Raw genomic sequence first — 257,232 nt, forward strand, 5'->3', positions numbered from 1 at the left:
TCAGCATCTAAGTCAATTGGAATGATTACACCAATGCATTTTCACCAACTGGTCACAGCATGGTTTTTCTTATCCATGTTGGACAACATATATATATGCAAACTGGTGTTTGGGTGGTGGGGAGTGGAATAAGAGATGACAATAGAGAGGAAATTGAGACAGCAGTGGGACTAAATAGTTATCTCTTCAGCGTGGTATTACAGTTAGAGTATACAAATTGTAAAATAGTTAATAAAAACATCATCTTGTTATTTTAGGCAATCTTCTTCAGTCTTATTTATACTTGAAAATTAACCACAAACGGATTGCAGAAGTAAAGCAGTTCAGTTACTTTGTATCTGTATCCCATGTGAAAAAGATACCAGCATAAGTCTGTCTCCATGGATGGAGGTAAACAGCAGCTGTCCTCTGGTGATATCAGTTACTGTGGGGGTTGCCCCTGGACTCTGCGAGGTAAGGTTTACTGTTTCCAAGCAACAATCCGCAAGTTCACAATACAGCGGCTGAGCCACAATAGAGAGTTGCTGCAGGTTGTAAGCCAGTGGCAGTGGTGAAAGAGATGACAGCAACACTCTGCAAGGGAGTGGGGGTGGGATACAAGCTCAACCAAAGCTATGTACTATGGGTACAGGCTTGTTGGGTACATACAATTAAATGTTCAACCTCATAACAGTGCAAAAATAATAAATTAGCAAAGGTTTTATTATTGTGCCAGCTAAACAAACCTGACTCGGTTACAAGACACCACAACTTGATGTAAGCCAAATCCAGAAGGCTGTGGATGCATCCGCAAACGGCACAGATAAATCTATCTAAGTAACTTTAGCAATCACATTTTCAGACCTTCACATCATCAATAAAGTTCACATTTAATACATTATTACATCTGATTATATAATCCACCTTTTGGGAAACTCCTGAAACACGTGAAAAACTAAGCACAATTAAGCATTCAGGTTTTTTAATGACTAGAAGTGATTATTCTGCAGTAAAGGAAATGGGCCAACCATTCCACTTTTCTCATAGTGCACAGCTCGCACAATCGTTTTTGAAACTGCAAAGGCAGCAATACAACCTAAATGATCACAGCTACAGCATAAATACAGCGATGTTAACCTTCATTCTGTATCCTTCGGGTAAAATGTACCTTTGATCACAGCTACAGACTTATCATATACTCCTTTTGTTTTTATGCTGATGTATAGTTTGAGACACGTCTTATTATCTGTGAACTACTGCAGTGTGACGGCTTTCTTTGGCTCTTGCTTTCTCTTGTTTGTGTTATACATATTACGAGGAAGCGCTTTTTGCAGCATCTTTCTTGATAATATGATTTTGATCTCAATAAAAGCTTTGACTGGGTAAAAAAAGAAGGTGAAATAATAACAGTATGCGCTGTAAGAATTGCAAATTAGATATACAGTCATGGAAATGAAAGTTTTCACAGGATTCTATGAAAAACAAAGATTAAACCCCATTAATCACCAGCTTGCAGAACCACCTTTAGCAGCAATAACTTGAAGTAATTCCTGAAGTGAGACTCTTACATTGTTGCAGAGGAATTTTGATTCACTCCTCTTTACAAAATTGCTTCAGTTTATTGAGATTTGAGGCCATTTGTTCATACACAGCTCTCTTAAGGACCTACAACAGCATTTTAGATGAGTTGAGGTCTGGACATCTTGATTCTTTTCTTTTTCAGTCATTCTGTTGTAGATTTGCTGTTGTTCTTGGGATCGATGTCCTGCCGTATGACCCGGTTTGGACGAATCTTTAGCTTTAGCTGTATATATATATATATATATATATATATATATGAGAAGTGGGCTACTGGAACAAGATGCCTACAAGATGCCGTCTTGCCCACTGATGCCGAGAAGACACGAAAACAGGGCGTTGTTGGAATGCTACTACGCAAGTAATCCTGGCGGAATGGGTTACATGAATAGGATGAGGGACCTATGGATTCTTCGATATCCAACATCCACAATGACGGCGAAACAACTAGTAACTAGTAGCTCAGTGTTCCAACATTCGAAAGATTGACGAGGTTCAACATAAATGCTACGGCAAGGGGGAGCCAGGACGCCAGGTCAGGGGGGAGATATCATCACCCCCACCCGAGATTGGGTACAAAGCCCCAAGTGCGATAGGAGAAGGATCACTGAGTGCGAGAGGAACTGACCTGAAAGGTAGTATCATGGCCAAGCTTGAAACCTGGATCCCCGTAGCCGGTTACCAAGATTACGTGAAGTACCCTCAGAAGGTCTGCTCGATGATGTTAATGCAGCACTACGGATTATACCTACAGCCACATTTACCGAGACTAACAAGCTGATCTACAATACGGCAGCAGTGATCAGTGAGATGCTTGGCTACAAGTTGAACAGCCACAAGGAGCAGTACCCTCCATGGAGAAGGAGGCTAGAGGGCAAGATCAAAGTAGCACGGAGGGAGGTTAGTCAACTAATGGAATTTCAGAAAGGTGCGACAAAGAAGGTGCATAAAAATAAATAAATAAATAAATAAATACAGGAAGCTGTCCATACCTGAGGCCTTGGAAACTGCCAAGCAAAGACTCACAGCCTTGGCCAGCCGCTTGAGGAGGTACACCAGAGAGATAGAAGGCAGGAGAATAAACCAGATGTTCTCCACAGAACCAGCAAAGGTGTACTCTCAGTGGCAGGGGAACAATAAGAGAACAGCACCACCAAGGCTGGAGACGGAGCATATGGTAGAAGGACGCAACCCATAATGGCAATGCTCAGTGGCTAGTGGATCTGAGGGCAGACCATAGCAACCTAGAACAGGGTCCAGTAACCAGACATCCAAGCAAGGGTCTCTAGTATGAAGAGTTGGACAGCACCAGGCCCCGACATGGTTCACGCCTACTGGCTGAAGAAGCTGACTGCACTCCACGAGTGTCTGGCAGCACAAATGAACCAGCTGCTAATTGACGAGAGACACCCGGAATGGCTAACTCAGCGGTTCCCAAACTTTTTTTGCTGGGCCCCCCTTTGTTTTACAAGAAAATGTTCGCCCCCCCCCCCCGAGTGCGCGCGCGCACGCGCACGCACGCACACATCCTCCAACCACACACACATATTTTGCTCCATTGCGGTTTATTTCACACCTCAAACATTTAGTAAACAATTAAGCAAATACAAGTAATCTGCAATAAATTACAGGTAGTAAGAAAATAAACTACTCACTGTTTTACGCTACGTCCACACCTACACCGGTATTTTTGAAAACGCACCTGTTTCGTCCACACGTAAACGGCGTTTCGAATCACCGAAAACGGAGATTTTTAAAAACTCCTTTTTTGCGTTTACATGTGGACGAGGAATACAGAGTTCCTCATGCAATGTCAAAGGTATGTGCCTTTTTCATGTCACGCTGTGCGCCACGTTATTGTTTACATGAGATGAATTGCACAATGGCAGATAGAGACAAAATACTGTTAATCTGACTATCTGCAGGTTTTACAGGCTTACATACACACGCAGTTACTGTCATTCCATTTAGAAAGGTGTCACGATGTGATTATTTTACGTGTAGTTGTTTTTTTCCTGTGTAATAATATTCAACATTGCTATCAATATATTTTTCAAAAAATGCCTCTCTGTGCAAAATAGGTTTAAAAACATAACTGTAGGATACTGTTTGTCCGTGATTTGAACCGGGGAACAAATCGTGGCAGGATCAGTCTGATTTGTATCCCGCTATATAAAGTATAGTATAGTATCTCCAAATTGTCAGGAGTAGTTAGTCATTACAAGAAGTGTTTGTGAACTAAAAATCACGAATGTGGGATACAGTTTGTCCGTGATTTAAACAGCCCAGCGCTGCTCCCTATGAAGGGAAAACCAAGTCTGCTGAGGAGACCTACCTCGGCACTTGTGCAGGTGAAACCAAAGGGCAGACATGCTTCACCATATTTTCTAGTCTTTGGTTTAGAATGAAGTTGGTTTGGAAACATATTCAGCGATGCTTCATCTCCTGCTTTGCGGTTCTGTAGGCGCCCGTGCTAGCAGTGTCCAAGCGTTTTGGGTTTTTTCCCCCCTTTTCATCCCGCGCCCCCCTGCCATGGCTCCCCTAGGGGGCGGGCCCCACACTTTGGGAAGGTCTGCACTAGACAGTCCCAGATGGCCGTCGCTACCTGGGGGGTGATCTGGCACACCGTGGACACACCAACTCTAAAACTAAACGCGATGGTCCTGAAGGAGTGCCCGGTGCCAAGGAACCTGGACAAAATTGTTTAAAATTAGTATTAAACACTTTTACTAACCGCAGGCAGATGGACAGGTATGGCAGCACGCATTATCTGTTCACCCTCTGCCTGGAGTTTTGAGGGGGGCTGGGGAGGGGGGTCAGTGTGGCAGTTTTTTCATCTGGGCCAATCACAGACAGAGTGGGAGCTTGTCCTATGGCTAGTGCTACTTTCACTTGCAGTCGTAAATATCAATTTCACGGAACATCCCACCAATAACACGACAAAAACTGTGTTGTTGATGAATACCAGCTGGCTCTAAACCCGATTTCACCTGTCACTGTAACACATCACATATTACTGAGATGCATTAGATATTTTATGATCTTTATTTTTGACTTATCAGCTGCAAACTCCATCGATGTTTAACATTTACCAGGTTTGCAAATATAAAAACGTATTGGCTCTTTGAAGTTTAGAAATAAAAAACAGATTGTAAATAATCATCTTTTAATGGCAAAACAGTGACATCATCATCATCATCATCATCATTATTATTATTATTATTATTATTATTATTATTATTATTATTTTAGAAACATGAAGTGTATTGGATTACTACTGTGTAATCATAAAGTTGTAAGGTGAAGGAGGCGTTTTTACGAGCAGCACCTGAAGGCAACACAGTTCCCAAGGAGAAAGCCGCAAAAGCAAGAGGTCGCGTATCCGGGATCCTTCGATAGAAATCCATCAAAAGAGCACGAGGGAGGGACAGAGTGAACGAACGGCCGTGTGGCACGCGGTTTTACGTTAGTGTCGTTATCGATCCACCTGGAGGGAGCCGGTCTGTGTGCAACCGGCATCAGATTCTTAATAGTGAGGAGCTGCGAGGATTGAACCTGCTCTGTGAATCTGAGCCCACGTATAAAACGAGACGTCTTCTTCTGATGTGATGGAGGGGGAAGCGTTCTGGGAGTAACTTTGAGTAAGTAAAAAGATTAGGATGTATTTTGTCGTTTGAATTAGAAGAGCGGTAACAGCTGATTGATGCTGGCAGCTGCATCACCAGGCAGTCAGGTTCAGAGTCACTGGAGCGATCCCTGCAGTGATTTGTGAGTGCTTTTGGTCCTCAGCTGGTATGACTGACCTGCACATAGCTGCTTGAAGCTTTCTTTCCCCATCACTATATTAATTATACATGTAGTATTCTTTGTAAGCAACCCAGGATAGGGTACTTTGTGTTAGGAGGCATTTTTTCCACACACAGGGTTAAATTTTTAATTTCGTGACTGTTCATATTACCATAGTACTACTTTATATTTTTACTTCTTTTGCTCGTTGAGTGATTAATTAATAATTTATTACTAACAAAACTGCAAATCACAACTTCAGAGTTCTTTCATTCTCAAGTAAAACATCTTACTCACTTATATAGGATCAAATCACAACAACAGTTGCCTCTGGGTGCTTTATACTTTAAAGTAAGAACCCTACAATAATACAGAGAAAACCCCAACAATCAGACGACCTACAGATGACCAGCGACAGTGGGAAGGAAAAACTCCCTTTTAACAGGAAGGACTCTCCGGTAGAACCAGACTCAGGGAGGGGCGGGGCCATCTGACAAAGACACACTGTGGAAGAGAGCCAGTGCTGCTATTCTTGTATCTATTATTTAATTAATTGCATTTTGAAGCTTGGGAATGAAATTTCAGCTTCAAGTAAAGTGTACATAAAAAATGGAAATTAGAACATTTCAGCAGATTTTAAATACTGATAGCTTCAGCAAAGCCAAGATAAGAAATTTAGTCATATATAAGTTCTTACATTCCAAGAACACAATAACTAGAAAATATTTTGTATTTTAGTCTTTATGAATAAACGAAAAATTATTTCATTTTACAAATTGCACTTTTTGCAAAAATGAGCAGTTTTTGTGTTTGTAGTGAAAAACTGACTCGCACATGGTGCTTGTTGGTTTAACGGCAAATTGGGACATTTTCAGGTGAGGAGAGTCAGAGCAATGAATATGTTATATAGCCAAGATGGGAGAGTGTAGAACAACACAGCTACACAACAGTGATTGTATTTGTCTTCATTATCTGCTTTTTCTCTGTGATGCCATTAAGTAAATGAAATAGGAAAGCAGTGCAGTAATATCTTATTTCCCTTGTGGAATCTGCGGAGTCTCGCAGTTTTACCCTCGGGGCTCCTTTAGTACAGCATTTTTCGGGATGACTGGGCCTCAGCAGTCATCCAAGCCATGACTGGAAATACCTCTAGGATTGATGGGAATACTGGCTAAAATCCAGACTGCAATCAGATAATGTTAATGAAACTGTTATACTCTTGCAGCAGTTTTCTTTGTTTTCTACGAATAGAAAATACAGTATGAAAGACCTCAGGCTTGCTGTGCATACATATTTTAGGACTGTGGACTTAGTAGGAGGTGTTTTTAGGGTTTTTTTCCACCAATATAAGAGCCACATGACTCTACCCGAATTGTTACTGGTGCTCTATCAAAGGCATTTCCCACTGGACATGAGTTACTGCACCCTGAAGCCTTTTAGTGCAATGCTTGCACAGCTTTGGGTATGTTTTTAGGCAGAAAGGATTTACTCATTAAGAGAAATCAAATTCTTGGCAAATTGATTTCTTTTGCCAGTAAAACCTCACTATTGCTGTCTCTTCCATTTTTGTTCCCATTTTCTGTGAAAGAATTGAACTGAAGCCTTTTATTGAGACTCTGCCGTCTTAAACGAACCTATCCAGCAGTTTCACTCTGTAAATCATCGGGTAGGGAGATTACATTTAATTGTAGATGTTTCAGTACCGGCTTTGCATTAGGGAATTTGAACTTGTGAACTAAAATTCGAAGATTCTGGCTACAGCGCCTAATCTTTCATTCGTAAAGACTTTATGCCCGTCTGATGTTGGCAACAGATGTTAAGCAAATTTAAGATAAACTTGCTCTGAGGGTGTTTATTGCTTGATAGGCTAACGCTGAGCTCTGCGAGAGGTCTCACACTGAAGAGTCTCAAAGATTTTCCTCCTCAGAGTCTGGCTTTATTGCTCCCTATCTGATCTCTGCATGGACTCGGTCGGTGCAGTGATGTGATGAAAGGCCAAGCGGTGGACCTACAGACTCTCACAGCTTCATGCAAGCTACACACACAGATATGCACAGCCAGCTAAACAAAGTCAATTATATTAGGTGAGTCTGTCAGGCTAAGCTGGGAGAAATGCGTGGAAGGTATAAAGGGCCTAGGCTTCTAATACTAATGCGCATACTTGTGACAGGCATTATAAAATACTGGCTTTGTTTTGGAGAAAGATCAGCCTGACTGGACAGAGTTTAATTACCTTCCATTTACTCATTGCTTCAGATCAGGCACTTTTTTAGTCCATTGACTTCCAATTACTTTGTTCCTTAGTGATGATCATTAGTGTGGTCATTAAAGGATTAGTTGCTATGATATGAGCCTTTTCTGTTTTTTGTACAATATACAAATAATGACCAGGAAATTAAAACAGTGTCACTGCAGTGTTAGCTTGCATATGATTACTATTTACGATTAGCTTACAATCTTTGTAGAAATAAAGATTTTTGCCATCCAGTTGATTTCTTTAACAAACACGATGCTTGTGAGTAGAGTTTAGTTTGGAAAAAAAGACGTTAACATGTCAGATTTTTGAAAAAATTATAGTCGCTGGGTAGGCTGCGTAAAACTATACATGTATAAAAAAGGAGCAGCTGTACAGCGAAATACATAGTAAGAAAACCCATACAAATGAAAACCAACACGTTATTCCAAAGATTGCTTTCAAACTGTCGCTTGTTCAAATTGGCTATTTTGTGCAACATGTGGTGAACAAAATGAATACTGAGAACATGGATCACTGCACCAAACATCAGTTTAAATATATTTAATGTGTGATTTACATACAGAATTAAAGTAATATATTGGTATCTTTGGTCCTGTGGCTTTCTGCACTTACCTGCTGAGGGAAACTGTGAAAAGCAGTTGAGGTCTAGAAGCCTCGCATTTATAATCGGTTCACGTTATTAAATCAAATTTATTGCTGAAGAGTTCTGATTTATTTTGATGTTGATTTTGATGTTTTGGTAGAGCATCGTTAAAGTCTGTGTGCAAATGGGTCTCTGTGTCAGTACTGTAAAAGCCCGGTAATTTGTCGAAAGTATACCCAGCATCCTGGCCAAGGTTAGATAGGCTTCAGCCACCATGACCTTCACAGTGTAAGCGAGTATAGATAATGAACAGATGATTTACGTTACACCACAGAAATGTCTTATCACCGAGGTGGATTTCTTTTTCTGGAAATTACCATTTTTATCGTAACACAACACAGAAAAGAGTCTGTATGAACGTACACAAAACATTTCTGCTTCATTATTGGCGCCATGTAGAAGGCATTCAGCCTTGATTCAAGAGGGGGCACCTGTAAAGAAAACTGAGGAAAATTTTAAAAATACATCCCAAATGATGTGCCGCAAAAGATCGCCCACATATCAGGTTTGATCGGAATGCATTTATCAGGTCTTTGTCTTTGTTATGTTGGTTTTTGGAATTCAAGGCAAAAACAACAATGATAAGAAGAACATGTTGGAGGCAGCCAAGCAGCCTCAAACCTCATAGAGTGAACTCTTCTTCTCCCCCGAGAACCTCCTTTGCTTTTGTGTCCTGCCTTCAGGATAAACTATAATGCATCCCCCTGTGTCCTGTTAGAACATCAGTCACAGCTGCATGCTCAGCCACATGAAGGCAGCTTGACTGACAGTGTGAATGAGCATTCATTTTTTCCCAGTGCTCCCCCCTTTTAGCCATGAACACCACCAACAAAGGTGTTGTGCATGGATGACAGTCCGGGATCTCCTATACCAACGATGGGCAACCCCTAATTACCAGTGGAGTAATTAAAAATGTGGCAGCTGTGGCAACAGTCATGTGCTTCTAGGAAACCATCGAGAAATGCCCGAAGTAAAACAGTTAACAAGCCTCTTAAAGCTGGATGCACGCACCCTCAAAATATTGCAGCACACTCTTGCAGTTTTCAATGTTCAAAGTCAGAGTGAACTATCCCAGTTGGGCAGTTTTGAGTGATGCAGTTCACGTTGGGTCATACAGAGGTATTAGTTGCGTTTTCTGAGGGAACAGGAAGGCTGGAGTGAAAATGAAAACATAAGAGGCAGACAGAAGAGCAGGAAGGTCACTCGATAAAATGCTAATACAAGTGCTTTGAGTCTATGTGCTGTCAAGTCTGACGAAGAAGGGTGGGCTTGTTGGCTTCAAGATCTCTCCAAATAAGCCCACAGAAAGCACAACTCTTACAAGCTCTTGCATGGACAGACACACATTCAGCAGTTTGTTAAAAAAGAAAAAAAGAGTGCAACTAATGACATTGATAGTTTATCAGTCTCCTTCTCCACAAACATTTACTTATTCTGACCATGAGAATCCCAGCCTTGGGCTTCAAATGTTTTTACTCCAGCATTGTTTACATGTAGTGTATTTTTGTTTGGTGTTTTGAGTTGATTCCTATTTTCTGAGGTTCATCTTCAGCTTCAGTTTCAGTACTGTACTTTAAACTAGTGGTAGACAAAACCTAAAAACTTACACTTAGATAGATTTTTAGACTAAATTATCAAAATGTATGTTTAATAGTCAAAATTACATTAAGTGCATCAGTAGTAGTCATCCTGCACAATGATGTATAATAATGTCTTGATGCATGCTCAATAATCCAGGTAAGTAAATCCCAAAAGGTCGATCCCGTTTATGTGGACGTAGCATTTTCAGTGGGAGAAACGTTTCGTCACTCATCCAAGCGACTCCTTCAGTCTCAGCTGACTGCAGGTTTCCCCAATCTTATAAACAGTACATTTGCACAATAACTGAAACTAACCCACTGAATGAACAATGGGCTGTGAGGTCAGTTCCTTGATCATTAATATGCAAACTGTCATGACCATTGATTAAGAACCATTGATCAAAGACCACTGATCAATGGCCATGAGTACCATTCACAGAGAGTTGGGGAATGGCTGCAATCACAGCATTGTAAGATGGTGAAAGATGTACCCTTAGGCCTCCTCTTCGATTCAGAGATGGTCTTTCCCTTTTCACATAAATGGCCTCCTTGACTCTCCGCTCAAACCAGCGCCCTGTCTAGGATGTGTACATCCTCCACATTGAAAGAGTGTCCACTGGCCTGTAGGTGTAAATAGACTGCAGAGTCCTGGCCAGACGAGGGAGCTCTTCCAGTTGTGCCATCCGCTTCGCCAGAGGTTGTTTGGTTTCCCCAATGTGTAAATCATGGCAATCCTCCTGGCACAGCGTACACTATATTACTCTGTTTGTGTCGGGGGACCCGATCCTTGGGGTGGTCCAATTTTTGGTGCAGTGTGTTTTGGGGTGTAAAAGCCACGGAAGAAGACTGAAGACTGAAGAAGTCACTTGAATGAGTGACGAAATGTTTCTCCCCCTGAAAACACTAAATCCAGATCAACCCTTTAGGATGTATAATAATGTAAGTTTTAAAATGAGCCTCTATAAAGAGACTCTAAATCTGGCCAAGCTGTTAAAGACTGAAGTCATTCATGTTGATCTACAGTACTATGCAAAAGTCTTGAGGTCGCCCTCATTTTAGTATTTTCTGCTAGGCAAATGGGAAATAGGTCCAGCAATTCATTAAAATGTGCAAACATACATGTAAAAACAGTATATAAGGCAATTTTGTACATTTCTAACAAGCTTGAAGTCAATATTTGGTGTGACCCCTTTATTCTTCAACACAGCTTGAACTTTCTGAGACAATCCTTCTTGAATTTTAATATCTCCTTTGGATGTTGGCTGCCTTTTGTTCCATTTTCTGTCAAGTTGATCCCACACTGCTTCAATAATGTCGAGGCCCGGGCTCTGGAGAGGCCCATCCATGACTGACAGTGTTCCACTATGTCTTATGTTTTATCCAAGTATGTTTTTACTGCACTGGCAGTGTGTTTGGGATCATTGTTATGTTGGAAAATGGAGCCACTGCCAATCAAACAATTTTTTTTCTTAAAAAAAAAAAAGAAATTTAGGGCTGAGCTGATTAGCATATTAGTTTTTTTCTTTGAGATAGTGGTACTCACATGATAGCCATTGCAAGTATATGATTATATAGAATGTTATAGTGTTGATTAAACATATTATATAAGTATTTAACATGAGCTCAGCTTTAAACATCTGGAGCAGAAACAATCTCACTGCACATAATACAGTTTTATGTGTAGTGAGTAGGGATGGGTACCGGTATCCGGTGCCATCATGGCACCGGTTCTGACATAAACGGTAGTAACCAGACCGAAAAGCAGCGCACATTTCGGTGCTTTTTTTTTCCTGAGCTGTGATACACTTTCTTCTTCCTTACATTTGTATTGGCGGTTGGCAAACAACTGAAAGGTGCATTACCGCCACCAACTGGTATGGAATGATACACTTTAGATTCTAGCCAATCATTTTACGTTTCCGAGGATAGTAGGCGGGTCCAGGTACGTACGTTCTTTTAGAGCAGAGCTACAGATTAAAAATGCCCAAGGCGAAGCGGTCAAAAGTCTGGCTGTACTTCACAGCAAAATATGCAAACTCAGCAGCCTGCAACAAGTGCTTTAAGCTGATACTGTGATACTGTCAAAGGAGGTAACACCTCAAATCCGATGAAACACCTGGCGATGCATAGCGTTTTTTTTTAAAGCCGAGAAATGCGCCGTATTTGATAGCTTGCTGCGAGACCTCACACCGAGCACATCTACTGCGGGTGTGGTGCCTGTTATCGGACCCGGAGTTAGCAACATCCCCCAAAAACCTGAAGAGTACAGTCCTGGCCCCTAGCCCTGCCAGTGTAGCAGAAATGATGATGATGATGATGATGGCAGCAGCAGCCGTTCTTCTCTGCGTGAGTAGCTTAATGTTGTTCGTGTGTAATGTACGTTGAGTAGGCTAACCACGTTATTACATTAATGCATGTAAGGTGAACTAGCAAACACCTTCGTAGTTACATGCAGCTGTCTTCTTGTTTGATGGCAGATGCTCCCTTCACCCTGGCCAAAAAAGCTAAAATGACCAAAGAAAAAGTGGAAAACAGTTAAACATGAGAGGTTTTTGGACAAAGTTTGTGTTTTTTCCATTGCATTAAGCACTGCTTCCAGCCCAGAGTGATACCATATATGCCCCATAGCTGCAGAAAAGGCTAACATTGTTATCTTTTTACAAAAAAAACAGCTGAACATGAGAGGTTTTTGGACCAATTTTGTGTTTTCCATTCTTTAAGCACCGGTTTGAGCACCGTTTAAGCACCGGCACCGTTTCAAAAGTACTGGTTTGTAAAACCTAAACGATACCCATCCCTAGTAGTGAGGCGTTTTGATGATATTTTATTGCTACTTTTGCTAAAGTAATGGTTCTGAAAAAGCTCCTCCAGCACTCGTCATTGCGAGCTAGTAGAAAATCATTAGATGATATAATATATCAAATAATATTTTACAATCCTTCTGGCAGGAAGGAGTGCAGAAAGGTAAAAACATGCAGGATCAGTGCAGCAAGCTGTAGGAGGCAGTCGGCATGTATAAGAGAATAAAAGACTGGCAGCAAAAAATGGTAACATCATCCCTGCTTGTCTTTCTGTAAAAGTCACTGCACACCACTGCTGCACATCATACACAGGTAGTTTCTGGCCTATCACAAGGAATCATCTTGGTGCAAAAATACTTTTTCATGCCTGTCAAACAATATTACTTTTAGCATTTTTTTGTACAGTTAACTAAAGAAATGATAACAAATGATGTGTTTTTGCAACAGACTGTTAGTAACAAAGTGCCTATATTTAGATATATAGGCATGAATCTCCTCTGTATGGGTATAGGGGTGTGATGTCATGTTAACAATCCATTAACATCTGGCTTACATCCACCAAGGTCTTCAAAGTTATTGGTTAAATTGACAAAAAGACTTAAAGCTTAGAAACTATGATGCTTACAATTGTGGTATTTAATGTTAACATATAGGAAGTAGCATTTCAAGATTTCAGGGTCAGTAGATTGATCTGATAGGGAAAGTGACAATAATGCTATATAAAGCAATTCAAATCTGTTTTTCTTACTGCCAGTGTTTGTGCTGATATCATGTAGGCAGACATGGAATGTTAGATGGGGAAATATGTTACTTTACTATAACTACATTGCAATAACAGGTTATAACCGTTTAAATACATAACGATTTGAATACAGGTTTGTGACAAATGCTGTATAGCATGTCAATTTTAAAGAAATTACAAAGAGGTCTGTCTTCTTGGAAGTAAAACAAAGAAATAAGGGGCTTACTGAAGAGTTTTGCACACTACTGTACATTTGCATTACTCCACACAGGAGAATGAAAACAGGAAATAAGCCCCAAACTTGCTTCAGGCGTGTATTTTAAGGCATTTTTCTTTGCTTACACCTTTCATTTGTAATGTCTATGTGCTCTCTGCAAGGTGTAATCCTCTCTAATATAGCATCAATCCAATAATAATATTATGTGGATTAGCCTCTATAATCCATTCAGGTTTATTATTCAGGTAGTATTAACGTACTGAAGGACAAAAGCTGCAATCCTGTGACACAACCAGTCAACAGAGGTATTTAAGAAGCATATTTTAAGGTGTGTTTAATCATTTTAGCAAAAGACCATATTATACTTTGAGTGCTTCATACTGTCTTTAAATACACCATAAAAATGTGTGTAAAAATGTTATTTCATACATCCCTCATGTCTCTCATATTAGCTGGAAACCTGGCTGCACAACTCTGCATGTTAAGTGATGATAAGGCAGGTTTCCAGTGAGTCAAACAAAGGATGAGGGTGGTTACTTGCAAGTTACCTCAGCAAGCAGCAGCAGCAGGTTCCTTTCAGTGCAGTCATTTTTTAAAAAGCATAACCTTGCTGACAGCCTGTGGCAGCGTAAATGCTCCCTCAGTCCGTGCCCTCTCCACCCATCATCTGGTGTAACCATGAGTAAGGCTTCACACAGAGCTCCAGCTGTGCTCACTCTCCACATCCAACCTTTTTCCCTTCCCCTCACCAGCAGCCATTTGTAACACCGCTCTCATTTTCTGTGCCTCTTTTTTGCTCTTCCTTCTCTTCACTGCATGCTCCAGCGATCCTATCTGTTCTGCCTCTGTCCAAATTTTCATTTTTTTTCTCTATTGCAAGCAGTTTGTTCTCTCTTTTTCTCCCACTGATAAGAAAAAACACTGAGCACACCTGAAGATAAAACGAGCACTGTGCGTTAAATTACTGTCTTTTTCACTAGTAGGGCAAAGGTTCATTGAGACAAAGTACTAGCCTGGTGCCCATAGAAGAGGAGATGTGGTTGCTTGAAGTCAGCCACTTTACAGCAGACTGCTGTAAAAATGTTACTTTCTGTAACATTTTTACGTAAAAAAAAAAAAAAAAAAAAATCAATCAAGGTAAATTGCAATATTAAGTATTTTTTAAATTAATATCTGCCACCCTGTAGTTCGTTAGTTAGGCCCCAGTCACACTGGCCTAGAGACCAATCGGCAACCCCTTGGATAATGTTAGTCACTAAAGGAATTATATATATTATATAAACCATTTGCGACCAAAATAATTATCTATATTCCGGTTTCAAACACTTACTGGAGGTTGATGCCATTCACTGTGAAATAGATCGATAAAGTCTGGTTACAGAGACTTACAGACCAGTCAGTGACCCCTTCAGGCAACCACAGCTCACTAATGAAAAATCTGTACTCCTCAACCAGTTGGCGAGTGGTTGCTGCCAGTTGCCAGGTAAAAATTGGTCACAAAGAGGTATATAGTGCTGCACCAAAAATTGTTTGCTAACATATTGTAGCAGTCCCTCATCGTTCGCACAGAAGACAATGACCACTTGCCAACTGTGATTAAATGTGTTGGTTGCAGCAGTAAGCCATAATGTTACTTTAAAGTGGAAGATTCTCCGTTTCAGATTTTCTTTGCACTTTTTGGACTACCGCATAGGGAGTAGTTGGCAAGTGTTTGCAGACAAATTTTCATCTTCCATGCAACGGTGGCAGTTTCCAAGTAACTAAAGCAATCACAAGGATGTTTCTGGTGCAGCAGCCTCTTTGCGACTGATTCCATTTGGCAGCAAATGCTTGCCAGCTGGTTAGGGCATATACATTTTTCTCTAGCGACTTGTGGTTGGCATGGTCAAGGTCTGCATGACTCAGGCAATCGATTTCACAGCAACTTGCAGCAACCTCTAGCAACCACTTGCCACTGATTGGGGAATACAAATTTTTACCTAGCAACATAAGGTTGTCAGTGCACGCAAACAGGTCTCTAAGTCAGAGGTAAGAAAGCACACCACTTATTCCCACTCTTACTGAAAAAATATGACATGAGGTTCAGTCTTCCATAGACATTGTTTATTTTTTTCATATTTACTAAAAACATTAAAATTACCTGGAAGTGTTTCATAGCAGCAAAATTCATTTAAAGGTTATATACTGTACAAGTTTTGATGGATGTTTTCCACAGCCCTAATGCATTACAATGCAGAATATTCGCACCTGATCGGATCTTTGAAACCAGAAATTTCTAAAGAATTCTGTCGACAGGAATAACCTTCCCAGCGGGAAACCCTCTAGAAATCAACCATGAGTGTCTGTTCCACAAAAAACAAAAATAGCAAAGACAAAAATAGCATTGTGACTTAGTAGATCTGTGCCCAGGACCATTTTTATTAGTGAGGTATTACTCATGTTAGATTTGCCATCCATACAGTGAAGACAGTAGCATTTTAGCAGCTATATAAACATATATACATTTTCTCAGAGGAGACTTCACTGTGTGTGTGTGTGTGTGTGTGTGTGTGTGTGTGATGTGAAGCCAGATGCAGAATCCTAATGAGACTCGAAGCCGCTGCTGCCTCTTTGCCACCTGACAGCTCGAAGACGGATTCTGCTTTTGTGTTTGTATTTTGTGTGTGTTTGCAGTGCACATGTTTATGTCTGGTGTCTACTGCTGGACTATTAGGATTCAGACAACATTTTTACCAGAAGACGGATTATCCTAAAAACAGCTGAACAGGCTGCCAGTGTGTGCAGAGACGTTGGTTAGTTGATCAGCGGGTCTCAGAGGAATGTGTCTGGTTGAAGAGGCTAAAGACTCTGTGCTGATTTTCAACTTCGCCTTTAGCAATTTGGTTGGTGAAATATGGATTAAACTGCTGCTCTCCACCTTCCACCCTCCTCTTTCTCCCCATTTGTCTCTGTCTTCTGTAAATTGCTATAAGGGACAATGCCATTTAAAAAAATGTTATCCTATCGAACGTTACAAGAAGGTAAACCTGCAGAAAATAAAGTATCAAGATAGTGGTAAAAATACTAAACAAAGACAATAAAGATGGACTTGACCGGTCCTCTTGTTCTTAATATTTTTAACCTTGTACAAGCGCAGCTTTTTTTTTTAAACTGACCTTGATTTGAAATAAATAGCCACCAGAGTGCTGAGAAACCTGCAATCCCCGGGTTATGTTGTTGCACCAGTTCCCATATACTCCTTAGCACTGACATCAAATAAAAAATTAACTAACCACAAAAAGTAAAATTGTGTTTGGGTGATTTCTTTGTTGTAACAGTGTTTCTTGGCAACAAATCTTATACCGCTGCAAATCCTATTTATTTCCCCTTAAATGGTGCCACATTTGTAAAGGGAAATGCATTCATGGGTTAAGCAGCAGAGTTAAGTATGTAGAAAAACTTTCCAAATCTTTCCAGCACATGTCACAAGTCAGCTAGTGTGGTCGCATTCGTCACTCTGGTGCGAACGCAGAACAAAACCAATCAAGTGTTCAGTGGAGTTGAGGTCAGACTGCAGACAGGTCCTTGGCACCATTTAAAGGAAAATAAACAGGCTTTCCAACAGCATCAGATTAATTGCCAAGAAGAATTGTTACAAATGAAATAATCGAATACACACATTTTTCTGTACTCTATTTTATTCTAATTTATTTAATTCTACTCCTTTATTGTCTTTACTTGTGTGGTAGCTTAAAATTTGTCTAAAGGAGCTTCTTTATAAATATCATTATTTTATTTGTGTTACAATTTTGAATTTGAAGCTTTGAAAATTTGTGTAGCATCGTCAGGCAGTCAAATCATGTTTTGGATACCCCTCCAGTGGTCTGTGTCATGCCTGTACAGCAAGCTGTGTGTTCTCCTGTGTGCTCACCAACACACCACAAGTGAATTTTTATGTTTCAAGTCTATACTTGTTTTCATCAGATGTTTTTAGAAGGCTAAAGAGGCCCATTTATGTAACACCTATACAATTACTGATACTAGGGAACATTATCATACATCAGAATGGAGTATCACAATATACTATGACATTTCATCCAGTGCTTAGTTAAACTGTTAAATGTAATAACATATTTTGTGGGATTGTGGGATTTGTATGAAATATTTTTAGACACTCACAGTGCCCTAGGCATTCTTTATGAAAGGTTTCATCAAGATTAAGCCACTTATCTAGGAGGAGATGGGGACCATACAAACATAGATATGCTAGGGGGGGACCATGGCTCAGGGGAAGCGTATCTGTAACCGGAAGGTCGCCGGTTCGATCCCCGGGCTCTCTGTCCTGGTCGTTGTGTCCTTGGGCAAGACACCTTACCCTACCGCCTGCTGGTGTTGGCCAGAGGGGCCGATGGCGCGATATGGCAGCCTCGCTTCTGTCAGTCTGCCCCAGGGCAGCTGTGGCTACAACTGTAGCTGCCTCCACCAGTGTGTGAATGTGAGAGTGAATGAATAGTGGCATTGTAAAGTGCTTTGGGTGCCTTGAAAAGCGCTATATAAATCCAATCCATTATTATTATTACAATCATTATTATAGTAAGTGCAGTGAGAGTGTTTCAGTTGGGAACGCTGTCTTTTATTTTCTGCTGTTTGTCTAGAATCCTGCCTGGAATGTGGCCTTCATATAAATCACAAGATCATCCCAGTAAGAGATATTTGGGGGGATTTTTTCTTTTTTATCCTAATCTTCTCCATGAAAAGCTCATTTTTATTGTATGTGCTTATTGGCAAGCACTGAGTTCAAAAAGCAGAAATGACTTTTTCTTCTCAAATGACCTCACATCTGTTTTGGTGATGTAGAAATAAGAAATACATATGAAAATCGAGGCATGTTGCTGCAGACGGTCCTGGGATCAAAGCTGAGGCCTTTCTATGGGTTCTGTCCTGGTGCACCAGCTTCCTCTTAGAGTCCAAAAAAACACGTGTGAGTTAGAGTAATTGGCGATTCTAAATCACTCATAGGCGTGTCTCAACCCTCAACCCGGGATAACTGGGAAAGGCACACAGTGACCCTGAATTGGACCATGGATGGAAGAAAATGGATAGACTGCTGGATTGTGTCATTGTGCAAACATGTATAGACTTAACTGTATGCCTTCTGGTGGTAGTCCAGATGTCTGCTTTTGAAAAAGCCTCACTGACACAGGAGGAGTGATGGTGTCAGTGTCCGGGGTGATTCCTGCAGAAGGGGAAAACGTCCACATTTCCAAGGTGCACACAGTCATTTGTTGACAGTGGTGCAGAGTCTGGTGGAGGCTGATAGAAAACCTTTGAAATTTTTATGTTTAAAGAGAGCCATTTATGGGAAACCTGAGGTATGTGTACACCCCGGCAGTGGCATCTAGTTATTCTAGCATTAAGCTGTAATGCTATTCTAAAGGCTTTACCGTGTGTCATACAGCTACCTTGTTTGTTTCCTGCTACGACTGCGCCATGCGATGATATATATCATATGATAAAATGAAAACGTCTGTCATTTCACATTTTGTGGTATTTCAGAATACACTGTGGCATTACTACTGGCATGAGTATGTGGACGAGCCCAACTACACAGCCCTGTTTGAGTTTGATGGTGCACTTTATCTGAGATTGCATTGAGACTTTGCAGTCGTGTTTTGCAGACAGGCTTTTTTCTTGATGACCATGCAGGAGAAATGATAGGCTCAGGGAAGCTCCACATGAGGATCATCTAGTGTGTGTCACTATGTATAATGCTGTGACCAAAATACTGTTTTTGTTCACAGTCTCCATGTAGCCATCAATGAGTATCTAAATATAAGCATATTTTTCTGTAATAATAACCCGTGGTAGGTCATATGGGATTTTAAAATTTTCAAGGTGCTAGTTTAGCGAAGATTTGTGTTGCTGGCTCTCAGGCTGAATATGCAAGATGCTTTGTTGTGACATTTTACATTACATATGCTATAATTCTAACTTGAAGTGAGTTGTTTACTTGTTATAGCGTACATATTTATGGTGAGGCTTAGTTTGCTGCTATAGTTTAAGCTTGAAAAGGTCCATGGTTACATTTTGTCTCTTACAAAAAGCATTGTATCTTTGTGTTTTTTAAGCAGTTTTTTTTCTGCCTTTTATAATTTAGTTGGTCTCATATAATGCTACCTGATGAAGATAGCATTATATATTTTAATATTTAATATATACTGTAGACTTTGTATTAATGCTATAGGCAAGCAGCATATTACAGTATGTTGGACCTTTAGTCATTTAGTTTTTGAAAAGTGTCTTCTATTTTATACATTAATGTTTTATCTGAACTTTTTCAATTCAACATTTGCCCTGATTTTCTCAATAAAAAGAAAAAAAAATACATACAAATTAGTACCATTCATTTTCAAGTATCTAATTAAATGTAATTTTATTTATATAAACTATTCACAACAACATGTGCCTCAAGCAGCTGATTTAAAAATTAAAACAGAAATAATCCCTTCCGTGTGGTCATTATATAAGCTATTCTCCCAATTTACAGAAAATGCGCTGTATCATGATATATAGTGTTATCGCAATATGAAATGCATAATATCGGGATATGAGATTTTGGCCCCGATTTCCTGCTCTCTCTTTAGGCCTTTTTTTAGGCCATACATCACTGTCATGAATTAATGTTACAGTAACCAGTCGTAGTCACGTCTGACTACAGACATAGACCCCATCCTGATACTGATTAACTGCCTCCAACAGTTCACAGCCAGTGCTTGTTATCTTTTTTCCTGCCTATTTCAGTACCATTGAGATTAAAAAAAAGACCTTCCCACTGAATATTTTGCATCATAATACATCTCAACGCGCCCCCTCTCATTGATGTGTAAATGCTGATGTTTCTGAAGTACGCCCGAGCTTCCTACTATTACTGTGAAGATTGCTGCGGTTGAATTTTTATGGCTAATCTGTTTTATTTTTGCCTCCCACGCAGCACAGTCTCGACGAGCAATTGTTTCACATGAGAAGAGGAACAGCATTGATCTGTGTTTCTCAGGCTAAGCTTCCCTTGATAAGTACGAACCAGCCAACATAGCTTGTGGTTTGTTTTCAGTTTTGGAAATGGATTGGGTCCACTGCACCATCTGCAGATATGTTGCACTGAAGCATCAGTATGTCAACAACTGCGTGCTTACTGTATCTACTGAAGTGATTAATTTAAGCTGAATATTAAGCGAGGCATCAGTTTACTAGATGATTAAAGCTCAGTCTTGTTTCTGCTTCTGTTAGGTATTTTTCTAATTGACTAGCAATTATTCAGACGCATGCTGGCATGCTGTGTAGCCTGTAATGGAGACCAGGGGATCTGTTACCTTAACTTGTGTTTTTACTTGTTTATGAATGATTGATATTGGAAGCTAAATGAAAAGACACACACATTATTTTTATTGTTTATGGATTCTTTATTGACTTTAGTCAATATTCTGGGAGGACTGTTTAAGTGTCGGTTATGTTAGGAGAGCTGAAGAGTGAAAACAGCTTAGGTTCCCTGCTTAGGAACCGCTGAGGGGAGACTGAAATGACAGCTCAGGGGAGGCTAGTCTGGGTGTTTCTAATTTATGTATTTATGATTAAAGCATATGTGTTATTGAATTATATATATATATATGTATATATATATGTCATTTCAGTCTCCCCTCAGCGGGCGGTTTATCCTTCAAGCTCGGGTCCTCTACCAGAGGCCTGGGAGCTTGAGGCTCCTGTGCAGTATCTTAGCTGTTCCCAGGACTGCGCTCTTCTAGACAAAGATCTCCGATGTTGTTCCTGGGATCTGCTGGAGCCACTCGCCTAGCTTGGGAGTCACCGCACCCAGTGTTCCAATTACCATGGGGACCACCGTTACCTTCACCCTCCACATCCTCTCGAACACTGAGCTACTAGTTGTTTCGCCGTCATTGTGGATGTTGGGTATTGAAGAATCCATAGGTCCCTCATCCTATTCATGTAACCCATTCTGCCAGGGTTACTTGCGTAGTAGCATTCCAACAACGCCCTGTTTTCGTCTCTTATCCACCGATGCCTTCTTGTTCCAGTAGCCCACTTCTCGTCAGGGTGCCCTGGTTCCTCAACACCTGATGCGGACCTTGTTGATCCGGGCGACGTCCCAGCCGGCATGCCTTCATATTTATCTGTCTCGCTCATGTCTGCGGTAGGCTTGCTTGAATGTTTTCAACATGAAATTTAAATGAAATGTATTTGTTTCCCCCTTTGCATCTAAAATGGTTTACTTCATTACTCCACATGTTGAGCTTTCTTTTGATTAGGGTAGATTATTTGTTAATTTAAGGCTTATCTTTGAGTAGAGTTCTGCTTAGTTGGTCTCTTTTATGGGCCTACTTATTACTTAAAACAGCCTGTGAATTATGATGTGTTTTTGATATCATTTTTGGCTTTTGGGGTAGAATACAACACACGTCCTTTGTCTGCTTAGTAGACCATTCCAGAAACATATAGAGTATAAAAGGAAGCTAGGTGCTTTCAGAGACTGGGCGGGTTTGTGTAAATGTGTTTGAACTCCTGTTCTAATAATAAAAGCAACATATTTATTTCAGCCTCATGCTTCTTTGTTAAACCTGAAGCCACTACCAGCCAAACTGATATGTCCCAATCAGATAAAGAAGAGTGACTTAACGTTGGGAAAGAGTGCACTACTTTCATTTCCATGAAGTGACATTTCAGTCAATTATCCATTACCATGGCAACATCTGTAGGAGAGAGCGATGAGAGAAGCCTGGAGATGGTGTGCAAGAGATCCAGAGAGAGGAACTTTCTGGTAAACTGTAGAGAAGAATAGACTGACAGAAAATTGGATTTCATGGCGTACCATCAGGAGGGCTGGGTTCATTCAGCGTGCTGTGTGTCTGCAGGCATGCTGATTATGATAGCATAGCTCTTCTGTGCACACAGGACTTTAAGTCTGCCAATACTTGGCTAAACGGGGTATGTGCATACGCGCATACTGCACACTCACATATTCATTCGCCAACACATCTCACAATATAGGTTATAAAGGTTTTTTTATGTAACAGTTGACATGGGAGTTTAATGGAGTCCTACTAAGAGCCGCTGGAAAATTAAATAATGAATGAGGTTAATGGGTCACGATGGTTACATATGACCCTGTTTTCCATTTATTTCTCGTTTTCCAGGAAGGTCACATGTTCTAGTGCACTGTCTGGTCCAGTCAATAACAGCACACACACAGCCTAGTTTGTTGCTGCTGAGCAGATACGATCATCTAACTAACAAATGTTTTAAGAGCTTAGAGCTGCTTTCTTGGGACTAGCAGCAGCTGTGGCAAAACTTCAGTCACCTGATAACAATTTCAGTTGAATATCTTTTGTTTTTGTTGTGACTTGAAAGAAAAGGTTGCATTTGGGAAAGGGCCAGTGGCTCTTGGATTTTATTGTATTTGCATTTCATAAATTAAATCATTCAGTAGAGTATCTGATGACAAAAATATGGATTAGTTCCAACCGCAGATGATAGTCAAACTTTCTCTATGTGCAGAGTTGTGGATATTGTGCACCCACACGCATGCAGAAACACACACTTTGAGTGAATGAAGCTGCAATTTTAGCTGACGTATGTGGGCCACTTCCCCTGCTGCCTCCTGTCTCAACACTGTAGGTCAAAATATGTTCACATAAGAATGGTTTGTGTTCAGCATCCAGCAGAACTTATTAAAAAAAAGTGTGTACTTCCACTTCCACTAGACGTGGCTACAGACTTAAAGCTTTGTGCTGTTTTCCTTACAAATCAGATTTGAAATGTTGGTAGTGCTGGGTGGAAATCAGAATTCATCAGGAGGCCACGAATGTCTGTACAAAATGCAGTGGAAATGCTCGCTGTGCTTTGAGAGATTCAGTTTTCACCAAAGCAGAGTCATGGCTGAAGTTGATAATTGCCCAGGACACATTTGGCTAACCGCTGTTGAAAAAAGATATATGTGACCAAAAACACCCTTTTATGGGGTTTGTTTTGCATTCTCATTTAGAGCTATCCCCTTGTAAATGACTCATCCAAGATACAGTCAATGGCAGCGAAATACAGGATCTAATACAGGGCTCTAGACTAACTTTTTGCCATGGGCGTACCGGTACGCCTAACTTTTTAAAGTTAGGCGTACCGGCACAAAAGTTAGGCGCACACAAATTTTATAATAATTTATATAATATAATGTGTTTTTCTGGATACACTGTGCTTTTTCAGCATTCAAAGATTGATGACACCGTGTCAGAGCACTGGCTATGAATTTCAGAAGGATCAGGCCTTAACAGAAAAGTTAGCAATAGTTCTTTTCCTATTACAGCTACATCCACTTCTGTCGTGCCTAGGCTGCTCACTAGGGCTGGGTATCATCACTGATTTCTATAATCCATTCGATTCCGGTTTTCAAAGTCCCGATTCGATTCAACTTAGCCTCAGACAGTCAGAAATATTATAATTCTGATCACTTATCAGTACTGACTTCATCAGAATTGTGAACATCACAGCAGATGCCTTTGTGTGAAAGTAACTGAGAATAAAACACAGAAAAACATGAAGGAGATTTTCCTGGTCTGGCTTTTTATAGCAGATAACCTTAAAAATATTCTACAATGTTCTGCATATAAAGTTTAAATTTCTTCAGTATTGAACAACAGAAAAAATAGGCTTTCTTGTCCGAGGTCATTTAAGCGAAAAAAAGAAAAGAAAAAGACAGCAGCCGACAGCGCTGTAAACAACGGTAGACTGGTGGGTAATAAGCGAATGAATAATACAGAAAACAGAGATTGGAGACGGGAAACTGTTGTGTACAGAGAGAGATAGATAGAGAGCTGTGCATGAAGTGTGATTTTAATAGTCGTGGAAGCAAAACAGCAAAATTCATGACGACATTGATCAAATGTGACGCGCAGTTTGCTGCTTCTTTTGCTGCTTCTTTTGCTGCTGGCTCGGTGAATTTTGGTTGGAGAGAGACAAAACCTGCAGCTCAGAATCAGCGCAAAAAGACGTAATCACAGCGCGGACCGGACGCATCAGAATCACTAAGCTCCGACAGCGTGTCCGTCTACGGGCCGTTGGGTGAGAAAGCCGAGAAAGACAAAGTTAATTCTGATGCGTTGGGTCCGCTCTGTGTTTACGTCTTTGTGTGGAATCCGTGTACCTGCTCTCATTTGCTGTTTGGTTGTTGTTGAAATGGTTTTGTGAGCTTTGATCTGAGAATCTGGCGTTTCTGGCAAAACACAGTTATATTTAAAAGTCGATTCAGGATTTAATGAATTGATATCGCTTTATTCAAGCTACTCACCTCCCACTTCCACCTGCACTTTCAACTGGACCACGGCCAATCAGAGAGGTCCCGCCCCTTACTATCTCTGATTGGTTTAGTCCACGATAGGGGCAAAATGTGTGTCTGTTGTTGACCACAGGGAAGGTTGCAGATTTTTTTTTTTTTTTTGCTACCCGAACAGTTGGTCGCACAGGTGCAACCAAATATTTTTTTTTAGTCGCACCACTGAAAAATTTGGTCGTATTTGCGACCAAATTGGTCGCACTCTAGAGCCCTGTAATAGATTTCCAGTCACCTCTAAACAGTGATAGAACTGATCTTCATATTTCATGTTGGTCTTCTGGTTCAACAGTCACAGACAGTCAAGTGTTCAGTCAACCACAAAATATGAAATCAGCAAGTCAACACCAAGTGCACAAATGAGTGACATGCATCAAAGCCTAAGCCATAATATATTGCATTTTTCACACTGTAAAGTTACCAGACTCGATTAGCAGTACGAGGTAGGCATCCAATTTCTTCTTGAGATTTATAGTATACAGTCAATTACAGTAATATGCAGTATACTTTTTACATCTTTTGAATTGCTTCTTATATTTAATGTAATTGTGCTATTTTAAATATTCAAATCACTTTAGAAACACACCAGTGTGTTTACCTGTCTTCATTCACATATTTCCCTAACGGCCGCGGCAGATGGCTATCCTCTTACTGAGCCTGCTTCTGCCCGAGGTTTCTTCTTGTTAAAAGGGAGTTTTTCCTTCCCACTGTTGTCAAGCGCTTGCTAATTGGGCGTTGTTTGTTTTCTCTGTGTTATTGCAGGGTCTTTACCTTATAATATAAAGTGCTAAAAAAAACGTAATTATTATCATTGGGCATTTGTAACTTCATTACCCTTTGTATGTTTTAAAAGCTCACTGGAAGAATGAAAAATGAAATGTTTATTTACAGGTAATATATAAAAATAACTGAATAGCACATTTCTCATTCTAATTACCAGAACCTCCTGAGGTTAACCTTTGTCAGTGGACAAAGACCCAGTTCATGGGGTAAATATAGTTCACTGTGCCGAGCCTGTGGTTATGTTTCTGTATGTGTGTCACTGTGTTCCATTGTGCATTGTGACCTTCATCAACCTCCACCCATTCACTCATCACTCAGCTTATTGTTAGGCATCAAAGGTACACACTGTGGCTCACAATGGCATTGTGGTTGCCAAGCAATCAAGGTCCGGATAAATTGACAAAGGACATTTTTACGACATCCTGTATTAACTCAGTAACCCCCTTTCCAATGTAAACATTTCCATCTAGTCGACAACAGTATATTATTCCTGCCCTGAAGAGCTAACAGTTGCAGCCATTGTGAAGCAGTTAAATCTACATTAAATGAGGAACTTGCTTGCATATGTACTGTACTGGGCATGGTATGTGTAAAATAAATTTTACTAACTGACATGACTTCACTCTCGTTCTGCTTGCTGGTTCAGGGAAACCCTTTTTTTTCCAGTTTTAGGACGCTACATTCTTCCAAACTCCCAGGGATACTTATTCAACACTAAAAGCTGGCTCACCTCCTTCATCTCCATGTGTAGAACCTCCCCTGAGTCATGGAAGCTATGCTAAATTTAGCAGACCTCAAAAAGTAATGGTGTGGCAAGTTCTTATTGAGTTTTCTGCCCACAAATATCTCTCTCGCTCTACCTAGTTGTGTTTTGCTCTCTATGCTTATTTTCTCAGTAAAAGGTTTGTTCGTGACTCACCCACGGCAGAGTGGGGCCCTATGAATTATTGAACCAATGGTGGAGCTCTCATAAATAATCTAACTGTATATCGCTGGGTGAGCATGTCAGTTCATTGGATACATCTCATCTTGAGTCTCACTGTCAGTACCACCTAGACCTGGGTCCAGTAACAGCTAAAGGCCAACCTGGACATAAACTGCTGCACATAGATGCAAACTCGACAATATACAGATATATGGAGCGTTTTCATTGGCTTCTATTGAAAGCAGTCTGTCTGGGCTCTCAAACAAAAATGACAGTAGGCAGTACAACACAAGGCAATGCGGACTATATTGTGGAGGCCGCTTGTAAAGAGTCAGTAGTAGATATACTGCACAGGGGTAAGAAGATTCTTGGTTTGGATCTCCTGGTTATTTTGCCAGTTTCTATGTGAGATTGCATATTGTTCTTCTGCCTGAGTGGGTATCCTCTGAGTCCTCTGAGTCCTCTCCTTATTGTCCAGAAACATGCACATTTCATTAATTGATTCTAAATTGGTAGATTTAGATAGGCAGATAAAGTGCTTAAGCATATAGAATAAAGGGCTTTATGAAGATGTGCGATCTTTAAAGTGCTTTCAGTTGTCAGTAAGAGTAGAATTGTGCTATTTAAATGTCAGACCATGTCCCTGTGCTTTCTTCTGAATAATATGTTATACAGTTGTAGTAATGAGGAGGGGATAAAGTGGGCAAGATTATCTGGAATAGCATTCGCCTACAGTTAATTAGTCATTCAGTCTAATTTGCAAGTTAATACAACCAGTCAAGTGAGCTATGAGAGAGCTATACCATGTGTGTCATTAAATCAGAGAGTACTGTCATCCCATGGTCCCACCTACGCACTCGACGCATTTTTTTCCTCCGTCATGCATTCATGCATGCAGATGTCAAAAATGTTGCAGCCATGTATATCAGCATCTAGTTAGCACTACCAAATGAGAGCGAGCTGCACAACAAATATCAGCAAACACACAGACTGTGCACGTTGGCATGCAATCTGTCTTCCTAGTTAAAGGTACACTGGCTGTATTTGGAAAAAATAAAGCAAAGCGAAATAAAAAATCGATGTGTGATAAATTTGTTCTCAGAGATGCTGTGAACAAACAAATAAAGCTCACGTGTAATGTTGTAATTAATTAGATTTATTATTTTTCCCTATCTGACCTTTTTACATATTTTACTGAAATTACAGCCACTTGATACTGTGAAATGTGACAACAAAATGAATGATAATTCATAACTCAAGTGTTCAAAACAACTGGACAGTTTAAATAAGTCTCAGAGTTTACAGTAATGGCCTCTGGTGGACTGGTGCAAAGCAGGCGCTGGTGTTTATGGTTACTGATAGCTTAGGTCAAAGGTCCCAGTCAGTCACTTACAAAATGACTTAGGAGTTGGAGAGCAGCCATGATAACTCAGCCAACAACAATATGTTGATGACTGCAGTTGGTTAAATTCACAAAGAGCAAAGCCAGCGAGCAGTACAGATACCGAGCCTGTCTGCAAAGAAAACATATCTACTGGAGCTCACGGCGCACAGTTCAAATCAATTTGGAAGTTAGTTTGAGGACAGCTACACCAGATATCAGGGTTCACCCACCAGCTCAATCACTCTGTAACACCTTGGTAATAAGCCAACTAACAGTTAACACCCACTATTTCTGAAGCTCTGTGACACTTTGTATCCTCTTTAACCTGATGTTGTAGAGGTTAAATTCCACTAAAGCCATAGCCATTGTTCCACATAAATAACCAACAGTGTCGAGAATCAGGTCAGTTTCCTTTTCTGACTTGTGGCTCAGAAAAGGAAATGTGGGACCCGTGATACCCACCCATTCACTGTGAATAGTTTGGATATTTACCTGAGATCAGTTGGACTTTAAGCAGACTTTGGACTGATTTGGGAATTTGCTTTGAGGCATAGAGCCCCACAGCTGATGAGTTCTGGGCGGCAGCCTATGTGTGAAAACGGCTTTAAATTTGAGTCGGTGACTCACAAACAGAGCTTAAAAGCAGCTGAATTTTAATCTGAAGCACTAAAGCTATGGGCCGATAATAACACTCTACGTGAGAGTTTGTGGTGATTCGGCTAAACTAGCTAAAACCATCACTCAATGCAGTCATAATGATGTCCTTGAGTGAGTGCTAATTATGTATTAGGTCTAATTGTGTAACCAAGACCACAACTTTTTTTTATTTGAGTTTGGATTTTCGGATTGAATTGGTAAATGATTTTGTGTGTTGTATGTGTTTATGTGTTACTTACTTCTGTGAACTGTGTCTGTAGGTTCCAATCTCTATGCTATGAAAAAAAACATTTTGTTAGGTGTCACTGTTTGCATGTAACTCTTGAACAAGGAAGGAAATAAAAATGTCAAACTGCTCATTAATTAAAGAATCCAGCAGTAGATTAATCTGTATTGATGTCGTACAGTAAGATTTGGCAACAGTACAATTCAGTCTCTGGACTGCCAGCATGCCGTAGGTAATGGCGGTGAATTAGGTATAGAGCCAGCTGAGGAGGTGTGGGCAAATGACTAGGATGCCTTCTGGGCTTCTCTTGGGCAAGGTGTTCTGGGCATGTCCTGGGGAGGAGGCCCCAGGGTGGAACGAGAATATGCTTGCATCTTTAATATTCCCTGTGAACACCTTGGTATTCCCTTGGACAAACTGGAGGTGGCTGGGGAAAGGGAGGTCAGGGCTTCTCTCCTGAGGCTGCTGTCCCTGCAACCCAGTGTTAAATAAGTTTCAGAGGATGGATAAAAGGAAAAAATTGTAATTAATGTGACACATTTTCTTGCTTTTATGCCTAATAGCATTGGTTATTTTATGGTTATTTCAGTAAAAAAAATAAAAAATATAATCATAAGTTCATAATTCTTTCTTCTTCTGTCTATCCACAACCAAACAAAAGGTTAAAGGCAAAAAAATTTAAGTGTCTAATTAAAGTTTTTTTTTATTTTTTCAATTCTTTTTTAATTCAACTGTTTGTTAGTAATAGTAATATAATAATATACTGTAATTGTGCTTAGGTTTCTGAAGTAAAAGACTTCATGTTATTGAGATGTTGCCCACAGTCCTTGACATCTCTAAGCACCTGGCTCTTTGTATCATGTGCAGTACGTGCACTCTTTGACATTGGAGGGTCATTTCAGATTCTAATTGCTCATTATTTAATGTAAAACTGACTTCTAGATGAGCCAGTTTGCTAGTGACTACATGCTGTACATTCATATACTTAACCATAAACACCCAGACCTCCCTGCTTCCTGTGATTAATTCTCGTTGCAGTCACAATATTGATTGTTTGACGTGTGGGAGAGCTGCTGAATATTGGAGAAACACTTCAACAGCCTTGAACGTTTTGGTGTGGTTCTGCTGATGGCAAGCAGCCCTGAGATGCAGAGCAGCAGGTGCTGAGTGAACACACCCCCTACGGCGAGTGAGCAGCATTGACCGCTTATAATCGTTTCACCAATGGTTTCACTTTTTCTCCTGTTGCTTTGTAGCTCGTTTTTGCTTTTGTGGTTGATGAATTTGGACCAAGAAAGCAAAATAAAGACACTGGGATGTTTTTAAAGGTTTGGCATGTATGAATATAAAAAAAAAAATAGAACGTGTAGGTTTTTGGTGTAATTGTACAAGAAACGAAACAAAAGCAGTTCTCTTGGCAATTTGCTTAGGTGGCGGGCTGTTGCCTGCATGGTGCCTTTCGTGACTGTTATTCCCACAGGAAGTGAAGGTGGTGGAATGCCCCTGCAGTCTCTCTCCATATGCCCAGAAGAAGAAACACGCACACACACACACACACACACACACACACACACACACACACACACACACACACAAGGACAGCAGAGGCTCTGCTTTATTGTGTGGAACACTATATTTATGGATAATGTTTGATTCTTGGCCTATTAATATAGTTTATTCCTACGACACATGTTCCTCTGAGAGAACTGAACATCAGATTGGATTTTGAGCATCCCTGCTGGGTAAATAAATTTGCATGTTAATGAAAGAAATTGATTTTATCAAGACAAAGACTCCATACTAAAACCTCTCCTGTTTCATGACAAGGCAAGTCTTTTATGCAAATGTAGAAATATCTAGAAATTCACTGATTTTTGTAATTCTGGATAGGTGAAAGACTCAGTGATCGGTATCTGTTTTTGTTCTTCTTCATCTAATGAAAGTCTACATTGTGAGGCTTTCACAGCGAGTATGCCAGAAACTCTTTCACTTAACATGCATATTGGAAAAATGCATTTTGGCATGTTAACAACAAATTGTCCAAACAGCGAAATACATTTGCGCTTTACATTAAACAATGTTTTCAGATATTAAATTATGACACATAAATTGTCTGTTCCTTGCCAAACATGCCAAAAAATGTTACTTAAAAAGAAAAACATTATGTATTCCTTTTAAACCACACAAATCACCATGGTTTCTTTAACCATTTGATCTGACTTAATCAATGATTGTATCAGCAGTTAAAAAAAAAGCACTAGCAGTCAGACGAAAAGTGGAAGCAAAGAGCAGTCTCAAGTCCCTTGTTTTATTGATCCATTTATCCACCCCAACCTCCTCCTTTTGTAGCTTTATAGCTACAAAATGATCATGATGTTTCCTACTTAGCAGCCTTTTGTCCACTAGAGGGCTTTGTAACTTTGGGAGCAAAAAACGTATATTATCACAATGCTTGTGATTTTAAAAATGTGGGTATGTGCGTGTCTGAACTGATGCTTGTCAAAAGATTTCTTTTCTATACCTAGGATGGTTCAACAGCTGGTTATACAAATATGTTAGAAACAACGTGAATAATTTATCCAAGCTATTGACAGGTTTTTGCACCAATAAATTACAAATCTGACAGCAGGCCACTATGAATGGTCCACACAGACATGCTTTGTTTTATACCCTAATGCAATATTGTTGCAAATTAAATGCAACAAATATTTTACAATGAGTTCACTCTTGTGGCCTTGGGGTTTATGGACAGAGCATGGAAAGCTGGGTAAGATACATTTTTGGTGGGATGATAATCCCTAATAAACCCACACAGATTCTGGTAACATTTAGGTTAACAGTCATGTGCGGTGCTGAGCTCCATACTGTGGTGGATTACTCTATCCAGGACGCCGTGTGAATTTCTGTGTGTGATCCAGGTCATTGGCTGTCAGAGCAGCTGTCACGTTACTCTGACTGACGAGAATTGAAACGCTGAGAATGAAGGATTAATCAAGCATAGTAACGTGGCCAGGATGATGACACGGCGCCAGCACCTGCCAGCACTTCGCTCTGCATTTGTCTGAGTGTGTCTGAAAAGCACCTCACAACTTGAGCAAGACAGCCGCTTCCCGGTTTCCATGCCAACCGCAAGGGCTGTTCATGTTGGAGCATGCTCAGTTTGGCTACCTTCTCTGTAACAATAGCCAGTGAGAGGGCTCACACTCACACACACTCTCTCTCACACGCACTTTACTCCAGCTCGCAGTGGGAGCGAGACAGAGAGGATAGGCTGCCCGCTGCGCTCCGGAGCTCATAACACACACAACGAGCAACAGACACACGCTGCTTTGTAACAAAGGTGAGTACACAAACATACAAAAATTCTTTTCAGTTTTATGGCCTTTATTATCTTATGCGAAAGAGTTTGTGGCATATGCATCCTTCCCTCTGTGCTGGAAAGACCTGCAGAGTGGAGATAGTTGTTACCGGTGGAAAAACTAGAGCAAAAAGGAAAGAAGCATGTGGTCTGGTTGGTGAAAGAGCTGCATGAGCCTCTTTCTTAAAATGCCTTTGAAATGAGGCCATTATCATACATTCAGTTCCCTATGTTTCAACTTGCAGGTGGTCTCTTGCAAACAGGGGGTCTTGTCATTTTATGAATGGTGAAAGCAGATTGAATATTTATTCTGCTCAATCGGAGGTATAGTAGTTGACGATGCAGGGATCGCTCAATAATTCATAGAGCCTTGTATGGAGGGAAGTCGAGGGATGACAGCAGGTGTAATGTGATGCTTTGCATGGACAAAGATAGATGTTCTAGGCTTCTTTTGATAGTACAGCCCATTTTTACAACCTACTTTTGCTTATTCGTGTGTTCGTATCGGACTAAAACTGGGAGCTTGTGTGATCACTAAATGTGTAACTCAAAAGGGCAAAGTCTTTCCTGGAGGAAAAGCGGGATAAACAGATGCAGTCTGGCGTAGATGCTCAGACATCTCTGAAAACGTTGCATGATGTAAGGAGTTTCTTTTCAGGTCTGGATGACCCTTTAAAGATTTTGGGCCTGTATGTGTGTTGCGGACTGTCTGCCTGTCTGTCTGTGTGCGAGTTTGTACCGGGGCCGTTCTACACAAGAGATATCGTCAATATGAGCCATCACTCCCGCCCCGTGTCTCTCTGAGGCATACTTAGAGATTCACTCACAGGCAGACATTCACTGCCCGCCTCCCACAAGATTAATTATGGTGGCTGATAAATTCCTGTCTGGTCGATAGTGTATTTCTCTGCAGCTGGCCAGAGCCTTGTGTTTGTGTTGGTGTATGCTGATGGTTATTTAGAGAGCAGCATGAATATCAACTGGCCTTGGCTGTGGCTTCATGTAAAGCAGAGGTGAAGGAATGGGTGATCAAATTCATAACAATGTTTTTCAGTGCTTATGAACATTAGTCTTGTGTTGGGATAGTTCCTTGCAATAAAGTATGTTTTGCAGTCATCTAATGACACCATAAAACTCCTTATACCGTTACAAATGACCTGTTTTACCAACTTGTTCAAACTTTTGACTACTTGAACTCCTTAATTTCTTTTTTCAAGCAGTTTATTTCAGCCAGCTGTAGCTTACATGGTTCCATGTTGATGTCCTGAAATTGATTTAGAAAATTTGATTTAGACCAACAGTCTAAAGCTCTAAATAATTACATTTGCAGTAATAGTTGCAAACAGAAAACACAAAGATCTAATTGCAGATACAGATACAGTCATAAGGCATTGAAGATTTGCACATGCTAACCTATTCTCTACTCTTGTTCTATATTGTGTAAAGGCTCAAAAGATATTAGCGCAGTTTAATTTATCCCGAAAGCCTTTGTTGGGTGTCTTTTGCACTAAACGAAAAAAATTGATCAAGAATCAATACAGCAATTGATAAAGAATTGGACACATAGGCAGAATCATTAAAGGCATTGGTATCAATAAATTCTCATCAATACTCATCTTAGTCGGCAATCATTGTCTATTGGCACAGGAAGTGAGGTCTTTTGGAGTTGTTGTTTGTTGGTTCTGGATAAATATAAGTACAGCCGGATGTCTTTGCTGTTTTTTATATTTTGTATTTTTCGACATCAGGTAATGTACAAGAGGTTTATCGGGTGGCTGCTGTTGCTGGAAATGATGACAGTGAAAGTTGGGACTTAAGTAGTAAATGTGCTATAAAATCAAAACAAAAAGCTAAAAGAGGCAAAAAAAAAAATTGCTTGAGATAGACTGTTAGAAATTTCTTGTGGCTTCAGATCACACACTCTATATAAGACACACTACTTAAAGCCAGTAGCCATGGCCACCTGGCATTCAAAGTGGCACTTCTTCCCAGTAATGCGAGTCTACAACGAACGACTCACTTTTGGGTCAAAAACCTCTAGTGGCTATTTGAGGTACTACAGCCACTTGGATTAGAGTCTTTTCATATTAGTAATTTGTTAAATTATTGTCTGCGTAATGTTCCTCTTCCTGTTCCATTACTTACATAACCACTCCAGTGCCTGGATTATACTTTCCCTTTTGGTCCAAGTGATATAAATTTGATGATGAGACTGTGAGTGCGCGGGTCGACATCCGTTCGTTTGACTGTTTTTTTGTGGCCGTGAGGACTCATCTGCAGAGATTTCATATTACAATGCACCAACCGTGCACGGGCACCAGGCGGCGGACTTCAAGTGCACATTAAAAAAGTCTAACAGCAATGTCTCCAGCTGTCCGTGTCTGCAACAGAGTATAATCAAGGCTTAAGTTTCCCCTGTCTTTCTCTTCTCAGTTGCCTGTCTGACAAAGACACACAAGGCACACAAAGCAGTACCTAAAATTTTCAACTGAGAGGACAATTGACAAATAAAAGAGGAGAGGATGGGACACATGGCTGCCTAGGGAGAAAAGAGAAAAGCATCAGAGAATGGAAAGTTGTAGAGTGATGGATGGTAGACAGTGGGAGAGAGAGAGAGGCAGTCTTTCACCCTGCGGGAAATTGGAAAATAAATTGAGTTGACATAGGCAGGTTTGCATAGAGATATTGATGCTGGGGAGAGGGAGAAGAGAGTTTTTGACTCGGGGCTTAAAAGGTTCACGCGAGGCTAATCATGTCTGTACCCACCGGTTAGGATGACATCAAGGTTTCTTGGGGATAGTAATTAGCTATTTCCATCTGCCATTTATAGAAAGATACAGTCCAATGTGGTTGGCTCTTCAGCGCTAATTAAATGGTGCTTTGGTATATAGTTAGGTGTATTTAGGAAAATGAGGAAGAGTAATTATTCTAACAAAAATCAGAGGAATAAACTTAGCTGTTATTGGAGCACCTTGTGGGTGAATCTTCTGCTTGGTGCCAGTAAAATGGGACCCACTGTGGGATGTCAAGTTTGATTTTTAGTGATGTTCACATTTCGATGGCTTGGAGCAGACAGCTAGAGTAAGAGTAAGGTGTCATGCATGCTTTTATGAATGTGTGATGGAAGTACTAGTCAAAGTATGCTATGTGTTCAACTATATATATCCATTGCAGGAACTTTCCCCGAAGACAAGGATCTTCTGGGAGTCATTGCTTTTCCACCATGAGGACTGGGGTCTAAATTATGTTCTGGGGAAATTATTTTAGCCCTCAGAAGACCTTGGCGAGGTGCAAGGACTCTAAATGTGCACCAACTTTGGGTGGATGGGGGAAGTGCTGCACTTCCACTGGCTGCATAAGATACATGCAGCATTTGGACCCACATTTTAGAAATTGTTTCTATCTACTAATTGTTTAAAGGTCAGGAAAGATTGTGGACACAGTTTAAATCATCAGTGTTCCATCTTGTAGTGGGAAAACCTTTCCTTTGCGAGACGGAGGGACTCTATCCTGACCTTTCCTGTATACCTTTCTATATAGTAGATGAAAATGAGGCTATGTTGGGCACTAGCATTCACTTTAATTGACGAGGTATAGAACAGCAAGTATGATATGAACACAAACACTGGGAAAAAGTAGAACAAAAAAGATGATTTTAGTATTTGTGCTATATTTTGACCAAATATGAATAACATGAAGAGCAGAAGCAGTACACAGGTCTGAAAGACACAGCAGCAGGCCGTGCATTAAACTGCATAAATGTAAATGCACTCTCATACAATAGTGAGTTTACTGAGCATTTGAGCGTTGATGTTTGTTAGTCAGGTCTCTGTAAACTGAGGTGACAGCTGATCAATGGCTCTTCATCCTTTTCATTTCCAGTCCCAACACCCACCCGTTCACCCCCACGTCTTTGTCTGTGCTACTAAGATACATCCCTCCAGCTCCATCTTTTCATCGTTCTCATCCCTTCTTCCTCCTAACCCCTGCTCTTCTTTTCTCCTGTTTCCTTGATGCTGTTTTGTCTTTTATGTCATCTGAAAGACTCCTCTCCTCTCCTCTCCAGTTTAAGCCAGTCATAAGTGTGTCCTTGGCTTCCTGGGGAGCAAGAAAAGGGGCTTTACTTCCTTCCCCCTCCCCTGTTCATTCACCCCTCCTCTCACTCTCCCTATCTTTAAAAAAGGTGTTAGTCATGTGATGACATCCAGAAGAGCTTCAGCACATACAGATCCTCATAGGCGCCTGTAGGAGCCAGTCAGTCGATAATCAGGGCTCGATGTATCTCTGATGGAGCTGACAATGAGCTGACAAGAAAGGCTTATAGAAAACACTGACACCCCCCACAGCAAGGTCAGGGTTCAGCATTGATCCGGTGAAAAAGAGGCGACTGCAAGAATACATGGCTGAATTTAAAAGCAGTTTGTCTAACGTTACAGAGTCACAGAGTTTCGTTTCTGCCATGTTTTCTCTGACTGCTTGGAAAGTCGCATCTTCCAAGTCATTTCTGATTCACTGAGTCTGGCCAGTATTGTAACAGGGGCTCTTTTGCAAGGAACCAGATTTTCAACACCAGAACTTTGTAGTTTTGATATGAAATCAGTTTGTAGTCAAACTGCTGCTGACTAGTTACGCTTCAGTAAGCTCTGGTTGTAGTTCATTTGAAATAAAAATAAAGACAAATGAAATCAAATAGGGGAAAGGTCTGCAACCTATATGTCTCCAAGTATTAGGAGCCTAGTATTCATATTAATAGCATATAATTACCTTTGTCAAGCAAGTTATGTTTTTTTTGGTCTGCCAGCCTGCCTGTAAACACAATAGCTCAAAGTTTTAAATGATTTCCGTTTAAAGAAATTAAAAATTTAAATTTTGCGTACGCGTACAAGGGTCTTCAAGGTCAACGTAATGATTTATTGGTCAAAAATTGACAAAAGGTCGTTTACCTTAGAGACTATGATTCTTACAAGTGTGGTGTGTTGTCAATATATAGAAAGTACTGTATTATCCTGTCTTCCTTCTCTCTCCCCAACCGGTCGCAGCAGATGGCCCCACCCCTCCCTGAGCCTGGTTCTGCTGGAGGTTTCTTCCTGTTAAAAGGGAGTTTTTCCTTCCCACTGTCACCAAAGTGCTTGCTCATAGGGGGTCATATGATTGTTGGGTTTTTCTGTATGTATTATTGTAGGGTCTACCTTACAATATAAAGCACCTTGAGGCGACTGTTGTTGTAATTTGACGCTGTATGAATACAATTGAATTGAATGACTATAAAGATTTAAAATATAACAAGGTAACTTGAGCTAAAAATGTAATAAGCTCAAGTTATTCATGTGCATGTAATTACAAATCAATTGCTGTTATTTACTTACCTCTTTTTATCTGATTTTTACTGCACTACAAGGACGGAGGTTTGTGCTCTCTGAGTGCTTCTTGTTTAAATCTTAAAACTTTTAATGCTTCTCAGCTTTAAGGAGGCACTTAAAAAGGTTTCAGTTCTCCTTTAATCACCCTGTAGTCAAATTGTTCAAACTTGGGTTGTGACCACTGAGTGATATATTCTGTGTGTCAGAAATCTCATCCCTTTATTGAACTGTCAAAAGTTTTAAACTCCAAATCTTAAGAATAACCTTAAGTTTCTAAGACCAGCAGGGCATTATTGAAACATTTTTCCCTATTTTGATGTCAAAGAGGATTTTATTTTTTCTTTTCCAAGCAGCTGCCTGTAACAGAGTGGATGAATAAAACATGGCACAATCTGTTTATCTTCCTCTGACTGACAGAATGATTTAGGAAAAAAGTGCTCTCTTTAAAAAAAACAAAAAACTCTAACTGCCTTCATCATCAATATCCATTCCTCTTTTTCAACATCCACCTTCGTCCTCTCTTATCCCCCTCTCTCTCATGATTCCTGGTGATGGGGAGGGGGTGAGGCATGCAGCCATCTGCTGCCCAGCAAATCCTCTCCTGCCTTATCAGCCTTAATTTGTTTATTAACGCCACTCCTGGGACAGCAGCGATACCTCTATCTCTCCTATCCCATCAATCTCTGTTCATCTTCCTCTCTATAGTCACCTAAGCTCTCTGCCTCTTTTCTCCTCTGTGAGCTTTTATCAGATGTTCCTCTTCCACTCAGTTTAGGCTCTTCAGCTCTGCAACTGTTTGCTCCCTTTATTTTACCTGGTAGCTTCAATTTCTTCTTCTGTTTGTCTACGTCTGCCTTTTTCTCCCACAAGACAGATTGTAGGAATGAGGTCAGAGACTGTGTGTTCGTGTGTCTGTGTGCAAGTGAGCATATGGATGTGGATATGAATGTGAGGCGACTGTTGAGGTTTTGTTTATGTAGGTGTTGCTCTTGCTGATGTCATTATGATCCCCTGCAGAAAAGACAACGGACACAGGAACACACCCTGGGGATAGGTGTGTGTGTGCACGCGTGTGTGTGGACCTTTCATTGAACATGGCTACTGTCATATTGTATTTCTATGGAATCTATGTTTGCCCACACTACATCACTACATATTTTACTTTACTGCATATTCTTTTATCATATTTTCTTGCCTTGGGAAGTAATTAGAGATTAAAGATTTACTCTAGCAATTCCTAGATCTTTGGGGACTGCTTTGTTTTCCTGGAGCTTAGATATTTAGCTGTTTTTTGTTATTTAACTCAGATGTGAAAAATGAGAATTTATGTATATTTTATTATTTGGTCAGCTACTTGATACTGTTTAGTAACCTTTAAAAATCCCGAAACACACATGCACAAAACTGTAACTGTAACTTTAAAAATGCAAATAATTTGTGAGTAGTGTGAAGTATTTTATTACAAATACAGGAGAAAATCTCTTCAAGTGGAACTAAAATTTATTTCAATAAAATTTGATTTTGTTATTGAGAAGACACAAAAAGTGGGTGGGGTGGTTGTGGGTGTCAAGGGTCTCACAAACAACATATTATTATCCCACAAGAGATTTTGAAAAAGGAAGTCTGATGGAAAATGTCTGCTTCTTTGATAAAACTGGGAATTTAACATGTGCAACTGTCAGCGTCCAATTAAAGTTGAATGGGTGTGCACTGATGAGTTGAAGCTTAACATTCACTGTGTGGATAGGCTGATAAAACATTCATTAATTTAAAATACTTTGACCATGCAGTTTGGGGTGAACTTTGGTACCACTCTAATGCTACAGTTTTTATGAGCTTCTGGCTGCAACTGCAGCCGAGGCTTACGCTGCTACTTTGTTTCTCAGCGAGGGAGTAAAAGCAGCTATCCTGCTGTGCTTTTTCGCTTCGCTCATGTATGACACAGACATTTATGGTTAATTCAACTTTCTTTGTTATGTCACAGTATTTAGTTGGATGACAAAAACACTTATAAACAGTGTTTATAAGCACTTAACAGGATGATGTATACATGTAACAATGATATATGTATACATATAAGATAAGATAAGATAAGATAAAAGATAAAAATACAACAAATACAAATAAGTAAGATAATACACTATATACAACAGTAGCATACACAGTATGTGATTATGGATAGAGGGTTGTAGAAATATGCAAGACATAAATGTAACTATTCTACCATTACTATTACTATATAAGTAATAGATATCTATAAGTATAGACATGTACACGCACACACACATGTACACACTAAATGTACATATGTATACATATACATACACATATACCTGCACACTTCCATACATATAAAAGGTGCATTATGCATGAAGTGTGACCGTCGATGTCCACAATGTCCAGTGACTCATGATTGAGGAGCTAAAGAGTGTAACCAGTGTTGGGAAGGTTACTTTTAAAATGTATTCCATTACAGATTACAGAATACATGCCCCAAAATGTATTCTGTAACGTATTCCGTTACGTTACTCAATGAGAGTAACGTATTCTGAATACTTTGGATTACTTAATATATTATCATGCTGTTTACAACTACGTGAATGTACTATTGCTGTGTGATTTATTACTATTACTGAAGGTCCGCGGCTCCGAACCATAGTAAAGGGACCTCTGACTAATACCTGGGTTCCGTGTGGGGCTCGTAGCCGAAAAATAGCTTTACTTTGTTGTGTGGGTCAACTTTGCTAGCGAGAGACAGAGAGAGGCGTTGAAAGGCTGCTCCAACGGAACTTATTGTTTTTGGAGGAAAACACGAGCACAGTGTACAGTCGAGTCTTAATAGCTTACTTACAACTGGGCTCGTCAGGCACTCTTCTTGGATGCAGTTATTATTATATTTACATGCTTCCAGCTCCCGTTTCTGCTCGATGACAGCTCGTACTTTTCCTTTTTCTCCCTCCCTCGCTCACAGACACATAACGGGTATGGCAGTCCATTCTCCCTGCAGCACGGACTACACTGCCTATGATGCTACATTCTTTTGAGCTGTATCTGTAGCATTCTGCCTGTTAGCTTAGCACAACAACAACAAAAAGGCGCTCTCTCACCCAGGGAACACGCAGAGAGAGAGCGTCACCCTGTAACCATGGCAACCGTAACGCTGCAGCCTGGAACAACAGAACGTAGCTGTCAAACAAAACCCAAACAGTCCTGACCCGCGACAATATGAAACAGGAAAGTACCGCCGTGTAATCAATTTATTTCAACAAAGTAACTGTATTCTAAATACCACCTTTTTAAACGGTAACTGTAACGGAATACAGTTACTCATATTTTGTATTTTAAATACGTAACGGCGGTACATGTATTCCGTTACTCCCCAACACTGAGTGTAACTGCATATATACAGTACTGTGCAAAAGTTTTAGGCAGGTGATTAAAAAAATGCTGTAAACAAAGAATGTTTTCAAAAATGGAAGTGTGACTCATTCATTTTCATCAAGCAACAAAATGCAGTTAATTAACCAAAGAGAAATTTAAATCAAATCAAGATTTGGTGTGACCACCCTTTGTTTTCAAAACAGCATCAATTCTTTTAGGTACACTTACACACAGTTTTTGAAGGAACTCAGCTGGTAGGTCGTTCCAAACATCTTGGAGAACTAACTACAGATCTTCTGTGGATGTAGGCTTCCTCACATCCTTCTGTCTCTTCATGAAATCCCAGACACACTTGATGATGTTGAGATCAGGGCTCTCTGGGGGCCATCCCATCTCTTCCAGTACTTCTTGTTCATGTTTATGCTGAAATGAGTTCTTAATAACTTTGGCTGTATGTTTGGGGTCGTTCTCATGCTGCAGAATACATTTGGGTCAAATAAACATTCATTTATATTTCTGAAAGCATTCTTTGTTTACACCTGCCTAAAACTTTTGCACAGTACTGTAGACTTATTTGTCTTCTTTGCAAGCTACATATAATCCTGTTTAGTTTTAAAAACAAAGTCTAACCTGCACACCGTGGGTTTGATGTTGACATGGTCAAAAACATACATGTTTAACCTGTAATTTTAAAAAGAGACATTTAAGGGAGATAGTACGTGCATTGATTTCATTGGTCAATAATTGAAGATCCAAATTGTACTAAACACTGAACATATACTGGATTATATATATATATATATATATATATATATATATATATATATATATTAGGGGTGCAACGATACACAAAATTCACGGTTCGGTTCGGTTCGATACTTTGGTGTCACGGTTCGATATTTTTTCGATACAAAAAAAAAATGTTCATGCCTTTTTAATTTGTCATTTATTAAAATTATATATATATATTTTAACTCAAAAGTACAGTTTTTAAATTTAACCCTAACCCTTGTGTGTGTTTTTTATTTTGACAGCGAATGCGCACCTGCGGACCACTTATGTGCAGCCCTGGTTATATAGCTCATCATATCGCAGCCACAGAAATTCTTTTGTCCATGAAACCATAAAGCTGCACTTTCTTTTTGCCTTATAGTCTGATTTGTCATAACTTTTCCGTTTTGTGGTAAGCTTTTCTTTGGCTGTCACTTCTTCACCCTGACCTGTCTTATTTGGCCCAGCAGAACTAAAATATATATCCTGCTGCTTTTACACACGCACTCACATAACGCTCAGCGATTCTCTGCGCGATCAACCTCATGTTGATCAACCTCACATGTTTAAGCTTGCTGCGGGAGATTTCACTTGTCATGTTTGCATAGTAAGCTAACGATTGATAAGACGATGTCAGAGGAATTGGTGCGCAAATTATCGTCACTCACCAATCAGTACTGTCGCTCTCTATACACAGTTTGCGTGATTGCAAAGTGAAAGCAAAAAAACAAGCGCAAATTCAAACGCGATTTCAATATGTCACATATTGACAGTGGCTCACCGATGCCAATGACATAATTACCCAGCTACATTTCCGAAAGAATGCAAAAGCATTGACATATATTTTTCCTTCCTACAATAGCCCGACGGGCAGGGCAGAGATAGATTTTGGTAGCCCGACTGGAAAAATCGCTAGCCCCGGGACGTCGGGCTAGCGATATTGCGAGCCCTGTATCTGATCGAGAAATCACTCATCTTTGGAAAAGAGAGTTTATTACAGAGAAATGGCTCTTTCCAAAATAAAAGCTATACTATACGCTTCTTCTGGGCTATATTCTCAGCAGCATATTAAACATATCAGGTCCCCATAAGGAGAATCATGTGCTAACGGCTGTCTAAATGACTCGGGTAAAGTTTGTAGCATGCATGCTTGTTGTTTTTGTCTGCTTCCACTTGTCTTTGCACTAGGATGATGTCGGCGTAAATGTGCAGTCATATTCGTTGTGTTCCCACTAGTGCTTTCAGGTTAATCTCGTTGAAATGACCTTAACGCCACAACACGGCAAATCTCCGTTAACGAGCTACCCCTGATCGCCCCGTGCATGGGGCTAGACGGCCAACACGTTAACGAGCTAACTGCGCTAACACACTAGTTCCCACCCATGTAATTGAGCATTGCGTGGCACATCCAACATACTGTTTTACTTTAGTCCATGACGCGCTTACCTTCAGGGTCATACGTCACATGAAAACCAAAATAATTCCAAACGCCAGATCTGAATGAGGGTGGGGAAGGTTCAATTTGCCATGTTGCAAGGAGAGCTTAACTTCTGTCTCGCTAGCTTGCCCTGCGCTCTTCCTTCTGACGATGCTGTCTGTGTTGAGCGCTCAGTGGATCTGCGCTCGACAGTGCAGCCTAGGTGGAGTAGTCGAACGCAGATTCACTGAGCGCTCAACACAGACAGCATCGTCAGAAGGAAAGTTGATAAAATAAATTACAAATTTTGTATTGTTCGATACATATGCGTACCGAACCGAAAGCACTGTATCGAACGGTTCAATATCGATACGAATATCGTTGCACCCCTAATATATATATATATATATATATATATATATATATATATATATACATATATACTGGAACATATTGGCTAAAATCAAGTGAATTGGAAATTATAATAAATATTGTTTTCATTTATAGAGGTTAATAATTGCTGTATGTGTGATGATGCATGCCCTCAAAACGACATGAATGAAAACATTAGTTCATTAAAAACATGGTCATGTAGCTATTTCATTGACGGGATGTAAAATATTGATTTAGCCTTCACGTCTCAAAAGTAAAGCCATTGTGGCAGTAGCGTAAACCTGCTTTCTAACTAAAAGCCTGCAGGTGACAACTCCCTTGAATGAATTACGGTTGTAGCTTAACAACAACATCAAATACTTTGGCTACGCCGATCTTTTGTATAAAGTTTTTGTAGGTTGGTGTCTAGTTGGTGGTTCAGCTGTTGATTGGTGGTCACGTTTTACCTGCATTTCTGAGCTTTGATTGAAAAAATGGAATAAAATGTGTCTCGATGAAGAAGACAGTATCCTAGGCTTTTACCCGTTTCATGCTGGAGTAGTCTGCAGCTTGGGTGTGCCTCTCAAAAACAAATAACTAAGGAAGATGATGAAAAACTGGAAGAATCAACAGCGATAGATGGCAGTGCAGCGTGGGTTCAATGCACTGTTTGTAGTCTGTTATAGATCTGAGAGTACTGTGTACTCCTCACAGAAACAAAGAACGCAAAGTTGTTTTGTTCTTTTGATTCCAAATGGTGCATCAGAGTTGCAGCCTTGGGCAAGCTGTCTCATGCGCAAACACTAACTCATTAATTCTCTGCATCACTTAAATGTCAGCATTTCCTCCCTGCTTTACACAAAGCTAAAAGTGGAGATTACTTATGACATCATGTTCTGTCTCTGTTTCTTGGCTCTCATTTGTTCATTCATCATGCAACACAGATGAGCAGTGATGATGGGCGCGCTTCATTTCTCCTCCTCAGAGGGAAAGATCTCATGTTCATCCAAAATCCTCTTTGTAGATCAGAACTTTAAATTGCCACACGGGTTCATAATCACCGTAGTGCAGCTTCCCAGTTAAAAGGGATGTACTGGAGTTTGATCTTGTATCTGTAGGGTGTGTGTGTTTGTGTGTGTATGCTGAGCCTTCACATACCTGTGGCTCTAAAGGTTAGCTTTGTATACCCGTGGTTATGGATACCATCAATTTGAGAGATCTGTGACGCTCCGTGAGTCAATGGGAGAGGCTGGCTGTGGCATGATAGAAAGCCACTCTGCTGATTGGCTAACACACACAAACATATATATATGAAAACAGATCTTACCTTCTTTAAGCTTCACTCTTGAGTACGCCTATTTTTTATCACAGCTTATTTTCCTCTGCAATCACCAGGTAATTACATGGCTTCTCGCTTCATCAATTAAACATGCGCGTCTGACATGCAGACTTACAGTGTAGCACAATATTGATCACACCATTTTTTGATATGACAACACGAGTAAAGTGCTGACTATTTTTTAATTGAGATTGTTATTTTAGCTGTTAGTTATTGTCTTTTTATTGCGCCTTGATTCTCAGAGGCAGCAGGCTCTCTAGAAAAGAACACTGTTTAAATGAATAGTGTATAAAATGTAATTAATCAGCCCTTCGATTTGATTTAACGCAGAGCCCTGGCTATAACACAGAAACACACATATGCAGCAGATGAAACTAGAAGGTAAAGACCAATCAACAGGCAAAAAAATCCAATAAAATAATACAGTAAAGCTAAACAGCGCCCCTTTAAAGATAACAGCCAGTTTTTATTTCTCAGTGGAAACCCGTCTCGTATCACTTCAAAGCGCCAGTCTTTCCAGATCATTTTATCTTTATTACAAGCCCTCATATCACACGATAGCTGCGGTCATCATTTGCATTATTGCTCCTTTGAACTGTCTCTCTTCAGCGGAAAAGACTTCCTCTTTTGTCCTCTTTGAATACGTGCACATCTGCTGTGCGGCTCATGGAAAACCTCATGCAAAAGAAGCAAAGTGTTTGCTCTCAGGTCATCTGCCGCCTGTATTATTCATCTGCAACATTTCCACCTCCCAACACATGAAATATGAATGAGACCGAGATGACCTGGAACCACTGAAGACGCAGTGCCCAGCAGGGCAGTTTGACTTGGAGGGGCGCTTTAATGCCACTCTGCAACTTATATTTGATGTTTAGTAATGTTCTAAACTCACTCAAATGGATAAAGATTTTTTGGACAAAACCGCCAAGCCAGTCAATTTGGTGGTCAAACAGTGTGTCTGCAACAAACAGGGCGATAGGAGATATGTGCTATGGAAGAAGAAGCTTAATGGAGAATTTTGCCAACTAAAACTAACTAGTAAAAAACTGGGGGATAATCTCTTTGCAACAGTCCTACCAATTATAACAAGACATGCAAATCGAGGCTCAAATTGCATCTACACCCTGCACATAGTTGGAGAGGACCAGGAAGATACGAGTATCTGTGCTCAAGGACTTATTTTTTGCAATATTTTCATTCTAGCATTTTTATCACACTTTTGACTTTGACAGCCAGCATCCTTCCTGTGCCCATTGTGCTGCCATCGTAATCAAATGCATTTTTTTTCACTTGCTGTTAAAACGTTTTAAAACCACTTCCCACTGATGCTCGGCGCCCAGCCGGCCTGCTATAAAAACAAAGTGCACTTCTTATTTTTACATATGCAGCCCAAAATAACCGTTTTCAGATTCCCGCAGAGACGAGCACTCAGCAGCTGTAGTAAAACTTCTCTACTGTACAGCTCTTCATATCTCCACAGAGACCTGTAGTCCACACACATACCACAGTCATTCTGCCTAATTAGGGGTACTCTTCCACACTTCCACCTTTTGATGTTGCCTGTGCTCGGAGCCTCGCGGGCTCCCCCGCCCACTCCCTGGCCTCCCCTCCCTCTGATGAGACTAGTAGTGTAGGTGTTGCTGACAGTGCCCCCGGGTGGTGCCTCATTAACCCACATTTCAGTGGCTGATGGTAAACAGAGAGCCGGGGGGGGGGGGGTTTAGTCTGTTTGTGGGAATGCGTCTGAGATGTAAAATGGAAATGCTGAACGATGCCTTTGAAGATACTCTTCAGCTTGTGCATACCAGGATGTTTTTTTTTCTTTGAAAAACCATTTATATATTTTTTTTATATCACCCAGTTCCCCATGTTATTGTCAAACTAGTCTATTGTAATGATGTATTCATTTACGGCTGGAAGCTGGAGCTTAAAGATTGGAAAGGCATGATTTCTGCTTATTCATTCTAAATCCCTAAGTGGAAAAAGCCCACAGGATGCTGCTTGGCTACTATTAAGCCCCAAAACATTTAGTTAAATAAACAAATCCACAGTTTGAAAGTCTTTGAAGGAGGTTAAATGTTGTATCGTGTTGCAATCTGTATCTGCAAGCCTACAGGTGCCATTTTCCCATTCGTCACAGGTCATCATTTCCCTTTACTGATGAGATGGAAGCAAACGTAGAGTCTTTTTGCAGCTTAACTACCAACAGTGTAGTCTGAGGTGTGGGTGTGTCATGCTAGTATCAGCTGGCACAGCTTTAAGCTTCTAGCTTCAAGCAGGGTAAGGATCAGTTTACAGAAGCTTGGCTACCTCCTCCTCACATTTCTAGATGCTTTTTTCCTCTTAATCATGTAGTTGTCACCCCCAGTGGGAGCTGACTCAATTGCACATCTTACCTGGAGCCTCAAAAGAGATATTTTATTTTCAAAGAATTATGACACATCCAGTCGTATTTGATGTGGAAAACTGGTTGAGATTCCCTTGAAAGAATACCTTGAAGCTGGAAGAAGAAACTGGAAAACACTCCACTGAAAACCTCTGTGGATTAGAGCTGATGTTTTTCTTGTTGTGTGTTGTGAGTGAAACGATTTGAAAGGACTGAGGTGATGAAGCTGATTCCCTAGGACATCACTGCTGAAAAGCAGACTCCTTTTCTAAGTAGTGTTTGTTTACTGTTGTTTTACCTCAAACCTCATGATATAGCGCAAGAAAATTTTAAGTAATGATATTTCTGATAATACAGAAAAAAGTCAACATTTTCTTGCAGCAGCAATTAAAAGTAAGTGAAGGTTATTTAATTATAACACGGCAATAAATCTTGGGCAGAGACAGCACAGTAGGTAGAGCACTCACCCCATGATTGGAAGCTCAGGGATTTAAATCCACCAAACAGCTACCCTGAGGTACCCCTGAGCAAGATACCGTCTCTACGCACTGCTCCCCGGGCGCTGTATTGGTGGCTCCCCACTGCTTCACAGGGTGAATGGGTTAAATGCATCCATCCATCCATTTGCTTCCACTTATCCTTTTCAGGGTCGCGGGGGGCGCTGGAGCCTATCCCAGCTGTCATAGGGCGAGAGGCGGGGTACACCCTGGTCGCCAGTCTGTCGCAGGGCCAACACACAGGGACAGACAACCATTCGCACTCACATTCACACCTAGTGGCAATTTGGATTATCCAATTAACCTATCCCCACAAGCTGCATGTCTTTGGACGGTGGGAGGAATCCGGAGTACCCGGAGGGAACCCACACAAACACGGGGAGAACATGCAAACATGTGCGGCAACAGTGCTAACCACCGTGCCACCGTGCTGCCTTGGGTTAAATGCAGAGGACAAATTCCCTGCGGGATTAATGAAGTGTACAAAAAAGCCACTTTTTACTACAAGCCTCATCCAAGCACTTTTGTCGCTTTGTGTAACATTAACACACACTTACACTCAGATTCATGCATCAAGGGCCATTTGGGATTCAGTATTTTGCTCTAAGAATACTTTAACCTCCTAGGACCTGGCGTCCACATATGTGGACATCACATTTTGGGTTATTTAGACCAAAATACTAAATTTTGCTCAACAAGGGCCTGATATCCACTTACGAGGACATTATACTGCTACTGTTCTATAAAAATTTTAAATGAATATCGTCATATGTGGCTCTCATTTTTCTTAGAAGCAAAAATTAGGTAAAAAATAAAAATCTGGTAATTGTTTGTTTTTACATTCATCGGGTCCCAATCAGCCCAAATATCAAAGAGAAAATCAAAATGCATGCCATGGAAGAGTTCGGGTCTTAGGAGGTTAATATGCAAACAGGAGTAGTTTGGGAATCAGACTGCAGATCTTCCAATTTTTAGGTGACCCGCTCTACCGCCTGACTCACAGCCGCACCAGTGATACAGCATAAGCTAAGTATAAGCACACAAGTAGCCTGGGTAGTGTTTTATCTTGAAATTGAAAGTAAAAGTACAAAGTTTACATTTTTTACACTTTAATTTAACAATAACTAAAGTTACTTAACCTTAAGCCTGCATTATAATGCAGCTAGCCAGAGCAGCTAGCCAGAGCAGCTAGCAATGCTCGGTTGAGTCGTTTGTTTACTTTTGGGTTGTACATCATCAGCTGCTAGCATCTCCTCCTTTGTAGCCTGGTTGTACATATGTTTCTGCATCAAGTGGTGAAACAGGTTTGTTATTTCCACCTTCAGCAGCTTTTCAACCGTTTTCTTGCCTATTTTTTAAAGCACTGTGCTTTGTTGCAGGTTGTAGAGGCTCCCTTTATAGGTATTGAATCCTCACCTGAGGCTCTTGCTTTCAGACATGATATGACATTATGACACTTTGTGATCACATGAAAATTTATACTATTATTATTGCGATCGCTATGATATGGCACAGCAGTATCAAACATATTAGCAACATACTTACTGTGCTGTTTCTGTACAATTTTAAATTTTCCCCCTAAAATGGGATTAAGAGGTATAGTTTCTTGAGAGGATTTCAAGTCAACAAATTACATTAAAATGTGCTTGATTAATATTTTGCCCTTAAAAAGTTGATCCAAATTTTCTGTAACAGTTCAAAGTCCACTGCACATGTTCTCAGACAGGAAAAGACTACGTTCTCCACGAGGCTGCTCACACTCCAGTTCCATCCAGACCCCTATCTTCTTTCTGTGATTAGTATTTCTTCAGCCTCCCTCTTCATTGCTTTAATTTGCATCTAAAACCATTTAGTAAACTAATCCTTCTAATAGAAGTAAATGTATAGACTCTGATCCCTCAGTGCTCTGACCTCTTCCCTCTTCTCTGTGCATCCTCCCCCTGACAGGAGAATGAGAGGCACTTCACTTCATTAGGTTACTAGTTTCTTATTACCTGCTGAGCCCCGCGCAGCCCTCGTCTTGCAATGTGTGTGTGTGCCCTGTCTGTCTGTCAAAGCAATGAACTCTAATAGTCTCAAATGTAAGGTGACTCATCTGGAATGAGCCATTGTTCTTGATTACAAATAAGACTGGGACCTCCATTATTTATTTCTACTGTTTTTTATATATGAGAAACACAGTATATTTGATTTTCCATCATATCAGATGAAAAAAGTTTTAATTGATTCATTTCATATTCATTTAACACACAGATTGCACTGAAACTCCTTTGTGTTCATGCCTCGAAATGCTTGCCTGCAAGTCAGAGTCTAAAATGAAACATTTCGATCATGTTGTTAGAATTAAGTTCTTTTTCCCAGATGAATTTCCTCTCTGGCTCAATCTCGCTTGTGTGCATTAATCTAAAATTGAAATGGCGGACAGATGTTTCTTATGTAAGACACTGCAGATAAGCATCTCAATCAATGGACTTTAATGCAGAGGCCAGATTGCTCTGGAGGATTGAAGCTTGCTGTGAATCGACAGTTACAGGGATAGAGACGTAAACTGGTGGATCAGTGCATGGCTGACAAAGACAGAGGGCAGGAGAGCAGGAAAAGCATCACATCCAGGTCGCTTATGCAAAACTAGAGGCACATATGATGAATATTTCAAAAAGCAATGAGGTGTGTTTTGTTTTAACTCAACCTGATTCTTCACTGCCTCACAGTTGAGCTGCAGTTTGTTTAAAAGGATTGCTGATTTGCCCAAATGTGCCATAGCTTTCTTTATTTAGACAGACAACTTTACCCAACCACCTCACCCACTTAAAAGAGGACAGAGGCAGTGATATTGTACACTTAGCATTTGGTGGTGATTTATTACTTATGAGCTTTCTCAGACTGCCTCACATTTACAAAGTCTGCTCCCTTGGTCACCGTGGAAGTCATTGTTGTTGCAGGCAGCTGTTATTGCAGCTTCAGAGGTCTCTAAAAGGGAAACCAGTCGGTCGTATTTCAGTGCCGCTTGTGAGTGCTGCCTTTGGGCTCGTGTAAAGTGAAATATCACAGCAGCCGCCTGTGTTGGAGCTGTATTGGAGTCTAGGCTGCGTGCTGGCACACAGTGTGTGGACAGCAGTCTGCCATTTTCTGCCACATGCTGAGTTGCAAGCGCAGTGTGTCTGTACGTTCAAGTGCATGTGCACTCCCACGCATTTGAAGTACTCAGGCGCTGCGCTGGCTTGGCTTAGAAGACATGAAGATATATTTGAATCTGGCTTTGTCTGTGTTTTTTTTTATCATTTTGTGCACAACGTTTTTTTTTTACTTTGTCAAAACAATCTTATGCAGTGTCTTGACTCAGCGCCACAGCTGATGTGAAGCGCAGCGTAAAGGACAACAAACACAAACAGATCTAATTGACTGTGAAAGTTGTCTTCAGAAGTTTACTGCCACAGCGCATCCAGCAATGACTGAGCTGATTTAAGTCGCTGTTTTTCAAAAGCGTCTTCCAGATTTTCACATTCTGCTCCTTAGGTGACTGTCAAAAAGCCTAATTTTGAAGTTTTGAAACCAGTTTGGCCAGTATGCACAGAGGTAATCGGAAAAAGTTGAATTTATCAGTGTCCATTTGTCTCACCGTGTGCCCTCGCTTGGCCTCGCTGTGCGCTCTGGCAAGTCTGTCACTCTCCTGCGGTGCCTTCCTGCAGCGCTTTCCAGCTGTGCTAACGCTGGCTTGCCTTCATTTCACACAGCACAGACCTTCTGATTCAGACACCTGCTGAGACGCAGCACACTTTGGCAGCAGGTAAACCTTTTCATGCCGTGTCAGGTTTAAGGGTGTTTAAATATTGTTTTCCCAGTCAGCCTGACCACCTCACAGAACGCTTGAGGGAATCTTTTCATAGTTTTTTTAGACACCATCAGGACGTGAGGACCTTGATGTAACTTCCGTTTCTGAATGACAAATTTAAGTAAATTTTCTTAATGCCTTAAGTTTCAAAGTTAGGTAATTAAATCCACGACAGCAGCAGCACCATTACCCTAAATGATTTTAGCATGCTTGGAATGTGTAGATTTTGTTGATATCATTAGAAACTCCTGATTTCTAAAGGCTGGGCATTGGTATTATATTGGACTACAATATATATTATAGCTTTTATCACGCTTTTCTGACCCACTACTTTGCTTATAAACCTAGAATAACAGTATATATTAATGCTACACCAAGTCAGCCACAATATTAAAACCACTGACATGTAAAACTCTGATCATCTCGTTACAACACAATATTGTTTTAGGAAACCTTAACTGCTGGCATTCATGTGGAAGCTACTTTGAAAATCTAAGCACAATCTGCCTAAAGACTGTTGGAGATGAAGCATTTACCCTTATTTGATGAGGCTCTCCCCAACATCAGTGGACCTCCTCAGCCCAGCAGGACAGTGCACTGGACATTTCCCAGGAACAGCTCGACAAAAGATCTAACGCACTGACCTGGCTTCCAGACTTCCCCTATTACAATCCAATCGAGCATTTGTAGGATCTACTGGAACAAGCACAATCTAAGGAAGGCTCCATCCGGCAAACCACGGGACCCAAAGGATCTGGTGCCAACGTCCCAGTGCCAGATACACTGGGATCACTAGGGCCAGATACGCCCTAGTGAATGCCCCGATGGGTCAGTGCTGTTTTAGTGGCACATGAGGGACCTATAGTGCTCTAGTGTTTTTGCCTATTGGTGTGAAACATAGCAAAGGCACAAAGAGTAAAAAAGGGAGCTGCCAGACTCCCCAAAATGCCAAATCTGTAGCTGCCTGATTTTTGATGGCAGAATTTCTTGCATCTTGTGGATAAGGTTTGCAAGAATGAAAAGCTAATTATGCTGGAATCTGAGCTATCGCCCTACTGGCAGTACAAGTCTGTAAGCAAAGAGTTTTTAGGACGCCTGCTGCAGTGTATTATATTTAAACCCTGAAAAATCTAGTCACAGATTCAGTACTAACTGCTTATAATTCTAATTCAGTCAAAATGAGGCCTTAATTACTGACAGGAAGTGTTTTATTGTGTTATGATGCATTAGAGGCACATGTGACAAAATCATTGTAGATTTTAAGCCAGTTTTGTTAGCTACATTTAGCTACATCTTTAACTTTTTTTAAAAACCATTGGCAAATTACTGGAATACACCGGGCGGGGTTGTGTTTAGTTCGGGCTTCAATGTGGTCACTGGAGACCAATCACATCTGCTTAAGACAATGCTTGGAATCCCACCAAATGTGGCACCCTGCTCTGTGTGGTATAAATTATATGACTAACAATGTAACTCAAATTTTTGGCAGAAGTTGCATTAGATTGTACAGAGCAGATGAGGAGGGCACGGAATAAGATAAGAAACTGCACAGTGAATACAGCCAGTTTTCAAAATAAAAGACTCAGGTGCAGACTGTGTGCTTTGCCTCTGCAATGCTTCTGTGGTGCTTTAAGCTAATATTTGTGTTGTCTTGTGCTGGATAAACTTTTATTGTTGTGTTTTTTAAAATAGATCACTCTTGTCAGCAGCAGGGATCCTGTTTTCCCTTTTTTTGAATCAAGATGGTTCTGATTCCTGAAAACATGACAGCAACCAGAATATGTTTACATCCTTTAATGTATCTGTTTTGTGATGAACTCATGGCATTTTCAGGAAATGTGAGCACTGAGGTGTGTGAATTAGTGTCAAGCTGAGAGGTTGCCAGACAGGCACACACATATATAAATAAACACACAAAGATGGACACACACACATAAATACACACCTGCACACAGATCTGGATGAGATAGACAGGCACAGTCTGCATGTCTGTAGGGAACACTAGGAGGTGTCAAAAACCACGAGCACATTATTATCACCTCTTCTACTACCGCACAGGATCTGAAAGACATCCAGCCTTCATCATTCAGACACACACACACACACACACACAAAGAAAGAGAGATGAGTAATAAGACAGCCTACTCTGTCTGCTCAGAAACACTTCTGCATAGTTTAGGAGGTTCAGAAGCACCCATGAGGAGAGGATGAATGAAACGGGCTGGAACGGCAGGGAATTGGCTCAGTGATTTAAATGCTCGCTGAATAAAGACAGAAAAAGTAAATAAATAAATGGGTCACTTCAGTCAGTGGCGATAACCAATTTCTCATTCCCTTTCTGTAAAGCCTATCGGTTTCAGTGGGATTGTCAGAGCTGGGTTATTCCATGAGCAAAAAGGCAGCGAGAGAGGGAGTATGTGTCACCCACTGTTTCGCAGTACTGAGCTTAATTCTAAGCATTCAAATCTGTTTGAAATCTCCACATCTGGGGACAAACAAAATGTGAATGAAAAAGCTGCATCATATTTGCCGGGAGGACCAGGAGCCTGTGTAGAGGGGGAGTGGGAAAAAAAAGGAAAAAAGGGCGGATCTACCCAAAGTCCCTGCCAATCATCCAGCACTCCTGGGATGGAGGAGGGGGAGGTGTGGGGTGGGGTTCATTTCTAAATGACAGCCACTTGTCACAGCTTTGGAGCCAAAGCACTCTTCACTTCCCCGCATCCCGCAAGGGGCAAGGGGGGGAAAGGAGACTGGGTGGGTGCTAACGTCAGAAATCATGTGACCTGAGCTTTGCACGAGTCTCTGGTAGATTTTCTCATCATGTGGTTGAAGATGGTGGAGGTGGATGGAGGTTTAAACAGAAGAGCTGGGGTTTAACACAAGGTGGGCCGAGGCTTTTTTCTGTTTTATTAGACTTTGTTCTGCATCAGTCCTGCAGATTCATTCATCCCAGTCTTAGATGTGTGTTATCAGGTCAGTCTCTTTTGTTTTTGGCCTGTTGTCCTAGATTACATTCATGTCTGCTGGGTAGTAGTAATGTATGGAATTTACGTCATTTGCTTCACTGCTTTTATTGTTAGCTTTACTGCTCAAAAAATACCCATTACTTGAAATGCAACTGGAGGCTGGTGTAGTTACAAAGTGTTGTACGGTGGTTCCACACTGGATGCTGAACTAAACTTTGAGGTGCTTTATCTGGTATGTTGTTGTGTGCAGATTCATATATATATATATATATATATATATATATATATATACACATATGATTTGTCATTTATTAAAATTATAAATATATATTTTAACTCAAAAGTACAATTTTTAAATTTAATGTTGCTGAAACAAAAAAGTAATAAAAAAAATAAATATATCTCAGGGCAGGGACTCTTCAGTTTTTGGTTGCCCAAAATAAATTTAAGTAGCCCGAATAAAAAAGAGAGCAATTTTTTTATTGATGTTTTGTTTCCTGTTTTGTTTCCTTTACAATATTATACATTAAAGTATATATGTAGTAGTATTGTAAAGGAAACAAAACATTAATCAAAAAATTGTTGAAAAACAAATTACAACATTATATAAAAATTACAATCATCAACTCAAATACTTGGTTCTAATTGAACAGAAATTTCTATGAACTTGTAAGAACTGTGTAGGACATGAATCAGTCTGTGTCAGATCCTGAATTTGAAATTTCCACTGAAGTCACGGGTAAGAGGCAAGTGGAACCAAGATCTAGGCCATTTGCTTTTTGAAGTTTGCAAAGACTGCTAAATTTTGCCAGTGGTAGTTCACTCTTTGCAACATAGTACGCTGTTCTAAACAGATTTTTTTCAGGTTTATTTTTAGTATGTTATTTGCAATTGGTGTTTGTTCTGGGAAAGATATTGCAGACTGAGCAATAATGCATTTCTTGCATTTCTCATGGGTTCTAATGGGGGCCTTTCTTAAAATGACTGGTCCCAGTAACAAAGGCGCTTGTCGACTCAGAAATCGAGGGAAAACCAACAACACACCCGGCAGAACATTATGTTATTTACACGGGTGCACATAAGTGGTCCGCATGTGCGCATTTGCTGTCAAAATAAAAGACGCGCACCAGATAAGTTGCTGCAACGCGCGTTTGCGTCCATATAAAAGGCACTGTTTTTGTCTGCTAGAGTGGGATTTTCACGGCACATTCTGCACCACATCTCTGTGCGTTCATCATTTGTTTGAAGCCAGCTCACCTCCTGCAACCACTTTTCCGAGAATACGCGCTTCTTTTGTGGTTCGGACTCCTTCTGACATTTCTTTGGAGGTGGAGGAAAACCAAAGTAATTGCTTAAAGGAGCTTCTTCGACATCTTTAAGAGTTCTAAACAAATGTCTGTCCTCCTCCAGAAAATCTTATGTACGCAAACACGCGTTGCAACTTCTTATCTTGTGCGCGTTTTTTTATTTGACAGCGAATGCGCACCTGCGGACCACTTATGTGCAGCCCTGGTTATATAGCTTGTCATATTGCAGCCACAGAAATTCTTTTGTCCATGAAACCATAAAGCTGCACTTTCTTTTTGCCTTATAGTCTGAATTGTCATAACTTTTCCGTTTTGTGGTAAGCTTTTCTTTGGCTGTCACTTCTTCACCCTGACCTGTCTTATTTGGCTCAGCAGAACTAAAATATATATCCTGCTGCTTTTACACAGGCACTCACATAACGCTCAGCGATTCTCTGCGCAATCAACCTCTCACATGTTTAAGCTTGCTGCGGGAGATTTCACTTGTCATGTTTGCGTAGTAAGCTAACGATTGATAAGATGATGTCAGAGGAATTGGTGCGCAAATTATCGTCACTCACCAATCAGTACTGTCGCGCGATTGCAAAGTGAAAGAAAAAAACAAGCGCAAATTCAAACGCGATTTCAATATGTCACATATTGACAGTGGCTCACCGATGCCAATGACATAATTACCCAGCTACATTTCCGAAAGAATGCAAAAGCATTGACATATATTTTTCCTTCCTACAATAGCCCGACGGGCAGGGCAGAGATAGATTTTGGTAGCCCGACTGGAAAAATCGCTAGCCCCGGGACGTCGGGCTATATTCTCAGCAGCATATTAAACATATCAGGTCCCCATAAGGGGAATCATGTGCTAACGGCTGTCTAAATGACTCGGGTAAAGTTTGTAGCATGCGTGCTTGTTGTTTTTGTCTGCTTCCACTTGTCTTTGCACTAGGATGATGTCGGAGTAAATGTGCAGTCATATTCGTTGTGTTCCCACTAGTGCTGTCAGCGTTAATCTCGTTGAAATAACGTTAACGCCACAACACGGCAAATCTCCGTTAACGAGCTACCCCTGATCGCCCCGTGCATGGGGCTGGACGGCCAACACGTTAACGAGCTAACTGCGCTAACACACTAGTTCCCACCCATGTAATTGAGCATTGCGTGGCACATCCAACGTACTGTTTTACTTTTGTCCATGACGCGCTTATCTTCAGGGTCATACTTCACATGAAAACCAAAATAGTTCCAAACGCCAGATCTGAATGAGGGTGGGGGAGGTTCAATTTGCCATGTTGCAAGGAGAGTTTACCTTCTGTCTCGCTAGCTTGCCCTGCGCTCAGTGAATCTGCGTTCGACTACTCCGCCTAGGCTGCACCTTCGAGCGCAGATCCACTGAGCGCTCAACACAGACAGCATCGTCAGAAGGAAAGTTGATAAAATAAATTAAAAATTTTGTATTGTTCGATACATATGCGTACCGAACCGAAAGTACTGTATCGAACGGTTCAATATCGATACGAGTATCGTTGCACCCCTAATATATATATATATATATATATATATATATATATATATATATATATATATATATATATATATATATATATATGATACTGTTGAGACTGTTTCTTAATATATTATTATGTCATTATAATAGTGTTTCTTGATAAGGGCCCACAATATTTCAGGATCATTTTAAATAATCTTATTTAATTTGATTAATCGTTTGTGTTTGCTAAATGGATATTTCGCTAGAACGTCAAAGTTTAATTTTACACTGAGGCTTCCAAGTAGGTCCAACCAGTATGGGTTTCCTCTCTTACTACACTGTAACTAATTGCTATAACAATGCACGAAACTGCATGTCAGTCTTTGTGAATACACTTGACTTTTTTGAATTTTGACCCATTTGAGAAAAAAATATACACAGAAAGCTATTTCACAATAACACGGTACATTACCTTATTTTCCTTGAGTACACCTGTAATTTATCTGAGCAAAGTTATGCTGCATCAGTTCCTCAGTTAGTTTGTTAAATGGTTAATTGAAGTCATTAATTTAGTGTTATGAGGGTTATTTCACAGTACTTTGAATCATTTTATAATAATATATTGTTTATTGAGATTACAGGAGCATTAAAATACCATTCTCATAATAAGCAAAGAGCTGACAGTATTAAACTGCTAAGCTTATATGTCACCCATCACAGTGATGTAATATTTTTTTATTGGAAGAACCTGTTTTTGCAGATTACAGTAGTTTAAGTGTAAAATAACAGTATGTTGCTGGCAAATCTAGCTGTCCGGACCTAACATTGTAAATTAACAGAAAATGTGTTAAATTGTGATTTCTAATGAAAAATAATTACTGTATAAATTGTCCTTTTGTAAATATATATTTATATATTATATATATATTCTCCTCAGAGTGTTTTTGAGGAACTCCATGAACGCCCTAACTGATTAAACACACACATGTTCTTGTGATGTGCGTAATTCAGGATGCTCTCTCCTGTCAGACGAACACTAATTATGTAATCGACTCAACATCTAATTCACTCTAAAAAGGAGGACTCGGTTTGTTTTACAGTATCAGGATACATCTGCTATTCAAGCCTGAAGTCTCTGATGCCCATTGTGTTTCTCTCCTTTACTAGCAGACCTTACATATAGCTGCACCTGGCAGAGCGATCGTGTTTTTTTACTCCAAGAGTTTATTATTATATTTAGAAATGGCAGCTTATTGATTGATGTCCTGTTTTTCTTGCTTTTCTCTCTCTGTTAACTTGTAGCTCAGGGCCACGTCTGTCTGGCTCATTGGACGCTCCAGACGGATAGCTGTGCTGAGGGGAGTCTGAGAAGAGGAAGCTGGGCACTGTGGGATTTGAGCCAATGACCTGTAGGAGGAGAGAAGCAGCATAGAGAGTTGATTAAAATGGGGTAAGTTTAGAAGATCAGACAGCATGCTGCCAGCAGGAACTGTTGGCTGAAACAAGAGGATTTCGCTCCAAAACTGATCCTTGCAACATGATGCTCACTGTTAGGTAAACTCTGCCCGATCAGAGTGAAAAGCAGATGTGCTGACAGCAGAATAAAGACACGCTTATAACACACTGATGTGTTTGCACATAGGCACAAATAGAGTTGTGGTTCTTTTCACAGCAGCGACTTACTGCCATACACTTTATGTTTAATTGGAAATTCTTGCAACTCACAGAGTGAAGGTTTTATGCTAGATTTTCTTCAATCGTGCCAACAGAATGGGGTGACGCTTAACTGAGCAAAAGAGCCAGAGAAGGAGGAACCTAAAGACCTTCAGTGTCACCAGTGGTTTAGACGCACAGTTTTGTGTTATATTAAGTAAAAGAGGATACAGGGATAAACTGTGTAAGTGACTGAAATAAGATAAAGTGACTAATTTTGTGTCAAATAGTGATATAATTGCTCTGTGTTTCAATAGGACAAAACTACTGACTGAAAACTACTGACCTTTGTCTGAATAATAACCAGATGGACATGGATTTATTTAGATACCTGAACAAAATATGTGGACCCCCAGTCTTAAAGTAGCCTCTTCTTTTCAGGTTTGAAGCACTGAAACTTGAATTTAAAGATTTACTCCAATTCACAAGAGGATTATCACCTAACACTGATGATGGCTGGTGAAGCCTTTCTTGCAGTTGGATTTATTTCTGGTCCAGTCAGGGTGTGCACTGACTAGAGAAGCAACATCAGTTTGACACAGGAAAGGGAGTTCCCAAATGGTGAATGTTTTTATAGGGAAACTTTGATATTACAGCGTGACCGTATGAAGCATTTAAGTGGGTTAGGATGTTAAAGTTCATGAGATTACAATTAGAAAAAGACTGTACAAGTATGGCTTGTTTGGAAGGGTTTCCAGGAGAAAACCTCTTCTCTCTAAAAAGAACATGGCAAAGCTACAACTGAACAAACCACAAGACTTCTGGAACAACGTCCTTTAGGCACACAAGACCAAAGTGGAGATGCTTTAAGAGGCACAGTCTGGAGAAAATCAAGCACAGGATGTCAGCACAAATGCCTCTTACACACTGTTAAGCATGGTGGCGGAGGGGTGATGATTTGGGCTTGTTTTGCAACCTTGCATTGTTTGAGTTAACCATGAACAAATGTGAGGCCGTCTGTCTGACAGCTAAAGCTTGGCCCAAGTTGGTTGCAGCAGGATGATGCAGAAATGCTGTGGTGAGACTGTAAGAAAACAAATACATGGAAAACTCAGTGAACCGAAAAGAAGAGAGGGCCAAAGTTCCTCCACAGCAATGTGAGATGCACACACACCTAGAGACAATGTGAGGTAGTCATACAGAAAATTATCAGGTTATTGCTGCTAAACGTGGTTCCACAAGCTATTGAATCATGGGGTGAACTTACAGGACTGCATGTATATGCCATTAATATTTGATTTGACTAGAAGTGACTGGCCTACTTCCAACTAGGAAATGCAAAACTAAATCAAATGTTCCTGAAATAGACACAGACCTTTTTGGCCATATAATTTTAAATTGAAGGACTCAGTAATACACAAACTGACTCATTAAATTGGAGATTTTTTTGTCAGCGTTCTCAGCAATGCAGTAACTCTGACACTGAATCCAATCATTTGATTGATTTATTTCCTCATTTTGAAGCTGTCCTCTCCGTGCGCTCTGCCATCATATCTCGAGAAATCAGCCCCTGTGCATGCTGGACATGGTGGCTGATTTACTTCCCTGATGGTGGGGATGAATTATTCCTCAGTTAGCTTGGTGACAGAGGGAGCAGAGAGCGCGAGACCTCCAGAGAGCATTTACTCTGGCAGTAATTCAACCAGAGAAAGGCACAGAGAGAGGGAGAGGCACAGGCATGTCGAGCAGGATGCTCCCTGCTATTCAGACACTCACACTCAAGCTAATTTAAAGCCAAATTTCAGATTTCAGCATTTTTTTCCCTCACAGCTGAACTGCGCACATGCATATTGTATGTGTCTTCTAAGCAGAATAACAGAGAAGTCACTCTAAGGCATCACTTAGTTTTGCAAGTAGTAATTTAAAACTGATTATAGAAATAAATCTGTTCATTTTGCAAAAAGAAAAAACAATACTGGATTTCTTTTACTTTGGGATGCAAGTAGGTAGTGAATGCACATACTTAATAACGATCAGATCATTAATGAAAAGAGGGCGTGGTGCACAAGAACCTGTCAGCCAAACATCAAAGATATACAAAAAACTATCAAAATGATTCAAAGGCATTAAGATACTGATCGGCGTAAAGCAAAAGAACATGCAAAACCTACAAAAATGGACTTGAAATAATGTAATTTCCCCGGATCACGAAGAATGATTCAGCCACATGAAGTAATATAACAAACAGAAAAAGCTGCTCTTATTCTACAACAAAGTGTTAGTCAATTCGTCCTTCTCTGTTGTATGTTTGCATTATTAAAACGCACAAATCTACTTTCATTTCCTTTAAAAAGAAAGCGTTTCCTAAACCAGCAGGACATGGGTTTACATGCTTGAGTGTGATTCAACCAGGAGTATTTTCTTACATTACACTACATTTTCCTACATTTTTGTCATTGTCAGAGTAATCTACGTATGGGGATCCAGAGTGTTCAGGTAGCAGGACAGTGCATTTGAGATTAAATGAAAATGTACTGTTACGTGTGCATGCATGGTAGAGAAGCAGCATGCGACCTTGTGCAATGCATAACAAAAAATAGACAAAAGGAGAAGTGAGATATATCCGGCTTTAGATAATCACAGTACTTGTTAGTGCAATCACTCCACTCTTGTTTTCTTAATATGAAATATATAAAAATATCACCAGTCTCCTCCTTGTTCAAGATAAAGATAAAATGATTATGTTTTTGTGAATGTGGTGTGTCTTTCAGACTCTGCTGCTACAAGGATTCGTTTTATAAAAACAGATTCGTGCTTTTTTCTGTTTTTTTGAGCATGTTCATCTAATTAGCAGCCAACAAATAAAATCCGAGGGAAACCGCCCACTGATTAACTCGGATCGCAGGGCTGCTTACCTCTAACCATGTAAGGAATGGCAATTTACTTATTACCGCGAAGCCTCGGAGAAGCGTGGCGGCCTGTTCGTGCTTTAGCATTGGAAAGCATCTGAGTCTGGAGATGATTTGGATTTTATTATTCACATAATGCATCAGGGATGAGCCCTCTGAGTCCCTGTTTCATAACCATAGTCATAATCACAGCCATGACCCTGCGCTACTCACTGTGATGTAGACCCGATGTGAGATATGGAGAATGAGAATTTGTATTGGGCGGTGAACTTGCTATTTGTACTCATTAAAGAGAGCGACAGAGCCACAGTACACCCGGTGCCATCTTGCCAACTGTCTTGGCTGCTAATCTGCAGCTATACTGTCTAACCAGACAGTATAGCAGTATAGACAGTCTGAAGGAAAAAAGCAGAACCATCCGCCAGTGGACTGCCAGGCAGTTATCTTCATTACTGTCCCCTCAGCTTACTGCTTTCTCTTAACATCACACTCATTTCCTCTTCGTCTGTCTCATCTTTGTCTCATCTACTAGGTTTCTCTCATTTTTTTCACTATCCTCCACTATCTGTCTCTCAATCTCATGTTTTAATAGCCCGACAAGCCAGGCAATAATCCCTCTATTATTATTCTTGCCGCAGAGAAAGGAAAAAAAAAGAAATAGCCCAAGGGGGCAGATAGAACGCCATTTGTATGATATAAATGTGATTACTCTGGTGAACGAACCAGGCTTCAGAGACACTGTCTCTGTGTCCAGAGTTGTGGTTATCCAGTACATGTGGTCTGTGTAGTCGCCAATGTGGCTGAAGAAGACTGATCTGTACTAAAAGGTCATTTTACAATCTACACTGAAGAGTAATGTTTCAATATTGAGCTGTGTTATGATAGAGGAAACATCTAAAGTAATGAAATTCACGTTTGAGGCTGTGAGCTAATGTTCCAAGATGTAAAGTCATTTTGTCAATTTCTTGCTTGGGACCATGAATAAAGACATTCTGTCCTTTCTCGTCTTCATTGCTGCAGGCTGTGGATCTCTGTACCAGCTCACTGCACATCTGAGGGCCACTCGCTCTGCCCCGAGCCATGCCAGACGTGAAGCCTCCCCCGCCATGTGACTACCCCTCTACCTCCTCCGTCGCGGCCTCTGCCGGCTCCCTTGCTGGCTGCACCTCTCCGCTCGACCTCGTCATGGACATGGAGCCCTGCATCGCCAACCTCCCCTTGTCTCCTGACCCCCTGTCCTCCTTCCCCCGGCACAGAACCAGCGTCCCTCACTATCCAGGGTTTCATGGTCCACCTTTTCCCCTCATGGCCCGGTGTAACAGCAGCACCTTGCTTACAAACTTGGGGCTCAGGTACTGTTCCGGCCGACAGGGCGCTCTGGGGATGGAGCCAGGTCAGGGAGCAGCCTCGGGAACCTGCATTCATACTGGAAGCAATGGCAGCAGGCCTTACAGGAGTATGGAGAACTTAAACTGGAACACTCTGGCAGATTCTGGTCTGTGCTCGCTCAGCAGTGCTCCCTACAGGAGCGTGGACAGTGAGTTTATCTTACGCTACACCTCCACTAGCCACTGGTATGATGGGTCTCCAGACAGCTCCCATGGGCTGGCACCCAACCCAGAAAGCCTGGCGTTTTACCCTCGACCCGGGCTGCCCAGGAAGGACCTGCCACTCTTCCCTCAGTTGCTGTTTCCAAGTGGTGTGGATGAATGGGATGCGAGGAAGGGCCTAAGAGAGAAACTCCGCCTTCAGAGTGCAAGGTCAGCTGTTGAGCCTCTGAAGCTCCTCCCACTGCGCCCTACGGTGTCCCCGTGCGCTGTACCCATGGAACGGGAGAGTGTGCATCACGGGAAGTCAACAGGTCCTGTTTCCAGGCCGCCCTCTGCAATGCGCATCACCAGCCCAGAGGAGATAAAACAGGAGGTCTTGAGGCGTTTACAGCTCCGTCGGCAGAATAGTAGCCCCAACCTGGCTCTCCACAGCTCCCCATCCACCCAGCAGGCAGTTAAGACATCCTACACAACAGACAGTATTTCAGGTAACAGAAGCAGATCAGACTCTACATTAGAGCCTCGAAGACCTCCTTTGGGACGCTTGCATATACCTACTTTTGAGGAGTTTAAGAGGATGCGGCAGATGGAGAGGAAGCAGAACCTTGAGTCCACAGTGGATGCTACACCATCTGAAAAACCTGTAGCTGACCTGCAGCAAGACCCAGGAGCATCAGATGGTGCGATAATCCTTTCAGACCCTCATTTGGAAAAGCAGAGAGAAAATCCCGAGGCCATCACCTCCTCAGAGAAACGTACATTCAACACTGTGAACGCCAACGGCACTGCAGCTCCCGCTCCCTCCTCCATCTCTGACACCAGCACGTACTCTCCCATCCGCACGGGGCCCTCTCCACGTTCACCCCTGCCGCCCCAGGGTGGCTCGGCCCAGGAAAAGGCCAGCAACGTAGGAGGGGATGATGGGAGTGCCAAGCGTAGGAGGAGCAGTCTGGAACCTGCTGGGTCTGTTCCCTTTCCGCCCAGCAGGGAGAAGTGGGAACGACCCTCCAGCTGCTGCCCTGCTCTTCTGCTGGACGGGACCGAACTGTCTAGCTATGGAGCCAAGATCTATAAGATGAAGGATGGTCTCATTGGCTCTGCACTGGACCTGATCAAGAAGAGGTTAGTGGAAGAGGCGTGGCAGGAGAGAGAGGAGTGCTGTGTATGTGTTAGTTGTTGTAAAGTTAAACTTAACATGTTGTCTATAGGTTAAAATACATAATATTACATAATAGTGGTGGGAACAACCATGTCTATGGAGTTGTTCCCTATTTGTCTGGCATGCGACTGCACACATATTGGCTCCATCACAACCAAAGATACATAATGTATCTAGAATATATCCTTATTTATTAAAGATCAAGACCTTTGGGCTCAAGGAATAGGTTTATGATTAACTCTTAACTTGCAGTACTAGTACAGCAAAGTGTATTTTGTACATACAGTGGTGCTTACAAATAAGCACGTTCTTTTAAAATCCAGTTAAATCTTTCTAATGGAGAAATTAAATCTCACAATATACATTATCCGATCCTTGTAGGGGCTTACAACCGCTGAAGTGCATGTGTTTATCGGTAAAGTATATGCAGGTACACTTCCAGCGTTGTATCAGTGTATGCCCGTCCATCTGTTTAAGCCCGCACGTGCTGTTGTGTTATTGATTTATCTCAGTTATTGTGATAACAGCTGTCGGAGCTAACAGGGTTGGCTCTGCAGACGAGACTGTGGGCGGGAGCCTGGCATGAGGAGGCAGTGACAGACTGGAGGACGCAGACTTGTTGTTTCCCTGGTTCTCCTCTCTCAGTGTCATCTGTTGGCTAAATAAATGCAGGCTTCACTCCACTGTGGTTCATTCTGATCAAGGACAAACAAGGGAAGGGTGTGTTTTACAGCACTGGGCACCCATTTAGGTCTTCTTGCAGTGTAAATATTAGACCCCAAACAAAGAGCTGCTTGATTGATGAGAAATATAAACTCCCCCCCCCCCCCCCCAACTGCCTGGTTTTGCTAAATGAGAGATAGACGGTATCTTTCCCTGCCAGTCTGGACTCTCCGCTCACTGTCGCTCCTTTGTCTGCACTGCTAGAAAGAATGATGGATGACTGCATGAAGGCAGCAGAAAAATATCTGCTGCGTGTGTGCGATTGTATAGATACAGAATATGTTCAGTATGTAAGAGAGCAGAGCTGTAGTCTAAGGCTGCAAATAACAGTTATTTTATTTTATTTTTACGATCAGGCTTTATAGACTATAAAAGCGTGAAAGATGCTCCAAGTGATGCCTTCAGGAGGCTTGTTTCTTTTCCTTTAATCTTTATAAGAAGACCAGTATTAGCTAGCAGCTCAGTGGACCTGCATTTGGTCACACTGGTTGTGAGCATTACAGTTATTATAGTTATTATGTGTTAGTTTGAGTCTTTTGAATTATGATTGTATTTATGACCAATGCAAGAGACAAGCTTTAGGTTAAATTAGTATAAATATTATAATATAAGCAGAACTTTTTGAAAGCAGTTGACTCACAGTCTTGTAGACATCCAGAGTCTCAATAAACACGTCGATCAGAGCCTCATCAGAGAGGTTGTGATAACAAATTTCGCCAAACTAACAAATACCAAAAATTAAGGATATTTCCTCTTTAATTGAAATGTATTTTAATTATGTATGCATGGTTTTTCACATCCATTTTTGGTTTTAGTTGAATATTTGCTTAATACTGCTAAACACAAAGAACAGCTGAATCTGAGTCTCTTTAAATCTAAGAACAAACTTTTATACGAAGCATGAAGAGATGAGGCAAGTAAGAGACGTTGGTTTTTGCAACAAAATTTTGTGGCAGTCTTTCCTAAAAAATTCTGAACTCTTTGAATAAAACCCAGAAATCACAGTGACAGTAAAGGAAACAGTTTTGAATGTCCCTGCAAAATTTCCTGACAGTCAGTCCAGCAGTTGCAGAGCTATTTCACTGTCTCCCAGTCCACTAATCAATTACTCAGCTGATGCTGTCAGCAGTATTACAGTGCTCGTAAAGCCCGTTCACATCTCCAGCATCCGGAGCGGATTCATCTTTTATGTACAAAAAAAGCACCCATAATGCAACACACCCCGCACTCTCCTGAGATTTAAATACAGCCCGAGGCTCTGTGAATGTTTTAATACTATGGACATTTATTAGTTAATTAAACATGACAGTATGCTGTGTGATCGCTGCACCCCGAGGTATCTGACGTCCGTCGCGAGTCTCTTTGTTTAGGTGTATCGTGCAGGGCGTTGTGCTTTAGCTGCACTATTACAGTAATATTCATATTATTACACCTGGGAGCGTTTTTTCATAGGCTGAAGCATAAAGCTGCACCACCGCGTTAATTGCACTCTGCAGTAATAGTGTTATATAGAGACGTCAAGAAGAAGGTGGTGTGTAGGAGATTTTATTTTTATTTATATCTATTTTCTGTGTATTCGTCTCAATTGAACGCACTCGCCCAATCAGATTCAAAATGAATTCATTTGAGAGATAGATGGATCAGTGAAGGTGACAGCCAGGCTAATTTTGGTGTCACGCCGTGCAGTGTTGAGTGCTGATCTATCACATGCAGCGGTTTCCTGATAAATTAAACTACAGGTTATTGGATCCCATGCATCATCCAGAGTGTGACAGCTAATACTGTGATAGAAATGCATTTTAATGACAGTTTGTTTAACGGGAAAGCGATCGGATGCTTCAGAGCCGGGGGATTAATTGTATTGGGCTTTTTGCCACGCTTTGATTTGGACATCTTCATCTGCTGTGCTGGTGTTTCTTGAGAAACAACGTGCAGGTTGCCAGAGTTTCATGCAATTTAATCTGCAAAGAAGAAAGTAGTTGAGCTGAAGCGCACGTAGCTGCCACGCAGCATATGAAGGACGTTGAAAACATTTTTTTTTACGACATGTCCAGAAAGGGCTCAGCAGTTTAACTGCTTTGGGAGGGACAGAACTCAGAAAGACACTGTTATGTAAGAACCATTAGAGTAATAAGACCTCGTGTTAAGTCAGCACACACGCTGAAGAGAAGCCAAAGGAAATTTAATAGCAGAGCTGGTGCTGAAACAATGAATCGACTGGTTCTGGGCCCTGAGAACACCAATGAATTTCTTATTTTTCTATTGGTTATTTGCCGTATTAATATCTTTGAGTTATTTTTTTCTACCATTTTCCATCAATGTATGGATTAAACAAACAAGTAATGAAGCAGTCACAAGCTGAATGAATACATACTATGACTACTCTATTTATGTAAGTCTAGTAGTGGCTATTACTGATATACCTACTGTGTGGGGCTCACTTGTGACCAGTTGGTTTTCAGACACTGTTTGGCTGTTTGTAGTGTCGAAGGACCTTGGCAGGGATTTTTTGGTCGATGTGGGTTGCAGGGTGTAGAACAAGCCTGTGCTTCCCAGACCTAAAACTCAAAGAGGTTTAGGTCTGGGAAGATTAGTGTAGTTTTCTCAGAGATTCCCAAAGGAAAACTGCCGTATAACGACATAATCAATCTTATTTATTCTACCAGTTAATGTTTTAATGTTGTGGCTGATTGATGCTTTGTTGTTGTTACTTAAAACACAATGGAGAAGACATTTCACTCAACATTACAGTAAAGCTCGAGCCAGTTTTACTAAACTCTTGGGTCAAATTCTTGAGACTAACCATCCTCTGTTCTTGTCAAATACACGCCTTTGTGAAGAAAGTCAGTATATCAGGAATTTACAGCCTGTCTTTCCCTGTAAGAGCCCAGACATCATCGAGACTCCGTTATGGGTTGTGATCCCTGGGGCAGTTAAGCTCGCCTAGCTAATAAAAAAAATCACAAACACCTTTATTTTGAGTAAAATATATATAAAAATATGTCAAACTGATGTCACAACATTTTTTTTTACAATGATTGCAGTAATATGGTAGTTTCCACACGTGGCTACTGGACCGTGAAGTTTAACAGTGCTGAAAAAACAAAATCAATATACAGCATAGCAGTTGGTTCTTTCTCCTGAAGTTAATGGCATAAACAAAATGTAAAACACCACAAATCAATATTTCCTGTATTATTAACACTTCATTTAAATGACTTCATGAAATCACAAAGGACTTAGCAAGAGAGAGGGACGGAATAAACAGGGTAGGCCAGGAATGAACATAGACTGTATATAAAAGAGGAAAGTACCTGTTGGTTTGTGAAGTTCTGTTTCCAAGCCTCAGTGTTAGCATTTTGGCCGCTACTATGATGGTTTTGTTGAGCCAGAAATGACCATATTTGGAGAAAGTGCTAGTCAGCTAACTAGCTTGCTAGCTAGGTTAGCAAGTAGCATGAAAAGACTGTATTGGACAGACACAGATACTTGCTAATCAGTGCTAGCACATGCAAATAGTACTAAAATTTAATCTTGAACAAACTGTTAGAAAAATTAACCACACAGCAAACAAAGTTATTTGTCAGATAATGATAATAATATAATAATATTAAAAATGTTTCACAAGGAACCGAAACTACAAGTGGGTCCAGTTATGAAGCTTGCAGATAGCTACCAGCTACCAGTCCGAATGTTAAGCCTTTATAAAGGTTAAAAGGTTGACCACATAGACGTGCAGACTTTTTGTGCTGGTGTAAAGTTGTGCAGTTCAGCATTAGATTTTATAGTGACTTTTGGAGGGCAGTGGACATCATCATTGTGCCGCCTGTGTATAATTAGCTTTTAAGTTGTTTTAGTCCATTCTCCGAGTAGGGCACATTTACTGCATGGCTCGGCCGTAGAGTAAATGTCCCCTAATAAACTCAGTGTAAACGAGCTCTAATAAACTCATTGTACTCATTCACTGATGCGTTAAGTGAATCGCAACAACGATCCCTGGCCACTTTTAAGGTGCACATCTTGTGGTGGATTTGTATTTGCTTTGGTCTGTTTGTTTTCTGCTATTACAAATGCTTGTATAAGTCCCCACAGGCATGTATTTGTGGTTTGTGTGTTCAAGGATATGCAATTTCCAGTGTAGTGAAATTCCTGTGCAGCAGTTTGTCACTGACTGTGTGCTTTTTTGGGATGTCACAGATCTCATGCTGTCTGTGTGCAGCAAGAACGAATCCCCAGTTGTCAGACAAAGGAATGAAAGAAAACTATAATGCCTCCACGTGTTTGTGCGTGGCCGCGAAAAGGCATTGTCCCCGTGGTCCGTGGGGTTCAGGTGTTAATGTCTGCTGGTGGGCCTAATTACTGTGCTCCTGAGGAGGAGCTTAGGGTTGGCGGGTGGGCTTTGGTGGCCACAAAAAGAGGAGAGGGATTGATTTGGAAGTCTGGGCGGGTAAAGGAGGAGGTGGTGGTTGGGTGGGTGGTGGAGAAGACATAGCAGGAAGAAGAAAGGCATGTGAGCTGGAGAAGGAAGAATGAGGAGTAATGAATGACAGAGATGCTGTAAGCAGAAGAGGGCTCTGCCAGAATTATAATTTCCCCCTTTTCCTTCATTCAATACCTTTTCCACACGTCTTGTTCCCTCCTCTTTTTCTTCTATCCCCCTTATCCTTTTGCTTTCTATTCCTTCCCTTTCACCCTCCCAATCTCCCACCCTTCTCTTCACCCATCTCTCTCCCTCCCCTCCTCTCTACGTCCATCTCCCTCCTCTCTTCACCAGCTGCAGTGCAGAGATCTCCGCCGAGACCCCCGTCAGACTGTCAGGTGACCGGGACGGAGGCTGTGACATCACCGCCCCCTCGGCCGACTGTCAGCCCTCCGCCGTTGCCATGGCAACGTCGGCAACGGCCTGCGGAGCCGAGGCTGGCGAAGAAGCACCTGCAGGAGAAGGAGGAAGAGAGGAAGCAGGAGAATGCGTAAGGATTCTTTCTCTCTCTCTTTTTTTGTTTTTCATGTCTTAACAGCGTTCCCCGTGCGCTCCTTAGGTTGCTTCTGCTTTCTGCCGTTGCCTCGCAGTGTGCAGAAACACACTGATCTATTGATATTCATCGGTGACTGGGACAAGCAAGGGGACTGCGACACGCACACATGCACATCCCTCACATATACTGATGCAGAGGTATTTGCTGAGAACAAGCATGCAGCGGTCTGTCTTCCTGCTACAGCTCAACGACTGAGGATGCAGTAAAAGGAAAAAAAAAAAGGAGGATTAAGCATCACTCCAGCAGTGAGCTGCTGCTGGTAACTGAGCGCTTCATTCCTGCTCTCTGCGTGCCTCCTCTCTCTCTCTGCTGGCTGGCTGGCTGCAGCTTGACACCAGGCTCAGCTGCAGCTAGCATCGTGCTCCTCTCTGCATCTGCAGACCAGAACAGAAGAGCCGGACTGACATGGAGTCATACCTCGCTTGCATGTTGCAGCAGCTGTTAGGTAGCTTAGACAACAGATGTCGAGGTGCGTTTGCTTCTTTCTTGCCTTCTTTTATTTTAAATTAACAGCCTCTGCATTTACCAGAGAAACGGGTGTTATTAGATAATTTAGTAGAATATGAATTATTCTCCTTCATTTTATCCGATAGCTGCGAGCTGTGTGAAGCGATGAAAGTCTTGCACCTTTCAGTCATATTTAGTTGCTCTATTCGTGTCTACGGTTAGGAAGATAATGGGCAATCTAAAGCCATTATATGGATGTTATAGGGGATGCTGACGATGCCTTTGGGGTGATGAGGAAGATGCTATAGCTATGACCTTTGAACTTTATATCTCAGGTTGATTCTCAGGGGCTTGAGAGACCCTAAAAGAATTTCAGAGATCACTCGAGGAGTGTTTGTCCATGCTGAATGCTGCAGTGTTTGGGGAATTCCTTGCTTTAACCTCTAAAGAATTTGTCATCTGGAGGATATCTCTCATCTTCAAGGCTGGGTGGTTTGAAGTTGCGATAAGAGCAGAATTTTCAAAGCGTGGCCTCGCTGAATTTACAGCCTTTTTACGAGACTTGGCAGACGATTAGTGCTGCAACTGACTGTGAAATTTGGATTCTTGTCAGTGCTACAAGCTGGGATCAGAGCGATAACCAAAATTTGTTATGTAATGATGTCATGCCAGTGAAGATGGTGACACTGTGCATGGTAACTGCTCTCACAGGCACACACACACAGAAACACGCAAGCTGGAATTTCAGTCTTGTTGTCATTGCCACCTTTAGTACCTCAGAGAGCTTTGCCTTCTTTCACCTGTTGCTATAGCAACACGACCATTTGATTGACACACGTGTCTTTCCAACTGGCAGCACGCTAGTCTGGGCTGCAGGCGCTCCAGCTCGGACGCAGCCTATGAGCTGGCTGAGACGGTGAGAGCGCAGCGTGAGTGCCGCCTGCGACCCCACTACAGTGACCCCATGCCGGCCGACGCCTCCAAGCGCAAGCAGCTGGAGATGAAGATTGCCGCCGCCGCTCGACTCCACGGCCACCGTCGAGATCGCGATAGAGACAGAGACAGTGGTAAGTGCATAGCAGGTGTGCCACATTGTGTTCCTTCTTCTTCAGGGCTCGCAAAATTTCAAAATCCCTGGTAGCCCTTCGGGCAGGGACTCTTCAGTTTTTGGTAGCCCAAAATAAATTTAAGTAGCCCGAATAAAAAAGAGAGCAATTTTTTGATTGATGTTTTGTTTCCTTTACAATATTATACATTAAAGTGTAATATTGTAAAGGAAACAAAACATTAATCAAAAAAATTGTTGAAAAACAAATTACAACATTGTATAAAAATTACAATCATCAACTCAAATACTTGGTTCTAATTGAACAGAAATTTCTATGAACTTGTAAGAACTGTGTAGAACATGAATCAGTCTGTGTCAGATCCTGAATTTGAAATTTCCACTGAAGTCACGGGTAAGAGGAAAGTGGAACCAAGATCGAGGCCATTTGCTTTTTGAAGTTTGCAAAGACTGCTAAATTGTGCCAGTGGTAGTTCACTCTTTGCAACATAGTACGCTGTTTTAAACTGATTTTCAGGTTTATTTTTAGTATGTTATTTGCAATTGGTGTTTGTTCTGGGAAAGATATTGCAGACTGAGCAATAATGCATTTCTTGCATTTCTCATGGGTTCTAATGGGGGCCTTTCTTAAAATGACTGGTCCCAGTAACAAAGGCGCTTGTCAACTCAGAAATCGAGGGAAAACCAACAACACACCCGGCAGAACATTATGTTATTTACACGGGTGAACATAAGTGGTCCGCATGTGCGCATTCGCTGTCAAAATAAAAGACGCGCACCAGATAAGTTGCTGCAACGCGCGTTTGCGTCCATATAAAAGGCACTGTTTTTGTCCGCTAGAGTGGGAATTTTACGGCACATTCTGCACCACATCTCTGTGCGTTCATCATTTGTTTGAAGCCAGCTCACCTCCTGCAACCACTTTTCCGAGAATACGCGCTTCTTTTGTGGTTCGGACTCCTTCTGACATTTCTTTGGAGGTGGAGGAAAACCAAAGTAATTGCTTAAAGGAGCTTCTTCGACATCTTTAAGAGTTCTAAACAACATGTCTGTCCTCCTTCAGAAAATCCTATGTACGCAAACATGCGTTGCAACTTCTTATCTTGTGCGCGTTTTTTATTTTGACAGCGAATGCGCACCTGCGGACCACTTATGTGCACCCCTGGTTATTTAGCTCATCATATTGCAGCCACAGAAATTCTTTTGTCCATGAAACCATAAAGCTGCACTTTCTTTTTGCCTTATAGTCTGCTTTGTCATAACTTTTCCGTTTTGTGGTAAGCTTTTCTTTGGCTGTCACTTCTTCACCCTGGCTCAGCATAACTAAAATATATATCCTGCTGCTTTTACACACGCACTCACATAACGCTCAGCGATTCTCTGCGCGATCAACCTCTCACATGTTTAAGCTTGCTGCGGAAGATTTCACTTGTCATGTTTGCATAGTAAGCTAACGATTGATAAGACGATGTCAGAGGAATTGGTGCGCAAATTATCATCACTCACCAATCAGTGCTGTCGCTCTCTATACACAGTTCGCGCGATTGCAAAGTGAAAGCAAAAAACAAGCGCAAATTCAAACGCGATTTCAATATGTCACATATTGACAGTGGCTCACCGATGCCAATGACATAATTACCCAGCTACATTTCCGAAAGAATGCAAAAACATTGACATATATTTTTCCTTCCTACGATAGCCCGACGGGCAGGGCAGAGATAGATTTTGGTAGCCCGACTGGAAAAATCGCTAGCCCCGGGACGTCGGGCTAGCGATTTTGCGAGCCCTGTTCTTCCTCTTTAAGTGTGTAATCCGCTGAGGTTTTAGTTAAATTAAATGGAGCTACTTTGGATAAAGAAAATCCCACAAATAAGGACGACTTCAACAAAAATCTCAGTGTCACTGCAGCTGAAACGACACAGACGGTGAACTTCCATCAAAGGATGTCCATGCGTCAAATCTGGTTGGAAGTGTTTGGGTTGTAACACAAATGCAACTGTTAAGAATATGTGTGTGTTGCTTAAATATCTACCTCAGTAAACAGGAGCCACACACTAATCAACGTGATGCTTCCTTCATCCTTGAATCCAACTTTCCAGCCAACATCACTAAGGTCATTTTTAATGAATGTCACCAAAATCCAAGCAGTAAAGAGTCCCTGGTAGATTCTTCACAACTGGTAAAAGACTTAAATTTATTGCCTCTACTTTGCTTCCACACAAATATTTCCAAGCTCGAGTCGAATGACCCTAAAGAATAAAATAAAACATAACTCAGGGGGCAGGTAGCTATTTAACATGTAGGCTACTGGAATATCATCAGTAAAGCTTTTTGGATTCTGTATCACTTTGACTTTTAAGAGATATAATACCTTTGACATTAAAATCTTGTCCATGTTCTGTGTTTTTGAGATGATTTTTAGAAATCATGTACATCTCAACTTCTGTGGGTTGCTGAGTGTAACTGCACAATGGCAGGTAACATTATCTTATGATTAGTTAGAAAACTGGCAACAGCACTTTAAATTTGGGGAAAAGGGCCTTTCAACTTTTTTTTAAAGCTATGTAGGTAACCTTAGAGTGTGAATGAACTTCAGTATATTGTAGCCACTTTTCTCAGCTTTGATTTTGTACCAAAAGTTATAAAGAATACTGCTGATTGGTGTATTTGGGGGTTATTAGAGACGTACCTGCAATCAGAGCCTGTGATGTCCACTACAGCTGTCTCTGTCAGGGTACCTGGATCCTTGACCCAGTGTTGTCAATTTGGACCTTTTGCTATTGTTTCGTTTCCCCATGCCTGTTTCCTGTTTTATTCTTTTAGTCTTTTGTCCTGTGCATTGTGTTTAGTTCTACTTCCTCTGTGTCATTAGTTAGATTTATTCCAGATGTTTTCTCACCTGTTTCAACGCTTCCTTATTATCCAGTCTATTTAAGCCCTCAGTTTCTCTCAGTTATTTGCCTTCTCATTGACAACTCCTCGTGTGTAAACTCAGTTGATTTCAGTGACAGTCGCCTACAAAGCTGGATGGTTTGTATTTAGGCCTATTTCCTGTCTGCTAGCATGGAGCAGGTGGGGTTCATGGGTTCATCCATCTACAAAGAGGTGATTGAGATGTTTTGGCTTTGTTTTTGGGGGACTGTCAGGTCATCTATCTTTGTATACAGTCTCAACATATAAACATTGCACATATTCCTACGGTGTATGGCACTGACCCCATCACTGTATGATGGGATTAGACTTGATGCTTCCTTCCTGTGAACAAATGCCAGCACCTTTACAGAACTCTTTGTCCTCATTACACCTCTGACCTCACCATGAGCTGGAGGCTCATTCACAAATAAATTGTGAATGAGCCTCCAGCTGAGCCTGGCATTTGACATCCCATCCCATTTTTCTTTTTTTAAAAAAGAAAAAAAGGCTTTTAAGAAATACATTTGTTCTGTTTTTACATCCCTTATGCAACTTGGAGTCTTGCTTGTCACTGAACATTATGGCCTTTGGACCCTGTCCTCAAGTCCTCCCACCAAACACACACACACAAACTACCCGCTTATGTTCCCTGTCAGTTGAAGACCCATTACACTAGTGCTGGGCAAAGGAAGTCCATCAATACGACATATGCTAATGATGACCTTGCTGGCCTTTTCCCAGACACATGCGTTTATTTGATTGACAAAAACTGGAGGGTAAATCCATAAACATTCCGATTGCTAATGAATCTGATCATCCTCACATCCCTCTCCCCAGCACCTGCAGCAATTCGTGGTCGCTCAGAGCCTCCCGGTGAGGAGCGCCAGGCAGTCTTGGGCGTGACTCGAACCGGACAACACCGCTGGAGCACCATCAGCAGCCTGAGTGCAGACAGCGGAGTGGTGGGCCTCAGCGATGAGCGCGACGAAGAGGACAACGAGCCTCGCCGTTACCGCAGAAGCCGGGGAGCCGACGTGGAACGAGTGGACAGCGGCATCGGGCCGGGTCTGTCCCGCACCTGGAAGAGACCGTCGGCCTCTCTGAGAGCCTGGGAGGCCCAGAGACCGTGTCCGGACTGTGGACTGAGGGATGGGGCCTCGAAAGAACGGGGAGAGCGCATGTGCGAACGTTGCTCCAAGCTGCGCATTGAACGCAAGGAAGCCATCCTGGAGTTTCTGAACACGGAGTCGAGCTACGGCGAGGACCTGCGCATCATCAAAGAGGAGTTTTACTGCCCCATGCAGAGTGCCGGGCTGCTGACCGCTGAGCAGCTCGCCGTGGTGTTCAGCAACGTTCAGGAGTTAATAGATGTCAATGAACGCTTCACCGAACACCTGCAGGACAGCATCGATCAGGCCTTTGACCAGGTGACCCACACTCTCTGTCTCTCAACACACATAAATACCAGCTGTGCATGAGCAAAGTTGGCATCTTCTGGCTCATAAACGGATTTCAACATCTCCTGTTATTGCATAATTCACCTTAAGGGTCACACTTATAATGTCATTAAATGCCATTGTTTCTTTTTTTAACTGTTACTGAGTCCAAATTCAGATATATGTAGAAGTACACTTTAGAGATTCAGTACAAACATCAGAACCACAAGTTTAAGCACACGCATTTCCATGTATACACTCAAAGCAATTGCAGGTAAAAATGTTTGTTTCTCTCACAGCGACGAAAACAAGGTCACTTGTTGTCAGTTAGAGGAGAGGAACCATTAATCATGCTCTCATGAATATGCTTACATTAACAATGAGTGACTGTATACTGTTTGTGTAGTGATGATAGTGCCTGCAGTAAAGTATCACCAATTCTGGACATCATCTCAGCTATACAGAGCACTTTAGTCTTCTTTTTACTTATTTTGGCTTAACACATAACAAATCAGTGGTTAGCATTAAAGCTAAGGAGCGTTAGTGCTACTGATAACTGTAAACATTTGCCTCTTCAACAGCTTATCCCAGTTGACATTGGGCGAGAGGTTGGGTACACCATGGGCACTCTAACAAAGAGTGACAAATAACCATTCAGACTCGCATCTAAACCCTGCTGCTGATTTAGAATCACCGGTTAACCTGGCACACGTGTCTCTGCACTGTTTACCCTTTGGCTGGCCCAATCTTCCTGTGAGCCAAATATAACTACACTAACAAGTCATTAACATTAGTTAGCTGACAGCCCAGCCCACTGGCTGCAGCAGCAAGAGGGAGAAAAGATGAAGGGAATTACAATTTACTTGCAAAAATATAATGAAACTAAAAAGTGTGTGTGTTTATCAGAAAGTCAGCAGTGTGGAGCATGCATGGGTGGATGGAGAGCAAATAATAAAATAAACCTGAAACACACACTGTGGCTGTGCTGGTCCGAGCCTGGGAGTCACATAGTCACTGCAGGAGGGAGGGAGCTTTTACAGCCCAGCTCACTGGGCCCAGGTGTTGCTCTTGGAGCTTATTACCCTCCTATTAGTGCCTCAATAACACAGTACAACAAAACAGAGACACCTAGTGCCTCATCAACAAGTTTGACAGCAGTGATGTCACCAACGTCTGTTTTATAAATCAGAGTTAGTTGAAGTTAATTCAGTTAACTTATCATCCCTCTGCGTTCTATCCTTATATAGTACAATGCAAGGTAGATGGACTGATATTTATACAGTGCTGTTGTGCTTCTACTGAGATCTCAAAGCACTACACTCGCACATACAATTTAATTATACGCACACACACACAAATACTCCAGTCGATGCATCAGGGGAAATTTGAAGTTCATTGTCTTGCCAGGTAAGCTTTAAGTATAGAAGCCAGGGATCAAACTGCTAACCTTCTGAGCAGGTCAGAAAGATCCTGAGCCAGCTTTAGCCAGTGGTGAGAGTTAAACAGTGAAGAGTGCAGGAGTCCATCCAGGAGATGTGTCTGAAACAAAAGTACAAGCTTTGTTGCTACAGCCCTGTTTACAAATTGTTTAGAAAAAAAGGTTGTTGTTTTTTTTAATTTGTTACAAAACTCTGAGTAATTCCAGACTCATAAAGCACTTTGTAACACAGGTTTTTGAAAAATGCTCCATAAATAAAGTTCTTATTATTAAAATAAGTTTCTTTAAGATCAAGCACTAAGATCATTCTACTTATCTTTAAAGAAAGAAATTTTCTTAAAAGAAATTTAAAGAAGGAGAGCCAACAGTCTTCTTAAAAAATGTCGGCCACCTTGAATTTCAAATGACTAAAGGTCTAAAGCAGGGGTGTCAAACTCAAATACACAGTGGGCCAAAATTCAAAACTGGAACAAGGTCGCGGGCTAACATTAATATTTATTGAAAAAAAAAATCTTCCTCCAGATTTAAGAATGAATCTCTTCTTATGGACTCAAACAAGTTTTGCTGAAAAACTGAATATGGAACAAGCAAAGCTTAATACTAAACAATATATATATTAGCTGTATAATACCAGTAGGCCAGCTCTAATAGTAATTTGGTATGGCTTCGCGAGCCAAATGTAATTAGGCTGCGGGCCAAATTTGGCCCGCGGGCCAGAGTTTGACACCTATGGTCTAAAGAGTCATCAGAAAACAGTATATGTGCCACTTTTGGTACTTTTATTACTTATTTATTTTTGTTTGTGCGTATTCTGAAATATCAGCTGATAATTTCTTTCTTTCAGACACATAAGACATGAACAAAATCCCTAACATTTGTTATGTTTAGGTAGTCATTTACATATTTATGCTGTTCAAGCACATGTGCCACAAACAGGGAAGATGCAAAGCGTCTTCTGTTGGAAGAACTCTGTAAATATCAACGCTCATATCACGGTTGAAGGTTGTGTCTCCTAGCTCTGTTTCATTTCTGCTTCTCTCAGTGAGAAGCATGAGTCTTAAAATGCTCTCTGTATGATACTGTACTTAGTTACCATTTGTTTCAAGTTTACCTTAAAACAGCTGGTATATCTGGGACTAATAATTTTTGGGAGTATTACTGTCACTCCCTGATAACTGCTATGCTCACTAATTAGTACCCTTGTGTGAAGTGATGAGGCGAGAGCCAAGCATAAAGTCTGCACGTACCACTTTGGACAATGACTTTTAAGGCCGTTGCTTTCCTGTGGTTTGATTTCAGGGAGATGAAGATCTGCTGACAGTGTACATAGGAGAGATCTTTCTGGAGTTTGTCAACATGCTGCCCGCCTTTCAGACCTACTGTCTGCAGCAGTCCACCTCAGTCAACATGCTGAATACACTGGAGAAAGAAAAAGAGCTGCTAAGGTACACACAAAGTACAAGGACTGGTCTTCCTGTGGCTCTGTGTGATGGCAAAATTGCTGTGGGAGCTTTCTCTTGTCCCTGCCACGGCTGTGCTGTGTAATTCTTAATGGAAAGGACAGCGAGTTATCACTTATTCAGAAGACGTTCTATTTCAAGAGCAGAGCTGCAATGATTCATATTTTTAGACAGAACTGCAGCTCACCCATGACTCAGGCTGTCTTATGATTCCATTAATCAAGTTTTTAAGAGTTTCCCCAAAGACATACACAGACTGTAAGAATGTCTCCGTTCTCATCGTCCTCTTCTCTCACTTCTCTCTTTAGAATCTTCCTGGATGTTTCTCAGAATGACAACACAGCCCTGCGTCGTATGAACCTGCGCTCCTTCCTTATGGCGCCCCTCCAGCGCGTGACCAAGTACCCGCTTTTGTTGAGCCGCATCATTAAGGTCACTCCCGAGTGCCACCCCGACTACGCGCGTCTCCGTGAGGCCAAGAGTCGGGTCGAGTCCCACCTGGAGCACATCAATATGAAGACCAAGCAGGAGGGCAATGGGGTCACCTGGTCCCTGCGCTCGTTCCGCCGCGACAGCCGCAAGAACCGGGAGGTCATCAACATCGAGATGCGAGAGGTGTCGATGAAGACGGTGGGGTGGGCGAGGGAAAACACGCGATTTGTCATGGAGGGGCCGCTCCAGCTGTCCCAGCCGGCGGACGGTCAGTGGGTGAAGAAGGGCAGCAAGGCTCTCAAGTTCCAGAACGTCCAGAGCCTGCTGATGGTGAGGACGCAGCGGGCGGTTGAGGGACTGTGCGCCGACCTGGTGGCTCGGGGGGATCAGATGGAAAGCGGCGGAGAGAGCATTCGGGACGGAGTGCTGGTTCTGATCAAGGACAAGAGCAGCGGGAAGTTCACAGTGCTGAGAGAGCCCATCCGACTGGGGAACTGCGTGGTGTCGACAGATCCGGACTGCGAGGACACATTTGAGGTGCTTGACATCCGGCGGGAGTCTTTCGTTTTCCGCGCCTCGGACAAATCTCGCACCCAGCAGTGGTTCCACCAGATTAAGAGGTACGCTCGGGACTTGGGCACCTGGAGGAAAAGACGTAACGCTTTGCCCAACATCATGATCAACACGAACCAAACGCGGTCCTGAGACTAACCACCACTCACCTTTGTTACACTGTAAATAACCTCCTACTGCAAAAATCAGCCGACAACAGGAAGCATTTCCGAGTGACTCCGCTGTCATAACTCATTAGAATTCAATAACAATAAATAAAAAGGGAAGAGAAAAAAAATCTCAGACTCTCATGAGGGCAAGAAAACGACGAAGCACTTTGTTTTTGTTACGAAGCTGTAAGTGCGCCATACTGTCATAAAATATTATGTATGTAGATTTAATTTGAAACTGTTACATTACAAGAGCAAAGTCAGAATCTTGGACGACCAAATGAAAAACAAAGAAAAAAACTTGGGTCGATCTCGTCGGCCTTGATTGTAAAGACTGTTTGCTCTCGGAGAGGCAGAGCTGTGTTTTTCAGTAAGTAACGTGTGTCTGTTGAACAGCATGACTGAACATGACCGACTGCAACGGGAAAAATTGTAACATCTTTGGGGTTTTTTAGTTTCTTTTCTTTTTTTAATACAACACAGTGTGATGTAAGAACATTTCTCAAGGCAGAAATGTCGTCCACATCTTTTTGTTCGGTGGTTTTCGTTTGTCGTCACTGCCCTATTGTGTCCGTGTGCCGCCCTCTACTGTACATTGGCGGTAGGGCTTTCACTATCTTTCACTGCCAGATAAGCAGTGGAGCAGAGCCTCTCAAAACGGGCTGTACAGACCTCCCGCGTCACCGTCTTTCAGTGAGAACTCACGTAACAGCAATAATCTCTGCCAGTTTCAAAGTAAGTAGCTACTGTATATGCATTTCGTTTTCCTGAGGTTTTCCTTTTGGCGTTCAGGTGTTAATCCTGCTTTACTGTGTCGTTGGGTTTTATGTGGCACATTTAACTAGAGTCTGATTGGTCGGTGGGCACGACTAAAGCTTTCCCTAATGCTAAGGACGCCTCTGTTACGGTCATTAGATTTAAGTGCCATGAAAGCAGTTTGTGAAGAGTCTCGTCAGTCCTCTTTCTTGGAACATCCTGTCAAACCGGGTGACGTCAAACACTACCTGTGTGTGTTAAGTGCAGAGTTTTTCCAACCTCGGCTTCAGGACCTCATGTGGAGACCACCACTGGCCTCTGCACAGTTGTAATAATGTAATAACAGAGAATCAACAACCAGTTTTTTGTATTATTGAATGATTTGCTGGTTGTTTCTTCAACCAATCATTTGGTCTGGCATCAGTAACTCCTAAGAGTCTTCTTAGGAGACTCACTATATTCAGATTTTAAGAATATCACTTTTCAGTAAACAAACCACTTAGAATCACTGACTTTCTGTTAATAGACTATCTATTATGACTTTAATACTTTAACTGATTCAGTTATGCCACCATTTCTTGTCCATCCCACCCTCTGTGTAGCTGTGAGAGACCAAAAAAAAGGTTCTGTTTTGAAACTCTGGCGTTAAGGTTGAAAAAGCCTGCTACCTTGACGACAAACGCCTCAAAGAAAAAGCATCCAAACCATCTCGTCGTGACGCAGTTTCAGCTGTGTTATGTGACTTAGCGATGAGCTGTTGTGCCTTGGTACTTGATCACTGTTAAATGAAAACTGACTGAAGTATTTGCAATCCGTCATAGTAGCATTAACCTCTGAAATAGACTCGTCTGCTCTCCGTCACTTGACCGAGATTCATTTACAGGCAATATAATTATTCCTTCGACAGTCCCTGACTGCTGATGTGATCGACTGATCCTCTGTGTCTTCTTCTAATTTGTGTTTTTACTACTCATGGTGTGTTTTGTTTTTTTTATTATTTAAGAAAGCTTTATTTTGTTTGATGCACTTTATTATTATGATTCAGTAATAGTATATTCTCCAGTGTAACTGCTGGTAAAAACTCTGTTACACAGTCATTACTGTTGACCATACTTGATGTAAAAGAGGGACTCTGGTCGACCGAAGCCGATTCCAGCACTTTGAAACTATAAAGTCGACCCAGTCATCGAAACCAAAACCACCAGATAAGACCAATGCCGTTATGTTATGAAGTAGCACGATCACTGTGTTTTGGAGGGCAGGGCTGCTCAGCTCCACACCGATACGCCTGTACTGTTGGAGGATGCAGTTTCAGATTTAAAAAGAAAAAACTAAACCTGCAGTTTCATTAAAGTTTCTTTTCCTCATTTGTGTATGAAAGACCTGACGTTTTGTTTCCTCAGTGTAATATATTGTGCATTATATTAAAAGATTTTAAACACAACATTTGTTGTTGTTTTTTTTCCTGTATAAAGTCTTATATAAAGTAGATGTTTGTACTTAGAATCATTCGCATCATCTTTAGGATTTCAAAGACAACAATACACACTGAACAATTGAGATCAATTTATTTGAAACAAAATCACAATATAGAAGGGAAACAGTGATTTTTTTTTTCTATATAAAAACACCATTCAGCAACATTAAAGTATCGAAGCAAACTGAAGCTTGGACGCCCACAACAGAAACAAACCTTCAAGATGTTTCTCTCCATGAAAAACAAATGGACACACTGTACTACACACAGAGACGTTCTATTTGCTCGTTGGCACTGCGCTGCAAGGGTTTCTTACTGTATGAAAACAAAGAACATACCTAACTCATCACAGCAGCTTTATGTCATATGAAGTGCATCTTTGGCTTTTCTTTGGCTCGTCCTCTCCCAGAGCCTCGTTTATAAATGCTACTGATGGAAATCCAAAACCTTCTGAGTTCAAACGCTTTAAAAATGTATGAATCGGTTGTTACTCTCTTTATGGATTTTAGATTTAATATCTCAAGTTTGAGTGGACCATCTTCTTTATAAATGAGGCTCCTAGATATTTTTTGTGGGGTTTTTTTGTTTGTTTTTTTAAACAATAAAGTCAGAGTCCTAAGAAACACCGGGCATCAAATGCTGGTAAACAACACAAATACTTGTTTCTTTTTTCTTTGTAAACACATAAAAACAATGACAGAATAAATGAGCCTGGCTGGAGCGCTTCACTCTGAGCCATCTCTGCCTTCTTAAACAATTAACATCAATACACTGTAAAGAAATAATAAAAATTTGACTGTTGCGAAAGAGAGTGAACAGCTGCAAAACCAGCTCAGTTTAACAGGGATCAGAAGACTGAGAACGTGTTTCCAAAACCAGCAACAAATCAAACCGTTGATTTTAAATCATCTGATGGGGGGCGTCGCCGCCTCTGCTATCCTTTCCGACAGACTGGCATCCACCTGACGCACATCTCACGCATGCATTCGCACAGATATACGCCGATAAGCACGCACACACACACATACACGGTCTGTCTTCGGTTGCTGGGGCCTCAGGCAGATCCCTGGCTCTCATGTTCCAGGTGGTGTAAAGTCTCCAATCTGCAGCAGCCATGGAGAGTTCCCAGCTTGGGGGCGGGGCAGCCACCACGCCCTCCTTCTCCCACAGCCAATCGCGCCTTCGCCGCTCTACTTCTCACCAGCGGCCTCGGGCTCCTTGGCCAGACCGCGGATTGACAAGTCATAAACTACCTCTTCGATTTTCTTCACGTCGTACTTGAGGCCGTCGTAGCGCTTCCTCAGAGGGTCGTTCTTCAAGTTGAGCAGGCGGAAGCCCGAGTCCAGCTCGTTGATGAAGTTGGAGATGCGCAGGGGCCGGTTGTAGTCTCCTGCTGTGACGCTGTTTACCGCCAAGCGTGACTGGATCGACAAACACCATGGTGAGTTAAGGTCAACTTATACACAACAAATCATTGTTTACAACATTTTTGGAAATAATCTTACCACCAAATTTATGGACAGAAATTACTGCAATAATATCTTTCTTCCCCAAAACACACACCTGAATGCTCCAGACCTGCAAACTGGCAAAACTTCTGCTTTTATAGAGGAGCTCAAACTTGCTGATGATCAATTAATCAAGTGCTTGTCCTCATGATTCCTAGAATGTATTTAATATATAGAACATGACTGTATGTAGCAACATAACAATTAACAGTAAACTCACCAGTTCACTTGCCATGATCAGGACGCCTGCCAGGTAGTCCTCTACATCGAGGTGGAAGCCTTTCTCTCGCACCACTTCGACTACAAGGTGGAGAGAGAGGAGGAAGCAAAGATTAGCCGACTTTCTCCAGTGAGACTTCGACTTTATGACATTAAGCGGTACCTACTCCCGAGTATCTGTGCCACTTCCTCCCGCTTTACAAGAGTTTCACTCTCCAGGTAGACAACAAACGCTGCTAAGAAAGCCAGACGCTGCAGGACAAACCGCCAGTGTTCATGGAACCTAAAAAGAGAAGAAGAAAGCCGAGAAACAAAGATAACAACACTTGATTTCTTAAGGATATCCTCCTCACAGTGAGTCCTGTTTCTTTAGGGAGCCAGAGGCACATAAATTGAAATACTTAATAATAAAACAAGACAGTTAAAAACACATTATCAGCAAAATTTTGCGAGTTTTGGTTTCATGAACGAAATAACAAACATTCAAAAACTCATTAGCGTTGCATAATCATGACGATAACTGTAATTGCTGAGAAGAAAGTCATTCCTACCTATAATACTGCTCCATAGGAAATTTTGTTTTGAGTTCAGCAATTTGTGTTCTGACTGTGCAGAACAGCTCCCGCGCCTTCGCACATTTGCTGGGAACTAAAAGGGAGAAAAGAGAAGATTATCATACCAGAGGTTCAAAAATCATTTTATCCAAGTATCTACAGCTCCACGGGTCACTCACTTTCTTTGAATCCACTTGGTTGGTGGACACTCTGTAGTACTGTTAGTATTTCCCTGGCGGTCTGCTCCAAGGTTTGAACCACCTTACGAATATCCTGTGAAAAGAGGGAATGAAGAACAACAAAGCGTTTAAAGCTTCTACTAAAGTCCGAATAAAATCAATATACCTTTGCCACTTTGAATACCTAAGATGCTTACAACAAAGTCTGTAAGACAGAAGAACAAATTCCCTCTCTAAGCAAAAATGTGTTTCGCTTGTCGTTACTTCACTCAGATGTTTGACCTTTATTGTGCAGAGTGATACATGTGCAGAATTTGACACTACGAGGAAGTTTTCACAGTCACTGCTGATGTGGGGATAATTGCTCTATCTGCACATTAACTCTAAATGTGCATGCATCGCTGCAAGACCTGACTGCTCCCTCTCATTCCCACACATGTACTCTGTCTCGCTTCAAATGAAGCATTATTTATTCCTCTTCTCTCCAGAGCATACTTCCACCTGCTTTCTACTCTCATTACAGATCACAGTGCCATCTGCAAACATTAGAATCCACGGAGACTCCTGCCTGACCTCATCTGCCAACCTGTCCATCACCCTTGCAAACAAAAAGGAGCTCAGACCAGATCCCTATTATAATCTCAGCCCCACCTTGAACTCATCTGTCACTCCTACCGGACACCTCGCCTCTGTCTGGCTGTCTTCATACATGTCCTTCACCACCCTCATATACTTCTCTGCCATTCCTGACGGTACCACAGTTCCTCTTTATCATATGCTTTCTCTGTATCCACAAAGACTTTCTCTGTACTTCACCAGTACATTCATATATTCTACATTATTAATGGGCAATGTTATTTTTTGTTTATTTATTTATTTATTTATGTTTACCCGGGTATATTTTTCAATGGTTTAAAACCTGTCTTAGGGTGATACAGCCACAACCAATCAGCAATATTCGGAATTAAAGCTATCCCGCATTAAATTCACTAATTTTTAAATTAACTTTGGTTGGGGAAAACGCTTTACAAGCGTGGTAAAAACACTGGAGCTTGATGATATTTAGATTTCAGGAAAAGTGATATTTATTGCGAACTGTTATCGACCTGAATTAAATTTCTTAGCTGATGTAGCTAAACCATAATGTCCCATTTACCAGGGTTAAATATTTTCATTAAATGTTTAACGACAAGTCTTCGGCTCAGGTTAGCTGCTAGCTAGCAGTCTCTGTGAGCTAACGCTGTGCTGTTCGTGCTTACCTCTCTGATGTCCTGGTCTGCGCTCAGGAAGCCCTGGATGTAACTGAACATCTCGGTGACAGACATTTCTCTTCTGAATCCAGCCGTAAGCTTGATACCGAAAATGAACCTTCCGCAGCTATTCAACACATCAACGTGCACGAGAACCGTCAATCTCCGCCTCCAGCTGGCGCCTGGTGATGATGTCATCAATGCATAAATCAGAGCCTTCTTCTTCTTCTGTATAGGGTTTACTGGCGGTTGGCAAACAGCAAAATGGTGCAGTACCGCCACTAACTGGTGTTGAGTGTGGACCGAAATGACAAAAAAAAAAATTCAAAGCCTCTGGAACAAATGGGTCTGCCTTAAAAACCAAAATACAGCCCGATAACTTTCACTTACAGAGGTCGTGCGAAACAAATCAATCAAATCCAACTTCACGTCCATATCGTCCAGCTTTTTGAGCAGTTATCTCCTTTCAATATCAAACCTCTGACAATTCAAGAAAACATGTTCTATTGTTTCCTGTTCCCTACTGCAGTCACACTCCCCTGTACAGTGTTTACCTATTAAAAACAATGTGCTATTTAAACCAGTGTGTCCGAATCTCAGTCGAGATATAATCGTCTCCTCTCTCCTGTTTCGGCCTGTACTTCTCATTTCCCCCACCTTCCTTTGGATTTTATAAAACCATCGCCCTTTCCTCTCTTCCTCCCATTGCTTCTGCCACCTTTCCTTCATTTTGTATTGTATTCTACTCTTGAGCTCCGTCCTACTCACACTAATAACCATATCTACCAAATCTGTGTGCCGGCGTCATCATGCATTTTTCTGTTTTAAAAGTAGACGACAGATGTTTTTTTTTTTAAAAAATATAGATTAATAATTGTTCATTGCTTATTTCATTACTTCAGTGTATACTGTGGTTGCTTAATTTTAAACAGCTTGTTATTACAAAAAAACAAAAAAAAGAAAGTGATATTTTTACCTAATAAATCCAGGTGTGCAATTACAGGCAACCCTTATTTAATGTAAGGGAAGCTAAAGGTAGTATGGGGATATGTAGCCAAGCCTAAAAAATGTTTTGTCTACAGTTAGGAAATTTGACCCTTCTTTGACCTCAGTGGGTCCACCTGGAAGACAGACTCACTGCATTACCTTATCCTTCCTGTTGATGGCGCCAAACCAGCACTTTTGTTACTGTTGCCTTTGCGTGCTGCTCGTTAACGCAGCCTTACCAGCCCCAGGTGCATCGTTCATTACGTGCGAGAGTTTGGATTTTCATCACTAATAAATACATACAATGCTAAAAATATAGATATACCCATCCGTCTTAAAAACTATAAGTTAAAAACGTCTTTAGCTCAACGTTCTTAAAATGAAAAATAAAAAAAATTTAAAAAACTGGAGTAGTAGTTTAAATCACAATTACGTCAGAATATTTATCCCCATTTTTATGGTTATAATTTTGATTTCGTATTTTAAACTACAGTACACTGCAAAACTCTCGAGCCACCCCCAGTTTCTTTATATCTTACTTGCAAGGTGTCAGACTTTTTAAGTTGTCTTGAGGCATAGCTCTCCAGGCTTTTTTAGGGTGAGTTTGGTCCTTGCACCTGACCATTTTCTGAGGCTTGTTTGGTCTTTAAAAAAAAAACAAACAACTTCACACTGACCTATGCATTATTCAAGGACTTAAAAAGTCACCTAACTCAAGGCACTTTGAATCTATGATAAACTGCACAAGTGGAATACAAAAGAAGAAGTGGCAGACTTAAAAACTATCTACAGCAGATAAACAGTATCTGAAAGTCATGTCTTTAGGAAATAGGGGAGGAAAATTCAGCACAGCTCTGAAACTGGAGCTGAGAGATGCATCTGACCCTTCAACTGATCCACTAGTCTTAATAGAAGACACTATGAATTAGGGCTGGGCCATATCATACCGTTCACGGTAATACCGGTATAATGTTGGGCAACGATAAGAAAATGAAATATGGCGATAGAATATGGGTAAAACGCGCACGCGCAGTGCCTTTGTTTTCATTAGCACATGACGGCGATGGAGAATGAGAAGGGCGAAAGCGGATCGTTGAACGAAACAGATGAACCAGAACTGGTTTGTAAAAATGCTGCAACTTCAGTGGTGTGGAACTGGTTTAGCTTTGGTCCGTCAGATACACAACAAAGCACTATTTTTGGTAGAGCATGCTAGCGGGCCGTCGTTATTACCATGTTTTTTGGAAAATACGGCACATTTAAAATCAATCCTTTGATTTTTCTGAAAGTCAACAGTGACCTTTATAATCCCGTGTGCCTTATGTATGAATTCTGGTTGTGTTTACTGACCTCGAAACGATTTTATGTTTAAAAGTTGTAAAGTATTTTGTAAAGTATTTTGTCTAGTGTCAATTATATCGTCAGTTATATCGTTATCGCAAATTTTCAAATGTATATCGTGATAAATATTTTTGGTCATATCGCCCTGCTCTACTATACTACTACTACTACTACTATGAATTACAATGTAAAAAGTTTTTGATTGGCACCAGCTTCATTTTTCAGTTATTATTCCAAAAGCACTGCCAATACAGTAAAAGCATACCTGGATAGAAAACACACACAATGGGACACTTTCAGACATGGATCGGTCTACCCAGAACTCAGACCTCAACTTTATTGAAGCAGTGTGAGAGAAAATGACAAGAAAACTGCCTAAGAGAGTTCAGGCAGGGTTGAAAAATAAAGGTGGTCATAGCAATTTTTGACTTTCAAGCTCATTAGAATTGCACAAACTTTGTTTTTGGCTCATATACTGTATTTTTGTGTATGTTTGCACGTTTTGGTAAATTTCTGCACCTATTTTCCATTTTTTCCCTAGCAAAATATCTGCAAGAAAGCTCAACAGCTCAACACTTTTGCACAGTACTGTATTACTTAGAACATTAAAAATCTATTACCTGTGTCACCTTCATAACATTGTTTTTCAGCTATAATCGAGCATTTTGTTTTGACCTATTTTTACATAAAACAGAAATAAATGCATATCTGTATTCTGAACACAAAAGTAGTAATAGTATCATATTTGAAACAGTGGCACTAATATGCCCTTTAACAATGATATTGTGGGGATTGTCATAGCTTAACTTACAGTATCATGGAATACTCAAATAATTCTGACTACAAGGCCCTTAATAACCTCGCAGTTCATTATTATTGAAGACATTTATAGGATTGTAAACTATCTAAATAAAATGCATGCAGGCTACTGACATGTGTAAAAAACAGCAGGAAACTGAAACACGTGAGAACAAAATCCAACCTCCAATCCAAACGTTTGTGTCGTTCGCGTGTAGTCGTCAGATTTCCCACAGCAACTGAAGGCATCCCGTCAGCCCGCCGCTGACGCAGAAAAGTCAGCCTGTTGATCCAACAAGTTTAAACCCCTCTGCTCGTGTGCGGACTCAGACACCGGCGGGGATTTAGAGCGTTTTCTGTTCGTCTGATTCAGTGTGGTCTCTCCAGGCGTTTGAACGCTCAGTTTGTGGCTTTCACTGAAATAATGCAGCTAAATGCTACGCGTCCGAGCCTTTGAGATGGAGAAAGCCCTAACAGAAGATGACTGCGTGGATTCAGGAGCCGAGACTGGAGGGTGAGTGAAGGAGAAATAACAGATGCAGAATATCTCACTAAATGTTTGGGATATTGGAATTAGGAAATACTTTAAATTAACCACAGCCAATGTGCATTCTCATTTTCATTTAAGAAGAAGCGAGAAAGCACACAACATTTTTATTTTTATTTTATTTTATTTTAAATGAGATTTGGCTTATTAGTCTCGACGATCCTCAGTTAAATTCACAGGTTTATTTATTTTATTTTTTAAATGTTATATATTACACTTGCTACTGAGGCAGACTAAGCTCGGGACAAGCTGTTTTGGGATGCTAATATTTTTAGCGGAATGTTAAAGTTAAAAAAAAAAAAAAGATCTAACTCAAAGTTGTTTGGCAGGAAAGCGTGTTAAGTTAACGCTGTTTACTCCTTTGCAGCCATTAAACAAAGATGTGCCTCGTTGTCTCCTGCGGTATGTCACTGATTTGATGTTGTGTTGTTGTGAAGGATTTACTAGTTGTTTTCCGTGCGTGTTTGTGTCTCTGTATGTCTCGCAAAATTAAAAGACAGGTTCACTTTCATTTTTTTGAAGATTTAACACGATAAACGGGATGATCGTATATGTCTTTAAGGTGTTTGGGATCTATTCTATTAGTTTGTTTTTTGTTGTTGTTGTTTTAAGTAAAGAGTAAAATTGGTAGTGAGTTTGTGTGAGAGTGTGTGTGTGAGAAGTTTGCCTTCAGGGTTTTTCAGAAAGGCTTTCTGATAGAAGATGAAGTGAGATTTTTTTAATCTTATGATAAGTCTACAGAGGCAGCAGGATAAAGGCTGGTTAAATGTAACAAACACAGGACTTTCACCATGGAGACTGAGGTTAGAGTCCAGCTGTGGCTTGTTTTGTAGATGAAGTTAAAGTGTTGTCAACTTTTCTTTCTTTCTTTTCACATTTCAAAGCAGCTTGGTTAAGTCTAGGTAAATATAACTCGTTGTGTTTGAATAAACCGAGTCCCATATGTCAGAAAGCTGTTGTGTCTGAAAACCCTGAAGTCAAACTGACCATGTGCGGGACAAACCAGAAGAATGATTGAGGCATTCATGTACACATGACCATGTCACATGATGTCCTATGCTAAAGGGCTTGTGGTGTTCTTACAGATTAGTCACAGGCAAACTGCACATCTCTGAACTCCCAGATTACACATCAAGGTTTCTTTCTGCCTTTACATTGTATTAACTTTGCCTATATAGATCCTTGTGGTCCCTCACGGAGATGTATGGTGGAAGAAAGATTAAAAGCCCGGTATGCAATTAGGTTAATTGTTGTTTACTCTATATATTCTTATTACAGGATTTCATTTCAGTCACGGCTTACATAAAATAGTTTATCTAGTAGTGCAAGCACGGTTTTACATTTGATTGTGTAATTGCACACGATTAAGAAAATATGAGGCCACCATATCAAGCAGTCCAACCTAATTGTTGCCACTACTCGCAGCCTTGTAGCGTCTCAGAATTTAGCCTATAATCAATGTTTGTGTTGTTAATGGTTAAAAACAGAATACAGACAAATATCAGAGTTACATTAAAAGTACTTGTATGTGAAAAGTATCCTTGTTAAATGACAAACTCCAGGCCCGTCCACCTCCACCTGCTCACATCCCCCACCTCTTCTTCCTCAATCCACTAAATTTAGAACACTTTCACTCCACCAGTGCATTTGAATAAATTAATAAAATAAACAATATTTTGTTGGTCATAAAGTCCATCTTAACCCCCTATTAGTGAGTTATAAATATATGAGTCGGTCCTGTGTATGACTTTGTCTCTGCCGTGTTCTTATATAACTGCTGTTCTGTCAAACGAGAAAAACAGAATACTTATAATTTTTATTCCTGAACACCAACAAACCTACATGAATATATGCGTCACGGTTGTGTAAATAGACCCCTGCTCTGGGGGAAGTAGGATGATAATGTTATGTTGTTATTGAATACAGACTTTCCATCTACCATCAGTCATGTCTGGTTTCTTTTAAGCCGTGATAAAGATCCTTCCTGAATATAACCAGAGCCTGACTTTAAGGTGATAGGCCGTAAAATGCTCACATGAGTCACCGCTTGGAACAGTCGAATGTTTTCGGTTAGCTTATGCCTTCATCTTCATCCCTTTCTTGCCATCCTAAGTCCCTCTTCATCGCTCTGCATCTGAATCTGTTTCAGCTTTCCATGGGTCAAAGAAGTTTTTTTAAAAAATATACATATATATACTCAGTTTCAAGCCCACTGGGTCACCCTGCGCTCATACTTTATGCGTATGACTGGGTTGCTGCCTGTCTGCGCTTCACTTTGTGTTTATTGTCTTTGGGTGGAGATGAAGCGAGGCAGCGCGGCCAGACTGGGAACCGCAGGCGGGAGGGGTAGCCCTGCCAAATGCTCACACCCAAAGGAGCCATCAAAATAAACAGACTAGTGTGCAACTGCGCACACTACTACCTCCAACTCTATTTCAAAGAGTCATAAACCTACTTTTTTTCCCACTCCTTGTCATTTTTCTTTGTGCACTCAGAGATGAGAGTATGACTTTCACTTTGTCCCCTTTTGCTGCAATTTTCTGCTTATTTCTGTTCTTCCCAATATTTATATTGCCTCTGCAAGCCCATCATCTTTTCTTACCTTTGTGTCCTCACACCTGCTGCTTCCCTCACTCTTACCCATTCCTTTCTCTACACCGCTAATGCCCGTTAGTTAGATTGATAACCTCCTGCTGCAGGAAATAGACTTGCTCTTCTGCTTCCTGCAGTTCCAGAGACTTTTATTAGTTTAGAGATGGACTCACAGAGTGTGTGTGGAGGAACAGTGTTCTCTGGCTGTCAGAAGACTCCTGTGGGACTAATATCGTCAAGTTGCAATGCATATATGTGAACCTGGAGTTATGCAACCTTTTCACCAAATTATTAATTGCAGGATTTGAGTTAGCTCCTCAGTCAGCCTTGTTGTATGTGGGCAAACACGTCTTGGATGTAATTTCATAAAATGTCATAATTTTACTCTGTCTGGAGATCAGATTAGCTGAAATCTAATTCTCCATCTTTTCTTTGAAGCTTAAGAGCAGATAAATCTTCAAAAAGTGAAGACCCTTTACTTCATCAATTACATTTTCCCAACCATAAATATACCTTTTTTTTCCTTTCTTGTAATGAACTCTACATAAAGACTGGTGCAACCTAAAAAAACACTGCAGCCTGGGCATGGCTAGCCTCACATAGCACAGAAATCAGAAGGACTGGAAATGTTTTGGCCTCTCTCCAGGGAGACTGGTTGTCATTTGAACCAATATACAAAGAATCCAGCATTATAAGAAAGCCAAAGTACAGCCATAAAAATGTAACTGTTATACTCATGTGTACATATTAAACAAGATACAGGAGTGAAATAATGAGCTTTGAGGGGTGGGTAGTTTTCCCTTGAATTTAGCCAGGAGAATTTTGCCTCTTTCAAGTCTTTGTGCTAAGTTAGGCTAATCACTTCCTGGCTCTAGCTAAGTATTTCTAGTGCACACGCTGTCAGCAGATTGAAGGGGAAAAACCAAATTATCTCAACTTGGCCATATTTACACATTATTTCCACCAGCTTTGGAGCCACATACTTTATATGCCAGTTCTTGCAGTTATTCATACTTGGTTTGGCTAGGAAACCAAACCAGTATGTTTTTTAAGTTAGTTAAATCAACTGTGTGATTAACATTATTTTTATCTATGTGCTAATACCAGTGATGGCTTCACACTTTCAGTAGTTTCTGTTTTAAATGTCATAAATTCCCAATATGTCTGATTCAGTAGATGTGAGCATATTTTCCACATTAGTTGCTTGTTCAGTCATTAGTTTAAGTTGTATGACTTGTAACTTTAATGGTAGAATGTGTTACCAATCTTTTTATGCAATTTTTGGAAGGAACAACGAAGTTGTTGCTGAACTGATTCTATAATTAAGAGAAACAATATGGTTGTAGTAATTCATGACACATTAAAATCCGGCACACACACGTCCTTTTATTTCCAGCATCATGTCAATCATGTGGATAATAATAGTTATTATTATTATTGTTAATGTGTGAGTGTGTAAGGAGCATTTTGATGTTTTTACTGGTTGAGTGGGATTGTTAGCTCCTAAAAAAACAGGAAGTTTTATTTAATGTGTTAATTAACTAGGAAAATGCAGTAGTTAGAACTCAAGTAAAATACAAGAGGCTATGAGCTGTACTGTATCTCAGTAGTGGAAGTAGTACTTGAGCAAATGCCTGCGTTTTTATCCCTTCCGTTAGAAACCACTCTGAAATCTCTGTGTGCATTTTTGCTGACCTTCCAGCTGGACCTCTCCTACTGTTTAGCCAGATGTCAGCACTTCATCTGAAATAGGAGTGTGTCATCCTGTAAATCATGTAGATTGCAATTCATATTGTAATATAAACTTCTGTCTCCTCTCTCTGTCATGTCCTCTCTGTCGACATTTCCTCTGCCTTTTAAAAAAATCTGTTTTCTTTTGTCCTCTGCAGGTCTGATTACAGTCCCTTGTCCTCAACAAGCAGTAAGTAAAATTAACAGTGACATGAAGTATTGCTAACACACACACAGCTCAGGCTCAGGTCTTTATCTCCCTAATACACACTGACTAAATAAATCCACTCACAGGCCAGGATTGTGTTTGTGTCTTTGTGTTTAGTGGCCTGTAAGATCCACAGCAGATTTTAGGGAAGAGTATTTGTATAGCAACAACAACATTGTTTATTACATTTTGTCCACCTCGGTTTGTATGCTACGCATTACATTTTACACGTTAGTAATGGTTAGTAGTTGCAGGGATAAATGAAACATTTGTATTGGTGAGGTAATGAAGCTAAAGTGGAGGGAAAAACATAAAAAGCTTACCTTTAATGTCCTCCTAAAAAGGGAGGTAAGTAAACAGATGCATCATCATTATAATCTACACAGCAACAGTCCCATGAGATAAACTATGCAACAATTTTCGATTAAGATAAACAGCAACTGTTCACCCATGACAAGAAGCATTTCTAACCAAACCTTTCAGTCAGCTAATAAATTTATTCAAGTGTAGAAATGTGTTATACGTGTATTTTTTACATCAATATTTGGATCTTGTTTTGGTAGGTTTGGCCATATTTTTTATTAATTATGACATCGGCTTATGTTATAAGGCTTAGAAATCCAGTCACAAGTTTCATCCATCCATTCGCTTCCGCTTATCCTTTTTAGGGTTGCGGGGAGCGCTGGAGCCTGTCCCAGCTGTCTTAGGGCGAGAGGCAGGGTACACCCTGGACAGGTCGCCCGTCTGTCGCAGGGCCAACACACAGACAAAGAAAACCATTGGCGCTCACATGTGCTGCCCCAGTCACAAGTTTAAGCATACATTTATTTGCCTGTACTTGCATAGTTGGTTGTGTGAACACGCTTTTGCCTGTGTAGTAAAATAAAGGCACATGAATCACATGGTCACTAACCATGTGACAGTCACTTTTCCACAATTTTGGATGTGTAACAATAGTGTTGACTAAGGAAAAATGTGTATTCCCTGAGCAGCTGGCAAAAACTTCAGTGTAATTACTTTTGATGCTAGCAGATTGTCTCAGTTGCAGTTTCTTAATATTCACTACAGTTTGACTAGCAGCTGGCAAGTGTTGTTGTACACTATCGGCAACCACAGCAATCCAATAGTGACCAAAGCAACATTAAAGAGGTTTCTGGTACAGCACCTTCTTTTTGATTGATTTCACTAAGCATTGGTCAGTAACCTGTAGGAATCACTTGTCAACCAATAGGAGGACTATGCATTTTTCATTAGCAGCCGGTGGTTGTATCATATCCAGTATGGTAGACAAATCTGAAGCAATGTGCACATGACATGAGAGAAACATCAGCAAGTAATCTGGATAATAACTTACACATTGTGGGTTAACAATGTTACTGCTTTCCCAAGTCTCACAAATAACAATAAATGGTAAAAAAAAAAAAAAAAATGTAATTTGGATAATAAATAATCAAAATTTGGACAGAATTGTCTTGCATCATTAGGCCATTTTCCTGTCATGGGCATTTTTTACACACTGTGGGTGTGTCCATAGTTTTCTTTGAAAGTGTACGTGATTGTGAAGGTCTGTGTTTGCAGAGGCCGTGGCCTGCCCTCAGTCTGGTTGCCAGGTCTCCAGGCTTTTTTACAATGGGAGGATTATATCCAATATTAGCCCATTAATCTGGTCTGCAGGAAGCAGCGTTATCCCATTTGAACCGCACCCGTAAGCCAGGAAGCAGTGAAACACACACAGTGATCCAGCAGAGAGTGTCTGGTTTGGTTTTCCCCTGTTGTTTCCTGTGTCATCGCTGTGTCAGATGAGCCTCTGCCCACCATTGTCATCACTGGAGGTCAGAGCTGGAACAAAATGTGCACTGGGACACTGTCCGAAAACACAAGAACTTTAAATACATACTGCAGGACAGAGTGTGACCACATTCACAAGTCTACTGCTGGACAGGAACTACTACTGAGCACAAACACCGTGCATACATTTACACACTGAAATCCATCCAGAGGACCTTTTTTAAAGTAAAACAATTTGCACCATTTGTCTAAGAAGATATTTGTTTCTGATTGGCTGACAACTGTTCTTTTACTTTGTCTAATAAGACATCATATAAGTTCTAAAAACGACCTGTTTTGCATCTGTCCAGATTCATCTTTAGCATGGCTCTTAAAATTTTGCATACAGCATCCCTGTAACACTGTAAGAAGTGAGGAAACTGCAATAAAAGCTGATAAGTTGCTTTATATATATCGATATCCATGAAGCCAGATGACACCAATCAATTAATTAAACTGAAGGAATGCCTTAAAAACATAAAGACTTCTAATTTCCTGCTTGTAAACTCAGATAAAACTGAGCTTATTGTACTAAAAATCTTAGAAACATGGTGTCTAACCAGATACTTGCTCTGGATGGCATTACCCGGGCCTCCAGTAAGTCATTTTTGATCAATGTGCAAATTAAACAAATATGTAGAACTGTTTTCTTGCATTTGCACAATTTCTAAAATCAGAAACATCCTGTCTCAGAGTGTCTACTGATGTATTTGTTTCACAGAGGTGCATGCTGGTTTAGTCTCCTCTTGTCTTTTGCCTCCACAGAAGTGCATTTACTTTCTCCTAAGGTGGTCCTAACCCCTAACCTTTGACCTCAGCTCACGCTAGCCATAAAGTCCATGGTGATTAAGTCCTTGATGTCACGCTAAACCTCCAACATCAATATGGCTGAGTATTTTTTTTTTCACAGTAAGATTTCACGTAGCAGCAACTTACAACCTCACCTGGCATGGCCTCGAAATGAAAGCTTTTAAAAATATTTAAATTTAAATAAGTTACCAGTTGTGAATGAGAATGAGTCTGTTGGTTGAAGCAAAAGAAATGTGCGTTACATAAAAATAATCTGGTGCAGATTTTAGAAACTGTGATAATTACATTCAGAGCTAAAAGGAAAAGGCCAGCTGAGGCAACTCTTCAAAGAATTTGGAGAAAAGAAGTAACGGCAGAAGCACCACTGCTGCCACAAGCAGCTGCCTCTTAAAAAGTGGTTTTGGTTTTTCATCACTGTAGTGTAACGTTTCTTCATTTGTCTGGATCCCTGAGATCCCTGGCAAGAGATTAAAATTTTAGCTTTAAAAACTTTTATCTTTAGTTAAAAGTAATCCAAGAATTGATTTTTATAAAGTAAAGCCGTATGAAGCCTGTAAGTCTGTTTATATTCTCTTCAGCCTAGTTAGAATTTTAAAAATTAAGTTTACCATTTAATATCATCTCAGACAGTCTGGAACCTTTCCACTTCTCCCACCCAGCCACAGCCATGCCAATAATCATGCTTAACTGTAAGCCTTCATAAAATGAAAGGGAGACCTTAATGGTTGTATGCATCAGGCTGAAAACAGAGTGTGTTCATTTAAGGAACTGCAGTTTTTGGCACTTGCATGCTGGTCTTGTTTCGCTCAAGCGCGAAGCGAAACTGCTTCTTTGCCTTTTATCTGCGCCGTCTTGTGTTCACGCTCAAACACACTGCTCTCTTTTAAAGGGACAGCGGCGAGTATCCTTTTGAACGGCAAACCACTCGTGGTGATGTCAGCCAAAACACTTTCAACACAGTCAGTTTGAATAGCACCTGATGGCCCAAGGACCACCCGTAACAGACCAGCTTGTAACGCACACACACAAGGTTGGGGTGCCTTCTCTCCAGCTGAATGTATGAAATCCATGCGCTGTTTTAAGGCAGCTTGGATTAAGTGTTACCAAATGTGCATCCTCCAGAATGAGAGTTGAACCACGAGGCCAGAACAGCGCTAAATGTGCTGCAGTCGGCTTTTTTGTTAATGGCTTAATTGAAGCAGTTCAGTCTGTCGGCCTTGTTGTGGGCCCTTGTGATAATGAATGGGTGAGTATGTATGTGCTGACTGAGTAGACAGTGAAGTAGGACAGTTATTACTGGGTACTAGCCGTCTGTTAAGCCAATGTGAGAGCAAATACCAGTGTATTCATAGTTAGCTTCATTATGTTGCCTCTGATCTAAGATCAAATTACGTTTAAAAAAAAAAAAATAAATTGTCATCTTGCTATAATTTGGGGCTAGTGAAACCAGGAAAAAGCAGTTTCTCATCTTTTGAACTTATTCCCAGATCCTGGAAGAACTGGGAGATTTGAGATGTTTTTCAATGGATCCATGTTGAACTCAGTCCAGAAATTCAAACCTGTGAGGAATTAAAATTGCGTTGACTATATTGAGCTTTTAACATGCTGCTCGATCTACATAACTAAGATTTAGAAATGCATGTTCACCAGCACCGAAGAGTGTTTTTCAGTGTTTTTATTAGAATCTTGTTGTGTATAAATGGTTAATGGACCGGCTCTTATGTAGTGTTTTTCTGTTGTACTTGAGCATTTGAAGTGCTTTATATAACGCGCCTCATTTGCCCATTCGTTCATATACATTCACACTTGGATGAACGAATCAGGAACAGCTCAGGGTTCAGTATTTTGCCCAAGGATACTTTGGCATGCAGACTGGAACAGCCAGGGATCAAACCACCGACCTTCAGATTAGTATATGGCCTGCCCTAGAGCAAACAAAAGTTACTGAAAAGTTGCTCGTAACTTTTATACTTTCTAAAATATTAAGCTCTTTAACATTTCAACTCATCATATCTCCTAAACTGTGGACTCCAGAGACATGAGCCTTGTGGCAATATATCTTCAAACACTCCTGATGCTCACGGTGAAAGAATTTTTTTGATACCATTTACCGTTTTTCCATGAATTAAGTTTGTTTCAGAATAGGAAATCTGTCCTTCTCTCAGATTTCAAACTCTGGAACTGATGCCGTTTTTTCTCTCGCCACATCTATCCCTGGGATGAGTTTTGCTTTGGCTCACTGAGATGAGCAGGCGCCCTGAGAGCGGTGGCGCAGGTTCGAATCCTCCTGGCTCGTTCTCCCTCTGCTTTCTTGACACTCTTCAGTGTACCCTTTCAAAAAAAATCCATCTTCAGCAGACAGTTCAGCGCCTTTACCTCTTTCTTAGCTGACAGTTCATCACCTTTATCTCTTTCTCAGCAGACAGTTTAGCTCCTTCACCTCTTTCTCAGCAGACAGTTCAGCTCCTTCACCTCTTTCTCAGCAGACAGTTCAGCTCCTTCACCTCTTTCTCAGCAGACAGTTCAGCTCCTTCACCTCTTTCTCAGCAGACAGTTTAGCTCCTTCACCTCTTTCTCAGCAGACAGTTCAGCACCTTCACCTCTTTCTCAGCAGACAGTTTAGCACCTTCACCTCTTTCTCAGCAGACAGTTCAGCTCCTTCACCTCTTTCTCAGCAGACAGTTCAGCTCCTTCACCTCTTTCTCAGCAGACAGTTTAGCTCCTTCACCTCTTTCTCAGCAGACAGTTCAGCTCCTTCACCTCTTTCTCAGCAGACAGTTCTGTTTCTTCAACTGTTTTCAGCACATGATTTCTGCTATACAGCATTCACCCGGTATTTGTGCAGGAAATGCAACTTTTTCGAGTTGCCTTTTGTCCCTCGCCTCAGCCGTTCTGCCTCGTTCCACGTCTGTTCAGACAATGAAGGTCACATGACGTCCATGATCCTGGCTGTGTAGTCTTCACTATCTAATCAATCTATCTATCTTCTTAAGTTTGAATCTAACAGCACTTTAAAGCCAGGAATAGTATCTCTACATTTTGGTCTGACTGCTTTTATCTTCTGTGAAACTTGAAACATACAGAGCCCTTTGTATATTCCGCTCTGGGAAAGGAAGTCGGCAATTCCCCCTTTTTTTTTCTTTTCTTTTTTTTCAGGCTCTTTGTTTATGTTGCTCTATAGGAGTTCTATAGCATGTCCTTTTGTATCTTCTAGACAACAAAGTAAACAAGCTTGTTTTCTTTCTCACTGCGTCAACTCATGCAGCTTAATTTAATTACATGAAGAAATGCAGACTTGCCGTTTTCTTTTTCTCCCATGTATGTTGCTCACAGTGTGAGATGCAGAGATCCAAACAGAAGCCTGAGCTCTTATCTCAGAAGACGGCAATATATCACTTTACCTTAGTCTTTGTATGAGAACTGCTTAAGTAATTTAAGGATGGGGGTATTTATTTTTTGGTTTTTTGTTTTGGTTTTTGCCAGAGAGTCTTATGAAACAACTGTATAGCTTTAAGTTAAAGGGGTTCACATTTATGTTCAGCTTGGTTCAGACATGATCAGATAAACCTTGACTCAGCAAACTGCAGACAGAATGAGATGGAAAGGCAGCTGAGTGGAGTGGGCAAGACTGAAAAAAGTAAATTACTACTTGTTAAATAAAAAAAATAAAATACAGTTATTAATAATTATTATTAGGTTTCATGTAGGTTTAACAACCTCCTGAGTTAGTACCTGGCTTATTGATGTTTTACTATAATTAAAAATGTCCAAATTGTTGTTGGGAAGTGACAGGTAATGATTGATGATGTGAAAATGCAGTACCGAGTAATGAGCACAAAATTGCTTTATTATATCCAGTCAAGTAATTGACTGTGTTTTGTTTTGCTTTTCTTAGCTCCTTCCTTTAAGTGAACATTCTTCTGATTGGCTACTCGATATTCGCCCTCTTTGACGTCACACAGATGGAGAGCTGAAAAATTGTTGCAAAGAGAGCTTTCTGATTCTGTTTACAAACACAGACCTCCTCATTTAAAATCAGCATCCCCCACTGTGACTGTATGTGTACTCTATAGTTATCAGAAAATGGAAAACGGCACACATTTGAGACTTGAGAGAAAGGATATTTGAATCTAAATGAGAGAACGGCTCCTGTGTGCGAGCAACACTTTGAAATGACAGAAAAAAATAAGTCAAAGAGTTATATTAGTGCGAAGACTACATTTATTATGTTTTGGCACCAGTCACTCAAAGTGATGTATGAGATTTGGAACTCCCCCCCCCTTCTTTTTTTTTTTTTTTTTTTTTTTTTTTTTTTCTTTCTTAGCAGACGACAAAAGGGGCCCACATCTTGAATTTCCAAGTTCAGTTGTTTTGTTTTTACACTGAAGGCCTGGCTGCGACTGGAGTTCTTCTGCGCACATACACACATACACACATACACACATCGAGGAGAGGTTGAGTTTTCGCTGCTAATCACTCTCATATGTGGAGGGGCTCGCTGGAAGGCGTGTTGTTTTATCTCACGTCGTCATCTGCGGGTACGGCAGCGAGCATGTGTTCCTGGTTAACACGTATCCACAGAGACAAGGTTAAAGTCTCTGAGAACTGGACAAAGCCGTCCCCTTTATAAATGGGCACTTTTACAGTGGAGTACAAAAGTGTCTGCCCCCTTCCTGATTTCCTTTTTTTTTTTTATGTGTGTATTTGTCACACTTAAATGTTTCAGATCATCAAACAAATTTAAATATTAGACAAAGATAACACAAGTAAACAAAAAAATGCATTTTCTAAGGGAATATGTTTGATATTAATTGGGGGGAAAAATCCAAACCCACCCTGTGTGAAAAAGTGATTGCCCCCTAAACCTAATAACTGGTTAGAGTCACCCTAAGCAGTTTTACAGCACTACAGAGGAATTTTGGTCCTCTCATCTTTGCAGAATTGTTGTAACTCAGCCACATTGGAGGGCTTTTGAGCATGTACCACCTTTTTAAGGTCATGCCACAGCATCTCAATCTGATTCAGGTTAGGGCTTTGACTAGGCCACTCAAAAGTCTTCTATTTGTTTTTCTTGGTGGACTTGCTGATGTGTTTTGGATCATTGTCCTGCTGCAGAACCCAAGTGCGCTTCACAAGAACAAGAACAGATGGCTGGATATTCTCCTTCTGGATGTTTTGGTAGACAGCAGAACTCATGGTTCCATTTACCACAGCAAGTCTTCCAGGTCCCAAGGCACAAAACAGCCCCTGACCATCACACTACCACCTCCATATTTTACCGTTGGTATGATGTTCCTTTTGTGAAATGCTGTGTTACTTTTACACCGGATGTAATGGGACACAGACCTTCCAAAAAGTTAAACTTTTGTCTCGTCACTCCACAGAATATTTTCCCAAAAGTCTTGGGGATCATCAAGATGTTTTTTGGAAAAACTGACATGAGCATTCAAGGAGAAAACCACTGGTCAACAGTTTTCTCCTTGAACTCTCCCATGGATCATGCCATGATGTGTTCCCTTTTTTTTTTTTCTTCTTTTTTTAAAACATCTTTTAGCCTTTCTTTACTTTGTCAAACAAGTTCTGTTTAATGATTTCTTGATTCAACACCGCTGCCAATAATTAGGCCTAAGTGTGTTTAATGAAACTGAACTCTGCTTTTAAAAAAAAAAAAGAAAAAAAAAGGTTAATCACAGTTAATTCACGATTTAACAAGAGGGGCAATTACTTTTTCACACAGGACCCACTAGGTTTGGGCAACGTTTCTCTCCTAATCAATGAAACCATCATTTAAAAACTGCATTTTGCATTTAATTGCGTTATCTTTGTCTAACATAAAAAACAGTTTTGATAATCTAAAACATGTAAGTCTGACAAATATGCACAACATATGGAAATCAAGAAGGGAGGAAAACACGTTTTCACACCACTTTATCCTGTGTGTGTGCTGAGGATGGGTATGCACATGTATGAGTTGTATGTAGTCAATCGAGTCAGTTAGCTTGAAGACTCAAGTGGATTAAGAGCTTAGAGACACACTTCTCCAGAGCTTTACTCACAAACGCCTTACGTTCCCTTCACAGGATTGGGGAGACTTAATCTCTGATTTATTCTCTTGTTTTCCAGCTCCACATTAACCCTTATGGCCAAGAAAATATTTTAGAAAGGTGGGCCAAAACACTGCAGCTCATACAGCTCGTCTATGAGCTTGCCAGATTATCTTTCCGCTGCTTTTAACGCAGGGACATCTGTGAATCTAACACATTTTGATTTTTGAACTTAAACAGTGGACAAAAACCCATAAACGGCTTCTTATTCAGTAATTTTCTAATTGATCTAATCTGTCTCCCTTGAACAAGTCAGTATGTACACATCTTGACCTTTCAGTGGATTTTTGCAAGCATGTAGCTAGTAACTTTATGCACTGGTACAAGAAACACAACACAGAGAGAGACTAATATTCCATTCTCTGCTTGGATGTCGGTGTATGTTGCCTCCTGCATGCTCTGTCCAGCTTCCTTACCTAAACCACATGCAGTATTTCCATTAGTGAGCACACAGTCGGGGCGTGCTGCTTCCTGCTGCGTGCTACAAAAGAAAGGAAAACTGTGGAAAATATCCCAACTTGATTCCCCCAAAAGTTGTCATGTATAAAAATGGCAGAAGAAAGAGTGTGGGGGTGGGGAATGGAGAGGAAAAAAAAAGACAAATGTAAAAGCAAGAAACTGAGATTTTTATTTATTTTATTTTTTTAAATAAGAAAGGAATGGTTATGATGATGGATTTTTTTTTTTAGGTTCTTTCCTGTTTTTGTTTGTTTTCTAATGAGGCAGAAATAAGATGGTTAGGGCAAAGGTCTCTGACTCATGAAAACTGATCCCAGGAGAGCTGTGTGCAGCAGGAGTGTGAAGACGTCAAGCTGTCTGTGTGTCGGCACAATGTGCTGTGCAGTAAATACCCTTAAAGAGCCCTATCATCCACTTGTTTGGTGTTTTAATGCCAGCTACATGTTAACAGTGATTGTAAGGGATCAGAGTGACGTTAATGACAGCAGTTCCGTCTCTCTTTGTGTAGGCGCGTAGATGTGTGTTACAGGATGTCAGTGCGCCGACATCCCGCTTAAACCTGCTGTGGAACATTCTTGATCCGGATGTCATTACCGCTGTAGACAAACTGAGCCATTTAGGGCTGCTCTGTGTCACAGTTGAGGCTTCATTGCATTTTATTAAAACTAAATTTGCCTTCACATCTGCTTATAGATCCTCGGTGTTTACATGCCACAAAACTACTCACAGCCTGGACCAACATTAGTTTTGTGGTAGAACATCACCAACACGAGCCTCAGGTCGTGTATAAAATAAATTAAATGTACCAAAATGTATACTTCCCACCACATCTTTTACTGGACCTTTTAATATTTAATAGCTACATTCATAGCACCTCTACACCTATTATTTAGGTCTGTTTCATTGGAACCACAGAGTGACATTTTGAAAATGTCACTTCTTTGGTCAAGTTGAAACTGTCCTTTTACAAAGGCCGGTGGGACTCGAGAGACAAAACCCATCCCTGTTTGGCCGCTCAGTTTCACGGAGGGATTTTGGCAATGGTGAAACAGTATGTTGTGCCAGGGAAAGTAGCCTGTGTGTCCTTTCCCAAAGCACAAACAAAATGGGACAAGTCCCATGAGAACTCGGATTAAAGACTGTAGCAAAACAAAGAGTGAGTGTACATGGAGATAACAGGCAGCCGTGTGAGTTTCTACATGTAACACACAAGAAAGAAAAGACGGATTGACGTAAATGTGTCGGCAGCATAGGAAAAGTGGATTTGCAGCACCTGCATCACGGTGCCGAGCTTTTCCATGTCGGGGGGTTCAGGGAGAGGCTACACCTGAATGCATCGCTCCCACTGCGGTCTGGAACATTCCTCTGGGCTTCAGTAATGACTCCTAATGGCACTAATGAGCTTCCACAGAGAAGCCCTGCTCCACATGAGTCTGGTAGAAAGGAGGGAGGGAGAGAGGGGAGAAAAGGTAAACATCAGAATTGTAAGAAAGATGGAGTTGGATGTGGACAAGTGAAATGGAGAGCTGAGAGCTGAGATCTAGAGATCTGTGGGAATGGGGAAGGCGAGTGAGAAAATATGGGAAAACTTGAACAAAGAAGTAAACAAAGAAAAGAGTGAATGTGTCAGGAAAAAATATTCCCAGTGTCCAGTTTGCTTAGCAGAAGGATGGATAGATGTCGACAGTTTGGAGCAACAGATTCATATTATTTAAGAATTCACATTGTTTTAACCTTCTTATTTCTGTATAAACTTCAAAAATACCCATTTTATCTAATTTTCTTCCTGTCCTCCTTGTTTCTTCTACTTTGTCTTCCATGTGTGCTGGTGGAGGTGACTTATCCATGGGTGAGCTCCAGGATCCCTTCCTTGTCAGCATCCACCTCATTGCTGACCCCGGCGAGGGCAAGTTCCTGCAGCATGCTGCCGACGCCGTGCTGGCGTGGGTTCACCCTGAACTGCAGCTCTTCAGGGTCTCAGAGCGAGCCTCCGTCTCTCAGCGACCTCGGGCAAAGCGGCATCAAAATGGAAGCCCAGCTTCAGCCTGCCAGCCAGCCCTGGCAGTCATCCTGTTCCTCCAGGAGGCCTACGGTGGTGATGAGCACATACTGATGCTGCATCGCGCTCTGCAGCGGCCGCCCTGGCACTACCACCATACTGAAAAAGTCAGCAATGGCCGGCGGATGCTACCGTTGACCCCATGCAGTCAGGACTTTTTCACTCTGTCTCCTGGCACGCCGCTCTGGGCCGTGCGGCAGGTCCATTATGGGAAGGAAATCGTGCGTTTCACAGTCTATTGCCGCCATGAAAACTATGTTGATATGGTGCGGCTGTACAAGCTGCTGCTTCAGCGGAGGGTTGCGCAAAAGAAGGATGACTTTTGCTTCTTTGTGGTGTACTCCAACCCTGATATGGAGATCCAACTGTCCTTTAAGAGACTCCCACGAGGCCACAGTCCCCTGGTGTTGGACTCGGCAGTAATGGAGGTGAGGGTCCGGGACGTCGGAGTGCTGGTGCCCCTGCTGCCACACCCTTGCAGCCCAATCAGTGAGGTGCGCTGGCAAACGGAGGACTACGATGGAAATAAGATCCTACTGCAGGTAAGCGTTTTTCATTCTGGTTTTGTTTTTTTTGTTTTTTTTTGAATATATATGTGCCTTAAAATTTCCTGCCCAGATCAGCCTAAATACGCATTTGGCTATCTCATTAAGGACCACTTTATTTAGCATAGTCACAGTTGCTGCACATCTGCAAACCACTTTGCTACCCACCTTCACTTCACTCTTTTGTGCTGTATGGGTATTAATAAATGTTACATCGATCTCTTAATGATGCCTGCTGTGGTCTTTGCTGGGGGTCTTGCAGCTGCTGAGTCAGTCTCCACTAAATATGCATCTGGGACGGTGGGGAGGTGTCACAATGGAGGCATGGTGAAATCCTGCAAATGGGAACTTCTTAATCTTCTTTTGAATATAGTGGCCCTCACTGAACTGTAACTTTAACATAGGAAAAGTACAACTCAACACATTTGCATGGTGTGATTTATGTTGAAAGAGTGTGTTATGTTTTTATACCTGCAGATACATCAAAACCTACACGAGTAATTTCAGTTTAATCTGATGAAATGAGGCAAGTTTATAATTAGTTGTTGGAACCAGCTGGTCTCATGTAAAAGGGTTTATGTTGTTGCTCAACTCCTGAAACATGATGCTAAGGAGCGATTCACAAGTCTTTCCTTTGTGTACGACTGTATGCTATTAAAAGAGTTAAAAAAAAGAAAGAAAGATGAAAAACACACTGAAAATGGGCTTGGGCGTGCAGCAGTGTTTGGAATCTGTGTTTAATTGTGTAAAAGAGAAGCAGACAAAAGTGGCAGTTTTATAGGTGGAAGAAAAAGAAGAGCAGTTCAGACTGATTCTCAATCCAGAAATAACAAGATCATACAGCAGACAAGAAGGATTCAGTTATTTTATTGTAGGTCCTTAATTTAATTCCTCCATCTTTCCATATTGAAAGGTGCTAGAAAAGCCTGTGTGGGTTTGAATATAAACACCCACATAAAGACTGACATGAATCAAGCGGCCCTTGTTGGAAAGGTATCACCTATCGGGGGATATGTGCCCAGGCGGTCGGAGATAAGTAGTGTTGAAAGTTCAAGCCGATTAAGCTTCAGTCCATTACTGGGATTGGAACGGCACAGAGAGAAACAATAAGCTAATAAATCATGACAATGGGCCATATGCATGATGCTTAGCTGCCACCTGGAATCAAGTCACATGGACCTCCACACTGCAGCGACTACAATACAGTAAATATATTAAATGTAGGCAAGTGAAACAGAGGCACAGTGATATGAAAGGAATAAATTATCTCCCAAAACATCAACTACATTCTGTAAAAATACTCTTTGTACAGATAAGCAGAGAGGGAGTGTTTTTATTCAAAAAGAAGTTGTGCACAGTTTATGTATATTTTGTCAGGCTGGGATAATGGCAACACCCAGCTCCCAACAAGAAAACACAAGCCTCTTGGGAACCTGGAACTACAGATGCAGCTGTAACGTTTCAGTATATAATAAATACTCTGACGTGTTAGAGTAATAGTGAAAATCTGTCAAACTTATTTCTGTCTATTTTTGTTTTCTTTCATTGGCTCTCTAATAGAAATCACCACATGCATCTAGTGCTGTGTAAAAGTCTCAAGCCACCCCTCAGTTCTTTATATTTTGCTAGGAAAATTGGAAATATGTGCAACAATTTACTGAAATGTGTAAACAAATATGGAAATGCAGTATATAAGGCAACAGCAGTTTGTACATGTACACGAATATTACTCCGGGCTTCTTGAAGGACATTCAAAGCTCTTGTTTGGAATTTGGCTGCTTTTTGTTCCGTCCTCTGTCAAGATGATCCCGCACTGCTTCAGAAATGTTGAAGTCTGAACTCTATGGAGGTCAATCCATGACTGAGAGTATTCCAGTCAGTGTTTTTCTAACCAGGTATGCGTTTGCTGCATTGGCAGTGTGTTTGGGATCACTGCCATGGTGAAAATTGAAGCCACGGATGGCTGTAGATACTCACCTCTCTTCTGACCTCCACCATACATACTGATGACAGGATGAACCAAAGTTTAAAAATTAAGATTCCTCACTCCATCAGACCAGTTACCACAGATTTTTTTCCCAGTCCAGTTCTTGTGTAATTTGACATACCTCAGCTTTTACTCCCCATTTCCCTTCCTTAACTTCTTGACAGCCAAACTTCCACTGAGACCATTTCTTTTTTTTTTTTTTTCTTTTTTTTTTTTTTGTGTCCCGTTTGGATCTTTAGCCATCAGAATTGTTGTCTTAAGGCCAAGAAAGATGCCAAGCGGATTTATTTTACCAAGTGGATCATCATGGCCTTGCCATATTGGTCCATTTGATTGACCTTTATTATAATTATGAATTTATTTTATTTTCGGTTGCTACAAACAGGACAGACATGACTGGGGGATAGGACAGGGAGAAAGAATGAAAGAAAGAGAGGGAGAGAAAGAAAACCAAAGGGGAGAAGAGACGGTGAGAAGGGGGGGAAGAAAGGAAAAAACAAACAAACAAACAAAACACCTGGATCACCTGTATGGAGAAAAAAAACAGAAGAGAAAGCAAACAACAAAGAGCAACATAATAAAAACAGCACCATCACAATAAACCAGCTAGCAGTAGATAACAGTAGATACTAAATAATAAACGATATTGTGCAGCACGCAAGATAGACAGTGCACAATGTGCTTTGAGGCAGCAGCCAAGAAAGGTGTAGTCCGCGTCTGTGAACACCCGTGTGTACACCTGTGTGCATACCTGTGTGGATCAGCATGCTTGTATTCCAAAGGTTTCTCCATGTAACGATCTGCTAGGGAGTGTGGGGAGCCATAGCCCCGTCCACCAGGGTATGAAGCAGGTATGGAGGAGATCCAGGCCCCAGATATCCAGAGGCCCCAGAGTACAAGGACCCGAGGAGGACCACCAAAGGGGGGGAAACCGTGCCACCCTCCTGGGAAGAGCTGAGTAGAGCCCCAAAGGAGAGGTCACCCCGCAGCTACGGAGCAGAGGCCAGAGGGGGTTGCAGTGGCGTGCCCGCGGGCTCTGCCGGCAGCCAGCTGTGCCAGAGAGGACCGAGCTTCAGGCCCAGAGGCCAGAGGCCTGAGGGCATCCCACCCCCCGGAAGGAGCCCAGCCGGGCCACAGGCGCCCGGCCCCGCCAATCGGCCACCAGGAGTGAGCCGGTACATGCATGAGCGCCCAGCCCCAGACGACAAGGACCACCAACACACCAACGTCTGAGGGCATCAGCCACCGGCAGGGAGTGTGGTGAGGGGAGATAGGCCTCCGTACTTTAGAGGGCCTGAGATGTACCCAGAGAGGTTGAGTCTAAGACCCAACCTGACATATAGACACAGACAAACAGGCACACGCGGACACAGACGTGCATTCCCACCCCCATATGCACAACCAAATACTCGGCACTCACCCAACATGTAGACAGACACAAATAGACACTGCACAGACAGTCGCACTCCCCAAACATACTCTATATCCCAGGTCCAGGTACCCCCGCCCCCAGAGGGGCAAGCCGCACCTAGACCCAGGAGATGTAACCCTTCTCTCTGGGGTGGAGGCAAGCGGACCACCTCCTTATCTGCAGTAGCAGGGAGGCCCCGCATCCCAGACCCCAGTCCGACGGCCAGCACCTCCTCCCAGCCCCCCAGCCCTGACGGCTAACAGAACCGGGGTGAGTGAAGACCTCAAACCTCCCTACGCCCGCTCATATGTAGTGTTGCTGTGTGCTGTTCTAAAGTGCATTTAAAACTCAGGAGAGCATGGTACTAGCTTCCTCTCAGAGAGCAGCACGGCTCCTCCCGAAAACCCTTAGTGTCTAAATGCATTTAAAATTGAGGGTAGGGCACCAGCACCAGAGGTGGGTTGGAGTACAACGACCATCCTCTGGATGCTGTAAAACGTGCCCACCCCCAAGGCCCTATATGTATGTGTTATGTGAGAGTGTGAGTAATGTGGATGTCTAGGTTGCAGAATAAAATTGAGGCACAGGCGGCCAGAAGGGGACAGAGGGGGAGTGCCTCCCCTGCACCCCGGTGACATACCTGCACCCCAAGCCCTGCGTGTGTGGGTGGGTGTGGTAGAGCGGGAATAGGGAGGCAGCTGAGGATGGGGAGGGAAGAAAGGGAGGGGCAAGCGGCCCCTCCCTGGGGCCAGCTCCCCCGCTGACCCCAGTAGGCACCCCCACGCTCTGGAACCCACCAGGGCAAGGGGGCGCAGGCCCATCCGGACCGGGGCCTGCAGCAGCAGCACCACCGCCCAGCCCCACAGAGTCCGGGGCAGCCCACCCGACTCCACCCCAGAGAAAACTGCACCCACCCCATCATCCAATCATCTCCCAAACTACACAAGACAATAGACACCCAGGTTGAGTTCATTCTCCCCCTCTCCTATATCTCTCCCCCCACCTGCAGAGTGAGCTCCTGTAGTGAGGAGACCACCTGCAAAGATATAACAACCTCCCCACCAGTTAGAGAGCCCCCTAGTTGGGCCGATGCACCAGAGGTCCCCTGCACTGGGGCTGAGCCCCCCTGCACCCACCCGCCCACTGCTCCGGCGACACAACAGCCAGGACCCAAGCCCCCAAGGCCCAGCCAGCACCCCAGACCGGGGGGCGGAGCACCCCCAGACCCCTAAGCCTCCACGCCCGTCCCGGACCCTCCCAGGGGCAGCCAGGCTACCAGGCCAGTAACCAACGTCCGCCAGCACAGACCCTCCCCCATCTCCGCTGTACGCAGCCACAAGGAAAACACCATCCAAGAGCCCCAGAGCTTCTAACCAGGTCATGGCCACATCCCCCAGGTTAGGCCCTCCAGGGAAACGTCCCTAGGGACTCCCCAGACTCCCTAAGGCCGTCCCTACCCCCATATCAACCACAATAGCGAAGGCAGGACCAAACCAGTTGAAGCCGATCAAAGGAGCCCAAAGGGATTGATCAAATGTGATGGCAGAGGTTGTATCAAGACTAATGTGATCTATTAGATGGTTTTTATATTGGTTAGAATTAAGATTATTTTTATTTTTCCAGTTAATGAGGACCATTTTCTTGGCAATGCATAGGGCCGTAAAAACAATGTGGGCTGTGTTTATTTCTGCAGTGACCTCATCCAAGTTGCCCAGCAAGCATACTAAAGGGGAGGCTGGAATGTTACATTTCAGACACTTTGATAAGTCTTCACATATCTCACGCCAAAATTTCTGAACTGGTGGACAGAACCAAAGAGCGTGGATGTAATTGTCCGGTGTATTTGCTGTGCAGTGTGAGCAGTTGTTGGAAGGCGTATAGCCCATCTTGAACATCCTATGATCAGTATAGTGCACTCTGTGTAATATTTTGTTTTGTATTAATTGCAAACTGGGATTTCTGATCCATTGAAAGGTTTTTAAGCATATCTGAGACCAAATGTTTGGGTCTAAGTTGATTGATAAATCTGCTTCCCATTTTGCAATAGGAAGGGATATTGATTCATCTATTTTAGAAAGTGTTCTGTATATTTTAGACAAAAATTTGGGGGGTTTTAGACTAAAAAATTGTACCACACTTGGTGGTGTTTGTAATTCAGCTTCACTGGGATTAAATTTCTTTTTTACTATGGATTTAATTTGTTGATATTCCAAAAATCGTTTCTTGTTGATCCCATATTGTATAACTAGTCTGTCAAACGAAATAAAGTCTGTTCCTTCCAATATATGTTCCAAGTATTTAATTCCTTTGCAACTCCAATCTGAAAAGTTTATCATATTATTGTTTTGTAATATGTCCGGGTTGTTCCAGATAGGTGTACGTTTGCATGGAATTAATGAAGACTCTGTCATTTTTAAAAACTCCCACCATGCTGTCAGAGAAGAGCTAATATTGATGCTTTTAAAGCATTCATGTCGTTTGATGTTTGAGCTGATAAATGGTAGGTCTGAAATTTCTAGGTTATTACATAGTGCCTGTTCTACATCTATCCAAGGTTCATCTAAGAGGGAGCATATTAGGTGATGTGCATCTCTGTAATGAGAAGGGGTGTGGTCTAATGACATCAACACCCTATATCAGGTGTGCATAATTATTAGGCAACGTCCTTTCCTTTGGCAAAATGGGTCAAAAGAAGGACTTGACAGGCTCAGAAAAGTCAAAAATAGTGAGATATCTTGCAGAGGGATGCAGCAGTCTCAAAATTGCAAAGCTTCTGAAGCGTGATCATCGAACAATCAAGCGTTTCATTCAAAATAGTCAACAGGGTCGCAAGAAGCGTGTGGAAAAACCAAGGCGCAAAATAACTGCCCATGAACTGAGAAAAGTCAAGCGTGCAGCTGCCAAGATGCCACTTGCCACCAGTTTGGCCATATTTCAGAGCTGCAACATCACTGGAGTGCCCAAAAGCACAAGGTGTGCAATACTCAGAGACATGGCCAAGGTAAGAAAGGCTGAAAGACGACCACCACTGAACAAGACACACAAGCTGAAACGTCAAGACTGGGCCAAGAAATATCTCAAGACTGGTTTTTCTAAGGTTTTATGGACTGATGAAATGAGAGTGAGTCTTGATGGGCCAGATGGATGGGCCCGTGGCTGGATTGGTAAAGGGCAGAGAGCTCCAGTCCAACTCAGACGCCAGCAAGGTGGAGGTGGAGTACTGGTTTGGGCTGGTATCATCAAAGATGAGCTTGTGGGGCCTTTTCGGGTTGAGGATGGAGTCAAGCTCAACTCCCAGTCCTACTGCCAGTTTCTGGAAGACACCTTCTTCAAGCAGTGGTACAGGAAGAAGTCTGCATCCTTCAAGAAAAACATGATTTTCATGCAGGACAATGCTCCATCACACGCGTCCAAGTACTCCACAGCGTGGCTGGCAAGAAAGGGTCCCCTGCACTAAGAAAAACTAATGACATGGCCACCTTGTTCACCTGATCTGAACCCCATTGAGAACCTGTGGTCCATCATCAAATGTGAGATTTACAAGGAGGGAAAACAGTACACCTCTCTGAACAGTGTCTGGGAGGCTGTGGTTGCTGCTGCATGCAATGTTGATGGTGAACAGATCAAAACACTGACAGAATCCATGGATGGCAGGCTTTTGAGTGTCCTTGCAAAGAAAGGTGGCTATATTGGTCGCTGATTTGTTTTTTTATGTTTTTGAATGTCAGAAATGTATAGTTGTGAATGTGGAGATGTTATATTGGTTTCACTGGTAAAAATAAATAATTGAAATGGGTATATATTTGTTTTTTGTTAAGTTGCCTAATAATTATGCACAGTAATAGTCACCTGCACACACAGATATCCCCCTAAAATAGCTAAAACTAAAAACAAACTAAAAACTACTTCCAAAAACATTCAGCTTTGCTATTAATGAGTTTTTTGGGTTCATTGAGAACACGGTTGTTGTTCAATAATAAAATTATTCCTCAAAAATACAACTTGCCTAATAATTCTGCACTCCCTGTATAGTTGTTTTTTCTTTATTGATTTTTATTGATTGACTGAGACCATTTCTGATGAGGCTTTAGTGATGAGATTTTTTTCCTGTTTTAATAAGCACAGGACTTTCATAGACTGTTTATCTGCTGTAGATAATGTTTTGGCCTCCCGATTCTGCAAAACGAAATGTTTTTGAAAGTATACTCAAAATCACTTGTTTCAAAATTTTTTATTTTTTGTGTTTTTTATCTGTGGTGTTTTTCATAGGTTGAAATACAGAAATGGGAACAAATTATGTTTTTGTGACGGGCTGCTTGGTAACAAAGGGCCTAAAGATACTATTTAAAACTGCTTCTTTGTTAAGGTGTCTGTTATGCATGGATACAACACTGGTTCATCACTTGAGTTAAGTGCCTTTTTTATACTTAGATGATTCATAGGTCAGTGTTGAGTGGGTTATCAACCAAAAAAAAAAACCTTCCTCTGAAAATGGTCAGGTACAAGGCTACAATGGCTCCTCAGAAGCAAAATATAAAGAAATGAGGGCTGGTTTAAGACTTTGCACAGCACTGTATTAATTTCTCTCTTTATTTTTATCCATATGATGCAACATATGTTTGTTGCTTTCATTGAGAGACAGTAGCATCGTGTTTTTTAGAATTTTCGTCATCAATTTGTTACTAAATTACAAATTCTTATAATATTTTTTTAATGCATTAACAAAACCTGCTTTGGATGACTATTGACTAGACACTTCAAAGCACTAAGTGATCCATAGGAGATGCTTTTCCATATTCATATGAAATTAATATGAATTTTTATTAAAGGAAAAAAATTCTCCAGCTCATTAAATGTTTCTGTTGATCAACTGGAGTTTTTATAACCATGCCAGCTTCAAAAATGCTCCAGCTTTCTAATAAATTTAGCCTCCAGAATGCTGCAAGTCTGGAAAAGAAATCTTCCTTTCTTATAATCGGATTCTATTTTCTTCATGGTCGGAGGAACAGGAACATAAAATGGTTCCCTATTTGATCATCTAGAGCGTCGCCTCAGTAACGCAGTTTTGAAAACCACAGTCACACTGCCACACATAAGCAAAAGCTCATCATGTGAAGAATTTTGTTTATAAACATAAATACAGTCCAAATGTGTTGCTTTCCACAGCATTGTTGAGGATTAGTGTCCCGTTGTCGTGGTTTTGCCTTCCTGAGGTCATATATCCGGCTGACCTGGCTTATCCCAGATAACTAAAGCTTACAAGAGTTAGGGTCTGATAATCACCATGTCAACAGCCTCATTACCCAGCGTCCTGCTGTGGCTCCTCACTGGCATTTTGTCCTCACAGAAAGCTGAACTCGTGCTGTCATGTATTAATAGTAGGCAGAGGATTGAAACTTTCACCCACACATGGACAGAAAATAGTTTTAGTAAATAACGAGTGTGTGCAGCTGATCTGCACACTGAGACTCGTTTGGCATGAGCCACAAACGAAGAATGAACAACTGCTGTGAGATCTACTTAAAAAAAAAATAAAAAAAATACTTCTTAGAGCCTCACATCTATCTGTCAAATGTCTAAGCAATGAGAGAATCACAACAAATGACTAAAGGCCAAACAATGAAGCTAATGTTACATTTTTATCCAATGTCCGGATGGAAAAAGGAAATTGTGGAAGCTTTGGGATTAATATGAACCTAGTGAACACAAAATGAGTGTAGGTTATTGTGTTTCTATGTCACTATTTGTGCTACAGTGCAGTCTAAACTCTTTTACTGTCAGCATTCACTGATGGTACCTAGTAAAGCTTGATAGATTACGCTGACAGAGAATGTAGCTGGTCCTCCACCTTTGTCTCAGTTGGTGCTTTAGTGAAGGAATAAATGGGCATCATGCAAGGAAAAGGTGACGCCACTGCTTGAGAGCAGAAGCAGACCAAGAAAAACAAAGAGAAGAAGAGTAAGGAAAAGATAAACAGGATGAAGTGGACTGAGAGCAGAGAGCAGGATGGAGACAAAGGAGAGAGATGGTTTATAAAAGAGTCAACTTTGAGACACTGAGCAGGGAGAGAAGAAAACACAGGGGGCTTTGTTACACTTTTTATACACACACACACACACACACACACATACGCACCTTTAGTCTTGTGAGGACCCTCTTTGCCATAAACCAATCTCAAAACCCTGGATTACAGCTTTTTGTCTCATAAAGACTTTCAAAATAAAACCCTTCCTCAGTTCAAAGAGTAATTTTCTCTCCAGTTTACAGGAACCAGCCCTGCAAGCAGCATGTCACTGTTGTGAAGTATGTGTGTTACTTCCAAACATTACAGTTTCAGAGATGCAAATACAGATGCTCGTGTTATGTAACTGTAATTTTTGTTTTATTATCTCAAGAAATGCTGCCTGCATGCTTTGAACTGAGCAGTATTTTTGCATTATAATTATGCTGCAGTAACATATTGTCTGAAACTACCATCCAAATGACATCAAGGCTCATTTTTCTATCTTCTGTTGTCCAGTATGTTGAGTCTTTCTGAACTATAGCCTCAGTTTCCTGTTGTTTGCTGACAGGAGTGTCATTCAGTCGGTTCCTCTGCTCATCAGCAGCTTCGAGGTTTGATGTAATGTGCATTCAGAGATGCTCTTCTCCCTACCTTGGTCATAACAAGTGGTTATTTGAGTTGCTGTTTCCTGCCTATCAGCACAAAGCAGTCTTGTCATTCTCCTCTGACCTCTGGCATCAACGAGACATGATCCATATCACTGGATATTTTCCTTTTTTCTGACCATCTGTTTAAACCCTAGATGTGTTTGTGGGGGAAATCTCAAATCACCAGTTTCCAAAATACTTGGACTTGCCTGTTCAATCACTCAAATCACCAAATCATCCACATTCTGATGGCCTGTTAAAACTTCAGCAGGTTGCCTTAATTGTGTCTACATGCCTGAATGTGTTGAGTTGCTACCATGTACCCAATAATAAAGTGACTGGTGAGTGAATATTTGCTGTACTGGATTCAACTTATCATTATCAGACAGAGTATTTATAGATGTTAGAAATAGAGACTTAGTGATTTCTTGAACAGACTGTAGATTGTTGTGAGGAAGCTGTAAATCACTTTGAACTTCTTTTTATATATTTATTGTTCAACATATGGAAATGTGCAGATTCCCCTCAGTCCCCGTGCTGCTTCAGAAAATTGTCTGGGGGCTGCTGTGTGGGAAGTTATTGCTTCTGTCTGTATTGTCTTGTTGGAAAGTCGGATGACGGAGTTGACAAGAGAACAGAAACGTGGAGAAACTATCAGCAGAGAGCTGTGGATTTCAATATATACAGAGGAGGAAATCATAGACGAGAACCTGCTGCTGCAGCTGCCTTACATGTTTAAAGCAACAGCAGTCACTGTATGTCAGAACAGGGGAGTGTTGCTTCATGTGTTTCCTGCTTCTCATAATTTCCTTTTTGGATTTGTAATATTTCATCGATTTGTCTGAACAGCGCACTCTGATTTTAAGATGCTTTACATCCTGAATGGATATATGTACACATAGGGGGTTCTTCTGTGAATCACATCAACAGCTGGAGAAGTCATCAGCATTCAGAGGCCAGGGTGAGAGCAGGGGGTGTGGGGTGTGTTTGGAGAACCCGGGGTTCCCTTGTACTTCTTCCTCCTTCACTTTGCTGCCTGTATGTTGTGTGAGGAGTGTCCTGTTGCATGGAAGCCCTGTACAGAGGGAGGTTAATGGTCTTGAACCCACAGATCCCATGTGAACAAATAGAGCATACAGACAGTCTGCTATCAGAATAGGCAGGTTAAAGGAAGCAGTTTATAAGCTATAATTGTTTTGCCCTACCACCTATCCCACATGGTGATATGACCCTTGACCCCAAATTGCTATATTTTCACTGCTTTTCTTTCCCTCCTATTCAGGTCCAGGGTGCATACTGCAAACACAGACATGATCCCTGCTACAGATCATGCACCGTCACTGAATCTGCCTCTGCTCCGTCCACCTTCACCCGCAGCGCCACCTCTCACAGGAACCGCCGTTACCATCAACGGATGCCACCTCGTTCCAAAGTCCACCCCACCACCCACTACTCCATGCCTCTAGCATGTGAGGAGCCAGATGAGCAGGAGCAGTGGCCAGACCAACAACATCCTGACAGCTGGAGGTCCCATTGGACGGGCAATCGGTCCGGATCCCTCTTCTCTCTACCTAACATGGGCTCAGCCAGCTCCCGCTCTGCCTGTTCCTCTCCAGGTCCTTGTCCCAGCCCCAATTACAGGAGCCACTCCCTTCACCGGAGTTCTTCGCTCATCCCGCCCTTCCGCCTCAATGTGGACGCTCTGATCGGGGCAGAGGAGACGGATGTAGACACGGGAAACAAGGTAAATCCAGGTAGCAGTGTGGACCTCACAGTTGTGTCTGCGTACGTCAAATCGAGCCTCCCAGAGACTCCTCGGCCATTATCGGCCCCACCAGAAGACATCGGACCCCGCCTCTCTCCCGTCACCCAAGAGGGCACCTACAAATCGGCCGCTCTGGGCCGGACTCCAAACAGCTTCTCCATCAAAAGCTCTCGGTCTGCCTTGCAGTTGTCATGTTCCCAAAGCACCAGTGCAAACACATTGTCCTCAGCGTCAGTGAACGAGTCAGACAGCTGCAGCATAATTAGTGTGCCAGTTGAAGAGAAAGACACGACAGAAGAGGAAGAACAAGAATTCTACATCTGATCTTTTGCTAAAGGCTCATAGGACTTAACTCTGGTCAGTAATATCAAACCTTAGTGCTGAGACAATCATGTAAGCTCTACTCTGCCCCCTGGTGTTTGATAGTAAAACAACAACAGCAAACTGAAGCAAAGCACAAAGTTTGTTCTGAAATATTTGTGAATGCTGCATATATTTTTTTTGCATGTGTATATATAAACTCTGTAAATGCTACTTCATATGTACTTTCACGCATTTAATGGAGAAGTTGCATATCTGTGTACAGAAACATTTAATAAAATTGCAAATTGTTTGTCCCCTTTCAAATGTGTTGCTTAACACTCCATTAAAAGTAGGGTAGGTGTCACGTTTTCTACATCACTGATCATAACCAATTAGATTTGTTGTGTAGGCCTAACCAAATGGCAACATTAAAAACCAACATGATATAAGGGAAAATAAGATTTCTGCCACTAATACTTTCACCAGACATTTAGCATTTCAGTCCTGTGTGAAGTCCTTTTGGCCTGGATGCCTCGTCTGATGGGTTTAAAATTGGAAGACTGTGCATCTTCAAATATTAAGCTGCCAAATGCATAGAAAAAGCTCTTTAAGCTAAACATAAACTGCCGTGCAGGTAGTAGGTTGGTCACCAGTGCTCTTCTAAAAAAAAAAGTTTTCTTAAATCAGGGGCCTGCCACTGTCCAAAATAAGACTGACACACTAACAGTACCGAAAAGTACATGGATCTGCAAACTTGTTGGTGGATAAAATATGTAAAGTTATCACAGAGAAAGCAGCAGAAGCTACTAAAAGTTAGAGTACGGTCATATGGTCTTAAATGGTCAAAGAAATGTAGCCATAAATTAATTTGAGAAGCATGAGAGGGAAAGCAATCCTTCCAGTTAAGAGAAATGCTTTAAATTCCACATTTTAAGGTACACAGACTGGGGATGTGTTTATTTTGATTTGTACTTAAGATCCCATTCATTCTTTTTTTCATATAGCCTGTAATTTAGTGGTTAAGAACCTTAAATTAACCTTAATTCAAACATGAAGAGTAATCCTAAATGTAAATGTGGTCAGATGTGTGATAAGTATATTTAAAAAAATATGCACAAGATCATTTGCATGTTAAAAAGAAGCCAGATGGTGAAAATAAAAGACATTTTGTGTAAATATAAAAAGTGCAAGAGGTACAGAAAGCTGCACCACAAAGTAGGATATAAGATTCAGGAACAATAACACACACATGATTCTCCTGCAAGTTTCTTTCTGTTCAAAGGGAGCGTTTTATCTAAACTTGGCACTGAAAGTAAGGAAATTATTTCTTGTAGTGATGCTTCTTGGCAATAAATCTTACACTGTTGGAAAGCCTGTTTATTTCCCCTTAAATGGTGCCACATTTGTAAGGGAAATGCATTTGTAGGTTGCGCCCATGAAAACTTGCCAGATCTTCTTTGCCAATGCCAAACAGCAGATTCTGTTACTGGCTCTTGTTTGGTGTTGTTTACTGGACTGGATAACTGAAATTTGAAGACGAAAGACAAATTGGCAATTTAATAATTTATTCTTTTAACAAAGAGGGGCCTCGGTAGTATTGCTGTGGGATTACATCACATTCTTCAACCAGCATTTGTCACAAGTAGGCAAATGTGATTGTGTTGGTCACTCTGGCACGAACATCATGTCCAAGCTGATCCCATAAGCAGGGTTGAGGTCAGGACTGCAGGCAGGTAATTCCATCCTCTCCATTTTTAAATTCTGGAGGTAGTCTCCAATAAACCTGCTCTTTGAGGTGGGTGTGATCTTGGAAGATAGAGTTCAGTCCCAGACTGTGCAGATATGGGACTGTCACTGGTTGCAGAATCTCTGCACTGAGATTTCCTTCAATGATGACAAGGCTCGTTTTCCTAGTGAGGCAGATCCCTCCCTACACCATCACGTCTCCACCGAAAGGTGTTACTGTGTCGGTGCAGCAATCAGCATGATGTTCTATGTGTACTGCCGTAGACAGAATTTGCACAAATTATAACGTAACGTTCCCCACATGTTCAGGTTCCAGCACCTGACACTGAAGGGCAGTCACAGGAGGCCTCCTGCAGCCCAGTGAGACTGGAGATCAGCTGTGTGCAGTCTGTTCCGGCTTGTCTGGGTAAAGAGCCCTCAGCCATATTATCCTGCAAATCTGTAGAAGACAGTTTACAGTTCCTGAGTGATGACACGGTGAGGAAATGGTCTTCCTGTGGTGTCTTCTTTTTCTTCTTGAGATGCCAATTTCATGGCCTGTCTCTGACATCCACCATTAGAGATGGTACCAGGTTTCACACCAAACAATGCTGCAACTTTTGTAGGAAGGGCCATATCCAGATCAGTCAAACACGGTATGCTTGGCGCAGACACCAACTGATCGCTGTAGTAGGGTCCATGCTCACAGGTGCTGCTCATAAGGGATACGATTGTAAGCACCTGGGGTACCAGAACCTCAAAATAAGAGTCAACAGCAGAATAAGTTGTTTGGCATTGGCAGAAGAGATTTGGCAAATTTCTCACGTGTTCAAACCAAATACTCAATCTGCTGTTCAACCTTCAAAATGCATTTTTCCTTGCAGATGTGGCACAGTTTATGCGGAAAGGCTTTCCAGCAGTGTAAGAAGCATTGTTATAATAAAAAAAAATAATTCCCTAAATACAAATTACTCGCAAAAAATGAAAAACATATCTTCTTAAGAGAATTTTCTTGGAATGTGGAGACTACAATAAAGTATTTCAATACAATGCAGTGCTGCCCCCTTGTGCTGAACTCTGAGGTTAAAGAAGTAACTTGAGTACAAGAGTTTCACTTCTAGTGATTTTCTTTTTATTACTACTTAAGAGTTGGGTCTCGCCTTTGAAGTAATCTCCACATGAATAAATTCAGGTAATCTCTCCACAGGTTTTCCAGGACTCACTGAAACAGTATCTGCACGTGTCAGAGCTGCTTCACTGAGGTCTGCAACTCTCTTCTGCGTCTCGGGAAAATCTTTAACGACCTCTCGTTTCAGCTCGAACTGTGAAACCTGTCTCTCTGCACTGTTTGAGCACTTACGCAGGTGCGAGCCTGCCTGTGTGGTCCACAGTCTGAAGAAGAAAAATCCAACATCAGTGCACATTGGTTGTCATGGTGAAACCTTGCAACCCTGAGGAGGTGATGTAATCATCCACCAATCAACACAGAGATTTGTGTAATATATTACCTCTTCAGGCCAAGTCTGGAAAATAGATCAGTCTGCAAGCTGAGATCCCAGACAGTTTTGGAAAATTTGTTCAACAACTTAGATTAAATGTATAAAATGTTAAAAATCTGTGCAAGGAAACTGTTGGACATATTGGGATAAAATGAAATGAATAATAGTTGGACTACAGGGCTCCGCAACATGTAAACAAACAAACAAACAAACAAAAAAACAAAGATCTGAAAATTACTTAAATATAGAGCAGACACAATGTAGAGGCAGGGAAGACAGAAAAGGGAGGATAGTGGATTTTTACATTGGGTTAGAAATATATATATAAAAAAGAAAACCTGATTATAGGTCTGATTGATTATTGATTACCAGATTCAAATGCTATCACTTGATTGGATGGATGTTATCACTGGTAATCAGCCCTATAGATATGAGTCAGAAGTGCCCAGTTATTATGTATCCATAAGTATACCACTTAACAGTATGTTTAATAAAGCTATTAGCATAAAGGGGAACGGTATAGTTTTCCTTACAGTGTATTGTATAATAACTCTGCATTCATTACTATTTTAATTATACGCTCACTGGCCACTCATTCACACAAATATCTAATTAGCCCATGCTGAAATTAATCATCAGAAAGGGGAAGAAGTTATTAAGGTGACATTGACTGTTGCATGGTTGTTGGTGCCAGATGGGTGATCTACTGGCAATTTCCCCACACAACTGTCTGTAGAGTTTACAGTGAACGGTCCAAAACAGAGAAAATATCCAGTGAGTGGAAGTTTGGTGAAAATACCTGGTTGTTACTGGAGGTCACTGGAGAATAGCCAGACTGCTTTGAGCTCACAGGAAGGCAACAGTAACTCAAATATCCGCTCGTTAGAACCAATGTGTGCAGGTGCCACGCCTGTCTCAATTTCTGCTGTGACATTTGGATGGTGGCGTCAGAATTAGGCATAAACAACATGAAAGCATGGATTCATCCTTCTTTATATCAACAGTTTGGGCTGGTTATTTTGTTTGCACTCTTTGTACCAACTAGGTGTTGTTTAAACAACACAGCCTTGTGACCTTAGGCGGGTGTGCAAACCCTGACAAACCGATATAAATATACCAAATTATCTGTGCCTTCCCTAACGAATTCGTTTTAATTATGTCCCACTATGACTTTTTAATGTTAACAGATGTCTGACTAGGCTGTGAAGAGATTATATTAACTGGCAGCAGATGGTGCTATAGTGAAACAGAAATAGGATTTTAAAAGTTACAACTACAGCTGCTTTACAGTTACTTTGTCTGATTCTTAAAAGCTTCAAAAATGATGCTTTAGTGTTATTGATGTTTTATTTCTTTGTTGCAGCATGGGATACTTTCTTAAACATTTAGGGTATTTCCAGTTTCCTACATAGTACCTGCTGTTTCCACACAATTTCTTGTGCTTCAAAGAAAATGAAAAAGTAAAACTGAGATTTTTCCCATAACTCTCCAGAGCCACGCTCATGTCCCCGTGAGGTGATGCTTGCACGGGACACGTCCCCTCACGTCGCCCCTCTCCCAGTGCCAGCACTACTGGCTCTAATCCGCCGTGGCGTACCTGGCAGATCGCTCTGGCGACACCGGCGTTGTTGCAGCCTGGCCCGGCCCCACACACCCGCATCCCCTTTAATCCTAATGAACTGCCCCAAGGCCCCGGGGCCCGAAGGGAAGTAGGCCACTGGAGGTGAAGCAGAGTGAGTGAGTCTGTCACATCATTTCTACAACTATATATAAGCTGCTTTCTCTCAATCCTTTGTCACCTTCATTTTATTGTCTTCTTTTTTCTTGTGTTGATTTTAGTTGTAATAGTTCCGCTTCCTTTGCTTTCTACACTGTGACCTCAGATGACCTTTATTTTCCCTGCAAGGGTAAAAGTCACTGGGTGGAGAGAAGACTGCAGTGAAGGATATGAATGGAGAGCCTGGGGATAGCCTCCACTAGTTAGGGATTAAGTTGCTGCTATGTGGAGAAAGGCAGAGATATCACAGAGTTGCACAAATACTCATCAACTAACGGTGCTGCTTTCGGAAGGAAAAAAAACTTCACTGAATATTTCTAAGCTCTTGGAAACAAAAAGCTGAATGCATGTGCACATGAAAGGTGTTGGCATGGATCGTTACCTGAACAAACCAACCAGATATGTGCCCAGGAACCTAAGGGAGCGCCTCTTACATCATTAATTTTATTATATAACATAATATGTGTGCAAAGGAGTGTCAGGTAGATCTGCAGGAAATGGTGGCTTTAGACAGGAATCAACAGCTTCTCTTCATCTCTAGTATTAACTACATTTTCAGTTAGCATAGCACTACATTTGAGTTCTGCATAAATAGGTGAAAAACAACCACAAAGAGATATAAAGTGACCAAGGAGAAACTGAAAATGATTGCAAAGTGTGTGTTCGTGTGTGTCAGTGAATGAATGATGTGTCAGAAGGCTCTGAATGCTCAGTTTGCAATTTTTTCCCCACTCTTTGATCTCTATGATGTCAAAGAGAGCAGATATCTTTAAGTGCTTGGTGACTCCGGGGTAGCTCACTGGGTGTCTTGGCGCGGTTGCTGGCCTGCTCCCTTGGGGATTGTGGTCCAGGGTAGATTGGGCATCTTTGTCGCGCAGTGGGACACCCAGGGCTCAAAGTATAGAAACTTGTTCCCACCACTCAAAAATATATAAATAAATAAACCTAGGCAGAGCTACATAACATTTTTGAGTTGTTATCTCACAACTGTGACATACATCTTTTTCTTATGGATGGCAAAAAAAAAAAAAAACAACCCAAAAATATTTTCAGTGGAGGAAACAACCTTCCATACAAGATCACCACTTCATTAAAAACCAAGCAAGCAACAGCCAATCAAAAGAAAGTTGGCTTCAACAGAGAGCTAACATGGCTAGTTTCAGACAGAGCATGAACTTAGGGTTTGCACTTGGGCCCAGTCTATATAAGAACTGCAAGACTTAAAGTGCTTTGCCTTGTAGTATAGTCTTCCCTGTAGCCTGGTACAAGCCAGCTGTCATGCAAGGGCACTGCTTCAATGACCAAGTAGCTGCTTACTCAAAGAGCAGTGATGATGACTGTGTTATCAGTGTTTGGTTCCATCTGTCTGTTTGCCCATCAGTCTCTTTATTAGCTGTCCAGCCTCATTTTCAAACTCTGTGTGATGCTAGATGCTAATAAGAGCTCAAGCGGATTTAATTTTGGTGAAACTTGGGTCAAGGTCAAGATCACACCAAGTGGCAAAATTAATAAAAACTTTGAGAGAGCTGTATAACACTCTTACAAAAAAGCTTATAGAATCCAATTCTGCTCCAATCATACTGTAAAGCTGCAACAAACACCATTTTAGTATGTAATGCTTCAAGGTCAAATGACAGGGAAAAAGCTTTAGTTTTCACTGTTTTCCCCAAACTTTAAAGCAATATGTTAATCATTGTACTTCAGTACAAATGAGCCATGAAAACAATCCAGATGTCATTATTGAGGATTTGATGACATCAGCATAAAACATCAACGTTTGAATATAACCCTTCGGGGGTTACTCTACAGCGACACTGTAGAGTAAGTTGACCTGCATCTTGAACTCTGAGTGCAGCTGAAGCTTACTTTGTAGCATGTCCAGGGATCAGAAGTAGAGAGTACAAACCAGTATTTCTACTTCACCAATGTGAATTTCTAACATAGTGTTGCACCAAAGGCCCCTTGTCCACCAAGATGAAAGCTGCTGTCAATGGTGGCATCTTTACAAAGAATTGTCTTTGGTCAGTCACTGTGATGTCTCATGTTCTCCAACAAAGTCCTTAAAATTCCAAATTCCTGCTTTTAGAGTCGGAGAGTTGGGTTTTAAAGAATGCGTTGACTCTGGTTAATGAAGCCAAGCCACGGCTTCACTAATTAGTCAAGTCCAGTAATGGCTGGAATCCACTGTTAGTCAAAGCTGCCAAATACCTGATGGCTACCAATCATGCTCTGTCTTCATGGGAAAAATACCCACAATTTATTTTGCTGACTCTCATTTCCCCAATTAAGAGGGACAGTTGAGGGGCAGATCACTCCAGAGCAGACTGATTTTAGGTGAAAAAAAGGGCATACCGTGATCAAATATTTGCAATTCTTCATGTTTTTGGGTTGTTTTTTTTTTTTTATCAAAATGCAATAATAATGTCATGGTGAATGTTAGTAATGGAACACATACTGTAAGCATATGTGAACACTACATAGGTAATGTGTAGGTATAAGGATGAGGAAGAAGAATCTGTTTCATAACATAACTACTAAGACTTCTCTCAACAACAGTTGTCTTAAGGTGCTTACATTGTAACCCTACAATATTATGTCTAAACACTTTTTAAAACCTCATTCAAAGTCTGTACAAAAACATATAATGTTGTTTCTTAAAGGCTGAGATGCTGTTATGCATCACATGTTGGAGCAACGCTTCCACATCTCACAGAGCGATACCAATTAAAAAATGCTGACGCAGTAGTGTGACGCTCAAAGCAAAAATGTCTTTTGATCATCACAACAAAAGGCCAAAGCACTTGTATAACAGAATGGATGTCTTAGTGAGTGTGTCTGTGTGACCTTCAAAAAAACAAGCAGGTGTTTGCAGTAGTCAGCCCCTTACACAAACATTATAACCTCAAGATCGATGTGATATGATCAAATCATAGTACTGTGCAAGCTGAGATATTTTTCTAGGAAAATGGGGAAAAGGTGCAGTGATTCTTTTGAAACATGCGCAAACATACACAGAAATACGGTATATAATATTGGTATACAGTATATACCGATATTTGGTATGACCACCTTTATTTTCAACACAGCCTTAAGTTTCTTTGGCAAGCTTTCATGAAATTTACTTAATTAGTGCTCAGGAATTGTTCTCCAGAGTTCTTGAAGGACAATCAAAGCTCTTCTTTGGATGTTGGCTGTCTTTTGCTCTGTTCTCTGTCAAGTCAGTCCCACAGTGCTTTAATGATGTTGAGGTCCAGGCTCTGGGGAGGCCAATCCATGACTGTTTCAAACATTTTTTATACTTTCTATGCTTATTAGCGTACACCACTTTATTGATGTAGAAGGTATTTTTGCTTATTTACTCTGTGCTTAAAAACAGAATCATAAAGTAACAGACCTCGAGCACAATCTTCTTTATTGGCCTGTACTGCACAGAAAACCAACTCTGCCATGTCCATGTAGTACAGATAACAACAATAGTGAGCTGCCTTTGTAGAGACACCTGCCAATGAAAAAGCTTAAACCCCACCATGACAATCATAATGTACTGTCCTAAAACAGGTATATAAAAACACCAAACACACAAAAAGTCCTAAACTAATGACTCAGGAAGCTAGGGTGAATCAGAAAGAAACTTACTGCTAACATAAAAGTTTTTGTGTGGTATAAAAGTAACACTGGTGGTCTTAAAGAGTTACTGCCATGCATTTTTTGATACTTTTAGACAGGCTAGCTGTTTATTGTACCAGTTATGCTAAGCTAAGCTAAAGGGCTGCACTAAAGGGCAAATATGAAAGCTATCAATGTTAATTACTAATATAAGAACTACTTATATTAGTAATTAATTAATATAAGAAATACTTTAATTTCCCAAAATGCTGAACTATTTGTAAGCCACATGCTTTAAACAGCCTGTTGTTTAGCCTCTAGCTTATTTATGATACATTTTTTAACGGTTTATCCCTCAATGTGTTTGACTTTTATTAGTAGTAACCAATTAGGAGTCTCCACAGTAGCATTTTCAGATGCATGCCTGCCCCTCTGTGCACTCGTGTGTGGGTGTTTTTTCCCCTCTCTGCCTGGTTTGGGATTTGCTGGTCGGTGACATGCCTCCCTCCGCCTGGCTCCTTATAGCCCCGCGGAGGTAGGAATCCCGGACGAGTGGTACGGACATCGCCGACGGAGACCGCAAACACGGAGCGGAGCGTTCCCCTTTAAACACGGTCTTATGACTACAGACCGCTTCAGACTGAACCAGAGGCTGACAGCCGAGAGCAGAAGAGGGGTTACTCTACTGACAGGAAGCCGGGGGACAGTGACTGACGGCAGGGGACAGACAGGACACAGGTCCGCTCCAGAGGCTGAATGGTCTGTGTCCAGTCAGAGAACAGTTGAACGGAAACTACCTCGCCTGTCCGCAGGTACGATACACAGCTGCACCGATTGTTATCATCACAACAGAAAATTATCATGTTAAATGCATTGAGCCATCCAAAAGTGTACCTTAAAAATGCAGCACTGACATATTTTACCTTTACCTCTTAGAGAAAGATGCATTTCAACACCTTGATCTCCAAATAAAAGGAATGTCCTAAATTTAAAATCTTACTTTTTATTTGAGAGAAATCTGCAGTATTAATCCTACATTAACTAAACAGGGTTTCGTTATTATTTGTAGTCATGTATTGACATGTGAAAATCATTTTATTGTGGCAGCTTGCCAGAAACAGCTTTTCACTCAGGATAGGCCAAATCTGCTTACCCTTATATGGAGAAAGTACTACACTGAGCATCATGAAAAGGTAATATGGTCATTAAAGCTTCCCTTTTTGAGTGGTGCAGGTCTGCTTTGCTGTATGCCAGCTCGTTGTAGGCTCCCACATTTGATAACTGAGTGATCCACAAGCAGGATGCAGGAATCCCAGCGGATCCACCTGTCTGGGATGGATAGAGTGGTTAAAATGTGTCCCACTCATTCCTATAAAACATAAAACCCTTAAATACTTGCATGTTGCTTGATTTCATTGCTGCATTGGAGGGTTTTTTTATTCTTTTTTTTTTTTCATCTTCCAGAATTTTGTGTTTTTGTCCGCGTGTCGCACCCTGTGGACACATCCTCTCGTCCAGCACTGAGGAGATGTGTCGGCTGCCAGTGGCCTCACTCATCATTTGCTTCTGGTTGGTGGAGAGAAGCTACTGCAACAACAGCCTTCAGGACAGCATGAGGGAGCTGCACACCAGGTTCGCCATCAGCCTCTACCAGACTCTCACAGAGACGGAGAACAACTCCAACTTGATCGTGTCGCCAGTTAGCGTCTCCTTGTCTCTCGCGCTCCTGCAGCTTGGCGCCAGGGGCAACACACTTGCTCAGCTGGAAGGAACACTGGGCTACAATGTGAATGGTAGGTTTCTGATATTTCCTCTTTTAACATTTTTAAATATATATGTAAGTTTTTATCCAGGTGGCATTAGAGGCTCCTTATGCTGTGTGAAAGAGGCTGAAAGAGGGTGGCCCTCAGTGCTGTTGGTACCAGGTGGTGTGGAGCAGTGCTCCTGCTGCTGTTCGCCCTGCAGAGCATAGTGGTGTCTGGAGCCATAATACCTGCCTCTACACCAACTCTAATCTCATTAACGACTTCTTCAGCTCGGCCTTTGGGTCAAGAGGTTAGGTGTTTAATTTACAAACAAAATGAAAATTACACCTGGGGATTTATCTCCAAGATACCACCTCTTCCTAGTGATGACTTTAGGCTCTAATTTAGCTTCTATCATGAAATAAAAAGGATTTCCACGACACCGAAAGACATGGTCATCAAAGAATCCTGAATTGAAATCAGTGGGAGAATTCAAGGCAAAGATAGCTGTAGATATAATCCCCAGAGGTGTGATTCTATACATGCATATCTTTATGCCATTGTGACCACTGCAGTAAAAGCTTGAATAATAGGTGCACAAATAAGGTGCTCGAATTGCAAGACGTGTTTCCAGAAGGGTTTCTTTTCAGAGCATGCACTGAAAAGCGGTGTTTGACTTGTGTATAGATCATTTTAACTAACTAACTAACTCATCTGACTGTAGTTGACAACAGCTGGGTAGAAAAAACATCTGTGTCTTCCTTTTCTGCAGGTGCCCACGTACAAGACTTCCTGTCGCACTCCCAGGCCAACATGAACAACAACAGCCAGGGGATGTGGCTGCAGCAGACCTGCACATTATTCATCCAGAGTGGTGTCCAGCTCCTGCCTGGGTTCACACAGCTTGCATCAGAGTGGGCCAACACCAGCGTGGTCCGAGCCAACTTCAGCCAGCCCAATCAAACCCACAGCCAACCGGAGCGAGCGGGACACCAGCAAGGTAACCCAGACAGAGCTCCCACTAACTTTTACTCTTATGCTGACACAGATTAGGGTGGCATGGATCCTGCAGTAAAATAAACATTGATGTGGAGATTTTCAGAGTGCTTTGGTTTAATGCACATCCTGTGCATTCCTGTTTGTGAAAGCACACTTAGCTCAAGTCCTCTCACACTGACCACACAACAGCAAACTAAAACTCGACTTCACTGAGATGATGACAATCCTTTTCTGCTGGGCAACGGCTTCCTAGTATGTTGGCAATAAAAACATAAGAGAGATATTATTTTAGCTTGTGGCGTTCCTCTGCCCCCTGGTGTTAGAAAATATATTAAAGCAGTTTTAATTCCAATTTTCAAAGCAGAGGTTTCTTTGGAACCCTTATGAGAAAAAACATGAATTTCTAACCCATTTTCAAACATTTCTACAGATTGTGTTATCTGCTACATGGCCTGTAGGTCAGGTGGTCTGTACATTGACTTTCCGTTGTGCGTTTCAGATGAGTCATGGCATCTACTGGCAGGAAGCGTCAGCGGTGAGCTGTCAGGCTCGGGCGAAGCCCAAGCAGAGGCTCTGTGGTGGGGACACCGGCCGCAGGTGGCCCTGGTCAACACAGTGGCCTTCAAGGGCGTCTGGCAGAAGCAGTTCATGTTCACCAACACCCAGAATCTGCCGTTTGTGCTCTCAGATGGGAATGTGATCAAGGTGCCCATGATGTATCAGGCCGCAGAGGTTAGCTTTGGTAAGAGGCGATGTTTCATTGACACTTACAGGCTTCAGATCCCACCCACTCTCTTATCTACCCACCCTGTTTCCAGGTGCAGATGCATTTAAAAGCTAAACCTTAATGAGAGGTGCTAATATATCAATGTTTTGTTTACAACTGGTTCCCATGTGGTCTGCTGATAGAAATTTGAAAAAGTGCTGTTGCTGCTATAATTATAATTGTATCTAAGACAAAACACCACTGCAGTTTGGTGAAACTCATCTTAAAAGTCCCCTCAGGAGTTTACTGATGACCAAACTTCTTTTAACATTTGGAACTCTTAAATTATTTAGGTTGGCATTGCAGTCCCAATCATCACTTGGATTGCTTGTTTCATGCTTTGCCCCGTATCTGTTTTCATGAGAACCTTTTGCATCGTGCACTTTAAAGGAAGTGAAGAACTTTGAACCATTTCTTCATCATCAATCATTTGCTGTCATTGCACTCAACCCGTCAGATTTGATATTATTAATAAAAGCTTTAGTTAAAAAATAAAAGGGTTTATTTCTATGTATGTGTATGTTTACAATATTATAAGCTTACATAAATACAGGTTTGTAGACCCAGCACAGCAGCCACAAGAAGGAGCTAAACAAAGCATGTAATGACCAAAAGATCTGATGGAAACTGTAAATAAAACACTTGAACTTGTTCACCTCTCTGGCAGGTCAATTCAGGACAGCGTCAGAACAGCGCTACACTGTGTTGCAGCTGCCGTACCTGGGCCGCTCCCTGAGTCTGCAGGTGGTCCTTCCCAGTGAGAGGAAGACTCCGCTGTCCTCCCTCGAGGCCCAGCTCACTGCACGCCAGCTGGCATCCTGGGACGGCGGCCTGCGGAGAACCAAAATGGACATCTTCCTGCCGAGGTGCAGCAGATTACAGACTTTTGTGCTTGAAAACCATCTTTAGGTTTCGTTTAGAAAAAACGAGAAATAAAACAGCAAATTACATAGTCTCCGTCTGGTATTTGCAGATTTAAAATGCAGAACAAATTCAACCTGAGGTCGGTGCTCCCTGCTCTGGGCGTCAGTGATGCCTTTAACCCGACAGCAGCTGACTTCACTGGAATATCAGGTCAGCTTGTACGTTCAAAATACCTGTTTCAAAAGCTTTTTTGTATGTTTCATGCAAACGGCTGCTCAATATTTTTTACTCCCTGCAGCAGAGGAGGGTCTTTATGTGTCTGATGCCTTCCATGAAGTAAGAATAGAAGTCACAGAGGATGGAACAAAGGCAGCTGCTGCTACCGGTGAGTAATGTCTGTTACAATAGTGGAACAGAAATGAGTGCTTATCATATAAGGTTGTTAAAATGCACTCTTTACTCACACAGCTATGGTGCTACTCAAAAGATCCCGCGCTCCTGTTTTCAAGGCGGACCGACCCTTCTTATTTCTGCTTCGACACATTAAAACAGGTATTTATCCCTTTTTTTTGCACATTTGAGCAAAACACAAAAAACTGGCACAGTATTGCAAATCAGATTTGTACTGTCTGACGTAATCTCCAACAAAAGCACTATTTACTTATGCTTGAGTAACGTTTTCTTATATACAAGTATGGTAGACGAAACAAAAGCCGTCCACTGGGGCCAGAACATGGAGACTGTGGTTGGCTTTGCAGTGGGAAAATTGCAGATAATTTATTAATCGTAAAGAAGTAAAATACTTCTGTGTATATGTGGAGGCAGCTGAAATCACCCTGTTTTTTAGAGATCTATTTGTCTGAAACACCATAGTTGTAAATGGACTGATACTTTTATAGCTCTTTTCTACAGTAACTGCACTCAAAGTGCTCTTTACTTCAAGCCTCATCCACCCAGTCGTACAAGCACTTCTTTCTATACCAGCTGGGGAATTGATCCGTGACCTTCCAATTGGTAGACTAGCGCATGAAGCACAACTGCTCACAAAGCTTGCAGCACCTGGTATTCCCAGTTAGTTCCAGTCCAAGTACGAACCCTGCTTAGCTTCTGAGATCAAACAAAATTGGGCTGGTATGACTGTAAGCTATACCAACTCGTGCTTATTTACAGTATGCATATTGTGGATTTTGCATTAGTTCAGGATGCAGTGGCGTTACTGGTCCAGCTCCCTTGAGATCAGACTGGAACATGTAGCCAAAGGGAATTCAAGAGTTTGACATGAAGCGTCAAGGGACGAAAAGACCAATCACTGTGTTGGTGGCAGCAGTTACTTTGTGACATGATCACATAAACTGAGTGTCATGAATATGGATAAAGATATGAAATTACAGCAATAGTTTTTGCAGGGTACCTCTGTTTATCTGAGGCCAGTCTTGCTCTCTGCATGATTTTCCATACAATCGTGAAGGATTTGAATATATTGATATGGCCACCTCTAGTGGTGATGTCAAAAAACACACTAAGTTGATCTACAAAGACTGCATCAGTGCAATTTCTCCCTATATCTCTTTAATTATAATTATTATTGCTTAACTAGCATTCCACATGATCCTTTAATGCAAAATATTTATTTGCTTTCCAATTCAGGATCCATCCTCTTCATGGGCCGAGTAATGAACCCAGCAGACCAAGCATCCTGAAACCGTCCAACCTAAACGCCACTCACATTCACCTCTACAGCAGCCCATTTCACTACTGGTATTTATTTGTGGACCAAATGGAGGCTCCACAGACACGTCAGGAAGAGGGACATTATTTTTGTACATATTTGTAAATAAAATTTTAATATGTTTTTACACTTTCGGTGTTTCGATCCTCTTTCCATTTGATGCGACATTACCGAAACGGCCAACGTGCGTAAATAAAAGCAGGCAGACTCGCATGTTTACAGAACACTTTATTTACATGGCCCTTCACAGTGTAAAATAGAAGCTTTATTCATGGAAATACTTACAAAAAGGCCATTTTTTTCCACTGAACATTCTCTTTAAATAGTACTCTAGGGTTATTTACATCTTTACAGTGTATTCAAAATACTCTTTTGGTAGCGGCCTCTTCACAAACAAAGACAAGTATGGCAGATTTTGGTCCCTGTCCAAGGAGGGAGGGAGCGGAAGAGGGCTGCCCTCTGAGTCTGAAATCAACTCCTGACCTCTAGACGTTATTTGTGTAAATTGGAGAACATTAAACAAGCCTGACCTAAAAAAAAAAAGTTTAAAGGCTGGTTTTTTTTTTCCATTTTAAATTACATAAATAAAGATTCTCAAATGTACACAAGTGCATTTGCTTTTAAATGGTAAGAAGTTGCTTTGAGATTCATGGCGGAAAAAGGAGTTTAGGGGCTGGGTTAAGTTATTTGGCAGCAGCCAGCACGCTGGGACAGGCTGGCATCCGACACCTCGGTTCATCTACACTCCACCAGACAAGACGTTTGTGTTGCATGTCAGCTGTTTCAGGCTAAAACAAAGTGAAAGGGCAGGGAGGAGGGCTCCGATGTTATTGCTGATTGTGATGCATTAATGTGTCAGTTCCTGAGCTTTTTGTTTTTCCCGCATTGATGACTTTACTTTGCAAAAGACAGTTTTGTTTTTTTAAAGTTGACTGTCTCCAGATGCAACGATCGCTATAGATCTGTTTTCTTCGCCCCCCCCCCCCCCCCCCCCCCGCCCCGCCCCGCAAAGGGAACAGGAACTGGTGGTTTAGTCCAAAAGTTAAGCTACTACTGATATAGCATCAGTCTGCCAGGAAGACTACACGTTATCAGATTCAATGTTTCAAGCCCAATTGTTCTGATTCGAGAGCTCAGCAGTCCATTTGGTGGAAAGCAGAAGGTCAATTTTAACAATTGAGAAGTGAACGGCCGGACTCTTATCCTCCACAAATCAGAAATAACACCACAGGGGGGAAAAATAAAATAAAGTTGAATCGTGACTTTGAGCAAAGTCGCTCATGAGCATCTCCGCTGGATCCCATTTGACCCTGAGTTGTCTGAAAATACAACCACACGTGCCGATATACCTTCCTATATATTATCAGTTCAATCACACTGTCACATGACATTACATCCACACACAGGCTGTCATCTGACCCTCTGCAGAAATGCCCTTGTTTATTTCAGCACCCCTGTCTGAGAGATAACCACTCACATTTGTTAAAAGAAAAGAAAAATCTGATGAGGGGAGCTGAATAATTAAAGGGCAACATCTGAGGACGGGTTCAGAGAACCTTCCTGTACAAACTGTCCACAGGACAAACACGTCATTGCATAGGCCTTCACCTTCACCTGCAGCGATATGTGCTTCCTCGCTCATCTTTTTTCTTTTTTTTTTTTTTGCAAGTCTGAAAAATGCATCTGCATTACTCAGGGTCAGTACTGTCTTTGAGGATTACTGTGCAAACAACACAAGCATAATGCTCATTAAATGAATGAAGGAGTCCAGTGAAGAAGCCATGGTTTGGGAGCTGGATGCCGCCTTGTCTCATCTCTGCAGGGGCCCCTGGTACAGTAGGAGTGGTGGTTTGAGGGGGATGTGGAGGGTTGCCCGGTTTGGTTACCAGTAAGTTCAGTTTGGGAATGAGTTTGCGTTAGAACGTGTCCACGTGGTTCATGTTAGTGGCTCTGTTGTGGATCTCTTCGAGGAAGTTTTCCAGCTGTTCGATGAGAACGCGCTTCTTGAACCTTTGCAGAAGAAGAAGCAATGACACGTGTTAACATTTGCCTTTTACAAAACAACTCTGTAGCAAAGGAGATCATGAACAGAAAATTATGATACGTTTTTTTTTCTTTGCATTTTGTTCGGTTTGTGAAACTGCAGATGTTTTAAATGCAGACTCCTGGTGCTAGGATACAGCTGCTCTTTACTTTAAGAGAGCTTATAAAGAAAGACAGTCCCCTTTTTCTGTTTGCAGCTCATTTTAAGTAAAAAAAAAATAAAAAATAGGGGAGAGGTAATAACGCTCTGACATCAGAGGAGGAGGGCTGAACTTTGTACCTGGCTGCCTCTTTGATTATGTTTTGGAGGAAGATGAGCCGGGTGTCGAGAGTGCCCTGGATCTGTTTCAAGAGGAGGAAAATCTTCTCGTAGTCTGAAACAGAGAAAGCAAAGCGAACGAGGTTCAGTCGATTCAAGGAGAGCACATCCACTGAATCAAATCTTTGTATGTGTACAGCTGAATGTTAATAATAAACAAGATAAAAGGCGTTCTCCCTCATATCTGAATGACTTCTTTGACAATCATTTAATCAATAAAGGAAACTAGAAAAAAAAAAACCATTCCACAGCACGTTTTCAAAGTCCAGAGTGACGTCCAATGTTAGTTTGACGTGTACGGTCAAATCAACAGAGGAGATAAAGAAAAAAAAAGTTTGCTTCTTTAAATTTACACACAGATATGCAAACCTGCTGTTTTTCCTAGCTTTGTTTTTAAGAAAAACAGCTTTGTTTCTGGACAAACCAAAGCTTAAGTGCCATGACAAACCACATTTATGTGGTTTCTTCTGGAACAAAAACAAGACAAAGATGTAACGAGGAAGAATGAAATACAAAGCAGCATCTTCAATTTAGCAGCCCTGCAATAAAAGCTGAAGCTTCGAATCTCTGTTTAGGTGATGATTCAATCACACTTGTGACTTTTAGATGCTACCATGGTTGCATATGAGAAAAAAAGCTCTTTAAAGTTAGTGGTAGCTGCTCTCCGTTTCTATTATTTTGTCCTCCCTGCCTATAGACCAGGTTTGGATACATACGTCTGCCAGGTTTTCTGATCTCCTTGGTGATGAGCGACCTGAGCTCATTGTTGACCTTCGTCGTCTCGGTGTGAATGTGCTTCTTCAGAGCTGAAGGCGTAATGTAGTGCTGCACCTGGTCGTCCATCAGCACCATCTCCGCTCCTCCCTCGCTGCCCAGTGGCAGCTCGCTTGGATGGGTCTGCCCGTTCTCGTCCTCATCCCTGTGCTGCATCACCTGAGGATCCGCAGCAGTGTGGTTCTCCTGAAGGTCGGCGGGACTCGAGGGACGGTCCACCTCCGAGTCAGAGTTCTGGTCTGAGCCGTAGTGGTTCTGATCCACGTGGTTGATGATCAGGTCTGCTTCTGGTGCACCGTCGTTAACGTCCATGTCTACAGAAAGGTGGAAAAAACCAAAAACATTCACTGTAATCCAGATCGGCTGTGTAGGACGGGTCATGCCATAACCCCTGCAGACAATATCCCAAAGCTCTTTGAACACGGGACCAATTTTACACATTGGCACATGTTTAAGAGCCAGAGGGATCAAATTTGTAAGTGAGCCTGGAGTGAATCTGTAGAGCTTGAGGCTGTAACATAAGCTGAAGTGCTCAAATGTATAAGAAAGACAGGACTGCCCAGCACTGCACATCAACAATGGTTGAATTATCAACATAATGTGGACATTAAAGGTTTCTACTAGCTGGAAACGGGGATTTATTGTGAAGCTCCCAGTTTAATACAACATTTTTCCTGCCTTGAGTTTTATATTCCGTGTGCTAAATCTACCCTCTGTTGACCAATTTCCCTAAATTTATGAAAAAAAAATGTGCTTTTTTCTTAAGATACCATAATCACTGAATCATTATTAGGCCAGTACACTTGGTTGTACACTCGGCACTAGAAGCATGCCATCAGTCATTATTAAGAATTACAATATTAGTAGAAAAGATCTGCGACTGTCTCTTAGATCGTACCTGCTGAGTGTCGAGGGCTCGCAGACGGGGACACTGGAGGGGTGTAGGCTCTACCCAATCGCAGCAGAGGTGACATGCACCGGCGTCTCTTTGGACCTCCACCCGGCACGTTGTTGCTGTCGCCAGGTCTCTTGCCCTTGTTCTGAGGGCCGGTCACAAACTCGTCTGCCTCGTCGATCATCATGCCCTGTAAAGAAAGTGAGGAAAATGGTACATCGGAGTGTTTTTCAGTGGTTCATTTACATTTGTCATTGTAACCAATAAGAAAACGAGAAGAGTAAAACGGAGACTTGCCTTCTTGTCTAGTTTGAAGGGGTTGCCGAATGTGTGCAACCGTTTGGGCTGTTCGGGGTCCGCGTCTCGAAGAGGCTGGGGAGCAGCTTTAAGGAAGTCTTGGTAGTTTCCCATCTGGGCGATTGGCACGCTGTGGAGCTGGTCTGGAAGGGAAACAGATGCTTTGTCAAAAATGGAAAGAACAGCAATACATCTAACCTGCTTCTTATGCTGAAATTATTTTCACAACGTAGCATAATCACAGCCAAATAAGTGGGGAAAATGATTTGCACAGCGGGTTACCGGAGTCGTGGCCTCTGACAGTGCAGACGCTGGTGTTGAGAAGGTTTCTCCTCATTCGGCTGAGCTGGTCGAGCAGGTGGCTGCGGGGGATGTCGTACGGATTCCTAAAACTCTGAGGCTTCAGGCTCTGAGGATGACAGCAGACAGAAACACCGCTGTAGTTTCGACACCGGAGAGTGGATATACAGATGCATTCTGAGAGCGTGGACCATTTTTCAAAAGCCCTCAAGTGCTCAAACCAACTACATAAAAACACAGCAATGCTATAAGCCTCAGGAGGGCAGCTGGGGAGAAGCCTGAAGAATCTGAGCACAGAGTGAGATTTCAAAAAGGAACTCCTCGCCAACTGAATCTAAACAGTCGCTCAACAGTAAAAACCAATGCTCATGTGTGTAATCATGTCAGAACAGCTCCCGATGATGAATGTGATTATGTTGAAGAAATGCAGATAATAATCCAACCCTACCTTGTTGAGCAGTGCCAGGTGAAAGCCTTGAAACTCTTTGGGGTTAAGCTCCATGGGCAGAGCTGGGGCCTCTCCTGTGAGATTCTGTAGCTGCTGGATGAAGTCCCGACGCTGGGCTAGAGATATACTTCCGCCTCGCCATCGCACCTTGAGGCCAGGCTCCGGTGGCTGCTTTTTCCCAATCAAAGCGATCAGACGGTCATACTCGATTTTTGTCTGAAAATATGAGGAAATTAGGTTTTCTGGTCAGAAATGCCTTCCTATTTGGTGTCTTGATTATTGTAGCAGGAAAAAGGGAAATGCAGGAACTTAATGATTTATAAGCAACACGTAAAACTGAAGATAAGATTTAAAATGCATTACAATGCAGCTGTGCAAAGCTATAAACTACTTTATAAGTGTTTATCCAGCGGTACAAAAAACGACTGACACAAGGAAAGACAGCTGTAATAGCATAAAACATATTTGTATTAAACAACAACAACAGTTGGTGCCTAATACCAAATAACCATTAAAATAACAGTAAGTTAGAAATTAAGGATGTGATGGTATCGCTGTGACATATTCCAACACAATAAACATTTTTGTTCTTTCGTCATAAAATGTAGCCGCTGACAGAGAATTGAACACAGAGAGAAAAGCAGCACAGAGTACAAAATGATTTATCAGTCCGTGGACTCGTACACAAGCTGCCCCCCACTCAGCCAAGAGACTTTGTTTCAGTTGACAGTGTATTGATGCAAAGTCTAAATCTAGTGGAGCATTTTCAGTTTTTCAGTTCATCTATTTATCAAGTATAACTGTGGTAACAGACGTTCTCTGCAAATGCCTGTGATACCTTTTGAGTGCAATTTAAAGCACTCAGTAAAAATAAGTGAATGAATGAAAGAAATGATTTGACTGACGTGGATATCGCAATTTCTATTTAAAGCCATTTGTTCTTTTTTTCTTTAACTTTTTAATCAGTGCTAAAGAAAATTAGGACAGTACAAATAGGCCATTACAGTGAACTCATGCTCAAGATCCCAGTTTGAGATGTTTTGAGCTTTGTGAGGTTGTGTGTTGTCAGAAGGAGGGATGGACATGGTCAGCAACAACACTCCTGTAGGCTGTGGTGTTTAAACAATGCTCAGTTGGTACTACGGGCTCAAAGTGAGCCAAGAAAATATCTCCTACACCATTACAGAGGATTTATGATCTAGAGCGTAACCTCATGAAAAACATAACAACATGCCAGATCGACGTGACCCACAACTATTATGACTGGGCTGCTTGGCGCAGTCGACTCCTCCTGTGCAGTTTTTAGCTGAGTTTTCACAACAATCGTCATCTCAATGTAAGGATTAATAATCAAAGCATTAATATAAGGACTATAATCTCAGCAAATTCCTGGAGGGAGACTGCTGGGACACACGAGCATAAATGTCGGCAATGACATCAGCCACTTATGTAAGTTCTGTTGTAGGCTCTACAAAGACTCCCTGAAGAAGTCCAAATCAGGCATTACTCCACAACCAGACCTGAACCACTGACACAAGGCAGGATGGATCCATGCTTTCACGCTGATTATGTCAAATTCTGACTCTACCATCAGTGACTGTCGCAACAGAAATAGAGACTCATTAGACCAAGAAACCTTTTCCTAATCTTCTATTGTCCAGTTTTGGTGAGTGCATGTGAACTGCAGCTTCAGTTTCCTGTTCTTAGCCACAGGAGAGACATCAAGTGCAGACGTCTGCTGCTGTAGCCCATCTGATTCAAAGTATGACGTGCTGTGCGTTCAGAGATGCTCTTCTGCACACCCTGATAATAATGAGTGGTTGCCTTGACCACGTCTACAAGCCTAAATGCACTGAGGTACTCCCATGTGATTGGCTGATTGGATATATCCCTTACTGAACAGATATCCCTAACAAAGCGGCCAGTGAGTATAAAAATGTCATGATAAAACCAGGTTTCTTTGCAAGTTACTTTTGTAAACCAAAATTAAGATATTAAAATACTAATCAAACTGAGATAAAACATTTGAACTAGACTGGTGTTTATCTTTTTTCATTTTCTTTTTTTTTAAATTAAGAAAACTAGAAAAAAACCCAAAATAATCCAAAACTACAAATTACACTATAAAAATCCATCAATGTGGACTTTAGTGAAAACAGAAAGGCTTGACAACTGACAGACACTGCAACAAGCACAGCTTTGTGGAGTAGATTTAATATTAACAACTAACCTGCTGACTGAGCTTTTTCAGGTAGGAAACCACGCTGTAGCTCAGACCATACTCCAGGTTGTCAGCTAGCAGGTTCGGTGCTCCCATGATTCTTAAAGCCTTTCTTAGCGACTGTGAGAATAACACAGCAGTAAGAACAGTGCAGGCACAGCTTTGTACATTAACAACAACAACCACAAAAAAAGCCATTAATGAAAAGTTGAAGAATGATAATAAGGCCACTGACCCCAATATAATACGGAGGCATCGTCTTCAGGTAGTTCTCAAAGGACTGTCGCCATTTAATGGTAGGCTTGAACTTGTGCACTTTAATCAAGTCATCTGTGGAAAACGATCAAAAACAGATCACACAAAGAAAATTCATTCATTAGGAACATGTTTTATTAAGAAAACTGAATTTTTAAAAAAAATAGTCATTCGTTTTGCTATTGCAGCAGATCATTTGAATTTTCTAAAGCCTCTTCTAAATACTAATGCCCAAAACAAAGACTCCCCATCAACACCTACAGCGAGAGTAAAAATGAGGTGGATGCACAGGTCTTACCCAGAAGCGGAAGAAGTACGGGGTAGTTGTAGGGCATTACAAACAAGTTGACGCAATTTAGAGCTGTGCTGGCCTTCAGGTAACCAAAAGGCTGCCCCAGATCGCTGTACTTGGCACTGTTACATACAAACACCTGAAAAAACAGAAAGAGAAAAATCAGGAAGTGAGTTGTGACATTTGAACTTTTCAATCAGCAAACAAAAACAGAACCAGCTGATGCTGTCTGAATTGTTTTTAGGTTTCATTTTATTTTAGTGTAAAGCCACTTTGGTTTTAAATATCCTACAGAAGTAAATTTCACTTCCTTGCTTACCACTTACTATTAGCCCTTCAATATCATAACGCTGCATCTGGTCAGTGTCAGGAAAATATTTTCACTGCGTAATTCTTGTAATTGCTGATATAAAAGTCATTCTGAAAGTCTGCCACCTCATCTCTGATGATGACTCATGCCAAACATGGGGGAAAAAAAACACCAAAATCAATATACGAGCGATGAATACAGAGACAACCTTTACTTTCAGGTTCCTGCCACAAACCAGGTAAAGCTTGGTGTGCGGGTACCAGCAGAGACAAGATGTTTCGATCTAATCACATGTGCTAAAGCTCAGTCTGTGCATGCCGACGTGCTATCGAATCATCGCTTCGTTTGCTGCCACCCTTATTTATTTTTTTGGTACACTGAAAACCTGAAACCACACATCAATGTCTCAATATGTCTGAACATCTAATCAAGTACTTATCACATTGCTGTTAGGATGCATGTAACACGTTCCATGTGTGAGAGATTAAAATCCTCTTTGTCTACCTGGCTGTAAAGATTAAAAACACAGATTTCTGCTTTAATGTCAAACTTTCTTCTCAACAGCTGTTATTTTCTGTGATGGTGCTGTACCTGCCAGCAGGTGTGCGGTGATTTCCTCTCCAAAATGTACTGTGTGAGGGGCGACGGCTCCAGCTCATACTTATCAAAGGGCACCTTGTCTATCACCATGGGTTCAGCATCCACGCAGGAGAAACGGACGTGGGGGTGGGCTGAGCGGGGAGGCTGGGAAGGTACACAGAAAGAGATACACAATGTTATGGTAAATATTAAAGAAGATCAACAACACCTGCTGGCGCCTAATAACACCAGTAGGTGTTGTTAATCTAAGCTAAGTTTAAGCAATGCGCAAAGTTGACCGTCTGAATACAGTTCGGGAAAAAAGAATCACGCCTGGCTGCTGATACTTCTATTTCTACTGAAAGTGTAGAGTATGTGTGTGTGCAGAGGAAAAGCTTATGAATGATAGGTAACATGCAATGCATGATCTATCATAATGAGTACTTCTTTGTTTGTTTAATTTTGATTACAGCTCATCTGTGCTTGGGCTGTTGCACATTCGTGTAGCTGTGACATCACTGCAGCCGGTTTGACGTCATCCCTTTGTTATCACGAGTTAGTCATTGTTTGCTATGGAATAAATGGTTAAAGTTAATAAGAGTGTGGCACTGTTACATTAGTGTGACTGATTATTCTTGTTAAACAAACAGGAAGAAGAAAAGTTGTTTAATGAAAGTGACAATGTGTGGGGCTGAATCCTGTAACTCCTGTAGAGGAGTTATCATCTAATGGCCACTGAAGGCACATTACAGCTATAATGGATTTGTTTTGCCTTTTAATAAACATGAAACTTAGTAAGTGCCTTTCTTTTTATTGTTCTTACATTTTTTCCATTTTAAGATTCATAATTGAGCATACGGCTACTTTGTATCACTGCAGGCTGCTTCTAAAAGAGCGTCAGTCCCCACTGACTCCCACTAAAATAACCAGTGTTAGTAATTAAATTATCACATCTACAAAAGCCTGATACAAAATAAAAACAAAAAAACAAAAAGAACAAACAAACCCTGTAGCCATTTATCCCCTTCATAACAAAATTACAGAGTTTTGTCTTCTTGTACTTGCTTGTTTGCTAGGCCTCACCTCAGCTAATATAAGTCAATGAACTGAACCTCTGGGTGATGTTTTCTGCTGTTGGAGACCTTAAGAGCATTTTTAAAGGAAGTATTTTATTTATCAGGAAGTTTGTACTTCAGCTTTAGAGAGTGAAATGTTGAAAACTTATTAGTCTGTTACTTAGCACCAATTAGCCATAAAACTAGCCAGACACTGGTTAGCACACCACTAAGGCCAACATGCTAAGCAAGCATGCTAGCCGTAGCTAATAACACTATACCAGTCTTGTAAATATGGTCACTTTTTGGCTATTAAGACTTATATTATTAAAAAATAATTAGGAATAAAGTACATCTTTGTTAAGTTTTATAGAATTATAAGTGTATTCTGCTGTCAAGAGTAAAACTGTCCAAAATATAAATACAAGAAAGGAACTATAGGGCTTTAAAGTCTCTTCTTTAATATTATTTTTACCTTTTTGGGCTCTTTTGTTCTGTGACATTGTATTTATTTTACTAAGCTAGGTTGTCATTTCATTAATCTGCTGCAGTAACTCAGATTATGTATTGCAAAAATTGACAGATACCTGTTTCTTATCTCATATTTCTGTCGGTTCTTCTACAACTTTCTTACCAATGTGGGGGAGTTCTGGTCTGGCCAGAAGGCTTCGGGGATGGGCCAGTGCCCGATGGGAACACCAGTTTTAGGGTTAGGTCGTACGTAGATCAGCTTGTGACAGCAGTGCCAAGGCTGCGGACCAGACTTCACCACTTCAGCTGGAGTGTCTGTGCAGGAATATAAGAAAAGCAAAACAAAAAACAAGGGGTTTATGAAATGCAACATGAAACAAAATGCATCAGACAAGTGTGTCAGCAGTTAAATATGAAAGCAGGAGTTTAAACAGTGACACCCACCAGATGTTTATGAAAAACAGGAAAGAAAAGCTCAGAATGGATTAAAACAAACACCAAGTGGGAGAGAGCAAAGAGCTCCTCTACTAATCAAACGCATGCAGCACAGCACATGTCAAAAAGCTCCTTTTATAATAAAAGACAATTCAACTTGAGAAAACCCAAAAACAAACAAACAGAGGTGTCTCTTACCTTCTAGCGGAGGAGGGTCAGGTCCCGTCTTCTCGAAGTTTATCACTACTCCACTCTGGATTTTCTGCACCAAAGACTCCAGACACTGATTCAACATACGCTGGGAGAACACACTGTAAGAACGACCTGTAACAAAGACACACGTCTGTAAGTATAAATATCCCAAAACACGAGCGAGTCAATGGTGTTGCTAAAATTAAATGTTGTTTCCTTGGTTGACTGTGGATCATTTCAAATGTTTTTTGATTTAGCCGTTTAAAAGCTTAATTAATAGAATTTGTGGGCCAACTGGGAGCAGCAGAAACAACACAGGACGCATTTTCACCATGCTTTCACATTTTGTCAATTTCCTAGCAAAAAGCTGTCTATTTAGACCCTTCCACTTAGATCCTGACATTATAATGTGATTTTTTTCCCTCCTAATAAATAATAATTTGTTGTACTTTTTAGAGCACATACTAGAAACCAAATTAAGAAATAACATCTGGCTTTAAATGTTCCACATTTTTCGTAAGCTAGTTTCTAATTGTGTCTTCTTTGCTTTGTTTGGTGCTGGTCAGACAGTGTACAGTGGGTCTATTAGAGCTTGTTTGCTAAAAGTTGCATGCTGCTGCTGGAACAGGGTTAAGACTGAATCGCAGAGTAAATGAGCCATAAAAAATAGTGATTCAGAATAGGGAAAATACAGAAGTCTGATAATTCTGTTGATTGGTGCCAGGGTAAAAATAGGAAAACAATCTAACTGAAACTAGGGGGAAAAAAGAAATTGCTACTTGCTGGGTCATCTCATTGAAATGTTTGCATTTGGCGACCAACTTGTCCAGAGGTCGAACATGCACCACCCTCAGTCTCTGGGTGATGACTTTCAAACACATGGTGATCGCACAGGTTACCTAGTGGGATGCAACTTGTCTCCAAACAATTGCGCTCCGACTCGGGCTGACTGCAATTAATCTCAGAGAGATTGACAAAGGTTTGGAAATAATATAGATGCAGACAGACTGCATCAATCCGAGTCAGTCTGCAACAATGAACGCAACTTGTCTGCAGTGTCTTTTTTTTTTTTTTTTTAACTTCAACCCATTGAATCACAAACTGATAGCAGACCAACTCCATCTTATTACATTTTATCTCTACGTTGACACACCAAAGTCTCTTTGAAGTGTTCGTACACCTCGTCCTCGTCTTAGCAGCAACCATTTCAGACACAATCTCAAGTTCATTGCATGCAATAATTTTAGTCATGCCGGAGTCTCCAGTAACTGATTTCTCTGGTGTGACTGTAGCACAATTAACCAAAAATTATAAATAACTTGAGCTGAGATTTCTCAGACCTTTTTCCAATGAAGAGCTTCATCGAATTCTTCACTCATTCTAGGACTAGACTTAATCTTTGTCTCCGAAACTTACAGATAGATACACAGAGGATTAAAAGTTCCCACTAAAACTTGTGTTTACAGGGAGTGCAGAATTATTAGGCAAGTTGTATTTTTGAGGAATAATTTTATTATTGAACAACAACCATGTTCTCAATGAACCCACAAAACTCATTAATATCAAAGCTGAATGTTTTTGGAAGTAGTTTTTAGTTTGTTTTTAGTTTTAGCTATTTTAGGGGGATATCTGTGTGTGCAGGTGACTATTACTGTGCATAATTATTAGGCAACTTAACAAAAAACAAATATATACCCATTTCAATTATTTATTTTTACCAGTGAAACAAATATAACATCTCCACATTCACAACTATACATTTCTGACATTCAAAAACAAAACAAAAACAAATCAGCGACCAATATAGCCACCTTTCTTTGCAAGGACACTCAAAAGCCTGCCATCCATGGATTCTGTCAGTGTTTTGATCTGTTCACCATCAACATTGCGTGCAGCAGCAACCACAGCCTCCCAGACACTGTTCAGAGAGGTGTACTGTTTTCCCTCCTTGTAAATCTCACATTTGATGATGGACCACAGGTTCTCAATGGGGTTCAGATCAGGTGAACAAGGAGGCCATGTCATTAGTTTTTCTTCTTTTATACCCTTTCTTGCCAGCCACGCTGTGGAGTACTTGGACGCGTGTGATGGAGCATTGTCCTGCATGAAAATCATGTTTTTCTTGAAGGATGCAGACTTCTTCCTGTACCACTGCTTGAAGAAGGTGTCTTCCAGAAACTGGCAGTAGGACTGGGAGTTGAGCTTGACTCCATCCTCAACCCGAAAAGGCCCCACAAGCTCATCTTTGATGATACCAGCCCAAACCAGTACTCCACCTCCACCTTGCTGGCGTCTGAGTCGGACTGGAGCTCTCTGCCCTTTACCAATCCAGCCACGGGCCCATCCATCTGGCCCATCAAGACTCACTCTCATTTCATCAGTCCATAAAACCTTAGAAAAACCAGTCTTGAGATATTTCTTGGCCCAGTCTTGACGTTTCAGCTTGTGTGTCTTGTTCAGTGGTGGTCGTCTTTCAGCCTTTCTTACCTTGGCCATGTCTCTGAGTATTGCACACCTTGTGCTTTTGGGCACTCCAGTGATGTTGCAGCTCTGAAATATGGCCAAACTGGTGGCAAGTGGCATCTTGGCAGCTGCACGCTTGACTTTTCTCAGTTCATGGGCAGTTATTTTGCGCCTTGGTTTTTCCACACGCTTCTTGCGACCCTGTTGACTATTTTGAATGAAACGCTTGATTGTTCGATGATCACGCTTCAGAAGCTTTGCAATTTTGAGACTGCTGCATCCCTCTGCAAGATATCTCACTATTTTTGACTTTTCTGAGCCTGTAAAGTCCTTCTTTTGACCCATTTTGCCAAAGGAAAGGAAGTTGCCTAATAATTATGCACACCTGATATAGGGTGTTGATGTCATTAGACCACACCCCTTCTCATTACAGAGATGCACATCACCTAATATGCTTAATTGGTAGTAGGCTTTCGAGCCTATACAGCTTGGAGTAAGACAACATGCATGAAGAGGATGATGTGGACAAAATACTCATTTGCCTAATAATTCTGCACTCCCTGTAAAGAACAAAAACTGCAGCGGCAGCAGTTTGGTGTTTATGTAATGCACCTAAATGTCAGAGAAATCAAATGAACAAGAATAAAAGGGGTTAAGAAGGATCACTACATTACACTGTTTATGAAGTGCTTTGCTACTGGTGCAGTGCAATTTCAAGAGCTCTCTTCTTTACATATTGCTCATCTTTGTGCAGCCATATCAGCCCTTTACACTACATGCAAATAGTGCATTTGCATGAAATGTGACTCTGAAAGCTCAGAATCTCTCTTTGCCGTTTTTGTCACGCCATCAATCGCATGTGTAAAATTAAAAAAGTCAGAAAAACCATCTTCCAAAGCTACAACTGACTAGTCTAACTTAGCCTTCCTGTCATTCAACTTCACCTCGAGTGACCTTGTTGTGCACCCATTCACTCGCTCATTTCAATAGGCTGTGGCTTTGTGTCAGGTCTGCCATCAGCAGTAATGGACAGGCAGCATGTACTGTAGACTGCCGCTGACAATGGACCTGTGTCATGTTCTGCATTCAGCGCCACCGGCTGCGACACGCAGCTTTGGAGTCCTCTGTTCTCTATATGTGTGCATGGGTTAATCTTAACCTGCCATCAGCATCATTCTAGTTTGTTCCTCCTGCCAGCTGCTTCCAAAACAAAGCTACGTGAGGAATGGAGACAGAGGGGATAAAAGTCTGCTTCTATAAGTGAATGTTCTGGCAGCCGGACTTTGGCTGGAGATGGGGGGGATTACAGATCAAAATCGCTGGCTAGAAAGTCTCTTGACAGGACTTAGGCAGGACAAAGGCAGTCCGATTATGGACCAGGTGGGAAAATCTAGTCATTCTAACCTTAATCAGCAATTACTACCCAAGTACACTTAAACAAAGCACTTAACCCTTCCACAATAGCTCCAGCAGGGGTTAAAATAAGAGCACGGTGTAGTTGCATTGGGCTGTTAAAGGTACCTCTCTGGCAATCCTTAAGCACAACTCTGAATATTGAGCAAGACAGTGCCTAGACACCGCTCAGGGCTGTCCCCTGTTGAAGTGGGCTCTGCTTTAAAATTTAAGCTTCTGACACTTCCAAGAGGAAAACATCTGATCTGTTTATTTTTCACTCAAAATAAGGAGCTTTTACTTCTGTAGACTAAACTGAAGCAGTAAAATGGTTTTCTTAATCTTAGGCTGTTCATGCGATCATTTAAAATGTATGTCTACAGCCTACTCTACCTGGCTTATGTTATTTTGTTTAATTGCATAATTCCTTGTATGCTGGTCATGTTTCCATGCGTGATACAATAATAATTTAAAAAAACCAACAACTCCTTAACATCACCAACTTAAAGTGAAGTACCCGACAAGCACATCAGACTGCATTACCCATGGTGCAGCTCTTCCATAAAACTTGTCCTGTCTTTAAATGCTCTTAAATCATCTTTGAAACTTCGGCATATAAAGCATATAAATCAGTACATAAACTCCAGAGCTACAAAAGTCAAACCGAGTGTACTTAAAAGCTGAGAAATGCCTATCAGAGTTGATCTGTAAGTACACAACAACCAGCAGCTCGTATCAGTCCGCCTACCTCCAGTGACCTCACACATGGGGGTGATTGGAGAATCGTCAGATGGGACGCCGCCGAGGGGCTCGGGCTCCACCGAAGCGTTGCCGGAGATACGTAGCACCAAAGCAAACAGACGCTGGTCCCAGCGAAACGGCTCCTTCGTCAGCTCGCTGCCCGGCAGCGGCGTGGTCAGAGGTAGATGTAGCTGGACAATGAAACAGATCAAAGGATGAGATGACAGACCTGCGTTAGAACAGATTTACTGTGTTGCTGTTCTCTATAATATCGCCGTTTGTTTTAGGCTACTGTGGGGAAACTTGGGGAATAAATGAACAACACTTTTACGGCGGTATTGATAAAGTGCCTTCATTTACAGGGTATTAAAGTGGCACGGAGGGCTCAGCTCACACTTCTAACCTTGCAGTTATACCCTTTGTCATAATTTGGGCTAAAGGAATTTAAAAGTAATTGCCTATATAATTTTTGTTTGCATAGGTTGAAAACATGACTGTTTACTGCATTTGTAAAGAAAAAAAATAGTGCATTGTCATACTGAGCAATGATTTTTCTTTATTTTCTACATTTTCAAGATCAAGTGTTTAATCAGTCGAAACAGGAAGCGCAATCAATGATTAAAAAGTAGCTGTTTTAATAAAAATGCCAAAAATATTACTGGTGTTGGACTCAAATGAGACTCTTCACTGGTATTTTTAGATTTTGATGAGAATAAATTAAGGTTTTTGGTTTTTTTTCTGCTGAATGTGTCAGCTAGGGCCTGGGGAAGTTGTCTTCCTTGATGTTTTAGGACCAAATGATTAATCAATAAGTAAGTACATCAAACTTCTCTGTTTCTAAGACAATAATAACAAAGCTACTGATAACACTTCTAAGCATGAAAAGTAGCTTTGTTATTATGTGAGTGGACAATATGATAAAGAACTTCACAGTAGAGCTTCTGTGGTTTAAACTTTAGCCATCTTAATCACAGTCAAAGGACGAGGGTTTGGTAAAGTTTGACGCGGAGCGGTTAGACTCCTAAAGTATCACCCAACCAAACAGAACGCTCTCCTGATTGGAGATGCAGGCTGACCTCATCTTGGACACCGCTGCTGCTGGTCAACTTGTTGCCGTCTGTAATTGCGATGATGATGGCAGGTTCAAGGAAAAAAGGATTCCTTCCCTAAAAAAAAACCAAAAACAAAAGAAAAAAATAGGACATATTGAAGACTAAATGAAAAACGAAACCATGCCGAATTAATTCAGCATTCAGACTCTCAGAGGCAACTTAGGGTCACCCTGCACAAAGAAATGAGAAAGACACAAACAAGCTATAAAAAACAAGACAAAAAAAAAATAGGGGGGCTGCTCTCACATCTGTTAAAACTGTGCTTACAAAAGACGTGATCACCATTAATACCTGTATTTATAAAGTGTGGCTTTATGGCCTTCTGCGATCCGACGCATAAATAAGCACCATAAATGCATCATTACAAACAGCAGATAAATGACACGGGACATATTTCAGGAGCGTGTGTGAAATAGAAAACCTTGACTCAAAGGGAAAACAAACAGAGTAAGAGTTCAGTCTTTAGTGTCTGCAGTATATGTTCACTCTATACTCCACAACAGCAGAGCTCATTATCCGAGGAGCTACACGAAACCTCTTTCCTGCTGGACCCCATGATATTTCATGACATCAGCGCTCCACTCTGATGAAATTAAACTGGAGCAGCACTGCATTTATCACTGTGCATCAGCCTTGTGGGATCTCCACAGAGCCACTAGGTGAGGTAATAGCGTAAAAGAAAACAAAAAAACCCTCAAAAAAGACTGACAAGTGCTGCCAGCAAACCGGACTTCACTGCAGAGTCACAGTGACTCCATAAGGGCCTCCAGTTCTGACAGCAGAGCCATTATTAATGGACGTGGAGCCACACTGTTTGGGCTCTACCTGTAGGCTGCGCTTTCTGCTGAATGATGCATCTGTCCAGTCACATAAACGGCCCAAAGTAAACAGAGCAGGATACTACCAAGACCCCACTGTGCTGCAGGTATCCATGACAACCTGGCAACCCCCCTCAAAAATTCCTTCATGATATCGAGCACTTAGTTGGCATGCTGACTTGATGATCGGGCTAACTTGCCAGTCAAGCGATGAATTTATCCATGTCATATCAGCTGCCTGAGCTTTTACTCGTGCTTAAATAAAGCCAAATGCGACTATTAAAAATAGATGACACATGACGACAGCCTATCAGGAGAGCCGGTGTAAGAATAAAGCCTTTCGACAACTTCTCAAAATGTGCCCAGCTGCTTTTCATGTAAAAGACAAGACAGTATCTATATATTTTGGGTAATTTGAAAGATAAAAACAAGTCATCTGAAGACATCTCTTTGTGCTTTCAAAGAGAAGAAAACACAGTGGGCATTTCTTATAACTGGTTAATGATGATAATGAGATATTACATTAGTAAATGGAGAAATAATAGGTAATTCATCATGTTTAAGACCCGTCTATGCAGTCAGCTACCGCTACTCTGATGTGCTTTCCACAATGCCATGATAATGGAGATCCATTAAAGCGCCGGCCATCACTCCAGCTGACACCCTAACTTACCACCAAACAACACTGGCCATATCATTTCTTCACGTTCATCCTTTCTTCTGCTCTTTCAATGCTCTTAATGAAACTGATCAGTGTCAGGATTACCCGCCGGCCGTCTCCCCCCTCTACCTCCATACCCTTCTTCATCTCCCAGGGGAGAGTCGTTTCAGATGCCTGGCAACCTGGAGCGCTCTTTGTTACTTGTAGACTGAGGCACTCCAGGGCAATATTAACTCCCCCATCTCCCCCCGTTAACCCCCCAGGGCTCCACCCGCTGGACGACGTGGAGCACTGACTTATGATACAAAGGGCCCTTTAAATAAGAAAACAGAAGAAAAGCGCACACACAGTCATTTTAGATGTGTTTTCATGCGGAAATGCCCTCTTCCTAGTTCCCTTGAAATGCTTCTCTGGTTAAATGGTAAACCCTCACTTAAAAGGAAATGGTAACTAAACAGAAGACAGCAGAAACAGCTTACAGGAGTTATTAAGCACCACTACACTAGTGTAATCAGTTAGATGACGTACTGAAAGGTTTTTAGATTTTGACTCAAGTTCATTGATTCCTCTAGCTTTTAGTGTTACCAGCATTTCCTGCCCACACACATTTGTTACGTTAAAATATCCTCTAGGAGTACCAAACACTTGTGTTGGGCTATAGGGACACCAGCTCACATTTTAAATTACAGCCCATGCTCACAATATCTCCACTTTTGTAAAGGACATACTAAGCATATATAAACTACATACATGCACTCCATACTAGTAATTGCCAAGCCTCCTGCTGGAAATAGGCAGAAGAGGGAGAACTAGTCATTAAATTATAGCCACTGTCAAATCAACCTGTAATTAGAGGTCAGCAGTGACAGCGCGGGACGCAGTAACCTCGACCTTGGCTTGTGTGTTCAAAATCGGACAGTCTGACCGTGTCGCTGGTATTTTTTTTTTCAAACAACCAAAGAGTGTCTCACATGCATTATGCATGCTGCATGTATGCATTACCTGGGCTGGTAGGGATCTTCTGTTTATTACTCAGGAAATGCCTAATTAAACATTCATTACTGCTCCCATACTCCCCCACTTACCTCCGCACAGGAAAACAGATGTCCAGATTCTGTATCAACCACAAGCGTGCAGATTCACCTACCACTCTAACTGGGTATGGGCTAGACTTCACAGCTTACATTAATAATGACCACTTTGTTTCATATGCAAAAAAATTGCATTTCAGTTTCAACGCTGGCCAGGAGATGAGAAAATCTCAAGAAGGTGAGATGCTGAATAGCAAGAAATATGCTTTCTGTTGGCTTCAGCTTTTCTTTTTCTAATGAGACTAAACCAAAGTCAAGTTTCTCTGGTCACTTTGTGCAACTCTGCACAGCTAAAGGCAGATCTGAACATCTGTTACACATGAGTCAGTGGGCTGGCATAAGAGTGGTGGTCTGAAACTGTATTTATCATGCAAATATACGTTTAGCTACTAATACTGGATTTAAATTGAAGAGGGAACTTGGCCAGCATCACGCTGTACTAGCTCCAGACTTTGTGGGCTTGGAGAATATTTCTTAGCAATACTGAGTCTGAATGAGTTTTATGTGAATAGCTTACAGCTGTAAATCAGGCCCACTGTGTCGTAAAGCTGCAGTATGGAAATCTTTCTAAGCTGCACAATACAACTGGAATAACATCGATAATTTTAAAGTAAACCACATTTTTCCGTCAGCGTGTATCCAGGAGCTTTTTTCAATATCCTCACATTTGTGGTCTTGTTAGATGGATCCCCATTTTTGAAGCAGACTTGAGCGAAATAAAGAAAAGGGCGACAGTCTTCAATCTCAGCATCAGTGAGCATTCACATTAACCAAAAGATAAAAACAAAAGAGTATGTTCATCATGGTACAGATGACTGTGCATCCGTGGTACTGGTACTTCTATATAGCGCCTGTCGCCTCACTTTTGAGCACTCAAAGTACTTTTCACTACATCTGTCAATCACCCAATCAGAAACACACGCACATTCATACAGTGCTTTTATCTACAGCTAAGCACTTCCATCAAACATTCACGCACACCCACTCTGATGGACGCATCGGGGGCAACAGGGTTCAAGATCTTTGACACTTTGACACATAGACGGGAGGAGCCGGGGATTGATCCGTCGACCTTTCGATCGGTAGATGACACGCTCTACCACCTCGCCCAGTGATTCATCATAAAAGCACAAAAGTCCTCTGACAGGCTTGAAACTACATAATTTAGACTGACCTGGTTAAAACTGCAAAAGTCTTATTCCAAAGCTCTAAAATAAATCCCAGCTTGATTAAAATTATGTTTAGCTTTGTGTTTACGTGCACACACACCACAGAGTGGCCAGACCATTTATGGACTAAATAATGGATATAAATATTAGAACCACCTCTCATAATAATCCAGTGCATTTTAACAAACTGGCCATAAAGCTGAAGTGACACAAGCCTACACTAGTTTAAATACAACTATATATATATATATTTTTTTTTTAAAAGCATCTAGCTTTCAGTGCATATTTGTGCAGACAGAGCCTGCAATAGATCCTTAGAGTTTCAAAACATAATGCATTTTCTTGCTTAAAAGCTCATTTACAGGTGTAATAATTCCATGTCCTTGATGAGAGCAGTGACATATGTAACACAAACTAAAGTTACTAATCAATGATGGGGGGAAGAAAGAAAATAAGAAAGCTACGTTGCTCCTGCTGCTTGGACTTGCTGTCATGATTGTGTCGTATGGCTGAGGATGTGTGGGTCCACAGTATGAAAGTGGTTGATGCTTGTAAGACTGGGAGATAGCAGAAAGGGGTGGGGTGAGGGTAGGGGTAGGCGGGTGGGTGAAGTGGGTCTGTTTGGGCATTTAGCACTTTATGAGCCTGATTTCTTCTCCACCTGTTTCATTGCTACATACCTGTCCATAGTTGTCTATCCCAGTCACTAATCTATTGAGATTGAGTAAATCAAAAGCGTTCCTCAAGGATTGGCCAATAGTTGTGAGTCCAGTTGCTTGGAGGTTCCTCAACTCTGTCATGAATGTGGCATGGCTCTCTTTCCATCCAGCCTTTAAAAAAAAAAAACAAAAAAAAACAAAACCCAAACAAAACACAACATAGCAGCTGGTTAATAACATGCACAAAGCTAAATAACTACCCCACTGTTGTGACCAGCAGGCAACTTCTAAGGAAACTAGTGGTTAACTTCACTGGTTTTATTGAGAGTCTGAGCTAATAAATATCTAAATAGGTCGCTTCCTCTCTATCTGCCCAGACTAATAATTTGACAGCACTGCAGCCACAGGACGTTGATCCGTTTCTACCAGGCTGCTGCGCTCGGCTCCAGATCAGAAAACCGCAAAGTAGCAAAGTCGCAATGTGTGCAGTGACTAAAGTGGCAATTTGGTCTAAAGAAGTAAAGTAGGCTAGTCTGTCATCCCCGCTTCTCCTCCTCCTCTACTCTCCCTCCCTCCCTCCTAGATATCACCCCGCTGTATAAATAACACCCAGAGTTCCTTGCTGCTCACATTGAAACAAAATGTCGGCCATGTTTTAAAAGGGGTATGAAAGCTCCTCCTGAAGATTTTTCTCTACACAGTTGATGTAGTGATCACAACGTGGTGCAGCGATGGAAGGACAGTCAATCTGCGCAATGTAAAGCCGGACATGACCCGAAAACAAACTCTACCTTTATCCCGAACGGAACATCTTCAAAATTTACCAACATATACCGGTCCCCTCGGCTCGCCGGATCTCTCCCTCTGAGCTGTGGAAATAGTAGAGAATTATTTACGGTTATCGAGAGATCAGCTTTGACAGGCGAGCTTGCAACAGCAAAACGATGAACTGAACTGCATTCCCGCTCGGGATCTCTCAATATTAATGTGTCCCGTGGTTACAGTACCTTCATAAAAGTCTCAACAGCGCCTTTTGCTATGTCCAGATAGGTAGTGCCCAGATGGGTGCGCTGGTTCATTGAAGCGGACGTGTCTATCAGAAAAAGTAAAACGGGCATTGTGATGGTAATGACACGTTCTGCATGGACTTGGTGTCAGTACAACCGGCCAAAACGGAAAAAAATCTTTTGTTCTCCTGCCGCCTGTATCACCTCTCAGCTAGCTAGCTAGCTGGCTAACTGTCTGTCTCACACATTCTTTCAAAAAAGTGTAAGAATAGTGAGTGTAGAAGCCCTTTCCGGGCGAACTAAACTAAAAACCTCAAACCCTAGGGGCAGGTTATGGATTCACGAGGGATTTTGATAATTTTTACAATATTTTGTAAATATTCCTAAGTTTCATAGTAACAAAGTTCCCCCTCACAGTGAGTCCCTGCTTCTCCCTACACTGAATGCGCTGTGTCTTGTCCACTGGTTTTAACCTAAGCTCCGCGCCTGACCCCGCCTCCCAAGCGGTCTTGCAGTGTCACGTGTATATACACTCTCTTCTTATTGGCGGTCTCAGGCTCCTCATTACCATATCCAAATAAGGCCAAAGCAGACCGTCTCATGCGCATGCTTGCTTGCCCGAGAGGCAGGAATGCAAGGAAAATATTCTGTACATACATTGTGTGATAAAGAATACAGCATATGTGGCGATGCACTCTTTTATCGGAGCCTTACCGCAGTTTGTTGAGGTGATGTTATTCAGGAACAGGCATGTGTCTGATCTTAGATCTGATTACATAATCAACATTTACTTCATCCTATGCGCGGGCGTGGGCTAGTGTGAAAGACAACCCTTCAAGACTATAGAGAGATAAACTGGAGGCACTATCATATAAAAACAACTGTAAAATATCAACCAAGGAATGCACCTAGGGCAAACAGAAACTACTCGCGGGTGTTATGGCACTCGGTTTTCACGTGATGACCAAATAAAGACTCCCCTTTTCTCTGAAGGAAAACAGGTTTAGCTGAATAGTCGCTGGGATTGACATGCGCGCACACGCACTCACACACCCTGCAGCTCTGAAATGTCTGTACTTTGTCTTTATTTTCCATAGCCAAAGAACGACATACTTGCAGGTAAAAGGAAAGAAAAAGACACAGAAACAATCAAACAAACACAAAGAGAGATGTCGCTAATAAGAATCACACTTCTATCGTTGCTGTTGTTGATCTGTAGTTATGTGAGATAATGCCTCAACTGTTACTGCACAGAGAATATCATCAAACGTGCTACACATAAGCCTTTTGACAGATTAGAGTTCACTCTTAATGCTACATGACACCCAGCCACACGCGCACGATTGTGCAATACAATTTACATAATGTAGTTGACTGGAAAATATCATCACTTCCGCAAAAACAAGACGAAACCATCCGGTGGCTTGCGATAGCAAAGCGGAGGAACGTCTGTGTGCTTCTTATTTGATGTGAAGCAACACGCGCGCGCGCGCGCACACACACACACACACACACACACACACACACACACACACACTTTATCTTCCGGTGTGTCACTGACGTTTTTCACAATAAAATCTTTAATGTGGTTTGACGATCTTAACGACGAAACTGTGAAAGGTGTGATAAACTGTAGTTGCAGCTGCAATAACATTTATTGCCATTATAAACCAGCTATTTATTGTAGCTTGCACAGCAGCACAGTAACCGGTTAAGCACCAATCTGAGATACTTCTGTTCTGTTTGGGCCTCTCTGACTTTGTTATTTGACGGATTAATTAACTTTCCACAGATTCATTCATTCATTTTTCCTCTTTCGCAATTCTGGGTCTCTTAACTTTCAAGTTTAAAATGTAACAAGCAAAACACTCAACTATCTTCTGACTGATGCAGGTTTAACTGACTCAACTTTCTTTTTGTCATCCCACTATTGCAGTGTTTTTTCATTTGCTCAAAGATTATGTAACTAAAAATGTATTAAGTGTACACTTAAAACACACATTCTTGTGCAACTGTTATATTACAGGTTTTACTGCTTCTCCGAAACAGTTTCCCAGACTTATATATTATATATAACACATTCTTGTGTTGGTTGATTTTAGCACAAAGCGTCATTTCCAAACATAATGGATATTGATTATTAGGGTAGTGGTAATTCTCCACTTATGAAAGTCTCTCCCCCCCCCCCCCCCCCCCCTCCATAGTTTGTAGTTTTACTATTAAAGTCAGAACCGGGAATGCTACATTTTACTATGAAGGAATCTTGATCACAATTTATGGTGAGTCAAGAACATATGTGAAGTTACTTGGACAAGCCAAACACAAATTTCCGGTCCATGTCTGAGCTGCTTCATACAGGAAGTTGTTGCTCTATTAGTATTAGTGCTGCATGTTAAAATCCAAAAGCATCACCTTAGATAGTTAGATATACGATTATTATTATTATTATCATTGACATTATTATTAAATGCAACTGGAAATGTGGTATAGCCTTCCACTCAATAGATTTTAGAAAGTTGTAGATTTAGTGTTATGAGTATATTATGAGGTTCTAATAAACGACCTATAATTGCATTTTTGATCTAGGCAGTCCTGCAGCTCTTTCCTGGAAAGTAAGCGGTTCGTGAAAAAAGTAATGTTGGTAGAGTTTTTCTTCTCTGAAGTTATCAGTGACCCAACTATTAATCTGGTTTTATTTCTAAAGTCCAGTTCAGTCATCAAGATTAGCTCTACTCATGTCCAAACTGGCTATTTATAGTAATCAGTAACATTATACATATAGTACCATATCTATGGCGTATAAAAAATACGAAACTAGTTTGAAGAAAGTCGCATTATGGAAAATAATGCAACTAATAATAAAGTATAGCTCACCCTGAGCCAATAGTGGTGTCTAAAAGTCGGGATAACGTCTTTTGTCGACCTCACTGTGGCACCCCTTTAATAAAGACATTTGTCACATTTTATAAACATTTGGAAAAGGGAAATTAACATGTCATAATTTGCACTTTTTAACATAACAGTATTTGCTCTATATATTTCATTACGGCCAATTAAAACTGATTTCTTTGCTTTTTTTGCTTCAAAATGATTAACTCTTTCTTGTATGGCAGACGTTGTAGTAGTGTAGCCACACTTTGCAGAGGGCCTCATTAGAAAACGTTTTGTTGATATTACTTTATTATTTTTGCTTACAAGACTTGAGATATTGTCATCGTATCGTTTTATATTTTAATTAAAGCATATCTATCTAATATCTATCATATTTTGTTGTGAAAATCCAAAAGCGGAACTCAACTAAGGACTTTTATTTTGTTCAAAGGAAGTGCTGTATGTGTGCGAGTGTAGGTGGCGTATCTGTTGTCAGCTGACTGGCACCGCCTCTGCCCGCCGTCACAACAGAGAGCTGCCTGCCTGACAGCTAGCTAGCAGCCGAGGTTCTGCTGTCGGACCGCCGTGTGTTATGTTTCTCGGAGCCAGGACCGTAGTCGGAGGTTTGTGCACCACCAGCTCATGGCGGCTGAAATTCAGCCTCAACCTCAGGCTCGGAAGCCTTGCCTCCTGAGCAAAATCGATGCTTTCCAGGAGGTGGTGAGCACAGCGGTGATAATTCCCAAAGAAGACGGCGTTATCAGCGTGTCTGAAGACAGGTAAGCTGCGCTCTGCAAGCTGGCTAAAGCACAAATTAACCTCCAGAAACAATATTCGACACAATAATGCCCCTTAATCTGCTGCTATTGATTGGACTCATTGAGTGGACCCCCACCCCCGTGTCATGTAACGTTTCCAAACATGTTGAAACAGTCCAAGGGTTCAATAACATTTTTACAAAAGTGTCAGCTGACACAGTCACACCATTACATGCTAGTTAACGGCTGTAAATTATACTCTTTTTGTGTTAGCTCCAAGCCAGTAACACGTAGTTTAGTTGTGCTAATGTTAGCTAGACATAACTAAAAAAAGACCCAGCGTAAACACTGGTGTTATTAGAGTGTTTCTCGCATATTATGGCACCAGGAGTTGCTATATATACCAGAATGTCTCAGCTTTGAGGCATTAAAGCTGCTGTAGTCTGTCCCCTTACTTATTCTCTGTTGCACATGCCTGGAGCTGTTTTGGGGTACCAAGAGTTTGCGTCTATCCCACTTAGATCTATGTGAGGGTGACGGTGAGCCTGTATATGCTGAGGCGGCATGTTCTGAAATGTCCTTGTAACTTATTGCACCAATTGCAAATTTAGTCCTATATGCCACCTAAGCTATATGATGCATATCCCTGATCCATGGCGACTTACCTATTGTAGTCCTAGATGGCTATTTACTGGGGTGTTTAAGCAGGGGATATGCTTAAAATAAGATATATGGAATTTGCTAGAACAAACCGCGTTTAAGTACCCACCGTAATGGAAAAGGAGGTGGTGAAATAGAAGTGTCTTAAGTCTTTGTGCCAGTGGCCATGTGGATTTGCGAGGGAAATGAGCCTTTCAGTGGATTCTGTGATTGAGTTTAAAGCACAGATGATTTTATTCCCATTACATTTCACCCAGAAGTATATGTCACCCCTAAAGAGAACAGTGAAGAATAATTGCTGTAAATTGAAGTGTTGAGTGGTGTAGTAAAAATTCAAAGTACATCAGTGAGTTGATTGTTAGTCATCTCGGAACTCGGGCTGTTGTTCAGTGTCACAGGGGAAAGTTTTTACCTGCATTCACAGCAGAGACAAAACATTAGAACCATTGTTTGTCTCATATCCGGGCTGTGCAGACTGTCAGGTGTAAAGACCTGGTCTGATAAGATCCAGATTTTTGTGGTCAGATAACTAAGTTAGCACCTCTTCCTTGTGAGAGGCCTACTAACACTGGGCTGACAAGAGTCAAACCACAAACCAGTGACAGGATGAAGTCTGATATGCAGCAGGTGCAACTTACCGGACTTAACGGATCTGGTGAGGTTTAAGCATCATTTTAAGGATGGGTGGTCATGATATTTTGGGGATAATGAATGCATATATCCTTTTGGGGGAAATGTCAGTACTTCCTCTGGTGGAAGTGGCAGTTGGATCTGCTTGTGGTCCTCCGGAGTGCTGGAGAACAGGCTGATTTCCTTATCAGTGGTAGTGAAACCTACGAATACGTCACATATATTTCTGTTTTCTCAGAAATTCTGGCAAACTAGAGTTGATTACCTGCAGTGTTACAAAGTTGACACCAAGAATGTAACTCACTTCAAATGCATTGAGGACTAATCTCTGTTGGTTTCATCCCACAGGACTATTCGGGTATGGTTGAAGAGAGACAGTGGTCAGTACTGGCCCAGCATCTACCACACAATGCCATGTAGGTATTCCTTCCTTTTTTTTTGTCTACTGGCACATTTTTTTTTTGAATAACAGTACTTATCAGTAAATTGTCAGTATGCTGTATGCTTAAAAAAGGCAATATTTATTTATGAATAAGCTGGTTGACTGGCTTGTTTAGTATAATTAAAGAAATCATAAATAGCACAAGAATGGCACTTTTGTCAGCAGTTATTCAGCTGACACATTCTTCTGTGAAAGGCCCGTGTTCACTCCGTTTCTGTACATGCTTCCCCTGTGAGTGTACTGACTCAACATGATGGACACAATGAATCACACACCCCTCCTTTCAGAGACCGATGAAAAAGTGGAGGTCACTCTGCTCTTGGGATCAACCAGACTTGATGCTCAACATTTTTCAGATTATCGGTATCATTCTTGTTTCCACCGAGTCTCGATAAAACAGATTAGCTGTAAAATGCGTTACCGTAAAAAGCTACCTCTCTCTGGCAGCTGTCGTCACCCTGAGGTGTCAGGCACTATTATATTTGTTATGCTTCACGAGTAACAGCCTATCAACACTTAATGCACAGATGACCACATCTGTGATGTGCGGCCTCCATGACTGGAGCGGCCTCGATGAGTGGGTGGAGCTGTGTTTCAAAGGTAAAGGCAGCAGGAAGTGGCAAGCTCTGACGCTGAAAAATGAAGCCAACATGGAAGTGCTAAAAAAAGAAGAAGAGAGAGACAGTTCCAATAGTGGCCACTTGAGGCGCTGTCCAAAACAGAATCAATCCCATTAGACTTCCACGTAAAAATGTTCAATACCAGCAGTGAAATTAATATTTTGACAGGCTGGTACAACAGATTGTTGTTGTTGTTGTTTTTTTTAAAAAAATATCTCTTTATCTAATTTATTTTTTCATAACACTAGTCCTTAGAGCAGGGCGATATGACCAAAAATATTTATCACGATATACATTTGAAAATTTGCGATAACGATATAACTGACGATATAATTGACATGAGACAAAATACTTTACAACTCCACAACTTTATTAGTGCAAAAAAAACCATCAATGTATTTTCACTTAAACAAGCAGCTGTTTTTTTATTTGCATTAAAGTTATATAAAAAATTAACAGTGCAAATGCAAATTCCTTGCTGACAGTTTAACCAAAAGGCATTTCCAGTGGAAACCGGCTGACATATCCTCAGCATAACCATGTATAATATCCACAAAACTTAAAAAGAGGTTAAACACACACAATACGGTAATATTATGTTGAAGCACAGTACGTATCACTCCGCGAGGCTCCTGCCTACGATAGCTGTAATGCTCCGACAATCCATCAAGCGGTGCGGCTTCGTAGCTTAGCAAAGTCGTACTGAAACATTTGACAGATTTTCGAGTGTCGTGTACATAAAATCGTTTCGAGGTCAGTAAACACAACCAGAATTCATACATAAGGCACACGGGATTATAAGGGGCACTGTCGACTTTCAGAAAAATCAAAGGATTGATTTTAAGTGTGCCGTATTTTCCAAAAAACACGGTAATAACGACGGCCCGCTAGCATGCTCTACCAAAAATAGTGCTTTGTTGTGTATCTGAGGGACGAAAGCTAAACCAGTTCCACACCACTGAAGTTGCAGCATTTTTACAAACCAGTTCTGGTTCATCTGTTTCATTCAACGATCCGCTTTCGCCCTTCTTATTCTCCGTCGTCGGCACGCTTTTTTTCGCCATGTGCATATGTAAACAAAGGCACTGCGCATGCGTGTTTTACCCATATTCTATCGCGATATTTCATTTTCTTATCGTTGCCCAACATTATACCGGTATTACCGTGAACGGTATGATATGGCCCAGCCCTACTAGTCCTTTTCCAAAAATGTTGGGACACTGTAAAAAATATTAACAAAAACACAACGCACTGATTTTCAAATGTCATATTTCATGTAATAATAAAACATGGAAAACATACCAAATGTTTAAGCTGAGAAAAATGTACCATTTTAAGAAAAATCCTCTGTTATTTTGAATTTGATGGCAGCAGCACGTCTCAGAAAAGTTGAGACAGGACCACTGTGTAGCATCCCTTCTTCTTTAAACAACAGTCTGCCGTGGAGAGTAACTGCTGGATCGTGGGCAGAGGAATCTTGGCAAATTCTTGTCTATTACAGGATTCTAGCTGTTAAGAAGTCTTTGGGTTTTTCCAGTCTGCCCTAAAGGTTTTCATTTGGTGAAATGGCAGGTTGGCCAGTTCAGTACCCACACTCTTGTACTATGAAGCCATGCTGTTGTAATAGTTGCAGTATGCTGGGTAGGATTGTCTTGCTAAAATATGCAAGCCCTTCCCTGAAAAAGATGTCATCTTGATGGAAGCATATGTTGCTCTAAAACCTGTATATACAGGTTTTATATAGTTTTCAATTGCTGTATATAGTTTTCAGTATATTAGGCGCTAATATACTTATGAGGCTATGGTGTCAGTGTTTTCCAAAAAGAATTTCAAATTTTCAACTCATCTGATCACAAAACAGTTTTTCACTTTGCCTCACTTTATCCATTTTAAATGTATTTTGGCCCAGAGAAGACTGCAGTTTTTCGTCTTTGCATGATTGAGCTTTAACCTGCGTTAGTGGATGGATCGGTGAGCTGTGTTCTCAAGAGTGATTTGTGGAAGTGTTCCTGACCTCATGCAGTGATTTCCATGACAGAATTATGTCTGTATTTAATGCAGTGCTGCCTGAGGGCCTGAAGATCAGAGGCATCCAGTATTGATTCTGGGCCATGTTCCTTGCTAGATTTCTCCACATTCACTAAATCGTTTAATGATTTTATGTACTATTGACAAACATTCTGAAATTGGTTCAAAATGTGCAAATTTGCAATTTTTAAAAGACTGGTGAACCTCTGCTTATCTTTACTTCAGAGAAACTCTTTTTCTCAGTGACCTGTTGCCACTTTACCTAATTAGTTGCAAAATGTTCCTCCACCAAAACGTTCCCTTTTACACTTCCGGCCTTTTGTTTCCCCTGTTCCGACTTTTTTTGTCACATTTTGCTGCCGTCAATTCAAAATGAGCTAATACGTTTCATGAAATTATAAAAACGTATCTATTTAAACATTTGATGTTTAGTAATGTTCTATTGTGAATAAAATATGTGTTTATGAAATTTGCAGCTCATTGTATTATTTTTTATTTACACTTTAAACAGCATCTCAGCATTATTGGAAATGGGTTTGCAGTTGTGTAGGTGTTGAGTCTTTTTCTTCTTCTTCTAACTCCCCCCTTTTGTTGTGGCTTACAGTTAGTGAGTGGCTGCTTTGATTAATGGGTCTGCCAACATTGGCAGCTTTAGCCTCCAGCTGTAAGCTCAGCCTCACTGAAGTGCACGTCTGTGGTGCATTTGGAGCATTTTTAGTAGAATTATTGATAAATAACATCATGACAAAAAATGTTACAAGAGGTTTTGCTATTACCAGTTTTGGTGATTTTATTCATCTCTTACTTGGCACGAATTAACAGGGTATCTGTTCCTATGTGTTGCACCCATAGACTGTATATAACACATGGATATGACTTATGGTGTATTTTACAAAACAGTTTTTATTTTGTATGACCCAAAATGAGTGACTGTGCCCATAAACTCATAATGAAAGTGTTTACAGAGATCAAGTCAGAAAGCAGTTTTCCCATAAACTTCTACAGGACTGAAGTCTTTTTGCAACCACAACTATCTCCATCTGGTGGCCTCCAGACAGAATGCAGGTTTTTAGGTGCTTCTTTATTGGCTTAATTTTTCTGACTCGAATGCTACATCCTTGTTTTATACTATCTGTTGTTGTTGAATGCGGTTTATGAACACAGCACGCTAACCATACTAGCTTTAGCTGATAATTTAGTAGTTTACCCTTCTGTCCAAACTTAATCATTTATGGCAAAATACAACATGGCAGTAGCCAAACCACTAATGCTTAGGCTTCAAAATTCAGGGTACACAAATCAATGAGTGATGGTGCAACCATCTTTTATATACAGTCTGTGGTTAGTGGCTTCTGCCTAATTTCAAAAATCACTTATTACCTTATGATAGATTGATTTGATAAAGCTATAAAGCATACAATAACAGCATTCTTTTCATTTTTATTGCTTATTGCTTGCCAATTTCTTTGGCAATCTCAATTCTGTTTCTGTTCTGTGCATGACTGTGACGGTTGGTCCCTTTTTTTTTCTTTAGTTGTGCAACTGAAGGAACTCTCATGCTGTGATCAGCAACATGTGTCACTAACAATAGCAGTGCCAGAGGCTGCACTAGTTAAATATTTGTGGTTACCAACCCTGACATGAGTTTTTTCAAACTGCTCAGTAATCACTGCAAAGGAAAGCGACTATTGGCTAAAGTGCAGAAAGGTAGAATAAACTGATTGCATCTATGCATCCCTATGTTACTTTCCAACATTTTGATATTTCTAGTGCTTTCTGGAAACCTAAATTGGGTAGTTTTGCAGGGACTTTGGTTGCACTTTCTTTCTTTCTTCTTTTTTTGGCTTTTAAAACTTTCAGCCAGCTCTTCCAGGAAATTGCAACAAACAGTTTTCCAAAGTAGTTAGACAGTCATTATAAAGTATCTACAATACATAAATTCTGGATTCATTTTCCCTGGGTTAAATAGCACACTGGGGGTTTTAAATATTTAGATTTAAAATTGTAATTTCTCAGAAATTAAGCAAATAAAACTGCTAACTGCTAACTCAGAGTGTACCCTCCTGCAGGAAAGGCTCCAGCCCTTTCCAAACCCTGGGTTAGACAAGCAGTTAAGAATATGGATGGGTTGATAGACAGAACATAAAATAAACATTGTTTCACTTGTGCAAGACTCAAACTCGCAATGTTCTGCTTTTTATAATAAATAAACTGTGGCTTGATGTCTTGACAGTAGTATTGTCGACAATACAAAGATTCAGTTTTTCTTTTTTCTTTTTAATCTGATGCAGCTGGCATCTTGCATTTTATTCTGCTCTGTCATATTTAAATGTAAAAATTGCTGTTTTTGAGAGCCATATGAACGAGAATACAATAGTTTATTTCATTTTAATTGTAATGCTGATGATGAGATGAGAAAAGAACATGGCAGATGAAAACCTCTGAAACTGGTGATTTGTATTTTGTGCAGCAACCATTGTTCAGCTCTGAATGTCGAAGTGTTGTTCATTTCAGAGAGAAGCCTATGGTAGTTTGAAAGCCTTTGAACACAATGAAAATGATTCAGTACAGCACCAGAGTCTAGCTTAATAGCTTGAGGACATGATTTAACAATGTTTCTTGGTGTAGATTGGATCAGACGGGAGATGCATATTAACAATTGATGAGGCCGAAATCAGACCTTATGAACCTCATGCTGTATTAAAATAAAAAATAAGAAAAACCATGGCACAACATGGCACAATAAGCTAAGTGTCCATTATTTGTGTTAGGTTAGATTCCCTACAGAGAGACATCTGTTCAGTGAAGTTTGCCAGCTCAGCTTTATAGACTGGAATGGTTTGGATTTTTAAAATGAGGTGGCAGCCGCTGAGGTTCACCTACACACTACATGCAGGAGGACTCTGACGCGAGCGAATAGAGGTGATGACAGTCTGTAATCTCAGTGTTAGATGGCACAAGTTTCTCTCACATATATCGATAGCTGCTGTAACCATTGTCAGGATTTTTCCAGTGTATTTGAGGGTTTGTTGGCTAACAGTGCCGAAGAAAGTCATCAGTTTTCTGTACCTTTAAGTTGCATCTCGTTTGCTCTGTCACATGACCCAGTCAGCTGAGAAAGGACTGTGAGATGCAGTTGATAGGCTAAAAAAAAAGCTTGTGGTTTAACCTTGACACTTGCTACAATGTCAAACAAATGTCATCAATGTTAAGAAAGAAGGCACGAGTATCCTTAATGATTTTACTGATATCTTACAGATTACCTCACAAAAATCTGTTAGGTCAGTAATAATTGTAACCTTTGTTGTTGTGTGTCTTTGTGTCTCCAGCATCAAGCTCCTGTATGTCCTTTAACCCTGAGACGAGGAGACTATCTGTGGGGATGGACACTGGGAGTATCTGTGTAAGTCCAGCCAACATCCTGCTTCCCTTTTAAATGCAGACCTCTGGCTTTTTCACTCCTTCCTCTGTGACAAACTATTTCCTTTTTTTGCCGGTGATGTTATAATCAAATGAATGGAGTAGTTGTATTTCTTTTGTTTTAGTGGAAATGTCAGTGCCCTAGTTCACAAACCTGATCTGCTTTGATTGTGTTTTGAAGTAATTTCATCTCACCTGAAGCACACTATCTAGCAACTCAGCCGAGATTTTTTTCTTTTTAAATGTGAATTCATCTCTTCCAGTAAATCATCATCATTATAGCAATTTTGTCCCCTCTGATCTTTCTTACAGTGGCAATGAATAGCTTTCGTTTGTGACAAACGGTGGCAAAGCTCTCCAGAGAATAAATCTCACTTCTCATTTTTATTTGCTTTTCTCACACAGTACCATACAATGGTGTCTAATTGAACGAGTTCCTTCAGATCTACTTATTTTATTCATGCTCATCAGAGGAAGAATCCTTGTGATCTTGGTCACTTAATAATCCTTCCTATAGTGCGTCACGCAGCTCATAATGCAATTTATTAATACGATTCTTTGTTTCCAGAGGGCAACACCTCTTTACCAGACTTTCTTTTTGGTCTACTCCGTACAGTTAAAGCTCCAACCCCAAAAAAGTGACCATTATTTTTTTATAAACAGCAACACAGCAGTTTCATTTCTGACCTGACGCAGTGCAGGTCACTCTATTTTTAGATGTAGCATTATTTGCTGTCCACTTCTTGTTTTGTTGCTGTCCTAAAATAAAGCCAGCACTTGATGTGAACTTTTCTTGGAGATTCATCTCAGAACAACCTCATAACTTACCATAAGTTCCCATAAGTGTTTTATTAAGGTTGTTGACCTCAGCTGAAACTTCAGAACAAGAACCTTTCTTGTATTTATTGATCTATGAGTCATTTGTCTTTACGTTTTTGAGGAAGTAGTACTTATTTCTCACCTATACATGCTATGCAGTGCACATTTTGCATGAATCCTCTGATGTGCAGAAAACTGAGTACTTAGCCAAATGTAATTTAAACATAGCAACATAGTTTTTTTCCTATGTTTACCAAGTTGCTGGAAACTTTAGTCAGTGACCAATTATCTCCACTTCCTCTCTTTCAGGAGTTTGTTCTGTCAGAAGACTACAACAAGATGACCCCAGCACGCACCTACCAGGGTGAGACAGAAAGAGCAAGAATGCTGTTATATTCAGGGGTGCACATAAGTGGTCCGCAGGTGCGCATTCTGCACCACATCTCTGTGCGTTCATCATTTGTTTGCAGCCAGCTCACCTCCTGCAACCACTTTTCTAAGAATACGCGCTTCTTTGGAGGTGGAGGAACACCAAAGTAATTGCTTAAAGGAGCTTGCTTCTTTCGACATCTTTAAGAGTTCTAAACAGATGTCTGTCCTCCTCCAGAAAATCTTATGTACCCAAACGCGCGTTGCAACTTCTTATCTGGTGCGTGTCTTTTATTTTGATGCGAATGGGGTTTAGCTGAAACTTGCATTCAGAAGGCAAAATTCTTAATGCCTTGTACCCAGACTAATACCCCGACTAAACCTTCCCCACTGCCCCAGAAAAGACTGACAAGGGGCTTTTCTTTCTCTATAAATAAATTATGATTTGCCCCATTTAAAAAAAAAAAAAGAAAAAAGAAAAAGAAAAAAAAAGTTATTATTATTATTACAGTCGGTGTTAGAATGCCTTAAAAATATAAGTCTAACACTTTCAAAGTGAATTTTTTAAGCTTTGTTTCTGCTATCGTTTATTGTTACTTGTTATTTATTGTTACTTTTGCCAATTCTGGGCAGTTCAAAGTTAATAAAGTCCACTCACATCCTTGTACTTTTGGCTTTGTAGCCTGAGGAGTATTTGCTCTCTGGCTGTGTTCATAATTCATGCCTCTCTGTGGAGCATAACTCACTAAGTGTGGATCAGAGCACCAGTGATAAATCTCTTTATGTATCCTCCACAGATTCCACTATACTGCATGTTTTTTATTGTGTGGGTGTCCAAAACAACCCTTAGAATATTTATTTATTTATTTTATGGATTTAGAGAAATATTTATAGTTGACCTTTATGATATGTTTCTCTGATCATATGTGAAGATGTATCTTTGTGTCACATAAGGCTAAGTGTTTTGTGCAACAGTACAAATGTATAAAAATACGTCTTCATCAGTGTCGAGCACAAACTTCCTCTTCATTTGTCTGCTTTCTTTGAAGAAGGCAGTAGTGTTTGATCGTCTTCTTTCATGATGACCATGATTTCTTGTAGACTACTCTCGTTTTAATTAATTTGTTTTTTTTTATGTGTGTAGCTCATCAGGGCAGGGTGACAGTGGTGCTGTTTGTGCTGGAGATGGAGTGGCTGCTGAGCACGGGGCAGGATAAAAACTTCACCTGGCACTGCTCAGAGAGCGGCCAGCAGCTGGGGACATATCGCACCGCAGCCTGGGTCTCAGGACTACAGTATCCTTCTACACCCAGCTTTGTCTTTAGAGTGGATCGAGTGGGAAGTGACGAGCCAACTTTGATTCTTTAGCCTTTGTCTTTTTATTTTGATGACACCGTCTATTTTTAGGTCAGTGCAACATAAGACAGGGCAATTGAAATTAGCCTCCAGTTAGTTTCTACTAATGTGAAGGGCTAACAATAGGCATCAGTCATGCTGTTGTCAAGGAAACGGTCTGAGTAGGTTTCTGCAATGGCCACATGAAAGGCTGTGTGAGTGCTCAGCAGCGGCACTGATCCATACCAATGAGCCTGCTATTAGGTCATCACACTGCTGGTATCCTCTTAGCATCAACATGCTAACCTGTCTACATAACATGGCAAGAGGAGATTCAGAGCAGCGGCAGCAGCGGCGTTTATTTGTTCAGGGATTTTAGACATAATGAAAAAGGAACAGTGTGGAAAATGAAAAGTCTAAATTTAAAAGTTTTGCTGTTTTTTTTTTTGAAAAATTGTTCAAAAAATTGTTGTTCAAATGGTCGTCATAGTGCATGAAGCCTTTTAACCAAAACTGCGCTTATTTGAACTAAAGCAAGCCTTCTGATACTGTGCAGGTGGCTGAAAGCTTTTTATTTGGAAACAACAAATAAAAAGTGCCCTCATGCTGTTTACCATTAGTTATACGTCTTTTGCTGTAGTTCTGATAAATATAAAGTAAGATAAAAAGAGGCATCTTATCTTGCTTCCAGTTTTATTTTCAGCGTAGCCTAAAAAAGGAGGTGTGAAGAAAAGTGGGCCAATATGTCTCCACAACCACGAGAGAGAGACTGACAAAGTCAAACAGTTAGTGCTGCTAAAAGTGTTTCTACAAGCTACTGAATCAGTTTTTCATACACTGCTTCTACATGTTGTTCTTAGTTGATATTAAATAAATAATGACGATGTAATATGACATGTATTGTTCACCTGAGGTTGTGTTTGCCTAATTTTAAGACTTGCTGAGGAACAGATTTTTTTATGCTAAACTCTGGAACTGACAATGTGTTTTCTTTTTATCATTAAAGTACAAAAGCCACAAAAACGGTGCTACGCTGAAAACAGACCTAAGAGCAGCAAAAGAAATTATAATGTTTCATGTAGAGGATCTACTTTACTCAACAAACTTTGAAAATATGGTTAATAGTCAAGTGTGCAGTGATTCTTTAGATGCACAGTTTGTACTTTAGTTTTTCCTTTTAGGGTAATGAATAAGAATATGACTTGATCACTTAAGTTTCCTAGAATCAGATTATTTTGACGTGTTTCCTCTTCACTTTTTACCAGCGTGTAACTGTTTCATTTCTCACCAGCTTAGCATACTTTAAACAGGCATTAACCACCGCAGCTCAATAAGGCTAACTGGCTGTAGCAACATTAAGGCTGAAAATGGTTAAACAGACAGTCAGGGGAGTTTTAAAAACTGCTACAGCCCTTTTAATGTTTAATAAAGATTTCATTGGTTTTCTGTGGTGTTGGGAAGGACAGACGAACCAGCGGTGTAGATCTGTTGTAATATCCTTTCACTTTAAAATAATCTTTTCTGTGCTTACTGGGAGTTATGCACAACGTGAAATCTCAGATTTCCAGAAAGAAAAGGACAAATCAGTGGAAGTGGATTGGATTGGATCTTTAGGTTATTGTTTCCACTGTTGGGTTTCCTCGTCGTCTTTGTATCCCGACGTAATGATTTGGTTCAGTCGTGACATAATCGGGTCAGACGAGGGCTTTGAAGGAAGCCGGTGAAACAGCTGAGAGTCCTCCGCTGACAGTCGCTGTGGTGCTGCCTCTGCACAAATTCATTCAAAGCTTTCATGTAGTAGTTTACACAGAGTTGGCTCTGGATTTTGGTGAGCAGTGAAATTTACAGCTCTGTTGTGAATCTGATTGGTCTGTGTGACAGGATCTGAATGAGTGCATATTTAGCAGGAAAGCATGACCTTAATTTTGACCCAGGTTCGACGTGGAGACCAGACACGCCTTCGTAGGGGATCAGTCTGGTCAGGTGACAATCCTGAAGCTGGAGCAGGACATCTGCAGCCTGGTCACCACCTTCAAAGGACACACTGGTACCCACACACAAGCACCTAGTGTTCTAATTGAAGCACAAATGATTAATTAATCAGTCAGCTGATCAGGTCTCTGATAGTGTCACTGTTAGTTTGGCTTTTTGAATGATTTTTAACAGATGACATGGAGCTTAGGGGGATTTTTGTTAACATTTATCAGTATTAAATAAATAATTCAATAATTTATTGATAAAATGTTCAACTGATTGATCAAGAATGAAAATAATTTTTGGTGGCAGTCCTAGCATAGTAATGAAGCTCTGAACTCTTGCCGGCTCTGCCTGCGCCACAACATTGTTAAATATTCATTCCAATTTTGTCTGTACAAATTGTCTCCCAGCTATGTTTCGGATCATTTTCGCTCAGTTTTCTGCTGTCAGTACGCTCCCGCCTCTGAATATTAGTTTATGAGAAAAAGCCAGCATCTTTTGCTTGTGTGCTTTTCTTATTTCTTCACTGATCTGAGAGAGAGAGGAGCCTCTACAGAATGTGGATCACAGCAGCAGATATTTTCAATATTTGGTGATTACTTTCTGATCTGTAAACTTTAAACAAAACCCACTTTAAAACAATTATGTAGCAGTTGAGTCACAGCTTTTCTTTGTATGATAATTAAATCTTTATCCTGCCATTGATTAATTCTTCGATCTTAAATATGATCAACCTATCTCTAATGGTCGGCTATGTACCACAGGCCTTCAAGCTGGCTGTGGTTAAACCTTTACTCAAAAAGCCATCTCTAGACCCAGCAGTCTTAGCTAATTATAGGCCAATCTCCAACCTTCCTTTCATATCAAAAATCCTTGAAAGAGTAGTTGTCAAACAGCTAACAGATCATCTGCAGAGGAATGGTTTATTTGAAGAGTTTCAGTCAGGTTTCAGAGCTCATCACAGCACAGAAACAGCTTTAGTGACGGTTACAAATGATCTTCTTATGGCCTCTGACAGTGGACTCATCTCTGTGCTTGTCCTGCTAGACCTCAGTGCAGCGTTCGATACTGTCGACCATAATATCCTATTAGAGCGATTAGAACATGCTGTAGGTATTACAGGTACTGTGCTGCAGTGGTTTGTATCATATCTATCTAATAGACTCCAATTTGTGCATGTAAATGGAGAGTCCTCTTCACACACTGAGGTTAATTATGGAGTTCCACAGGGTTCAGTGCTAGGACCAATTCTGTTTACATTATACATGCTTCCCTTAGGCAGCATCATTAGAAGACATAGCATACATTTTCACTGCTATGCAGATGACACCCAGCTCTATCTGTCCATGAAGCCAGATAACACACACCAATTAGTTAAACTGCAGGAATGTCTTAAAGACATAAAGACCTGGATGGCCGCTAACTTTCTGCTTCTTAATTCAGATAAAACTGAGGTTATTGTACTCGGCCCTGAAAATCTTAGAAATATGGTATCTAACCAGATTCATACTCTGGATGGCATTACCTTGGCATTACCAAGGTTCCTCCAGTAACGCTGTGAGGAACCTTGGAGTCATTTTTGACCAGGATATGTCCTTCAACGCACATATTAAACAAATATGTAAGACTGCTTTCTTCCATTTGCGCAACATCTCTAAAATTAGAAATATCCTGTCTCAGAGTGACGCTGAAAAACTAGTTCATGCATTTATTACTTCCAGGCTGGACTACTGTAATTCATTATTATTAGGATGTCCAAAAAACTCACTGAAAAGCCTTCAGCTAATCCAAAATGCTGCAGCAAGAGTCCTGACAGGGACTAGAAGGAGAGAGCATATTTCTCCTGTTTTGGCTTCCCTTCATTGGCTTCCTGTTAAATCCAGAATTGAATTCAAAATCCTGCTCCTCACATACAAGGTCTTAAATAATCAGGCCCCATCTTATCTTAATGACCTTGTAGTACCATATCACCCTATTAGAGCACTTCGCTCTCGCTCTGCAGGCCTACTTGTTGTTCCTAGAGTATTTAAAAGTAGAATGGGAGGCAGAGCCTTCAGTTTTCAGGCCCCTCTTCTGTGGAACCAGCTTCCAGTTTGGATTCGGGAGACAGAAACTATCTCTACTTTCAAGATTAGGCTTAAAACTTTCCTTTTTGCTAAAGCATATAGTTAGGGCTGGACCAGGTGACCCTGAATCCTCCCTTAGTTATGCTGCAATAGACGTAGGCTGCCGGGGGATTCCCAAGATGCATTGAGTTTTTCCTTTCCAGTCACCTTTCTCACTCACTATGTATTAATAGACCTCTCTGCATTGAATCATATCTGTTATTAACCTCTGTCTCTCTTCCACAGCATGTCTTTTATCCTGTCTTCCTTCTCTCACCCCAACCGGTCGCAGCAGATGGCCGCCCCTCCCTGAGCCTGGTTCTGCCGGAGGTTTCTTCCTGTTAAAAGGGAGTTTTTCCTTCCCACTGTCGCCAAAGTGCTTGCTCAAAGGGGGTCATATGATTGTTGGGTTTTTCTCTGTATCTATGAAGCGCCTTGAGGCGACTTTTGTTGTGATTTGGCGCTATATAAATAAAATTGAATTGAATTGAATTGAATTTATTTTAGAATTCAGTTGTATTTCAATTCAATTCAATTCAATTTTATTTATATAGCGCCAAATCACAACAAAAGTCGCCTCAAGGCGCTTCATAGATACAGAGAAAAACCCAACAATCATATGACCCCCTATGAGCAAGCACTTTGGCGACAGTGGGAAGGAAAAACTCCCTTTTAACAGGAAGAAACCTCCGGCAGAACCAGGCTCAGGGAGGGGCGGCCATCTGCTGCGACCGGTTGGGGTGAGAGAAGGAAGACAGGATAAAAGACATGCTGTGGAAGAGAGACAGAGGTTAATAACAGATATGATTCAATGCAGAGAGGTCTATTAATACATAGTGAGTGAGAAAGGTGACTGGAAAGGAAAAACTCAATGCATCATGGGAATCCCCCGGCAGCCTACGTCTATTGCAGCATAACTAAGGGAGGATTCAGAGTCACCTGGTCCAGCCCTAACTATATGCTTTAGCAAAAAGGAAAGTTTTAAGCCTAATCTTAAAAGTAGAGATAGTGTCTGTCTCCCGAATCCAAACTGGAAGCTGATTCCACAGAAGAGGGGCCTGAAAACTGAAGGCTCTGCCTCCCATTCTACTTTTAAATACTCTAGGAACAACAAGTAGGCCTGCAGAGCGAGAGCGAAGTGCTCTAATAGGGTGATATGGTACTACAAGGTCATTAAGATAAGATGGGGCCTGATTATTTAAGACCTTGTATGTGAGGAGCAGGATTTTGAATTCAATTCTGGATTTAACAGGAAGCCAGTGAAGGGAAGCCAAAACAGGAGAAATATGCTCTCTCCTTCTAGTCCCTGTCAGTACTCTTGCTGCAGCATTTTGGATTAACTGAAGGCTTTTCAGGGAGTTTTTTGGACATCCTGATAATAATGAATTACAGTAGTCCAGCCTGGAAGTAATAAATGCATGAACTAGTTTTTCAGCGTCACTCTGAGACAGGATATTTCTAACTTTAGAGATGTTGTGCAAATGGAAGAAAGCAGTCTTACATATTTGTTTAATATGTGCGTTGAAGGACATGTCCTGGTCAAAAATGACTCCAAGGTTCCTCACAGTGTTACTGGAAGCCAAGGTAATGCCATCCAGAGTATGAATCTGGTTAGATACCATATTTCTAAGCTTTTCAGGGCCGAGTACAATAACCTCAGTTTTATCTGAATTAAGAAGCAGAAAGTTAGCGGCCATCCAGGTCTTTATGTCTTTAAGACATTCCTGCAGTTTAACTAATTGGTGTGTGTTATCTGACTTCATAGATAGATAGAGCTGGGTGTCATCTGCATAGCAGTGAAAATGTATGCTATGTCTTCTAATGATGCTGCCTAAGGGAAGCATGTATAATGTAAACAGAATTGGTCCTAGCACTGAACCCTGTGGAACTCCATAATTAACCTCAGTGTGTGAAGAGGACTCTCCATTTACATGCACAAATTGGAGTCTATTAGATAGATATGATACAAACCACTGCAGTGCAGTACCTGTAATACCTACAGCATGTTCTAATCGCTCTAATAGGATATTATGGTCAACAGTATCGAATGCTGCACTAAGGTTTAGCAGGACAAGTACAGAGATGAGTCCACTGTCAGAGGCCATAAGAAGATCATTTGTAACCTTCACTAAAGCTGTTTCTGTGCTGTGATGAGCTCTGAAACCTGACTGAAACTCTTCAAATAAGCCATTCCTCTGCAGGTGATCTGTTAGCTGTTTGACAACTACTCTTTCAAGGATTTTTGATATGAAAGGAAGGTTGGAGATTGGCCTATAATTAGCTAAGACTGCTGGGTCTAGAGATGCTTTTTGAGTAAAGGTTTTTGGGGGAGCATTCTCATAAATGTGTGTTCACACAGTATCCTCGTTTGTCTTCGCCTGTTGTCCTCCAGCAGGTTGCAGATTTATTGACGCAGCTCAGCATTGATTTTTACAGAGTTGTGCGTCCCCGGTGGTTTTAAATGTTCGAGAAAATCTTTGGAACTTGTCACGATGCAGTCTGCTTCAACAGAGAAGGCAAAAGAAAAATGTGTTTTTACCATTTAACAATAAAGAGACATCCAAATGAGTTTAAAGATGAGAGAGGTCCAACAACAGTGACTTCAAGCCAGTGAAAGTTGGTTTTAATTAATTGGTTTTTATAAAATTTCAGTGAACCCTGCACGATAATGTGGCGTAGCTGATGGAGGCACTTTTGTCTCCGTTGTAATTTTGTCAGGTAATGTGACGGCGCTGTGTTGGGACCCGGTCACAAGGGTGTTGTTCTCCGGAAGCTCGGACCACTCAATCATCATGTGGGACATCGGCGGACGCAAAGGCACCGCTATCGAACTGCAAGGACACAAGTAAGGATCTCCATTAGCCAATAAGTTATACATATGCTCAGCGGTTTTGTATTGATGGAATTGTAATTGTGTTTTTTGTCATGTTTACTCAGTTTCATTCATTTCATCGCACTCACTTCAAGCTTGAACGACTAGTTCAAATGTAATGTTATGAAGTTAACATAAAGGCTGCAGGAGAGCAGACTTCAGTAAAAGAAAAACAGTGTTCTGACTTCATAAGAGGACGATAAACAGACTCTGGAATCTCACACTTTTTTTGAGCAAAGACATTTATTGACTCTCAAAAGTTAAAAGCTGCTAAATAAATGTTTTTCTTCTTGGAGCATTTTATAAAAATGTGCTTTGACTTTGAAACAAGCTTTTCAACCACTGAAAGCTTGGAGGACCCACTCAGTGTAGCTGCTACCTTGTATTTTAACTTGTTGTTTCTTGAATTTTAATGCAAAGCACTTCTGGTTATGTCAGCATACAGGGACACCCACTTCACTGCTGTGCTCTCCCCACAGTGACAAAGTTCAGGGCCTGTGTTACGCCTCACACACCCGGCAGCTCATCTCCTGCAGCTCAGATGGAAGCATCGTCATCTGGAACATGGATGTAACACGGCAAGAGGTGAGAGAGAGCAGACTGAAGCAGACTGAAGCAGCGTGACGTCAGCGCACAAACACAAGCTTGTGTTTGATGTGTGAACTGCAACAGCTTGTGAACAAAATATGGAAATGTCATGTGTGCTGTGTAATGACATGCTTTTTTTCCCTTAGTGCTTCCCTGCATGTTTTACAGGGAAGCACATTCTGTGATGCAGATCGGCTCAGAGGATAAACTGCTGATGTTTGTTCTCTCAGTTCCTTCGGGGGCAAAAAGTTCTCTTTAGAGCTCCATTAAAGGTCACCTGATTAGCAGAGTTTTCTTTGATTTTCTGTCGTTCAGATGCTCACGCAGTCTAGATCCGGCGTCTCCCTCTTTGCTCTGCTAGTCTCCAGGCTTTAATTGCTTCTATATTCAATCAGAGCCACTTTCACTCTGCCTCGGTGTTCTGTTGTGCCACAGTCTCTGTAATTTGCTCCAAATTTTCGTCTTTAAAATAACAGCTTGACTAAGTCGTTCACCGAAGTCTTGGCAGTTGTGCTGGGGTCTTTAGTTTTCTTTGGAGAGTCTTTGAAATCTCTGACTTCCTACCTCTCCCAGGCTTGTTCTGACTGTGTAGCTCTCCTTACATTTCTTGATAATACTTCTCACTCCAGTTATTGACACACTGTGATAACTTTGTATATGCATGGGGGGGCTGTGTTTATGTTATGTTCAGTTAAAGCACATCATTGTACAGCAGCGGTTCATGCAGTGGCTCAGTTTTCATATTACATATATATATACAGTGGCTTGCAAAAGTTATTCGGCCCCCTTGAACTTTTCCACATTTTGTCACATTACAGCCACAAACATGAATCAATTTTATTGGAATTCCACGTGAAAGACCAACACAAAGTGGTGTACATGTGAGAAGTGGAACGAAAATCATACATGATTCCAAACATTTTTTACAAATAAATAACCGAAAAGTGGGGCGTGCGTAATTATTCAGCCCCCTGAGTCAATACGTTGTAGTTTTCGGGTCATAAGCCGCTACTTTTTTCCCACACTGTGAACACTGCGGCTTATACTGACGTGTGGCTAATGCATATTTTTTTTCCATGCGGCCAAAAACATTTTGCCTGGTAACAGTAGACCAATCAAAATGATAAGTAGTGTATATATACGGTATATATTTTTATCGGTTGTTAAGAGACGTTGTTGTTTGTGCACTTTTCCGTAAAACAACCATAAGCAACGTAATTTGTGTGTTACCGATACGTACGTATACTTAGAGGCAGCCGTGTTATAGGCGCTGTTCGAGGAAAAAAAGCATTTGCAGTATGTATTTTTGTATGTTACCATAACGTTTATGTTACCATGTTTATGTCAACTTACGGATTCAATTAAACGTTAAAAATCCTCACGTGTAGTATTTCTGTGTAAATATCTCATATTACAGGTGAAACGCATACGGCTTAAAATCCGGTGCAGCCTGTACAAGTACAAAATTAATTTTCTTTCTACAATTAGAGCATGCGGCTTTTAATCAGGTGCGCTCTGTAGTCCGGGATTTACGGTACATGTTTTACACAGACTAAGGTTCATGGGAAGTGTTTTTGTTCTGGAAAAATAACAGTATCCTGATTCCTGATGTCATGTTGTCAGAGTGAATTTGGCAGATTTATTTCTGCTGTACAGCAAAATATATAAACAGCTCCATCTCTCCCTGACTATAATTTATCCTTTTACACTTTTATTTACGTAGGAACAGAAGTAACTGAGATCTATTGAATAAACACGACATTTAAACTGGGCTAAACCATCTTCTGACCCTCAATTTGTAGAAAAAGCTTCAGTCTCTCTTCGGTCAGCAATATAAGAAAAAATAATTCATTTGGCAGGTTTAAATATTTCTCCAGTGTTTATGTTGAGTTTTGAAATGTGCGTTTCCACAGACCCCAGAATGGCTGGACAGCGACTCCTGTCAGAAGTGTGAGCAGCCTTTCTTCTGGAACTTCAAACAGATGTGGGACAGTAAGAAGATCGGCCTACGGCAGGTAGTGAGCGCACACCCGTTAGCCGAGCACCTTGTTTTATTTCCACTCTTCTTTAAAAATACAAGTTATTATATATCAAATATATCATAACTAACACCGCGTCAGCTTCTCTGCTGCAGCAGATTCAGTGATGTGTAGCTCAGCCGCACTCAAAACGTATTCCAAACAGCTTTCTAACAAACAAGTCTCCATAACTCTTCACTTCTGCCACGCTAATGGCAAGCAAACATCCTGTGGCTGTTTTATTGCCTCAATTTCAGAAACTGCTTTATGTTGTGGTTACTCATTCCAAGTGTGTGTGTGTGTGTGTGTGTGTGTGTGTGTGTGTGTGTGTGTGTGTGTGTGTGTGTGTGTGTGTGAATCACAGTTCAAAGATACAGTAATAGGCGTTTTTTTTGACTGCACAGCAGTCTTTTGAAACATTGTGTAGCGAGAACCAAACACAAAGCGCTGTAATGTTGGTGTTTCTACTATTTCACTGCACTGGAGGGGGGAAAAACACAAAGATTTTTGACTGTACACAAAAATGTTTCAGCATCACTGAGGAATGTGTATAGAGTGCTTCAAGCTGTATGCAGCTGATGAAATAAAACTTCAGTGTCAAAACAAGAAAATCTACCAGGTTGGTGGTCTCGCATTTTTAATGCTAGCTTCCATGTGAATGCAGATACAGATGTTACATTTTACCTGAAGTTTCAACGCGTGTGGACTCTTGGAAATGAATTGAAGTGGTCTGATTTAAGCCGGTTTCGGACGTTGGATGGTTAACATTGCTAGTTTGATTCTGTTATTTGGACATGGGTCAGTGTTATGTTAACGTTCCTCAAAGTCTCATTCAGACTTACAGCTGTGATGAAGTGTGTGCTGCAGCTGTCTGCAGACCTCACACAGTCTCCTAGAGAGAGAGAGATTGTCTGCTGGATAGGAATTATCAAAATGCATCACAACCAGTATCTTCTTGTAGCTTTCGAAACACAAAGTTCAAAACTTGGCTTTGACTTGGCGTATAAATTTGCTAAACATTTCATTGTAAGACTAAACAAAACAAAAAGCAAAACACCACCTCCATTTCTTTGATGAGAAATAAGATGTTAAATGAAAGCTGATGTGTTCATATCCTCCTGTGTGCTCAGCACCACTGCAGGAAGTGCGGCCAGGCAGTGTGCGGCAAATGTTCGTCCAAACGCTCCACCATCCCCCTCATGGGATTCGAGTTCGAGGTGCGCGTGTGTGACAGCTGCCACGAGTCCATCAGTGACGAGGAGTGAGTAACAATCAGCTTCTGTTGTTGTCATATACTGAGCCTTTGTAGCTTTCCCAGTGATTCGCACACTATAACCGCTGGCGCTGCCTTTGTGTCTTGCAGTCGAGCACCCACAGCCACCTTCCACGACAGCAAGCACAGCATTGTTTACATGCACTACGAGCCCACCACTGGAAATCTGCTCACCTCTGGCACTGACAAGATTGTCAAGGTCTGGAAAAGTACAAGGAGTGTCTGTTGTGTTTGAGAGTCTTGGATAAGGCGTGCGGCACAGACAGTAACCCTTAGCTAGGGGTTTGGATCATTCAGACATGAGGGTTATGTTTTCAGCCCGTTTAGACGTGCTTGTTTATGCTACAATCCCTGCTCTTAAAATAACTGCTCTTTTAGGGGGGACTGCCCCAGTGTCCGAGGTGGTAGTCAAGTCTTTTTTCAAGTATTTATTTATTTTAAGGAAATCCAGAGCATGTGAAAGCCTATAAAACACTGCAGGTAGCTGGAAACGGTGTGCTACACTGTGACTGTCAGTCTAACACCCATTAATAAACCTTACATCAGGATGTGTTGCGTATTTAGATTAAATGCTTGGAGAATCCGAAGTCACTCGGAGGGAACACATTTGTTTTGGGCCTCTCGGGCAGCTCTGACAGACAAAGTTGGAGACTGGCTGGTGAAGAGTGAGCTGGAGAATATTTGCTACTTAAGAGTCAGACGCCTCTTACAGGGAGCTACTAAAGTGGTGACTACTGAGCTTTCACACTGTGTTTGGCTGGTATGTGAACAGGTAGTTCTTTGCGCTATGCACTAATGTAATTTTCCCTTTAGTAAAATAATACACAGTGCAGGCTTTTTCAATGTACTTGAAAAAGATTTAATTAAAAGAATTAAATTGTCTATTTTTATATATGACTAGCAGAGTAACTGTAATCACAACTTTGCAGTTATTCTGCAGTACTCGATACATTGCACGAATATAATCTAAAATAAAAAAAGTCAAATATGTGGAGGAGTCGATTTAGAGTGCCCGCATGTTCCTTCATAAAAACATTTATATTTGGCCCCAGTAATCATATTCTAAAACAAAGTGATAATGTACGTCACAGTATTTCTTCTTTGACCCACCCTGTTGACTGTATAACTGCCTCTCTGCTGATTACCAGTTCTAGCTACTGGGTCAAATATTGTTCTCCTATTTTTAAAAAATTCACGTGTTAATTTAGTCAAAAACGCGCTTAAATTACTGTCTTTTAAAAATTGCATTAGTTAAAGTTGACAAATTACATAGAGTATCTGATTCAAATCCTACAAACAGATTATGATAGTGTTGCACATGTCTGAGCTATGGGGGGGGTTCACAGAAACACAGCTTTAACTGTTTCTGTTTAAATGGACTGATGGTTACTTGTGTTTTGTCTGCAGCTATGGGACATGACTCCTGTGGTGTCCTGAGATCTGTGGATAACAAGCAGTCAGCAGAAATCTCTGTTTGACAAACTGTCGAGGTGCCAGTACCACTGGGAAGAGAAACAGGGTGAGAGCTCCAGCAGGATCGATGTCATCTGGATAATATTTAGCAGTTTTTTAACGTGTAGCGGTGGCTGTTGAACATTTACAGCGAGGACACTGCAGGCCAGTGAAGCCTGAGAACCATACAGGCTTTGTTTGACACAAGGTTACAGAGAGTTGCTGGTGGATTGCGGGTCTCTCTCTGTGTATGTGTGTCTGTACAGTGTGCGAAAGGTTGAGGCATTTCCCTTTGTAAGTTATCGACACACCTCATTTACTTAATTTCCATGCATTCCTTTCCAGTTTCAAACTGGAAATTCATGAAACAGTCTTATGAAACCTGCTTGCACTGCGGGAACTTGTCAAACCCAGACTTTACTTTCTGTAGATGGGAAGCACCTTTTTAAACAGACTGGCAAAATCAAACGTGCATTCCTACTGAACTGGCTGCAGATCCTTAACAAAACAGGAGCTTATGATTTTCATTTGCACCAGCAGCTGTTCAGACCTGCACGTGTTGTTTTTTACCTTCTGCAGACAGAGAATTTAAAAGTGACGCTCCTTTTATTATATTCCATTTAACATTAGGTACCTGCCACCTGTTATAGTGACAACCTAAACTGTCACACTGACCTGTTTAACACCAAATGTCTTCTTTTTGGCATAACATACTGACATAACCCTCAGACCCTAGGCTTTGTTGTCTGTATATACAGGCTGATATTACAAAAAATGTTTGTAGTTGAAATAGCAGCAAAGCGTGAGCCTCCAAACTGCCCAGTTCTCTCACAAACTTACTTTCTTTTATCTTTTTTTTTTTTTTTAGGTTTTTCCCAACTATTTCATTTATTTTATTGTTTTAGTATAATCATCTATGCAGCATGGCACTCACATGTATCCTAAGAGCAGAAAATACAATATGTTCATAGTAAGCACTGAACATTTGGGTGTTTTACAGGTTTAAATGTCAAAAATAGAACCTAAAATAAAAATAGCCTCGAGCAGTAAAAATAAATAAAACAGGTGTCACTTGTGTAGAAGATGTTCTAGTTCTTGCCTGTAAATGCTGCTCGTGAGCATGTCATTAATGTCTGCAGGTGTGCCGTTTCTCAGGTGCTTCACATCACTCACACTGTGTGCGCTTATTATACAAATCATGTTTTGTTTTGGTTTTTCGTCTGGTCTGACCTGACAGTATCATCCGAGGGAGACTTTTTCTTAGGCTGCAACACCTGATATCAAGCACTAGAGGGAAGAAGTAGCATAAAACGCAGCTTTAGTTCAGATTTATACTAAAACGCTTGTGGATGGAAACAACTTAAAAAACCCCTGCATAAACTACATTACCTACATTAGGAGCTTTATGTCTTCTGTACTCACTGTAATGCTGGTGTGCAAACACATGGAGGCCTCTAGAAACCACAGATGTAGATGCACCCAGTCCACTGATTGTTAAAAGACTGGATATCATCCAGACCTCGTGGCGTTTTCATACTGGTCTGGTAAAAAACTCCAGGCAAATGGATGCTCTTTGGTTTGCAACCTCACCACGCTTCTGTATCATGTCAGAACAAGCAAATTTGTAACAAATTGACAGTATGAGCAAGAAATCCAAAGTTTACAAGGTTGGGAAGTTTTCAAGGATACTGATGATACTGCAGACTCTTGTTGTTGTAGTGTAAGCACACACAGTGTTTATGTAAACCCACTGATGTGCAGAGCGCACCTTTCAGATTGTGTAATCTAGCATGAAGCCAGCTGACATTTTGTACTTCCTGTCCTTTACAGCAGTGGAACTGTTTTCTGAGATTATTTATTATTGTAAGTGTGGTTTAAACATTTTTGACATTCAAAAGCACATATCATCAAGCTCGTCAGTGGCAGCATGCACATGTACCAGAATAGAAAGTAAGCTAACGAACACGGCATTGATTTGTCCCCATTGTTACTGTTTTTAAACGTCTCGATACTGACTGACTTTACTGTCGATGCACTGGAATCAACAAGCAAAAATATCTCAAGTTCATGCTGTGAAGACTAAGTATGTCTTTAGTTATCATTACACTTGTGCTTTAATGATCTGCTCAGCCGATAACTATTCTTAATGTTCGTACAGTTCAAGCCCAAAGATGAGATTTTCTACAACTATAGAACGATGGAAAACTGTACATCACTTTACAGCCACGACTAAAAGTATAGCAGCTGTTTACCTGTGAATGTGAAACTTTGGGTACTAAGACTTTAAAGGTCCTTACCAGTGTTTCAGCTCCGTTATAGAAATGGTGTCATTTCGAATGCACGGCAAGCTCATTTATTGTCACTCTGTATTGAATCTAATGTAATGTGGTGCCTGCGTGGAACAGGAGTACAAAAAAATCCAAAGAACTGCAACAAAGCAGCTTTTTTCTTTGCTGGCATCATGTGAAGTGCACGTGGAAGTGATAATTGGTGCAGTCTGGGTTTTCACAATGATGTGAAAACCCAGACTGCACAGGAGATGCACATCTTTCTAGATACTAATATAGGATTTCTGCATTCAAAATGAATGGATGCAATAAATCTGTCTTTGGCCAGTGGTCTGTGTTTCTGTCCCAGGAAAGAAAACAATTGTTGTTGTGTCCTTCAATGTAATTATGTGTATAAATTACATATTAAAAGAGGAGGTATTCACCTGCTCAACTATATTTGAGTTCAGTGTTTGTTTATTGGATCGCAGCTGTGATTTTGGGGCTCTTGCTGCAGTGTTGAGTTCTTTGACTGCAAACTGAAACCGGCAGATATTCGACGACTTTAACTGGAGTCTTCGTTTCAGCAGCTTCATCGGACTTTGCTCGGCAACACAGACTTTCTCCTTTTTCCCAGGTATTGCAACACATGACACATGCAAAAGGAGATGATCCACCCAGGAAGAAACGTCTTTAAAAATTACATTTGAAAGTAGCCAAAATACACCAGAAACACAGGTGCACACAACCCCTTATGAATAAACTGCAAGTAAACAGGTAAAATTCTTATTTAATGAAATCAGATAAGAAATTCAACATAAATTAAAATGCATAATTGTTAGTGTGTACATATATGTATAAATGTTCATAAGCTTTACAAATAGGAAGTATATTCATTTTTTTTGATTAACCAAGGAGCAAAAATAAAGTACAAGTCATCTTTCCATAAACAACCACATTTACTTCACTAGATGTTTTTTTGTTTATTTTAACTAAAGGTTGTTCTTGGAGGTTGAAGCTTTTCTGTATATTAAAAAAAGATTGTGTAAACATTAGTAATCTGTGAGGAGTGCTTGTTTTTTTTCCTTTTACAGAAACTGTTTTTTTGAGGTATTAAGGTTTGAACTTTTGGGCGAACTCCTCCAGCGCTGCCAGAAGCTTCTCCTCCTCTTGCGGTGTTGACCGGGAGGCGGCGAGGGGCAAGTGTGTCGCCACTCCTTTACGATCTGAAAGACATTTTATGCGAATACATGAGACATAACGCAAAACTGTGTTCCATTTAAGTGATCGATTATAAAAATGAGTTTAAATATAGCAGTTTTGCAGCATCACAAAAACATGAACATCTTTGATCAATACTATTAAGCTACAATTACGCTCATGAATCACTTTATTGAAGATTAAACTTTTGCAACAAACTAAATAACCTGTGATTACAAATTTCATTTATGACTGTAAAAATGACAGAGTTGATTTCGCTTGCGATTTATGCAAAAAGTGAAATTGCTACTGGTCCAGGTGTTCAAATCTATCGGTGGTTTTTCTGCATGTTACAATCTTGGCAACAGACAGTCTCTACCTGCTGATAGAGCGCAGACAGTTCTACTGCCTGCAGTAACGTCCGCTATTGTGGAGGAGCTAGAGAGGAAACAACTGAATTTCAATGCTGGAGCTTTTTCCAGCAATCATCTTGATCATCACGGGGAATGTGAGGTGTTTGGACAACAGTATGGATGAGTCTGGTGAGCTGTAAGGCGCCAGTCTCGTTACAGCGAGATTATGACAGACTCATAATTCCCAGACTACTGTGTGACTGTAGCTAGAATTTTTTGGGTGGACAGGGACCCAAAAAAGTCCATTAAGCTGAGTGTTAAGAAGAAATATGGAGGGATTTCCCCATTTGTGATTGAAAGCGTAGTTTAATTCTAGACATGTTACTGCGAAACAACGTTTCTGTGGCCTCAATATTGAAGTCAGAAGAATCCAGTTGAAACTGACACAGATGTCATTCAAATGAAGCATTAGTAAAGTATTAGCAAGTGTTTAATACATAATTTATATCTTTTGCTACCCTTCAAGTTCCTTAGTTTCTTTCTGTGATTACAGAGAAAACCATGTTAGATATTTGCAAGTTTTTTTCTGACCTTGAAAGAAGAGCCCACTCGGTTGCTTGGCGGCTGCTGCGGATACGGCGAGCCACACCACGGTGTCAGCTCCCATGGCCTCCGTCCTCAGCTTGGACTTCATCCTAGCGTGGAATGAAGGCATGGAGGTCTGGACCGCTACAGAGAGAAAATTCAAAACTTAAGTCACAGAGACAACATTCTCTTGTCAAAGGTTGTGTTATTCCATGAAAAACCTTTGTCTTCCAGTTAAATTCTTAAGTTTTAATGTATCTTTCTTTTCTTCACCTGGTGTGTCTGCCCAGCCGGGGTGCATGCTGGAGAAGTGGATCTCTTTGTGCTGAGCAGCCCATCTTTCTGTCAGGATCACCTGCTGCCTCTGTCAGACAAAGAAAAAAAATGTATATCAATATAAATACCACAACAATTCCTCTGTAGACCGCTACGTCTTTCAGTCACTCTACTTTATTCTGAGCATAGGCCATGGTCCCGTCAAATGTCCCCTTCTCAAATTGGAGGTCGTCCAAGTCCAATTTCTGTGTGAGCATGCCACCTGAAGACACAGTAATCTGGAGCGGAAACAGAAGAAATCGTTCATTTTCAGTCGTGCATTTGTACATCCTGGTTATTTTTTTGTGCGGTTGTAATTCAACCCACCACTCTCGGGTCTTCGACCTTCTTCAGTGCAGGTATCAGTGCAGTGGTGAGGATGTATGTACCTGAAAAACAAAGTTACGCACAAAAGAGTTTTTATTTATAGCCAATATTAGTCTTTCACATACTTTTTTTGTTGCAAATTTGCAGAAACGACATTAAATAACAACATAATTTGTCAAATAAGGCCAAAACCAGTGATCATTACAGTCACCTCCCCTAAATTTAAATACAAAATGCTTATTTTAATGTTAATATTTTACATTTTGCCTGTTTTGGAAGTTTTTTTAAGACCATCTTAATTACAGTCAGTCTTGAGAATTCATTTTTGCAGGAAAGAAAATGTTGAACACTATCATTTTACACAAAGTTAAGATTTAAAAACCCCGGCTTCCTTTTTGTTGTTAAAACATCCATCAGAAATATGTGTTCTCGTCTTACCCAACGTATTTGTGGCAAAGTTCTTCTCCAAACCCTCCTCAGTTAGTTCTCTCTGGTTGACCATACAGCCCGCATTGTTGATCTGAGAACCACCATAAACAGATTGAGATTAACGTTAAAATATGTTTAATGCAGATGAGCCACAACATATCTGCAGTTACCCACCAACACATGCAGTGTGTTGTTCTGTGAGAAGCTCTGCGCAAACTCCCACACTTGCCTGGCGCTCGACATGTCAACAATGTGGACGTGAACATTCTGGGAATAGACAGGAAAATTAAAGGTGTGGGTTAGTTTTAAGTCTAATCTAATTGGGTGGAAAAGCAGGTATGAATATTCTCATCTATTTTGTTTTGTTTGATTGCTTTATTTTCATTCACGTTTCTTGACAGAACATTTTAAAAATCTGATGGAAAAAAACAAGCATGTGAGCATATTTTTATTAAAGAAAAAGCAAAGCTTCACTTTATTTCAGGGACCTCAATTTGCACAAGGTAAAAGCGACTACAAGAGAACTCCTGTATAAAAAAGAAATAACTCAGACAGATGAACAGTTAAAATCTCACCTCATTTTTACTGCTTTCAACAATTTCACCTTTGGCTGCTTCTGCTCGCCCCTTGTTTCGACACACCATGTGAACCGTTCCCCCTACAGACACAGACGAAAACATGATCAACAATTGACACACACAAATACCAGCAGGAAGGAGGAAAACTGCCTTCTGTCAGCCATGAGACTCTCACCTCTCTTAGCGATTTCCTGCGCTGCAGCTTTCCCTATCCCGCTGTTGGCACCTGTCACCATGAAGGACCTTCCATTCAGGTTTACATCCAGGTCAGCTGGAACAAAATGCTTTGCTGCTGCTTCATAGCCACTCCTGATATGAGCAAAGAGGAATGTGTGAGCACATTACACTGTCACCCATATTTCTACATGCACTGATGTAACAGTGTCATCACTATTGGGTGTGGTTACTAGGATACAATAAGCATACCATAAGCAAATCACAAAATATAACGGACTAATAATTTGGGTAATTTATCAAGTAAAACAGTCTTCCTCCATATAACACTCTCCTGCTTTATACATGTCTTTATCCACTGTGTTAATTTGGGTTACCGGTCACGTCAGAATACATATGTAAGAAGCACTTTCACTGTTTCAAACATCTTTTAAAGAGGTTGTAGTCTTGATTATACGGTAAGCTTGCAGCATTGTGTAATCGTTTACCTGTAGCATGCTGTCGGACACAAACGCGCAGTAACCGAGTGCTATCACTAACAAAGCAAACATGTGGTTAAACTTTGGGCGGCGTGTCGGAAGGTTATGTAGCCTATATGTACCGCAAACAATTAAGACTACAAGTCATTTGACTACATAATAGAGTCCTATTAGAAAAGGAAACTGTCTACTTACTTTGTATACTCCTGGAGTCCTTTGACAAGCCACACAGTATTCCTGTAAAAGGACATTTTAATACGCGCAGCTTCTCTACACAATTGGCTCTTTAGTCGCCCTAACAGTGGACACAGTCCAGTATTTGCGTTTCATAAGGATGACTGCAGCTTGTTATGTAGTAAGCGAAGGTCTGTAGTGAGAGATGGGCGGAGAATCACGTGTATAAGCACCGGAAGTGTATTTCATAACGTATGTATACTGCCCCTGGCGGAAATGTTCGCTTACTGCTGTTTCGTAAACAGCTGCGAAACAAACCATCCTTTCATTTAAACAAACGAATTTAAGCTCAGTTTGAACTGATGTCAAAGAACCTAAAGGACAAATGGCTGTTCGATGCATCTCTGGCAGTCACAATCGTGGCACAGTGAGTTGTGATCATATGAGTGTTTGTTTCAACTCGTTCGACAGCGTTGTCAGGATGGCCGAGTGGTCTAAGGCGCCAGACTCAAGGTTAAACCTTCCTGTGAAACGGGACTTCTGGTCTCCGAATGGAGGCGTGGGTTCGAATCCCACTTCTGACAATACTTTTTTTTTCTTTCTGTGGGCTATGCAGCTTTCTTTCGTCGTTCGCCTACTACTTTTACATAACATGTTATCTTACAGGATACATTATCGTCCCTTCTCCGCAAATGAAAAGACACGACAGTCTTAAAACACTGACATGTTTTAAGACTACTATGCATTTTTAATACTACTAATAAACCGTGTTTACGTTTAAAAATAAAATACGGAAACAGAATCGTAGTTTATAATCCGCACATTTCTCCTTCAGGGTAATTCATTCATAATCACATGTCAGTTTAACTACATGTAAAGTGCTGCCAGAGACAATAAATAAATAAAAAGTCGAGTCTGTGCTTAAAAAACTGTTATGTATTTTACTTACTTAGATCTCCGTCTCGGTCTTGAACTGATAATTTATAATATATCCTTAAAAACGTGAGTTTACCGTCTTCTGGCCTCAGATATCCAGGAGTACATATTACCAGTTCATTTAAAGCTTTCCAAACTGCAAATTTTAATCATTGCTAACCTATGTAAGGTTGGCTTTTCAAAGGTCAGCAAACCTTCCTGTATAACTTCTTGGTATGATTAATATTATAAAAATGAATATTCTACCCATATTCATTTCTTCAAATTTCTTTTTCAGTGTATCCCACTGTTTTTCCCACTGATTTCATCATTTATATGGGCAAACAAGACCCCCAGGATTAGTATGACCTCACTACAACAAGTGGTGGTCTAGCTCTACCCAACTTGATGTTTTATTATTGGGCAGCCAACTTTCAAAAGCATTTGAATGTACTTATTCCTGAATGATCCTCAGGCTACTTGTTGTTGCCTCGAGGCTCAATCATGTCTCTCTACCTCACTTTCAGCACTATTATTTTCATCCCTTCCTGTTTCCCTGTTACAGTTTACAGATAACAATGTTGTAATTGCATCTCTAAAAATATGGTAACAATTCCGGCGTCACTTCACTTCAGTTCAGTCTCTGCCTCTGCTCTGGCCCCAATCTGTAACCATGGTGGACTCCTCCTTCTGTATATGGGCAAGAAAGGGTATTAAATGTTTTTATTATTATTTTTTTTAAAGATAACACTTTTCTCAGCTTTAGTGCCCTGGATTCTTTGTACGATTTGCCCTGCTATCATTTGTTGCGCTATTTCCAAATAAGACACTGTGCATCTTCTATCTTGCCGGAGTTTCCGAGTCAGCCCCCCAATCATTGGTGGGAAGACTTATTTGAGCTGAGGCCTCACAGGAAGGCTCTTATATCACGAATATATACTTTAATTACGGCATCGGGTAATTACTCAACCAAAAAAATTGTTTCCACTTGGGAGCAGGAACTTCTTAGGTTTGGCGAAGATTACTGGGACAAAGTAATTAACACAATTCATACCTCATTTTCATGTGCATATTCAGTTTAAGACAGTATACAGATTACACATCTAAAATATACCCCGGCATTCCTGACCTGTGCAACAGATGCAAAACCTCCTACCTGTTAATTAACTCATATGTTTGTTTGTTTTTTACATGCCCAACACTTCAGTTATATTGGACTTTTTATTTTGAAGTGCTCTCTCATGTTTTGAGTGTTACACAATCCTTGTCCACTAGTTGCCTTTTTTGTGTTTCTGAAGATTCCACCCTAAACCTTAGCCGTAAGCAGCTGGACATTATAGCTTTCACTTCAATGCTGGCACAACGTAGAATTTTGCGGTCTTCGAAAAACTTCTCACCCGGAAAGATTTTTTTAAAAATGAAGAAAATAAAATTCAGACTCAGAGGAAATGCTAATAGGTTTTCACAGGTGTGGCAGCAATTTATCATTTATATCATTTTGAGTACCTTGGTTTTTTGTTGTTGTTGTTGTTTTTGTAATTGAGGGGCAGTCTCTCTGTGTGGGTTTTATTTACTTATTTATTTATTTCTGTTATTGGATTGGACCTTGGGATGGGTATTAGTTATATGCTGTTCAGTAGTTCTCAAAAATCATTCAAATTGTAACGGCCTGAACTGTATGTCTTTGTATCATTGGTGCTTGTTTTATTAGGCCTGATATATCAAACTACATGTAAAAATTCTATAAATAAACAGGACCCCCCCCCCCCCCAAAAAAAACAAAAAAACAAAAAACAAAAACAAAAACCCCTCAGTTTACCAATTTTTATCTATTAATCAATATATTGATTTTGCACGGGTCACTTATTAATTCTTGGAACCCATTTTATACGAAATTTTTCTCGTTCAAATCTTTATTCGTCAATCGAGATTTTCTTTATTTTTTCTACTATTTATTTAAGGATGAATAAATGAATTTCCTTCTTTCAGACTTCTTGCCAAATATTTTGTCAAAGTCGTCTACAATGGTGTAGCAGCAGCTCCCCCTGGTGTACAAAAGGAAGTGCTCTCGTGATATCCTGTGACAGAAAAAAAAAAAGGATAAAAACGAACATTGTCAAGTACTGTTATTGCTTTGAAAGCTTTGTTGTAACGAAGCAACAGCGCCGCCTGGTGTATAAATGAAAAAAAAGCTTACAGCACCTGGTATTCCCAGGCGGTCTCCCATCCAAGTACTGACCAGGCCCGACCCTGCTTAGCTTCCGAGATCAGACGAGATCGGGCGTGTTCAGGGTGGTATGGCCGTAAGCGACTGTCGTAGTAACAGGAAACATATTTATATGCAACAACAAAGGCTGGACGCTAAAACAAATGTAATGCAACGTGTTCAGGGTGGTATGGCCGTAAGCGAGTGTGGCGCTAACATGAAGCATATTTATAGCTATTTAGTCCAATTCTCAACACAGGTCGGCTAGTTGAGTAGTGTTTTTTCTCTTCCTGGCGGTGCCTTTATGTTTTTCTTATTAACGGAAAGACGAAATAAAAACAGAAAATAAAAGTGAGCCGTAACCCAAACAAACTTAAGATTTTTAATAAACTCTACGCTAAACTCTTTAAAAAAAATTGTCTTTTCAAAGTGATACAAAGTCTCAGCTGCAAACTTTGGTTAGCAGCAGTGAAACAGCTTTCTGACGGCCGGGGATCGCAGTTGTCAGGATGGCCGAGCGGTCTAAGGCGCCAGACTCAAGGTGACAAACCTTCCTCAACACGGGACTTCTGGTCTCCGAATGGAGGCGTGGGTTCGAATCCCACTTCTGACAATACTTTTTTTTGTTCTTTTTAAAAATTCTTAATAAAAACTATTATTCAGTTTAGCTTTAGTTAAGTACCTTGATAACGACCACTTTACAAATCCTGCTTTGTATACGAATCAAAACCTTTTTAAAGCTGAAAAATAGGATAGGACAAATAGGATAGGATAGGACAAAAATGTGTAAATGTGACATGAAAAATTATTTCAACGAGGAGTTCCTCAAATAGGCACACATTAACATTTTTACAATTCAGTGCTCTTGTAGCAGAAATACTGATTATTTTACTTATCTGTCTCCTCCGATCTCCACACCACTTTACCCTCACCTCACTTCTCATTCCTTAGGCCTACCCCCTCAATAAAACCATCTTCCCACTCTTCTAATCACTCTTTTTTCACCTCCACATGGCTGATAGTTGAGTTTTTCATCCACTCTTCTGTCATCATCTATGACAGGGGTGGGGAACTCCAGGCCTCAAGGGCCAGTGTCCTGCAGGTTTTAGATTTCACCCTGGGCCAAGACACCTGAGTCAAATGATTAGTTCATCACCAGGCCTCTAGTGAACTTCAAGACATGCCGAGGAGGTTTTTTAGCCATTTAAATCATCTGTGTTGGATCAAGGACACATCTAAAACCTGCAGGACACTGGCCCTTGATGTAATTTGTAATTTGATTGCTGTATATCTTTCAGCAATGATACCAGATCATTACTTCTGAGCATGATAACTTACACTGAGGCAGGTTCTAGCTATGGGCAGCTCAACACGTCCACCCAAAAAAGAAAAACTCTCCCACCTCTCATGATCTTAATGTGATCAGAGGTACAATGAAATGTTGAACTTAGTGCAAGTAAAACCCACACAAACAGCCATTTTTGATAAATATATAAAATTTCACCTCTCAGTCTTTTCCCCCATAGCTGTGTCCCCCGATGAGGAGCAGCAGCGCACCCTGGTGTATGAAAGCAAAAGCTTACAGCACCTGGTATTCCCAGGCAGTCTCCCATCCAAGTACTGCCCAGGCCCGACCCTGCTTAGCTTCCGAGATCAGACGAGATCGGGCGTGTTCAGGGTGGTATGGCCGTAAGCGAGTGCTAACGTCACAAGATGGCTTTTTATATGGTAGAAAACACGAACTATGTTGGAGTATTTTGATTTATTTCTTCGAAATGAATCAGATTTTAACAACTTGGGATTCGTAGAGAAGCTAAAACACATATACCCTGCTATATGTTTTTAGTTTTTTGAAACCTGGATGAGTATTGTCCTTCGTTTTAATTTTTTTTTCTGGTCCAAAAGTTTAGGTTATTTAACCTCCTAAGACCCGAACTCTTCCACGGCATGCATTTTTAATTTCTCTTTGATATTTGCGGATATTGGGGCCCGATGAATGTAAAAACAAAGAATTACCAGATTTTTTTTTTTTTTACCTGATTTTTGTTTCTAAGAAAAATGAGAGCCACAAATGAGGATATTCGTTTAAAATTTTGATAGAACAGTAGCAGTATAATGTCCTCGTAAGTGGATATCAGGCCCTTGTAGAGCAAAATTGAGTATTTTGGTCTAAATAACCCAAAATGTGATGTCCACATATCTGGATGCCAGGTCCTAGGAAGTTAAGATAAATATATTTCAGCTGGGCTCAAACTGAAAATATATTTATTATTAGAAGTTTTCTACTGGATTGACACGTTTTTAATTTACAGGCCTGAGAGTTCTAACCAAACATGATAAGAATATATGAAGAATTAGTACTGCCACGCCATTACCATCTTTGTGTGGGCAAAGATAAATCCAAATCCAAGTGGGAAGCCAGCACCCCTTGACGTTTGCATGCATAAATATGGTTCAAGTTACTAAATAATATGGTGACATAACAAAAAGGGCACAGCTTTTGTTTTCAAGAAGTCAGAGTGTAACCGGTGTGGTTCTACGTTGTGTCTGACGATAAAAGGTAAAAGAAAGAAAGACCTCCAAATAAATAGCTTGCCCACTCCAGCTCCTATGACCAAATACAAACAGTGGGGAAGAGGGTTAGCTCAACCCACCACAACTTCCAAGGTAGCAAGAATTATCTAGTCAGGATAGGAATTATATGTGTGTTTTACAGTGCTGGAAAGAAATGACACCAACCTCTCCCACAGGGGAATTGTAGAAAAGGGGAGAGGCCAAAGGGGTACACTGTATTTATAGGGTTGCACCAAAGAAGAAGAACAATGAGGAGGGGCTCTAACTGATAATGAACATAACTACAGGCTTGGAGGTCCTAAAAGTTAGGTATAAAAGGAACGGTTTGGGGGTTTAGAACACATTTTGTGTAATTATAACAAGATGTGATTTATGACCCTGTTACATTCACCCCCCCAAGAATTACACAAAATCCTAAAGAGTACACCAAAACAAAACAAAAAAAATAATAAAATGTATAAATACACCCACAATAACAGATACAGTGGCCTCAAACAAATTCACATTACATATACAATGAATTACATCAGCAACATAGCTTCCTCCAAGGAGGATAAGAGACCTGAGACCCGCTCGGCGCCTAGCAAGATCCCAGGACACACTACAGACAAAATGAGGTGCCATTTACACCACACAAAACAGGCCATAATATCTATGGGCGTCACCATCAGACTGCACAGACTGACAAAATACAATCAACTCTGTGCTTCTATTATTCTTTTCCAAAAACAATAGCAATGGACAACATACAGCAATAAACAAATTCACACATCAATAACCGCTGCTTGAACAGGTTCAACACCAAGGAGAGTTTAGAGTTGAGCCATTAATTCAATCAAGCGATGAACTGGTTTAATGATTCTACCAAAACGTTCAAGAGAATGAAAACTATGGGAGTCAGCAGGGGAGTCTGGGGAGGCTCCATCACCAGCCAGCCCACCAAGATCAGGAGCACCCATCATAGGAGGGGTCTCATGAACGCCATCTTCGACTGGGTCAGCGGCGGTTTGCTGATAGATCCATGATAGTGTGTGGTCATCATACTCGCCAATGCTGGAGATGGAATCCACAGTACGGGTGGCAGGAGGTACAGCTCCTGTGTCCCCAAAAGATATCACAGACCCATCCGGGTCAGACTCAGGGGGGCCACTGACAACGCTCACAGCAGGATGTGCAGCATCGTCATTCAATGTTGTGTCCAAGGGCAAAAAGTTAACTTGAAGGAGCAGGTTGCGATGCACCACATGCTCGTGTCCTTCTTTGTCTCTGATACGACAGATGTGAAGAGCAGGATCCAAGTCGACTACCGTGTACACAACAGGTTCCCATTTGTCAGAGAGCTTCCTTTTCCCTCTGACTCCCTTGTTTGCCAACAACACCTGGTCTCCCAGTGAAAGAGGCAGACCCTTCACCTTTCTGTTGTACTGGTCAGACTGGTGTCTCTGCTCCATCGTGCTGTGTTCCTGGGCTTGGAGCATGGCAGAGCGCAGGTCATCCATCAGTGACTTGACATAGGTATCATAGTCACAAATGGTGTCATCATGAAGGACATCCCAAAACATGAGGTCAACTGGCAACCTCGGGACCCTCCCAAACATCAGGTAGAATGGCGCAAAGCCGGTGGTCTCGTGTGCTGTACAGTTATACACAAACGTCATGGACTGTATCATCTGCGGCCATTTCTGCTTACATCTGGGGGGGAAGGACCGTAACATGTTTCCAAGGGTGCGATTAAATCTCTCTGTGGTACCATTACCCATGGGGTGGTATGGTGAAGTGTGGGATTTGGCAACGCGACCCAAAACCAGAAGCTCTGCAAGCAGCTCGCTCTCAAAACTAGCTCCCTGGTCAGAGTGAATGCGCTGAGGGAAGTCATACACACAGAAGAATCCATCCCAGAGCTTTTTGGCAACTCTCTTAGTGGTCTGATCCTGGCATTGGAATGCATGTGCTAATTTTGTGAAGTGGTCAGTAATCACAAGATTACTTGGGGGTTGTTGTTGCTGTCCTCAGCTGACCAGAAGTCAATGCACACAAGTTCCAGTGGAGCACAGGTCTTAATGCTTTCCAACGGGGCCCTAGCTGCTGGCTCTGGGGTCTTACTGAGAACACACCTGCGGCAATTTCTCACATGATTGCGCACATCCTTCTCCATATCATACCAGAAGAAACACTGACGAGCCAAGGAGAGTGTGCGAGGCTGACCCTGATGACCAGCATTGTTGTGTATGCCAGACAGCACCATTTGTTTTAGAGAGTCAGGTACCACAAACTGGAATCTCTTGTGTTTGGTCAGTGGGTCCCTCACAACTCTGTAGAGGACACCATTGAGGAATGTGAGCTTATCCCATTGTTTCAGGAGCCGCAATGTATGTTGGTTCTCATGACAGCGCTCACGTCTGGAGGGTCTGCGCTTACGCTCAACATAAAGGGCTACTCTAGAGATCAAAGGATCTCCTGTTTGGTGAGACAGGAGATCAGCGTGGGACAGCACATGAGAGACATCACAGTCAGGTGGACTAATGGAGGTCAGGTGACCAGCGAGGGATGTTGCATGCTGGCGAGAAGCAGACTCCCACTCACAGAGGGAGGACATGAGAGAAGAGACATCATCAGTTGACAGAGACACGTCAAGCACAGCAGAGGGTAGAGCACTGCGTATTGATTGAGGTTGACAGGTCAAACGGAAGGCATCTTGGACACTGGCATCTTTCACATCACTGACTTGCTCTAGCAGCTCAAAGTAGGGCTCCGACAGGAGGCGCTGGGCCAAAGGCCTCACAAACGGTTCCCTGCTCAGGGTGTCTGCCACGATGTTCAGCTTTCCAGGAACATATTTGATCTCAAAGCAGTATGGTGCAAGCTTAGAGACGCAACGCTGTTCACAGGCATCCAGCTTTGGCTTAGTCAGAATGTATGTGAGAGGATTGTTATCAGTCCAGACAGTGAACTGGTGACCCTTGAGCCAGTGGCTGAACTTATCGCACACAGCCCACTTCCGAGCCAAAAATTCAAGCCGGTGTGCTGGGTATTTGGCCTGACTGCGGCTGAGAGACTTACTAGCAAAGGCTATAGGTCTTGCTCTCTCCTCACCAGCTGGCACCTGGGATAAGACAGCACCCAGCCCATCCATGGAAGCATCAGTTGAAAGGATGAATGGCCTCTCAAAATCAGGATGTGCCAGCACCGCACAGCTGAGAAGTGCACCTTTGAGTCCCTCAAATGCCTTCTCGCAAGCAGGAGTCCAGTCATGAGGGGTGGGCTTACGAAAGGTTCCAGGTTTCCGACTCCCATGGCAGCCTTTAGTCCTCTTCTGACCGGCAGTTAGAGCAAAGAGTGGCTTTGCAATACAAGAGCACCCTGGAATGAAATGCTGGTAAAACATCACCATGCCAAGGAAGGATCTCTCTTTCCTCTGAGAAGGGGTGCAACCGTCACCATCCATGAGGTCAGTCTTCTGAAAACCGGCGATAACCCTCACTTTATCCTGATCAACCGAGACACCACCAGCATCCACGACATGACCCAAAAACCTCACAGAGCGTCTGAGAAAGTGACATTTTTTCTGCGCCAGCTTTAGATTGCTGGTCCTCAGGCGAGAGAAAACAATCTCAAGACGTTTTAGGGCCTCCTCTTCTGAAGGTGCAAACACCAGCAGGTCATCAAGATAACAGAGGAGGCTGGAAAAGTTCAAGTCACCAAAGATGCTGAGCATCATCCGCATAAAAGATGCTGGGCTGTTGCATAGACCCTGGGGAAGTCTGTTGTACTCATACAGGTCAAGAGGTGTAGTGAAAGCCGTGTACCATCTGTCAGACTCATGAAGGGGAACGTTGTAGAGGTCCATGGTGCTGAAGAAAGCATTCCCACCAAGGGCAGCAAAGCAGTCAGCCTGATGGGGCAGTGGGTGAGCATCCTTAACAGTTTTGGCATTGAGCCAGCGGAAGTCAGTGCATATCCTCAAGTCACCTGACTTCTTCCAAACCATTACCAGTGGTGAGGCGTATTCTCTGGTGGACTTACTGATGATGCCTTTCATCTCCATGTCTGACAGCACCTCTCGCAATTTATGATAGTGAGCCGGGGGTACTCTGCGATAGGGAAGCCCGAAAGGGTGGTCGTCAGTGCGGTGGATACGATGGACAAAGTCTTTCACCTCACCACAGTCCAGTTTGTCTCTAGAGAACACATCTTGGTAAGTCAACACAAGCTCCACCAATTTCCTCTTCCACCCATCTGACACTTCACAGCCCTCAATGTCAATATCAGCCAACCCAGCGTCTTTGAGTAGCTGTGCAGAGTCAGGCACAGAGTCTGATGAGGGGGGAAAACTGGTATGCTGGTCAGTCAGAGTCTCGCAGAGACCTTGAGTGATGGGCAGGTCTTCTACAGCAATACAAGGGAAGACATCAGCAATCTTAGCATTGCGACGAAGTGTCACAGGGCTCTGTGTTGGGTTAAGGACTTGCATAGGGACCCAACGATCTCCCCACATGGGTGTTATAATGCTCCCCACCATTATGTTCTTATAGTGCGCCCCACCATTATGTTCTTTGGAGTGGAACGGGCTGACGTGGGTTCCACAACGACAGTACTCCCTGGAGACACAAGGGCAGAAGGTGGCAGCTTTCCCCAAACTACATATTCTTTTTGTGGCAGGAGAGTGACACTCTTCCACAACCTGACTGTACCTACTTTATCTGGCATCACAGGAGCAGACCACCTTGAGATACAGCTCAGCAACTGCAGGAAGTCTTCACAATCAGTACCAGTGTAATTGGAGTTAATAAGCTCCCAGTACTTTGTATCCGCCTTCATCTTCTGAATGATGGGCCGGATCACATTGCTCCCCACAATGAGTTCATCTTTTTGCCCAGGAACCACAAACGTTGGCACAAGAAACCTCGACCCATATACTTCAATGTCCAAATCATTGACGCATTTGGGTTGTGTGAGAAGGCCATCGCAACCAACCAGCACCACATTTTAAGAGACCTGCTGCGGAATCAGAGCAACACCAGCAGCTCTTAGCTTGCTATCAGCCTCTTCACTTAGTGTGCATGACATACTTCCTGAATCAAGCATGCCTGTTAGGGAGCACCAGCCACTGACAGACACTGGGGTGTAAAACAACTCACTAGCCCTGCCAACTCTTTGTGAACCCATATGTGGCGTGGGTGTGGTCTCTGGCCAGCTGCAGAGGAGGGGTGACGCAGTGAGCTCCCGGGGCGGCGCAGGGGCGGGGTGAACAGGTGTGCTGGGATCTGACAGTGATTGTGTCTCTTTATATGTTGGCAGTGACAGTCGGAGGAGGAGAGCGGACGTGACAGCAGAGAGAGAGCTGGAGTGTCTGTGTCCCAGTAAACCACAGTGTTAAATAAAAGTTCTGCTGTCGTCAAATTCGCTCCGGCTTATGTTTCTTGGGTCCAACGTTACACCATAATAACAGTCTTCTCATCAGAGAGGCTACTACAGCAGTTAACATATATGGTTTCTGGGTCTGTTGCATTTGTGAGGGTTTCATCAACACTGCCCATGCTACCCCTCTCGTTACATGGGCTGGCTAGTTTAAAGCAACATTGGTGGGAGGAGGGACTGAAATGTTTGGTTTCTGGCGCAACTGTGGGCATTCACGCCTCGTGTCCAGGGTCAAAGCAGCCGTGGCATAGCTTGTACAGCCTACAATGCACATGGGTTGTGTGTTCTTGTGAGCCACACACTCTGCCCGAAGCACGGTAAGCACTGCGGTGCCCATGGGAATGACCCGGGGTTGTGGGCACCTAGGACCAGTGGCTAGTGATGCAGTGCACATGGACAGAACCTTGTCAAACAGTGCTACCATCTCTTGAACACCTGGCTCAGCTGGAGAAGGGCCGGAAACTGGCAAAGATGGGAGCGTGACATGAGCAGGAGTCAAGAGAGGAGTAGCAGAGGGCTGTTGCAGACTTACCATGCCATCAGAAGAGAGAGGCTGACATGTCGCTGCAGAGGGAACAGAGGGCATAGGATTCGAGGCTGGCTCATGTGTTACTGGGACTGCTTGAGCACCGCTGGAGTGGGGCTGGCTGTTAACAGTAACAGGGCTCTGATGTGGAACGGACAGACATGCTGTATTATGAGACAAAACACTAGACTGTCTTATTTTCCTCACATAGTTGTCCAGACGGCTCTGAACCTCAGCCGCAGTCCACTCCTCAGGAGCCTTCAGTTGAAACGACAAGGCAAGACTGTGGTCAGGACAGTGATTAATGAACATTGAAACAACCTCACTACTGGGGTCCTCTACCAGTTTGCCACGCCTGCGGAGACACTCATCAGCAGCGTCAATAGACTTGTTCAACCGGATCCAGTAATCCATGGCATTCTCACCTGGTCGTGGCACAGTACTGTAGAAATCTTTCATTGGCAGGCTGGAATATCTCAAGTCGCTGAAGTTAGACCTCAGTATGTCAAACACAGCAGTAATAAGATCATTCCCATTCAACTTAGGGCGGCAACGAAGTGACACCTTGACCACATCTCTGGCTTTGCCAGTCAGTCTAGACATTAATATGGCAAACATTTCTTCATCTGTGTCACAGCTGATTCTGTGCAAATAACATCTCATCATGTCCTCCCATTCACCGATGGGGAATAGATCTGTGTTGTCACCCTTGAAGTATGGTGGAGCTTTGGTGTCTGACTGAACAGTAACCTTCAGCTGGGACTGGTCATTGCAGCTCGAGGGCACATTCTGGGGAGACTGTAGCTGGGTGGGGGCTGGCTGGTGCATAGAGTTAAGAGAGGATGTGATATTTTCCCCAATTTGCTTTGCTAAGTCAGTAATCAAGCTGCTCAACATGTCACTAGTGACAGCCTGGGTGTGTGTTTGGCGTTCGCGAGCAGCTGGTGTGGAGCTAGCTGCTGGCATTAATGGTGAGTGCATCACTGACTGGTCTACAGTGTGGGCACCAGTACCCAGGGCTACTGGCCTACCCGTCCCAGAACACTTTGGAGCAATCTGATGACCCCTCCCCAAACCAAAGGTCACATTACTCCCCGCAGAGAACAGATCAGGCATAGCGCTACCCGCAGTTTCCTCACCTAACATGTTGGCCCAAGTGAGATATCACTGTTTGACAGCAAAAAAAAAAAAAAAAAGAGAGCCTAACCCCCACACACAATTATGCAAAACTTCACAAAACAATGAAATGTGGGGGAAAACAAAAAAAAAAAAAATGTAATCAAAACACCATAGAAAATAAAATGTTGTTCTCTCCTCTCAATTAAAACAGAAAAGATCAATAGAAAAAAATAAATAAATTACAATCTGTATAATTTGAGGCAACAATATGAAACAGAGACAGAAATGATCACCTACGTATTTCGCCTTTAAGTTCACGCTTGACAGAGATACCTGCAGGCCAAATTGCAGGGCCTAGCTCACATAAACGCTATATAAAAACCTGTGAGTCAAAGCGGAGGGCACAGGACCCTGGCACACAGCGAACAGCTGCAGAGAGGAGGTAGCGGTGGGGGGGGGGAGAGATCGCGGATTGGCGATGTGACGGGTCAGTGGCACCAAGTGTAACCGGTGTGGTTCTGCGTTGTGTCTGATGATAAAAGGTAAAAGAAAGAAAGACCTCCAAATAAATAGCTTGCCCACTCCAGCTCCTCTCCCACAGGGGAATTGTAAAAAAGGGGTGGCATTTATTTTTTACATTAAACATAAAGTATGAATTTAGACGTAACACATTTGACATAAGATTGAAAAAACAACAACAACACGAAATCCGACATACCTGACGATAAAAGGTAAAAGAAAGAAAGACCTCCAAATAAATAGCTTGCCCACTCCAGCTCCTATGACCAAATACAAACAGTGGGGAAGAGGGTTAGCTCAACCCACCACAACTTCCAAGCTAGCAAGGAGTATATATTCATGCTAGCGTTCCCGTTCCCTAGAACACATATGTGGCACACACATACTACACATTTATAGCATCTAACAAAAAACAGGCATAATGATGACAATAATTGAACTAAAATTGCAATCAGAAACATCAGGGTGGCTAAATATGAAATATATATGTGTTTTACAGTGTTGGAAAGAAATGATACCAACCTCTCCCACAGGGGAATTGTAGAAAAGGGGAGAGGTCAAAGGGGTACACTGTATTTATAGGGTTGCACCAAAGAAGAAGAACAATGAGGAGGGGCTCTAACTGATAAACACTAGTAGGTACACAATGACTCTGACTTGGCTTGTCTGGCTTCTTCTGTTTTTTCCAACCTTACACTCTTGGGTAGGTGACATAGTTTTAACATGACAATTAAAAGTGATTTACTCTGATTCTTAAAAAAAAAAAAAAAGATAGGCTCACTTATATTATACAGAAATAAACTTTGGATAACTTGTTTTATAACCCTACAGTGTGCACTAGATGGCAGTCTTCCATAAGCCTTCCAACGACACAAAGCAGTGTAACTGTAAGGTCACTTCAGTGATGGTTTCTCCAATCCACAGCTTCATCTCACACTATCCACAGGAGTATGATGACTGTGCTACACTTGTTAAATAAAAGATGAAAAGTTTGAAAAACCCGATACACTCGAAGTGCTTCACGATACTGCACCTCCACTGCTGAAAAGTTTTGCACAACTTACCTCAAAGAACAGATGGCCAAAAAATATCTGCCTTTGCACAATCTGCCTTTTCATTAAAGCTTCTAAATAGTCTGAAAACAGCTGCAGTCTTCATATTGTTTCCTCATGATTATAAAAAATGTCCATATATTTGTAGGATTTTTATGTATGTTTATATTGAAATGGAGTAATCTGCAGATTGAATGATGTGGATCAAAATATGCATGTCAAATATGCATGCTTGATAACACCCTACTTGTATCTATTACCCTGAAAATGTAAAATTGTAAAATGTAAATGTAAAATTATCATTTTTGTATATGAAAAAACCCCAAAACACTAAGCGCTTGAGCTTCAAATAACAGCTTGGGATAGGCACAATCTGCGGTCATTATTATAATATCAAATTATTCTTGAATAAACATAATTGTAATAATTGAACTTGCTCTTTTATAGATTCTGAAACATTAAAAACTCATTTGTTTTACCCATGATTCCATGAACACAATTACAAGCAGTATAGACCAGATCCCACAAACTTCTTTTTGTACCACTTGGAGCCCAATAACGGGTTACTCCAACTGTGTGCTAACACTGCTGAGATAACAACAAGCTGAGAGGCTGTAAAATGTTGCATTAAATTTCTTTCAGCCGCCTGAAAGATTTCTGATATTGGGATGGTACTATAGACTGCATATAAGTGTTTAAGGCACAACCTAATCATCGTATCCCTGGTGGTTAGTTTCTTGATTTTACCATAGAAAGAATTAAAGACTGTTGCCAAGCTTGGTCTGAACATCTTATTTGTTCTGTTCCCATGAGCCAAGCCTGCTGGAGGAGTATCCCCCACTGTCCTCAAGTCCTCTCCAGCAGACCAGTGGAGCTACACAAACAAGACCTGGGGTCCAGTCAATTTGTCCGGACAAATGTGGGGATTTGGGACCACTGCAAGCTATGCAGGGATGAGTGCTTTTTGTTTGTGTGCCAAGTAACTCCCCTCAATCCCTTGGTCTCTTAAGTCACTCTATTCACCCCAGTCTTTGTCTGGTTTATCTTGAACCTGACACACTGAACTAAGGAAAAGTTCTTTCTTGCCCTTGTTTATGTTTTAATTCTGGCTTTGGAAAGATCTGTGTGCAGTGTCCAGGTACCAAATTAGAATTTTCTAAACATTTGGTTGGACAACTTGTTCTCTTTCACCCAGCTCTCACCTCTGTGGAAGAAGAGATCACAGTAGGGCGATAGATGTTGAGCAGATGGGATGGGGTGTGTGCCCCCCCTTACACCTCCATCTCTGGTCAACAATGAGCGAAGTTCACACTGCATCAGCACAAGTGGCTGAAACAATCTGAGAAAGTGGCTGGAGCAATGCAGCACCTCAGTCCCCTGTTCTCCACTGGCCCAGTCAGCCCGTCTGTGCTCTTCTCAGCATGCTGATCAGAGGATTAGGTTGCAGCGGCAGCATCAAGTCAAGAGCACGTTGAAGAAAGGGAAAGGCACGCAGGGAACACGAGTTTCAAGACAGTTTCACACACACCCACACAAGAAGGCAAGCAGACGGGTATAAGAAGGACCACACCACACTTCCTGTACTCTGACAACTTGTCGGTAGAGGGTACCACAATTCTGTTGTGCAATGTTTGTACAGACATATATGTATATATATATATAAAATCAAATAAAAACCAAATACGTAGACACTAAATAAAAAGGAGGAGGATGGATAGAGGAAAAAAGGAAAGTGTAATAGGAAGCGCAGGTGATTAGAAAGGAGGAAGTTAGGGTGTTATGAAGAGGATGAAGACTGGAAAGGTCCAGATGACATATTTGTTGAGGTATTTCCAGGAGAGAGGGCGGTGGACTTTAACACAATGTCTTAAGAATAGAGAAAATGTGTACTGGTACCAGTTTTCAAGAATAAGGGTGACGTGCAGAGCTGCAGTAACTACAGAGTGATAAAGTTGATGAGCCATATCATGATGATATGGATAAGAGCTATTAAGGCGAGGTTAAGAAGCGAGGTGACGATCAGTGAGCAGCAGTATGTCAAGAAAGAGCACCAAAGATGTGGTGTTTGCTTTGAGAGTGTTGATGGAGAAGGATGGAGAAGTATAAAGAAGGTCAGAAGGAGGTGCACTGTGTCTTTGTGGCTCTGGAGAAAGCAAATGATAGGGAGCCAAGAAAGGAACTGTGGTATTGCACGAGGAAGTCAGGAGTGGCAGAGAAGTATGTGAAGGTGGTGCAGGAGGAACACGTTCTCACTCCCAAAGCGTAACATTTTACGCTAGGTGACAAATCGTCAACATATTACGTTTTCGGCTACCCACCACGTTCCTAAATGACGACCTCGGAAAAAAGAGGAAATATGAGAACCGTCTGGACTCAATCCACACATGTTCGCTCTTTTTCTTCAAATCGCTTAGAAACACGCTATTTAACATCATTAAAGTCCTGGTTAAGGTCAGGAATAAGGTTATGGTCAGGGCTAGGGATAAGGTTAGGTTTAGGGCTGCAATACAGGGCTGGAACGTCTATTACCGCGGGAGCGTCATTGCACTGGATTCCAGCCATAACCCGCCGCGTACCATAAGAACACCGAAGGTCTCCTTTCGCGTTCCTCAGGAACGCCGCGGGACGTGACAAAATGTCGACATGTTACGCCTCGGGAGTGAGAACGGGCTGGCAGGAGATCTATCAGGACAGCAAGGCAGGGCTGAGGTGTACGGTAGGAGTGAGAGATGGGTTTAGGTTGGGGTGGGACTACAAGTTTTGCAGACAACATGGGAGTATGGAGCAGGTGGACCCTGCAGAGGTGGAGGTATGCTCTGGAGAGAAGAGGAATGAAAGTTAGTACAAGCAAGGCAGAATACATGTGTGTGAATGAGAAGGAGATGTACAGGGTGGGCCATTTATATGGATACACCGTAATAAAATGGGAATGGTTGGTGATATTAAAGTCCTGTTTGTGGCACATTAGTATATGTGAGGGGGCAAACTCCTCAAGATGGGTGGTGACCATGGTGGCCATTTAGAAGTCGGCCATCTTGGATACAACTTTTGTTTTTTCAATAGGAAGAGGGCCATGTGACACATCAAACTTATTGGTAATGTCACAAGAAAAACAATGGTGTGCTTGGTTTCAACGTAACTTTATTCTTTCATGAGTTATTTACAAGTTTCTCTTTGTTCACAGCCATTGACATGTCGAAGAGGTTAACACGTGAGGAGCGGATCGAAATTGTGTTGATATCTGGTGAACGCAGTAACCGGGTCATTGCAGCAGATTTCAATGCAAGACATCCTACGAGACCACCCATCTCCCATGCTACAGTTAGCAAACTGCTTGCTAAGTTTCGTGAAACTGGTTCAGTGTTGGATTTGCCAAAATGTGGACGCAAGAAAACTGTCACTAATGAAGAAACATCAGTGGCTGTCCTAGCTTCATTCAGCAAGAGCCCACAGCGTAGCACTCGCCGCATGTCACTGGAGAGTGGCATTAGTCGAACATCCCTTCGGCGGATATTAGCTACTCACAAATGGCACCCTTACAAACTCCAGCTACTGCAGCATCTCAACGAGGATGACCCAGATCGGCACACAGAATTTGCAGAATGGGCAAAACAAAAGTTGGAACAGGACCCTCAGTTCACGCAGAAGATTTTGTTCAGTGATGAGGCAAACTTTTATGTGAATGGTGACGTTAACAAACAAAACCACCGCTATTGGTCTGACACTAACCCACATTGGATGGATCCCTCCAAGACTGTTGGAACAACAAAAGTGATGGTTTGGTGTGGTATATGGGGTACAACGATAGTGGGTCCATTCTTCATCAATGGAGACCTCAAGGCCACTGGATATTTGAAATTGCTACAAGATGATGTGTTTCCCTCTTTATGCACTGAAGCTGGCACGTTCCCTGAGTTTTTCCAGCAAGATGGTGCACCAACACATTATGGGTGCCAGGTCCGAGCATTCCTAGATGAACAGTTTCCTGGAAAGTGGATTGGTTGTCGTGGGCCAGTTGAATGGCCCCAAAGGTCTCCCGATCTGACCCCCTTAGACTTTTATCTTTGGGGTCATCTGAAGGCAATTGTCTATGGTATGAAGATACGAGATGTGCAGCACCTGAAACTACAGATACTGGATGCTTGTGCTGGCATTTCTCCTGCGGTGTTGCTATCAGTGTGTGAAGAGTGGGAGAAGAGGGTTGCATTGACAATCCAACACAATGGGCAGCACATTGAACACATTTTATAAGTGGTCAGAAACTTGTAAATAACTCATGACAGAATAAAGTTACGTTGAAACCAAGCACACCATTGTTTTTCTTGTGACATTACCAATAAGTTTGATGTGTCACATGGCCCTCTTCCTATTGAAAAAACAAAAGTTGTATCCAAGATGGCCGACTTCTAAATGGCCACCATGGTCACCACCCATCTTGAGGAGTTTGCCCCCTCACATATACTAATGTGCCACAAACAGGACTTTAATATCACCAACCATTCCCATTTTATTATGGTGTATCCATATAAATGGCCCACCCTGTAGATGTAACAGCGACGCTGCGAGAGGCAGATGTAGTAAAGGTCGAAAGGTTTTTGGCTCAGCAACATTGTGGTTGTTAAAGGTAAAATTTCTACTGGGAAAAACCTGGAAAGTTCGACTCTTTCCACTTTCTAATAATTTTGAACCAATGTAAAGTAAACAAAATATTTGTTGCACTGAGGTACCTTTAATGACTGGTTACAGATTGACAAGGAAAAATCCACAGTGTCTTTAAACTCCTATGGAAGATATGTTCATATTAGAGGCTGAGCGACATAACAGTTAGTCATTGCAACTGATATCAATATTTGGTGATTTAAAAATTTGATATATCAGCCGATATTTTGGGGTTTTTTTTCAGACACCGAGACAGAAACAAATTTCCCTAACATTTGTGATGCTTAGGTATTTACTCATTTATATATTTATATTGCTGGACTCTGCTCAGATCCGCTGGTCGTTGTGTTTGTGGCAATCAAAACGTGTGTTGCCAGTAGGGAAGTCGCAGAGTGCCCTCTTGTGGACAAACTATGCAACATCAACACTAATAACATGGTTGAAAGGTGTTTCTTCTGTCTCTTATTTTTCTTCTAAATTTTCTCCTAAATGTTATAAACGCCAATACAACAAACTGGCAAAGAGTTAGTGTCGGTCGATAATATCAGGATGTCGATAACACAGTTGGGCTCTAAATCATGTAAAGCCTCAAAATTGGAAGACAAACTCCTTTCAGCTGCTTTCTCAATCACAAGTGGTTTCGTATGGAAGAGGATTATGTGAAAGATACGTAAGAGGATTAGGGCCAACGGAAAAAAAACTGGGCAGGTCTTTTTTTTTATTTTCCAAAATTCTGAGAAAAAAGTCAGAATTCCGACTTTAATCTCAGAATTCCGAGATAAAAGTCAGAATTCTAAAAAAAAAAGTTGGAATTCTGAGAGTAATGTCAGAATTCTGACTATTTTCTAGTCAGAAACGGCCAATTATACCCTGGACCCCAGAGGATTAATGTCAGAATTCTTTTTTCTCAGAATTCTGAGAAAAAAGAATTCTGACATTAATCCTCTGGGGTTGAAGGACGCGCTGGCGCGTCAAAATCACATGACCAATTTATGACGACACAGCAACAAGATGTAGCGAATCTCCATTTCAACTTGGATCGAAAGTGCGGACTTCAAACTATATACCAGTTTTTAAATTGTTTCGATAGGCCACGTAAAAGCAGAGTTATGATAAAAATACACGCGATGCTTTTTTCTGAACAAAACAGCGGTGTTTACAGCGGGAAGAACGGTTAAAAACATTTTCTCAGGACAGCGCTAGCAAAAACTCTCCGGTTGCGAGTGAAAAAAGAAAAAGACAAAACACCCCTTCCCTATTGGTGTTAAAGTGTATGTCAGCCAATCAAAAAAAATTTGCATGTTTGGGGGCTATAGTTAGTGTGTACTGTAGTCATTGTTTTGTTTTGTGTGTCAGTTATACTAGTGAATGCCACAGTTGCTCCAAAAAAGCCACCAAAAGCAGATTGCGGTCTAAATGCTGTCTCCACATGGAAAACTGGACTGATACACCTCCTGTAGTCAGACCTGCAGGGTTTAGGCCAGTGGTATTCTCCTCTGTCTTATAGTGGACAGAAACTATAGTTTATGAGTGGCACAAATAATTTGTGTGCCTTCTTATTTGATGCGGCACACCTGATTGTTCTGTAAATAGTTTTAAATGGTTCTATAAAAAACGCCTGAGGCCTTGGCTGCATTTTTAGGTAAATAGTACCATATAACTTTGTTGTTTGTGCATAATTTTTTAGAAATGCACAATTTCTATTTGCATTTCAAGTTATGAAAATGATTCGTTAAACATGTTTGTGGTTTTTGCAGTAAAAAATACAACTTTATTCTACTTGGATTTTAAATTTTTTCTCTGAATTTAGATCAATTGTGCTAATATAGTATGTCAAAATGAAAAAAAATCCAATTTCAGATATTTGAAGTTGTGCTGAAAATAATGATACCAAACAAGGCAGGATAAACAGTTTTTAAAGGTGAAATATAGAGGTAAAATCAAAAGTAGTCCAAAACAGCCAATTATACCCTGGACCCCAGAGGATTCATGTCAGAATTCTTTTTTCTCAGAATTCTGAGAAAAAAGAATTCTGACATCAATCCTCAGAATTTTGACATTAATCGTAGAATTCTGACTTTAATCTCAGAATTCTGAGAAAAAAGAATTCTGACATCAATCCTCAGAATTTTGACATTAATCGTAGAATTCTGACTTTAATCTCAGAATTCTGAGAAAAAAGTCAGAATTCTGAGAAAAAAAAGAATTCTGACATTAATCTCAGAATTCTGACTTTTTTCTCAGAATTCTGGGAAAGGAAAAAAAAAGACGTGCCTACCTTTTTTATTTCGGTGGCCCTAATCCTCTTCTGTAGTTTCAACAATTTTTTGCTTCTTAGCTAAATGTTAAAATCATTGTACTATGACATCGCTATACTTGAAGATAAAGATAATTATAACAGTTTATACATTTAACAATGTACACACTATGTTAAATGTGGGTACACTGGGGTACGTTGTCATGAGTTTAAGACATCTGAACATGCTGACATGAGAAGTTAAAAAAAAATTAACAGATGAAAGAAATTAGCCAAAAAATAGTTGCTGCAGAATCTACCTCTCCCTACAGGGCGGAAAAATGTTCTTATTTCTGGCGCATATCGATAACTTCAACATTCACAAATTTTGCATCTTGTTTAAGCCTAAGAAATCAAATCTAGTCACAAACTCAGCTAAGATTTTTTTTTTAAACCTCCACACACTGCCGTGTTTCGTTCCAACCATTTGTCCCTGGCTTTTCTACTTGAAATGAAAAGTGTTGGCACAGTGCACTGAGTGGCTAGGTTCCAAAATGTTTTCCTCTCTGTACATCCACCCACCATTTGGACCCCATTATGACATTAACACTATTTGTTAGAGTGGAAGAAACACAGATCAGGACGTGGATGCAACAGATGGAAGCCAAAGCTTGCCTCTGTGCACATGCACATAAACGCATGCACATTCATGGAAACAAGTTACTTTTTCACTATGGAGCTCTGAAACTGCTGTACACAAAAAGGAGTAAACGACACAAAAATGCACTGTGTTTATATAACCCCTGAAATCTGTTTAGTCATGTATTTTCTTTTTACTTTTTACTTTCTTTCTTGTGCATAAAGAATGAACAAAATAACACAAACTAACTAATTAAAAACTATACTAATGACTCCCCTGTGAGTTAAACAAAGATCAATAAATCTGACCTAATTACACCCAGTAAACTATCATAATAAAATAAAATCCATTTATATAAAAAGAAAACCTTAAAATAACAATTTTAAATGCCTACATTTATTTTATTTTTCAAATTAATTAATTAAATTATTATAATTTGCATATTTATATTTTTACACTTAGATAAAATGAATACAATTTTATAGAATATTTTGTATTTATTTTTATTTAAGTGCTTTGGGGGAAGCTCATCAATACAACATTGCAATCTAAAAGAAATTTACCTCAGCTTGAAGTTCCAAGTTTTTCAAAATGTTGTCTTTTCCTAACATCTTGAGTTAAAGCTGAATTTCAGTTTTGATTTCATTTTGAAACTGTGAATTATTTTGTGTTGCCTTACAAAGAAATATCACTCTACACACTGGGGCTCAGTTTTCAGGTAAACAGTAAAACAGTCCAACAGCACATATAGTGATAAAATAACACACTACATTTTTTCTCACATTACACACTCAGTGTTCCGGAGTACAGAAGTACAGGAACACGCACACACTAACACACACTAACACAAGTTTCTACAGAGTCATAGAAGAAATGCTCCCGACATTCTGACTCTCATTGAAGCTTCTCGTGTTTTGTGTTTTTGGTTCAGCCCATCAATCAGGAAGCAGGTGGTCAGAAAGGCTCAAAATGTTCTGTTAATGCGAAGCAAAGAAAGTGTGGCCTCTTTCTGGGCGGGCCACATCCCATCCCTAACCCCACATCTGACCATCTAGAGCCCTGAAACACACACAGTCTTTGGACAGTCTATTAGACTCTCGAACAAGACTGGTTTTAATACGCTATGTTAGGGTAGGATTGTAGAAAAATAGTGTGGCAACTGGTTGATTATTATGCTGATATGCTTTCTTCTGACCAAACTCTCCTTAGGGGAGACTGTGAAGTCTAACTAATTTACCTTTTTGCATTTTCTGAACTTTTTCTCAGAGACAGCTCTAAATTAATTGACACATGGTCATTTTGTTCAAATGGATGACCAGAAAAGCCCAAGTGTTAACTTTGTAGCAGTCTGCATATCACAGCTCTACAAACAACAATACATATCTATAAACTGTAAGCGAATTGTAAGCTAAGTTAGTTTGTTTTCTGTGCTTGATGCACTGAATACTAACACACCAGAATGTCGTTTAATGTGTTTTGTGTAATAATCTTTTTACACTCTACAAGCACCTCCAGCTCACCTTTAAGCAGCTACGCAGCTTTCATGTCTAAGCTGAAAAATTATACCACGACTGTTTATGTCATGAAGCCTGTTTCACTGATATTGGACCTTGAATATTTATAAGTTTGATATAAAATAATGAGCTGAAATGTCTACTTATTTCAATTAGGCTCCTAAAGCTCGCAGGTAGAGCGACGATAACTTGCATGCACACAAATTCACCCACCCCCACCACACAACCCCCACAACTAAATGATTTGTTGAAGAGGCCCGATTTCAGTAGAAATTTCTTTAGTCAATGACGGTCCTAGTAGGCGCTTTCAAAGCAGGACATTGGCTGTCCCCCCTAGTCAGAGGTTAAAGCTGGCGCTGATGTTTTCTATGCAATTTTTCTGTTGGCTGAACAGAAAAAAGTTCTTAACTTGATTGGGTGGGCAGGATGCACTTTTGGGTGGGCTGAGCACACCCCGGCCCATAGCTACCACCGACCTTGCTCGGGAAGGGGTCGCTGGCTCTTCTTGTGTTGGCCATGGGGGGCCCTCTGTGTGAATAAAGGGAAAGCAGCAGGACAGTAACACATAAAGCAGAGTCTGTATACTGCATACTCCTGGTGCTCAAAGCAAGTTTGTGTCCACAGTAATGTGGACACTTATAAAAAGTATAACAATAATTTACATTTGGTGATAAGATAATGTTCTGAACACTCATTCATCTGACCGTTACCAGTAAACTAAATGGACTGGTCCTTATATTGTGCTTTTCTACTCTACCCGATACCTAACAGGGCTTTATACAACTTGCTTCATTCTCCTAAGCACCCATTCTTTTTTTCTATGCAAGTGCTTTCTGTCTAACATTCACACTCCAATGGATGCATCAGAGAGCAACTTGGGGTTAGTATCTTAGATATGATAAGGATACCTGGTATGCAGACTGGGGGAGCCAGGGATCAAACCATCAACCTTCTGATTAGCAGATGACCTGGGCGGTACAAAAAGAAGTAAATACCACCCTTAATGTTAGATTTGATAAAACTGGCGAATTCACTCTCTGATGTTTAAATGATTAAACAGATGCATAATTTCATCTGTGGTATTTCTTGTGTTTAGTGTGGTCAGCCTTTAAGGTTAAAGCTCATACATAAGTGTCAAATATGACTTTGTGGTTGTATTCTAAATGGAGTTATTGTACTTGGCCTTAATAGCCTTAGAAATATGACATCTTACCAGATATGTACTCTGGATGACATTACTTTGGCCTCCCATAACACTATGAGGATTCTTGGGTTCATATTTGTTAAGATATGTACTTCAACACAGAACTTAAACAAACATGTTGGATTGCCTTCTTTCACTTGCTCAATATTGTTAAAATTGGAAACATTTGATCTCAGACTGATGCTGAAAAACTACTTCATGCATTTATAGACTGAACTATTTTAATTCAATGTTAACAGGATCTTCAATCCCATCGTTTCCAGTTAATCCAGCGAGTGTACTGAAAGGGACTAGAAAGAGATATCATATTTCTCCTATATTAGCATCTCTTCATTGAGTACATGTCAAGTTAAAAAATTTATTTAAAATCCTTCCCCTAACATACAAGGTATCATATCTTACAGACCCCATAGTACCATATTATCCAAATTGAGCTCATCACTCTCCGACTGCTGGCTTAATTGTGTTTCCTAGGATATTTAACAGTATAATGGGAGGCATAACCTTCAGCTTTAGGCCCCTCTTCTGTGGAACCAGCTCCCAGTTTGGAGACATACACTCTCTCTACTTCTTCTGCAGAGGTTTCTTCCTTTTAAAAGGGAGTTTCTCCTTCCCTTTATCACCAAATACTTTCTGATTGATCTGATTTGTCATTTTTCTTCTGATTTCTTGTTTAATATCGCAGGGTGTGCAACCTACACTCAAAAAAAAAAAAAAGAAATTGGGTGGTTGTTGCATGTACAGCATTCAAACATGCAACTTCATGTTTCTATGGTCAACGTAATTAAATCATGTAGCATCTGTATGAAAATCAGCAACTTAATTTGTTCTTGTTGAGATGACATGATACAATGGTAAATGGCCTGTATTTGTATAGCGCTTTTCTAGTCCCTAAGGACCCCAAAGCGCTTTACACAACCAATCATCTACCCATTCACACACTGGTGATGGCAAGCTACATTGTAGCCACAGCCACCCTGGGACGCACTGACGGAGGCGAGGCTGCTGGACACTGGCGCCACCGGGCCCTCTGACCACCACCAGTAGTCAACGGGTGAAGTGTCTTGCCCGAGAACACAATGACCGAGACTGTCCAAGGCGGGGCTCGAACCGGCAATCTTCCGATTACAATGCGAACTCCCAACTCTTGAGCCACGATCGGCCCAATCTAGCTTACAATCTAGTAAGAGTAGTTAGTTGCCTGGACCCATGAAATTCACAAGATCACATTAGATGTCAAACTGCAGGAAAATCGCTGGAGTCTGCATCAACCCTTGTAATCATAGCTTTCGTAGTGTTGTGAAGCCTGGATTGACAGGTTGGTGGCGTGATGGTTAGTGCTGTTGCCTCACAGCAAGAAGGGCCTGGGTTCAAATCCACAATCTGGCTGGTTTGCAGTGTGTACTTAGAGTCAGCGATTCTAAATTACCCATGAGTGCAAGTGGTTGTTTGTCACTATGAAATCATCAACCCCCATATTGGTACATTAAGCACGACTAGTAGTAATTTCCTTGATTAACAACGTAGTTGTTCAAACAACAAGATTTCTGATTCTGTTTTCCTAAAGTGTTTCACTTTAGGAAAACAGAATGAATTAAAACAAATTTCACTCTACATACTTAAATAAATCACTTCAAGTCAATTCAAGTATACTACGTTGATCCAACGTAATCTGATTACATTAAACCACCAAATGCCAAATGTGTTGGTTTGACATGGTCAAAAATGGGTTATTGTACTTGGTTAAATCACGTGGAAATAGGTGCCATGATTAAATTGTGTTCATCCAACAACAGATTTTTTTGAGTGTACAATATAAAGCGACTCAAGGCGACAGCTGTTGTGAATTGGTGCTATATAAATAAAACTGAAATGAACTCATAAATGTGCTGCCATGTCATAATAAAAGAGGAAAAACTTACAGCAGTACCTCTTATTTTTCACCAGAACGGATGGTACCAAAATTCCCAAATATCTTTTCTTTTGACTACCATAGATGCCGAAGGCAGCATATGTACAAAGTAGGGTTGTAAAAAATTTTTTTTACTTGAATAATAATAACTACTACTGGATTAGATACTCATTTGCAACAGCATTGATACCAGCAGTGCTGTGTTTGCCTACCTCAGCTAGCACATAACTTGAATCAGCACAGCCCCTCCCCTCACAAGCAGCTAAACAGGTGGACAGCAAGACAACAAACTTGGTGAAGCATCTTAAAGAGATTTCTGTTTTTATGGGGAATTTTGTGAGTTCAGTAAAGCTATTGTTTCAACAATATTGAAGTGTTAAACAGTTATTCTAAATATCAATCTTTCCAGCATACATGTTAACTTTAGCCATTTAACAATTAGCAATTACCCACATTAGACATTATAAGGTTATCACTAAGGTACTGGTTACTGCCTATGGCTACTAATAAAACTGAAATGATAATGTTGGAGCTAGGTAGCAAACACTATCAGTCCTTCTGTAATGTTAATAACAGTGTTAATTTAACAAGCTAATGCAGTTATTTGTGTTTCTTATCCTTTTCTTAAATTCCCTGAAGTTGAGAAAACAGGACAAATATTTGATCAGAAATGAAAATCTTGCTATCAAGTAGTCATCAGAAGGAAAGAGAAATAACCACGGCTGTAGCAGAATACATTTACACAAACCAGTGTTATTCTAATCTTTATTTAACAGAAAATTAGGCTCCTTAATTTCTGTATTTTTCCATCTTTGATGTAAAAAAGGCAACTGAGTATTTTCCCAATTCCTGACCCTGTTTTTTTGCATTTTATACTTCAGCCTTTATAAATGACGCAAGCTTTCTCTCATACCAACCTAAGCAGTAAAAACATAAAGCATTGTTTTTTATTTTATTTTAGAGATTTCAGCAGTAATTTCAGCTTGTCCAATATGCTTTCTGGTGATCTGAAAAATCTTTGTCTATTAATGCGCACATGGCTGAAGACATGTGAAAGGTGGACCAGTTGATTGTCCAGCACTGTGTGTGTCTGTTTGCATGTGCTCCTGCTTTTAGAGTTGCAGGTTGGGCACGCACGGCACAATATGGGCTTTAATTCAGACCAACAGCCTCTCTGTCAAAAAGGAGGGGATGGAGCAATTAGCCCCACGGAGGAGAGAGAAAGAGGGAAAAAAACAAAGGGAGTTGTGAATTTGACACATTAAATAGTGGCCATCATTAGCATGTGGCTCTGTAGAGTTGGGGTGCATTCACTGGCTCCTTGAATGCATATTACTTCAGTACTACGGCCATACCCCCACCTCTCTTCCCCTCAGCCTGTCCATCATTCCCATGGCCACCTTTCACTTGTAATCACCCTGTTTGGTCTCCTTTTTCATTCAGTTTCTACAGCTTTTCTGTCGCTTTTGTGGTTTTTATGCCATCATTCTGCCTGGAATAGGCTCCCTGGAATCCTAAATCAAAACAAATTAAGCTGGTTAATTAGATGTAGGAACAAATGAAATGTCACATACTAGTTGGTAGGCTCAACACTGCTAACACTGTAAGCTTATCTTTCCAGTGTCACAATATAAATTTGATACTGTATCGAGAATAACTGACCAGAAACTGCGGATGTTACTCAGCAGTTCCTACACGGTCTGTAAGGCCATATTTGAAACTCGTTTTAACTTGAATTATTCTTTCATTTTGTTGAAGACTACCACAGCTTCTGTTTGGGCTGACTTTCATTCAGCTTGTTGTCTCTGCTATATGAGCCTGGAAAAGAGCAAAGTAGCAGGCCCAGTGTGGTGCCTTTTCCGCCATTGTGCCGAGATCGCCTCATGCCAGCTTTCCCCTGTCACATTAGCGCTCATCAACACAGTGAGCAGCACACAACCTGCACGGTTCTTTGGGTTTGTCCTTATTTGCCGCAGTCTTTGAAGTTTTATATTTTGTGCTGTAGAAAGTATGTTTTGCATGTAAATCCCATTTAACATTGGTCATTGATTACATTTAAGTGACTGAAGTCATGAGCACTGAATTAGTGAGCATTTCAAGTTCCAACAGTCTGCAGTGAAGATTTTTTTTTTACTGATGTAGCTCATTTTGTGTTTTATATTAGGTAACCCTGGATCTAATTCAATACCTTATTTTTTTATGAAGCGGAAACTTACAGAGTAACCTTTTGCAGGTAAGAAACGATCTAACTTTACTTGCATTAAAAAATCTTTTTATATCCTCCAGGGACACTCTGGGTTTGAAATGTTGAATTTCTAAGTATTTCACTGAATGTCCTGGAAGGCTTATTAGCAAAGGTTGTATTTTGATATGTACGAAAGTTACTCACAGAATTACCATGGGGGTTGTGGTGGGTGGGGAGAATCTTCACCAATAAGAAAAGCTGTAAAACTTTAAACGTTTAAAATCTATGCACTCCTTCATATTTTCTGAAATTGTCCACTGGGCCCAGACTGAAGTCTCTGCCAGGCGGACTCTGGTCCCTGGACCTTATGGTTGACACCCCTGATCTAAGTGATAACATTAGCAATATTAGACCACAGAATGTATACAAATTATATGGAATGCTTATATGGCAGTAGTGTGTCAACTGCAACATGTGCTTGCCCCAGAACATACCCTGATCTCATCTTCTTCTTGACTGTAACTTAAAATCTGAACCTTGTTTTCCATTCAATAAATCTTGAAAGTAATGATCAATATCATGAATTCATTATAAAAGTGGTTGCCCCATGCCGGCCTTCTTTCATGCCTGTCTTTTATATGCACTCTGTTTATAGTTTTAGCACCCCGATGCCAGCTGTTTAGGGGATACCACAGACTACCGCTGAGGCTATTTTTATGGGTAATTTTCTTTTTTATTTTGAACTAATGATGGTACAGTGAAGTTGCCGGGATATAAACAAAACCAGAAAAACTTCCATGTTAATCATACTTAATAGCTGGAATAACTGCTGATAAGTGCTGGGAAAAACTAGATTGAGCATTGAAACTTTTTCTTGTTATATTGATTAAAACAAACCTGGGCTTAGCGTTTAGTGTGACTCGGGGGTGGGTTTAAAAGTTTTTAGCTATAACTATGAGGAAACATTTATCAGGATTAAACCAAATTTATTATACAGGCAATATTTTCTTGAAAGAACAATTAATTTTTGGTTTTTTTGATATTGTTTCCTTTATAGTGTTCAAAACCAGTTTAGGTTCCCCTCTTTTTTAAATCTCGTGGTCTGGTAATCCCTCTCTTCCAGTGTGGCCCTCAGTCCCCCTTTTCCTACTTGGCCTCCCTCTCTCTGTCCCCTCCCTCTCCTCAGCTTCTGTTAGGGCCATGCAGCCCGAGCTGTCAGAGCAGCAACAATCCCAGTCCATTAGTATGGTAATGAGGCTGCGGGCCGACAGGTGGCCTGGTAGACAGCTCAATTAAACTGCTCATTAAAGAGGGAAGTTAACGAAGCTGCAGCCCGGTGCCAGTACGGCTTTAACACACAATGTGATGTCACAGGCAACAAATTGCTGGTGAGTAGGGAAGTGTGTCAGTCTTCCCGCGTACAGGGGCATGCGTGTGCGTATGCATTTCTTCGTACGTGTCTGTGTGTATGCGCATGTATTTGAGTGCAGCCTGACATGAGTGTGTCTGTGTGTGGCCAGAGCTTGAAATAGCGAGTCAGAGAAAGTTAGATGGACGTTACTAATAAGGCAGCGATGCAGCTTAGAGATCAGATAAGATGAGAGGTGGGGAGAAAATGTGATGGAGGAAAAATAAGTCACTCAAACTTGGCCTTTTACTGCCACATCAGGCTGCCAGCAGCCAAGTTCTCTACATCATTAACTGGCCCAGAACACAGTGATGCTCCAATTATTGTGGGAAAAACAATCAAAATTCCAAAAAGGCACAATTGAAAGCTCTGTATTCCGATATTCTAAGTTATTTGGATGTATTTTATGTGTGTACAAAAAAAAAACCACACAGAAACAGCCAGAAACAGCCAACTCAAGCATATTACCAACATTTTGTAGTTTATAAGAAAAAAACTGAAATAAATTAAGTTAAATTAAATAACAATAAGCATCTCATTCCCCATGCTGGGACACAGTGACCTCGATCACTACCATGTAACCCTACGTTGTTATGGCAACAGGTGACTACTGTACCATAAAAATAACCTTTTGTGTTTGCGAGCAGGTTTTGGAGGCACTTTTACATTTCAATGTTGAGCACCACAAATTCTCCAAAACCTGCTATATGACAAAGTGACAGTGACTGCACGGGTTGCATTTATTGTAGCAAAGGGAAAGGAGATTTTGTAACGTTGTTACAACATCCGAGACGTGTAAAGAGCGGCTGAGTTAGACGACAAATAAGGGCTGTAGCTATGGTCATGTTTGTTCCTGTAACCATGATTTGATCTAAAACCCAGATTTCTGTATAACTAAATTATGTACCACAGCATTGTCACACCATATAAAGCAATCATAAGACCCGGGGACCAGAATTGGCTCCAAAGATTCCAATCAAGCTTTGGAAAATTCAATTCAATTTTATTTATATAGCGCCAAATCACAACAAAAGTCGCCTCAAGGCGCTTCATACCTTGAAGGAGGGCACAAATTTTAGGACTTTTAACCATATTTTCATGTTTTACAGTTTGCGTTTCTTTATATTATTTTGAAATATCTCAGAGATTAAATGTGTTGTTAAACATCTTTACACTGACAGAAGGTAGAGCTTCACTCATCAAGTAAGGTCAAAGTGGGCTGTGTGTCCCTGGATGTAAAATTAGTTTATATAACAAATTATTATATAAGGTTTATATATTTATAAATCTGTGGTCACTGCAACACCTTTGCGGACCATATACAGGGACATTGTATGTGGTAGTTTATGGTGGAGGACTTGGCTAGCCATCATGATTTAATTATAAATAATAGCACTATTATTTTTAAAGAAATTGGATTGTGAAAAAAATTTGTATTGTGAAAATTATGTATTTTTTTTCCCCCATTCATTTCCAAAACTTTGACTGTTGGTATATATTTCTTGTGCACTTGCATTAATGGGATTTCATTAACTCAATTTTGAGTGCCCATTTCAGAACCTGCATACTGGGAATATTATATGAAGTGTTAGATGCAATTAGACATCCTAAATTAATAAATAGATACATAAATAAATAAGTATACCATCCATAAAAAAGACAAAATAATATATTAAATACAAAGATGATACTGACACAAATAGAGGGCAATTCTGTGACTACAACGATTTTATTGATATGAAACGTCAGTTTAACGAAAAAGTAAAACATTAGACCTATCGCTGTATTTGGCAACTAGGATTTTAGATTACGTGGTTACAGTATGTGATTAATTTTTTTTAATCGGTTTTTCCTTTGATTTCATTAGTCTAGTGGGGATGGAGGTAAGAGGGCATTGAGTGCAACATGTTTTAATAGTCTCTCATTGTTTATTATGTATGAGAATAAAGATGTAACACGACATGGTAATCAGTTTGTAACCCGGACCAATTTAGTCTGTAATCCTGGGAGCGTGCTCTCTCAAGTGTGAAAATGGGGCCGTGTGTCTTGCTTTTTTCTCTCTGGTGCATTTGGATCGCTGTGTCTATGACATCGAGGATCATGGGAGTTAATGGGGTAGGACCGCGGTCAACAAACGGGGTTATGTATGGGCGCAAACAAGAACACAGTGAGAAAACAGACCTGCCAGATTCGCTCAAAGCTGTCTGAAAGATGTCTACCCTTATGAATATGCTAATCCCAGTTTAGCATGAACAAAAAAATGCTCATTAATTAATCGACAACAATGGCCTCCTTTCAATGACACGCTAGCTGCCGTTAGCGGCGGCGAATAGTGTACGTGTATGATACGGTCTAATGTAAAACAATTATTAATCATAAGGTTTAACAGATTACTGAATATTACGTTGAGTGTTACAAACACTGTTTCGGTTTTAATGAGAAAAACCAAAGTTTAGACACATGAATCCCAACGAACTAATTCAAAAGGCCTGCAGCCAGACACACCGTTTGGACTGTTTTGTCTGAAAAAGCTGTTTTGTAGCGTTGGTTATTAACCTACATTAAACAAATCTCAGCTCAGGGATGATGGGAACCAACCTAGATGCATATGGGACATGTTGACAACAAAAACAGTTAAGAGTAACACGCTCCTACCTACATGTGTCAGCACACAGATCCATATGTTATAGGCTGTTGAGTGCTTAATCTATGTAAACATATACGTATGTGCTTATCTGCAAGAAAAGAGCTGGATTTCTGGTTTCTGCATGAAGGTAAACAGAGTAACAGAGGAGCACACTAGCTAAAATGTAATCTCCAAAACTAAAATATTCACTTGGGCTTTTCTACTTGCAATAATAGTTGGGCTTGAAACAACAGCCAGTGCATGGAAGAGGAAGTCTTAGCGACTGTTGCTCAAAAAAGAAATGTGTTACTCATTACTTGATGCTTTGTTACATTTCCTAAAAAACGTAACAAAATACTACTTCACAGAGTGAATGGGTTAAATGCAGAGAGGAATTTCCCCATGGGGATCAATAAAGTATACATAAAGTAAACATTACTTATTCAAATGCTTTTGTAATTTACAGTGCTTTTGTTTTGTAATAAAGACCTTAATAAAAGCTTCATGCTCACAATCTGACACAGATATCTATCCTAACGACACAAAACCAAAAACAATTGCAAAGACCATTTTTGTGGCCATAAAGTTAGAAATAGAAATTGGTAGAAATAAAGGCTACAGTGCTAAAAGCCTGGCAGCTAGTCACTGATATTGCTACCTGCTGAAATTCAACTCGAACATTTTTGTGGGTTCTTCACTACTGTCTTTGGAAACTCTTTCAAAGAGCTGATGTTGTGTTAGCAGCAGATAGTTGGTTCTAGGCTATGTGCATTTAGAACTTTACCGTCATGTCCCTTTGCACAATAAAAATGAAAGTAATGTTCATATCTTCCCACGATCTACAACAAAGGTTTTAGGCTGAGTTATCCATCCATTCATTCTCTTCCACTTATCCTTATCAGGGTGGTGGAGGGGCTATCCCACCTACCATAGGATTAGAGGCAGGGTACACCCTGGACAGGTCTTCAATCTGGGAATGTAAAATGTTTTTGAGCAATGGTTCTCTAAAAGTCTCTCAAAATGTTGCTTTCACTCATTTTAGTCCAGTCCTTGTACCTGACCTGAATGTATAAAACAGTACTTTTGCACCAACAAAATGATTCAGGGGGCCATTAGCAAAAAACTTCGAATATCTTGTCACTGTATGCATTGTGTTCTTAAAATATAATTAAGGAAGCTGGACAAACGGCAGCCCTACAATAACTTTCTACAGTAGATGAAACGCATCTGAAATTCATGCCCTTAAGAAGTAGAGTCAAATTCAGCAAAGACCTGACACATAACCTGGTCCTTCAGTTGATCCATCGACTCTTCACTGAAGAATCATCAGAAATGGTCTCAGTGGAAGGGTTGCTGTAAAGAAGCCATTCTTAATGAAGGGAAACAGGGAGGAAGGCCTCAAGTGTGCCAAATTACAAAAGAACTGCACAGAAAATAATTGCTAACAGGTCTTATGAAGGGATAAATCCAATCATCGGAGTAACTTTGTGCTGAACATTGGGGGGTCAAGATCTCTGTCTAAATAAATAAGTAGATCTGGGTAAATTCTCAGGTGATTAAACATGCAACTATTTTGCTGGTAATAACTGAAATGAGTACAGAAAATCAACAGCCTATTTATGCAAGATAATTCATAATTTCATTGTGTGTGTGTGTGTGTGTGTGTGTGTGTGTGTGTGTGTGTGTGGGGGGGGGGGGGGGGGGGGGGTATATTATTGGTTGGGTCTGAAATACTATCAGATTTTGATCCAACATGCAATTCAATTCAATTTATTTATATCCTGTCAGTCACAGTTGCCAGCTGCGTACTTTATATTGTAAAGTAAAGATCGTACAATATTACACAGACAACAGAGAAAACCCAACAATCAAACGACACTATGAGCAAGCACTTTGGTGAAAGTGGAAAGAAAAAACTCCCTTTGACCAGGAATAAACCTCAGACAGAACCATAGTTCAGACTCTGTTTTGGCATATTTGTTTGCATGTTTCAATTCAATAAATTTCCATTTTTCCTAGAAAAGGATAAAGAAATTGTGGTAGCTTAAATTTTTGCACAGTGCTAAATATTAATATTTAACTATGGCAGTTATGGCCATGTGTTAAAGATAAACAAGGTGCTTATATTAAGATCACAATAAATATATCTGTGTAGGAAAAATACCTCTATGTGGTGCTGTCCTGCATTACAAAGACCAACACTTTTCTGACACACAATTCTCTGCACCCCCTACATATAGAGCAATACAATAAAAATTAATAGCACTGCGTGTAATCACATAGTAGTATGGCCCAGATGAATGTATACTGCACACAATATAAAACATTTTACACAAAGGGAGCTAGAGCTTTAGAGCTAAAGAATAATATTTCCAAATTAGTTCTAGTCCTTATTTTTATTTACTGATTTTTTTCAAAGATGGCATTGACTTGTAGAGCAATCAGGGTAGACAGACAACAATAGCCAATGACTATCTGAGCAACACCGAAGCATGTCCCTGTAAAGGTTCTCCATTAGAGTTATGATCATTTTTCTTTAGTTAGCTTGAATTTTCTATTATACCATAGCCTCCTACTACCTTTTGGGGTTTCCCTAATTCATTTTGTTTTCCATTGACGTAAAAATGAAGGAAAAAAAATGACTGTGAAGAAGTGAAGGGCATCATGGGGACTTTTTTGATTACACCCATTCTTTTTCTCTGTTCCTGTCTGCCCTGCCAAATGTACAAAACCTCTCTCTTGACTTTACATCTGCCCTGTGGCCCTTCAGCAGCAGTGGATCACTGAGGTCCAAGCAGTCAGCAGCATGCTGGTCTATTATGCTGCTAATTGGTGGCATTAGTAAGATGGCTACAATATCAAAAGGCAGGAAGCAAAGGTTGGTGGGACCAGAGGGGTGAGGAGATGGAGAGAGTGAAGGAAGGAAAAGGAAGCTGAGCGACAGCAGAGAAAGGCAGAGATTTGTTCTCATTAGAGGAGGGCGTGTCTATTCTCCATGTTAGAGCCAAATTAAGCTGACAGAGGAGAGACAAGTTCTGTGCATTTGTGTGTATTTGAGAGTGTGTGTTTGTGTGTATGGGCATGTCACTCAAAATCGTTTTTGGTAAGAAGCTGTTGCGCATAAGGTGAACAATGGAATTACCGGGTTTGGGAATGTGGCTTCCTGATAAGCTACTCTTAATAGTGGCTCTGTTGGTGGGAATCAGACTCAGAACACTGAACTGTGGGAACTAAAAACTAAAGCAGAGAGAACAAGAGCAAGGTTCAAAGAGAAATAGAAACAACCTGGGTGTCGGAGCACTTATCAGAGTAACTCGGAGTCAGAGCCAGTCAACTGGCTTCAGTTGTGGATGTGAGCCTGTGGTTGTCAGGACCCGCCCAGGGTTAACCCTTCGACTGCTGGCTCCCCCCCCCTACAAGTTAGAAAAGAATCTACAAAAATGAATGGGCGATGCCTTTTCCACATTTATAGTTAATACTTGTCTGTTGCAATCTGAACCCAGATTATAGAAATCAAAATATATTTCTAGAACACAGACACATAAAGTAATATCGTTCCGTAAACAGACCTTTAAAGAAACAAATGGACAACCTAGTGCCAGAAGATGTGAAATTATTCACACTTGTAATGTCGCAGTTAAAAATGTATCGAGCAAAACATTTCATAATAATCTACATATATACATTTATATGCTTTTCGATAGCTAGATTGAATTGCTTCTATGAACTGTAATTTAATTTGTTTTCAACAGCCAAGTGAAAACAACAGTGTTCCAGTGGCACATCGTGTTACCTAATGCAAGTTTATCATGTCAAAAGGCTAGTTAATTAGTTTAGCACAGCTGAATGCTGCACTAAGAACATAGGTGACAAATTTGGTTAGTTGGAGGACCAGCCTCTGTGAGTTTGATGGACCTCAAATTAAGATTGGTTTGGCAGTTTTCACTTCAACTCTAAAAAGCAGTTTCCACTGTTCTCCGCGTTTCGTAATCTTTTATATTCACTTATTCCCTTGACAACACTGTTTGCTAACGTTTCAAAGCAACCAAGTGTAATTATATGATTTTCATTCGTTGTGCTGTGGGTAACATGAAACCAACACCATCGTGTCCCATGCTCCCTCTGGCTTCATTCTCCTTTGCCCCGGGGGCATCTTCTGCAGGCTCATGAGCCCTAATCGTCTCCCTCTCCCCGTCACTTCCACTGACCCCCTGTTGTGGAGGGAGAGAGCAACATTACATCTTAATCTCACTTGCTTGATGGAGAATGCAGGTCCCTGAAAGGCAGCATTTTCTGGTTACATGAACACATTGGGGTTGGATCAACCATATGCCAATTGACATGGCTAGGGCTGAATGGCTAACGTGGATTGTAACAGTGGTCCTCGGACAAAAAGCCCCCCTGCGGGCTCCCACACCTCCACCAGAGCTGAACAGACGTTCAGCCTGCCGCTGACACAAGGCCAGATCCCCCCACCGATACTGAGACGTAGACACACACAAACGCACGCACACACACAAAGGTTTTTGGTATGATATTGCAGTGATTTTAATGCAGATTTCACAGATGATGCTGTTGAGCTTTAATTATGCATCAACAAAATGAGTAAACTCAATATTGTACACAACATATATTTACTGTCTTTAGACTTTTTATTTCTTTGCAGTTGTTACAACGTCCAACTTTTCCCAGCATGCCATTAAAATTTGGGGAGAAATGCAAAATTGCAGAGGACTATATTTGTATAGTTTCAGGCCCTTTCCCCCAGTTTTGGCAAATTAATTAATAAATATTGATTAGAAATTGTTATTGAATTAATTTTTTTCATGCCAAGAAAAAAAAAGATGCACACAGACAATGTCATACATCTGTATTTATCTAAATATACCTATACAAAAAACTTACTACTATTATTTGTCTTTTCACCCTTTTTCTTTCTTTTTTTTTTACCAGGTGTATATGTATGTGTATATATATATATATATATATATATATATATATATATATATATATATATATATATATATATATATATATGTGTGTCTGTGTGTGTGTGTGTGTGTGTTTTAGCTTCCCTCTGTTCTAGTTATATGTTATCCGATTATTAGCAAGATGGCTAGAAACCATATAAGTAGTAAACAGACGTGTACACGTGTAATTAAACTGTGATCAGACAGCATTAGACTCCCATCTCTGTGACAGACTAACAAAAAAAATCCTTGTCTTTTCAGTGATCCTGCATGAGAGCGTGAGATGGTGGGCCTTAGTGAAAATGTGCCCCGACTGGAGAGGCAAGCTGTCCCTGCCACTCCACTGACTGTACCACTGGAGAGGCCAGTGCGTTCACCATATGGGACAGGGATGGTCAATAGGATTATCACCTCTCCTTCTCCCTCTTCTCTTCACCACAAATAATCATCCAGGGGATGAAGTCCTGGCCCACCAAGCCTCTGCTGAAGTATCCCAGATTCCCTTTCCCCTACTTGGGAAGGGAGAGTGGGGTAGTGGGGGTCTCGTGGGCAGAGAGAAAGAGCAGGGGGACCACCAGATGGATTAACATATTCAACAGAGGCAGAGATCAAGCCTTTATAGAGTGAGGACAGAGGGAGGCTTTCTCTCACACATAGAGTCTGAGAGAAAACAGAAATGAGTGTAAGCTGGATTTGTTTTCATTGTCATGGAAAAACAGTGATGGGCCAAATGATAACGCAACTACTCAAATGTGGCCTATTTCTCTCTCAGTGGTGGAGGCAGGATGTGTACAAACCCTGATGGCGGAAAGTTATTAAAGAAGTGCAATCCTCAAATGAATGTAGTGTGAGAAAAAGAGGTTAATTTAATAATTCATAAAATATAATTCTGATATGATTATTGTTCTTAAAACCTTGAGATTTCGGTCAAATTGAAAATTACTTTGACTTTTATTTATATAACCTGAGTGTCTTACTTAGGGAATCTTGTGGGGAGATGCTGCCAGCTGTAGTTAAAAGTGATCCTACACCACCTTTGCCTTCTACTGCAGATACAGATTTACACTTAACAGCTGTTTCTCCACAAAAAGCCAGAATGTAAAATACTTATCCTCGTCTCCACTGCTAATTGCTCAAAAACAATTCTCTGGCTTCCACTTCCATGAATGAATATCCCTGACGCAACCCCAACGGGTCTCCTCCCGAGCTTGAACCAGCACGAATCCTTCACTTGTTAAGCGAATGTGCAAACCAAATCAGGCTAAATCAGGCTTTCCACAAAAATACAACTTTGCTTAGGGAACTGGCAGTATTTTGCTACGATTAGAGAGCTTTATTAGCATGAGACGAGTTACATTAAAAACATCTTTAATAAAGTTTAATGCTTTGATGACCCACCCAGCTCCTTACAATGTCTCCCGACTTCCTCCTTCACTGCGGATGTGAACAGATGTTGTTTTTGAACTGATGCTGCCGCTCTTCTCTAAATTATATTCAGTAAAGTTTTGGTAAATACAGTAAGTAAGTAGAACACTGGGCTTTGTACAAGCTGTCAATATAAATCAACTTATGTTAACGACAATGTTGGGTCTAACTGCAATCACGTTACATTTCTCAGTGATGCAGTGACGTAATTGTGCTATTGTGCTAAATTCATTAATCCCATCACAGTTACAGCTTTTACCCTCCAAATTTACGCCTTTTTAACAGTCATCTGCTAAAATTTGGGTCTTACAATGCAATTTTTAATGTTACCTTTCATTATGGCAAGTTTTCTTTGGGTATTTGGGTGCTTCTTACGGTGGCCCCTAGAGACAAAGCACGTACAAACTCCAAAACACTTGCAAACTCCAAAACACTTGCAAACTCCAAAACACTTGCAAACTCCAAAACACAATGGAAGTGCTCCAGGACACTAGGGGCAGTGTTGAGCTTTTGTTACCTAGTAACTACACAAGCCAGGAAGTACCAATGACCGGATTTGGGCTGTATCCCAATTCAGGGTCTGCAGCCTTAAAGGCCGCATTTTAAGGCCGATTACGTCACAGCGACACGACGAAGGCTGTCCCAATTCAAAGGCTGCTCGAAATGCGGCCCTCAAATGCGTCCTTAATTTCCCTGAATTTTAAGGATGGGTCGGTGTAGCCTTCATGGCCCAACATATCCCAGACTTCATAGCGCGGCGGTGGTGTGGATAATTTTGCCGAAAAAAACGGCGGAAGCGGAGCCGCCGAAGAGTAAACTTTCAGAAGTACTGAATATTATGTCACTTATTTATGCGCAAATGTTTTTATAATGAAGAACATTAAAACATTACTGTTAGCCACATGTTGGGAAAGTTATGTGACCTTAGCGATGTTTGTACTAACTTGGTTTTAAAGCCTTTACTTCAAAATATACGCCGTTCAATAGTTGACTTTAATCTTACAGAGAATGTGATGATTTTATGGATAATTAAAGTAAGTCATATATCCACAAACACAACAAGCTGAAAGTCAGTGATGCTGCTCGGTTTGCAGTCCTGAATATCACAGCACAAGCAGGATTCACTGCACTGTTAATGTTAGCTATGTTATATTGCTGCCTCTGTTCGGTGGTGTCGAGCCAAACGGACTTTAATGTGTGTTTGAACGAGCTGACGGTTCACTCGTTAAGCTGAAAGAAAGATGCTTTAATCACAGGAGTCACACATGTGTCCACTGTACCATCTGGGAACTCTTCTTGTTTCGTAATAACACAATCCTCCTTCTTTTGTGCTGTTTTGTAGCAGTGTATACACCTGAGACTGTCACCTGTCTGTCTGTCCTGCACTCTCTCTCTTTTTCTTTCTCTCTGATTGTGTAATAAAAGTATGAACATTCATTTATAAGTTACACTTGTGTTTGAATCCTGCAGCTTATCACACATTTGATTTCCATGTGTGACAACTGCAAGTGTCCAGAGTGAGGACAGACTGAGGGACCCACTGCTGCACATCATCTGTGAGGCTTTGCACCCCTGATGATCGACCAGGACAAACTCAGCAGTGTGTGAGGAAGAGGAAGAGCCAGCAGCAGCTGACAGATGGAGAGAATAGACAGACTGTTCCCTGTTTGTGAAGGACTGCTAGGAAAGTTTAACATAACTAATTGTCTGTCCTGAATCAGTCTTATTAGGTAATGTTCAAATAATTTGATCATTCCAGTGTTTTCAGTGTGGGAGAAAGTACTCAGGGCCTTCAAGTTACACACTATGAAAGGCAGCAACAAGTTTAATGTTCAGAAACATAAAGTATGTATCAGCAGCAGAATGGACCTAAAAATAAATGTTTGTTTCAGTTCTATGAAGCTTTCAGTATTTTGGATTAGTAGCACTGCTGTGTTTGTTGCATCATATTGCCTCTAATTGTTTATATGCTTTATATATTCTGAGGTAAGTTGATCTATAGTGTTACATCATATTCTATAAGGATGTTATGTGTTTGTATACTTTCTGCCCAGTTTGACCCATTTAGCAGAAGTCAGCCTGTTTAAGGCTCTGATATCTATTCTGTATGACTTAAAGCAGTTATGACATGGTCTGATTTTCTCACCCAATAAAGGAATATTTAATATATCAGCCTACTCTTCATTTTATCAGACACAGTTTTCACAGCTTGTACATTTTCTTTTTATAAATATATGTAAGCAATGAGCCAAATTTAGTAATGCCAACATACTGAAGGAACAACATTTGTCTCTTATATATGATACACCTATATATGCACTGTCAAAGATACTTGTCTTTGAGTGAAGATTTAAGGTGATAAGACATATAAATAACTGCAACTTGAATCTGTACTGAGGCTCAGTATTTGACACAGAGTTCATGTTCACTGCTGTAATAGCTAATAATGATTAATATAATAACTATAATATTGGCCATATTATATTTACATTACCAAAGTGATATGACTTTAGTCTCATGAACAACATTAGCTAATTGTTATTTACTAACTAATCTTAAATGACTGTTCAGTACAGAAATGAAGCCCAAAAATCATGTTTTACTGTCCTGTGGTCTCAGCCTCAGATACTTATCAAATCACACAAAGCTCTTGTAGAAACAAACAAACAAATGAACAAAATATGTTCTCCTTCATTTCTGTCAAACAAAGTTGTATGACACGTTTCCAGCGGTTAGTATCATGGTTGCTAGGCAACCTGGGAAGCGCGACGGAGACTAGACCGTCCCATACAGACAAACTTGCCGTTTATTTTGCAAATTGAGCTCAACACTGCCCCTAGCGTCCTGGAGCACTTCCGTTGTGTTTTGGGGTTTGCATGTGCTTTGGAGTTTGCATGTGCTTTGGAGTTTGCATGTGCTTTGCAGTTTGCAAGTGTTTTGGAGTTTGCAAGTGTTTTGGAGTTTGCATGTGTTTTGGAGTTTGCAAGTCTTTTGGAGTTTGCAAGTGCTTTGGAGTTTGCAAGTGTTTTGGAGTTTGCAAGTGTTTTGGAGTTTGCAAGTCTTTTGGAGTTTGCAAGTGCTTTGGAGTTTGCAAGTGTTTTGGAGTTTGCAAGTGTTTTGGAGTTTGCATGTGTTTTGGAGTTTGCAAGTGTTTTGGAGTTTGCAAGTGTTTTGGAGTTTGCATGTGTTTTGGAGTTTGCAAGTGTTTTGGAGTTTGCAAGTGCTTTGGAGTTTGCAAGTGTTTTGGAGTTTGCAAGTCTTTTGGAGTTTGCAAGTGCTTTGGAGTTTGCAAGTGTTTTGGAGTTTGCATGTGTTTTGGAGTTTGCAAGTGTTTTGGAGTTTGCATGTGTTTTGGAGTTTGTACGTGCTTTGTCTCTAGGGGCCACCGTAGCTTCTTGCACTATGAACACCACACACACACACACACACACTGAAACAGACAGAGGGAGACAGAAAGAGCACAAACTGTGGCGTGAGCAAACTTGTGGTTCTGTCCCAGCATGGGCACCAGATTAGAAACCCAGTTATTTTACTGGTTTGCTGTTCTCATGACGTGTGAATGGCCACTGAGATAGTGGACCAACTTTATCCTACGCATTCATCTCCACATCAAAGATGGGCCCAACCGTCAGAGAAATACCACCCTGAAAGTGAGCGAAGGCCCTGCTGCTACTGTTGAATCAGACGTCCAAAAGCAGAAAACAGCAAGTGTTTGTGTTTGTGTGTGTTTATGAGTGAATGTTGATATCTGATCAGGCTGCTGTTAAGCTGGCTGGCAGTTTTGTCTCTCTCTCTCTCACATAATGAAGTATTCAAGCTTATCTTTGTCAGACAAAAGCAGACTGATGTGTGAATATCACGTTAAATCCACCTCTTTGTACTCATTAAACCGCTGTGGTGCCTTTGAACTTTTTGTAATCACTTCAGTGTTTTATTTTTTCGGTTTAGCTGAACACATAACACAGTCCATTGATAAAGACCATATGGATAAAAGTACGTCAACACCCAAACATTACACCCATAGAGCATGTCAGTTAAAACCGTGGGCTTTAATCAGCTTCTATAACGGCTATAGTGAGCTAGAGTTGTGGCGGTGAGGTGTTCAAGTTCATTCTCAAAGGGCTGAGCACTGTGTACAGACCACATATACCGATGTATACTAATCAGAGTAACATTTTCCCTGCTTCAAATATTTTAAAAGTATTGTTTTCACTGAAGGAACTATCAGAGCAAAAAATACAGGCAAGTCATTCAGTGAGAAAAGGCTTCAAATCATATGCAACATAATGAGGAGAATCATTTGGTTGTGCAAGGATGCAAAATCTTCACGTTTTACTAACGAAAGCTTTAATCTCTCTTCATTTGTAACCATACTTTAATGAGCAAGGGTTTAGAAAAGTTATCGTTGTCGGACATCAAACTGGATGAACCAGCCGAGCTGTGGAAACCTGCTATAACATCCCAGAGCCAGTTTATGCTCCTCTGCACTGAGACTCTGTTTGGTTAGTTTTATAACCGTGCTGTCGTGAAGCAGAATAGATGCAGCACTTAACAAATTTATTAGACCACCTGTCACAAAACAAGAAAAGACAAATGTTTTAGAAATCTATCAAAAACTTGTTTGTAACTAAAAAAAAATTATTGTTAATTATTAGGCAAATTACAAACTGATTGAGCCGGCACACCGGACTTCTCTGAGAAGCATAAAACTGTTTCTTATGTTCAGGAATGAAAGAAAATAAATTGCTTCACTACATTTTTCTGATTTTGGTGTAAAAATAGTAACAAATATGTAACAACGTAGCAACTATATTATTATATTTTAGTATTTAAAAAATATCATGTTGATTAAAGAGCTGTTACTGTTAATTTTGGACAGCAGTGGGATAAACCTCACACTGGGTGGCGGTTTAATACTTTTTTTCAGCACAGTATGTGTGTCTCAGTGAGAGCTCGACCTGTTAATCATCCTAACTCAATAGCTTCTGAAACAAGAACAAGCCTTTCCTCAGCTAACTTCCATCCTTTTAAAAATTAAGGGGAAAATGAAGGGGAGAACAAAATGTTGAGACAATGTGGAAGGAAGTTTTGGTAAACTGAGGGGTTGAGTGCATGACAGGCAGGAATGATATTAATTTGAACGTCTGACAGTTGAACCCTAATCAAAGTCACAGTGAGGTTTGAGGGTGTGATGAGAGAATAGGAAGAAAAGTAGAACAAGAGAAAGAGAGTGTTACATCAACGTAGAGGAGACGGAAAGAAGACAATGCAGCAGCCGCTAGAGAAGTTGGTGTTGTGATTGATGAGGTCACTGAGAGGGCTTCCCCAAATCGCTGAGTGTCTCCACAGGGTCAGCCAGAGGTTGGGTAGAGGTCAAAGTGCAACCAAAGGGGAGACACAAAGTTTTAAAGTACTACATCAATTTTTACATTGTAATACGCAGCATGAGAATGAAGTCTGAGTAAATCTGCTTCAGGTGCATTCATACACACTGGAATGCTAGTCACTGCTCTGTTTAAACGTGGATGCTTTGGTATTCCCTGTTAGATTCAGAAACTGAAAATCATGCACAAACATATTACAGCGTTTCAACAAATGATACAAAAAAAACCATACATGCTAATTCCAACACACATGCAGTGCACAAAAAGCTTTGTGCAGCATTGTTCTGTTGTATTCCTGGGTGGGAGGGCCAGCAGTGAAGTAGCTACGAGTGAAGGTAACCATTTTCAACCAGGTTGGAGCCACTTGGTAAACACACACTATAATTACTGCTTATTAAAGGCTATAGGGGCCCATTAGTAGCATTGGCCCTGCCCCTCACTGCCTGCCTCCTCATTATAGAAGCCAGCACAGCTCGGTCTGCCTCATTACCACCTGCCTGTTAAATTCACACACGTGCATCCATGCAGGGACACACACGCATGCAAAAACACTCAAGCACACTGCAGGTGCAGCCAGAATGAAGTCACGCGTTGACTTGCTAACTGTCGTCAGGGTAAAGCAGCTGTATGTTCAATGCATCATGTAATATTAGTCCAGGTGGATTAACAAGCATCAACAACTAATAACTTGAATTGCTTGAAACAAGACAAACATTTTGCTTTTATTTTTCACGCTTGCATTTCTATAACAGAAGTAATCTCTAGCCCTGTGGATGGGGGCACCATTATGCTAGAAAAGATCCCTCCTGCCAGGATAGAAATGTTTCTCTTGAATCTAGTTGCAGCAGCCCCTTCCTCTAAGACGAGTTCTGGATCCAAACCATGTTTTACTTTGCCTGTTAGTGTCTCCTTTTGTGTTTTCTCTTGGAACTCAACAACAAGATGAGTTCAGTTCAAAATTAAGAAATTGACACTGACTTTACATTCAACATTAAAATAGCTTATTTTTGGCTTAAACTTAAAGTAGGACCGTTTGCTTTATGACTGAACTTGCTATAAATGGCACACATGTATTATAACGACACACAAACAAAATCTGGTTCCCAATTGCTCCCTGAGTGTGCCCCATTTTGACCCCATCTCTATTAAAAAAACAGTAACGTCACATTCCAGACCATGCCACCCTATGTCGTTCACTGTGTCCCAAACAAAAGCCTCATCTCTGTCAGCAGGAACTGAACTGGGTGCAGCTGCCACTGTCGTTTCTTCACTTTATTGGCAAGGCCAATCTTCTCAACAACACTGATTTACTGGGGAATACATGCACTATTTTCTTCCTCAATAGACCCTCTTCCATCCCTCTCTGCCCTCCCTGTGCCCTCTGTTAGGGTAACAATTTCTTAGTTGTGCCTGTTTGACTCTGGCATGGCAGCAGAGGCAGGGAGAGGCTGCCAGCACACTCTCCTCCTCTTTGATTCTTTTTTCCCTCTTATTCTTTCACTCTGTCCTCTTTTGAGCTACAGTAGGTCAGTGAACGACTCCATGGCAGCCCTGGCAGTTTCATACTTGTATCTGTCTTTGTCGTCTTTGTTGTTCTTTCTTGTTTTTTTCTTTCCAGGTGGATGCCGGGCAGGCAAGGGCGCCAGGGAAGCAGATGGCTGCAAGAAAGAAATAGGAAGCAAAAGTGCCAAAGAAAAAGCAATTAAAACAATTTATTGGAGAAATCCTGTGGAAATTGCTAAACACTATATGGGACAAAGCAACAGGTCCTCATGTTCAAAATATCAAAAGTGATCTAAAATTACATTTATGCCAAAATGATTAGCAAACATTAATCTGGGGCACATTCTTGTAGCTGTCAACATTGTTTGCCTTCATGTTCTCATCTTTAAAATTGCCAATATTTACCTCATCCTCTAGCATGGAATTCAAAGGACACATAACAATATCTTGGCTACCTTGATTTAGATTTTTCCTTTTGTTTTTTTTAGTTTATCAGCAGTGTCTTTTATTTCACGGTTATTGCTACAGTCACACTTGGCAAAACGGTGAACTTGCAGTCGTGTTGCCTTCAAAATGATTGTTTCAAAGCTGGTGACTGGGACTGTGACCACTCGTATTCAGTTGCTACCTTCAAAGCAACTTTGGTGCATCACGACAGTGATAAAACAGCAATAAGACGGGGTCAGTCTGACCTTGGTTTGTGATTGAACGGGGTCAGGTTGGTAACTACATGCAGTTAACTGTGATCAGTTGTTAAAAATTGCAAATCTGTCGCAACAGACAACAACATAGATAGAAATTCACATTAGCTACTTTCGTTCAGAGTCACTTAGAGACTGAACGACAGAAATTTGAAACTGACGTGAAACTGAAATTTCACAAATAGTGACGTAGTTACTGCAGGATGACGATTCAACTGAAAAATGCTTGTCAACCCTGCTTTTATAAAGCAATAATACCAGAACACAACCAGTTGAGTCGAATCAATCAAAAGTTGACACTCAGAGATTGAGGGTGTTGCACACTCAGCCTCTGGGCCATCAGTAGTTCAGTAGATTGTAAGTAGTTGGCTGCTGCAACTACTTACAATCCTTCACCAAAGGTAAAAAAAATCAAATGCAATCAATGGACAAACCACCAATTTTCCCAGTCGCAAGGAGGGTGTCATCCTGTACTTACTACATTATGGTTGAACCACAAAGTGCACGCAGAAGGAGGAAGCGGTAAAGGCGGGTAAAAATGAAAAAAACTGACCTGAAGTTATGCTGAACGTTCAACTCTGTGTTAATGATAGTGAGATTTCTTTTTCTTTAACTTTGATGCTCCGTAGTTTCCACAAATCAGAAATTTCAAATTAGCAAGAAAGTGCATGCTGCTAGGAAAAAGCCAGTCAAATGTGCATTCACATGAATGTGTATTGCTGAAACCAGGCTTCAAGTAACTGCAACCAATGCAAAGTCCATTTTAAAAACTGCACTTAACAGTGACCGACTAAGTAGCCTGATCAGGCTTGGTACTCTTAAAAACTAGTGCGGTTTAACATCTCCTGAATTACTGACTTTTTTTCTTTCTCATGCTTGTTTCTGGGGCTTTTAGGGCATATTTGTAGAAATTTACCAATAGGTGTACACACTGTCCATGTTAAACCTGCATAAAACACCTGCAAGCATCTCTAAGCATGCATGTATAACATACACAATGGATTACATTTTTAGGTTAACAAGTTTTACTAACTTTACTAGTGAAGTCTTTGTAAAGAAAGTGCAGACAGACAACGCAGGTGAATTAAGAGAGTGCAAATCTGCCTTTCACTCTGACACAGAGTTAAGAATCATCAACCTGAAGCACCTGTTAGCCTCACATTTAATTAGAAAAGAAAAGAGTTAGCTCTCTTCACCTGCATTGAACAAACCTTAAATTCTTGCCATGAGGGTAGCTGTTATAGAGGTGGCTGATAAAAGGAGCATGTGTGGCATTCAAGATATAAGCATATGTGTGTTTGTGTGTGTCCACTCCAGAGTGCTCCAAACTTTGAGGACAGCCCCTCCAGAAAACACAGGCCCGGCTCTCCAATCTCAAAGGACGAGCTTCATTCACCGCCTGGCAACGGAGCTGAGAAATGGAGAAGAGATGGGCAGAACGGGATGGGTGGGCAGTAAATTATCAGCTTTTAGTGGGGAAGACACGATATTTATTTATAGCATTCAGCCAGGGCACTTGGTGAGGGGGTGAAATGGAATGGGGGAGGGTGTGCGCCTTTTGCGAGGGGCATCTTAGGTGGTCAGCATTGACCTGCACTAACCTCTTGTATCCTGTCTTATTCTCCCACCCTTCACACTTGTCTTGTACCCAAAGATCCCGAGACCTCCCTGGCAATTAGGGAACGAGTCGCACCTACTCCCTGCCCCCAAAGGCAGTAAATTTTCCTCCTTCTCCTGGCCTTGTGACACACACACTCACACAACCTCAGAATTGAGGCTTTAAGACACAATTCAGCCCAAGCCCTACTTGCTTTATCCCCCACTTTACATTTTATCACCACCCCTTGTTTTGTTTTGCTGTCTCAATCCATCAATCTTCCCATTAGCCCTCCATCTTACGGAAACCTCGGGGAACGCCCCCTTTACACCAGCCCTTCAAATCTGTCATTCTCCCTGCACCTCCCTCAGGCTCCTCCACTTGCTGCTCACTCCGTCTTTCCCTCCATCCTCTTTAGTCCTACCTGTTGCATTCAAATGATCGTGCTACACCATTATGTCTTGTTGCCTTCACCGCCAGCTTGAGGTTGACACAAGGCTGTGCTGGAGCAAGGGTGGAAAGGATGGAGCGAGATGGAGAGGGCAAAGGACTGGAGATGCTGTGGGTGGACGGTGGTGGTGGGGGGTAGCAGCACTTTGGGTGGTATGTTTCCTGCAAGGGTGGGACACAATGCCCCCAGTGTTCAGGCAGGCCCACAGGAGCTTGTTTTACAACAGGGGAGGGGCAGCCATCAATGGCCAGATGATGTGAACCACCCTGAGCCGATTCACAGTGACAAACAGCCCCCTCCGTGCAACCCCCCCCCCCCCCCCCCCTTTCTGCTTTCTCCCATCGCCTCTCTCCTTCCCTCCACACATTATGTTCTGTTGGACCAAAACCAGGACAGCAGAGAGCATGCACCAGCACCGCAGCAGCTCAATGGACTGGAAGTGAGGGGACACACGCCCACACATACACACTCACATGCACAAATGCTCAGAATTTCTCACATACATAATGGGCATCCATGCATAGACTCACGGGCACGGACAAACACACACAAACACACAGGAACAGACCCTTTCTGTCCTTCTCCTCCTAATGACGCCTCAAGCATCTCGCTCAAACATGAATTGGTATTAGTTTAATTAAATCAGCGTGGCCCTTATTTGTGTTGCTCTCTTCATTCTCAAAAAAGGCAAAATGGCTTGATGACAGCATAATTGCTGAAGAATTGAAGGAGAGCTAGTATGGTAAGCTGCCAAGTGGGTCCAAATCACCCCCACCTCTCTGCTTTTCTACCCCATAGGCCCGGTGCCCCTCTCCTTGAAGACCTGTCCATTCTCTAGGCCCTCCAAGTTTGTTAACGTCGCCTCAGTACACAACACGACTCTTAATGAATAATGAGTGTGGAAAAACTCTTTTAACCTATAAGGGAGAAATGATGTTTTAGGCATCTTCTACAGCAGCTCATATGTCTACACCAATAAACTCGTCTTCCAGATATACAAACTAATTGGGATATTCTGTGATGATGAAGTGACTCCCATTCAGTCATTGAAGTTTAGGTCACTTTTATGTTAATACCTAACAAAGAGTCGCAATACATCACTTTACCATGCTTATTAAAGTTTACTTTAAAAAGGGTGCTCTACACTACACAATCCGAGAGAGAGATCCATCTTCTGGATTTGGAATAGTGAGCATGTGCTTGTAGGAAATTACCTGATGCAATTAAATGTTAATGTACATGATACTACTATTTGGAGTATTCTCCAAAAAATCTAACGATGTTATCACAGGCTGCAGAGACAGCTGCAAGATCCCTGGGTAAAGTTCCTGTGGTGGAACCAAGGCCTATGTAGGCATGCTCATCAAGCTTTACTACCTTCTTTAGGCTGTGTTCATACTCAGTGTAGCAAAATATCAGAGAAACAAATCATGTACCCATCATGAATATGTCTCCATCAATATTCATGTTGGTGAATACATTCTTAACTTCATCATCTGTAAAAGTCCGCAGCTCAACAATTGAGTGCCCTGTCAAATTTTCACCACACATATATATTTTTTGAGTCAGGTATGGCCAACACTGGTTGACTTCAACATAACCACTAGAGAAAGAAACAACAGTGTTGAGTGCATGTCTGTGTGTGTGCTGGGGGTGTGCCAGCTGGTTAGTAGTGAGGTAGCAATAAAGTACTCCACCCCCTTGTTAGGGATGATGAGCTTGTGTGTGTGTGTGATGGGATCAGGAGGCTGGTAGGGAGAATGAAGGAATGCAGCCCAGCCCTCTCAGTCCCTACATATGACGCTAATTGCAACAGAACGGGGATGGCCTGGTCTGCTTGTGTACACTATTGTTATTCCTCAGCCTATTGTCTCCTGCCTTCTGACAATCGCCATCTGAATGAGAGCCTGTTAAGCTTGGCAGATCCCCGTCATTAGACCCCTTTACACCCATTGTGATGCGGCACGGAGGATACTGTAGGACTATCAGTGGCTTTCAGCAGGACTGAGGACAAATCCACAATAACCACAGATACGTTCTTTGTTTCTTTTTGTTTCGGTTGTCCATTCACACCAAATCTTCAAACGACTTGATCTAAAACTGTTTGATCTTGCTTAAGGAAGATGTCGCTTTTATGGAATCTGAATTTCCTTCTCTTTTCCTAGCAAGCAACTGAAAGTCCATTGAGAGCATTCATGGGCTGTTCCTGTGGTTAAAAATTACATATTTCAGAAAAACGTGGAAATATTAATAAAATATGGATAAAACCACAGGATTTCCAGAAATGTGCGCATTCATATATTTACATATACGAGTTGTTTTCACCTGTAAAAAGTTGTAAATATGATGGACAAAAGATTAATATTAATAACATGAGTTAGTATAAATTATGGTCCTTCATATGTTACTTTGTCTTCAGTATCTTTTATCTTGTACTCTTCTTGCTCAGTTGCTTCAAGGGTCCTGAGATGATTTGCATCATTGAGATGCATTTATGTTTAGACTATTATATGGAACACTTGTGCAAATTTAAAATGCTCTAATCGCTTTAAAATATGCTTTAATCAGTCTTAGAATAATCTCACCGGCTTTTCCACCCATAAACAATTGACAGCTTCACTCCAGTGAACGTGACACTTTTTTTTGTCCTCTCAAGTTTGGCCATGGATGCACGATGGACACAAATAGCCAGCTGGCCTGCTTTGAGCATAGTGCGACACAGTCTAGTCTCTGGCTCCCTAAAACAAGCATCTGGAGGCTCGGGCAGTGAATACAAGTGTGAATATATTCATCCCCATGCTGCTTTGTTAAATCTCTGGGCGTAAAGCTGTTGTACCCCCGTGCCCTCCTGGGTGACCCTGGAGGATCAGAGACCAGGTTGTCGAAACATTTGTAACATTTGGCCAAAGCAAATCTCAGGCTGCCTGTTGAATTGAAGCTCACACCAAAGAGTAGAGAAAAAAATCCCCCTGGAACCCTCAAAACACTCCCTATGCTGGTCCAGGACCCCCTTCTTGTTACTTATCCCTCACGCACACACACTAACACGCCGAGCACGGAGGCTCAACCCCTCACAACCTCCAGCAAATCCCCTTTATCTTTTCCCAGCCAGATGGGGCCGCTGGAATAATAGCTGAAGCCCAATGAGTTCCATTCAATTTGTCATGCCGTCTAAAGGAGCTTGTAAGCTTCCCATTTGCAGTTATGTTATAGTAACCATGGGAGGCTCTGCAGTGTTAGGACTTAATTACCTCCTAATAGCTGTTGTAGAGATAAAGCCCCCGGCCAGCAAAACCCAGCGCTGTCCAGCCCCTGAGACACACGGACCCGAAGACTCCTTCGGCAGCCAAGGTACACACGATTCAGTATATGTTACTGATGTGACCTTTCGCCCTCATGTGTCTCTACACATCTGTACAGAGGTGCAGTAGCACTTTGGTGACTTGCTGATGACTTTCTCGTGTATTTGTTTGCGTTTTCAGCACCTACACCACCTAGTGTGAGTCTGGGTTAGCAGTCTAGGATGTCTGCTATCAGATGGATTCCCATGACATGCTCTATACACATTCCCGGCCTGAATCAAATAAAACCTACTGACTGAATGAGTAGAGCCACGAGGAAGTTTGCAGTTCTAGATAGTAAAGACTACTATCAGATTAAAGTTTTGTTAATTTATTTATTTAAGACCAAGACGACTAAAAATATCAGCACTTAAATAATAATATAATAAAGCCCCTCACAACATGCTAGCATGGCTGCAGACTCTTTTTTGTAAACAAAGTGATACAGTGAAAAAGATGATTGCAGAATTAATCAAAGGCTGTAGCTAGACGAACATTATGCACTGGTAATCATCTGTAAATGTTGTTGCAAATCGTCTTAAACAGGCTAAAGAACATGCTACAGGTTTTCTTCTTTAAGATCATGGTCTTAAACAACTTGTTGATGAGTTTTTCTGTATCTCTTTTAAACACACTGCACTTATTTTTAGACAATGGGAAGCACACATACAGTATTTTTCTTACAGTATTTGATTTAAGAATCGCAATACTCCTAAATGCATGAATATTATCTATGATAAGGAAATAATTAGAACTGAAACTAACCAAAAATAAAGCAGGAGCGTGCTGTCTTCTGGATCATTAGAAATATGCAAGATAGTAAGAAAATAGAGTTAGTTTAGTATAGAGGCTTTGAACTGATCACTCCCTGCAGTGTGGTACACAAAGAAATTGGGGAGCGATGAATGAGTTTTGCAGTGTGAGCCCACAGGTGGATGCTAGGCTAGTAGCGGGGTACAAGGGGGGCACAGGATTTGCTCCATGTTTTTCCAGAGTTTATGATTCAATTTTATGACATAATGAGAATACGTACTTATAATATATGTAAGCTGTTGGGGGAAAAAAAACCCTTTTCTAACAGCTGCCTCTGGTTTTCCCACAACATCAGATTTAAACTCTCTAGACCTTGCTTATAATCCCACCACTCCCTTTTCAATATATGATAACTCTTATGTTTTATAATTGCCTCCTGCCTCCTAGAATTATTACTGGCACTGCAAAAACAGCAGGGCTTGAACCTCCTCATTGTGAAGTCCTTCTTGTTCATTTCTAGTAACAACCTTCTGAATTAAAGTTGTCTGAAAAGGAGCAGAGCAGGTAGCCCCGTATAGCATATTTAGGGTCAATATTTATGTTAATTTATGCAAATCTCACAAACGAACACCTGCTCGTGAACAGGTGCCATGCATCAGGCTGAAATAAGCATAATGACGAGTTTGTGGCTTTAAGAGAGTTTGCTGAATCTGACTTGGAACACTCAAACGGACAAGAGTAAGAGGTTCAACGTGATGACTGACATTTTTATTGCCAAACAGTCCTGGACTGGTTAACTCTACACTTCTTTAATCTAAATCACTGCCTGTTTGACATGGTGAATAAAAGTTGACAAAACTGGGGATAACAGAAAAAGACCAGTGACTACCTGCAAACAATTTGTCACCACATACTAAAAGAGTTAAATACTTTTTGATGGTCTTCAGTAAGAGGAGCTGGGAGTTTAGATGAAGGGGAAGGCAGACAGCTAGAAGAGGTAAGAGGTGGAGTTTGTATAACAGGCACAATCTCACTGGCACTCGTCTGGTGTGTGGAGACTTTGTATGGGACCTTTATATCTTTTCCAGTTTCAACTTTTCCCGAGTTATCTGTACTTGTAGATTTAGGAAAAAGGCTCCCCCCCCCAATTTTCAAATGATTATGAAAATGGCATGCAGCTAAGTATAACTAAAGTTAAAATTGGGGTGCAGGCACTTTCTCATGTTTTTGCTTCACCCTAATTTATTGGCATTAACTAGGCCACTAGATGTACAGTAAAGCGCTAATGCACGAGACATGCATGCAAATCTGAGTGGGAGACAAAGTGCACTTGCAGAAACACGCTCACAGTAACGGCAGTGGCGGTGGCTGGCGGCATCTCACGTTCTTCACTACAGAATTCAACAAAAGCGAGAATTTTGCTTCATTTCGTTCCAGGATTTCAGAGAGAAAGGGATCGAGGGGGACAGCCAGGACATTATTCATGTCTTTCAGTTCATTTGGCTCTGCTGGTCAGCTCCCAAGACAGAAAGAGAAACCTTCTCTCATGTTTTTCCACCCTCCTCTATTTTCTGCCGTTTTTGTTCCCTTCCTTTTTTTATTTTGGAGGCAGATTAGCAGGATTAAGTATGGCTCACATATGCTCCTCCTCACTATTGGTATTCACCACTGCACTGGGCCTAACGCCACCCAGACTGATGGACAGAAACAGAGATAGAATTAAAAAGATGGGGACGATGCTGATGAAGAGCAGAGATGGATAGGAGTCAAAGTTGCAAGATGAGTGAACATGTTACCAACACCACTGTTCACATACCTTGTTTTTAGGTTTCAGTTGTGGCTGTTTCCCTCAATTTGGCTGTCAAATAATTTGAAAACTGAATAGAGCATCCAAGGAACTCTCTTTACTATTTGAACATGACTGTTTTGCTCCTGTTCAAAAACCTGAGATCATAAATGAAGGGTTTTCCCAGTTTTGGTAAGAAAAAGACTTAACTGCCACTCACAAAGCCCTTTGAGATGAACTGGAGTGCAGACTGCAAAACAGACCTTATCACAGCATCAGCATTACCAAAGCACTTGTGGCTGAATGAGCGCAAATCCTCAGCCAGGTTTAGAAATCTGGTGCAAAGAATGAAACCAGAAGAGCGGAGGCTGCTAAAGAAACAGATTTATTCCCATGGTCTGGAAATCACATGGGTGCAATGCTGTTGTCTGTTTTTTTTTTTTTTTAAATAAAATAATAATCTGCCAATAATCTGTCTGCTTGGTCATTATTAATCAGGTTTGGTATTTATTTATTCACAAATAGTCTCTTTCCTGTTGAGTGCTGTTTTCTGGCAATATAGAAAATACTTGTAAATAATTTTGAGGTAAATTAACTGCAACCATGTGGATTGGGGGGCAGTTTCCAGCTGCTGCAATATAAAACACACACAGAGAGCTGTATAGGTTTTCTCTGAATCTTAGGAAACTTAGGAATTATTTTTTTCCTGTTGAAATATCAGCCTTTCTCACTGACATACCAAAAATCAATTTCTGTTAATACATTAAGAAAAATATGTTATGCACAAAAAGTTATTTAAAAACAAAAAACAAAAAACAAAAAAAAACTCTATATAAATAAGTAAAATAAATAAATACATAATTGAAATTATGACAACTTTCCAGAATGTTTCAAGCTGTCGTTACATTCTTGCTGGGAGGTCAACTTCGTGGTAGAGAGTGAAATGAGGATGCTAGAAGTAAAAAGAAAACCCTGCGGAAGAGGAGAGCATGTGTCTCATTGTGAATCCACTTGCAACACTGAGACTGTGGGAATGTTTAATGAAGCAGGGGGGTGGCAAGGATGCAAACCTCCTTATTTAAAATGCCACTTCATTAGCATAATCTTATTTAACGGGAGCAGGCCTAAACACGCGAACGCAATGGAGGAGCCAAACTAGCAAATATAGGCTCAGGAAGAGGGAGGAGAAAAACGGGGGCGGTGGGTGGGTTTGTGTGCGTGCGTGTGCGCGTGTGTATGGTACGCTAAAGCACACTCACCCGCTAATGACCTTGATTTTTTGACACCTGAAGGGCTCCTAACTGAAAGATGACGGTTGGAATGCCAAATTTTCCGACTGGCCGTCAAATCGACCATGACTCCGCACAAACTTAGTTCCGGTCAACTAGCTTTCTAAATCAGTGCGCAAGGCGCGTAAAACGGAGGGTAACTATGGCAACAGTCTTCCGTTTACGAAAACTTAGCTGAAATAAAGAAGAGATAAATTTAAAAAAATAATAATAATTAAAACTTTTTTTTTCATTTTTGTCATTGCCCTATTGACCTTCTGAAGTTGTTTGTACTTTTTCTTTCTATCTTTGCTAGTTTGCTTGTTTTTTTTCCCCTTGGTGAATTTCTTTTCTAAATGAATAACACACACACACACACACACACACACACACACACATATATATATATATATATATATATATATATATATATATATATATATATATATATACATATATATATATATATATATATATATATATATATATATATATATATGATGAATGAGAAAGATTGAAAAATAATACTAGAAAAACTAATAATTATTTTATGTATGTTTCGCCTGGTGCAAAGTATCTATAGGCCTAAGTTACAAATGTTAACCCCATCAGAGGTGTTCCTCAGTCCGCCTTTTATTTAACCAATAACTCACCCTTATGAAAACAGATAAACTTGTAGAGGCAATTAGGGCTCTTTGCGTCCGACTGCACAACACTTGTCATATTGTGGCACAATGCATGCTGTCAGTTTCAGTTAGGTCCGAGTGCAGACCACCGGTTTAGGCCCTTATGTCACGGCTCAGATAACCGCCAGCGGCAGGCCACGGAGTTGTGGCTCACTGCAGTCTAATTGAAATATTGCGGATCATAACGGTTAAAGGCAATTTTACACACTTCATTAATTAACGTTAAAGATGCACTTCAACGGCAGCTGCTGGCAGACAGCGGGTACAAACGGAAAACACTGTACTAACTCAAACACTGCAAGCAGGAAACATATTGCACTGCTTATTAGGTTTCGATTGGTAATCTGTGTTCAGCCGAAGGGGCGACACTGACTCTCCTTTATTGTTTATTATTAATATATATAAAAAAACGAATTCATGATCAAAACAAATCTCATTTAGGCTACTTCATTAAAAAAAAAGATACATGGAATTCAAGCACATTTTAAATGAAATTTAATCACAATAATAATAAAAAAGGTTTCATATACGTTAGGCCGATTATTTTTATTTTTTTTAAAGTTTGATTTACTGTATTGCTTTTCCCTAATTATTTTTCACTTATAAAAGGGAAAGAAATGCGTCTTATTCCATGGCTTATTGTAATAAAAATCCATCCATACAGGCGGGCCAATATTTTCACAAGAAGGGCCCATATGTAGGACGGAGTGTGTCTGATTTCACTTAATAGTGATGCTGGGTGTTGGTAATTACATCAGGCTGGAGGTCCCTCCGTCAGCCTCCTCTCCCTCTCTCCTCCCTTTGCGCGGAGCTGATTGGTCGCCGGGAGGCAGCTTGGACAGAAACTGCGTTGTCCTGGTGACCCGGCCTCTGTGCACCCCAGCCCACTATAAAACCCCGCGGATGCACGCAGGCGTGCCAAATGGGCTGTCAGATGCGACTTGGAGTAACAAGTGGATTTGACGTTTAGGTTTTTCTCTTCATCGCGCCTGCAAACACTCTCGGTAGGTGTTTTATTATTTATTTTCTGTTAGGTTATCCTGATAATTAGTGTCAGTATACACAGATTGTGTTTCTGCTTTAATTATTCTCAGAAAAAAAATATCAGAAAATACCAGAAATAACCAGAAATAAAATAGGACGCTGATTACTGGCTGCTGCATATAAAAGATGGGGAACTCAACAAATAACTTTTATATGGTTTTCTTTCTTTTTCCATTCTGTGATTGTGTTATATCAAAGTTAAATCACATCACAAAGTTTCATCTGTGTTAACATATTTTATGAGGCCTACATTGATTTAATTTTTTTTTTTAAAGAAATGAGCAGATTCTCATTATCAGAATCGAAATGGGTAAGATGAGCTTGGGTTGGTCGATATGTGGATTTGAGCTTTCGGTAAAGTAACTCAGAAGTTTACTTTTTTGTTGTTTTTCTCAGATTAGCGTGTGAGACCCGGATCATGGACTCAGATACAAGCCGCGTGTCAAGCAGACCGTCCTCTCCCGAGGTGGACGACATCTTCATGTCTACTTTGAAGAAGTCTGTGCACGGCTTCTCCGGCGCTGTGTCCTCTACGCAGAGTGACTCTCCGTCAGAGATCCCCGGTCTGCGTGGCCTCTCCGCCCTCGACGAGGACTCTCTGTCGCTCCGGATGGCATCCAAGAAAGACCGTAAACTCCTCTCGGAGAACGAGCTGCAGGCGATCCGCCTCAAGATAAACAGCCGCGAGAGGAAAAGAATGCACGACCTCAACGTGGCCATGGACGGGCTGCGGGAGGTCATGCCCTACGCGCACGGACCGTCGGTGCGTAAACTCTCCAAAATCGCCACGTTGCTGCTGGCGAGAAACTACATCCTGATGCTGAGCAACTCTCTGGAAGAGATGAAGCGACTTGTAAGTGAAATCTACGGCAGTAGCGGACATCACAGCGGCTTCCACCCGTCAGCATGTGGGACTATGACACACGCGGGGCCCGTGCCGGGACACCCGGCGGCATCTCACGCATCGCACCCCGGGGTACATCACCCTCTCCTCCCGTCGGCGGCTGTCTCCACTGCCTCTCTTTCCGCGCCCGGTATCTCTGCCGTCACTTCAGTCAGACCCCACCACGGACTTCTCAAAGCGCCCACTGCCAGTGCGGGGCCCTTGGGCAGCAGTTTCCAGCACTGGGGCGTTGGCACCGGCATGCCCTGTCCGTGCAGCATGTGCCAAGTCCCGCCTCCGCATGTGTCCAGCATGAGCACCGTCACCATGCCGAGGCTCACCAGCGACTCTAAGTGACTCCAAGCAAAGCTGAACTTTTCTCCGGGGGGTGTTAAAGACTTATCTCCCAACTTTATCGTGCTTTTATTTATCTTTGTTGCCGAATCCGTTGCGTCAACGGAGGCATTTAAGACCAATGCATTGGTTTTCTTCACTGGGACTTTGGTGTTTTTGAAACTAACTCGGTGTTTCATAGTAATTAACCTCTGTTTTAACCGGTCTTTTCTTCACAGAGCTCCTGCAACACACACAAACGTTTTCTTGCGACTGGGAATCGCTCATGGCCCACATACGTGTTTCCATGCAGTTTGTTTCACATTTATTCCAAAAATACTTTCCCGTTCTGTGGTACCGCAGGAAAAAAAAGTCCCCAAAAGTTGAATCAAACCACAAATATAGGATGTAAATATCTAGATGGACTGTTCTGTTTAAATAGTCGGAGATATATATTAGAGTCTTGTAAATGTCCAGGAAGACTCCGCCACCCCACCTCCTCACATCTTGCACCTGCTATAATTATTCTGTCCGCCTCATTCAATGCTCCTCTCCCTGTTTTCTCCTCGGTAGGCTGTTATTCACTGTCAGACGCACACAGCGACCATTTCTTTATTTTTTTAATTACAAAAAAAAAATAAAAATAAAAATAAAAATTTGAAAATGATATTTATTTACTTATTTTGGAGGGGACGTTCAGACGAATCTCTGATTATGTTGGGGTTTGAAATGTAAAATAAAGATGAATATTGAAATGAGAAAAACATTTTGTGGTGGTTTTGTTTTTATTTGTTTTTCATTTTTGTGGATAAATACATTTAAAGGAGACTAAAAGCAGCATTTATAGCCTGTAGCAGGAGGGCAGTACTGAACAGGGTTATTCAGTATTATTACATAATAACCAGCGAAATTACACATCATAAGCACAAGTTATTTTGTTTTCGTTTTAAATTGTAGTGTTTAGACCTTCAAGGCCAATTAAATGTTTATCATGGGAACAAAAAGTTTTCCGCCTCAGCTAAAACACCTTAGCACTCTTTAAAAAAAGTTTTTATTTTTAATCAGTTTATTTTCATTATTATTCCATATAAAACCCAATCAGCTTAGATTCAGTTCTCAACCAAAAAAACAAAAATAAAAATATAAACATATCGGCATTTAAATAATAAATCTCAGCCTAATTATTGGTGTTATATAAAAGCAGTTACGAGCATTTTATGAAAAAGGGCTTCATTAAAAAGAACAAGTTTGACTATAAACGTTTTCTCGGATATATAACAGAGTGCCCAAAGTAATTTTTCGTCATGTTATGAGCCAACAGCAATGTTGCCACATGAAAGAAACTTTTCAGAGCTCGTCTCTTCTGCTGGATGACACTCACTGTTTTTCATTATTCACAGTTGTGCACAATGTGGCTTCAGCTGGTGGAGAATGAGCTTCATTCAGCAAACAGTGATGACTTTTAGCCCACTGACACCTGTCTGTCTATCCAACTGAATGTTTCTTCCTGAACAATTCATCTGCTCACACGAATACTAATTTCCAACCTGTGAAGCAAGAATGTGAGTAAAATACAGCATTTGAAATAGCCACCTTCGCAAAGCAAAGTGTAAACAGCCGCTAAAGATGAGCACAAAAAGCTCTTTTGGCAATAAGAAGCCAGCGATGAGTAAACGCCGGTGGACTTTAGGAAAATGAAGCAGCCGCATAGCAGATTGTGCATGCTGTTGCAATATTTTCCAAAAGCTTTTGAAGCTGGAATGATATGACTAAATCTCTGAATATTCATGCATGCATTTGTTTATTCATCTCATTACTGGAATTGAATTATTCAGAGTCCTTCAGCGTTTTGTAGGACGTTCGAGAGTAAGAGGTAATTTGGCGCAATGCAACAAAAACAGTTTATTTACAGATAAGTTATAAGAAGTAATTCTTCCAAAGTTTCAGCGTATGCCTGTGGCTTTCCCAAAACTTGCACGCTCAATGCTTTGCTTTCAGCGTTTATACATCAGTTATTACACTGCCATCTAATTTCTTTGGTCTTTGAATCAGACCTCTCCACAGACTCTTATCACCTTTCACATATTTCACAAGTTCTCTGGATTCTGGGTTTGTGTTTACACATTTCCAAAGTCCCAAGAAAAGAAGCATTTTAACAAAACACCTGTGTGTGAGGGGCACCTATGATTTGTAGGGAGTTCAGGTGCACTTACCTTTAGGCTGTCATTCTTTTAAAGCATGCATTTTAACTTTTTGTTTCTAATATCATTACTAATATCATTACTATTGTCCCAGTGAGTCATATAACAATGAGAAAGTGTGCCAAAAAAAATAAATCATAAACAACAGGCCAGTTGAGCACATCTGCACCTTTATCACACCTTTATTATTAATTTGTTTATTTTATTTTATTTTATTTTATTATTTTTTAAAGCAGTTCTGCCTGAAAGCCTGAAGATCTTTGTCATTCATTTTTTATTTTTTAGCCTTGTGAACTTTCTATTTTTATTTACAGTTTTTTTTTACTAGTATTTATAATAGTAGATCCAATTCTTCTTCTCAGTTGACATCATTTTATTTTAGACTTTGGCATAAAGAGATTTACAGTTTTTTTAGTGGCACATACAGCACTTGGAAACATCTGCTTTTCCTCAGGGGTCCCAACACCAGAGCAGTCCAAGCACCATTTGTCAGAGCAAAATGCAGTTAACATGGATTAAAAAGTGTTACATTTCAAAAATAATTAGAAAGCCCCCCACACACCCACCCACACCCACCACCCCATTACTCTTCTGCCTCTGTCTCAGTTACAGAGCCCAACATATTTCCTGAGTTTTGCTGATTATATTGTTGCTAGTATATAGCAAATGGCACCGTATGAGAACTACAGTTAAGGAAAAAAGTTTTGCAGTGAACTGTTAAACTTTGCACACACACACACACACACACACACACACACACACACACACACACACACACACACACACATGATATAGGTGCTCACAGCATGATAAAGGAAGATACCGTGGACCTGAATAGATATTCGAATAGGCAACAATGATATGTTATGTTCACTATATGAATATTGACCTGTGGTAGCAGCTAAGTTCCTCCCAAAATGTGCTTTTTGAGGAATATTTACTGTTTTGGAGATGGGATCGGATCATAACACAAAGAGTGTAGTTACTCTTAATGCATCAGAACGCTTTAGTCCCAGGTAGATTCACACAAAGATGCTGTGCTGTCCTGTTTAAGAGAAAAAACATCATATTAGAAGGAGGTGTTGTGGCAAATGAATGAATGCCTTTCCATTTATACAACAATATACAACAAACCTGTTGTCTCTCTATCAGGTACAGTTCACAAAATTTTCAGGCAGTTCATGGTTCATATCCTGTGTAAGAACTTTAGTTTAGTTTTTAATCACTGTTGTCTTTGTTTTTGTTTCAAAATTTGTTAGTTTTTCAAGATCCATCCAGACAAATATGTCCCTAAAGTTAAAAGGGAAGCTCACTGGGTAGAATCTCTTCAGCTCTGCGTGAACATTCTGGCCAATAGCAGCTGGGCTTCATGTCCTAGTGTCTGGATTTGAATAAACAGCTTCTTATCCACTGTTGGTGGCAGGCTGACTTATCCATTGGTGCTGAGAGTGTGAGGTTGATTCTGTGACAGTTTAAATATTCATAACTTTGGACAGAAGGGGAGCCATCAGTCTTACACTGTTGTAACTGGATTTAAACCTTCCTGAAAACACTGCACAGATGTACACCCTTTCAGCACCGCGTATCATGTTGTGTTAGCCGAAAGGATTAAACATTGGTGGGATGCATCAAAGGTGGCGGAAAAACAGAAAGAGAAACAGAGTCTATGTTGGAGAAAAGGAGGAATAAGAGAGAGAAGATAAACAAACAGAGAAGCTGTCAGAGACAAAGGCAGGATTTAACACTAACAAGAAAATAGATGGAGCTCTAAGGTAAATATGAGACCTCAGAGGTCACCCTTTCCCATGGGACTGGTGTTTATTCCAACAGCTTCATCTGCTCAGTTCTTACCAGCATTAAACCACTGATGGACTCTAACACACCAAGAGACAGTCACTGTATAGATAGATAAGCAACAAGTGGTTGCTTAGCTGTAAATGTAGCAGCATATCAGCATTTATATCATGATGTCACTGTTAACCAGGAACTGGATACCTACCTAGTTTCAAAGTATTTACACATGTTTTCCACTTACACCAGAGCAATGGGAAGTGAGGCTAAGTGTGATAATTTTGTGTTTTATAATTGTACTGATTTACTACTGAGTTTTAGAAAAAAAGGGTTTTTTTTTAAGATTAATATTCATTTTTATTGAATTTTATTTATATAGCAGCAATTCGCAACAATAGTAACCTCAAAACCCCCTTTTTTTTTTACATCGTTGGGTAAAGACCGTGCAATATCAGAAAGAAAACCCCAGCAGTCAGGTGACCCCCTATGAGCAACCACTTGGCGACAGTGGGAAGGAAAAACATCCTTTAAACAAGAAGAAACCTCTGGCGGATCGAGGCTCAGGGAGAAGCAGCATCTGCTGCTGAGGGGAGGGAGACAGAACAAGAGACACACTGTGCAAGAGAGGCAGAGATTAGTAATAACTAATTATTAAATGCAGAGTGTGCAAAAAAAAAAAAAAGGTAAATGAAGAAGAAACACTGCATCATGGGAAACCTCCAGCAGCATACGCCTATTGCAACTAGGGGATGATTCTGGGTCACCTGCTCCAGCCTGAGCTATAAACTTTATGAGAAAGGAAAGTTTTAATCTTAAAAGCAGAGCAGGTGTTTGTCACCAAAACCCAAACTGGAATTATGTTTAATCAGTACAGTTACATCAATTAGTAAATGTTTAAACACTATATTCACAGTTACCATTACATTGGTAATTTTACTAAATAAATCAGTAGGTTGTGCTACACTAAAAAAAGTGAAGTGTCCATGTCATTTAGTTGAATTGAAATTTTACATTGTTGCAATGGTAAACTGGAATTTCCGGTTTGAAACTGTTTATTTCACTTTACCTAAAATGAAAAAATTGAAACAATTTCCTCTTAAGTAACTATGTACTTCAAGTCAAAGGTGATGGTGTCACATGACGTCACTCAGCACTGATTCCTGTGTCCGCCATTACCACGCTTCAGCAGTGAAGTATGTGCAGTAAGTACAATGCCAGTGTTTGTCATCAAAGGACACTCTGCAGCCACCACATGCAGGTGGAATTGTCACTAATGGTGTGAAATTCCTTAATGAGTTGTGATCAATCGCACGTGCATGTGCTATGCTATTTGTCTTGATCTATACTTGCAACTTGAGTGATCCTAGAAGGCTCAAATACACCTTTGATGCACTGCAGAAACTGTTCATGGAGATAGAAATAAAGAAAGTGACACGTAGAGTCTGTAGTCTCAGTGTCAATCTCAAAGCACTGGATCAGCCAAAGAGACATGTAGACACAGACACACTCCAGGGAAATACTTTAATTTGACTGAAATTAGAAAAACAGTATCTGATCCCCCCCCCTCCCCCTTTCATTGTTCAAAGAATTCTGTCTGTCATATTCATTCATATTCACAGTGTTAGAAATGTTAATATTAATTGCTGTTACATCACCAATCTTATATTTTAAATATATCTTTAATCTTTAATTAAAAGCATATTTTTTAAGATCTTTAAAAGGTTGAGAAGGGGACAAATTTTGCGTAATTTTGTCCAGTGTATTTGATCTTTGTTTCTTTTGCAGATGTTGTGTAGATAATGAAGACTTCAGTGCTTTATTTTATAATTTTTAATGTATTTTATGTACATAAAAGGCAGCCTTTGTTTTGAAAATGCACCATAATACATTTTGTCCTTCAAAAGAGAATGTGTCTTTATTTCTAGTACGTTGATTGTGACGTGAAAATCTTGGTTTAACCTTAAAGAAATCAGCTTTTGATTGTGGTGAATTTTACGTAATAAAAAAGTTTTTTGTGAAGGTTTATTAAGTAATATTTTAAATGAGGACATAAGAAACCAATTTTCAGTTATGTGTAATGTGTAATTGTATTTTATTTCACTGGCCAAAATGTATAAGTTGAAAAAACTGTAAAACAATTAGAAAGCCCAAAGAACAAATGTACTTGGAGCTCACTCAAAACTATCAGGTTGTTGTACCAAAGTGAAAAAAGGGTTTAAGATCTTTGGAATTACTTTGTTTGTTTGTTTGTTTTCATGTACATTTATGATTCCGGAAAAATAAATATAATTGACTTATTTAAGAAAAATTTACAGTTTCAATCAAATCACAGTTTTAGTCTAAAACTAATAAATTTAGCTGTAACAAATTAGCCTGTTGTTTTTAAAAGTCAATTCAAAGTAACATTTTTTTTTCAGCTGTCTGGAAGTGTATAAATTTCAGAAGGCTTTTCATTCATAATAAGGAGCCTTGTGATGGAAACCATCATAATGTGGTCAGCATTAATAAAAAAAGACTGTGGGTTACTGGATTACTTCTGGGTTACTGGATTACTTCTGGGTTACTGGATTACTTCTGGGTAAGATAGGCTTTTGCAGTGGTCTGCATGTGCAGCTACTCTGATAAGTTGGTCATTCAAAGATACAAGTGAACATAGTGTGAGAACAAGAAATCAGCTCTTGCATGATGTTTCTATGTTTTACATCATATATTGTCCAAACCAGTAGCCAGGTATATTATACAGTCCTGTGTAAAGAGATGTATCATATTTAAAACTGATCGAAGGACAATCAATCTGTACACTGAGGGTGTAATACGTCTTCTGCTTGGAGCATGTCAATCAGAAGATGTACTAGACCCTCAGGTTAGCTTTCACTAAACTTGCACTAAACAACTGAGGTTAGCAGTAGCGCAGCTGAAACAGAAACTGTAATGTGCTGTGTCAAATGGTGCTCTCCATACTCACCCACTTGCCTGTGCTGACAAGTACAACTACGTTGAGTAAACTATCAGCATCCAGTGGCAAAAAGTTAAGTGTGGAACCCTGCAAATGGCTGCAATGTTGAAGGAACAATAGAACCAGGGTATGTTATCAAAGCCAATTTCAATGCCAGCGCTAGCTAGCTAAAACTTGGCAGATTTGTGACAGGCATTAGCATTACATGTAGTGTTGTTTGTTGTTTAAGAGCGACAAAGTGTATTAAAAATGTATTGGCTGCTCTAAAAGTTGTACATTTTACAAGGCATGTTCATCAAGTCTACCAACAGAAATGCTGAACTGAGACTGAGGGACTGTTAGCCTTTGAATCAGGGCCCCTTCCTGTTAGGTTAAACATCTATTTGGTTTGTTTTGCCATTGTATTTTTATGCTAGACAGCTCTGCATACCGCAAGAAAAACTATGAAGTTGTGGAATTGAGCAGCATTCATACATATATTTATGTGAAATTCTTAAAAACCCCAGAGTGGTGCTTGTCTTTACTTTTGTGTGTACATCCGATAATCTACGAAGCGCAGCAGATGAACTCTTCGATTGGGTGGATCAATGCATTTAGTAAAAGCCCAGTGGGACAAAGACAGAAGGGAGAGAGAGAATGAGTGAAGGAAAATGAAAGAAACAAAGCGAGAGAGCAGAAGATCCATTGAGTGTGTTTTTTTGTGGCTGAAGAATTGTCCTCAGTGGCTTTGAAAGGGGGGATAATCCTGTCAAGTAAGCAGACCTTTGGATATTCATGACTGGCCGAGCAGCTCCGTGGACTGAAGGAGGACACAGCCAGGATGGGATTAAACATCAAAGTGAATCTGAGGAGGGCCGGACTGGGATATGAATTAGCCATCGCAGAAACACAGAGGTCTCAGAGGGGTGTGATGGGGTCCAGAGGGGAGCAGTTGTCTGGTGGTTGGATAGCACTTTGAATGATTCCAAGATGAGGGACTCCTAAATCCATTCAGGAGAATGATATGCTATGGTGTGTGCACCTGTGATCCAATATGAGATATGTACATACATACACACGAAGAAATATCAAATATAATGACACATTCATTTTCATTGTGTCCCTGTGTCTTTTGAGCTGTTGATTAGGAAAGTTTAGGTGTTCAGGTGTGAGGTTGATGCCCCTTTAGCATATGTTTATAATAATATAGGGGTTTTACCTTTGCAGTATAAACTGCCTTGCCGCAGTGTTTGCTGTGATTTGGCACTATATATCAATACAATTAAAATGAACTGAATTTAAGCATGGGACAACTTTTTGTTCCAATCAGACTAAATCTGAAATTACTTACATTAGACTGCAATAGGCCTGCTGTGGGACTTCCCATGATACACTGAGCGTTTCTTCTTAACTGACCTCTTTTCACTTTCTGTGAGTTTATACACCACTTAGCATTTAATCATTAGTTATTATTACTGCTGTCAGCGTTAATCTTGTTAAAATGACATTAACGCCATAACCGCATTAACGTGGCAAATCTCCGTTAGCGAGTTAACGCGGATTGCCCTGTGCGTGGGGCTGGATGGCGCTAACACGTTAACGGGCTAACCGCGCAAACGAATTGACGCCATGCAACCACACACACGGGGTGATCCGCGTTAACGAGCTAAAGGAGATTTGCAGCGTTAACGTGGTTATGGCGTTAACGTCATTTTAACGAGATTAATGCTGACAGCACTAGTTATTATTAATCTCTGGTTCTCTTCCACAGTGTATCTTTTGTTCTGTCTCTCCTCTCACCCCCAACTGGTGTTGGCAGATGGCTGCTCCTCCTTTAGTCTGGTGCTGCTGGATGTTTCTTCCTGTTAAAACTGATATTTTCCTTCCCACTCTCGCCAAGTGGTGGTGGTCTGATTGTTGTGGTTTTCTGTTTGCTGCTGTCTTGACCTTAGAATATAAAGTGCCTCGAGATGACTGATGTTGTGAACTGGTGCTATGTAAATAAAATTTAAATGAATCGAATTGAAATAAGTTTTATTTCACACTACCGTATCAATAAAGGAAAATAATCTAATAAAACAGTTCAAAATATAAATGCAAATTCCTGGAAACACTGTTAAAGGGAATCTGTGTTTTTCCCGATTGTGACTCTAAAGTCGTTCTGCTTACGAAAAGCGCTGCGAGTTTTGTCTGCACACAAGTGAGAATTATCTGAGAAATTTTATCTGCTCCCTGTTTTCTCACATCTTTAAAAAATTCTCACGTTTTATTCTCATATTGTGTGACTTTCACTCTGAGATACCCCGTGAATTATGTTCCATATGGTTTGCTGACCATGTCACGCTCGCGTCTGTTCCCTGGCATTGGTCCTGCCAGCTCTGACTGCTGCTGGCAGCTGGGACTTTTGGACAAAGGGACTCACCCTGACAGGAATCAGGGAAACTAAAGTGATATTGAGACACATACACACCAGGTGTCCTGCAGTTGGCTAGAAAGGGTCAGATCTACACTGAGACCTTTGTCACTGTAAGAAGCAGTGTGCTTGTTTTAAAGTGAGTAACGTCTTAGAAAAGTATTCGATTTACATTAAACACCTTTTACATTAAGATTAGATCAATTTAGATTTGCCATGAATTTTATTAGTTTAAGAAGTTTTTTTGTTATCTTAGCAGATTTTTCTCTTAAAACAAGGACATTTCACTTCTTGAAGGTACACAGAGTGATTAAAATTGTCTGATTTGAGCAAGTTTGGAATTTGCTTCTAATTTCAAGGTATTCAGGCTTAAGCAGAAAGGCCCTGTAAATTATGTCACATGTGGTAACTCATGAATAATAATTTAAAATAATTTGAATAATTTCAAATTCGAGAAAATTGAGAAAATTTCTTCACAATGATCAAAGCATGTGCCGGATAAACTATGTCTATGAAAGCCAGAGATCAACACAAGATGCAACGTAGTCCCTTGAACTTTGCACCCAAACACACTGTAGTCGTTCTTAATAAATCAATCATAAACAAGCCCACGATTTCTCACAAAATGATCAGTATTGGGCTTTTTACTGGTCTGATGACACACTGTCATGGCAGCTGGGACCTTGGTTTAGTTAATTAGGTGATCAGATATGATTTTAACACAAATGTTTATTGAGATTAGAGATTGTCGCTGCAAGCTGTGTTGGGTAACTCGTTACTTGATGCATTGCAACATTACAGCCATTAAAAAGTAATT

General features: G+C 41.0%; 8 protein-coding genes and 4 non-coding genes across 14 annotated transcripts; 7 read left to right on the plus strand and 5 right to left on the minus strand.

Moving 5' to 3' along the window:
• The first annotated feature begins 4,892 nt into the window (after window positions 1-4,892).
• arhgef49 (Rho guanine nucleotide exchange factor 49) lies at window positions 4,893-82,542 on the plus strand. Of its 3 annotated transcripts, none has more exons than XM_084954913.1 (8): window positions 4,893-5,198; window positions 58,701-58,848; window positions 62,981-64,632; window positions 70,167-70,362; window positions 71,732-71,942; window positions 75,692-76,281; window positions 79,028-79,173; window positions 79,497-82,542. In XM_084954913.1, the coding sequence occupies exons 3-8, from the start codon at window positions 63,041-63,043 to the stop codon at window positions 80,323-80,325; spliced, it is 3,564 nt and encodes a 1,187-aa protein (XP_084811039.1). In that variant the 5' UTR covers window positions 4,893-5,198; window positions 58,701-58,848; window positions 62,981-63,040; the 3' UTR covers window positions 80,326-82,542. The 3 variants fall into 3 exon arrangements, with proteins under 3 accessions (XP_084811039.1, XP_084811040.1, XP_084811041.1); XM_084954914.1 differs by lacking the exon at window positions 4,893-5,198 and adding an exon at window positions 32,101-32,269; XM_084954915.1 differs by lacking the exon at window positions 4,893-5,198 and adding an exon at window positions 54,446-54,525.
• A 105-nt stretch (window positions 82,543-82,647) lies between these two features.
• Window positions 82,648-86,498, minus strand: tsn (translin). The gene is made up of 6 exons (XM_084954916.1): window positions 86,295-86,498; window positions 85,036-85,129; window positions 84,854-84,950; window positions 84,470-84,585; window positions 84,304-84,383; window positions 82,648-83,996 (listed from the first exon to the last, which is right to left on the minus strand). The coding sequence occupies exons 1-6, from the start codon at window positions 86,481-86,483 to the stop codon at window positions 83,766-83,768; spliced, it is 807 nt and encodes a 268-aa protein (XP_084811042.1). The 5' UTR covers window positions 86,484-86,498; the 3' UTR covers window positions 82,648-83,765.
• Window positions 86,499-89,627: 3,129 nt separating this feature from the next.
• Window positions 89,628-120,020, plus strand: fam124a (family with sequence similarity 124 member A). The gene is made up of 4 exons (XM_084908122.1): window positions 89,628-89,925; window positions 94,440-94,471; window positions 105,524-106,290; window positions 117,625-120,020. Exons 1-4 carry the CDS (start codon window positions 89,846-89,848, stop codon window positions 118,429-118,431), a joined length of 1,686 nt encoding a protein of 561 aa, XP_084764248.1. The 5' UTR covers window positions 89,628-89,845; the 3' UTR covers window positions 118,432-120,020.
• Window positions 120,021-127,375: 7,355 nt separating this feature from the next.
• Window positions 127,376-133,304, plus strand: serpine3 (serpin peptidase inhibitor, clade E (nexin, plasminogen activator inhibitor type 1), member 3). The gene is made up of 9 exons (XM_084907955.1): window positions 127,376-127,829; window positions 128,482-128,810; window positions 129,535-129,762; window positions 130,261-130,503; window positions 131,195-131,393; window positions 131,501-131,601; window positions 131,690-131,776; window positions 131,860-131,943; window positions 133,039-133,304. Exons 2-9 carry the CDS (start codon window positions 128,546-128,548, stop codon window positions 133,089-133,091), a joined length of 1,260 nt encoding a protein of 419 aa, XP_084764081.1. The 5' UTR covers window positions 127,376-127,829; window positions 128,482-128,545; the 3' UTR covers window positions 133,092-133,304.
• A 27-nt stretch (window positions 133,305-133,331) lies between these two features.
• On the minus strand, window positions 133,332-155,572 carry ints6 (integrator complex subunit 6). The gene is made up of 18 exons (XM_084907954.1): window positions 155,120-155,572; window positions 154,904-154,981; window positions 154,134-154,283; window positions 149,679-149,768; window positions 148,610-148,793; window positions 144,013-144,138; window positions 143,543-143,694; window positions 141,866-142,018; window positions 140,971-141,103; window positions 140,653-140,747; window positions 140,427-140,537; window positions 138,197-138,412; window positions 137,731-137,857; window positions 137,449-137,591; window positions 137,155-137,341; window positions 136,199-136,570; window positions 135,444-135,537; window positions 133,332-135,130 (listed from the first exon to the last, which is right to left on the minus strand). Exons 1-18 carry the CDS (start codon window positions 155,228-155,230, stop codon window positions 135,037-135,039), a joined length of 2,616 nt encoding a protein of 871 aa, XP_084764080.1. The 5' UTR covers window positions 155,231-155,572; the 3' UTR covers window positions 133,332-135,036.
• A 2,890-nt stretch (window positions 155,573-158,462) lies between these two features.
• On the plus strand, window positions 158,463-184,082 carry wdfy2 (WD repeat and FYVE domain containing 2). Its single transcript, XM_084908120.1, has 12 exons — window positions 158,463-158,769; window positions 160,387-160,454; window positions 166,458-166,531; window positions 167,677-167,731; window positions 168,881-169,031; window positions 171,006-171,118; window positions 175,872-175,998; window positions 176,505-176,610; window positions 178,527-178,628; window positions 179,762-179,892; window positions 179,995-180,103; window positions 181,312-184,082. The coding sequence occupies exons 1-12, from the start codon at window positions 158,633-158,635 to the stop codon at window positions 181,339-181,341; spliced, it is 1,203 nt and encodes a 400-aa protein (XP_084764246.1). The 5' UTR covers window positions 158,463-158,632; the 3' UTR covers window positions 181,342-184,082.
• A 313-nt stretch (window positions 184,083-184,395) lies between these two features.
• Window positions 184,396-188,466, minus strand: dhrs12 (dehydrogenase/reductase (SDR family) member 12). Its single transcript, XM_084908121.1, has 10 exons — window positions 188,259-188,466; window positions 187,586-187,719; window positions 187,408-187,490; window positions 187,007-187,099; window positions 186,842-186,923; window positions 186,404-186,465; window positions 186,211-186,315; window positions 186,035-186,125; window positions 185,768-185,905; window positions 184,396-184,849 (listed from the first exon to the last, which is right to left on the minus strand). Exons 1-10 carry the CDS (start codon window positions 188,312-188,314, stop codon window positions 184,737-184,739), a joined length of 957 nt encoding a protein of 318 aa, XP_084764247.1. The 5' UTR covers window positions 188,315-188,466; the 3' UTR covers window positions 184,396-184,736.
• A 246-nt stretch (window positions 188,467-188,712) lies between these two features.
• trnal-caa (transfer RNA leucine (anticodon CAA)) lies at window positions 188,713-188,821 on the plus strand. The gene is made up of 2 exons: window positions 188,713-188,750; window positions 188,776-188,821. It is a non-coding gene; the product is annotated as a tRNA-Leu (tRNA).
• A 2,521-nt stretch (window positions 188,822-191,342) lies between these two features.
• LOC146371208 (5S ribosomal RNA) lies at window positions 191,343-191,461 on the minus strand. The gene has a single exon (XR_014797260.1). It is a non-coding gene; the product is annotated as a 5S ribosomal RNA (ribosomal RNA).
• A 400-nt stretch (window positions 191,462-191,861) lies between these two features.
• Window positions 191,862-191,971, plus strand: trnal-caa (transfer RNA leucine (anticodon CAA)). Its single transcript has 2 exons — window positions 191,862-191,899; window positions 191,926-191,971. It is a non-coding gene; the product is annotated as a tRNA-Leu (tRNA).
• Window positions 191,972-192,934: 963 nt separating this feature from the next.
• LOC146371210 (5S ribosomal RNA) lies at window positions 192,935-193,053 on the minus strand. The gene has a single exon (XR_014797261.1). It is a non-coding gene; the product is annotated as a 5S ribosomal RNA (ribosomal RNA).
• Window positions 193,054-245,713: 52,660 nt separating this feature from the next.
• olig2 (oligodendrocyte lineage transcription factor 2) lies at window positions 245,714-247,841 on the plus strand. The gene is made up of 2 exons (XM_084908728.1): window positions 245,714-245,819; window positions 246,256-247,841. Exon 2 carries the CDS (start codon window positions 246,278-246,280, stop codon window positions 247,097-247,099), a length of 822 nt encoding a protein of 273 aa, XP_084764854.1. The 5' UTR covers window positions 245,714-245,819; window positions 246,256-246,277; the 3' UTR covers window positions 247,100-247,841.
• The last annotated feature ends 9,391 nt before the right edge of the window (window positions 247,842-257,232 follow it).

This window comes from Perissodus microlepis, chromosome 16 (assembly GCF_051167445.1).
Source record: "Perissodus microlepis isolate ML-2025 ecotype Zambia chromosome 16, ASM5116744v1, whole genome shotgun sequence".
NCBI classification, from domain to species: domain Eukaryota; kingdom Metazoa; phylum Chordata; class Actinopteri; order Cichliformes; family Cichlidae; genus Perissodus; species Perissodus microlepis.

Excerpts from the sequence above, each read along its gene's own strand:
- arhgef49 (XM_084954913.1), top strand. The coding sequence starts at position 63,041 with ATGCCAGACGTGAAGCCTCCCCCGCCATGTGACTACCCCTCTACCTCC. Across the intron at positions 70,363-71,731 it reads GAGAGGAAGCAGGAGAATGC|CACGCTAGTCTGGGCTGCAG; the intron begins GTAAGGATTCTT and ends TCCAACTGGCAG. Across the intron at positions 76,282-79,027 it reads TCGATCAGGCCTTTGACCAG|GGAGATGAAGATCTGCTGAC; the intron begins GTGACCCACACT and ends GTTTGATTTCAG.
- tsn (XM_084954916.1), bottom strand. The coding sequence starts at position 86,483 with ATGACATCATCACCAGGCGCCAGCTGGAGGCGGAGATTGACGGTTCTC. Across the intron at positions 84,951-85,035 it reads ACCAAGTGGATTCAAAGAAA|TTCCCAGCAAATGTGCGAAG; the intron begins GTGAGTGACCCG and ends TCTCCCTTTTAG. Across the intron at positions 83,997-84,303 it reads TGATCATGGCAAGTGAACTG|TCACGCTTGGCGGTAAACAG; the intron begins GTGAGTTTACTG and ends TTGTCGATCCAG.
- fam124a (XM_084908122.1), top strand. The coding sequence starts at position 89,846 with ATGCTACGCGTCCGAGCCTTTGAGATGGAGAAAGCCCTAACAGAAGAT. Across the intron at positions 89,926-94,439 it reads TCAGGAGCCGAGACTGGAGG|GTCTGATTACAGTCCCTTGT; the intron begins GTGAGTGAAGGA and ends TGTCCTCTGCAG. Across the intron at positions 106,291-117,624 it reads GAAATAAGATCCTACTGCAG|GTCCAGGGTGCATACTGCAA; the intron begins GTAAGCGTTTTT and ends CCTCCTATTCAG.
- serpine3 (XM_084907955.1), top strand. The coding sequence starts at position 128,546 with ATGTGTCGGCTGCCAGTGGCCTCACTCATCATTTGCTTCTGGTTGGTG. Across the intron at positions 131,394-131,500 it reads ATGGACATCTTCCTGCCGAG|ATTTAAAATGCAGAACAAAT; the intron begins GTGCAGCAGATT and ends TGGTATTTGCAG. Across the intron at positions 131,777-131,859 it reads AAAGGCAGCTGCTGCTACCG|CTATGGTGCTACTCAAAAGA; the intron begins GTGAGTAATGTC and ends TTACTCACACAG.
- ints6 (XM_084907954.1), bottom strand. The coding sequence starts at position 155,230 with ATGCCCGTTTTACTTTTTCTGATAGACACGTCCGCTTCAATGAACCAG. Across the intron at positions 149,769-154,133 it reads GGATAGACAACTATGGACAG|GGAAGGAATCCTTTTTTCCT; the intron begins GTATGTAGCAAT and ends GTTTTTTTTTAG. Across the intron at positions 142,019-143,542 it reads ACCAGAACTCCCCCACATTG|CCTCCCCGCTCAGCCCACCC; the intron begins GTAAGAAAGTTG and ends GTACCTTCCCAG.
- wdfy2 (XM_084908120.1), top strand. The coding sequence starts at position 158,633 with ATGGCGGCTGAAATTCAGCCTCAACCTCAGGCTCGGAAGCCTTGCCTC. Across the intron at positions 166,532-167,676 it reads TGGACACTGGGAGTATCTGT|GAGTTTGTTCTGTCAGAAGA; the intron begins GTAAGTCCAGCC and ends CCTCTCTTTCAG. Across the intron at positions 178,629-179,761 it reads AGAAGATCGGCCTACGGCAG|CACCACTGCAGGAAGTGCGG; the intron begins GTAGTGAGCGCA and ends CTGTGTGCTCAG.
- dhrs12 (XM_084908121.1), bottom strand. The coding sequence starts at position 188,314 with ATGTCCTTTTACAGGAATACTGTGTGGCTTGTCAAAGGACTCCAGGAG. Across the intron at positions 187,100-187,407 it reads TTGAAAGCAGTAAAAATGAG|AATGTTCACGTCCACATTGT; the intron begins GTGAGATTTTAA and ends GTCTATTCCCAG. Across the intron at positions 186,924-187,006 it reads ACAACACACTGCATGTGTTG|ATCAACAATGCGGGCTGTAT; the intron begins GTGGGTAACTGC and ends GGTGGTTCTCAG.
- olig2 (XM_084908728.1), top strand. The coding sequence starts at position 246,278 with ATGGACTCAGATACAAGCCGCGTGTCAAGCAGACCGTCCTCTCCCGAG.